The sequence below is a fragment of the Leptinotarsa decemlineata genome, unplaced genomic scaffold, assembly GCF_025532065.1.
Source record: "Leptinotarsa decemlineata unplaced genomic scaffold, Ldec_3_MD MMD2_tig00000232_RagTag_RagTag, whole genome shotgun sequence".
NCBI lineage: Eukaryota > Metazoa > Arthropoda > Insecta > Coleoptera > Chrysomelidae > Leptinotarsa > Leptinotarsa decemlineata.
In genome coordinates, this window is record NW_027412546.1 from 171735 (window position 1) to 398524 (window position 226790).

The 226790-nt window shown below is 35.8% G+C and overlaps 13 protein-coding genes and 2 non-coding genes across 22 annotated transcripts; 9 read left to right on the forward strand and 6 right to left on the reverse strand.

Annotated features, from left to right (window-relative positions):
* Positions 1-6638: 6638 nt before the first annotated feature.
* LOC111510358 (annulin) lies at positions 6639-20147 on the reverse strand. The gene is made up of 7 exons (XM_023166264.2): positions 19885-20147; positions 14651-14884; positions 12595-12816; positions 11495-11741; positions 11023-11213; positions 10437-10783; positions 6639-7662 (listed from the first exon to the last, which is right to left on the reverse strand). Exons 1-7 carry the CDS (start codon positions 19994-19996, stop codon positions 6760-6762), a joined length of 2256 nt encoding a protein of 751 aa, XP_023022032.2. The 5' UTR covers positions 19997-20147; the 3' UTR covers positions 6639-6759.
* Positions 20148-26948: 6801 nt separating this feature from the next.
* Positions 26949-43558, reverse strand: LOC111510357 (hemocyte protein-glutamine gamma-glutamyltransferase). Its single transcript, XM_023166262.2, has 8 exons — positions 43346-43558; positions 39611-39816; positions 37679-37905; positions 31978-32247; positions 30589-30851; positions 28345-28683; positions 27476-28072; positions 26949-27370 (listed from the first exon to the last, which is right to left on the reverse strand). The coding sequence occupies exons 2-8, from the start codon at positions 39807-39809 to the stop codon at positions 27139-27141; spliced, it is 2127 nt and encodes a 708-aa protein (XP_023022030.2). The 5' UTR covers positions 39810-39816; positions 43346-43558; the 3' UTR covers positions 26949-27138.
* A 4605-nt stretch (positions 43559-48163) lies between these two features.
* On the forward strand, positions 48164-48810 carry LOC141481600 (uncharacterized). Its single transcript, XM_074173353.1, has one exon. The coding sequence runs from the start codon at positions 48200-48202 to the stop codon at positions 48788-48790; it is 591 nt and encodes a 196-aa protein (XP_074029454.1). The 5' UTR covers positions 48164-48199; the 3' UTR covers positions 48791-48810.
* A 4055-nt stretch (positions 48811-52865) lies between these two features.
* On the forward strand, positions 52866-58361 carry LOC111510362 (transmembrane protein 231). Its single transcript, XM_074173352.1, has 5 exons — positions 52866-53136; positions 54755-54921; positions 55457-55582; positions 57649-57889; positions 57953-58361. The coding sequence occupies exons 1-5, from the start codon at positions 52998-53000 to the stop codon at positions 58210-58212; spliced, it is 933 nt and encodes a 310-aa protein (XP_074029453.1). The 5' UTR covers positions 52866-52997; the 3' UTR covers positions 58213-58361.
* LOC111510363 (mitochondrial import inner membrane translocase subunit Tim21) lies at positions 57919-60877 on the reverse strand. The gene is made up of 2 exons (XM_023166268.2): positions 60233-60877; positions 57919-59949 (listed from the first exon to the last, which is right to left on the reverse strand). Exons 1-2 carry the CDS (start codon positions 60740-60742, stop codon positions 59812-59814), a joined length of 648 nt encoding a protein of 215 aa, XP_023022036.2. The 5' UTR covers positions 60743-60877; the 3' UTR covers positions 57919-59811.
* A 1191-nt stretch (positions 60878-62068) lies between these two features.
* Meics (Meiotic central spindle) lies at positions 62069-75997 on the forward strand. 2 transcript variants are annotated; one of them, XM_074173354.1, is made up of 9 exons: positions 62069-62252; positions 62342-62603; positions 63892-64139; positions 64352-64532; positions 64603-64826; positions 67817-68188; positions 73834-74218; positions 74869-75359; positions 75638-75997. In XM_074173354.1, the coding sequence occupies exons 1-9, from the start codon at positions 62118-62120 to the stop codon at positions 75851-75853; spliced, it is 2514 nt and encodes an 837-aa protein (XP_074029455.1). In that variant the 5' UTR covers positions 62069-62117; the 3' UTR covers positions 75854-75997. The 2 variants fall into 2 exon arrangements, with proteins under 2 accessions (XP_074029455.1, XP_074029456.1); XM_074173355.1 differs by having other exon boundaries at positions 62113-62252; positions 62331-62603.
* Positions 75998-78147: 2150 nt separating this feature from the next.
* On the forward strand, positions 78148-95815 carry LOC111510356 (solute carrier family 66 member 2). 2 transcript variants are annotated; one of them, XM_023166259.2, is made up of 5 exons: positions 78148-78562; positions 78616-78752; positions 79458-79523; positions 83717-83933; positions 88913-95815. In XM_023166259.2, exons 1-5 carry the CDS (start codon positions 78360-78362, stop codon positions 89103-89105), a joined length of 816 nt encoding a protein of 271 aa, XP_023022027.1. In that variant the 5' UTR covers positions 78148-78359; the 3' UTR covers positions 89106-95815. The 2 variants fall into 2 exon arrangements, with proteins under 2 accessions (XP_023022027.1, XP_023022028.1); XM_023166260.2 differs by lacking the exon at positions 79458-79523 and having other exon boundaries at positions 78154-78562.
* TRNAP-AGG (transfer RNA proline (anticodon AGG)) lies at positions 86604-86675 on the forward strand. Its single transcript has one exon. It is a non-coding gene; the product is annotated as a tRNA-Pro (tRNA).
* On the reverse strand, positions 86815-86888 carry TRNAI-AAU (transfer RNA isoleucine (anticodon AAU)). The gene has a single exon. It is a non-coding gene; the product is annotated as a tRNA-Ile (tRNA).
* Positions 95816-99077: 3262 nt separating the features above from the next.
* On the forward strand, positions 99078-106970 carry LOC111507657 (ubiquitin-conjugating enzyme E2Q-like protein 1). 2 transcript variants are annotated; one of them, XM_074173357.1, is made up of 2 exons: positions 99078-99668; positions 102794-106970. In XM_074173357.1, exon 2 carries the CDS (start codon positions 102847-102849, stop codon positions 103579-103581), a length of 735 nt encoding a protein of 244 aa, XP_074029458.1. In that variant the 5' UTR covers positions 99078-99668; positions 102794-102846; the 3' UTR covers positions 103582-106970. The 2 variants fall into 2 exon arrangements, with proteins under 2 accessions (XP_074029458.1, XP_074029459.1); XM_074173358.1 differs by having other exon boundaries at positions 99078-99358.
* Positions 106971-107711: 741 nt separating this feature from the next.
* Positions 107712-110556, forward strand: LOC111507656 (ubiquitin-conjugating enzyme E2Q-like protein 1). The gene is made up of 2 exons (XM_023162999.2): positions 107712-107956; positions 109280-110556. Exon 2 carries the CDS (start codon positions 109281-109283, stop codon positions 109866-109868), a length of 588 nt encoding a protein of 195 aa, XP_023018767.2. The 5' UTR covers positions 107712-107956; position 109280; the 3' UTR covers positions 109869-110556.
* An 889-nt stretch (positions 110557-111445) lies between these two features.
* On the forward strand, positions 111446-113325 carry Nedd8 (Nedd8 ubiquitin like modifier). The gene is given in 4 exon segments (XM_023162997.2): positions 111446-111606; positions 111661-111791; positions 113144-113178; positions 113181-113325. Coding segments are annotated over 4 exon segments (237 nt in total). The 5' UTR covers positions 111446-111588; the 3' UTR covers positions 113234-113325.
* Positions 113326-113470: 145 nt separating this feature from the next.
* On the forward strand, positions 113471-122263 carry Tango6 (Transport and Golgi organization 6). The gene is made up of 5 exons (XM_023162996.2): positions 113471-113626; positions 115115-117189; positions 117254-117452; positions 121027-121178; positions 121941-122263. Exons 1-5 carry the CDS (start codon positions 113572-113574, stop codon positions 122235-122237), a joined length of 2778 nt encoding a protein of 925 aa, XP_023018764.2. The 5' UTR covers positions 113471-113571; the 3' UTR covers positions 122238-122263.
* A 2030-nt stretch (positions 122264-124293) lies between these two features.
* Positions 124294-150276, reverse strand: LOC111507648 (uncharacterized). 3 transcript variants are annotated; one of them, XM_074173359.1, is made up of 5 exons: positions 150003-150276; positions 128677-129021; positions 126830-127088; positions 125413-125600; positions 124294-125216 (listed from the first exon to the last, which is right to left on the reverse strand). In XM_074173359.1, the coding sequence occupies exons 1-5, from the start codon at positions 150058-150060 to the stop codon at positions 124951-124953; spliced, it is 1116 nt and encodes a 371-aa protein (XP_074029460.1). In that variant the 5' UTR covers positions 150061-150276; the 3' UTR covers positions 124294-124950. The 3 variants fall into 3 exon arrangements, with proteins under 3 accessions (XP_074029460.1, XP_074029461.1, XP_074029463.1); XM_074173360.1 differs by lacking the exon at positions 150003-150276 and adding an exon at positions 148244-148379; XM_074173362.1 differs by lacking the exon at positions 150003-150276 and adding an exon at positions 141425-141496.
* A 14629-nt stretch (positions 150277-164905) lies between these two features.
* Positions 164906-217902, reverse strand: smog (G-protein coupled receptor 158 smog). 3 transcript variants are annotated; one of them, XM_074173363.1, is made up of 11 exons: positions 217692-217892; positions 206245-206816; positions 202275-202423; positions 196880-197042; positions 196186-196254; positions 193244-193444; positions 192471-192686; positions 181944-182192; positions 177844-178062; positions 177205-177225; positions 164906-169981 (listed from the first exon to the last, which is right to left on the reverse strand). In XM_074173363.1, the coding sequence occupies exons 2-11, from the start codon at positions 206770-206772 to the stop codon at positions 169826-169828; spliced, it is 1971 nt and encodes a 656-aa protein (XP_074029464.1). In that variant the 5' UTR covers positions 206773-206816; positions 217692-217892; the 3' UTR covers positions 164906-169825. The 3 variants fall into 3 exon arrangements, with proteins under 3 accessions (XP_074029464.1, XP_074029466.1, XP_074029465.1); XM_074173365.1 differs by lacking the exon at positions 181944-182192 and having other exon boundaries at positions 217692-217902; XM_074173364.1 differs by lacking the exon at positions 177205-177225 and having other exon boundaries at positions 217692-217887.
* Between the last annotated feature and the right edge of the window lie 8888 nt (positions 217903-226790).

Genomic DNA, 226790 nt, shown 5'->3' on the forward strand with positions numbered 1-226790 from the left:
AGAAATAAAGTCTTTACAATGCTTCAGGAACGCTGTAGAAGGTTTTTTAAGTGATAGACCATACTATACAAGAATTGTATGGTAATAGTTTAAAAAAAAATATCTTATTTGTTTAAAAAACCAGCATCCTTAACGACTTATATGTTTTTATAAAGGGCTATTCTAATTCGTTTCTGTACATGGGGATCTCGTAAACGATAAGAGATAGAGTGTCGGTTAAATTATGGCAAAGTTGCATATTTTAGACACCTATTCAATGATGTGAAGAGCTCTTTTGGTTCTGGAGATATACAGGAAAAACCAAAAAATCCCAAATTATTTTTTTGTCTATATCTTCTTTATTCGCAGACATATTGAAAATCTGTCCACATTTTACTATTGACACTTGATGTGGGCTAGCAGAATATGTCCATGAATTTTTTAATACAGAGTGTCATCTGACTTGGGCCACCCCTATCTTTGAATTTTTAAAAACGGACCTGTAGTTTTTGTTGTAGTTTTTGGATCGTAGACGTTCACTTCATACTGAAAAATTAAATTCAATTTTATATTTCGGGATGTTTCGGTAATATTCAATTATAATTGTGTGAATTCTCCCTTTTAAATTACGGCCCTGGAAATTGGTTGACTGAGTTGAATAACAACATAATAGCAACTTTCACGTCTCCCTATGTATCATAGAGTTTTTCGAGAGTTTTTTTTTCATTTTTAGGTACCTATTCATATTTTTCCATTGCTCTGAGCGTTTTCTACAATGAACTTCGAGTAAGAAAACCTTTTATGATTATTTGAAATATATATGTTTTTATATAGGTATACAAAGTGAAAATTGATCAATTTAAATGCACTTTGTTTTTACATAAAAACTGTATTGAAGATTAAGTGAAACTCTGTCCACAAGTTTACTCTTATGACAATAAAGTATATATTCTCTCTCCCTCTGTCTCTCTCTCCCTCTCTCTCTCTCTCAATCCTCGAAGCAGTTCTAATATGCAGTTTTTGGTATGTCCTTGAGCTTTTAGCGAATCGGTTTTTATCTCCTCAATCATCGCAAAACGCCGCCCTTTCGTGTGTCTCTTCAATCTTGGAAACAGGAAAATGTCGCAGGGGGGCAAATCTGGTGAATACGGTGGCTGATGCATGATTACGGTGTTGATTTTGACCAAAAAATCACAAACAAGCAGGTAGATTATCGTGATGCAAAAGTCATTAATTGTTTTTCCACTATACCAAAAGTTTTCTTTGTACTGCTTCTCGTAAGCGATGCGTAACTTCAAGATAATACTCTCCTTATTGACCGTACGACCTGATGCGACACAGGTGATGGAGAAACGTCAAAATTCAGCAAGGTTCTGAGATTCAGAAGCAAAGGATCAATCGGCTTCCGTTTGAAATTGATTTGGGAACCGTCCTGTATGTAGTCCGAATGCATAATGGCAGTTTTTACCAGGCGACCCCGTTCAGTTGATTTTCGTACAGGTACTAACTATAAAATTCGTTCCACCGTTGATAATAGCCCCGGATGGTTTTTCTCGACTTCTAATTTCAATAATCTCACAAAGAAGGCATAAAATATCCTAATTGAGCCGACTTGTAAATGAGTTGAAAATAGCAGGTATGAGCACCGATGCTTTCAAAACAGTTTTTTGCTGTTTTCGGAAAATAACTCTCGGAATGTATAAGTAGCTATCATACCTCAGTGGCGGAGGGTCTGAATTGAATATTGGGGAATTGATTGTTTCAATCTATTTTCCCAAATTTCAAAATAGTATTCAAATTCTTTTAAACGATTATTTTTCTCGAACAACAGATCTGCAATACCCCTCTCGACGGGCGGTTCATCAAAATAGTTGATTTCTTCAGGAAATGAAGAAAACTGCTTTCTTTTGAAGAAATTGCACTTTTGGTATTTGGGAAAAGTACTCGTTTTGGATTTATTCCACGACAGAAGGTCCAATTTCACCTAAACATGCTCAATAGAATTCGAATCCGGGAAGCGTGCTTGATCGTTGCATATGACGAATACGTAGAAATAATGAAATGTTTTATTCAAGAATTCGTAGGAACGTAATTTTGTTTTCCCTCGTATAACGTGTATTAATCGGGCCTCATTAGGATATCTGTTCGATATGAATGAATCTAGGATAAAGATCCCTTCATATATGAAAAAACTTTGAAATCGGGCTGAAAATTAAAAAAATATTCGAAATTGAAACTTGTAAAAAACATTTCAAGCCGGCCATTTTTTGTGCACATGGGTGTATCAAGTTATCTATCACCCTATACACCATTGTCTTATCAAAAAAAGGCGATGTTATTTCCTTTTACGAAGACGCTAAATGGAGGTTTCAAATGAGTAGAAGTTTCTTATGATTAGGCATAATGACAGTAAGTAAGAATCACTAAAACGATGTATTTATTTAATGAAACCCTATCATTAGCTTACAAAACATGTAACTACAGAATATGGCAAGCCGCCATTATATCTTGAACGCCAATCAGATCAAATTACGTCACGTTAGAGTAAACAAACGAATATGACATCTAGATATTATTTACTGTGACTGTTTTTTTTGTTGTTGTGTTGAATCAAAAATGACATAAAATTAGCCATGAAACCAGGATTAACAAAGGCAAACAAAATGGAATCTAGCACCTAGCATCAAACAAAGACAGCCTTAGGAAATGTTGAAACTTTCATGTACGTACAATGATAATCTTTCAAAAATGATAAGTCTGATGCCTTTAAAGATACTTATAATTTAAAATTAGAGGTTTTCTTATTGAAATGATATTTCTATAACCACACACACACATTGATTTATTTATTTCAGGTCCTCCAGAGCATCTTATGGCTATGATGCAATAAGTTACTTACAGTTGAAACGCGAAGAACTAAGAAACCTAACCTCAAAATAGTTAGTTTTTTTTATTGAATTTCGTCCTCGACCAAGATAATACCGGTTCATAATCTACAACAATTCCAGGTAAATCCTCAAAGTGATCTTCAAAAGATAAAGCTGAGTACTGGGCAATATTTCCGTGGAATTTCGTCTTGACAGTTTGAGCCACTCATTTCGTGTTGTTTTTTTTATACGGGACCAACAAAAATAACTTGTTCGGAGTTTCTATTGATGTATTACTACACTGAAGGTCTGCTCAAGACCGATACACTTTTGAGTTCATATTCACTGATAATTATAACCGAATTAACGAAAGAGCTTCTAGTGTTTACATGTAGTCTACTCGAACGTGACGTCACAAGCGACGCCATCGAACTTTTGGTACGAATTTCAAACCCATGAATCAAAAGTTTATTCATTTTATACTAAACTTTTATTTTATGCGGAAATGTGATATACGTTGTAATTATTATAATATATTTCCCAACATTACAAAACAGTATTTCAAAATCTGTCATCAAGCCTATTGCCATGAAAATGTATCTGTTTTTCGATATATCTCTCGATGTACCTACAGTTAAATCTGGTGGCATAGATCTCTACCAAAATGGGGAGTCCATCCTCAATCCCTCCCCTCACGTACGCCCATGTACGCGGCGGCGTTTCTTCTATACGGAGTTAATCGCCTTGGTGATATTAGTAGGCTAGGGCGGTCTGTAAAACAAGTGAAGGTGCGAGCGGCGCCTCGGATAATTACAAGGCACAGCCACCTTCGATATGATGAATTAGTTGGTGTTGCTGCCTCTCATCTTGATCCAGCATGCGAAACGCTGCTGCTTCTTCTTCTTCTACTCCGGTATCACGATGCTATTACGGAAAACACCTCTTAAACTTGATAATTCAGTACGTAAAAATGCCGACGGGGTTTGGGTTGTCTTTTTTGAAGTAGAAGTGGAAAAGAGACTCGTTGTTTTTTGAGGAAAATGGGAAAAATTATTAACAGCGTGAAAATGGTTGTGTGGGAAATAAAATAGTGTGCTCGTTATGAGAAAAATGTATTGAAGTCGATCTAAGGTGCGGGAGATGACATGGGATGAACTATGGGGGTAGAAAATAGTTTTTCATGATTTACACTGAAATTGGACCTCTTTTTAGAAAAATTTGAATCTAAAAATTGTAGGAAAATAAAGATGTACAACTTTTGGATAAAACATTTTACCAAATGACCTGAAATTTTGCGAGAAAAATTGGGAAACACGGTAATTTCGTGGTTCAATTTTTATTCTACGGAAAACATTTGTTTTTCACGTTATTACGTAAAAATTTATCTTGCTGAATTCTGTATATACTATGAGTATTTTTCATATTTGATGTTCAACTTGAAAAAAATATCTCATTTTCAGCCTGAAATAGTCACGTGATAAAAACAGTTTTCTCAAAATCAACAGTGACAGTGGTGAAAGAAAGGTAATATAACAATAAAAAAATTGCCATAAAAAGCGAGTAATTGGAGAAACGTGATTTGATATCAATTTGGAATTGATTTTTTGATATTTTTACAAAAATTTCATTTGGATTCTTTGGTAAAAATTGCCATTATGCATTCGGACTACATACAGGAGGGTTTCCTAAATTAATTTCAAAGAGAAGCCGATTGATGCTTTGCTTCTGCAATATGAGATTTAGAAAAAAAAAATTTTCAGTGTCGAATATGACTGCAATATTTCTCAATATACAAAAATTGATTCATCAGATTCCAGTAACAATTATGAAATAGATTTTTTTACTATAAATAGGAAAATTAACTTACTAAGTAGTCGAAATGTGATGAAATTTCAGGTGTAGACGATGGTTTACCATATTTCAATAGAAACAAGATTTTTTGCTTTGCAGATAACAAGATTCACAACTACAGTGAAACCTATTTTTCGAGAAAAAAAATGTATGCGTGAAAATTATTCATTTCTTATGAAATTTTGAAGATATTCAATTTTTGTTTACTAAAAAAACTGTATTTTTCGCGAATAAATTTTGTTTTGTCCTAACCTGCCTCATAAATATCAATGTCCTTCAAACATTCCATTTCAAAATCAGCAGTGGTCTTTTTATTACAAATATCTACACGAGACGTGACAGAAAATGTTGAAAATTGAAAAAAATTACTGATACTAATACTAATATGTATCTTCTTCTATTCCATCTAAGAGTAGATAGTTCAAGAAAAGATTGATTTTGTAACAAAACTGTTTTCAGAGCATCGTCATTTGAGGTTGATAAACAAGTATATTTCAGGTTTAACATCAAAATAAAATGTTTCACTGAAATCTTCGTTAAAGAACAGCTCTCCAATTATCAATTATCATTACTTTCCCGATTCTATGCCCTTCACTGTTCACAATTTACATACTAGTTCAAAAACTATGTAATGTGTTTATCTTTGAGTTTTGCACGCATCTCTTGACACTTTTTTCGGAGATTGGAAGTATTACATTCAATACTGTTTACTATTCATTTTTGTATGCAATAATACCTTCACAAATTAATTTTCTTTATATAAAAATTTTAAAAGTTGAAATGTTAGGCTTTGCGTCATCTATGAATAGTTCCTAAAACCTTCTTTGCGATTATTTAAAAATTGTAGAGCTCTAGAGTAATAATTCAAACGAGTTGTTCATTCACAGTTTGACTACTTGTCCATAGATGGCGCCAAATTCTTTTGAAACAAAGTTGTTATTTTATTTTCATTCGTATTTTCAATTTCCAACCTTCGAAATAATGAATAGAACAATGAATTTAGAACTGATAGTAATGGTGTGAAACTCATTATGAAAATCAAATGTTAAATGAGGTACTTGAAAAAACAAATAATATCAGAAATATTAAAAAATCAATAACAGTAGACTGGGAAATAAAGAAGTATAAAGACGCTAACTTCAAAACAAATTATTATTAATAATAATAATAATTGGAAACTGAGCAATATTTTCTCTGGCATTTTTTTCAATTTTCAAATAAACCTGATTTTGTGAGGATTTACCAAAAATTGTCAAACTTGACAGCTCCTGGGTAGCACACAACTAAAGGAGAGAATAATTTTTTTACTCATTTCTCAAACATAAATTCACTGCGGAATCAAATTTTGAATAAATCTATCAATACAGAAAACTTCCATATATTACGAACTTTATGTGTGACACTATTAATAATAAAAATGAAAAACCAACTAAGAAAAATAAAAAAAAAATAGAAAAATTATGGTCTTTAAATAGAAAAAGAAGAAGAAAAATATTTAATACAAAGCTACTCCAGAACTTTTTATATTTATTACCAGCGGTTCGAAAATGAATCTCCATGTACCTACCTCAAAGATCAGTACTTGGGCTATCATTGAATTTAACATAATTTAGGACAAACATTAAAGAGATATCAGTGGTAATTCGGTTTGAAATGTTTTTCTTTTTTTTTCAGTTTTGCACCTTCATCTTTCATATTTACTTTATCAATTTGTCTGCTTTATAAATTAACGTTTTTATGCTTTTGTATTTCACATGCATTGGTAAATTCTTTATTTTTCTATACATTTTTATTCAACTAACTCGTTTGAATATTTCTATCTCACTATTTTTTTTCTTTATCTCATCTTATTTCAAATTTAAAATATGAAATACCTCTGATATCAACCAAGAAACATTGCAATCCACATTAAAACAAAAAGGATCACTTTTATAGAAGACATACACTTACAAGTTACTTTATTTCAAAAGTTAACAAACATGGTATAAATAATTCTTAGTAAAAATATATATCAGTCAAATAATAAATGTTTAAGCTATATATCCACTCAGCTCCATCGCAACTACTGTTGCCCATTCAACTGTTCTTTTTTGGGCTCAACCATAATAATGAGATAACCATCAACATCGTTCACCTGCTTCGAAACGAACTTTGCCGCAATCGTATGCCTCCCAGTACGAGGGGGAGTAAATTTAAACTCCCCTCTAGCCACCCCACCCGGAGGTACAGTATCCTTCACCTTTACCTTCAACTTTCCCTCAATTCCCGGGCCTTCAACGGTAAAGACGCCCTTCTTCAGAGCTACTGGAAGAGGGTTCTCAACAGAAATATCAGCAGCGATCTCTGTGTCTTCCACAGGGGTCCCTTTCAGGGCTATTTTGATATCCGGCAGTCTTATCCTGAAGTCATCCTGGGCGAAGTACTCGAAGTTAGTGTCCTCGATCTTTGCCAAGCAAGACACGTTGAAAGCGCATTGGTCTATGAGCCTCTTTCCGTAGTCATCGTAAGTTAGTTCCGACTTCACTTCTTGGACAGCTTCTGGCTGGACCGTCACCGAGAAATTCTCGTTCTTCACGTTGCTGCCAACCTTGCCAGTATACGTCACTACTTCTACTCGCAAAATAACCCCTATTTGATAAGCCTTCGTCTTGCACCTGTTCTTCATCTCGAGACAGACGCTGAAAGGCTGGCCTATCTTGATGTCGTCGATGAGTTTGAAGTTGAACTTGATGTCGTTGAAGTCTTCGTTGAGGTAATACCGCGAGAAGAGATTCTCCGATTGACGCAACGCTCTCAGCATTGTGGTTCGCTCTTCGGGGGTTTTCTCTTTGTGTTTGTAAGTGTAGGTTATGTCTTCCCTCTCGAATGCTCCGGGGGCTTTGGTGCAAATCAGTTTTCCGATGGCTTGGGTGTCTTTGCGGAGGAGTTTCAGGGGCTGGGTTGGACCGGCGTATCTCCAGAAGATCTGTAAAGATGCGGATCTGTTAGAGTTCAATCACATAGAAATAACTAGTGTATACATATTTGTAAAGATACGTAGCAAATTTCGGACAAAATAATAGTACGTAGTACTATTATTATTATTAGAATCTCTTTATATTAATTTAAATGAACGAGAGGCTGCTGCGGCGATATTCTGTGATTTATCAAAGGCATTCGACTGCGTAAATCATGGAATACTGCTCGGCAAATTTGAAGTTTATGGTTTTCAAGGCACGGTACTCTCCTGGCTCAGGTCGTACTTATCGGAGCGTGGCCAAATTGTATCATTTAATGGTATTAAGTCTGGAAAGCAAGTAATTGAGAGTGGAGTTCCTCAAGGATCAGTTTTGGGCCCGACTCTATTTGTCATTTATATTAACGACCTCACCAACTTAGACATCAATGGTGAAATTACTATTTTTACAGGTGATACATCGATTCTATGGCACAACAAAAGCTCTTCAGAGCTTAACTACCACATAAGCATAGATATAGAAAAAGTTAAGAATTGATGGGATTCCAGTCTTCTAACTTTCAATATAAGCAAAACAAATATCATGACGTGCAAGGGCGACTTAGATGATGTTTATTTGGACAAGGAACAAATCTCCATTTCTACGGATAATAAAGGACTTCTGATTGATAATAAATTGAAGTTTGGTAACCATATTACAAAACTATGCAATCGATTAGCTTCAGGTTGCTTTGCGGTTCGTGTCGTTGCTAATGAGTTGAATTTGGGTATAGCGAAGAACGTATACTACGCACTAATAGAATCTCATATTCGTTATGGAATCTGCTTCTGGGGCGCTTGTGCTCAGTATTTATTTCAAAGAGTATTCTCTCTCCAAAAAAGGGCAATCAGATACCTATGTAGTTCTGATTACCATGAAACCTGTCGTCCCTTATGCAACATGGAGTTCTGACATTGGTTTGTATCTACATTTTTGAAATGGCGTACCTCATGCACAAGAAATACCAAGCTATAATTACTTCTGAGTCAACCTATAACACTCGCTCCTCTCACTTGATCTCGCTTCCAATTCCCTCCTCAACCTTAATTCGCAAGTCTCTAATTTTTGAGCTCAAGAAAATTTTCAATCACCTTCCCCTAACCTTGCGTGTCATCAAAAGCGAAGTCAAGTTCAGAAAATCTGTAAAAACGCTCATAGTTGGGAGGGCCTGCTATACCCTGGAAGAATACTTTCAAGATTCTTTTTGCTGAGATCTCTATCTTTGGCGGCGGTCATATAACGTATGCCTAATTCTTTATATTTAGAGGTAGTCCTTGTAATTTCATGTACAAAATGTAAAAGATTTTTCTTTTTGTTTTTCCGGCATGTTACTTTATTCATTTAATTGGCACATCGTAGTTTTGTTGTTCAATGTTATTTGGCTTAGTGGTGTAAATCTTGTTGCTTTTGTATATGTAATTATGTCCGCTTATTGTAAGTGTGAATTTATGTGTATTTATGATCTCCTTGCTAACTGTATATTTGTGATGTTATCATGGTGACTGTATGCTTTGTCATGAGAATAGTTATTCTTGGCCAGTAAAATATATTTTGATTTGATTTAAACGACAAAGAGTGTTCCAACCGTCCTAAAGCGTTGTTCAATCTGCCATAGGTCTTACCAGCGGCGATAGGCTAAAGGCATCACTGAACTTAACTGTCAAAAGTACAAACCTGAGTATAAGAAAGCTTGAACATTGGTTTATCTACAGGGTGTAACTAAATGAGTGTAAAACATTTAAGGAGGCGATTCCTCATCGAAAAAAAGATAGGATCTTTTATAAAAAGAAATTTCATTGGAGCATCCCTTGTTAAGATACAACCCCTTAAAGGGGGTACATAAAATTTGTACAATAATTTTTTTCACAAGCACTGAAAAATTTACAATATTGAAATTAATCTGACGTTTTGTACTACCAAAAAGACACTTAGCCAGAAATTTATTTGGCTTACCATATGGTTGCAACCCCTAAAATTTATTTCTAATGTAACTTTTTGTCTTATTATTTGTTTACCATAGCCTGTTCCATTCTAAACAAAAAAGATCCCTTGGGTTTTTGCCCAAAATAAACCAGTTCGCAAAAAAAATTATTTTACGAACAACTACAGAGATACATCGTCATAAATGCGAAAATACGAAACTAATCTATCTAGTAGGTCGCTATTAGCGATAGTGACAATTAAATTGGTATGACGCTGTCAATTTGTGAATTTTCGAAATTGAATTGATACTAATTGTGTGGGAGGTCGTGTGACTTCAATTATTGTACCAGCTGTATCTTATAAGGTTTTACACCTAAATCCCTTTGCAAAATTTTCCACGTAGTGAAGTAACAGAGGCCCAATTGCTGCGAACGGCGGCGAATCGACATTTCACGGTCATCACGAACACTGGCGGATACAGCCGTAATATTTTCTTCGATCCTCACTCTACGTATGCGTGTTGGTGGTTTAATGTCCAATCATGTAAACTGGGTTCGAAATTCAGTCACAAGCTTCCGAATAGCTCCCTAAGTAGGCATGATGCACTTGAATTTTGCACATGAATTTTGATAATTAAATTCAATAATTTGCAAGCGTTGTTCATTCATAAGTCGATTCATGGTTAAATTATAGACCAAACTGAACAAGTTTGACAATAACACAAGACACGATTCACGCTTGATCTGTCAAAAACAGTGTTGCCAAAAAGAGCTCTTCTTTACATATATTTTAGGGAATAAAATGTATTTAATATGCATACCTTATCTGCATTAACTTCCGAAAACAGAAAATTATTATCGTACGGCCTGAGCACTTCTCCTTGTTTCACAGCAGCTACCGAAGCTGGCCCGCATTTGTATTCTTCTTCGCTCAACTCCTGCGGAGTAGCGTCTATGGCTTGCCAACCTCCGTAGTGACTCCCGAGGTCAGGTCTGTCCATCCACACCTCGTTCCAGACGTGGAAGTTCCAGATCGAATCCGAGTTGAGTTCCTCCATGATGGCACCCGTTTCGTCCATGAAGTAGTCCACCGTCAGGGAGTTCTGCGTATCGTGCGCCGAGGAATAATTGGTGACTGTCCTGGAGGGGATTCCCAGAGCTCGGCATACTGAAGAAAATTATATATTTTATGAATTGTGAGCGATGTAGAGTTAATGAAATAACTTATGAATTAAAATATATCTCAATTGCCAACAGATTACGACGAGGCACGACAAGGCACACCAATTCACACTTGACCAAATAAAGCCAGCTTCCTCATCATTCTCTTCTCAGTCAATTCTCGATACTTCGCTGTTAAGAATGTAGGTTTCAGCACTAACAATATACATTTCTACTCATACTCACTCGTCGTAAGAACTCCAGAAAAAACCCAACACTGTCCGTACTTGACAGGCTTTCTCTTTTTGTAAAACTTTTGCAAAATTTCCTTGCTTCCCAACCATTTGGTAGGCGGCGTTCCACCACTATGGTCGGTCGACCAGTTTCCCATGATTGCCCCATAATCATCTGCTGCATTAACAGCTGCAGCAAGAGCCCTAAAAAAATACAAAAATACAAATAGCTCCAGTGGTCCTTAACCGCAGTTGTAGACGAAATCGCAGGCATAAAAACCTGCACGTCCAATAAACCCTCAAACTAGCTTACACACATTCCTTCCAATTTCTCCAACAAAAATTATTTAACTATCCGACAGTTTTCAATAGACATTCATAAAAAAATTGTTAGCAAAATCTTGTATTCCGTGTTTTTGTTTTTGGACCATATTGTAAGTACCAAAATTCGTAATTCATCTAAAGAAGAATCGTGTAAAACATACCTCGAAGTTTTAACTGGATCCGACCTGTAATTGCTCTTCACCTTTCCAACTACGCTGACCAAGTACATGGAACAATCCAGAATATCTTTCTCGAACTGGTCGTATTTCCATATAACCGGCTTCAATCTATTATAAGTACCCCTCCAAATTAGACCAACGTCGTTCAACACGGATTCGTCTCTCCATTCTTCAGATTTCACGTAGACTTGATCTTGTTTACACCAAGGATTGAACAGGATGTATATGCCTACAAAAAACATTCAGAAGTCAGTGAAGGGAAGCTGTATGAGAAGCTATATGTCTACTATAATGGTTTCTCTTCAAATTTTTATTCTAGCACTAGTGGAGTCCCTCAAAGATCTAATCTTGGACCAAAACTTTTTACTTTTCATGGATGATTTATTGAATACAGTATACTGCAATAGTAGTATTTTTGCTCTATAAATGGTAAACTATTAGGCAATAAACGCTATCATCATTATTACTATAGCACTCATCTTCATCGATATCATCAACATGTAGTTAAAATCTGCTCCATGTCTATTAGTTTCAAATGATCTAAAATACCAAAATTAATTATCTAAAGAAAAAATTAGGCATGGGTTTAAAAGTTCGGACATATAATAAAAAGTGCTTAGGACTTTCACCTTCTTTCATAATTCTAAATGTTGTCATTATTGCCTATGGAATGTCAACAAGTTTTCAGATGATTCAGATTCATAAAATTCTTACATTTTCTAAACTTTGTCGTATGAATCAGAGGTCAGAAATGGTACTCCTTATCACTGAAATTCCTCAAAACCATATTTAATGTAAATACGAACTGCAATAATATTTATGAAAGTGAATGGTGTCATTTGTTTTTACATACATGAGCCATTGGTCAAGAAATGAAATAAAAAATTATTATTAATAATTTTCCTATAGATACAAGGAATTACAGGTTTGCATCAATACTGAAATATTGGAACTATGTGAAAATTGTAACCTACTGGCTTTCTGAAATTATTTGACCAAATAAAAATATTCAATATCAGTTAGTTCAACGGGGAGTCAGCATTTCAGATTATTACAATTTACTCAATCATCCTATTTCTCACCAGTTTCCCAAGAATAACTATAGGCACCGTCGTCAATGATTTTAGTGTCAACTTCTAAACGCCATTTTGCCACTATGGCGTCTGGAGGTACTGTCACTTGGACAGTGATAGAGGTGTCATTTGTTTTTTCCAGGGTAGCATTCCATGGCAGATATTTGTCCGTTTTATTCAGCAGCGGTACTGCTACCATTGTGCCATTGCCGTGGGTGGGTTTTTCTTCATCTGAAATGAGAGAAACATCTTAGTGAAATGAAATTACTTGTGAATTCATTTTTCTACAAACTGAAATGCAAAAATTGATACTGTACTGTTTGCAATTGGGTTTGTATCTAGTTTTGTCCAATCGAAGTGTAATTATGCGCACAATTCCGCACCATAAACTAAATCGCACAATTCAAGAAAATATCAAAACAGCAATCATGTTTCTTAGCATGGAAACACCATCATTCATCAGCTGTTAACGATAGTAACTTTGTTCATTTTCAAGGTCACGAAGACTGAGACAAGGACATAAAACACTGTATAAATGCCTTTTTGGAAACATGTGCAGTTAATATTTTCTTGAAACTCAAGTATGAAATCAAAACAGAAACAAATACTACGATGTCCAAATTTTTTATACATTGTTAAATGGACTGTGTATAATTGGCAATGTCTTAATCATAGTCCTAAGGTATGACTTTGTGTATTTTGAAGGTCAAGAAGACTGAGACAAAGGCATGAAACATTGTATATGCTTTTTTCAAAATATGTGCAGTGAACTTGTTCCTGAAACTAAAATCAAGAATGAAACTGAAACAGAAACAAGGACTATGATGTCCAAATTTCTTGTACCTTGTTGAATGGACTGTGTATGATTGACATTGTCTTAATCATAATCCTAAGGTTTGACTTTGTGCTTTTCCAAGGTCATGAAGACTGAGACAAAGACATGAAACATTGTATAAAAATGAAATTAAAACAGAAACAAATACTATGATGTCCAAATTTTTTATGAATTGTACAATGGACTGCGTATAATTGGCAATGTCCTAATCATAGTCTTAAGGTATGACTTTCTGTATTTTCAAGGTCAAGAAGACTGAGACAAAGACATGAAACATTGTATAAATGCTTTTTTCAAAATATGTGCAGTGAACTTGTTCCTGAAACTAAAATCAAGAATGTAACTGAAACAGAAACAAGGACTACGATGTTCAAATTTCTTATACCTTGGTAAATGGACTGCCTATGATTGACATAGTCCTAAGGTTTGACTTTGTGCATTTCCAAGGTCATGAAGACTGAGACGAAGACATAAAACATGGTATAAATGCTTTTTTCAGAAGCATGTGCAATGAACTTTTTTTTGAAACTCAAGAATAAAATTAAAACAGAAACAAAAACTATGATGTCCAAATTATATACATTGTTCAATGAACTGCGTTAATTGGCAATGTCTTGATGACAGTCCTGGGGTTTAACTTTGTGCATCTTCAAGGTCACGAAGAGTGAGACAGGGACCTGAAACATTTTATCAATGCCTATTTCAGAAGCATGTGCAGTGAACTTTTTCTTGAAACTCAAGAATGGAATTGAAACAGAAACAAAGACTATGATGTCCAAATTTTTTTTTACATTTTTTAATGGACTGCTTATGATTGACATAGTCTTAATCATAGGCCTAAGAAACTAAAATTAAGAATGAAATTTAAAGAGAGACTATGATGTCCAAATTGTCAAAAAAAAATTTAATATATTGGTGTATACTGTGGGAAAAGTTAGAGAAAAACACTTGAAAGTGAAGTTATTTCTTATTTCAGTAAGATTTGTTACGAGAAATTGATATCCAGAAATAAACTTGTTTATTAACTCAATATATCCAACACAACAGTGTAGATAACAATAATTTAGGACGCCATAACTGTAGATACAGTATTATTTATTCGTATCATTAGTAACAATCAAAGTTAAACGAGTTTACTACTTTGAGAAACTTATGTGCTACTTATGAGAAAAAAATTCTTATAATTTTATACCATGCAATAATTGAGTATCAAAGTTGTTTTCCTTTTACCTTCTACAGTGAATATAAACGAAATCCCATCTTTTTCTTCGTTATAGGGGCGACTCAATTTGATGTCCAGTTGAAAGGTTTGACCTCTCCTGATTACTAATTGAGGCCGTAAATCTCGTTGCATTAGGTCATACCGCATAGTGTGATGAAAAGGTCCGTTTATAGCGATGCAGGGGTCAATCTCCCTGATTATTAAAATATCCGGTTCATCTACGGAGACACCTTCTGAGACATCTGAAACAGAAAATCGTTTTAGAATACGAAAAAGCGACGTAGAAGTCGAACTGGTGAAATATTTCTAGAGGCGAGACCTCTTTTCTGGGCTTCAAGTGCTGATGGACATTATCTTTGGCAATTTTCAAGTACATAATGTTACACAAAATAGACTATACAGCGTGACTCACTGTCGATGGTAAGTTAGACGTTTCTGGAAAACGCAAAGCATGATTTTTCTAAAAATTTCACCTCTCACATTTCCTTACCTGTTCTATCGACCTAAAATATTTTCAGCATTGCGGCGTTGCCATTTCTATCAAAAAGTCCTAGCAATTATATTTTTTTAAATGGAACACCCCGTATATTAATACATTTTTGGAATCGCTCTAGCATTTTAATACTTTTTTGATAGTAATGTCCTATACCTATGCATGGAGTGTTTTAAAAGAAAGGGTATACAGTTCTCCAGTGCCTACCAAAGAAGAATTGCGACGCGAATAGTGCGGAGTATTGAAGATCTGGATCCCCAGGAAATTGAAAAAGCAACCACAAGTCGCGTACAAAAAAAACATTTTAAAGTGTTTAGAATATAATGGACAACATTTTTAGCATTTATTGTGAAAATGTGATATTTTGTTTACAATTTTGTTATTTTGAATCGTATTATTCTGTTATTGTCTGTATATACTTTCACATATTTTAGCCCACATAATCTTACTGTATGATTTTGGTACATTTGTTCCCTGGAAACTTTGAGTCATAGTTAAGGAAATTATTTTGTAACCTTACAAACTTCCTCTCGTTCACTGGTGTTAATTCAGGATACATTTGGTTGAATTTTTTACACGTTCTGACAATGATTTGATCACTTTGTTCATGTGTATAATAAATAATTTCATAAGAAATTCGTTTGAATAATCGATATTTGCATTCACTTTGGAAGATGATTCGAAACACCGTCGATAACTCTTTGTAAATTACTTATAAAAGTAACCGAACTGCTATAAGCTTGATAATTCCACTGCTACCTAAATCCAAATTCTAAAAAAATAATGTTTCTAGAAGAAGTGACTTTATTGAGAAAACTTGACGATTTAGGTATAGGGACATGATATATCATCTTGAAGTATTTTTCACCGTCTTTCAATTTACCGAGTAATATACAGGGGTTTCATTTGAAAAAATAAGCTTTTGACTACTTTTATGCACAATGGAAATGATAGTAATTTTAGCACGCCCTGTATGATATGGAGTCGATTTCTTGGTGTTATTTGAATATTTCGAGTTTGTCCAAACTATCATCAAAATATCAACTTTTCATGAATTGAGAGTACTGATGTACTTAATTTCAATTAAGGCTATGTTTTGGACCATATTTAGCACAATTTATTTTTTATCTCGAAAACAGATAGAGATAGGTATAGGACATTATCAACAAAAAAGTATTAAAATACCAGAGCGATTCCAAAAATGTATTAATATACGGGATGTTCTATTTAAAAAAATAAAGTTGCTAGGACTTTTTGATGGAAGTGGCAACGCCGCAATGCTGAAAATATTTTAGATCGATAGAACAGGTGAGGAAATGTGAGAGGTGAAATTTTCAGAAAAATCATGCTTTGCGTTTTCCAGAAACGTCTAACCTACCATCGACCGTGAGTCACGCTGTATTCTCTAGCTAGAGCAGTTGTACTCTGTACAGATAAATGAAATACACGCAAACAGACTGACAAAATCGCAATATGGTTAGTGTACGCTCATCAAGAAAAATATCACAGTTCTAATGTGTAAGAGTTTTTGTTGGACATCAAGTTCAATTATGAAATCATATAAATATGATTTGGGAACCGAAACTGACCTAATGCATTTGTTGCAGACCAACATCTATGTCAAATTAGGAAAATTGCAAAGGCTCGAAGAGATTATGAGAAAATTCAGAAGCCTGAAAGTCTTCATCACTGGCTTAAGCCATGCGATCTACCTACATTCAAACAAACTATTCCTAACGAGTCTCAAGCCATGACTTCACCGCGAAAGATATAAGCCCGTTTTCCCGACCCAAGAGGGCAGTTCAGAAAGTGAATCGAGCGGCTAAACAAGAAATTCAAGTAATGGAAATAAATTAAGCGTAGCTGCTAAGTGTAATAAATAAATCAGTTTGTGATTAGTGAAATATTGTTGGAAATAAATGTGTTTAAGACAGTTAATTTATTAATTTGCCACAGTGAAATACGAGTAGATATATCCCAATACTATTTCAGCAAATGATGTAATATTTCACACTATTGATTATGTATTAATGAACCGACTCCCCCGCTGAAAATAATTCATCTGTTGGTAAAGGCGTGTGACAGATGAAATTTTCACTGCATAGTAAATGTTATTAGTCATTTTTCTCATGAAGTTCGCCTTGAATTTGCAATAAAGATCATGATTAGAATACGAAAATGCGCCACATGTGCTGTTTCTAAGAAACGGCCGTGATTTTTATTTCAAACAAATCTTTAGAAACACACAAACGCACTTAAGATATTGCCGAGTTTTTTCATATATACAAAGGAGTGGAGGGACTAATCTGTGACTGAATTTTCCCAATTCCGGATGAGGATACTTGAAATGTTTGCTGAACATTTCGAATTCTGGTGTCATTGACCGAAAATATAAACACTAAAATTGGTGTCCCATTTCTTGGTCGAACGTTTTAAAGTGACAAAAATGATTACTGAGAATGTACATATGTATTTTATTCGTTTCGCAGTGTTTAATTTTCCATAAATAGTTCCAAAATATGACCAGCGTTCTACTCAACTTGAACATAAATAATTTCAGTCTAGTTTACAAATCTCGTCCCGTCAAATCACGTTTATGAATTATTTTTAGCAATATCAATAAACCAAAAGTGATTTACCAGAAGCCTTGATAAACTTCGAGAGTTGTTTTGGCAATATCGGTTATTTTTAATCTAGAATATACAATGGCTAACAAATTTTGGAACATTTGGTGGCAAGCCAACTTTAAATTCAATTTAGATATTTCACTATTGAAACGTTTGATTTATAACCCAAGAGACTGAAAAAATGTGTGTTGCGATCTATTTCAATGTATGTCGCGGTGTGCGTCAGGAAAGCAGTCATTCGGCAGGCCTTTGCCACTTTGTACTTTATATAATATCAAGGAAAGAAATTTATTCCAAATGTTATAATCAATAATCTATGGTATCTCACAAATACTCAGAATTCCAGTTATATTAAGGTAATTCTTCCTATTTTCTTGGAATCCGGACATCTTCAACAATTCATTTTGAGCACATCACAAAATCCACTTCACCGAGTGACAACAAAATTATTGTCTTGGCGGTATTCAACTGTTTGTGGAATTAATATTTGAATTAGGGGTGTAATTGATTGAGGCCGATGTTTATAATAATAATAATAATAATAAACACTCGCAAAAGGTAACAGCAGTGAAGCTTTCTCCGCGGCAAGTATCAGCACAAGCTCTGACAGATGTGCTCATCGGAACTGTCGGGGAAGAACAAAGTTGCTTCTACAAATTCACATTTGCAATCACTTGCAGTTCCAATCTTACTCGACTCTTTTTGAGTGTAGACTTGGGAGAAGCTGTATCAACAAAAAAATTATGCATTTTCATAGGATTTTGCGTCCCAAATCGTCCGTTCCACGGCTGTACTTTTCCAGCAAAAGGAAGGCCATGCTTTTTAGAGTTTGGAGTGTCTACATGACAGAATGGTACGGGATGGAGCCTGTAGAGTTTAGATCCCATTCTCTGCATGGTTGGTGACCATGGGAGAGCAGGAATTGGATCACTTCTTTTTAGTTCAGCTATCCAAAACCTGGTTTATGTTCGATACTGAATGAGGTGAACTAGGTCAATTATCTTGTCGGCGAGTTGGAATCCGTTCAGCAGAAGGCCCACAAAAAAAGGGGAACCCTATTCATCTCATATTCGAAGCATGAGTTCTCTGTCGATTCCATAGATGGCATTTTCGTAAGGGGAGATATCATCGACCTTCCTTCTTTCACTGGTGTCAAAAATGTCTATATCCATCACACGACTACCGTAAACATAGATGATGAAGACACTATCTATGTAGGCCATGATGAATCCCTCGATCTCCTACTTCAGCCCACTTGACATGTTATTGAGGAAAATAGAAATTGATGAATAAATAAATATTTTTTGAGAAAAATAAAAATTCACCTCATTTTTGAGGTGAGCATACGAGGCCCATGCTCATGGAGAACATAAGAATTCTGTGCTATATGATGGAATTGGCCAATATGGATGAAAATCCGTTTCGTATTGAAATAAAACATTATTGTGAGATTTTCGCTGGACAGTTTACAAAACCGCAACATACTGACTAAATTGTAGCTGATTAATGACTAATAATTTTCACCTCAGTTTAGAGTGAAACTAATTGAACATTTTGAACATCATGAAAGGAATTTTTTCCAATTTATTGAATCCGATGTTCTATTATTCTTTGGGAAAAGGTTCTTCCCGTTTGACCAACAAAGTTTTGGACAAAACCACAAGTCAACGCATATACTCCTAATGAATCTGACACTGAAGTTTTGTCTGTATTGTTCATGGTAAATTTGCCTCAATTATTATTTATTTATCCGGTGAGCCACGTCAAATACCTCTTTTTCAAAAAACGAGCGATGTTTTTCGAAGTGGCTGTGTATATTTGCCGAGAATCATTTTGGTAACACATTTATGAAGTGGATCATATATTTTTCAAATGTTCCGCCAGAAATAATATCTCATTCGGGCCAAAATTTTCTTGGAAAACCTTTCCTTTGCCCTCCCCTCACTAACCTCTTTCTGGATATGTTTTTTCTCGATGATAATGAAGGTAATTTCTTTATTTAGTGCTCTTCATGTTTGTTTTGTTAGACAAGCAGTGATTGCAATCTACAAAATGTTAAATTGATTTTCCATGATTTATGTCTACCCAAAATATGTTTATTTTTCTCGTTAACGACTCTTACCTGCTTCTTTGGGTTTCGGGAGTGGCTGCAATCCAATATCATCGTTGGGGCTCCAACTAGCACGAAAACAACTACCGCAGGGACGGCAGCAAGGAAACTTGAATTTTCCCATTGAAATTAGTGAAAATTTTCGATAAAATAAATTAGTCCGTTAAACGCACGTAGTTCATTTCAGTTTCACTTTCTTTCGACTTGACCAGACTGCTTCTCGCGCGATTCAGGTGCTAGACCTTCGAAACTGTACATTCAGCTTCTTAATAACAATCCTAGCGATGTCTGGTTGTGGGTAACTTACGCGATGTAACGTAACCATAGGCGGAGGTACGAGTATCATTTCAATTACACTAGCCAATAAATAAGAAAAAAATGCGACTAATATTATAATGACTGCTATTTTAACATCAAAAGGAGATAATGATAATGATAATGATAATGATAATGATAATGATAATGATAATGATAATGATAATGATAATGATAATGATAATGAAAATGATAATGATAATGATAATGATAATGATAATGATAATGATAATGAAAATGATAATGATAATGATAATGATAATGATATTGATAATGATAATGATAATGATATTGATAATGATATTGATAATGATATTGATAATGATATTGATAATGATATTGATATTGATAATGATATTGATAATGATATCGATAATGGTATCGATAATGGTATCGATATTGATATCGATATCGATATCGATGATGATGATGATGATGATGATGATGATGATGATGATGATGATGATGATGATGATGATGATGATGATGGTGATGATGATGATGATGGTGATGATGATGATGATGATGATGATGATGCTGATGGTGATGATGATGATGATGATGATGATGATGATGATGATGATGATGATGATGATGATGATGATGATGATGATGATGATGATGATGATGATGATGATGATGATGATGATGATGATGATGATGATGATGATGATGATGATGATGATGATGATGATGATGATGATGATGATGATGATGATGATGATGATGATGATGATGATGATGATGATGATGATGATGATGATGATGATGATGATGATGATGATGATGATGATGATGATGATGATGATGATGATGATGATGATGATGATGATGATGATGATGATGATGATGATGATGATGATGATGATGATGATGATGATGATGATGATGATGATGATGATGATTATGATGATGATTATGATGATGATGATGATGATGATGATGATGATGATGATGATTATGATGATGATGATGATGATGATGATGATGATGATGATGATGATGATGATGATGATGATGATGATGATGATGATGATGATGATGATGATGATGATGATGATGATGATGATGATGATGATGATGATGATGATGATGATGATGATGATGATGATGATGATGATGATGATGATGATGATGATGATGATGATGATGATGATGATGATGATGATGATGATGATGATGATGATGATGATGATGATGATGATGATGATGATGATGATGATGATGATGATGATGATGATGATGATGATGATGATGATGATGATGATGATGATGATGATGATGATGATGATTATGATGATGATTATGATGATGATGATGATGATGATGATGATGATGATGATGATTATGATGATGATGATGATGATGATGATGATTATGATGATGATGATGATGATGATGATGATGATGATGATTATGATGATGATGATGATGATGATGATGATGATGATTATGATGATGATGATGATGATGATGATGATGATGATTATGATTATGATTATGATTATGATTATGATTATGATTATGATTATGATTATGATTATGATTATGATTATGATTATGATTATGATTATGATTATGATTATGATTATGATTATGATTATGATTATGATTATGATTATGATTATGATTATGATTATGATTATGATTATGATTATGATTATGATTATGATTATGATTATGATTATGATTATGATTATGATTATGATTATGATTATGATTATGATGATGATTATGATGATGATGATGATGATGATGATTATGATTATGATTATGATTATGATTATGATTATGATTATGATTATGATTATGATTATGATTATGATTATGATTATGATTATGATTATGATTATGATTATGATTATGATTATGATTATGATTATGATTATGATTATGATTATGATTATGATTATGATTATGATTATGATTATGATTATGATTATGATTATGATTATGATTATGATTATGATTATGATTAATGATAATGATAATGATAATGATAATGATAATGATAATGATAATGATTATTATGATTGTGATTGTGATTGTGATTGTGATTGTGATTGTGATTGTGATTATGATTATGATTATGTATTAATTATTAGCTCATTCAAAAGTCGATCAAGATTTGCTCAAAAAAGTCATAACGGGTGACGAATCATGGGTATACGGTTATGACATCGAAACCAAAGTCCAACCGTACCAATTGAAGGGCCCAGGAGAAGCAAGACCAAAAAAGGCACGCCAAGTTCAATCAAGTGTCAAGATTTCGCTAACTGTTTTTTTCGATTACCGTGACGTAGTGCATCAGTTATTCTTGCAATAAGAAAAAAACGTCTGGTATAGTGGAAAAACTATTTGTGACTTTTAAATCATGATAATGCACTTGTTCACTCGTTATTAGACGAAAACAACAACGTTAATATGCCTCAGCCACCATATCAACCAGATTTGCACCCCTTCCACTTTTTCCTGTTCCTAAGGTTGAAGAGACCCATGAAAAGCGCATATCTGAACTGCTTCGAGTGTTGGAAAAAACATTATTCTTTTTAAACTGATCAATACTTCAATTATTGACCCACATTTAATTTCAATGTACCTAGTCCAACGTCTAGAGTGGATAATCGTTTTTACCTACCAACACAGCTTACAAATATTCTGAAACGTTCACCTCTGCATAACATGTGTGTCAAATGCAATTCAGCAAGTTGTCAGCTCGACATTTTTTACTGTTCCATCTTTGCGGTATGGTCTTTTTACTTCAGCTGATTCTGTATGTATTGTTTTCACCTAAGACCTTATTGTAATTGTATTGTAATTTGACTTATCTCTGTTCTGTTGTTTGTTGTAACCTGTAGAACAGTATATAAATGAATGAATAAATTTATATTCGAGAGGGACTTCTTTGACAGAGATTGATCAATAAATGAATGTTTCTTGGGAACAATGAAAATGAACCATATTTTTTAACAGACATCCTATACAGAAAAAATGTTTACCAGATATAGGTTAATGAGTCCAGAGACTGCTGCTAGAGGAAAAGAGAACGTCAAAAACATTTGAAGTGAGATACCAACAGAAACAACAACTATAACACTTTCGACCTTAAGATTTTGAAAGTTGATGAATTTCGTAACTATTCTCTAGAGTGCCGCCACTGACTCCAATTTTACTTTGTTATTGTATAACTAGATGGGAGTACAGAATGATTCATAGCTATTTTCATTGATAACATGTGGTAATTTTGTAGATTTTATGTTGACATAGATGTGGGCAGTGATTAATGCAAAGTAGATATGTACGTTTAAGGTTTTCCAGTTGCATCAACGATTTAAATACTGATAATGAAATTCTTCACAATATAGATTAATCATTGCTTATTCAGAATTGTTCTCATAGCCAGATATTGCATTGGCAATACCCTAAAAATAAGATTAATTTTTTCAACACCTAATTTGTAGTTCTTCAATTTTGTTGGATGAGATAATAACGATCAGCATAGCATATTGAAAGATAAGACTCTCTCTCTCTCTCTCGCCTTTCCTTTCAAATACGATTCGACAACCCAAAAATACTTGCCTTCGGCAACGACGGAAGAAATTGCTTCAAGATGATACAAAAAAAGTTCGCTTTCGGTGCCTTTAAGTGAATCCCAGTGGAAAAAATTAACTCTGATCATAAAAGTTTACCATCGGACAAAATGTCATTCTACGGCGTTTAATACAATCAACAGAAGTTGGTTCAAAAATGGCGTTTTTCGTTCAGAAAAAGTTGAATTCACTGCATTTGCATGCAAATTTGTATTTGATGGTTCTAACTGAAGTTTCATTCGATAGTTCAGAAAAGTTTAATACAACAGTTTCGTGCAGCAAATATTTTTTTAGTTTGGCCTAATGAAGCATTTTTTTTGTGAAACGTCACTCATTTTTCAAGCTACTGAATCCAAATTCATTCTATATCGTCAAATTCAACCTTTATATCTTCTGCCCACAGACCATAACCACTTTGGGGTCACTGAATACAATTTTATTCGAAGCCACTGAATGCAATTTTCTACCAAGCCACCGAATGAAAATTTTTGAAATAACAGAATAAAAAAACTGTGTTTGTAGCTACTGAATGCAATTCTGTGGGAAGCTACCTGTTATAACTCTTCGGAACCACCGAATGATGGTTTTGGGTTTGGAATCAATTAATGTTTGTGGAACTACCGAATGCAGTTTCAATGTAGAACTCACAAATGCAACTTTTCGAGAAAACCAAGTACAATTTGTGTGCCAATAGATGAAATTTTGTGCGTAACATATACCATATAATACAACCTTCGTGTTTAAAATACTGAATGAACTTTTTAGGATATCATTCGAATGCACTTTCTTGCGTCGCCATCGAATGCAAATTTCCGGAAGTACCTTCCGGAAGTTTTGCATAAAATTGCATTCGGTGAAAGCAATTTTATGCAAAACCAAGAAAGGTTACTTTTATCTTTTTCTAAACCACTAACACTTGTGTTCGGAGCAACTGAATGCATTTTCTGTATTAGAAATAATGAACAGGATTTTTTGGATAAACCAATACGAACCAATCTAACCAATCTATGAAATATTTGGGCAGTTTTCTGATGTCAGATTTGAATCTGCTTCGCTACAGTTTAAAAAATATAACTTCTTTAGTAGTTGGGTGGGTTTCCTTACTTTCTCGATGGCAGTTGATACGCCATCGTACGAATAGTAGTAGAGATAAACTGAATTTTTCTATTTTATATTTCCTTGACTACGCAGAGACATCTACTGTTCAATACCTGAAGTTTTCGATTACGGTGTTCATACTTCATTTATATTTAAATGCTATCTTCTGGACAGTAGCCGAAGTGAAATCGAAACAAATGTTTTATTTTCTATTCTCATTTTTTCAATAACTAAGCAGCTTTCTCGTTCTTACAGTAACTAAATTTTGAATTCAGCCATAGTTTCCCAATGGTAATGCCTTTGTATATGTTAGTCTATATACAAAAATTCTACTTTTCAATGACTTTGCAGAGACATCTACTGTACAATAGCTAAAGTTTTAGATTACGATGTTCTTACTTTATGTATAGTGCAGAGTCATCTTCTGGACAGTAGCCGAAGTAAAATGTATACTAATTTTTTGTTTTCACTTTTTCTATAACTAAGCAGCTCCCTCGTTCGTACAGTAGCTGAAATTTACAATCGACTTTAGTTTTCCAAATGGTAATGTATCTTTGGACGAATAGAAAAAGACACTTCGTTCATCTTATTCAACAATATATTTTCAAAAACAAAATATTGAATATGGAGATCAAACACAAAAGTTGCATGGGAAAATTATGAACTGAAAAGTTGCGTTTAGTGACTCCGAACTCATAAATTGCGCTCGTTGAATACGAATTCAAAAGTTGTATTCGATGGAAGTTGCCTACGATGATTCCGAACTCAATAGTTGTATTAGGTGGGTCCAAACATAAAAGCTGCATTCAATGGCTTCGAACACTAAAGTTGCATTCGTTGATTACAATCTCAAAAGTTGCATACAGTTGCTTTGAACGCAGAAGTTTCATTAGGTGGCTCCAAACTCAAAAGTTGAATTCAAGGGCATCGAACATGAAAGTTGCTTTCGGTAGTTTCTAACACGAAAATTGCTTTTGGTAATTCCGAACACGAAGATTGCCTTTGTTGACTTCGAACACGAAAACTACATTCTGTGGTGCCGAACTCTGGAATTACATGCATTGATTCTGAACACGAAAGTTGCATTCCGTGGCTCTGAACTCAAAGGATGCATTCGGTAAATGCAAACACGAGCATTGCATTCGTTGGTTATGAACTCAAAATTTGCATTTGATGACACCGAACACCGATCCGTACACGAAGATTGTTTACAGTGGCTTTGAACATGAAAGCAACATTCTGTGTTTCCGAACTCTGAAATAGCATACAGTGGTTCTAAAAAAAAAGCTGCATTCAGTGGCTCCGAACTCAAAAGATGCATTCGGTGGTTCCGGACACAAAAGTTGCATTTCGTGGATCCAAAATAAAAAAATGCATTCGGTGAATGCGAACACGAACGTTGCATTCATTGGGTCTGAACTCATAAAATGCATTCAGTGGTTCTGAACACGAAAGTTGCATTTCGTGGCTCCAAACTCAAAAAATACCTTTGGTAAATGCGGACTCGAACGTTGCATTCGTTGGTTCTGACCTCAAAAGTTGCATTTGGTGGCTCTGAACTCAAAATTTGAATTTGGTGGCTCTGAACTTGATAGTTGTATTCGGCGGTTCCGAACTTAAACGTTGCATTTGGTGCCACCGAACACCAAAGTTGCTTAAGGAAGTTCCGAACACGAAGATTGTTTTCGGTGGCTTCGAACACGAAGACAACATCTGTGGTTCCGAACTCTGAAATTGCACACAGTGGTTCTGAACACAAAAACTGCATTCAGTGGCTCTGAACTCAAAAGATGCATTCGGTGGTTCTGGTCAAAAAAAGTTGCATTCGTAGGCTCTGAATTCAAGCATTCGTTAGTTCTGAAGTCAAAAGTTGTAAACGTGACACCGAACCCGAAAATGGCATTCAGTAGCTACGAATTCGAAAGCTGCATTCTGTGGTTCGAAACACAAATGTTTCATTCGGTCACACTAAAAAAAGTAGCATTCGGTGGTCCCCAGAAGTTACATTCAGAGAATTTGCACTAAGTGGCTCTTAACACATTATTTACTGGTTTTCAAGTAATTGAAACAAAATTTTATGAATAATTTGTATTAATGAAAAGTTGAAAGGATGTACAATATGGATGTGTGGCATTAGTATTGACGTATATATAGTTTGACACAAAATATTCTACTAATTTACTTCCTTATTCTAAGATAAAAGCTCATTATTGACAATCTTGAAAAGAATTAACATATCCTGAAAAAATAAATAGAAACCAATTCATTCCTCTATTTTGATTTTCGTACTTCCATGTACGTTGTGGATTTCTTTCGAAGTGAAGTTGAAAACGATTTTTCTTACTCCGCTTCCTTTCGCAGTGAAGGACTGAGACATGTTGATAACCTCCTTTGGCAGAACATCGCGATAATTCATTATTTTCGGTTTCCTGATTCCAGGTCCTTCTGCTGTATAAGAACATCCAGTCAATGGCACGTCAAGAGGATTGCGAAAACTGAAAAACACAGAAAAAGTTTTTGATCATCCGGGTTTTCCTCAGAATCTAAACGGGTCCCAAGCAGAAACAGCCATGCATGTATATGACGTTCAATAGTCTTACCTGAAGTTAACTTCACAGGTTTCCCCGATCTTCTGCAGCCCAGACACCGTAATCGTCACCTGGGGCATGATGAAAGTAAAATCATCCTCCTCGCTCCACACCTGCTTCGTCTCCTCGACGTTAGCGATGGCGTACAGCTTAATAAAACTGTGATCCACCAGCTTCCCAACATACTCGTCGGGAGTGATCTCCAACCTCAGTGTCTCCTTCTTTCCAGGCTGGATCTTCACGGTTCCTTTCGATTTCTGCAAGTCTTTCGCGGTGGTCCCCGTATAATATACCGAGCTCGCCGACAGCACCGCTTTGATGGTTCTCTCTTCCTCGGACTTGTTCTCGACTTTCACCTCCACGCAGAAGGTTTCGCCGAAGGGGACGGTGTCGATGTCCACCAGGTCGAACGCGACGTCCTCGTTGCCTCTGTCGGGAATGTCGTAGAGTTCTTGGGCTCGGGGGACCCCGTGGACCGCGTTGTAAACGGCAAGGCGTTCCGCCTCTGTTCCTTCCGGGTTCTTGTAGAGTTTGGTTACGTCCAGCAGATCGCTGTCGCCGTCGTCGTCAGTGGGGCCCAATTTTTTCGTGACGATTTTACGACCAACACTGAAAAGATGTTAAATTTTTTAGTTCCTTCGTTTTTCATCACTGCAAAATTTGATTATAGTTTGCTGTAGTGAAATATATCTATAATGTCGAAGGGTGGTAGGTTGCTTAGTGGGTTTTGTTCATGAAATCACTGCAGGTTCAATCCCCGTTCGTTTCCGACTAGAAAATAGATATTTAGAATAATACATCTCTACCAACATTTCTAGGCAGTAGGATCCGGCATTTCATTGAAAATGAATTGTACAAATAAAACCGGATGATTAACTTACTGGTACTGATTTATGGTGGTTCTGCTGAAGCCCCAATCAGACTCCTCGTCCTCTTGAAAGTGCATAATATCCGCATTGACTTCAGAAAACACGAAAGGGGTGTCGTAAAGATATCCAACCTCCCCCTTCTTCACAGCAGCCACAGAAGCGGGCCCGCACCTCATAACTTTATCGCTTTGCTCTTGAGGAGTGGCGTCTATGATCTGCCAACCGCCGTAGCCGACAGGAAGATCCGGTCTCGTCATCCAAACGTCGTTCCACACGTGGAAGTTCCAGCATGAGTCGTTGCAGGTACCGTCAGGACCGCTTTCCAATTTCTCACCGAAAATGTCGAAATATCTGGAATTACAATCGCTACGTGAAATCCTTGTCACCTGTTACTAAACTTTGTGTACGCCTCTGGTGGAGATATACCCGCCATGGACTGTCATTTAGTGAGTTTTGCTGTTGATTCATTTTTGCATCCTCAAAATATCATGCATTTATTCATATTTACCCAATCTAGTTGAAAGACAACACAATCTACTTTCAAACTTCCTCAAATATCAATGACCTACTATACTCCGTCACAAGATACGATGCCTACATTATAATTGATGGACAATTAAGGTTTCAGCTATAAATGCTTTCTAAAAGTGCATCAAATAAAATCCATAATAATAATTTGAGACCGAGGACAGTGACAGTGACAAGTGACAAATGACAGTGAAAGGTGACAAATGACAGTGACAAATGACACTGAAAGGTGACAAATGACAGTGACAAGTATGTTGTTGAAATTGAAGAAACATATTACTTGTTATAACTGTTCTGTTTATGGTGAATTCCCAAACGAATGCTCAAAAAAGATGATTAAATTCTTGAAAATACACTTTTCTGAGTTCTCAAGAGCACAAGAAACAGAAAAAGATACGAAAGGCATACCAAGAGGTCAGTCAAACACCTAGAATGTCAAGGAGTAAAATAGAAAAGGAGTTGAGAAAACAAGAAAGGCGACAAATAGAGAAACAGGGGAAACAAGAAAAAAACAAAAAGGGAAATAAAGGAGACGAAATAAAAAAGAGCCGAAGGAACAAGAAATAAGACAAAAAAAGGAAGAATTAGTAAAGAGACTGAAAGAAACAGATGAGAAAGAAGTTCAAAAGAAGTTACAAATACATTGAAGAGACTAGAAATTGAAGAGTAGAACAAGAAAGGAGAAAGATCAAGGAAAGGGGCAACAGAAAATTAAGAGAAACAGTTGATTTTATGATTGAAAGAAATTAGTAGAAGGAAACAATACAGTATAAAATATATAAGACTCCAAATTTAGTTAAAAGCATAAAATGCAGACATTCAGCGTCCTAAGAAGAGAAATCGATAACAGATTGGACAAGAACAATGAATGAGTCATGGATGAACTTGAAGTGAATTCGAACGAATGGGTCAAGAAAATGATGAAACAAGAGATGAAGAGAAAATTGGACGGAGAGGTGGTTGAACTGAAAGATCAACTATAACGTATTCACACGGGCAACTAAACAAACCTGCTTCCGCAGATTTTCCTTGTTCTGACAAGAAAAATCTCATCAGCAGCAGGAAGACGGTACATGGTGTAAAGTTGTGATGCATTCTTTGGACCGTTTGGATGCACCAAACCGTTATTTTAACTCTTCGACAAGTGTTTCGATCACCAAGTGATCATCTTCAAGAGAAAGAATGAACTGTTTAATATTTATCATGAAATTGATCACTTGGTGATCGAAACACGTGTCAAAGTGTTAAAATAACGGTTTGGTGTTGGGAGAAAACTCCAACCGATATATGTCGAATGAATTGCAAAAGTTATGCAAAACACCAAGCTATTTGAACATTTCATCAGAGTGTATACTGGATTTACTTGAATAGTAAGAAAAACAGTTTTGGAAATTATAAAAAATACTAATGAAACACTGTATTCATTTCAATCACAAAACTAAAACCACCAACACAACAAGCAACATTGAACATAGCCTCATAGAACACAGACAAGTGGCATGGAATTGATTGAAATGTCAATACATAGAACGCAGACAAGTGGCATGGAATTGATTGAAATGTCAATACATATTTGACGTACATATGTAAACATGGCAATTCTACTTTAATATCAACAAATCAAGCGACATTCAAAAGATATTTTATGGACAATATACAAGAACTACAGGAAAATCCTTATATATTTTCACAATATTCAGTGGAATCTTAACTAGTGCCAACACTTACTTATCCACCGTGAGTGAACTGTTGGTGTCATGAGCAGACACGTAATTGGTTGTTGATCTGCAGGGGATACCCAACGCTCTGCAAACAGTGACAGTGGCTGCGGAGAAGACCCAGCACTGTCCGTACTTCACGGGAGTCCCCTCGGTCATCAAGTACTGTTCCAAAATGGCGGTAGAACCAGTCCAAGCGAACGGAGAAGTTCCATCAGCATAGTCGCCTTCCCATTTACCCTCCAAAAGACCACCATCGTCGACAGCATTTATCTGAAGTTATTATAATTATTCACAATCTGAACATCAGATTTAAGGGTAGTCTTATCCCACCTAGTTTTAAAACTGAATTTTTCAAGCGATGTTTCAGCTATAATATATGCCAAGTGATCAACCTCTTACCAAAAGATATAAGAAAGCTAGAACTTTCTGTTTTACGGAAAAGATTCAAACTCCTTCTGTTTAAAAGCCAACTTTAAGTAAAAAATGCCTAACCCTATACATTTTTCATCATGAGACCAGAATAGGTCTCAGTTATGGACGTCTTCTTCAGCATCTTAATAGATATTTGAACATTCCTATTTTTTTTTCATGTATTACTGTTTTTTTGTCTTAGCTTATAGATAAAATCTTTTTGAGGTTGAGTGGAAGAACAACTCAGTAGCCCAAGTTTCAGGCACATTATACGAGTTTACTTATGAGTTTTTCAATTATCAGCTCTAGAACCATCTAAACACCAAGATGTTTGGCTTCATTAACAATATCTGGTGGTTCATTTTGAATGCAGATATTTGGTAGGAACGATGATATCTTGGACCAAAGATCATTATATTCGATTTACTGGGGTTCATAAATAAACAGTGGTCCGCTGCCAGTTCAACAAATCTATTTATATCTGCATTGACAATGTCACAAGCATCGTCTGTAAGTAAGCGAGAAGTATACATAGAGAACAATGAAGGGCCGAGTATGGATCCTTGAGGTGCCCCTGATTTGAGATATGTGATATTCACAAATAACAACACACGATAAGTTCAGAAATAGATTGATAGCTTTGACATCACCGACGATTCATTTATTTTTTTGCCCATATAGCCTGAAGGGTTGGAATTCGTTACAATCTGCAATTAAGTCAGCGAAAAAAACGAAATGGCTGACGAACTGCAAATAGAGATGATGCTCCTTAGGTGGATCACGAGGCTAATGACCAAAGTAGTCGACGCCGTTGACAGCAAAATGAAACAGGTACGTATATTTTCAGTGCCTATTATCTTGAACAAGCTCAACATTGGGGACGAATTGAAAAAAATGATTTTATTGAAGAATACTAGATGGAACATGTTTCATTTTTATCTAGGTATTGGAAAACGCAACATAAACACAAAAACCCTACACTTACAATGGCGGAAATGGCTCTGGAAACCATGACAGGGTTTCCTCTTTTCGCTGGTACCAGCTCAGATTTATCCAGTAAAAAAACAGCTGCAGGTAGAGATATCTCGTCAAACTGTCCAAAAATCCAATGCTTTCCATTCGGCTTTTTGAAAGTCCCACACCAGATTTTCCCCGTTTCATTCATGATGTATTCCTGTCTTTCTTCTTCGTTTTCCATGTACACGCCATCTTCAGGGCACCAAGGATTGAAGAGGATGTAGATGTCATCAGGTATCTGAAATTGAAAGGATGAGGTTGACGTTTATAGCTTTTTTCGTCATATATTAGCTTCCCCGATTCAGCATCGCAAGAGGAGCCTATATTTTTCTGTTTTATTTCTGTAACTGTAATTGATAATAATGACTTTCAAACCCGAATAAAAAAAGTAACACTGAAAACCTCGGCCGGGAAAGTCTTGACCATTTTGTCAATCCTGTCGATAATGAGGTGGACGAGGAAGATTCAACGAGACGATGAAGGAACGAAGAAAAGATAATAGATGTCAAATAGATAGAGGTATGCATATAAAATGTTTTAAAAACAGAAGATGGAGGTAGGTGAGAAAAAAAGAAAATGAGGAAGGAGAAACGAACTGACTAAAAGACTACCAGAAAACATGAAGATGGGGAAGGACCGAAAAATAAATCTGAAAGAGAAAGATTACAAAATTCAACGAATTTGCTTCCTTATATGTATATCTCGCCTATAAAGGTATATCGTCGTTCATAATATGTTGTTTACTGTCTTTTAATTAATTACAATATCTAATTGTGGTTTTAATTGATGGGTTTATTCAAGTTATGGTAATGATAATAAAATATGGGAAATATTGTAATAGCTCGTAAAAAACAATATTCAGAATGAATGCTAAATTAATCTCGTAGGAAAAATACTGAAAATTTCATAATCAAAACATTTGAGAAAGATATTTTGTACCATGTGTAAGCGTGAGCAAATTTAATAACAAGTAGTAAACATATTTGGGAGTGTTCTGGTTTTATTCAAATTTTTTGTTCGTAGTTCGTAGACATACTTAGAAGCTACATTGAATCAATTTATTTCGAACGGTTTTCAAAGGTAAATACTTTGATTTCAGAAACTACACAAGTGGAAAAGAGTATCGATAATTAGAAAAAGTAGAAACTATTCTTTATTTTGTACAATTTAATTTTTTTCAAATGGATATCATCAAACATTCTATAACAGAAGATTCACCGGTAGTGCTATTATTGAAATTAATTTGTTTTGGGAATTTGAGTTTATATACAGGGTCATCCCCAAAGTATGCACCATATGGGAAACTTAGATATATTTATTTGATCATGTTATGCATAAAATACATTTATGACAAGTCAGAAAAACAAATAGGTGTAGGGTACAAAGTTTTTTATGAAATAAAATAAACAGTAAACATTTATAACAAGTTTATAAGGTACATTATAACATATTCATATTAAGTGTGGAGGTTCGGCGAGCATCCTTGCGTCAAAAGTGTGTCTACGCACATGTTCTAAATATTCTGAAGTGGAATAAAAACAGTTTTTTTTTCAATATTTTTTATAACTTTTTTAAAACGTATTAATATTTTCAATATTGGCAGGAAGTGCATTATGCAATTTAAAATCATAGGAGTTTGTTGTGATTTCATCAGCCTGAAACATTGAGGTCCAACAAGAATTCTCAGAGCGTTTATCTGTATTATAAAAAAGATTGAGCATTTCGTGAAATTTGTTATTGGCTTCAGCTATTTAAGTAAAAATAAGGCACTCGATGGCTTATTTTTCAAACTTGAAATGTGGCTTGACCAATTCAGCCTATTGCCCAGAGTATAATTCAATAATTTCACACTCTGGAATTCAGGTAATGGCAGAGCCATAGAAACAATCATGTTTTGTGATTTTTCCTTATTCATCATGAGTTTATTGATACTGAACCAGTGCTCCGCTAGAAGAGTATATCAAGGATGTATCGTCAGCAAATAGAACACTGTGACAAGGCTTCTTATAGTTGAAAAAATCATTGATGTAAATAACGAACAAAGGCAAAGAGTTATTTTTGATGAAAGTTTGTGCATTCCCTAAAACTAAATATGCACCAACAAAATACAGTAAAGCCTATATTTGATTTTGAGACCCGTAAAGTACCCTTATTTTGAAAAATCTTGGTAAATGTTATTTAGAAAAGTTATTCAGCTTTAAAAAATACATCTTGATTTGAAGTCATGGACATCTAAGTGAAGTTTTATTTTTTACCCATCTTTTTTAAAATGGGGACTACGCCAAAACAATAAATAGACACCATCCTGTATACAACTGTATACTGTAGACTGTAATATAACGAATTACACAACTATAGCGGTCAATTTTTTTGAAGAGTAAAATAATTTTCAAAGTACGAATAGTACTCAAAATTATACAGTATTGTAACGAGAGCTTAATATTCAATAATATCAAATCCAAAACATCAAAATAAAAAAGGAATTTTGGAACAAACTCATTGATTTTCTGGAGATTAGGTTCCTGTTACAATACTGTATAATTTTGAGTACCTACTTTTCGGTGTTAACAAAAAATAAAAATAACTTTGCACCAAAAACTTTGAAAAGTATTTCTCTCTTCAAAAAAATTGACCGTGGTTAACACCATAGTTGTGCAATTTGTAATATTACAGGCTTTCAAAATAAAACGTCGTATACAGAATGCTGTCTATTTATCGTTTTAGCAAATTTTTGTTTGTAGTTCTTATTAAAAAAAATGGGTAAAAAATAAAACACGAGAACTAATAGAAAATTAGTGGAGATACTGTCTTTTTCCAGAATGTCAATCACCGATAAACCTAAATATCAAAGTGCCGTATAAGTATTCTTGACGATATTCTTTGATAAACTTTGCACCCTGTTATGTTAACAATTTCCAGCCAAAATGTCAATTCGGTATATCTCTGAAAGTACTCGTGTTCGCACACGTTATCTACAAATTTCTGGTCAAAATTCTTGCCTGGTAAAAACACTAGATACTTGTTTGCACGACCAATCTTCGAATGGAAATTACTTCTAATCACCCGGATATCTTGGAGAGTGTCGCTAGATGCCTGAATTGAAACGCAATTATCCAACACTATATACGTGGTGACAATTCACGAATATAATCAACCACATTAACAATAAGTAATAAATAACCATCCAATTATCATACAAATTAAAATATTGTCGATGCGTCATCAACTAGGCATTCAAAATCAAGTAACAAAGTAATATAAATTGAACAACGTGGCTACTACTAAGAACAACCTAACCTTCTACAGAAGAATTACTTTTATTAGTGAATTTTGCTAAAAGTAACACTATGTTACGAGTGGAGGTCAACTTCATAAAATTCTCCAGTACTTTGTCGATAATCATTTGTGAACACACTTTTTATACTCCATATCCATTACCTATCCATTACCATTGATCATATTCAATAATAGATTTCCAATAAAAAAATTAAAATAAAAAATAATAATAAACAAAGGATAACAAAGGAAATGAGGGTGTCTGCAAGAAATTTTCGTTGCTTACATTAGAAAGTTCACATCATCCGCATATTTTTTAACCGCATATTTTTTAACACCATAAAACTAGCTAAAACTCTTTCTTATACTAACAGAATAAATAAAGCAAGCAATAAGTCAAGAGAAACATGGGAGATGAATAATGATCTCAGGGGAAAGGGTAGAAAGCAAAAATTGGACACTCCATCATCATCCTCCGATTTCAATAACTATTTTTGCATGATAGGAGAAAAATTAACTGGAAATATTCACATTCCGTATGATCCACTTGATAATTTAACTGATATTGATATAGCAGATAATTTTATTCTATATGACACAGACCTCTCAGAATTGAAACTAGTATTTAGGGAGATAAAAAATAAACACACTTCAGGAATTGACGATATCTTTTTGAATATTTTCGAAAATCTACCAGACTCTATCAGTACTAGTTGACATAAGAAATATCTCATATAAAGAAGGAGTTTTTCCAAATTTTCTCAAAACATCTATTGTTATTACTCTCCATAAAGGTGGAGATATTGGCATCTCTTCTAACCTCCGACCTATCTCTTTAATAACAACACTTCAAAGATTATGGAAAAACTAGTCAAGAGAAGACTAGTTGATTTTCTCGAGAGAAATCAGATATTAAACAAGTATTAGTTTGTATTCCAGAGTAGAAAAAACACTCATGACGCCATTTTTTCATTATTGTACAGTCTATATAACAAATAAAGTGATGGAGAAATTGCAACTGCTGTATTCTGTGACATATCGAAAGCGTTTGACTGTGTTAGTCATGAGACACTGCTTCGGAAATTACAACAGTATGGTAAAAGAGGTGTAAGTCTCAATTAGTTTGAATCTTATTTATCTGAGCGACTAATTATTCTGAGGAAGGAAAAATAAACTGTGGAGTTCCACAAGGCTCAGTCCTAGGTCCACTATTATTTCTTTAGTACATAAATGATCTGACATCTACTGATATTAAAGCAGAGTTCACACTACTCGCTGACGACACTACAATTTTATGACATGATCAAATTCCCTCTGAACTTGAAACAGTAATAAATCATGATATTAGCAATATAAAAAGATGGTGTGACGCAAATCTCTAAAACGAACGTACAAATGTTCCATCAGCAATTTACAAATTGACAACATTTTTGTTGAGAATAAACCATCAACCAAATTTCTGGGACTATCCATTGACACTGATTTGAAATTTGAAGATCATATCAAGAGTCTCAAATCAAAGTTATCCTCAGGGTCTTATGCCGTGAGGCTGACATCTTATGTCAGAAGATTTTTTAAAGAAAAAGGTTGAAATGATAAGTTTAAAATGCGTTGTTTTAGAGCTCTTTTATGAAAACTACTTGATTTTCGTCAGGAGGAACATTCCCCATTATGATATAAAATTCACTTAGTGTGACATATGAAATACCGCATTTCATTAATAATAAGAATAATATTTTTTTCTCGGACTTGAATAAACGTATGGAAATGGTCAAAAATTAAAAAAAGGGTGAAAATATCATTTATTTATACATGTGTACATTTGAGATAATAATACACTACACTTTTTATAGGTAAGAACAGGTGTAAGACGAGTAGGAGAGGTATATATCATAAAATATAGAATATTTATGACTCCTAATCTGATTGAAAATATGCAAGTGAAGTAAATCTTTCTACATATGTATCTTTTCTCGATAACAACTTCTTGATTAAGCATACCCATTCATTATATTTTTCCAAGTAAAATGTGTCATTATTCATATGACACATGTGAATATTTCGAATCGAAATGTAATAACGATATCAGTTATATAGAAATAAATGAACAAAATGAGTAGTTTCAACAATGATTTTTTATCAAATGCCTTAACGCACGCCACTGCAGGTAGAAAACGACCCGAACACTCATTAAATCCTTTGTTTACGACCAATTCGCGATACAAAAGAGGGTGGACCCGGTAAAGTATTATAAACCCACCTATGCTGTGGAGTTTTGCAATTATAATGAGCATTTATTACTTTTCACTACCGGGGAACAGAGTGTGGTGATATATGAAATGTATGTGTTTTATCTAGTCAGGAACCTATGTGTAATGCCCAAGAGTACTCACGGTGAAATCTTTACGGATCCCTCGTTGTCCAGAAATGGCCGTCGCAATGGAGATTTTCCAGATGCCGACAGGTACGTGTGGAGGAATGCGAATGTTCAGAACTATGGAGGTGCCGCTGTTCTGAGTTAACATGACGCCCCATATCTGGGAGCTTTTCGGGAAATGCTTGAGTTTCGGTAGTACCGGACGAACGGCTTTGGTACCGGAAACTGGATTCGGTTTCTCGCCTGGAAGTTGGTCAGTTCATTCAGGTTGATTTAATAATATAATGATAGTAGGTATAATATTGTAAGTCATCCCCTAAAAAAATAACAACGGCCGCCGCTGGTCGTCGTAAATCAATTGTGAATAATCCTACCGGCTTCAATAGCCTTCTTGCGAATTTCCTATCGGCTTCGATTTACATCGATTACCGCATATCCATACCCCGAAGTCAAGTCAAGTGACAGTGCGGTGCAGTGTGAATTTAAATAAGGCTATAGATATTTGAATATTATTTTGAAGTTTCAGTTGAACAGTATGATTATATTAACAGTGGAATAAAGTTAAGTTTGATTATTTTACAGTGTAGTCAATTATTGTCGAACCCACGGGAAAAACATAACAATAATAATAAATATGCTTTGGGTTGGTGGAAAATTATCTTCCTGTTCCAGTCCCATATATATGCCTTTCTGGATACACTTCATTCATTTTTGAATGGCTTTTGTTAACAGAAGTCTACTAATACAGCAATGTTTCCATCAATAAATCAAATAATCACACATATTGATGCAGGTGACTGTTCGGCAGGACTCTTGTGAGATTTGAATATGAAAAACTGGCTTCAAAATTGGAAAATTTTGGTATGAGTTGTATAAATTCATATCTCCAGATCCAAGATCAATTTGTGTCATTGCAATTGATGTAAAATAATAGTACCTTCAAATTTAACTCTATACGTAAAAACTAACGGTGGGGGTACCACAGGGCTCCTTATTGGAACCTATTTTGTTTATTCTGTATGTAAACAGCATTGACTCTCAATTTCCTGAAGTTTCATTTCAATGATTTAAGATCGATATTGATTAGAGCTCAGTTACCTATTTAGTATGCTCTTGCAGACTCCAGAATTAGGTACGGTGTTTGTTTCTGTGGGGGGTCAACTTCAATACAAAATGAATTTGTTCCAGGAAAGCGCTTTGTATGATGCATGGCAAATATTTCCCAAAGACATGCTTGTAGATAGTGTTTAAAAAAATATAATATTTCAACTCTTGCATCAGTCTATATGTATTTGAAATGTGTGTATACTTGTTTAAAAATAAGTCAAATTTTACATTGAATAAGAGTATTTAGCACCATAATACGAGAATCAAAAGCCAGTTACATGTGTAAATAGAGAAATAAAAAGTGACTAAAATTCAAGACAAGAATACGTAGGTCCAAAAATTAACAATAATCTTCCTGAATATGTGAAGGCTTCAAAGCAACTGTATAATTTTAAACAAACACTGGAAGCATATCTGTTATAAAATGTTTATTATACACTAACAGAGTTTTCAAATAATCATTCGGTCTGTTCTTCTTTTACTATCTTCTATTTAATTTTTATAATTTACTTTTATCCTTAATTTTTTGTGTTGTCAGTTTCCCGAAAAACTTTATATTGTCTTCATGGGAATAAAGTATCATTATTATATATTAGTCACGATTGGAGAGTGTAGCGCCTAACGTTTCGTCTGTCACTGCGACAGACATCATCAGTGGTATGAATGATGTCATTGATTTCAAGTGGTGAATAATTGTCACATTTATTGTTTTGGAAATAAGACCGTTTATTTATATAACCTGCCACAAACATTACGTAACGTAGTTAATTGAATCATCTACCTATCTATTTATCTGCCTAAACAGCTAACCTCGAAATCAAAATCGATAGGTTTCGCTTACCAAATCCAAAGCTGATTCTGATGATATCTTTCTCGGTGTCATAGTCTCGATTGAACCTCAACGCTAAGAAAAATTCAGCTCCTCTTCGCAAGATGCAGGTCGGTGTTTCGGCTTTCACCAGATCGTACTCATCAGTATGGTGTTGTTTTGCGTTTTCTCTGATATATAACTCGGTACCAGTTATTGTTAGAGGTTCCATACTTCACCTATAGGAGAAATGATAACATATTTATTTTCGACAAGTGCAATTTCCCCCAGCAAATTCATACAAATGGCACAGTCGTCGGTGCGAATACGATTATTATTCACGCAGACAAGCTTACTTCCCGTCCTGATCCAAGCTTCATCTTGCCCCGGTCTCCCCTACTCTCACTGCGAATTATGCAATATTTTCCGAACTCTTATAATTCAAGTTTTCTTTTGATGTTTTCAATGGTTTGATGAAAATATACTATTGGCTATTAATATAACCACTATCTCATACAGTTGTCTACTTAAAAATATCGAATGCATTTGAGTTATAAAAATAAACATGATAACACTGAATTTATGGTTCATAAGCTTGTAAAGTCAGCTAGAATGCTTCAAGTAGACGAACCGAAATTGCGATACGATTTATTTCGAATTTCCTGAAATTCCTTGCAGAAATTTCTCGTATATGATTAAATACACACATCGGAAAAGTCTAGGGATATTTTTATAACATACTAAATATCATAAAAATAAATACATGAGGTCGTTTAATTTCGATTAAATTGGTACACTCGACCACCCTGTAGATTTCTATGGGTTGAACAAAGCCTGCAAAAACGGTAACTAATCTTTTATCAAGTTTTTTACAAACTGTAGGTTTTCGGCTAAAATGAATAATCTGAAAGTGTCAAGTTTGTACATTCTATGCAGTTCTTGCTCAGCAATTGAACTGGAAATATTGTGCTTTAACATGGAACGCCATCACTTACCATTGGCTAAGATGAATAGAGCTGTAGGGCTTCTTCAAGGTGGCATGCGACAAAATGATGTAGCTCTTCGTTTGGGGGTCTCCCAAAGTGTTATCAGTCGATTGTGGCGGCGTTTCCGTGAAACTGGCAGTCCTGCCGAACAACATCCAGGGCGAGGACGCGCTACAACTGCAGTTCAAGACCGATTTTTGGTCTCAACCGCAAGAAGACAACCGACAATCACAGCACCTGAGTTGGTTAACGTGTTGCAGCAGACGCACCAGGTAACCATTGGTCGTGATACTGTCAGAAATCGACTGCATGGAGCAGATCTCCACAACAGAAGGCCACTTAGATGTCCACCTTTGTCGAAAGGCAATCGCGGTAGAAAATTACAGTGGTGTCAAGAACATCAAAACTGGGATGCAAATGATTGGGTCACAGTTTTGTTTACAGACGAATCCAGATTTTGATTTCATCCACATTCTCGTCGAGTAAGACTGTGGAGACGACCTGGAAATAATGAACGTTTGAGACACGTCCAGGAAGTCCACACATACAGAGGTGGTACAGTAATGCTATGGGGCGGAATCATGATCGGCGGCAGAACCGATCTCGTTTTTCCAAATCGCTCCCTCACAGCTCGACAGTACCTCGACACCATTCTTCTACCTATCGTCCGTCCGTTTGCTGGTGCTGTTGGTGAAAACTTCCACCTAATGCACGATAATGCTCGTCCACATGTCGCGCGTCTAGTGACTGACTGGCTCACCAACGAAGGAGTTGATGTATTGCCATGGCCAGCACAATCACCGGACCTGAATCCCATCGAGCATGTGTGGAACATGCTTCAACGAAGAATTACTCCGCATATGGGGAACATTCACACAACGTTTCAATTGAGAGAGCGAGAGAACTTTTAATTGCTGAATGGGCAAATGTACCTCAACAAGACATTGACAATCTCATTTTGTCGATGCACGATAGATGTAGGGCCGTAATAAACCAACGTGGAGGCCATACTTTGTACTGATTCCAATTGTTTTTGTATTATGATTTTTTTTCGGGGTGCCAAAGAAGAGCCATATTATTTTTAGTTATGCTTATATGCGCACATGCGTATTTTTGACCATTTAATAAATTTTTTTGTAAGTTACATTCGTTTAATAATCACTCGTCAACTTTTTTTTTCCCTAAAGCGATCTAAAAAAAAATTATTGCCATTTTTTAAAAATATCCCTAGACTTTTCCGATGTGTGTATATCAAGAATAGCTTTATAGGTTAATTGTTTATAACTTTTGTAATTTTTATCGGCGCGTTTTCGGACCTTTCCTTAAACTTTCTAGGCAAAATTACTAATCGAATGACACCTTGGTCGTAATTTTTGGAAAGGGCTGAAAAAAGTCACCAAAAAGAGCTAAATCGAGTACATGTGAACCAGACTATTAGAATAATATATTTGAATGAAACAAAGAATATTACTAGTTGGGAGTAGACATATTTTTAAGAAATATCAGATTGGTCCCAATGTCATTGTGGACGGTACTTGGAGTCATACTTGCGCTCATGAATTACTCACCTCGGCATGACAAATTGGGTGAATAAGAAGTAATTTTCTTTCTTCACCTATGATTCTCGGTCATCATTTTAATTTGGTTGTGCAATTATCAAACCACATCCTGCGATTCATCAAAATACCTTTTTTGGAATTGTAAACTAATACCTACTTCTAGAAATAGAAACTTGAATAAGCAATCAGACAACTCGAATGATGGACCAATAGCACAGATAATAGTATAAATAGAAATTTGATTGTTGGTTGAATGCTATAGACCAGAATCATCTCAAATAAAAATATGTCGAGACATTTTAAGAATCAAATTGTTGGAAAGTTCCACAAGGATCTATCAGTGGGCCCTCGATTTTCAGCTTGTATATCTGTGATTTTTTTTCTGTTTTTGAGAAAATGCCATATCCACCACTATGCAGGCGATACGCAGTTATATGTCCCTTTTTCGCCTCGTGATTTTATATCTACTCAGTCATATATTGATAACAATCTCTAAGCCATCTTTGAGCTCAAGCTCAATTCTAATGATTCTGCAATAATGATGTTTGTACTTCAACTGGAAGGCAGGCCAAAAACCGTATGGACAGTTCTAAAAAGAAACCTCCTATACCCATATTACATACAGAGGGTCCAAGTTCTACTGCCTCGGGTTTTTTACCAAAGATTAATGTTTTGCAGGTGGTTGATCGAAAAAGATGACGGTAGATAAGTTTAAAAATAATCTGAAAATAATTTTATTGATGAAACAGATCATTCCTCGGAGCTGAACTCCGCCTATTATGTCAATAATTATTTAATTATGCTGGAAAAAAGTATTCATTACGTAAAATGGAAAATAAAGTCACTATTATACCATTATTATTATTCAGTGTGCTTTTTCAATACGTTTTGATGGATTTTTCTAAAGTATCGGTTTTGAAAAGAATATTTTTTCAACTTCCGTAATTTTTCCGTCATTTACAAATTAGACAAAACGAAACCTTATACAATTTTTTATGAAGAGCTAGGTAATACGTACTACATTGAGAAACTTTAGATTTTTCGAGATAAAAAATATTACGTCAAAAAAAATTTGAAAACATAGGAATGTCTCTTTACGTGATTAATTTAGTGATATATTCAAATACGTTGATATGAAAAACGAAATAACATCTAAAAAATATGGGTAACACAGTACTTAATTAGTTTTTTCGGAAATTCATTTTTAGAAAAGGTATACTTACCTATACGACACTGACTACTCACAAATAAACAACTTTACGCAAGACTTTTGCCCCCAGGGAAGAGATAACTGGTTAGAAGTCAATATTTATAAACAAACTTTCAACTGCTACTGAACTTATAGCACTGCTTGTATCTGCTTATATCATACATTCGCAGAGAATCCGGCGAAATTTATTATAGCCTCGCGGTGGTTGCCTTGATCGGTTCCAAAAACTCGAGGAAAATAGGAACAATGACTAAGGAGGAAAGTGCAGCTCTTCGAAGAAATGTGTCGCTGAAAAGAGATTGAGACTATGTAGGGCAAGGCTGAGACGTGATTCGAATAACTTCAGCGGGGTCGACTTGAAGAAGATAAGCCTTCTCATTATTCGAGAAGAAAACGCGATAAATCTAATTTGTGGTTTGGTCCGGAAAGAGATAGCTGATAATTTCCCGATTTGGGCCAGAGATTGAAGTGTGATTGTTGTTAATAGGAATCAACAGTGGCAACTGGATATGACTGATTTTGGATTTCACTGAAACAATCATTGGAAGACCGTATTAACGGTGTCTGTTAAAAAAATAAGGTGAATTTTCATCTTTCTCAAAAAAGATTTATTTATTCAGCAATTTCAATATAACCCCTTTCAATGTAGTCTCCCCAAGCGTTGTTTCCAATTGTCAAAGCAGTTCAGATATGCACTTTTTGGTATGTCCTTGAGCTCTCTCTCCGCGATTCATTTTTCATCTCCTCAATCGTCGCAAAACGTCGTCCTTTCACGGGTCTTTTCAATCTTGGGAACAGAAATAATTCGCAGGGGGGCAAATCTGGTAAATACAGTGGCTGAGGCATGATTACAGTGTTGTTTTTGGCCAAAAAATTACGAACAAGGTGCATTATTGTGATGCAAAAGCCATTAATTGTTTTTCCACAGTACCGTACGTTTTCAATATCAAATTGTACAAAAAGGATTTGAAGCTTTATATCTTCTATTAATTATCTGCGAGCGCTTTCGACAGTTGGTAGTACTGTCATCTTCTAGGCTATCCTCAAACTGAGCTTGTCAGCCTGTCGTCTGCCTCTTTATACGTTCAGAGCGTTATAACTCAGGTATTTCAGGTACTTCAGGTAAATTTACCTGTATTTGTACTGGATCAGGTACTCTTCTTTGTGTTAGATCGTCTCTAGGAATATGTATGCTTTTGTTTAATATACTGAATGTGAGGTCTTGTTGTGTTTTGATTTGTACCTTTTGATTTTATACTTCTGAAACATTTTCAGTATGAACATTCAACATGTTTTTCTCCCTCTTCCCTTTCCTTCCTTTTTTTTTTCTCTTTCTTTTTGTACTTTTCTCTAGTTTAGTTTTCTTTTCTTCAAGGCTAAAACTAAGATCAACAGTATGCTTTCGGTACATGTTGACATCAAATTCTAGGCCCTGGTTACTTCTGTTTGAAAAAAAATCTGTTTAAAATTTGTTTTCCGTTAACCAGCTGTCGCACCCCTACGAACGACAACCCTCAGAAGTTGAACCTTGTGCGAGCTAAGGATTAACGAGGTCATACCTTTTAATTTCCTTTCAAGCAGATTTCTGTTAAATCTATATAGTCTTGGATTAAAAATATGTGACTCAAGAGGAAACTGTATGTGTACAATTTATTAACCCGGAAATATTTAAAAAAAATTTGTTTAAAATCTGTTTTTCTGTAAACCAGCGACAGCTGGTTAACGGACTAACGAGGTCTTACTTTTGAACATGTGATTACTAGCACGGGTTGGACGATAGGAAGTAAAAATCGATCATCCGGCCTCGCGGCTTGAACCACCGGCCCACAACAACGGTCGACTTAGTGAGTGGAGCAAACTACCCACGTCAACCCAACCGGCTATCGTCCCACTATCCATTGAAAACTTTGCCTAATTCCGTTGAGATGTAGCAAAACAATTCTTTATATTGTTTTTCTTTTATAGGTTAGCAGAAAAGACCGCACTAGCATATCTATCTTTCAAGGAGAGCTCATTTCTGAAAACATTCACATATAAGGTGGGAGTTGGAAAGTTATTTAGATGGTTACGATATTAAACCTTATGATTGTGATTGGATTTTACACCATACAACTCAAATTGATATTCTAAGACATACTTAGAGACATACTTTAAGAATTATTTTATTGTCATTAACACATTCTGAAACAAATGTTTCAAGTACTATCAATGAACTTATGGTGCTCTTTTTGGGACCTTTGGAACCATCAATGAAAACGTGAACATTTTACAGAATAAATCTGTGTTCCTTTTGATTAATCAGATCCCTAATAATTAATTTTCATAGCGATAAGAGGAATAAAACTAATTCAATATCCTCGAATGAACAAAAATATAATGTTTTCACTCATTTGTTCTCGATAAGTGATCATTTGAATTAATGAAAACTGTAATCAGTAACACATAATTTCGTAATATGATATGACCCGTTGAACAAAACAAAAAAACTGATATAGTGTTCGCGTATCACGAATGTGTGCAGTTATGAATTATTAATGTTGTCTCATAATCACGCCTTGAAATGGGACGCCCAACAAAAGTAGGTGTATGTGATTCTTTTTTTAAATACATGGTCAAATAACATCAGGTTATCATTTCTAGAGAAACTAGGAAGCTAATTAGGTTTTGACATTACAGACTTCTAAAGGCTTGTGACAAAAATTATATCGGCCAGACTAAGTAAGCTATTAAAGCTCGTTTCAAGGAACATGTAGCACGTATCCGATTTCGGAGACCAGAAAAATCCAGTGTTGCTCAACAGGCATTAGAAAACAGTCGTAGAGTAGATGAGAACTGTCTCAAATTGTTGAAAACGGTATATGGCATTAGATTTTATATGAATCGATCTGTCAAAAACTAACGGGAACTTTCATGATAACATTCCTCGCGAGTTTTTACCCAAATACTTTGATGTTAGATATAAACATAGACCAGCGGCGGCTCGTCAGAGGAGGCAAGGGAGGCTTAGCCTTCCCATAAAATTTGAGGCTATCCATCGCAATAAATTAAAAGATATTGACAAATACTTATGATTATTTTTTTAAATGCTTGGGTATCATTACTTTACCATTAATTTTTAATATAATTACATAATATGCCCGAAAAAACACTATCACTCACTACGTAGTACGTACCCGTACGTACCCGAAATGATAAATGCCATACGTTGCAAGGAAGCCAAGCCTCCGACCGCTTTAAAAAACACAAGCTTCGCGAGACCGATCCAAACAGAGACATACGTCCCGATTTGTAATTTCAGTTGCAGAAATTATAACTTTAGAGGAGGCTAGCCTCCAGTTGGTCTTCGTGTACAACTGCGTTTGTTTTTTATTCAATTATTCGGACGGCAGTATAAAACAGGCAGTATTGCAGTGCTTATAGCAGTGCTTTTTGGTAATATTTTTAATGTGTTTTCAAATTGTTTTCTTTCAATTTCAAGGTGTTTCTAGGTTTTCACTTTTCGGTAAGTTTTTTTTCCATTTATTATGGATAAGTTGGACGAAATTAAAAAATCTGACGATATAGTCGATTGGTTGCTGACAAATAATTTTAAGTCTTCATCTTATGATAATAAATTTTACATTATTAAAACTCTGGGAAGGCTCCACCAAATTTGATTTCAATTAAAACGTCAGATAATCGACAAAATCGAGGATTTAATATTATTTGGTACGATAAATGCAATTGATTACCCGGCTCCATTAAACGAGAAAAACTTTTTTGTTGGCCCTGTGTTTTATTTTCCGTACAAACCGAATACCAAACGTGGTCTAAAATAGGATACTCCGATTTAAAAAATTCAGCTTGTTCAACAGAATGACATTTTAAATCTAAGGAGCATATATTTTCGTCTTTTAAATTAAAATTGTTCAGCAAACAAAATATAGCAACAGCTTTAGATACAACTCAGAAAGAGGCCATAATTTCTTTTAATATAATATGAAAAAGCTGCGCTCTCCCTTATTTACAAAGTTACGGCCCTTCAAACTTCAGAAAAGGGCAACTTTTCAGACTTCTTTTTCACAAGATAGACTATTTAAAAACACAAGCATTTATTCACTAGGTCAGTTACACCTTATTCCTCCTTCCTTGGCACGTTTCACTTCAACAATCAACATTTTTCCAATAAAAATTTTGAAAAATGTACGGGACTGCTATTTGGTTATATATCTCTGTATTTTACGTTTTTAAGGTTGGCATAGTTGGTACGACTGATGCTGTCAATGTTCCTAAAATAATTCAAATGTTTTTGCCTTCATTCTTTAGATCGTAAATTCGTTTTTGGTGGTGTATTAAGATAAAATAAATTTTCTTTTACTTTCACTAAATCATTAATTTCGTTCAAATTCATTTTGTGTTTGTCTAATCACTCACGTCAAACTAAAAATCCAAATCTACGAATTTAAAATAGTAGGCGGCGGCAAATACCAACCGCTATTTTCTGAAATGTCACTAGTAACTAATCTAGGAATAGAAGAATGTCACCAGAAGAAACATACGTTTTTAAATTAAGTCTTTTATAAGAAAAACGTTGATTGTTGAATTGAAAAGTGTCAATTAAGAAGGAATAAGATGTAAAGGTGACCTAGTGAAAACAAGTTTTTTATTTTTTGAAAAAGAAGGCTGAAAAGTTGCCCTTTCCAGAACTTTGAAGGGCCGTAACTTTGTAAATGAGGGAGAGCGCATCAAAATACGTAAGTATTGCGTTTCTGGTGTGCAGAGGATCCGTTTGTACCTTTCAATAATATAGAATGCTCAATTCGTTTCAGTTGGTCCACCTGGTATACTATGCCATCACATCTATGTCAAAATTGACACTTTGAATTTGATGTACAAATGGGGCGAAAGTATGACAGACTCAGCTGAACCATTCCCATTATCCTTGGAAATCCAGGATGAACCAGAGGCCACTGAAGATCTCCTTCAAGAAATTCAGAACCGCCATAACAATCTGAACGAAAGAGTCATCTCGCTGAAAGCCATCACAGACACCATCAAGAGTAAAATATCGTTGGAGAAAACACTTTGGCTCCAAGAACTCAACGAAACGGTGAAACTGGAGAAGCAACTGAAAGAAAGGCGAGAGTCCTTGCATAGCCTGACAGCCTTGAAAGAAGACGAGTACAAGAGGAAACTGGAGGTGTTCAAGGACTTCTTGTTCTTCAGCCAAACCAGCGACAATCTCAAAAAAATTCTTAGAGAGAACGGTTACAAGCAGTGGCTCAATGATATTAGTGACGATTGCAGTTCGGAGCTGGACAAGATAAGCCAGAGTCTGACCGCTTTGAAGCCTCTGAAAAAGATAGTGTCTCAGTGGAATGTTCAAAGCGAGGCAGACAGCGGTATATCGGAAAACAGAGGAGATGACAGTGAAAATGTTGGCACTGTTGACCATTTTTATGGATTTACTTCGTCGTAATATACTGAAATGAATCAAAATGCTGGCATGTCTCTTATTTGATGATTAAAATAGGTACCTAATGAAGATGATTGAGGATCTCCTAAGCGATCTAGCTGCTTTGCAGTGAAAGACGGACGAGTCTCTTTCGACAGTCGACTTCGATACTCGGTTTTACAGCTGATCGCCTCGGGCTGCCTCGTTCATCTTTGATATTCGAGGATTCAGTCTTTTGTTGATCCCATAGATGGCGTTTTCGCTAGGGGAGATGTCATCGCGTCTACAAACGTATGCTTGAATGGTGAATTTGGGTTGTTTTTGAAGTGGTCCATGTTGGATTTAACTATAGAGGATAACGTGAAACAATGGTGAATAGTTAGAGGCACCCCATGTAGCAACAGGGAACAGGGGTTTGTTCCAGGGCACAATTTTCTAGTATCGGTATAATAGTAGCAGAACAAATTCTGAAGGACCAGATGATATTAACATATAAATTACGTACATGGTCTTCCAACAGGGACTTTCGCACCTTGACAGTTGATGACGGCCATCTTGTTGAAGCTATATCTGTCAAATTAGTGGGATATTCCACTGAATCAACTGCAGAAACAGTTTATGTCTAGCTGGAATTATATAGCGGTCACCTCCAGGGAGGAGTGTCCGCTGAGGAGCTAAAATGGGTTTCCCCCTCGTATCAAAGCCTTGATACGAGAGAGAAATCGCCTGAGAAGGCTCTACCAGCGAACCCTTTTCCCAGGGGATATTATTGCGGCAAATAGGATGGCCAACCAAGTCAAGCAGGCCATCGTTGATCATCGAAACGAAAGGTTGGAAGAGCTTTTCGAATCCTTCGAACCTGGGAGTGACGAGCTTTGGCGAGTCACTCGCAGGCTCAAGGGGAAGAAGACTGCTCTCTCACCCATTCACGGAGAGCGCGGAGTGTGCTACTCCCCCGCCGATAAAGCGTTGGCCTTTGCTGACACGATGGAACGTCAGTTTCAGCTTAACGTTGACGACGACGACATCGACCGCGATATGCTGTTGGAAGACTGGGTTCACCGAATCCTCAGGGAAGATGACGACGACGACATCCGTCCACAGAATCCGTCAACAGAAGATCTAAAATGAGTCTTAAGAACAAGATTACCATCTATAATACGATGTTCAAGCCTGTCATCATGTATGCTTCAGGCGTCTGGGCATAAGCGGCTCCGTCTAATATCTCCATTCTGGAGAGACTGTGTAAAAGGGAGGTGGGCTCCAACCTGAATGAATTGAAGACTATTGGTCAGTTTGGTCGTGATACTCAGACGGTTCAAATATGAATCGGTGGTGTGCGGTCCCAGTCTACTGATACATCAATAGGAACTCCGAACAAGTTATTTGTGTTGTCCCGGCCGAAAAAAACAACACGAAACAAGTGCCCAGTACTCAGCTTTATTTTTGTGAAGATCACTTTGATGTGAGGATTTACCTGATATTTTGTAGATTATGAACCGGTATTATTTTGGTTGATGTATAAATTCAATGATAAACTGACTTTATTGAGGTTAGGTTTCATCTCTCGTATTTATTGTGCACAGATTTCTTTAGGGTTTTAACTATACACAAATTATTGTATCATCGCCATAAGAAGCCCTGGATTATCTAAAATAAATAAATCATGTGGTTAGTACATAGTCCTTCAAGAACCGCCCCTCCTTGTCGAGGCGTCCTGCATGCGCCTTTGGGTAATAGTACGTTAAATTTCGCAAATATTGTCTGGTTCCCAAAGTAGAATATGTTTAAAAGCAATTCAAAATAAGAATCCCGGGCTATTATTACAAGTTGCAACTTTTATCGTAGGTACTGATAAATAAAACATTAAAAATTTCAATATCCGTATATGTGCACAGCGTGCTTAAGTGAAAATAAGTATATTTTGTAGAGATTATGTAATAGTCCAAACCTGTGCGAGGTTACGAAATAAATGAAAAATGTTAACCAGTTGAGAATGCAATAAAACATCATTACGCGACGTAGCATCATAAAAATATTGGGTAGAGCAGAAATGGCCCTGGGTTACAAAAAAATACATAAAAATAGTCAGTAAGATGTCAATATTAGTCCAGGCAGAACTGTATTCATATTTTAGTGAATCGTTGCTTATTTAAGGGATTCGACAATGTCTCTGGGAAATCATCGACTTCATGTTGATGTAGGACACTACCTTGCACTGACGAGGGGCCATGTAGCCCGAAACCGTTCTGCGAATGTGCCCGGTCCAATAATTGATTCCGGTAGTTGTATTGCCAAAAGCATATGCAGGAATTTCTTCTGTGAAGAATCCTGCACTGACACCTGTCGGATATAATCCAAAGCCTTTCGTGGTTTTAGCCAAGGGAGTATTTGTTTTCTGATAGGTGTCAGTCCATTAACCTATTGTGTGGGTAAGTGAAGACTGGCCTGAACGAATTGTTCCTTTAGATGACTCGAAGTATCAAATTGTCCGACACTACAGAGTTCGTTACGAGTTTAGTTTTTTTTACTAGACTCATACGTCGCCTCATACTTTTTTTTTCTCTGTCAATAAATTCAACGACGCAATTTCTACAGTTTTACTCCTGACAGAGTTGAAGACATTACAGTTTCATTCTCTAAAATTTCTTTTTTGTTCTTTGTAGCATATTTCTCAAATTATCTACTATATTTGTAGGTGTAAAAGAGGTGTACAAGAAGAAAACACCATATTCAGTCCTAACTTCATTTAACCAGGCAGCGTGGCATGTGGCGTGACATTATATTCAGTAATATGTAAACAAAGAACGTTCAGTAATATCATATGCCATATTAACAGTGACAAATGTCAATTTCCTCTTTGGTACCATTTGTCCAATACAGATGGCGATACTTTGGAATAAAGTTACGGTATTACCTTTGTATGTAGACTATCCATAAAGGCTCATTGAACCTTTTTCCTGAGAATAGTACAGCGAATTATAAGTCGGATAATTGATATCCGGAAGAAAACGTGTTTTAATACCATTTATAAAACCTCATATTAATGAGGTTAGATGTAAGAAATGGATACATATGCTTCGAGAAGAGTGGATTTGACAGTGCAAAAAATAAATAAATTTTCATATGTATGCTCTAAACATGAAATGAATAGTAAATTTTTCATAATTGATTACCATTGATTAGAATGAGATATAAACCTCAATCGTTTATTAAATCATATTCATTTATTATATTCAATTAAATCTATTTCATTACCATCTATATTTGATTCATATTTCACTCGAAAATAAATTATTTTTAATTTTATTTATTACAGTTTGAATCTACCGCTACTCTTTTACTAGAGTCTGTATACTAATATGTCTATGAATTCACTTTTTTTCCAATTACTTTTAAATTACGGCATGCAAGCCAACGTTGTAATGTTACATTGTTATCCTTTACAGTTGCAAATTTTAGTTTTGCTACATGAACATCTTCTTCTGTTTTTTAATTGTACTTTACCATTTGTTTATATGAGGATTAGGCAGTGTTTGTCCCTACCGAACTACTAGCGCTGCTAGTGAGTGATTTTTCGTATTTCAGGAAAAAGGTTCATATTATCTTGCATTCAAAACTTGACGTTTTACTTGAAGTAATTAACTTGTATCCAAGATAACAGCCGAGACTTACGAATACAATGTGTAAAAATCGTTATATCAATGGTTGAGATAAATACGCATAGAAACACTGGTGTTTCTCCATTTGCTTTTGTTTTGCCAAAAACTTTCGAGGTGAAAAATAAGATCAACCCAACTTTGTACAGGTGTTGATAGATGGTACAAGAATCAAAATCTATCGCGCGTATTTCGTTGAAATCTTCAACTTACCTAATATCAGTTTATTCCAAAACGTAGACAACATCAAAAATCGAAGTGCCAACTTGACACTGTCTAGCTGCGTCATTTGAGTTGAACTCAGCACATATATATGATGGAAGTTAGTGAATAATGATTATTCGCCGCTAATAGTGCATTATCTAATAGTATAACATTTCAAGTAAAAAAACTGATAAACCTTTCTTCCTATCTTCGGGATATTACCTTTCGTGTTTACTGTCTCTTTCCTCGTCGTTGCTTAGCAACCATTTCCAGTACAAACATAAGTAAAAACCGCTTTTGTTGTTAACGAGGAACAGTAGAAAATCTAGACACAACTTGTGAAAAACCTGAAGCACTAAAAATATGAAATGGTTGTGTTGGAAGTGTACAAAAGAAATATCAAAGTGAGATATAAAAGTACACTATTATCGAAAGCGACATTTCTGACGTTTCTCTGTGGAGTTTTGACGTACACGCTGCCTTTCATTTTCGCATATAAGAGCGGAGGTAAGTGGAGATGTTTAGGATGACCACGTTAACACTACTTTAGAACAACAGTTGTTGTAACAACTGGAGTTCTAACATCGTCCAATGGGAAATTACACGGATCAGACATAACTACAGCTCTTTCTTTATAGAAGGCCTCTTTTTTCCCGAAATTTTTGGTCAACCCTATCAAGAAATGATTATCCAAACTTGTTTTATAATTTGTGACAGTCGCTAGATATACAGAGTGTCCCAAGATAGATTTAACATGAGTGTGATGGACCAAACAATTTTGAATTATATTTTTTAAGATTGTGGGGTTAAGCTTTGCTTGGTGGCGAAAGAATTTCTAGAGTATTTTCAAATTTTTAAAGGTAACTTATGGGCCTATCAAAATTCCAGGATAATTCAACTACTTTGATTATTATTTAGATTAAACAAAATGAATTGTATTGATTTATAAATTAAATTCACAGCTGTATGCCCTGCAAACTATTTATTTAAAGCACCTTTCAACATTATCCGTCATGAATTTGTTAGTTATTATGTTCCACCTAAAGCTAAATCTTCCTGAATTTTTTACAGAGCCATAATTTTTATTCTCAACCGTAAGCAATACGTCCAACTCAATGGCCTCAAGTCTACCGAATATATAGCCACATCTGGTGTACCACAAGGATCAAACCTAGGACCCCTACTGTTCAATATGTTCATTAATGATATCGGAGCTGAGATTTATGTCAATTTCCTTTCATACGCAGATGACTTGAAACTCTATCACAATATAACATGTTCTAATGATTGCGAACGTCTCGCCCAGAATTTAAATCGCGTTGCTACATGGTGTCGGAAGAATAATCTATCTCTCAACATATCCAAATGTAATGTCTTACTCACTGAAAACGAATATGACTTCACACAACTATGTCATAAACAATCAAGTTCTGGAGCATCCTGACACACTCACTGATCTAGGTGTTACGAGGCTACAATTTTTGTAGCCTCGAGGTAAGGGGGTAAATATTATTAATTTCTTTTTTTATCCAAGGTCATAAACAATATCATCATCTGCTCTCAACTGTTACATATGTTGCATTTTTGGGTTCCTAGATGGTCATCTAGGAATAGTATCACATTTTATCTCAACACTCCGCGTACAAATATAATGAAAAAATCTTCAATTTATACAATGTGCGATACCTCTAATTCTGTTAGTCACGTCCTAGATATATTCAACTGCCAGATTATACAAATCAAAAGACATTTCTTAGCTAACTGACAGTTCTGTTTTTAATTGTTATTTGATATAGATTCACAAATTATATTATGTAAGTACATATTTGTAAATGCCACTGTTACTCCCTATTCTGTAATTGGGTTCATCCTGTAGAATAGTGTATGAAATGAATAAATAAATAAACATATCGTGAACAAAAAGGATACACTACCTGAAAAGAAAATGGTTTCCGCTTCACTGTCAAGGCCGACTTGTTTTTCAAAAACAAAATATTTTCGAAATTCAATTGTCACGAAGTAGAACTTAACCCTACAATCTAAAATTGAAATTGTGTAGTTGTTCGTCACACCTCCTGGGACACACTATATATTTTTGCCACTATGCCCTTTTGATTTATTGCAGGATTTTGGTTGAAGACCGACGTGTTTTTTGAACAACCTAGAGTGAATCTTTTGGGAGATTATTTGCTGGTTGCAACAAATGACAATTCGAGTAATCCCATAGTCTGCAGTACGTATCCTTTCTACAAGCGGCATCTGAACCATCTAGACTTTTGTTCTCTCATAAAGGTATGAAGAAAAATGATGGTCACATATCAAGTTTACAAGCATATTTGAGTACTAATATATCATATATACTAATCCTATCAAAGAAAATCCGGCGATCTCCAAAAAATAATATGACCCAAAATAATTTCGCCGATTTGGAGTAGAATAGTGAAGAATCCGTCAACAACGATAGTTAATTGGCACTATTCCGTTTTTTTCAAAATCTACACACTCAACGTCCCCTCGACCAAAACATATGATAAGATTTTTTTTCATAACTACTTGTTTCCATTATTATTATTATCTTCGTTGTCCAGGTAAAAAATATTCAACTTTCCAAACCCCTATAGTACTCTGACAGCTCTGTAATTTGAACTGGCAGACCACCAGAACTTTGAAGACACACGGAAATATGTTCAAAAGGGTCCAATAACGAATAGATCATATATATATATATATATATATATATATATATATATATATATATATAGACTGTCATGATATACAAAATTGGATGGATCAAAATATAAGTCATTTTCTGTATTTATTTTTTCAGCTCAGGGAAGTGGACGACGATCTAGATGGGAAAATAGACAAAATTATCGTCAATTTTCGTATGAATTTTTTCAAATATAAAATCAATTCAATAAATCTTATTCTTCCATTGAAATACCAACTAAATGTGAGTATAAAACTATATACGCTCATTTTTAAACATGAATAATTTTTGTTGAAGTAATATAGTCCTTAAATTCTCAAGTTCAGTTGAAAAACACCACACCCCTGGCCTCTCTTGTGAACCTACGACTTTGTCTCTAACTAGCTCTCACTACGGAGTATGTTTGTAGAGTTGCTTCCGGACTCTGTCTGCAGGTGGCGCAGTGGTACATCCTACTTAATCAACTGCAGATAGAGCTTATGACTAATTGGAATTAATTTTGTTTGTTCGGCCCCCGCCGACTAAGCGTTAGCCTTTGCAGACACGATTGAACGTCATATACTGTTAGAAGACCGGATTCACCGTATCCTCATGGAAGATAACATCCGTCCAGCTTCTGTGGAAGAACTGAAGGGTTACATCAGGGCCGCAAAGGCCAAGAAAGCTCCGGCGGTTGACTCAATAACCAACAAGTTATTGAAGAGGCTCCCAGACAACAGCGTTGAGAACCTCTTGAACAGTATAAACAGTTCATTGGCCCTCAGGCACTTTCCCAGAAGGTGGAAGCATGCGATCGTCGTCATGATCCCAAAACAGGGTCAGAACCCGCTGTTCCCACAGAACTACCGCCCGATTAGTCTGCTTTCGTCGGCGGGTAAGCTGGCTGACAGAGTCGTTCTGCAAAGGCTCAACGAAGAAGTCGAGGACCGAAATGTTGTGCCTAACGAACAATTCGGAGTCAGGAGAGACCACTCTACCGAGTTACAGGCCCTGAGACTGGTCGAAAATACCCTCCAAGAGCTAAACCACAATCGTAAAGTTCTCGTAGTCCTTTTGGACATCTCGAAGGCCTTCGACCGTGTTTGGCACGAAGGCCCTCTACACAAATTAGACGCGTTCGACCTGTCTCGGGGATTGATTCGGTGGATCGGGTCCTTCCTGAAACACAGAAATTTTCAGGTCAGAGTAGAGGGCTCCCTGTCTGACAACAGAGAGATCCTTGCTGGGGTGTCACAGGGAACTGTGCTCTCTCCCACGTTATACTCGCTCTACACCAGCGACCTCCCGATGTCCCAGCGTGTAAAGGTGTCTCTCTACGCCGATGACTCGGCTCTCCTCTCATCTTCCATGGGTCGAAAGCTCGGGATCGTCTATATGCAACGTGCGTTACATATAGTGAACCCAACAAAAACTCAGGCGATAGCCATGGGAAGAACGATATCTTCTCCGGCTAGGAAAGTGAGGGTCTCTGGAAGGGAGATCAACTGGCAAGCGCGGGTAAAGTTCCTCGGCCTTCTAATAGACCGCAGGCTCACCTGGAACCCGCACATTATATCAGTTGAAACAAGGATCGAGGGCCGGATAGCCAGTCGGTACCCTCTGATCAACAGAAGATCCAAAATGGGTCACAAGTATAAAATTACCATCTATAACACGATGTTCAAGCCTGTCATCATGTATGCTTCAGGCGTCTGGGGACAAGCGGCTCCGTCTAATATCTCCATTCTGGAGAGATTGCAAAGCAAGTTAATAAGGATGATTGTGAATGCTCCTTGGTTCATGCGGAGTGAAGCCATCCGTAGAGATTTGTAACTGCCTTCCATCAAGCAGTCCATTCAGTTCCAGGAATCGGCGAGTTTTTGATTGCGCAGAAACTCATGAAAATCTGTTATCGAAACCGGTCTATCGGTAGTAGTTCCGACTAAATGAAATTAGTTACAGCTTTTCATATATAGGAAAATACTTGCGACGAATCTTCTAATTATAAGACGTTACACAAGTGCCTGATGGTTTCACTTCAGCTTTCTGCGCGGCATTAGCTGGATTAGTTGTTGTTTTTCCGTCGGGTATCTGCCATATGTAAGTACCTATAAATTCGTAGGTTCACTTGAGAGGCAAGGCAAGGCAGGGTTTCAGCCTCAGTGGAAGTATCAGGTTATTCATCAAAGTATAATGTACCCTGCATACTTCATATTTATGTATTATAATTACTAGTGAATACATAATTATTAGTAATTATTATCTTTTCAATTTCCTTGTTTGATATCATGTATCTCATTATAATTTTGAACGACGTGATGTTATTTCAGGATATCTGTCCACTTCATATGCAATCTGCCATTATTTACCAACATTACTTTCATCAAAGCGGTGGAACCCACTTCCAAATCTTGGCGGATTTGATGGTTCACCAAACAAATCCAATATACTGTGATATAAATACGATCAACAATATTTACAATGAATCCATCATTGACGTTGATGATGATGGCAAGGAAACTAAGAATTTCGAAATAGATAATATAATAGAAAAATACCTAGAAAGAAATAGTGAGTAGGTCCAACTTAAATAACAACAATAAAATTCAAATTGTTTTTTTTTCTCTGTTCCAGTTACAACACATTTAACGAACGTATATACAAACGTAAGGAGCGAAAACAATAGAGTGTTTAACCTAAAACTATCAGTTCGATATCCCCAACAAAGGATTTACTATAAACCAGGATTCTGGCAGATAATAAAGGCAGCTTGGGTACAATATTCTGCAGTCTACACCATCATTGCTTGGGGTTTATTAAAAATAAAGAGTTATTTCTTTAGAAACAGGCTAGTCTTCTACTATGAAGATTCTCCGTTGAAGAAAAATATATGACACGAAAGTAAATTCGATATATCAAAATTAAGGTGCTATTATTGAACCCAAGAACCCAATTTTTTCAATTTTTGAACAATTTTATAAATTTTTAACTTTCAACGGCAAAAACTCCTTCAATAAAGTTTAGAAGGAAATTGTAGAAGAGATTGAAGAAGATATACACTTGTAACAAGTCAAAACAAGATTTTTTCTTTAAATTAATAAAAGAGGGTGTTAAAATCAAGTCATCTTTTAAACGCTGTCTCAATGTTATTTGGGGGAGTTATTCCTGGCATTTAGTCACTCCCCTGAAAGAAAAGACGAATCAAATACGAGAGAAAAATTACCAAATTCGACCAGAAAAAAAAGGATTTATCCAACTCATTAGTGATACGTCATCAATTAGACGTTTTTGAAATTAAATGACGGCTTTTGCATTCACGGGGTGTTCAGAAGTTTACTTATATAAAAACATCGAAAAATAGAAAAAATCTAAATTGGCAGGTAATATTTTGACAAGAGATTGGTCACCTATGCCAAAATTCTAAAGACAGATCCCAACTGGAGAAAAACTGTAAGAAATCGCTTGTATAATGTTTTCTTTATTTCAGATTTGATTTATTGTCTATAGTGAAATCAAATAAAAGTTACATTACAAAAGAATCACGGTAAAAAAATACACCAAAACCAACAAAAAGTCGAGTTCAGTTTCAACTCGACCAAGAAATTCCGTCCGATGCCAGATGCTGAGCAAGCTCGTCCCCCCAGAGGGGCGTTATTCAGGTAGGATCGTATCGCTGCGCCTGTAGAGCAACAAATAAGGAACTCCGTTCCTTTGGGCTTCAGCACGTGTTCTTCCTGTACGATTTTGACCGAAGAATCAGCTGTAGCCGACGTGGAAAGAATCGGTTAAGTAGTGTCCATTGCTTGCCTCGTTACCGTCGTGATACACGACGACGAGTAGCTTGTACTGCTTCTCTTCAGTAGACTGTGTTTTAACAAAACAACACCAAAAAAAAGCATATTTTCATTTAGAGTGTATAAATGTTTGTGTTTTGAATTGAGAAAAGAAGAAAGCAAAATTTAGTGAATTTCATAGCAAGTAAAATTCTTAACATCCAGTGTACTGTGTAGGCAAAAACCGTCATTTAAATTTAGGGAAAAATGAGTTGATGTTTTAACAAAACAACACCAAAAAAAGTATATTTTTATTTAGAATTCATGAATGTTTGTTTTTCAAAGTAAGAAAAAAATGAAACATAATTTAGACAATTTTATGGCAAATGAAATTCTCAACATGTAGTGTACTTTGTGTACACTTATGTAAATTTCATTCAAACGTAGTATAATTTCTCAACAAATTTAAAATGTTCCCTACATATTTCATTTACTTTTGGAAGATTTTAATTTTAGGGAGGTAAAGCTCATAAATGCCAGGAAAACGTATTTTTTTTTATTTAAAGGGTATAATTTACAAAACAGTTTGTAATTTTTTTTATTTCTGATTTTGAAATCCAACTGTTTTGCAAAATAGCAATTAGGATTTTTCTTTGTCTTCTTTCAATAACCATTAATAAATAAAAATAACTGGATTGTTCAAAAAATTGAACCTCACATTCAATACTTGTAATCTTCTATTGCCAAACTAGTGGCAGTATGATCATTTTTCCTGTTGTCTTCAACCATAATGGTATTCCGCAACATATCATCGACTTCGACAAATAAATATCTATATTCATAGTTACCAGCGTCATTCTGAAAAATAATACATTGACTTACAGACTAGAATATTTTGTATTTGTTTGAAAAGAATAATTTTTGGGGATAAACTTTTTGGCTTTCCACTTTTCATCAATGTATGGAAAATGGAAAACTTTTGAAGAAAACAATAAATATATCTGATTGCACATTTCTGTAAAACTAGAGAATACTATTGAAGTGGGAGTGCAAGTCAGTTACGATTAGAGGATAATACATTATTTTTGAACCTGGCAAAAACAATGACGTTTCAAAAAAATATGACTCCTTAATATCTCACCTCAACCATATCCAAATGTACGGTACCGGTATGAAAAGATCCTTTCAAGTGAAATTTCATTCTCATATGCTTCCTGCCATCCCTGCCTGCGTAGATCAAATGCGAAACGTGCTGCCTTCGACCTCTTCTAGTTTCTTCGCCGTAAGCGGTGATTGGATATCCCAGCTTATCTTCTATCCGATGATCGGAAATACATTTTTTCACAGCCTTTGAGTAGATATTGTTTGGGCTATTGCTCGAGAAGAGTTCGCTAAAAATGGCGTAGAACAGGGAACCTGTTACTCCGACTCCCAGTAGGATTACTCCTAAGTACGATACTGTTTTTGTGGTTTCTTTCACTTTTTCGCCCAATGGTTTGACGTTTGTGTCTACCTCTGTTGTGCTTGATGTCGTCAGTTCATTTTTTTTTGTGGTTTTATGCCTCTTCACTACATGTTTATATATTATTGGGGTAAATTTTGTAATCTGATACTTCCGTAGAATAGGATGGACAAAATTAAAAGGAAACATAATTTTGTTACTATGTTACTAAAAATAAAAATATGTGCACATATCCTAAATCTAAAGGTATTGGATGTAAATCTCTTTTTGAAAATAATTTTCCTTAACTGTGCCTTAACCTAAGAAATATAATTATTAGATGACTTGTGTCGTCATTGCAGTGTTGCCAGGAAAGTTTTGAGCGATTACCGTTTTATCGGGGGAAATTACCGTTTATTGACGTACGAATATAAGAGAATTATCGTATGTACTATCTTTATATATATAGAAATCTATATTCGAAGGTACTATTTTCGTCAAAACATATGTTAATGACGTCACTGGGAAATCTTTCGTCTACATATCAAGATAAGTGCAATAAAGTTTCACGACAAATCTCGTGCTGAGCACTCATACTAAATTAGGTAGGGCGGCATCATTATTTCGAATTTTGCATTTTTTTTCGGAGTTTGTTAAAAATTTGATCCAAAATATTCGTGGCAGAAACTTCTAATGCAATTGACATAATATAAGCAAGAGGGGAAAACTCAGACGCAAGAGTATGAGACAAAACTATACGAAAATAGTAAATGCGAATACCGTTAATTTCTAATGCGTTCAAGTCCATTATCTTTGGAAACGACTTATTATATGCATATCAAGTTTGAGTGCAGATGTGACGCTCTTGTGAAATGTTTATATGTGTGGTAGTTTTAGAAGACCAATCATAAGAAAAGTTGCAAAATGATGCTATAAAACTCGAGGATGACAAAGATGATTATATTTTGTTTTAGGAAAACTACAAAATGTTTCTTTTTCTTTTTAGAATGACCATTTTTGTAGTATTACAATATCACTTTGATATATCAATAAGATGTCCTGGTGACGTACTTTTGTGACTACGTGGGGAAAACAAATTGTGATATCAGTGACAATTTACAATTTGATGTAAAATAAATAAGTACTTTATGGTATCAAAGAAGCATCTACTTGTAATATTGTCGCAATATGCTCATTGTGACATCAATATCCACCTCTTACGTGTATATTCCTTCGATATATAATTGTTCTTGAATTGATTGAAATTGGAATCCAAATAATTCACTCATTTACAGAGAGTACACAGCTTGCAAATTCTAAACATTTTCACCATTTCATAACAATTCATCCCAATAGATAAATCGATCAATTAAATAAAAATTGTTCAATTTGAATTAATGCGTTTCATTGGGTTTTTCATTGGTAAAACTAGTGCATATTCAGTGTAGATATCTAGTACACATTATGTATATTTCTATTAACATTTCATCAAGAAACGAAGAAGAAAGACGTACTGTATGTATATCAGTTTTACTAATAGGCTGTCTCTAGACGTTTTTGAGTTGACAGAAAACAAAAATGTGTGATGGATCCAAAATTATGTGATTCCAATTACTGTAGGCTGTGCGCCGAAGAAAACAAAAATGGAATGCCATTATTTTCAGAAAACGAAAATACAAACAGTTTAGTACTGCTAGTTAATAAATATTTACCAGTCAGGGTAAGTTTGTAAAATAATTCAGTCATGAACTTGAGCAGCTTTGTAGTTTGGATCTAACTAGGTGGGAAATTCAAATAGAAAAATTTCAGGTGGAAAACGATTCCAAGTTTCCAAAAACCATTTGTCCGGGATGTCACATACAGTTGGAAGCTACGAAAATTTTCATGGACCTCATCATAAGTGGTCAGTCGAAACTGAGGAGTTTGTACCAATGCCAGCAAGAAAAGCTGCTGAAAGAAGCCAGGCAAAAGCAGCAGCTCGAGGAAGCATTGCATAGCGTGAACCCGAATAGCACAGTCGAAACTTACACGATCCACACAGACGAGACGGGAGACAAGTATTTGATTCAAAGTATGGCGAAATGTAACGTTATTCAGACCTTCCCTTCTCAGTAGCTATTGCTTCATTAAAAACAATTTTTAAGTATGTCCTAATGAATAAAGAATGTAAAGAAAATACAAGTGGACTCCTAAAAATCAATGAAAATTCTAGGAACAACTATTGTAATTCTTCAAATATTTCAGTTACAAATGGGAGAGCCTCAAATAACGGCATTCGCTAGGTGAAAAATTTCAACAAATCTCTCTCAGTCTGAGCTAAATTAAACAGTATTGGTATAAAATCTGCCATGAGAATTACTCTCAAAGTGATCAAGTTTCGGTAGAAAACACCTGTTTGCAACTAGTCTGGCAGTATATTTTGATAATTTGAATTCACACAATACCTCACAAGCTTTTTGAGTATCGACACTTGAAGTTGAAACTAAACGGCAATTCATACCCAAATCGTAAGTAGCTAGTTAGAATTCACGTCGGCATACATTTTTTTCAACCATAAACTATGAATATTCTTATTGAAAATCAAGAATTCAATTTTGATGATCTGTGACATACAAAACTGTGTTGTCGAGTAGGCAGATTGAGATCCTTGCAGAAACCAGCGACGAGACCTGGGGAGCAGGCAGGATAAGACCCTGTTGTCAAGTCACACAACCTTTGCAGTGTGTCACTAGCTGATGAGTAGGCGGAAAATGGCTTCAAAGTCTAAGCCTGAACGTTGAACTACAAAAAACACAAGATAGGGTTCAACCCGGAATTTAAATTATCATATTTTCTGATTATTGAAGTTCAAGTTGAGTCGTGTCTGGTGTTTTAGTTGTTTGACGTTTCGGCTTTCAAGCCATTTTTAAGAAGCTATGACCATACTGAGTTTCATTCTGCCTACTCCACAGGTAGTGACACACTGTAAGAAGTTTGTGACTTGACGCTGAGGTCTCAATCTGTCTACGCCCAAGCGTCAACACTTGTGACAACGGTGTATCACAAGGAAGAGTCTTGAAACCTCTATTATTTCTTTTATGTATTGATGATATAGTGGTGAATGTTCAAATCACTTATTTACTGATGATAGACTTATATTTCCCAGGTTCATACTATGAATATTCGTTGAAAGTTAATGTAAAGAAACCTAAATTCATGTTGATGGAAAATGAGCGAGAGTACAAAAGCTTTATGGGAAGTCAGGCTACACACTTGAATATCTAGATGTCTTTGTACACTGGAAGTAGAATTTCAAAGAGGATGCAAACTATATTATGAAAAAAGTAACTACCAAAAATTGAAACTTTTTTGCTTTGCAGTATATTCAAAGGGACCTCTATTCCCCCCAGAACATGAGTTATCTTTAAAAGCTGATGGTTTGGAGAGGCCAAAACGAAAGAGGGGTAGACCACCCAAGCAAATTGTTGAACAAAATAATGCAGATGAGAAACAAGATGAAAAAGACGAGGGGGACGTTGAAACAGCACAAGAAGAGGAAGATATCGGAGAGGATGGTCGAAAAAAAAGAAAAATCAAGGCTCCTTCTAGGTTTGCTGGAGAAGTCCAAGTACGTTACATAACCATTCATATTAGTTCTCAACTCAAATAATTGAAGTGGATAACTTAATGTCCAGAGAAGTATCAGTAACATCAGGTGTTCCTCAAGGGTTCCAATTAGGTCCTCTACCTCTATCAAAATCACTTTTTACATTCATGCCATAAATCTTCAAATAGACTTGGGAACATTGCAAAATTGTCGATTTGATAATTTTTTTTCAGGGTAAGGAATTGGAGAAAATTCTCAAAGAAGAGGGTGTATTGGACGATGAAAATTTCACCGATGGAACTGATTTAGATCCGTCGGTTGAGGAAACTGTTATAGGACGGACTGAAAATGGTTCTGGCAAGGACCTGGGTGAACCAATTTTCATCCATCGCCCAAAAAATAGGTCTAGATTTGGTAGGCTTACAAATTTATTTTTCATGCAGAGCAGAAGTTATTTTTCTTCAACACATCGAAATGTTTTCAGGTATTATAAAGAAAGGAAAGAAAAAGTATAGGTGCAACATTTGTAGGAAAGAATTTTTCCATCCTGGACGTTGCGAATTTCATAAGAAATCTCACAATATTTATCACCTGTGCCAGTCTGGAATTGGGTGTGATTTTGAAAATAAGGACAGATCAGAAGTCGAAAAACACCAGATTGAAACTGGACACAGTGGAATATCAGTAGTCGACAAAAAGGATTCCATTGTGAGTATAATAGGATTATGATTACACTACAGATAATTTTTTTGTACTCAGGTTGATAGAGAGAGAGAGATATGTTTAATGTCATAAGAAGTACATTTTGTCAACCAACAGTTTCCTTATAAAATATAATGTATAACTAGTTAATATTAATGAATTATTAAGTACCATATTCTTCACCTAGCCATCTAGTACTCCCTGCATGTGTTGTTGTATTGTGTCTAGTGTTACTTGCCTAGATAGATAGATAGATATCCTTCGTTAATTCTTCGTAATAAAAAACCTTTTCAGGTGTAGAAACATGTCAATTACAGTAAACATTACTGAAATAGTAAAAAAAATCATGAGGCAATATCATTAATATTGGTTAAGAATATAAATGGCCACAGATGTATAAATAACAAGGTTATCACAGTCAATATACTTATAGTCTGGTTCACATGTACTCGATTTAGCTCTTTTTGGTGACATTTTTCAGCCCTGTCCAAAAATTATGACCAAGGTGTCATTCGATTCGTATTTTTGCCTAGAAAGTTTAAGGAAAGGTTCGAAAACGCGCCGATAAAAATTACAAAAGTTATAAACAATTAAGTGAAAAAAAATGGGGCTTTAGTTTTTTCTTAATATCTCAAAATTTTGGAAATTTGAATAAAGATTTGAAAAGATCAATGAATTTGCGTAAAAAAAGTCCCGATTCCCGAAACTGTATCTCGATTATTTATAATTTTTACAGAGCCCTGAAAATAGAGCCAAAAGCGAGTAGTCTCGCTTCCGCGCGCCTTTCGTCACTCTGACATAAAAATAATAAAAATTATTTATACATATTAAATGTAAATATTAAGGAATGAAAAAATTCATGTAATGTTAGGATACATCAATAAACAATAATCCGCAGTCAAAAAAATTTTGATCCCAATTTTAACGTTAATTATAAATTTGTTGATTCATAACTTTTTCTGAATTGAAAGTTAATATAAAAATCCATATAATTATTAAACTAAAACCCTGACATTTTTTTCCTTTGATGAAGTTATCCTTAATAGGCAAAAAAATAGATTACCGTTGCCATGATAAAAAAATTGTAATTTCCTGTTTTTTTATTAACAATTGAAAATAATAATTTTATAAAAAATATTTATATTTTTTATAAAACTTTTAATATTGTGATATTAAAAAAAACAGTTACTTTTATTGTAGAACAAAGTATTGAAAAAAAAAATTAAAAAAAATAATTTGTTTATATCAATTTTTTTTTAAATAAACAATTGAAAAAAGAATTTAAAAAAAAGTTTTTCCAAAACCTTAAAGAACAATAGAATTTATGATTAAAAAAACGGTTCCTTAATTTTAATATTTAGGTTCAAAAACGATTGTTAATTAACAAACGCATTTTTTAGCAAAGAAATTTTTTTAAGAAACCATTTTTTTTTTCTAAAAATCATGATTTTTTTCAATTAATATAATGCAAAAAAATAATTTTCGAATTGCTTGTAAACAATGTATTTGTTTATAATAAATTTATTAACAATAGCTGTAAAAAATTGAAAAAATATATAATTAGTTTTTAGCCATGAGACATTGAAACAATAAAAAATAAAAAAAAATGTGTCCACTAGATGGAGTGACATTTTGTGATGTTCGCTTCAACTTCGGAAGAGGAATGAAATACTCTGAAAGTATTTCGATTTTCAATTGTGGAATATCATTGACTTTAGGTAGATGATGGTCACTATCTTGCACTGATGAGTGGCTAATAAGCCCGAAACCGGTCTACAAGTGTGCCCGTTCCAAAATTGAGGGTAGACTCTTACAGTTGTATTGCAAATTGCATATGCAGGAAATTTTCTGTGAAGATTCCTGCACTGACGCCTGTCGGATATAATCCAACGCCCTTCGTGTTATTAGCCAGGGGAGTAGTTGTTTTCTGATAGGCGTCAGTCCATTAAACCTACTGTATAGGTATATCGAGACTGGCTTGAACGTTTGAAGTTCCATTTGCTTTAGATTTGTTTACTGCCAGTCTTCAAGCATAGTCCACTGACTAATAAGATCGTTTCTATAACTTTAATAAATAGCCCCATTGAGCTGTTCAATCAATCATAGTTCTACAATTTTTAAATTTTTTGTAAGCTTCATCCCTATACCTTGCTGCAACAAAAACTTCATGATCATACCAAGGCAATTGGCTTTTATATTGTTTGTATGATTTTAATGGACTAATAATATTGACTTGTTCACTTATGTTCTTAACAATGTTAGCATATATTGTATCGGTATCATTCAAGTTCAAGTTCCAGTTGCAATTCATTAATTTTTCATCTAAAAGAAGAAGTTTTGTTTCACTAAAATCCCTATATAATTTCAAAGTGCTAGATTTCTGCAGCTGACATGATTTGATTGTAACAGTGATGATATTATGATCTGTAGTCTTAGGAATTTCATGGACTGAACATTAGTTTAAGGTTGAAGAGCTCAAGATATAATCAATCAATGTACTACTATTATTAGTAACTCTTGTTGGTTCATGGATCAGTTGTTAATGGGGAAACAAGCTTTAAATGTTTCGCCCTCAACTGCGATGAGCATATTCAGCGATAGTTGACAGTAAGCTCCTAGCTTTGTTGATTGGTATCCTAGGCAGCCAGTAGTAACCTGTAGTTTGCTAAGCTACTACAAGAGTACTAGGATTTTCAAGAATACGTTCAATAAAAAAATTATCAAAGCTTTCAGCTTTATCTTGGTCTAACATCACTCACTATTATTGGGTTTAATAAGTGTCTCCAAAAATTTCCACATTTTCTTTGGATCATAACTATTCCAATAAAGATTTCATCAATTCTTTCAGATTTTTTGTGTTGTTATGAAAATCAAATCCTACACCTCTTAAAAAATCACCCGTTTTATGAAGGAAACGTCTATGATTCATCGCATTTTGTTTCAACAGTTTTTCAACGAGAGAGAACTAGAAAACCAACTGATTTGTTTTTATATAGGGCGGCATCATCCGAATCCCTGAACTGCCCGAAAACGTCAACACCACTCCCCCGGCTCAACCCGATCCGCCTTACGAATGCCCGGAATGTCGAAAGACCTTTTTGAACAAGCAGAACCTCGATACTCACAGCCGCACCGTCCACTCGAACGAGAGACCGTTCGAGTGCAAGAAGTGCGGCAAGCGGTTCGCGTACATCAACAGCTTGAAGGGGCACCTCGCCAAGCATAACAGAGAGGACCCCAGTCGGCCGTCCGTCGAGTTTCCCTGCGACTCGTGCCCGAAGATCTTCCAACACCCGAGCAGCCTACTCTATCACCAGGAGACGGAGCACAGCGACGGAAGGCGGTTTGTGTGCACGACGTGCGACAAGGTTTGTGATCTGTCTTTTTATTTATGCATATTCTCCACCCCTATAATCATATAAACACACGAATGTTACCTCAAACAATCCTATCATTTCTTTGAAACATTTTTCACTAATTGAAATCTGCAATTCTCACAACAAACTAAAACCACAAGCGGGGATGATAACATAAAAGTGAGGGAATGATTTATAAATCACAGATACTTCAATCAAATATTGGAATACCGCAAGGTAGCATTCTCGGACCGATTCTATTTATAATCTTTACCAATGACTTATGCTCAATGAATACCAGAAATGATCAGTTCATAACAAGCTATGCTGATGATACAAATATATTGATTGGCGGTGAAAATTTCCCAAAAATCATAGAAAATACTGAAAATCTCTTTAAAAAAACAAAAGAATGGTTTGATAGCAACAAATTAATTCTTAACGAATCAAAAACCCACACAGTATTGTTTCGCTCAAGACAGTTGCAGTTGGAATGTCCACCGACAATCAAAATAGCTACAAAAGAGAGAAAAATAACATCAAAATCAAAGTTTCTTGGTTTATATATCAATGAATTTCTGACCTGGTCAGAACATATAGAAGATCTATGTATGAAACTCAATAGGGTGCTTTATGCTATAAGATCTCTCAACAAATATCTCCACCCAAACTCAATGAAAATAATATATCATTCCAGCTTCGAATCGGTGGCAAAGTACGGAATTTTGTTTTGGGGATGTAGTCATGATGTTCAAAAAATTTTTGTAATACAAAAAAGAACCTTACGGGTTATGTTAAACATGGCCTACATAGCATCATGTAGAGGGTGTTTTCGGAGGGTGTTTGGCATATATATATATGAATGCTTAATATATTTTTTCAAAAATAAAGATACCTTTTTGACCTATAATATTTCACACGGGCATGAAACAAGAACGAGAAATATCATGTATCCATTACACAGACTCTCTATAACAGAAAGTAGTCCTCACTACATGTGTATAAAATTTTTCAATAAACTGCCAGATCGAATAAAATCAATCAATGGCATCAGCAAATTCAAGAAAGAAATTAAAAAAATTATTATAGAAAATGAACCATATAATACTGGTGAATATTTTAATTGTAATTTTCCCACCTGATAGGCAACTCTATATGTCTTCAATATATGTTTATGAATATTTTTGCAACATATTTCATATCTACTTTATTATTTAATTTTTTTTTAGATTTTATATATACAAATGTTTAATGTTTTTCACTGTGACGCCTTTTCATTCTATGTCTTCATTACTGCTTCAGCTGTATTAGTCTGCATTTTTTGAAATAAAGTATATTATTATTATTATACCTAGCTTTTTCGTGAAAGATTGTGCACACCTCCTAGCCATATTATTATAGTCAATCTTCAATCCAGCACTGAGTACAGGATGCTTTCCTAACAAATGGAAAATATCAAAAATTTGCCCAATTTTCAAAGCTGGTACCATAAACAATATCCAAAACTACCGACCTATAACCTTGTTATCAAACTTTGCAAAGGCTTTTGAGATGTGCTGCTTGTACAACAGAATCTTACCTGATGTTGAGAATTTAATTTCAAACAATCAACACGGTTTCTTAAGCAAAAGATCAACAATAACTAACTTAATGTGCTTCACTCAATCAGTAAGTAATGCACTTAATAATAACCTACAAGTAGATACTGTCTACACAGATTTCTCGAAGGCGTTTGACAAGTTGGATCATAACATTCTTATCAATGAACTTCACCAATATGGATTCGACTCCCAACTCTTGAACCTTTTCCGCTCATACTTAACTGAACGTATCCTATTTGTAGATTATAGGGGTGACAAGTCGTTCCAATTTATTGCAACCAGTGGTGCTCCTCAAGGAAGCAATTTAGCACCTCTTTTATTCTCACTCTTCATTAACGACATAGGAAATACTCTCTCTAGCAATTTCTTACTCTTTGCAGATGATTTGAAAATCTTTCTGCCCATTACATCACAGGACTGCTTAATCTTACAAAGAAACCTTGACTTTTTGTACAACTGGTGTACCGAAAATAATCTTCCCCTCAATACAAACAAATGTAAATACTCAAAATACACCCTTAAACATAATGTTATTTCTCATGAATACTGCATAAATAACACACCTCCTCAAATAAGCACTCATCAAAGGGATCTTGGTGTCACATTTGACGCTAAATTAAGTTTCTCCATCCACTATGACACAATAACATGCTCAGCCAAACGGATGCTAGGGCTCATTTATCGTAACTGTAAGAACTTTCGTAGCAGAGACAGTTTTTTTAACTCTTTTCAATGCATACATCAAATCTCGGCTGGAATATGCCTCCTTTATATGGTCACCCATATACAATGTCCACATAAACAAAATTCAGTCTATACAAAGAGGCTTCATGAAATATATTACTTACAAGCTAGAAGGAGTTTACCCTGAACAAGGCATCGACAACAGAATACTACTGAATAAATTCAATTTATTATCCCTTCAAAACCGAAGAACCTACTACTCTATAATTTTCATTTATAAACTAGTGAATACTCTGATTGACTGTCCCGAACTACTCTCCCACTTCAACTTTAATGTTTCACGAATTAATTCTAGAAATGAACTGACTTTTTATCTACCAAATTCTAGAACAAACATATTACTCAAGTCACCAGTTGTTGCAATGAGCAAACTTTATAATCAACTCTGTGAGAATCTCGACATTCATTATGAACCTATTGGTCAAGTTAAGAACCACGTTAAGAAACTTTTACACTCTAGTCAAAATACATGAGCCCAAATTGAAAGTTATTCTACCATGTGAGCTTATTACTACTACTGTATTACTGCTGAATTATGTTTTCTTTTTGTAATACACCTGAACTATGTTTTTACTTGTTAGTTCTATATCTGACTTAAGGTTTTTTTTTTTCAATTAGTCTCCTAGCTTGCAACACACAAGTGTTCCACCTAATTTTTTGCTTAACTCTCCTAAATGTTTACTTTATTTTATTTTTTGTTTACTCGCTTCAGGTTTTTTTTTTTTAGTTTTTTTTTTTAGTTTGTTGATCACCAAAGGGTCAGTTCATAATGTTGGGTAATTATTTTTTTGGAGACTCTTTCGAATTTCACTGGAACGACCTTGATTTACGTCATATCAGCAAGGTGGCTTTGGAAATGCCTTTTAGGTTCGACCTTGAACACCTTCAACTTAACTGCCAACTTATTTTGGGTGGTTTGGGATACACTAACTTTATTTAACATACTTTTATATCATGATAATACCTCCTCTTATGAAGAAGTCATCTGTGGGATCGACAGAGAATCAGCGGCGGCTCGTCAGAGGAGGCAAGGGAGGCTTAGCCTCCCCATAAAATTTGAGGCTATTCATCGCAATAAATTGAAAGATATTGACAAGTAATTATAATTTTTTTCTCTAAAAATGCTTGAGTATCATTACTTTACCATTAATTTTTAATATAAATACATGATATGCCCGAAAAAACACTATCGCTCACTACGTAGTACGTACCACACTGTATCCTGCATCAACAAAACTCAAACGCACCGCCCATGAACGAATAACGAATAAACCATCAACCCGAATACGTTACAAGGGAGCCAAGCCTCCGACCGTTTTATAAAACACAAGCTCCGCGAGACTGATTCAACCAGCGACATACGTCCCGATTTGTAATTTTAGTTGCAGAAATTATAGCGTTAGAGGAGGCTAGCCTCCAGTTGGTCTCCGTTAGTGTACGACTGCGTTTGTTTTATATTCAATTATCCGGAAGGGATGCCGTGACGGACCGGGACTGAAAAATATTTCGGTAAATCGTTTTAGTGTTTCTTGATAATATTTGTTATTTGTGTATAAAACAGGCAGTATTGTATTATAGCAGTGCTTTTTTGTAATATTTTCAATGTGTTTTCAAAGGGTTTTCTTTCAATTTCACGGTGTTTTCAGGTTTTCACTTTTCCGTAAGTTTTTTTTTCCATTTACGGATAAGTTGGACGAAATAAAAAATCTGACGATAGTCGATTGGTTGCTGACAAATAATTTTAAGTCTTTATGTTATGATAATAAATTTCACATTATTAAAACTCTGGGAAGACCTCAACCAAATTTGATTTCAATTAAATCGTCAGATAAAATCGACAAAATCGAGGATTTAATATTAGTTGGTACGATAAATGCGATTGGTTAACCGGTTTCATTAAACGAGAAAAACTTTTTTGTTGGCCCTGTGTTTTATTTTCCGTACAAACCAAATACCAAACGTGGTCTAAAATAAGATACTCCGATTTAAAAAATTTAGCTCGTTCTACAGAAAGACATTTTAAATCTAAGGAGCATATATTTTCGTCTTGTAAATTAAAATTGTTTAGCAAACAAAATATAGCAACAGCTATATCATCTTTGTTAAGAACGAAGGTTATGATTACTTTCAGTTTCTTTTTTTATTTTTTTCCATCCTATCCAAAATTACAAAATACACCTTTCAATTCACCTTTCAAAATGCGGGACCCTCGCAGACTATATTGAACTTGAATGACCGCCGATTAAATGTAGTTTGCGGGTGCCTTGTGAATTCACCTAAACAAACCAGATTGAACCTTCCTTTCTACCACATTCTCCGTTTCCTTTCCTGGCAAGACACGACTCTCCCCTCCCCGTTAGTTTTTGCTGGACAATAAAATTTACTTTTAGAACTGTTTTTATAAGCATAATTAAGTACTTGTGCTCATTAAATATTTGTAGTAATTTTTAACATTGTTATATTAGAAGAGAAAAGTATTATTGACTGAGAAGAGTTCATTTATATTAAATAACTCAAAGACAACCCATTTTCCTTGTTTTTGTTTTTTTAATGGTCAGTTTTATTCGTATAATTTTCGGCAATACACAATTTTTGTTTGCATTTATGCAAATATTACGTATTTTGCTTTAAATAGGTGTGGTACCCCAAAAATTTTCGCGCCTCCGGCGGGCTTTTCTGTGTTTAAATAGTCTTTATGACTTTAACCTCCCCTGTTCTCCAATGCACGAGCCGTTACTGCAGAGAACTTATTCCTCGAATATCGAAGATAAACAAGGTTCTCCTAGACGATCAGTTGCAAAGTCGAGCTTCGACGTTGACTACCGAAGAGACTCATTTTCTGTCCTCCACTGCTGCTCTCGCTAAAGATCAGCTTATGAAAAACTAGACCCCACACATAACGTATCACAAATGCGTTGCTGGACAAGCTTGAGTGGGGTCGCTGACATCTCCCGCTATAAAAACGCCATCTATGAGACTGACACCAATTCAGACCTCAAATATCAAGGCGGTCAGCTGCAAAGCCCAGCTTTGTTTTCAGCTTGTCGCCTTGCAGTTAAAAACCTACGTATCACTAACCAAGTTAGCATCACCAGAAGGTGACTAAAACTGTATAAGCCATCAACTAAAGTTGGAAAAGTGTTTTCAATATTGTTTGAATTCAAAACTTTGACTCATCATTGTATCAATTATATTTTATTTGATTCCATCTACTTGTCTGAAATTCAATTTTAATCTCTCAAATTGCATATTTCTCTTTGTTTATGTCAACATGTCGTATAAGTTGTTAACGTTGGTAAATTCACTCCAAAGGGCTTCAAGCACCGCCAGCTGCTGCAGCGTCACCAGCTCGTTCACTCTGACGAGCGGCCGTTCGCTTGCGACAAGTGCGGAGTCACCTTCAAGACGCAAGCGAACCTGACCAATCACGAGACGCTGCACACGGGTGAGAAAAGGTTCTGCTGCGGCGAATGCGGCCAGAAATTCGCGCATCGCACATCGCTAAGTCTGCACCAGCGGTGGCACGAAGGTCGCAAGCCGTTCGTGTGCGAGTTCTGCAACAAGGCGTTCTCGCAGAAGGGTAATCTCTTGGAGCACCGTAGGATCCATACGGGCGAGAAGCCGTTCAACTGCGACCGTTGTGGAAAGTCGTTCACGACGTCGTCGCAGTTTAACATTCACCTCAAGCGACATACAGGTGAGTTTGGAATATTTATTAAGGTAACTTGTTATTCAAAATTGAAGCTGATTTGTGGTTTCGGGCTTTTAGGCAGTCTCTTGGATTTTTTTCTTGAGATTTCGCTGGCGCTAGCGGCTGGCATCTTCAGAGGTCTGTGTTATCGAAGTGTACCTCTTACCTTGGAAGCGATGACATAGACTTCTGAAGACACCAGCCAAACGTACCGATGAAACGCCAGACAGAAATCCAATAGACGATGGCTCAAAAACGGTTTCTTTTGCATTTCCTTATGATCATATCATTAAACAACTGTGCTGTAATACTAGCGTACCTAGCTTTTTCATAACCGAAGATAGGTGAAATATGAATTATTCACGTTTAGTTTCAACCTAAGTTTGCAAAAGTGACTTTTCATTTTGTTGCAAAATATGATGGGCGACTGCTGATTTTTCAGGTCTTCCATATTTTAAGTGTGCTATGTGTTCCTTGTATCTTACTTTAATAGATCTTTTTGTCTGTCCATAATATTTTGCATCGCAGTCCTTACATTCAATTTCGTAAATTCCAGACTTTTCCGAATTCTCGACTTTGTCTTTTGGACTTCCCAAAAGGCCCTGTAGTGTATGACTTGTTTTGAAAACTACTAATAACGATGCTAATTTTTGCAGGCGAGAAACCATGGAAGTGCGAATATTGCGAGAAGAGCTTCCTCCACAAGGACACGTTTTCGGCGCACGTGCGCCGCCACCTCGACCAGCGGCCGTTCGCCTGCGCGAAGTGCCCGCGAACCTTCATCGAGCAATGGGCTCTGAAGCGACACGAACGTATGCACACGGGGGCGCGTCCCTACAAGTGCGACCACTGTGACAAGACGTTCTCCGACAGTTCGAACAAGAACAAGCACATGCGCTCCCACAAGTTCGCCGAGAACGTCAAGTATGTGTTCGCGCCCGCCAACGACGTCGAAGAAGGCGACGACTTGCAAGTGACGCAGCTCGTCGATCGGCAGGGGTGCCCGATCAGCATCACGACGAAGTTCGGCGAGACGGTGCCCGTCGTGTCTTTGGGCGACGACAAGGAAACTTTTCAGGGGCTGCTGCCGGACGGAACGTTGGTACCGTTCGAGATTGCTAGCCTGGACGGAAACGAGGACGATGAGGTGAGTATCGTTTTGTTTCTTTGCCACATCGACGGTGAACTGTTGAAGCTGAAAGGCAGTAATATTTTTATACAAGTTTACGAACATATTTTTCTAATTGATTCGGCCGTTGGTTTATGTTTATAGTTTATGTAATAACGAACTTATATGTCATAATTCGAGATAGAAATATTATTGATCAAGTAATTCTGAATAGAAAACCTTAATTGAAGGTGCATGAAAATGCGGTAATCTTTATGTGATTCCTGTAATCTAACCTTATTCTCTGTCTATTTCAGGACGTCGAAATCAATGTGCTCGACTCTCCCAGTCAAGAACCTGTTATATTGAGTACTGATAGCATTATACAAGTGAATGAGGATACATTAGATTCTAATTTGGAATTACTGACTGACGATAACAGACAAGAAATATGTCTGGTTACTTATGCAATAAACGAGAATGGCGAAGTTACTCAGGAACTAACTGTGGATCCCCGACTACTTCAAAATTAGTTTTATATACCATTGAACCATTACATTATAGTAAACAATACATTTTTATATTTATTGAATTTTAAATGTGTAAAATATATTGAATTACATACATTTTAGATTATGTAACTTATATCTAGTTAAATATATAAGATTTGGTATCAATTGCGTTTCTTTTAATTACGAGAATTTTCCGGCGGCGTGTTTTGCGGCGGCTGACATTTGACACTTACCATTTGATTATTCTCAAGATGTACTTGCCAAATTCAGGGAATAATGAAGAAAATTATATTTTGTACTAAAAAAAATAAGAAAAATCTCGTTAGCAGAACGCTAACAAAATGCTTAAACAAAGTTCGTGATTTTGTTGATTTGCCACAGCAGATTTATGGGTCCACCCTATTTTTGTATCGCAAAAATTCAATAGATTACAAAATGACAATAAATTTCTCGAAGTTTTGTATCCGTTTGCAATTACATTTGTTGAAGTGTTCTCTACAAATACACACATATTTGTGTATTCATACATTCAAAAAACATACTTTAACTCTTTGAGGGGCTCTGGTTCATAAAGTGTACCCAGAAAATATTGCATTTAATGGGGCGCTGGTCCAGAATACTTACCACCTATTCCCAATACTTGTAGTTGTCGGGCCTTGGTTCAAATCTAGAACCAGTGTGTATTATATAGTTTATCAACTGTACAGTTTACCGCTCGTTCACTTTCTGCCGCTATTTTCAATAATACGCGTCATTTTAGGTTATGATCACTGAAGCGTATCGTGAATTGTGTTCTCTTCTTATAAAACCCCTACAAAAGTAAGTAGAACAATGGGATATTTTTGTGAATTGTTACTGATGTTTTTGATGCTGTCTGTAGACTATGCTGTTCACGGAATCATTCGAGTTTATCCATCCATCGTTGAAAAATTTTGTGAAATGTTGCGGTACCTTATTTGTACCACCGCCCCTCAACAATGATTTTCTTCTTTCCAGCGTTTCGTAATGGAATCCTTACCATTCAAACTTCAGGGTATGACTTATGAAGAATTCATGCAGGAAATTGACAATATTGATGCCGAAAATATACCTTCAGATCCTGAATCAATAGTGGAACAAACCGAAGATGAATTCGAAAATATCGACATCAATATCGATACTATACAGCCTGATAGTGATTCAGTTCCAGAAGATAATTTGCCTCTTTCATTGATACAACAGCGGCTGTACATGACGTCGAATACACGTGACTGGTCTAGGAAGATCCGGAAATCCTCAATGCGGAGACTGGAGTAAGAGATTTTGTGAAAAATATGGACTCTCCTACACCTGGAAAACTTTTTTAACTATTTTTCACCGACGATCTCATAGAGTATATAGTCTTCCAAACTAATTTATACTGCCGTCAAACCTCCATGAGACCTAAAACTACGGACAAATCAGAAATGAAAGTTTTTTTTTGCCATAAACTTATTGATGGGCATAGAGCTATAGAGATCATTGGAGTAGCTCCCCAGATCTGAATGACCCATATATCAGTTCACTGGTGCCAGTGAAGCGATTTAGCTTGATCCTTTCAAACCTACATTTGAATGATAATATAATTATGCCCAAGAAAGGGGAGCCAGGCTATGACAAACTTTATAATTTACGGCCCGTTCTGAACGAAATATCTAAAAATTTCATGGACTGCATGGCTCCTTCTAGGGAGTTGGCCATCGATGAATCGATGAACAAATTCAAAGGGAGGAAGGAGTACATTGAAACAGTATCTCCCGAAAAGTGACGATGTTATTGCATAGCGAAACACGTTCTTACAATTTTATTGCTTGTTTTGTGCATTTGCTAATGAAAGTAACAAGAATCACACAAAACAAGAGATTATATGATATAGCTATTTTCAGGAAATATCTCACTGGTATTTTGATTACTGGACTCAAAATGAAACACTGATTTGATAAAAACAGAGTTATTAGGATCGAGCAATACTAGATAATATTTAATATCTATTATTAAACCCGTTGCCGGCAATATAGCCACGGCGGGTTCTTATAGTGTTTTTCATTACAAAAACCGAGACACAATTAGTAGTTCTCTCTCCTCTATTTCTCCATACATTAATGAAGGATAGAAATACACTAAAAATGCTCTGGTTTTAACAGTGGAGAATGCTATTAGTGCGCAGACATTACAAGCGGTAGAATAACATTTTAAATTTTCCTCTAGCCCTCAAAATCGAACTTGATTGGATGCAATTCAGCTGTTTATTTTGTGACATTACTCTAACCAATGGAATATTCGTGATTGAAACCGTCCAGACAATGGGGGCAGCACATTCTATTGTGTTGCGATAATTTCTACGATTGTAGGAATAGGGATCTACCCCTCTCACTTTGATTTTCAGGAATTGTATGTTATCATTTGGCATTTGACAACCTTCGGGCACGGGTACGGCCACCTGCTGAAATAGTCGAATGTAGGACAATGTAAAGTTGCTCAAATAGTTCGAAGAAAATACATTAAAAAAATGGATTGGGTGATATCTGACGAGTTGTCTTTAACAGTAGGCACTGTCGTGGGATGGGTGAGCGCCGCAGCTATGATTGTAGGGGGTGTCATCCCTTATATCCCGCAATACAGACAAATAAGGAAAACCAGAGATGCCGAAGGTTTTTCGTTATTAGTGTGTTTAGCCCTTCTGGTAGCCAATACCTTAAGGATTATGTTTTGGTGAGTGTTTTCAGAACGGATTTTGAACTCTGGTAGAAATGCTAATCTTGCAGGTTTGGAAGACACTTCGAATATCCTCTCTTAGTTCAAAGTATGATTATGAATATTACTATGTTTTTGATGATCCACCTGTGTGTTAATGTGAGGAACAAAAACCAGCTGCATCAGGCGAGGCAAAGGATTTTTCTAGGTGAGATTTTGTTAGTTATTTTTAGATAGTAATCAATAATCAATAGTTTGCCAAGTGATTTTTCAAAAGCTGATAAAAATATATGAACAGATAAAATTAGGTTTCACTTAGAAATTAAGAAAGTTTCATAAAAACTACCATTTGTAAATTAAAGCCTTTAAACCTTTTGCTATATTTCTCAGAAAAAAAAACATCAAAAAAGTAACATACCTACAGTGTATTTATTTGAAAGTGATTCACTTCCAATTTTTTTAAAGAAGCAGAAGGAATTGTGCCAAATTGAATAGACATGTTATTTTTATTTTGTCTAATTTCAACCATTTCCCTTACTAAACACTCGCCTCTCAAGTATGATCAAGCAGATCATATATGTATGAAATATCACTTTACATTTTTAATTTGCTACTGAACTAGAATAATCCATAAATATTTAGCAAACCTAATTTTGTAAACAAGAAAAGCAGCACAACAAAATCAAGACCAATTTCTTATGGTGTACCTCAAGACTCTGTACTGGAGCCTACAATGTTTTTAGTTATCATAAATGCTCTGTCTTATTTTGTTTGAATTTTTTGTTCTCATAGAAATAATTGAAATGTAATTCATGAACTGGAATGAAAAATAAGTCATTCTAAAATTGTACATACTTCTATAATAATAGCCTGAATGAAGTTTCTAATCCCTTATTTTTGATTATTTTGGCAGCTAAACCCATTGAAGTAAAGAGACTTCTAAATGCTAAGCCTACCTGCTCTTCTCGCAGTATATTTGGTAATTTAGCTTGCACGCTTCAGCTTTTAGATATACTAACTTTTCATTCTCATTTTACATTATACTAACTGGGGAAAAATTTATACAAACCTGGTGATCTTCAAATAATTCAACTTTAACCGCAAGTTTGCTCTCTCAATGAAGAAAATAAAACAGGAAACCTGAATAACTTTTACTTCATGTTTGATGAATGTTGTTATGATATATACTATTATTATAATCACAAAATATGAAATATATATCTATTACAGGACATCTCAAGCAATGCTTATGGTAATGACAATCATAGGATCCTACTTTCAATTTGAGTTTCTGGAACTGAATGGATTGATTGATGTTATTGATGAAAGTACTAGAAAGTACCAAAGGTTTTATAATAATGATAATAATGTTTACTGTCATTAGATCCAAGAGGATACTGACATGGTTCAGTATACATGATGCATATAAATAAATACATTTAAACACATCACACAAACGATTTAGAGGCTCAAGTTAAAAGATAAAAACAGATAACAAGAACAAAAACAAAAAATACATGAAAAAGGGCAATATGGGGGTAATTGTTGAAAAAATTCCTCGTTTGAGCAAAAACTGTTATCCAGTAAATAGTTTTTGATTGCTGACACTTTCAATGGACCTAAGATGATCTGGTAGAGCATTATATACTTTGATTGCTTCATACAATACTCCCCTTTCAAATAAACTAGATCCATGTGGAGGTATTTTCAGAAATATTTGATAAAACTCAAAATTACTATCCAAGAATATGTAGAGAGGTAATAGAAATTCAGAAACCCAGGGATAATTTCAACTGGAAGGAAGAGGCAATGAACATTAATAAAATCTAGCTACCTGTCCTTGATTGTACACAAACAAGGTCATGTAATCCAACAAAGCCATACCCACCTATAATAATATAAAACCGTCACAACCTATCAAAACTAATCTACTTATATCAACAATATACATTTGACTTGAAAATCAATGATAAAATGTTTCCGATGAGGAAAAATAATGAAATTCGAAAGCACCAACCCTGTTCAGTTATTTATATCACATTTATTAAAGGTTTTCATGAAAGATCATCATCAGGTCTCTGGTGGCTTTTGTATAGGTTTATCAGTCAACAAAAGGTCATCATTCTTAAAATAGAAACACTGAAGGACAAGAGAGCATTCTTCCTTTGATTCTTTGTGTCCCAATTTCGGGCTGGGTTATTGATCTGCCCATTATCTTATATTGAGTGATTATTTTTTTATGAATACAGAGTGCCGAGTTTTAGTGTTACTTCAATAACTTTGAGTAACATAATAATGCAGTGAAGCATTAGTCAAGTTAACTTCTTATTCAGTTTGAAAGCAAATTATTATTGTTTCTGATCCATTATAATAATCCATTCATTTTCCAAAATTCCCAAAATTTTTATTGGGTCTGTTATGCATGCTACATGCTAGTTTCAAATACCCTGCACCATATTTGGAAATAATTATCAATATTAGAAGCGTGAAAGGATTAATGATGTTCCATGTTTTTCCAACGAATTTGTCATCATGAGGAAATTTTTCTAACTCACCTTGGGGGTGACTTGTGATCATTCACAAAGTGGGTATAGGTAATACCGATTCATAATTGATTACCTATTTGAAAGTAACAATTCAATAAAACAGCTTTTTAAAAAATAAATTATTGAAGGGATATAAAAACTTAATTGAAAGACTTGAAAACTTGAAGTCACCCTACACGTGTATATGGAAAATTATTTTAGATTTTCGAATCATCAGAAAATATAGCTTTAGACACGAATCCATGCGTTAGCATGGATTCGTGTCTAAAGCTAAAGTGTCTAAAGCTAAAGCACGAATCCATGCTAACGCATGGATTCGTGTCTCTATACATGATTCTTAATGATGGTACTGTCAAATTTAACTAATGATGAAGAATAAAATTGAGTCTTTTGGTGCAATACAATACCAAAAAAAAAAACATATGGCAACTGCCTAGCTAAGTTTTTGTTAGTAATTTGTAGTTATCACCGAAGTGTTTGTTTCAATAGTTTTTTGTTTTCTTTATCAGTCGTCTCTTTTATCTTGGAAAATGATTTTTCAAAGCAAGCTTTGGAAATCTACCATTAGGAATGACTAGATTTTTCTTAAAGATGAAAAATAGCAAATATGAAATGACTTGCACTTTTTATTTAACGTCAATGTTCTCCCCTCAGATATAATACGCTTGTGCACCCGTACACACCATCCTCTTATAGGCTCTTTAATCTTGAGAACAGGAAAAGTCGCAGGGGGGCAAATCTGGCGAATATGATGGCTGAGGCATGATTTGACCAAAAAATTACGAAAAAGTAATAATGAGTGAGCAGGTGCATTATTGTGATGGAAAAGCACTTTTATGTCTCTCATCGTCAACAGATCAAACATGTTAAACAGATGAAATTTTCAACGTTTGTTCGAGACGGTTGTTCCAACACAAAAAAGTAAAAATCGATAATGGGATGTACGTATACCGGGAAATTTGTGTTTTAACAGATCTCGTATAGAGTTTGAGTCCAAATGATTTTTGAGGTGACTGAAAATGTAGTGCCTATAGATTTGACTATGTTATGAAATCCTTCACATCTTTGTATAAACTGGAAAGTACTCATATATATGCATCAAAGGACATTGTTACAAAACAACTAATGGGGAATGTTCCTCCTGACGAGAATCAAGTAGTTTTCATAAAAGAGCTGTAAAACAACGCATTTTAAACTTATCATTTCCACCTTTTTCTTTAAAAAATTATTTAAATACTTAAAAAAGAGGAATGAAATAATGCATTCAACATTTAAAGGGATTCGTTACTATTTCACCATTTGGCAACATAGGTTATAGCTAATAAAGGACAATGAATCTGTTACCTGTATGGGACAAACAAAGATGACATTTCAGAGGATTACTGTTCTGTTTACTTATGTTCCGAGTTCCGAGACATTCTGTGGCATATGACATTTTGTGCACCTAACCTATCTTCTTCTATATAAATAAATAACAAAACAACTGTTGTTTATGTGGCTTGTTGGGGTGGTATTGAACTATAATTTATATTTTCCGTTAATTGTTGAATTATAAAGATAATTTTCCTTTTTTAAAGTAGGATATCTAGGTACGTATAAATTATTGGCGCTGTTGCTAATATGTTCATTTGAAACAAATCTCTTTAAAAATTGAAACCCAACGTTTGAAACATCATTTTGAATACTTTTCGAAGTGAATTTGAAGAACTCATGAATTAAACGCGACTTTATTTTGTTCAAACTTGCATTTGCTGTAATAACCCAAATTGAGGAACATTCCCCATTCATAGTAGCGCTTCCAGACCTTCTAGGATTTCAGTAAAGCTCCAAAATTTGTCTGAGCTTTTTATAACCAGCAAATGGTATTAGCATTCAATCTATATTGCAAATGAAAATTGCTGCAATTGAAATTCTTGCCAGACACCATATTTTATAATTAATTTTGATCAAGTAACTAAACTGAAAATTAGTCATCTAGACTTTCGAAAAGTGGTTTGAAGTTTCAGTTACGAAAACTGAAATCGTTAAGATACTATTAGAATATGTAAAGGTGTGGAATCATAAACCAAATTAAAATTAAATAGACTTTATTGTCTATTTGTTCACAACACTTATTTCTAATTAATAACTTAGATGCCTTTCAGACCAGTACATCATACCACAGTGCAACGCAACACCTTCAACTTCGACTTTATTACTTTCTAGACAAACATCATCCAGAGCGCTCTCTGTCTCCTACTCCATCTATCAGTGATACTTTGTACTAGTGCCGATTTGTGACTGGCATAGCTCTGCACTATGACACATGCACTAAGCGTAGACATGTAGCAAATCGAAGTGCTGTGGAAAGTGAAGAACAAAGTGTGACAATACTAGACAGAGAAGTTTGAACCTAAAATAGATGCATTATGAACTGAGTGGTCCTTAAAGGACAAGCCTGAGGTTCCCTTAAGAGTCTCGCCCTCTGTTAGCTCTGCAGCTTTCACTGCAAGGAAACTGGTCAAAAGAAACCCGGTGGTTTCTTTTCAAATTCAAAAATGGTGCAGGGTTCCCAATCAACACTTGCGATTCTGGGACATTTAGAAATACCATCGTTTGACATTGTTTAATGATGAATCTATTGCAGATTTCGACGGTAAGTACTTCTGGAACTGGACCGATTTCCAGTCGTATCTGGACTGCATTCTCGTCTTCATGATCGTCACTTCCCTCTTGATGTACATATTCATAGATTATATGTTTTTCGTCGAAACCGTTGGATTCATGGCTGTGTTCACGGAAGCGATGCTAGGGATGCCTCAGCTAATTAAGAATTATAGGAATAAATCTACAGAAGGCATGAGGTTAGTATAGAATTTTCAGTCCTTTTTTGTACGTTTGCATCATTTTTTATAAAGGATGTCCAAATGAGACCAAGCCAGTTTGAAGAGACGATGAAATACCTTTATCGAGAACATCGATATATCTATTTTAAAATCTATCTATGTTTCCGTTAACCAACTGTCGCACCCCTACGAACGACAACCCTCAGAAGTCAAAACTTGTGCGAGCTAAGGACTCCTAACGTGTGATTCCTAACACGGTAACCATGCTATGATAACCATATTTCAAAAAAACTATCCACTGCTAAACTACTTGACCGATTTTAATAAAATTTGCACACTCTGTGCAGTTTGATCCAATTTTAAAGATAGGATAGCTTACATCTCAATAGTCGCAATATTATTTTATTGCAAATTATTTGTCTATTATTTGACATTCACAATTATCTGTTAATTTCAAATGATTTTAACAGATGGCGATATCTGTTGACGAGATTGAGTAAGTAATCAATAGATGGCGCTGCTATGTTAAACCTACAAACGTGTCATACAAGTTACAATTTAATAGCGTAACCACCACGTGTTGTTGAGGCTAAAGTATAAGTTAAATTTATTTTGTAGTAAAAGAAATATCGTGAAATTCAATTGTTTTTACTTTTTACATATTTGGTGTTAGCATAGCCGACCGCATGTTACTTAGGCTGAAGTTTAAATTAAATTAATAATAATATGCTTTATTATCATAAGACATAGTCTTGTAGACAAAGCTTGTGTAGTACATACTTAAAAAATGCAATACATACCAACTGAAATAAAAATATAAATAGTGCATGGGTACAAACTATGTTAAAATGGAGGATATAAAAGATATGTATCTACAGGGCTTTTCATGATGAGCGTTAATTAGCCGTTTCTGACAAACTATTTAACGGATCAACCTGAAAATTTCACAGTATGCAAAAGTCAATATGACCTATACGACTAAAATATTTCAGACGAAGCGGCGTTGTCGCTTCTACTATAAAGTAGCGGCTTTTTTGATTTTTCAAATGGAACACCCCGTATATAATATCATATTATGATTCATTATCACTTTGTCAACAAATTCATATACTATTTCCCTATACCTATCTATTACCGTTTAGAAGATATAAATTAATTTCGATACTTTTTTTACCAAACATAAACTTTTATAAATGCTGATAATCTTGAACTCTCTTGCACTAAAACGATCAAATTTGAAATGGAGTGGAGTGATACTATGAGGATCTTCACTCCGAGTCATATTTTCATTTGCCTCATACAGGGTCTTCAAAAAATGCAGATACTTTGATCTCATGAAAAAATTAGTGGAACTCAATTTTTTTCAAATGGAACTCCCTGTATATTTCAACATTTTTCAACTCTACATCCAATTTTCGATTAACTCTGTTCAGATAATACTATATCTATTTTGAACCGTTTTCGAGATAAACTGTTTCAAACGGAAATTGACATGGTTTCCTTGTTCATCACTCATTTTTGTAAAACATATTTCGTTTGATGTTTCTCAATTAGTCACAGATAATTATTAAAATACTCCTCAACCATCGAATGAAACTTCTCTTCAAACAATAGTTTTATTAACGCTGAAACACGAACTGAAAATAATAATGACCCATTAAAAATGGGTCACACTGTATATCTAAAATGTTCCCTGAAAAAAATATGGTCATTTTTCAAACATACCAGTCAGGAATTTTAATTTATTTTCAGATTTGGAGACACATTAAAATTTTGGGCAAAGAAAATTTTTGGCTTTCTACCACTCCACTTGATACAAAAAAAATGTGGCTATCTATCAACTAACAGTTCGAAGATAAGTTGAATCAACGCTAATACTCTTTATTCAAAATTTGAAGAAAAAACACAATTTTTTTTCAATATCAAACACTTATATCTTGTGAAAGAATATTCTTGTGTATCACGAATATTATATAACATCTGGAAAATAAATTTAAAGCTTTAAGTTCTTACTTAAACAGTAAATTTCATATTCCTTGAAAACTTTTTGGGGTGTAACCTCCAAACCATCATTAATTTACTTTTGTTCGACTTTCCGATGGTGAAATAGTTCCAATTGAAATTTTAATTTAGGGTTACTTGTTTTTTTTTTATCTTAATAAATTAAATATCAAAGATGGGCCGTTTAAAGTGAGCACCATATATACTATATTAATAGTTTGTAACTCCAGCAGATACTATAATCGAAAATTTATTCCAGGCCCTGTTATTTTTTCAATAGTATGAAATGAATCCAAAATATAGGTAGTCGTCAGTTCTGAATCACTGAGTGTAATAATAACTTCTAGATACTGATCACGAATTCAATGAAAGGTTAAATTCAGCATAACTGAATTTTAATTTTTTTAGGTGTGGTTTGAATCAATATAGAACTGTCATTGTACCTATTATAACTGTATAATTACATATAATCAAAATTATTGTTATTACTCTGTATTCAATATCGACACGTGCCCAACTTGATAAACTATCTGTGTTGATTACATGCTCCTCACGTCGAGATAAAAAAAAAGGAATTACTATTGCAGCATTCATAACATAACAATATTTTGAATATTAAGCGCTTTTTTGTGAATAAAAGCAATACAATCTTTGCCTATCAACGACTTTGAAACATTATTTACCATCGGCTCGTTGGTCTAGGGGTATGATTTCCGCTTAGGGTGCGGGAGGTCCCGGGTTCAAATCCCGGACGAGCCCAGTTTTTTTTTTTTATTTAAATCAAGTCGCTTATTAAAAAAACTTGCTGGAATCTCGGAAACTTTTCTCGAATTGGTCAGTCAGTCATGGTAATTGTTTTTATTTTTCTAAATGACATCCTAATATGAAAAAAAAAAGATGGCCCATGGGGGGATCGAACCCGCGACCTTCGCGTTATTAGCACGACGCTCTAACCAACTGAGCTAATGGGCCTGATGTCCAGCTAGCTGAAAATTCAAATTTTCTGGTTTCTATTCAGATATGAGAATGAATGTACGATTAAAAAAATTATGAATGCTGTATATTTACAAATTCTGAGAAGTTTCTATTTTGCTGAAATCCAGTCTGTAGTACTGGTATTTTATACTCCGCCTAAAGAAACTAGACGTAACTATTCCATCTATCCAAGCAAAAATAACTCCAAATGGTCCACTTTCAATTGAGTATAAGAGTCTATAACAAATCATCTGCTGAGGCGTCCAAGGCGAGCGACGTGTTTCACATCTTCTTGACCATCTGTGAAAAACTTATACCCCCTTGTATACTATAACAATTTTCAATTGAAGGTGATTAATTAGCAACGTCGCACTTGAAGTGACCAACGTATAATCCTCTTACCAACTCTGCAGTGGCGTACCAAAATAATATTTTAATTTATTTGAACACATAGGTAATTACATAAAAATTATTATAGTAGGTGGCGCTACCTGGTGTCAATGGTAAAACTGATTACATTTTCTTATTATGCCTAATACAGTACTTCAAAAAAGCAGAAAAATTCACAAAATAAGTATTATGTTCCTTTTATATAGAAAGAGAACTGCAAAGCAAAGAAATAATTACCTATGTTATACTTATGAAGTTTCAGAATTCAATTCAATTTTTTTTTCTACCACGACAATGTACTTTTGGAGCTTGCACAATTCCAGTCACCTTTTTTTCACTTTTCACGTACAATGCGTTCAATTGTCGACACGGATATTCCCGTTAAAAATGAACACTAGGCTACAGCTTTCACTGTACGAAGTGTATTTTTTAAATTTTCGTACACTCTACAGACAATCTATTTTTCTTCTAAAGACATAAACTTCCGCTTCCTTTGTACATTACTTGGACCTGCTACGGCATCCATCTTAATACTACAAAAATAATAAGATTCAATCATATTATTCAGCTATTTGTCAGTTGTTTACTTACCTCAAAAACTATTTTGAAGTTGATGTATTTTGAAAAACACTTTATTGTGAGATTTTCACTAGAACAGATTAACAAATCCGCAACACGTGTTTCGCTGCACAGTAGCTTTTTCAAGCGTGTTCACTAACAAACTGAATTCTACATACATTGTGATTTATACATACTTTTTGAAATATTACCATCTACCTAGAAACTAATAATATTCTAGGAACTAATTAATGACAGTTATACATGAGTTTAACGAACATTTATACCTGAGTTTAATGACTAAGTCAACTAACTATCTCACAATAAAGTGTGAATGTGATGAAAATCTATGATAATGTATTTTGATAAACAAGTATCGGCCAACTCTATCTTATATTTTAAAGTTAATAAATATAAAAGTCTATTTAATAAATATAATAAAATATATTTAATAAATACAAAACAAAGTCACCTTCACAAGAAACAGAACACACTACGCCTAAGCAGATAAGGGCGCTTGATAATGAAGAAACCGAATGACTAGTTGTGGCATTTTAAGGACGCAAATATAATAGACCTGCGAAGTGTAGATCAGTTTACCGATGTTTCAAAGTATTTAACGAACTGGTTCACCTATTCGCTCGTACATCCTATCGATATGCAGAAGCTATCTTGTTACGGAGGGCAAATTTTATAGAATCATCTTACTTTTCAATTATTTACAATGGCGATGCATAGACAATAAAAATGACCCCGGTAAGAATTTAGTTCTAACATTCAACATTGTTGCCGTTAGCTCTCAGTTACCGTCAATTGAAAATTGTTATACTATAAACATTTTTCTGGCTCAGGGTGCAATCATCGTATGCCACTGTAAACATTTCAAGTGTTTTTGAGCACTCAATTCTATTTTTACCGCAAAATTTGATGCAATTTTTTTTATCTACGGCTGAAACCGTTATCATGTGTTCGAGACGAGTGTACCAATATAAAAAAAATAAAAATAATCGGTTAAATGTACATTCACCAACATTCCACGGCATACGTGGTGATATAAATTTTTTTTCTTCCAGCTTGAGCATGGTGGTGATGTGGACGTGCGGCGACATCTTCAAGACGGCCTACTTCCTGCTGCGCGACGCTCCGGTGCAGTTCTGGGTGTGCGGGACGGTGCAAGTGACGGTGGACCTCCTGATCCTCCTGGAAGTGTTCATCTACCGAGGGAACACGGAACCGAAACGGGCGGGCGCCTGTCGGGGGGATTGAGTGGTCATCATCTGGAAGCACGGCGAGAAGAAGACCCCCGAAGCCGCAGCAGTGGACCCGAACGAGAAGAGAGTGGATATCGAACTGTTAGTTAATAGTTGTGACATTGGTGATTCCAATAACGGTCGCTGTGTCGTCAGCGCAGACGTTCACAAAGAAAATATAGTTTCTGACACGATAGAAAACAAAACTAGTGTTGTAGATAGTGTAAATAGAGAAGTCCGAGCCGTGAACGGACTCCTAGCGAAGAGACCCTCGCACCACGCCACGTACAAGAAGCGCGCCAAGACTAAAGTGAATTTGCTTATTCACAGGCACACGTTATGACGTATGCTCTTCGCTGCTTCCATAGATCTCGACAAAGAGGAGTTTTTCTTCCAGTTTGGCGTCAGTTCCTTTTGTGTAATGGCGTGCGGATGGTGCGGAATTGGTGCTTCGTATGTTGTGCTAGTCTAGTCACTAACCGGCGATTTGAATCAGTCGGTAATCAGATACAGTAAAACTCCAATTAAGCATTATTTGGGGCAATCTCTAGTTCAGATTGGAAACCAGAGCTCAAACACAAAGCATTCAGGATTCAACACCAGACAGCTCTGTTTAACCCGCCTTAGGTCTCAATAGTGGTGCTAGTCTGCTAGGACTACCTGTTCTCAAAGTACTGGCCTAAGTTACTGCCTTCACGAAGACGCCATCTGTGGGATCAACAGAGAACTCAAGGAGGTCACACGCAAAGCCAAGCTTCAAATGACTTTGTCTTCAATATTCGAGGAGTTCTCTGTCAATCTCAGAGACGGCCCCTTCGTAAGATGAAATATGATTGAGTTCTATCCTATAAATGGCGTCTTCGCGAGGAGAAATGTGAATGAGTTCTCCGCCTTTCCCATAGATGGCGCCTGCTTTAGAGAAAATGTTAATGAGTTCTGTGTTGATCTCATAGATGGCGTTTTCGTAAGGGGTAAAGTAAGTGAGTTCTCCGCCGTTCTCATAGATGGCGTCTGCTTCTGGGAAAATGGGAATGAGTTCTGAGTCGATCCCGTAGATGGCGTTTTCGTAAGGGAAGAGGTTTTCGCATTCACCGGCAAATACAAACTGACTGATGGCATATCTAAAGAAAACTCATCTTATTTTTGTGAACATCAAAAGTCGGACTAAATTACTGAAAACAGAACACAATTTCATATATACAGTTTGGACACTACATTAAGAATTGCGAATTATTCGCAATTAATTGTCTCGTGAGAAATACAAACAAATGTTTTTCTCTTTAAGTGATCTGGATAGTTTGAGTTCGAATAGTTGGGGTTTTACTGTATGTACTGCGAGAGGTTCAAAAGATGATTTAGAGTTGACGCGTGACAAATATGCTGTACGGTGAGAATTGCGAGCATTGTCCTCTTAACTCGTTCATGGAAAATACTAGTTTGAATTGCCAAAACATGTCGGTTGTTGACATTTTACTTTTCTGGTATGAAACGTCACTCAGTCAAAAGTCAATCAATTAAAACATTAAAACTAAGAATTGCCAAATTAGGAAAATTATGGCGTATTCACACTTATGCAAACACATGCCTGAGGAAGCTGTTGTATAGAGAAACACGCGTGGCGGCTCTATAAACTGTTCAGAGAAATACATTATGAAATTCAAGAATCGGTCAATTCCAATACCGATTCATTATTTCAATGCATAGAACTTGTTTTATCTGTGTTAGTAAGAGAGGGCATATCAAAAGTCCAAACTAAGACCATCTTAATTGTGGAATTGATTTTTATTTCAGAATTTTGAGCTGTTGAAAAGAAATATTATCTGCAAGTAGATTCAATGGTATTTAAGAAGATTGGTATCAGTCCCAAAATGGAACCCTGGAGCACCCTTGTGTCAATTATCAAAGGGATCGAAAGAAGTTTATTGCAGATTTTGAAAAGCTTTTTCAGGTCTTTTAGACACGACCTGAAATGGTTTTGATAGAGTTTCAACTTGTCGGAATAAAAAATCGGTGATTCGTTCGAATAATTTCCAATATGACGTTGAGAGGGTTTAACGCTTATGCTGCTCACTGTAGATTTTTAGTGAGGTGTCAATTTTGCAGACCCAACACATTCAATGGATTTTATTTCTTGTCAATTCTGAATTTTTTGTTCTCAAGGCTTTCTGTACATTTAGAAATTAGCAACGATACAAGCTAACATTTTCTTATAACGTTTTTATTATTTTTTAACAGTTACTGCTCTCATCATTGAATATTTGGTATTTCAAGAATTTGAATGACGTATCAAAAGTTCTACTAGATCGTTTATATTCTTGATGATTTATTTCATATTTTTAAAACTTATAGAGACATGAAGCCATTTCAATATCCAACATTCGAACAAAACTCACTGCTATGGTTGTATTCATTAAAAAAAAAATGCTTACATGTCATATCTATTTGTATATTGCCATAAAATTTGGGATAATATTCAGTCAGGTAGTTGAAAAGCCAATGAAAAATATATGCAACTTAACAATGGTAGAAAAGAAAAAATGCCCTGGATGATAGCATGACGGATATTGAGTTACGTCCTGGCAATGATATTTTTGCTGGCGGGATACGCCAGTCAAGTAGTTCAAAATATATTCAACTCACAATGGTAAAAAAATGCCCTGGATAATTGCATGACGGATATTGTGTTACGTCCAGATATTTTTTGCTGTTCAAGTAGTTCAAAAATATATGCAACTCACAATGGTAAAAAAATGCCCTGGATATTGCATGACGGATATTGAGTGACGTCCAGATATTTTTGTTGTTCAAGCGTTCAAGTAGTTCAAAAATAAATGCAACTCACAATGATAAAAAAGAAAAAATGTCCTGGATATTAGCATGACGGATATTGAGTTACGTCCAGATATTTTTGCTGTTCAAGTTGTTCAAAAATGTATGCAAGTCACAATGATAAAAAAGAAAAAATGCCCTGGATATTAGCATGACGGATATTGAGTTACGTCCATATATTTTTGCTGTTCAAGCATTCAAGTTGTTCAAAAATGTATGCAACTCACAATGATAAAAAAGAAAAAATACCCTGGATGGTAGCATGGCGGATATTGAGTTAAGTCCTGGCAGTGATTTGTTTGCTGGCAGAAAGGGTATGAAGCAATTAACTACTTCAACTGCATATATGAATCTTTCAAAGAGAAAGATTGCGAACTACTAACTACTCCATCTCGTGAACGAAGCCCTAAGTAGGGAAAAAACATCCCACGGTGAAGTTGAGAGACTATAATACATAGTTTTAAACCTAGATTGCAACTGTCCCAGATTTTATTTTCAGCACTTATACATCCTACAAGGGCCACCTTTTAGGTATTTACGTCATATGCTGATCTTCTTTAATCATGTTTACAGAATCAATATTATTTGGAATCGTATAAAGCCACGATGAAATTCTGCAAACCAATAGTTGAACATTTCTTCCGATAGTGTTGCATTCATAAAAATCCTCCAATGAAAAGCTTTATGAGTGAGTCAAATATTTCCCACAGTCTTCTCGAAAACTCCCTGTAAATTAACCAACCTTCAGTAGTGCCATCTAATTGTCGTTTATGAAAACAAAAAAGGCAACTTTGGTGAAAGTCCGCCATTTTCACCATTTTACTTTGCCAGGAAACGGAAAAATGAGGTTATATACATGTAAGTGTTGTAATAGCCTGTAAGTTATGTGATATTACTGTATGAATATAAGTACCAACGATTGTTTGTCTTACAGTTAAGCATTCAATGTGGAGTTTTTGCTATAATCGTGAAAAACTGAAACTTGATGATTCACCCGAGATGAAACAATGCACATGTAATAATTCTGAGCAATAACGTTGAGGAATTTGTGTAATTGCAGTCAATTCAATCTTTTTGGTATGTAAAGCATTATAAGTTTCATCTCCAACGGTGAATTTGGTGTTCTCTGTTCACAATTGTAGATAATGGGGAATGTTCCTCAATTTGGGTTATTACAGCAAATGCAAGTTTGAACAAAATAAAGTTGAGTTTAATTCATGAGTTTTTCAAATTCACTTCGAAAAGTATTCAAATTGATGTTTCAAATGTTGGGTTTTAATTTTTAAAGGGATTTGTTTCTAATTCACAAATTGGCAACAGCGCCTATATCAAGTTAAAATAATTTATACGTACCTAGATATTCTACTTAAAAAAAGGAAAATTATCTTTTTAAATCAACAATTAAGGCAAAATATAAATTATAGTTCAATACCACCTCCACAAGCCACACAAACAACAGTTGTTTTGTTATTTATTTATACAGAGGAAGATAGGTTAGGTGCACAAAATGTCATATGTCACAGAACGTCTCGGAACATAAGTAAACAGAGCAGCACCCCTCTGAAATATGTCATCTTTGTTTGTCTCATACAGGTAACAGATTCATTGTCCTTTATTAGCTATAACCGATGTTGCCAAATGGTGAAATGGAAACGAATCCCTTTAAATGTTGAATGCATTATTTCATTCCTCTTTTTCAAGTATTTGAATAATTTTTTAAAGAAAAAGGTTGAAATGATAAGTTTAAAATGCGTTGTTTTAGAGCTCTTTTATGAAAACTACTTGATTTTCGTCAGGAGGAACATTCCCCATTCCTCCAATTCAAAAAGGTATAAATAGTGTTAGAATATTGGATGAGAAAAGGAACACCCTTTCTTTTTCTACAAAACTCATTAAGATACTGTTATTTCTTTATTTTTTGTGTCTAATGAACTTTGGTCAATATGATTTTTGCCAGTTTTCATCCCTTTCAAATTTTTAATTTTTTTTTCGTAATTTAATTGTTATTTGACCCCTAGGCCAGTATTCATATTAGTTTGTTGTAGAAAGCACTTAATGAAAAGTAAAAAGAACAAAACATTGGTTTTAGTTGAAGATTCTAACACATGGGTTAAAAAGTCCCAGTCCTAAGAAAGAAAACGCGTTTCTTTGTTCAAAATTGGCTTTTTCGTCAACTTAATGGACATTGCTGGAGTTTTATCCCAACACCAAGCCGTTATTTTTAATACCTCGACACGTGTTTCGATCACCAAGTGATCATCTTCGACGTAATCTCCATCAAGAGCGTCCCAATCATTCCAGCACCGCTCTAACATTTCAATAGCACTTTCATAGAACGATTTATCCTAATAGGCCTCAGTTTCAGCACTAATCTCTTCTTTCAAGTGAAATTTCTTATCGGTGACCATTTTTTTTGAGGTCTGCCAACAGCCAATTGTCACTGGGAGCCAAATCTGGCGAATAAGGTGGATGTGGGAGCAATTCGAAGTTCAATTCATGTAGTTGTGCCATTGTTTTCATCGACCTGTGACACAGTGTGTTGTTTTGATGAAAAACAAATTTTCTTTGCCAAAAGCTGTTGCTTCTTTGCAATTTCAGCCTTCCAACCCTTCAATAACGCTTTATAACATTCACTGTTGAAGTTGTTTCCCTTCTCAAAATAGTCGATGAATATTACACCACACTCCCAAAATACCAAGAACATGACTTTTCCAGCCAATTGTGCTTTCTGGTGCTTTAAACGAGGATCACCAGTTGCTCTACACTTAGATAACAATCGTTCCGAAGTGAAGTGATGGATCTATTTCATCCATTGTCACATATCAACGCAAAAATTCCAGTTTGTCATGTTTAAATAGTGTCAGAGCTTTCTCATAGTCAAATGGTCATGCAAAATAAAGCCAACACGTTATATTGATATATTTACAATGTCAAGCTGAATCACGCAACTTCACTTTACGATCATTCAAAACCATTTTGTGGACTTTTTGTGTTCTGTTGTTACTGCCTCATTATTTGGACGTCCACTGCGATCACTTTTGAAGTCAGCAAACCAACGTTTTATTGTTGTTTCTAATGGAGTCCTTATAACACTTTTCAAGCCATTGCTTCCCTTGAAAGGTATTTTTTCCCATCAAGAAGCAGTGTAAAATCAAAACACGAAATAGTTTTGATCCATTGTTTCGAAAATAATAAAAGTACTGTCTCTCTTAGCATAAATAATTCACAAACTTATCAGTAGAATATTATGAAATTTCAACAGCTTTCTTTTGAAGGTTAGTACTAACTGAAAAAGCGGTGAATATAATTACACTAGCGCCATCTATGTGTTAGTCCAGAGACTTTTCAGCCCAGGTTGTAGAACCATCGACATAACCTTGAACCGGTTATGTCGTTGAGTAGAACTGTTAGGCCAACGCCATTTTAGGGAAGCTAATATTTTCCCAGTCCTCGCTAAACACATTTCCAATTCCATATATACATTTACAGTTTGCTGATAAACGTCACAGGGTGTTATCAAATCTGGAAAAATCAAGAAACTCACAGCTTTGTTTCAAGGTTGACAAAAATTATGGACGACACACGCTTGCCCTGATAAAAAGTAATTTTTCTGAAATTTAGGTACTGGAATAGTCTTTTAATTAGTGAAAAAACTCAGGTGACATCCTGTAAAAATTTTATCATGTGTTTTGCTGAGCACCCTGTCTTAGCTCTGCTTATACCAAGAAACTGTTACATTTTCTCAGAGAATCACTTTTGTTTTTACTGAGCAATGCATTAGACATTTTTCCATTTTGTTGTTCCTTCTTATGATCTAAAGTTTTTAATTGTTTGTTTTTTATTATTTAATTTCATACCTTGTCTGAAATGTAGAAAATAAAATAATATATTTGGAAAGTTGTTTTCATTAATGTTGGGTTATATTCCTTCAAATACATGAGCAGATTAAAAAAGCAGAAAGTGGCAGCGAAGTTCCTTCTAGATTTGCTGAATTTTGACAAAAAAATCGCATGAGCATCGCTCAGGAATTGTTGAATGACGTCAACGGCGAACCAGATTTGCTCAAAACGGTTATAACTGGTAACGAATTGTGGGTTTATGGTTATGAGATCGAAACCAAAGTCCAATCGTCCCAGTGGAAAAGCCGAAGAGAGTCAAGACAAAAAAAAGCACGATCAAATGTCAATGATTTGCTCACTATTTTTTTCGATTACCGTAGTGCATCATGAGTTCTTACCACATGGTCGTTCGGGCAATACGGAGTATTATCTTGTAATTGTGCGACTCTTGCGGGAAGAAATACTGTCAAATATGGAAAATAATCATGAAATAATTCAAATCCATTCAAGCAAATACATTAATTGAAAAATGTTCCAACCTCAACTTCAATATTCTAAAACAAAAATAATCAGTATCGAGAATTCCATCTTTTAATATTCCAAGTTCATAGACATCAAAATTGATACGATCACAAGATATAAAAATGTAAAACAATCTCTGAATACACAAACTTTGCACAGATTGCCTAATGAGCATTTTACCTCATTCAGTACCTATTGATCTACAGAAAAGATTCCAGCAATGCAGTGCATCTCTTCTTCAATCCTGCTGGGTGGCATTGTCAAGTGATTGTCAACATGATACTAATAGGCAAGCTTAATGCCTGTGGAATCGGGGGAATCTCAGCCGATTCAATAAAATCATACTTGCAAAATAGAATACAAAGAATTGAAGGGGTTATATTTTTTAGGAGTGATTATTTTTTTTTTGAGTTGTTGAAAAATACCACCTCACTAACGAAAACATACAGTCAGATGAATTAACAATCTTGAGAGGGGTTCCGCAAGGATCAATCTTAGGGCCGTTGTTATATATTCTGTATATCAAAGAGCTAGCAAATGCTATTGATTTCAACACTGTGCAGTTTGCAGATGATACAAGTGTTGTAATCAAGGAACACAGTATTGAAGAATTAGACAGAAGCGTGTTTGAAGCACTGAATACATTGGAAGATTGGTTCACACATGATCACTTAAAGTTGAATAAAAACAAAACACAAGTAATAAAGTTTTCCCAACAATCAACTGCATGTGGATACTCAGCCTCAGATTGTAGATCAACAATATCAGCTTGTAAAAGTACAAAGTTCTTGGGAATTGAGCTTGATCTTAGATTGGACTGGAAATCTCACCTAACCTCAATAATACAAAATATTGCAAAATACTGCTATGCTCTAAGAGTGCTAACAAGATCAATAGATATAAACGCTGCTGTGTGTGTCTACTACGCACAAGTTCACTCAAGGATCAAGTACGGTTTAATATAATGAGGTTCTTCGACAGATGTCCCCAAGATATTTAAGATGCAAAAGTGATGCCTTAGAATTATATTTAACCATAAATAAACTGATAGTTGTAACGCTTATTTATAAAAAATAAAATACTAACCTTATACAGCCAGTACATTCTTGTTAAGGAAAACACCAAACTTTTTGAGAACTCTAAAAAGACACACATATACTCTATAAGAAATAAGTCAGACTTGACCTGTAATACTCCAAACTTCTCATTTATTCAAAAAAACGTACCGCATACTCTAATAACAATTTACAACAAACTTCCTCATACAGTGAGGGAATTCGATAAAGCAACATTAAAAATAAAATTGAAAGCATATTTACTTGAAAATAGTATATTATGCAACGATCATGTAATGATGGTTATTAAGACACGAGCATTAACCGGGATACGAAACGAGCCGAAGGCGAGTTTTGTATGGTATATGCGAGTGTATTAATAACCATAACATGAGAGTTGCATACGCTATTTTTTCTAAACCCGATAAATAATGAAAAACTATAAATATTATATTTGTATTGAACACATTTACAGTAATTAACTCATATTTTTTTTAAAAAAACACAAACTTAATGGTATTATCATGGATATATGAAAACTATAAAGATTCTAATTATATTTATATTGAATATAACAACTGTAATTAATCTGATCCTTTAAAAATATTGGAGTCGATGGTATTCCTTCTATATCGCTGTTTTCAGACATTTTGATAATATAGGTAGGTAATATGAAAACTGATTTTGACAAATAAAGCAATTAGTTACTTAGGTTAGAATCTAGGACAAACAAAGGAACAGGATTCTTGATTGAAAAATTATGGGTTTCTATTGGTTGATAATCTGTATCGTTATGAAAAATCTGTATCATAATGGATGTCATTATGAAACGGATTATGGTCATATAAGTGTATTGTTAGAGTACGGGTGTAGAAAAAGCATATTATGCAACTGACGAGTATCTAAATGATACTACTATTATTTGATCTATTTGACTGCTTTCACTACAATCATGGACTCTAAGAGCCTATATCTACAAGTACTAATATTTTGATATGTATGCATATATTTTTGTGCAGTTTATGTACTGTACATTTTTCCTTCCTCTTTCAACCTAATATTATTGTGATATATGTTTATATTTATTTTGACATGTTCTATGCCCTCAGGGGTACTGTATTTCTATCCTGAACAAATAAATTTTATCTATCTAATGTACGTTTAGGGTGATTCATTGTATTTTTGACTAACATTTTTGTGTAAGTGTATTCCTGAAGTATTTTCCCCGTTTCGTTACAATAAATATTTAATTGAGTTTTTAAATGATGAATGGATGAAATAGCGAATAAAATCCTCTCGTTGATAGGCCAAGCGAGTACTGTGTTGCGACAATACTAAGAAAAAGCCTGGTATATACTTATTGCGAAAAAACAATTCATGGCTTTTGCATCAGGTGTACACCTGAATATGAACAAGGGATTTTTGATATTTTCGCAGAGAGTTTTTTAGGAAAAACAAGCTGTTTGCCTTTCTACTCTTTTAACAATAAACAAAGAGCTTTTTTAGAAAATTAAAAATACATGAAGTAGAAACGACCAACTTTCACCTTTTTTTTTTTCAACCCCATTCCATCGTTTGCAATAACAACAAAATACATTTACAGCCTATGTTCTGTCACGAAAAAAAAAAGAAAAAGAAGGCAATCTCTAAACTTTCCACAACTCCAGGCCTATGACACTCATAGCATGTGTGCCGCTCGTCAAAGACCATCGAAGTGACCGTAAATGATCTCTACAACATAACTAACATCGAGTTCACATAAGTCAATACAGCGTTAATGATAGCAGTTCACTAGACGAGTAAACAAAAGATAACTCGACGTCAGCCGTCTCAGTGATTTATAGAGAAACACGGTGCGGCGGCCTCCTTCCGGGGCCATTTTGGACGCCCCTGCATCATCTAGTAGACGCCCGTCATCGATCGGGATCAGTGCGCGATACCCCCTGGACCCGTAACATCGAAAACATCATCGGCAGATCAGTGACTGTTCATCGAAAATTCATGACTAGGCGGCCGTGAAAAGGGTGAGTCGGCAATTGTTTCGCAAAGCCTTCTCTCTTTCAATTGCTTCGCATATCATCTGCAAAATAGATGACAGTAGCAGGGATTTATCAAATCTTTGCCGAGGTTTGTTTTGAAAGGCATTGATCTTACGGGCATGGTCCCCGGCCAACTTTGATAACATATGACTTCACGGTAATCAGTTAAACGATGTTGGAAAGCTTCGGTGGGGTTCAGAGACCATTTATTCTTTTGCGTAATGAATTTATAGGCTGGGAACTGTTGTCTACAGTTGATTCGACTGTTGACTCGTAGGAAGTTTAGAAAAATAACGTGAGTATTGTTATTATTTCGTTGTTGAGTGTAAAAAATTATTACTAAAAGTTGTAAATGACACCTCGCTGAAATTATTTTCTCAAGAAATATAGAATTTGCCAAGAAGTATCGATTCGACACACCCCCTAAATAATTTGTTTATTTTGCTTTTCCTTCACTAGTGTAATTATGACCAAAAAACGTTTTAATGTTTGCTAAGATTTTTCTGTTCAATCCTCAAAAAGTAGATCTTGCAAATGTGGTCCGTGAAGATGTTTGATGTTCGTTCCGAAATTTATGTTTTGTCCATGACGCATAGAATATTCCTCGTATTTTGTCAAAAACTCTCGACCTACGGCAATCTTTGTAAAGAAATAATAAAGATATGCAGTGAATTTGAGCTTCCGTTCACAGAGGTGTTGAGTACAACTCAAAAGACACTGGCTTCAGTTTTCAATGTTGTTTACGTTTTGAAATGAATTGATATTAGGTTAGAGATGTTTTCGCATGATCCATGAATTGAAAGATTTAATACGCGCGACAGATTTCGATTCTTGCGCAATCTATCAACATGTGTATACAATTGGATCAATATCATCCATCGCGTCCAGAATTTTTGACAAATTAAATTTGAAATGGTTGAAACATCAGGGTTTCTATGAATATGTGTTTTGCCCAATCCCTCATATACCTCTGCGAATATTCCTTATATAAATTGGCCCACTCTTGCCTCCCGCATTAGAACAAGATATAAAGGGGGAAGATTTAAGAGTGTATCCGTTATTCACAAACACGCAAGTGTTTGTATCCTGCTTCGTCTTCTAATACCGGTCTTCGTTTCATCTTTGGCCACCAGACCATAGATACATATGTTATCATGGGTTTTACCACCATGGTGTGGGTAGAGCCAATACAGCATGTATGGTTTCAGCCCATGTCTTTCCGTAGATGCGCAATCTCCGCCTTTATTTTTACTCTTTCTAGATGTTGGTCAGCCTAGATTCTAGTATCACTCCCAGATATTTATTCTTCCTAGGTTTTTTCTGTTATAATATCAAGACTTTATGCCCACCATGGTCTAGAAACCGCAATAACGCCTCCATTACAAGGTTCGATAACGGTGTTCCCTTGAGGACATCAATGCTATTACTATTTCCCCCATTTTAGTTCATCCTCCTGCAGATAGTGTGGTCAAACCCTTTTCTCCTCAAAGGCTGGATCATTGATTGTATGAATCTATTATCAAATGTACTCTCCATTTTCAAGAAAAAAGGTAAATTACTTATTTATTTTTCGAATACACTGACCCTCCACTTGGTGAAAATCAATACCACTATTCATGATATTCATGATAAGAATTACATTCCTTCACCATACAGACTTTGCAACAGTTGGACTAGACCAGTCCAACCGAGGAAACAACTGTCATAGTGAAACGCGTATTGGAAATGAAGATGTTGTGAAAATTTGTAATTATTATCATGAATACTTTCTTGTTGTTGTAGGCATATTCTGTTTTATCTCTGACCCGACATAAATCATTTTCTGTTGGAACGCCTAACCTGTACCTATGATGCAGTGGTCTGTTAGCCGGTGTTTCGTCCTTAACAAGTCTGTTAAGTCGTTTTTTAAATGATTTCTATACAAATGACATGAGATTGATTGGTCTCAATGCCGTTGCCGAATCCTCCAAGACTTTCTCAGGATTCGGTATGAAGTTGGCCCGATTAATCTGTCTCCATGTTTTGGGAATGTATCCCAGAGCCAAACTTTCTCTGGAGATTACACCCAGATTTTGAAATGGAAGTCCCGTTTTTTGCAGAAAACCCTTGTGAATCAGTTACTATGAATTGTTCGATGTTTCCAGGTTTATTAGGCGTGGTCTGCAGGTTTTTATACCTGACGTTCCATCTGCTACTGTGGCAGACATTATCAAGGGCGTTTGTACTTATAATGGGACTAGCTGTCGAACTGGCGATTGCTCTTGTACCTGATTGGCCCGACCCTTATTCAATTATTGGGAGAATATTTGTGTTATGAAGTGCCGGTATCCATGTGTTGTTGATATTTAAGCTCTCTTCCTTACGGTTAAAATTGATCTTATGTTAATGTATGTCTATGGCCTCGGCCTCCGGTCTGTAGATGATCACTCAATTGATTTCAGCGAAGTCGTGCTGCTGGGCAGACGCACAGCAAGAATTTTCTATGTTAGGAAGTTTGCATAAATGTCTGTCATGTACAATTCATTGTCCGTCGTGGTATCAGCCAAAAAAAGTAGTCTGAATTGGCTGAATTGGCCAGATCTTGCTCCGTACGGACGTTTATTGTCCAATCCTCGCTGTAGTATCTCCTTAGAAATATCACTCACGTCTATAGGTCGCCCAGTAATCCATAGCACACTAGGTACCAGACGTATGGTGTCTCGCCAACTTGATCTTAGCTTCCATCTTGTGTGTACGCCATTCAAGTTTCCAAACCGAAGCGGTAAATTTTTTTCTAATGCTAGAGAGTGTTAAATGGTGGTTTCAATTTGCTAGCCAGTTGTTGCCTAATTTCGTTAAGCGCCTCGTTTGTTCCGACTGTCTCCACTGGTGGTAGGATGGAAAGCTCTTAACTAGTTCACTAATCTACCACCTCTAACTCGGCATTAGAAGGCTGGACAAAAGCTGCATAACCTCGCCAACGAAAGTGAGATACATACTCCAAAGAATTGCACGTAAAAGAGTGATCCCCTTGGTGAGAGGGGGATCACCCTTTTACTTCTTCGATACTTTGACTTGATGGTGGGACATCGCAAGTTCTTTTCTTCCAATTCTAATGTTTATGATAGCAAATTATGGTTCTTCCGTTTGACAGGATTGTATCCTGCATGATAGGTCGAAATAAGCTGTGGTCTGTATCGAAGAGTTGTATTATCTTCACAGAGTATCTCTAGGCTATCAGCCCGGCTCAATAACTTTTGCTAATGTAAATAGTCAAGCAAATCGTCAAGGTCTTAGATGCTTGGTGGCAAGGGTTTGCTTCGTTTGAACTCTCCAAACCGTAAGATAGCGATCCGTGTGTCATTGTACCGTATGGCCATTATAAACTATCACTAACATTTAGCACTTACATCCATATCCTGTTTCATTAATTGTTTCCAGGTAAGATGCCCCGCTGATCCTGATAGACCTGCCGCAAAGCCAGCCTCGCCACAATGAGCCGCTCTAAAGAAAAAGTCTCCGGCATCTTTCGGAAGCTCTTTAAATCTTCCACGAGAGACGGCGAAGGTCCTAGCAAACCCAGCACTTCAGGAGCAGCAAACGGATCTCCAGCGAGACGACTGCTACGTGGCTGTAACACCGTCTCCCCAGCTGCTTCCCAATCTAGCCCTATTTTCGGTTCGAAATGCAAACGAGACGAATCACAGAACAAAACCGTCAGAGCAAGGAGACTCATGAAGGAGCTGCGCGACCTGCAGAGACTGCAGGACTCCAAAAGCGAACCCACCTTCACCGTCGAGCTGGTGGACGACAACCTCTTCGAGTGGCACGTGAAACTCTTCAAAGTGGACAGTGAAAGTGACTTGGGCAACGACATGAAAGACTTGGGCATCGCTCACATCCTCCTCAACCTGATTTTCCCGGAGAACTTTCCCTTCTCGCCGCCGTTTATGCGCGTTATCTCCCCCAGGATAGAGAAGGGTTTCGTGATGGAAGGTGGCGCCATCTGTATGGAGCTGCTCACGCCCAGAGGGTGGGCTAGCGCGTACACGGTGGAGGCGGTCATCATGCAGTTCGCTGCGAGTGTGGTGAAGGGCCAGGGACGGATACAGAGGAAAAACAAGGGCCAGAAAGTGTTCAGCAGGCGTACTGCAGAGGAAAGCTTCAGATCTCTCGTCAAGACTCACGATAAGTATGGTTGGGTGACCCCTAGCTTGGCCGACGGGTAGGTCGAGCGACTGTTCAAAACGAAACCGTTCCATTTTTGTGTCAAATTTATATTCTACGGTAGATGTACTGTGTTCACTATAAATGCAAGGGAGAGAAAACAATGGTAATGGTATATAAATGACCGGTCTTTGAGAAATGTCTCTTACAAATCATACAGAAATTTGACTTGCATAAAGTATATCTGAAATTTAAGTCTACCTAATAAGGGTTTTATGCCAATGCGAAAAATTCTAAAAATGGTTCACAAGTTTCTGTGATGAATATAGAGGTATTGCTTCGCAAAGCTCCAAAGCAAAGTAAGGGTCAGTTTATCGAATATATAAGCCATAACTCAATGAATATGCATAACTTTGAAGAAGGAAAATCACCACTTTCACTCATTTCATGAATTCTTATATTTATGAAACAAGAATAATGATGATATTAAGAAGAAATTTTCTGATATTAACAAAAATCATCATCAACCACCTGGAAAAAAGTATAACGTAGATTGAATAGCTCAATTGAATTCGTGGGTAAAGTCATATGTTGATTATTGCCACGAAATGTTCAAGAAATCACCTATGTGGGTAGAAAACAATTCTGTTTCTGGCCAAGTATTTTTCACTAAGGGAAGTAAAATATGGATCTTTCCACTAATTTGAAATAACCGCATAGGTGAACACTATTTTATTTATTTTTTTACAATTTTTTTGTCAGTAGTTTTTTCAAAATCGATTGAAATAAATAGTCGTGACGACGTCACTAACATCCGTTATGAACTTGGCAACACCGTAAACGTATTCATATTGAATAATTTGATTTTCTTCTTCTTCTTCATGTATTTTTGTTAACGTTGTTTAACAAGGCAAGCCTTGGCAAAACGAATATTTTTTTGCCAAAAAGCGGTGCTTTATTAACACACAAAAATTTATGTTTCTCTATTTTCTTCAAACTAACGAAAGTTGCTTCACTCAAAATGTTCTATCTCACAAACTAATAGTATAACAACTGTGAAACTGGTACATGTGTCGTCTTTTGAAGGTTAGGGTTAACTAAAAATGATATGGATTCAATACTAGTGGCGCCATCTGTGTGTCAGACTACGAAGTTTTCAGCACATTCATGTTGAATCCAATAGACCTTTTCATCACAATTTTTTGTGCGCATGCGTCAGTATCAGCCATCTTTTTCGTACTGTTTTTTGTAAACAACCATGTTAAAGAGCCCGCAACTCATGTTTTAAAGATTAAAATATAAATTGAAGTTTATTAATTGTACAAAAAGTTTGAAAAAAGTAAAGTAGTAAGTCAAAATAATCAGAAAACATTTTTTATACTTTTTTATAATTATGTTATCTGTACGAAAAGTAACAACAGAACGGTGTTGTTATGGAGTATGCAAAAATGATACAGGATACATTCAACTATGAAACTATAAAACTATTTTATAAATTTTCCAAAGCCTTGTCTTCAATATCGCAAAAAAAAATCAAATCATCAAGCAAATTACATATTAAAGCATGTGCAAAATATGCGAAATGTGAATTATAGGTGAAAAAATGTGGCAGGAGTGACCGAGGCTTTAAATCTATTGATGATGTTACCAAGGATACTTATATTTGTTCACTACATTTCATTGGAGAAAGTGGTCCAACTGAACAAAACCCTGATCCTTAAAGCTATCAGGAATTTCAACATACGTACATTATTCCTTATTGCATTTTTTACTGTAAATTTCATATATATTATGTTGTATTAAATATTTTCCTCTAATAAAAATTACTAAACATATTCAATTCAGTATTTACGTATTTGTCTTATTAATAATGTCATATGTACAGCCACAAAATATTAATGGCTTGATTTATATAATATTCCTTGCCTTGCCATTGTTGATTAAAACAGTACGAATGTTTTGAATTACCGCCATTTCAATATGACAGCTACGCTTGCGCTCGTCTTATGATGAAAAGGTCTATTATATACACATGGTTGAAGGTGTACTGTTTACTTACTCATTCTATAGAAAAGTACTGTTACCTACGCCACTGTATAGAAGTTAACTTCTACTTCTACACTCTCACAATATAGCTACAAGGGACACCATGTGAAACTTCTGAAGCCATACAGGGTTATTCACGAGTGATTGTTAGATATATTTTAGGTTAAGGATGAAACAAAATTGAATATTCTCCTAATACGAGATTGTCTAGACAGAGAGGCTCTGTAAATATATAATAACATGACACCAATTCGAAACAGTAATTCTTGGAAAAAATTTTGTTACATGAACAATTTTACTCAACAGTGTTTTCTTGGATGTCATCAAACTGCGCCCACAACAAAAAATCACATAACTTTTTCATTCTTAGCTTTGTTAGTTGTAGCTTTTTTATTATTGAGTTTATGAAAATTATATTTCTGATGTTATACATTGAATAAGATGTTCAAATTTTGACAGATGCTCACCATATATTTTATATATCAGACTTAAGTACCTGTAGACTTTTAGCTTTGATACTGGAGGAGCTTCTAATCAAAAATCAAATGAAAAATAGATATATCGAAGTTATTTCCCGGATTTATTTGCCATGGTCTGCAGGTTTTCACGACGTTTCGTCTTCGAATGCTGTGAATATCAAGCGATGAGAGAAAGAAAGAAGTGTCCTAATGCTTCTCACAGCGCGTATATACCTACTACCTACAATATAGATGGTTTGGTTTAATTCCTTTGGTGTTGGACATGACTTGTTCAGTTAAATGCAGGTAGCTCGACTTTATTAATGTTAATTCTCTGTTCGGTTGAAATTGTCTCTATATTTCTGAAATTATATTATCTCTCTATATAGTCTTGGACTCGGAGAGGGCAACCAATCGCTTTCGAATAGACCAAAGTGCTCGATATAATTCAGAACCACTATCTAGGAGTCATTAGATTGGGAGGCGATAGAAATTCAGAAACACAGAGATCATTTCAACTGAAAGAAAGAGGGAATGGAAGAAATAGTCTGGCTACCTGGACTAAATAATACCATAAGAATGATACTCAGCCGTCCACCAATAGAATGAAACTTTAGTTCAGGAATATCCTGCAAAACATGGCCATCGAACTTATAAAATATATTTGACACAGTGATCATACCGGGAGCCGTTTCATTTGACTTTTTGACTGCTGGTTCCTACCCGTTTACAGTCAGTATTAATTGAATAACAATCGATTATCGAGATTTGTTGTTACTATATGTGTATTTAGTTCTTATATGTATAAATTTCGTCTTCCGATATATTTCTTGACTAGAAAAGGTAAATTTGTCGTTATTATCATTAGGACATGGACATTTGTATTTGAATCGTGTTATTTAAATTAATCTGATGAATGTTAACCGAATATATGAATGTTTTTATTATATCTTGTTATGATTTATTTGGCGTCTTCTAAAAATGAGATTCTGCATAACCTTACTCTAAAACAAAATGTCACTAACTTTTACGAATAATTGACAATAAGAATATTTCGAAATAATAATTTCTCTCAACTACCTACACCTACAGTGTAGGGCAGTTGGGTACTTCCCCAATTACATCAAAAGTTCACTAAGCCGTAACACGTGTTTCACTAATAATTAACTTCTTCAGGTGTATCTGGTGCATCTGGATTGAAAAATCTGTTGTAGTGAAAGACGTTGTGTAAATTGGTATGTGAAAATATTACACATTTGAAATAACTATCAATTCAAATTTCCCTCCTGATCTCACTAATACTACCAATAAAGTTAGAGCTCAATATTATGTTCATAAAAGGTAATTAGTGTGCTGTGATCATTCAATGAATAATTGGATATCAATTAAATAATATTTTAATGTGTTACTATTCCAGATACTATTGCCATTCTTCTGGCAATACCTTCTACTTGATTGTAAAATGACTTATCATTTCCGCCAACGATACTTCAACAATTGGTACTTTGAGTGAAATTTAATTGAATTAACAAACGTAGTATTCCGTAAAAACAATGAAAAATCACATTTTCATTGTTTTCCTTGAGTTGTGCAGAGCCACCTTGGGGTGATGATCTTTCGAATTGACAACTTGTACGAAATATTAGCAAAAATAATTGTTCAGGCAAACCTCAGAGCAGTATTGTTGTTTCGTTAGCAGCGGTTAGGAAATAGTTCTCTTTCAAACATATCGTTAGTGAACCATTTGCAAAATTCAACGTTTTTACATTGGCAAGCTGAGTTTACCACTAGCAGCTGCTGTTGGCAACACTTATAAAATGTTGAGTGTTTTTGTTCATTTTTGTAAAAAAAGAAATAACCTTTTGTACGGTGATTGTGTGGTTGAGTTTTTAATATAGATAAGGATTCTAAAATCTGACACAACAATAGGAAGGTAAGTTTTATATTTGATGAAAACAGAGTAAGGGAACAATGTGAAGTTAGCTACTAGACCCAGCACTAAATTTTCTAAACACTACCGAGCGAGTAATAGTGGCATGTTTCCCCACTTTCAACGTGGTAAATATCGACGTATAGGAATATATAAATTCAGTAGAATCTCACAAATCCGGCACTATTAAAAACCAGGGGGTGCCGCATTGTTGGAAACCGGATTGCTGGATTATATAGAAAAAATCATAATGAATTAAGTAGTGTCATATGTTTCCGTTTACTTGACATTTTCAACTACACAGTAATCTCATTTGAATACATACGAATACGAATGTGTATGTGATAAGTTTTGAGGTTACACTGTTAGACGACGACGCGGCCACAGAACCTCTAAGTTATAGTTCTATAACTTAGACAGAACCACAGACATATAGGGGGCGTGGGTGCCGGTCATTGGTCGTATGGGTCTATTGTAAGTGTTGGATTATTATTTATGTCAAGAACAATAGAACATTCATTATATATATAAAAGATGTGCGTCAGTGCCACGTGAGTAATCGAAGTGATATGGTCAGAAAAAAGTTGAGGCTGTGGGAAAATCAGGTAAAAATCAAACTTTGGATCATATCCCTCATTAAAAATCATTTGGCACAGTAAACCAAAAAAAATTGTATCAATATTTCCAGCTTCTGCAAAATCTGGTCACGGAATTCAAAAATCGTTTTGAAGACTTCCACAAAATGAATGAAAGGGATTTCCCAATTTTCAACAATCCATTCAATTTAGAAGCTTCACAGGCACCAGTTAATTTGCAAATGGTGTTGATAAATCGTCAATCAGGCAGTATTTTGAAAGAAAAATTTAAAAAGGTTAATGCTCTTACATTCTATACACAATATGTATTTCAAGAGTTTGGGTAACCATCCGGAATTAAAAAAGCTGCACGCATTCTCTGCATGCTTGGTAGTACCTATTTTGGTGAGCAGATGTCATGAATGTAAATAAGAATTCTATACACTATATATTTAAATAGATAAAATGTTATAATTATTCGGTAATTTTTTTTTATTTGAATCTGGTCCGCCTACACATTCTAAATTTAATATATGACCCTCTGCAAAATTGAGTTTGACACCTCTGAGTTACATAATCCTATACGTCAATATTTATCCCCTCAGAAAGAGGGAAACACGCCACCGGTCGCTCGGCAGTGTTAGGAAAATTTAGCGGTAGGATCTGGCAGCCAGTTTCAGAATGGTGAGCAAGAGCTAGTCATGATGAGTGCCAAATAGATTCCTGATGGTCATATCTCTATACTTTCCAGAATGAGTAACTTACAGGAGAGACTTTTCTGCATAAGCAAGAGGGAAGGTACTTCACCTGGGAACAATTCAGGAGTAAGAACTAGTGAGGATGAGTACCGTAAAAAAACAGTGAGAGAAAGAAGAGTTACGAAGGAACTCCGCGACCTCCAAAGCCGCCAGAATTCGGACTCTGATCCCTCTTTCACTGTAGACTTAGTAAATGGTAACCTCTTCCAGTGGGAGGTCAAGCTTTTCAAAGTGGACCGCGACAGCGACTTCGGCAAAGACATGGAACACTTCGGTGTGTCCCACGTCCTCCTCCAATTGAGTTTCCCTGAGAACTTTCCCTTCTCCCCGCCCTTGATGACCATCCAATCCCCTACGATAAAGAATAGTTTCTTCATGGATTGCGGAATCGTTCGTTTGGAAATTCTCAACCCCCAATGGTGGACCCCTGCTTATACTGTAGAAGCAATCATAATGCAGTTTGCTGCTTGTTTGGCGAAAAGTAATGCACGGATTCAGCAGGTTCGAAAAGAGGAGCGGGCTGAAAACAGCTTCTGGATTTTTTTTGAATATTATTTCAAGCATGGGTTGGAGATCGATTGAATGACAATGTCATTGTATCCTAGATTCTGTTGAACATACTGTCCAGATAGTTTGTAATTTTTCTGCTTTATTGACAGTAGTTGTTTTGAGTAGGTTTCTCAACGTTTTTAAGACACAATTCAGTAATATCTTTTGGGGGTCAATCATCAGGAATACATTATGTGTCGTAGAGAAACTCGTTCAAAATAAATGACAGTTTAAAACTCCAAAAAAACAATATACCTATTTTTACACGACTGCATATAAAATTTTTGAAAAATTACTGAATACTCCAGAAGCATCTCTACTGCTACTGAGTTTTTGACGTATCAGGTCCAGAAAATTTAGTAACAAATTTCAAAAGAATTGAAGGAGTTTTTACTTTCACTCAAATGAAAACTGACCATGTTCCTTATAGAATTTCAAAGAAAAATTATATTCTTCCGGAGTTCAGCTTGAAATGCAACTTGAAAACTGCATATTATCACTGTCTTCCAGTTAACAATAAGGCTGTTTGAGATCTCATTAGTTCTTATAATATTTGTTTTTGTATGTCTTGTATTCATATATTTCTAGTATATCTTCTCTAGTTTTTTTTATATATTTTATAATGAATAAGTTGTTAAAGAATTATCAGAATTTTTATACCTTACTTATTTCACTACCATTACATTGTAATGTCAGAATATAATAAAGATTTTTGAATTTATGATTGACTTCTAATCTACATGAAGTTTGGTACAAATGACGCTTTCATAAATTTTGGGTCCAATTTTACAACAAAAGTTCTGTCAATATGTGCTTTGGAATTTTATATTTTCACAAATAACATGTCTTCCTTATCATTTATTAGATCAATAGCCATTTTTGTTAGTTCTTCCCGTCTACACGCACTAGCTAGCCCAATGATTTTTGCTACTTGAAAATGAAGCAAATCAAGTTACTTTTATAGTCTACAATTGTTATAATTTGTTAAAATTACCTTCAGCATCAGATTTGCTTTCGTGTTGAAGACTTCTGATTTATTTACTCGATAACCAACATTCTCCCTTTTAAGAAATGTGACCTTTGGAAAGTGGCTATATTTATATTGTTCTTCACTCAAATAGTAGTTTTCAACATGAGTATGGGTTCCACGTGGTAGAGGATATGACAGTTCACATTGCACATTGGACATGGCTAAATAAACTTAGGGAAGTTCATCATCCAGATACGTTGTCTATGGGAAATATTAGAACTGAATCAAACGGTAAAACAGAATCGTGTCTCCTGGCTTCCTCAATCGTCGTAAATGAAAAAAATGAAATATACAAGTACATGTGTTCCATAATTAGCTGTACGGATCAGCTGTTTACCGTTCGATGTGAAATGTCACGTCACCTTCTGTTGATTAGATAATTGGAAAAGGCATGTTTACAATGTATGACTTTCCGTATCAAGTTCGGTAATAATGTATCTATTGACTAATCAGTGATACATTTGGGAATTGACAGAACCGTTTCTTTTCAAAAGTTACCAACAACGGTCATGGTTATTTTTGGGACGTCTTTGAATTTAGGAACTCGCCTTAATTTGTCATCTGTCATTCTGAGAATTTTATTTTTATACATTAAATGACCAATGACATTCGTATATTTCTTTTTAGCTGTGGAATTTGTATTTATTTCTAGTTAAATCGAAGAATCTCAAAGATACACCAGTAGTCCGAAGCGTTATAACTAACTGAAAATATACTGATAAAATGTTGATCAAAGTTAAGGTAATTTTCTGTCAGTGTATCACCAAAACATATTTTAATTTGAGAATATTTTAGACCCTTACCGGGAAAGAAATCGAAATTGATATAGAACCCACCGACAAAGTGGAACGAATCAAAGAAAGAGTTGAGGAAAAGGAAGGAATACCGCCTCAACAACAGCGGTTAATTTTCTCTGGAAAACAAATGTAGGTAACAGCTCACAAAGGACCAGCAGTCACATTGAAATATTTCTTAAATTTTTGTCGACTTGTTTCTTCGTACGTTTCTCATTGAGATCAAGTTGTTTTAACACCTAGTTTCTTGATAGCTTCAAGAAAGGCATCAGTACTTCATTTGACCATTTTACATACTACAGTGTATTTATGGCAAGTCAGGAATACAGAAATACTTGTTGCTAGTTACAAAGATAAAGTCATCTATTAAAAAAGAATAAAAGTAAAGAGTATAGGTTGATTGAAAGCATAAATATAAAATGAAACTGAGGATTTAATGAGGTCTTTCACAAGTTAAAGGCCCTGACACGTAAATGTATTCCTCAATGTTGGAGAAGAAACTTTTTGTAAGTAAATTTAAATTTTATAAGGCTTAGTGCCTTTAGAGACGAGTCAAGATGATAAGCTTAGTGAATTTCTCTCAGTAATTGATAATGTATGTTCAATAAACTTGCGGATCTTGTTCCATATCCGTGAATATTAACGTTTTCATGAATCTGTAGTAAAACTTTCTAGATATATAATGTTGGAAGGGGTATAATGCCAAGTTGAATAAAATAAATGATGATGGTGCTCTTTGTAACCTGCTTTGGCTATTATTTATATGGCCTTTTCTGGCACCTGAAACACCCACCCCAAATTAGAATACCATATGACGTGACTGAGTGAAATAATCCATTGTAGGCTCTTTTGAATATCATCAAGCTCACCAGATTATTCAAATGTCTCAGAACAAACAAAACAGTAGAAAGTTGTGCTATCTTGCGTCATTAGTTGTAAGCTGGTTGAGTCTTTGCTTGAGCATAATAAAGTCGTATCCTTTGCAAACAAGGAACATCTTGCTGGTTTTATAAAACTTGATGTAGGTCAAGAACAATAGTAGACCTGAAACAGAGCCCTGAGGAACTACATGCTTCATTTCTTTGAGGTTCGACTTGATGTTGTTCACTTCAACATATTTGTACCTACTTGTGAGATAAAAGTGGATCACCAGCTTATGTTGGTTTTTCTGGTCATATAAATGGACAGCTGATATACTTCAACTTTAAGAATACAAAATTTATTCTGGTATGAGAGATGCATCTATAATATGAAAAAAGACGTTAACTTTCCATCAGATATTTCCAGATGAAATGTAGAATCGAAGAGAAAATGTTTCCATAGTTTTCGGAACTCCACTTTTTCGGACAAAAATTGGAAAACACCAAACCTTTTTATTGAATTCATGTAAATAAGCATTATTGTGGAAGTGCCTTTAAAGTTCTAACTAAATGTATGTCGGCATTAGTTCTAGATCAGCATTTCAATTCTTTTGTTTGTTTCAGGAATGACGAGAAAACTGCTCAGGACTACAAAGTTCAAGGGGATCAGTTCTGCATTTAGTTTTGGCACTTCGTGGTGGAAAACTCATATAATTTATGTTGTCTTTAGGATTTTTAAATTATATTTCGCTAATTATTTAAGTTAAAATATGTAATTCAGCAAATACATTTTTATTTAAATTTTTCACCAGTTTTTGCAGTCCAGAAAAAACTATAAAGATGCATGAACCCTGAATAACTGTTATCTTCTACTGAACCCTGAATAACGGTTATCTTCTTATGAACCCTGAATAACGGTTATCTTCTTCTAAATCTCAACAACTTTCCCATTAACCCCCCCCCCTTTCGTCAACACACATAAGAAGAGTGATTTGTGTTTAGACATTTATAGTTGTGAAAATGTTTGCAATGTATTCATGTGAGATATCACCATGAAAAGTAAATTAGTGGAGTGTTTGTGTAAAGTAAATTCTAGACAAGCATCAGGTATATTAAACTATGACATTACATCTAATTTTGGCTAATAATAATAACCTACAAAGTTGTGAATTTGCCATAGCAGTGTTGCCAATAGTATGGGCTATTTCGAATTCAAAATAATCGATAATTCGATTATTTATGATGATTCAAGATATCGAATCGATTATCAAGATAATTCGAATTATTCTTCTTCTGATTATATGATCGTTGCTTTAATATTCAGGCGCATTTGACCATAATTTGAATTAATTTGACATTTTCATCACAGAACATTAACATGGCTGTTCTTGATTGCTCAACCGTCGATAGTAGATGTTTTGTTGGCACTAATCCTATTCCAGATTGGACCGTTTTCGACAAAAGCATCATAGCTAGTCGCAGTCCCGGTAGCCCTGTAACTTCAATTGAAACAAAAGTACTAGTATTATTAGCACTTGCTCTAATTCACCGGAACACTGACAACCTATTATAATGCTTTATTGCAATGCTTCTGTGAAATAGTGATATTCCTCTTTTACTCGAGTCTGTACCTTTACCTTCCGAATAAGATTAACTTCAATATACTGGGATTCATAATAAATAAGGCACGATTATGGTCAACGATTGACAATAACGCTGACTAGACTCTGGTGGATTTATGAAAAAAGTAATATTAAATAAATTGATGGATGTAGCCGTTACTACGTGGTAGGAGATCATAATGAAAAAAGAAATGAAAATTTCCATGTTTTTTACCACTTTTATTTGTAACTAACGTGATAAAAGTGGTAAAAAACATAAAAATTTTCATTTCTCTTTTTAATATAAAATAGGAAACAAAATAAAATTAAACAAAAAGTGAAATAATAATGTACCCGTTTATAAGAAAGTAAGACAGAAAATAAGAAATAACTACAGTCCAATCATCTCATGTCAATTGTCAAAAATGATAAGGTTTGTAGGTTATAATTTTTTGTTATCCTAATTTTCAAGAAGAAATGATTGGACGATGACTTTGTAGTTGAATGAGTATCGGAGTTCCCTCAGTAGTATGATGACATTTTGTCAAAACTGATATATCCCAGAGAATTCGCCTATAGTATGAATTAACAGATGGCAGCATAAATAATGTTGGCATTCCTGTTATAATTAGACCTACTGCGAACTGTGGCGAAGAGATGTCGCTACATGTGTCATTTCTTGAAATAATTAAATTTCTTATTAGGAAAATCCCAAATGGAATCAATATCACATAAAAAGACTGAGGGAAAATATTGAGTTCGTAGAAATTTACGCTTCCGTGGAAATATTTTGAAATTATCTGTTGATTCATATTTAAATAGATTTTATGGTTAGATTCATTGAATTAGCAAGTGGTTTCTTAATATTTGATCTTAGGTGTTACCTACACTCACATAAGAAGTATATTTGTAGTAAATACTAAACTTTTACTGTCTGCAAAATTGAATATAATGAATATATCGTCACCTTATGTTGAGAAATATCTTTTTCCAGGAGAGACTAATGAAAATTCATGTGAAGAAATTTTCGCCGAAGTTGCCGGTAATTTAGATATCAATTTTGAAATAATTGAAAAAAGTCTAGCAGATATAATAAGTTTGAATTTTTCCGAAACGGTCACGGGTGACTGGAAATGCATTTGCTTATCCCTTTACATCATAAAGCTGTTGAACACTGAATTGGAACATTCAGACTTGCTACTGAGCGTTCAGCAATCCAAAGACGTTAGGAAATGCGTAAGAAATCTCGTGGAAGTCGGAATATGCTCAAGACTGCAACCTAAACTACCTTTCTTCATCAAATCTAATCCTCAAAGTGATACCAAAGATATTTTCTGGGACTATAACGTGTTGAAATGCACGACGTTCGCTCTATGCGAGTTCTTCAAATCCTCGAATTTGAGACTGCTGATCCTGCCAGAATGCTTGAAAGAAGTCTTGGTTGCACTCTTCCAGATATCTTTCTGCCCTCTGAAAAAACCTTCAGAAACACCAGGAACCGAAACCAACGTAATGACCGAGGATATTTACAACAAACTCAACGATGAAAGAGGAATGTCTCTCAAGATACTTGACGGTTTGAGAGAGACGATCCATCCGTCCATTTTTGTCAAAGAACTCATGGTTATTTTCCGGGAAAACTCACCAACCTGGTTCAAGAAAGCAGTTTCTCAGTCACTTACCTCCATTATTCGATCTAAAAATGGCGTGGAAAGCATCGCCGCAACGTTACTCGGAGAATGTGAAAACGACAGTACAAAGACCTGGAAGATTCTGGATATATTTTCCAGATTGATTCTGAGCTGCAGACGGTTTCCTGATTTTCATGTGAATACTTGCAAGCAAGTGGTGAGCCTTCTGGAAAAGACACCAGAGGAGTCCTCCGTTTATGAGAGACTTTATGCCCATTGTATCAAAGTTTTCTACAAAGAGGATCCAGAATTTGCCAAAAATAATTTTCTCAGGCCCGTTATTAATTTTTTCGTCTATTTATCGTACAGAGATCATAAATTTATGGATGGCGAAGATTTAACTAGGAGAGTGAGGCAAAATTCCCGTTTGCTTCACGCAATATTTGTCCAGAACAGCGTGGAAAGTCCAGCTCTTCCCTTCAAAGTCCTGAAGCCTGTTTTGAACGTTCTTTTTCGGTTCTACGCTTTAACTTCATCTTCTCCACTGACACTCACCAATAATGACTTGAGGGCAATTTTGCTAGGGTTTTTGAGGAGGTATCCAGAAGATTCATTCTCTTCATTTGACAGTTTTCTGTTTGACATCAACACTGCAGAGATACTCCCCTTCAGGAATGATGTTGTTGTACAAAAAGAGGACGAGAGGCTCATTCTCAGGTTCTCCGAACATTCCGTGATTCACGCTTCATCAGAAAACTCTACCTGCCTGCTGGAATTGGTCCGAGTAGATTCTGATCTCACACAGAAACTTTTCGGTTTCCTCCTCAATTGTGTATCGGAAAGCGACAAGTATTTCAAGAGAGGAAATGTGGAACTTCTGGAGTTGGAAGAAGAGTTTATGAATCAGTTTTTTGAAAGAAAAATGACTGTGTACAGGTTATTGTCAGAGTTGTCTGGGGATAAAACTGTTCAGCAAGAGTTGACTAAAGATCCACACGATGTTATAAAATACATACAAATCGTTTTGAGGAGAACCTTGGATACAGGAACCCACAGGAGTACAAATACAGATTCGGATGAGTTTCAGTCTTTGTTCACGATACTGATGATTCTACAGAGTTTACTTGAAGGTGCTAATGCAACCAACATCATGGCCTATGGTTCTTTATTAGATTCATTGAGGAATTTATCGAAGGAAGTTGTAATCACTGAAGCAAGGGATCTGATACAACAAATTCTGGATGTTTTGGAGGGAGACAAAAGACTGAAAGATCGAAGTTTGGGGAAGGAAAAAACTGACTTGGATAAAGCTTTGGAGGACATTTGTGATCCTTTACTTCCTGTTAGAGGACATGGATTGATGACTCTTGCTAAATTAGTGGAAACCAAGGATAAGCATGCCATGGACAAAAGGAACTATATCCTCAACGTATTCCAGGTAAGATTTGATATGAAAGCAATCCAAATTGTTCGAAGTATTCACATTTTTTTTAAATTCTCAGCAAAATTTGAAAAACGAAGATTCATTCATCTATCTGAGCGCCATAGGAGGCCTCGCTTCACTCGCTGATGTTTTTCCTGATAGTGTTCTGCAAATTTTGTGTGAAGAGTATTCTGACTCCTCCAGGAAAATCACTGAAGATGGTCACGAAGTGCGGATGAAACTAGGGGAATGTTTGGTACGAGTGACGAAGAAGTTGGGTGAGTATTCCTAAACATAATTATTTAATGATACTTCAATGCAAGATTTTTGAAAATCAATTTGCAAATATCAACTAACAACGATATTCTTTCAAACTTTCACTTTTTTCTGGCACAGAAAAATGCGATGCGTGTCATTGAAGAATAAGCCTGGGAAAGTAACACAGATCGCAACAACATAGTTATTGTGATCTGTGGCGAATACGCCATTTATGGGATCAACATAGACATCATTCCATGAATACCGATCAGCTTCGTTTTCTAAGTGGACATGTCATCGCCTTTACTCACCTCGTAGATTCTCTGTTGTTCAAATGCAATGTCTCACTGAGTCAGAGGAAAATATTACCAATATTATTGAATACATTATACGTTATGTGATACCGATGTCCTAATTTTCCTGCAGTATATAACGGACCCCTCGAAGTACTTCATGATTCATATAAACGTTTTGACACTACCGCTTTATGATAGTTATTGTCCACGTACGTTCGTCTCTGTAACTGTAACCTTTTTATCTTCAATATCGTTCCCACAAAGTTATGATTTTATTATACACTTCAATCGAGCTTTTTATTGTAACCCGTTATATACTTTGCATTAATCCATTATTGAAACTGTTGTTGATGATTGCTTACATGATGATCATGTTCAATAAATCCACGACATGAAAGGCAGATAATATATATTTTGCTGCAGCATTATTATTTTTGTTGAAAACGATGATTTCTTTGCTGATTATTTTCATTTCCACACGATTGGGGAAAACTATCAAAATAGGGCAGTGTGGAAATATAATTATTGTTTCCTTTGGAAATTTAATTTTTATCGAGAACAAGCGCTTTGAGAGCAGTGCCTTTACAAATGCGGCAGTTCATTTATTTGGAAAATCTTGAAGTCTATTTCAGAAATGCGCCGTTTCACAAATAAACAGTTTCAATCTAATCGACTTTATGACTCGAAGATGTGGCATAGTTTTGTCTTTTCAGGGATCTCTTTTGTCACATGCAATTCAAGTCATATTGTTTGTAAGAGTATTTCCCATCAAAATATGCTCCTTTGGAAACAGATTCCACTTATTTTGTAGGACTTTTCGTGGACGGTGGATCATATTTTTTATGTCAATATTCAATAACATCCTGCTTCCATTCAACACGAATGAAATCCCATTCACGACGCTTGTTTCGTTACCCAATTATCAAGTGCACTTTTATTCATAAATCGACGATTTTTCAACTACAAAATTTTAAATATAGTGACTCATAATAGAGAAAACAATGGATTGATTGATATTTTTAGTTCACATGAGCCACTTTCCCATTTTCTGACTGAATCATCTAGAAGTTCAGTCTCAAAGTTCCTGCCTCAACAATTTCATGCAATGATTTTCTAATCTATTGTGTCCCTTCAAAACGACACTAGAGTTTTCTTGTCTACGAAATTGGATATGCGTCACTTGCTCTTCAAAACACCTTTCAATAACTCGGTTAGTATGACCAACATAATTTTTTTGACAGTCCTTCTAGTCTATTCCATGAATCCCAGAATCACAGTTTTCTTGATTTTGTTTATATTGGAATTCTAGAATTTTTTTAATGTCTCATCTTGTTTTAAAGGGAAAGGTATCAAGTCTAAGAATAAGGAAATGTCCAATCATTTTTCAGACAGTGGCAAAAGCTTTGGAAATATATCTGAAAGAAATTATATTTATTCTATATACGTCAAATTTCAATCCTAGAACTAATATTCGTAGATTTATTATTAAGAATCATCTACCTAACTCTTCTGTGTGTCAAAAATTGCACATCCCCCCATCTACATCGAATGTATGTGTGTGAGAAATAACCTACTTTTTCTACTCATACTCATAAAAGATAGTTTTGGCATGTCCGGAGAAACAGTTTATGAATTGCATGTACAGCTTGACAAATCTAGTTGTGAATCTGAACGTATCTATTCAACCAGAAATGAGCCTCGTCGCTGAACCACCAAATGTTACACGTTGTGGAAGGTCGCGTGGCTTCAATTCTTACACCAGCTGTATCTTATACGGTTTTACACCCAAATCCTTTCGCAGAATTTTCCACGTAGTGAAGTAACAGAGACTCAATTGCTGCGAACGGCGGCGAATCGACATTTCACGGTCATCACGAACACTGGCGGATACAGCCGCAATATTTTCTTCGGTCCTCACTCTACGTATGCGTGTTGGTGGTTTAATGTCCAATAATGTAAACTGGGTTCAAAATTTAGTCACAAGCTCCCGAATAGCTCCCTCAGTAGGCCGACGAAACTGCCCATAAATTGGAAGAAGTGCACGATGCACTTTCTTCATCAAGCATGAATTTTTATAATAAAATTCAATAATTTGCAAGCGTTGTTCATTCGTAAGTCGATTCATGGTTAAATTATAGACCAAACTGAACGAGTTTGACAATGACATAAGACACGATTCACGCGTGAAATGTCAAAAACAGTGTTGCCAAAAGATACCAGCAAAAAAAGTCACCCATATGAAGATCCCTCAAATATTCTATTTTTTTTTATAGAAGCACTTGGAAACAATGACGATATACATAGGTTGATACTGAATATGTATAACCTGTAATGTATTTTGTTTATATTACAAAACCATCACACAATTCCTCACATTTAATGTTTAGTAGTTGTGAAAGCACCTGTAACTCCAAATTATTTCCGCTTCGTACAATGGAGGCAACAGTAATGAAAACAATACCATTCCAATTGAGTAAATAATGAGCCTTACGTGTAATTGTCCTGTCAAATAACATATTAACTTTTTTTCTCAAGCGCAGTCAGAGAGAAAAATAACTCGTAGTGATAGAGTTAACAATGAAAGAATGGGTGGAAATTACTAACTCGGCAAAGAGCCTGCGATGTTAAAATAGAAGCGGCTGAGAGGTGATTTTCCTATTTTTCGCACAGTTCGCGACTATTGTTCTCGCTATCCTACGAATTTGCGATTTCAACTCATCAAATGATGAACGTTCATAAGTAATTATTGAAGTAATTAGTATGTTCAGTTAGGTTAAATGCGTTTCGAGTGCCACTCGTCAATGTACCAGTTATTCGACGTCTGAGACGATTATTTTAATTGCCCATTTTTAATCTAGATAGCCAACAACGGGTAATGAACTCCTCTCCGAGACTTGATACTGTTACATCCCTGCATGACCTTCAGTCCAAGTAATAAACTTCTCGAACAACTACTGATAGTGTTGCTGTATAGGTTTTTGGCAAACGCTCATTCAATTGTTTTAAGAGTCGTAACACTGAACACTAATTTGAAACTCTCTGTAAAAATCTAGCTATCGAAGCTTGACTTTGCAACCTCCTTCATTTCCCCTTTGTCAGGGAAAATGTCATATCTTCTGTTTTTCAAAGTAATTTTCTTCATCACAAAAAATTATAATGAAACTTTGAGAAAATGTATACTTACTGGAATGGTCTTACCGCTAATCAACATTCATAATTATTTGTCATGAAGAATATTCATTTATTCCATTAGTGTAGTTTCAAAGTCAATTACCTGAGCTCTATTACTTATTTTCAGGCGACATGGCTCCAAAGTACAAACCGCTGTTGCTAAACACATTTTTAGGCGGAGCAAAAGAGGATGACGATCTTATTAGGGCGTCAAGTTTATCAAACTTGGGTGAAATTTGTAAAGTTCTAGGTTACAAATTGGGGACAATACTTACTGAGGTAAGTGACATGTTTGTGTTTATAATTGGAAGACTAATGAAAACACCTGCAATTTTATTAAATGAATTCTTTCCTATGAATAATTATTTGAAATGAACATTGTCTTCAGTAAATTACTCCAATGCGACATTACCGGAATAATTTTAATAATCTCCTTGAGGTTGTTTATTCTTTGTGAATTTTGTCACGAGGCCCTCGTAAATTTTCATTGTTCAGTAACAAGAATCAGACAGAAAGAAGGTCCTCTACTTGTAGAATTTCATAATAGGTCTTTGGATAAATGACAAGAACCTCTTGACAGAAACAGCAAAATTAAAAAAAACAATATTCAAGAGTTCAAAACTGAAACACATTCAAAAACAAGCACAATAACAACAGCATCCAGCACAACAGTACAATAAAAATGAGTAATGGATGTTAACCCAGTGTTGTCTGTTAAAATCACGTTCTATGATGAATGTTTCTGAACGCAGCCTTAATGAAATGTGCTTCTGTCAGTGTTCTGTGTGTCTATGTTATGCCCTCAGACCTCTGAGTATATTATTACTCTAAGGTTATGCCACGTTTCAGAAAATAAATATACTTGAATAATATCAAAATAGCGATGAGTAGAAGCTCGAGGGGTTTCAAATTATGCAAACGTGCATACAAGTATTGTTGACAATACTTATAATAAATGTTATTTTGATCATAAAAATATCTGCATGTGATCTATTATTTTGTAAAATAAATGTGTATTATTATTATCATTGTATTCGATAGGTTTTGGTATGCGTCCACGCAGTGATAGCCACAGACAAATCGCCTCAAGCAAGGCGTGCGGCAGTCGGTGTTATAAGACAGTTGTTCGTTGGCCTCGAAAAAGAAACGATAGCTTTCCTGAAGGACGACATCCTGACGATTTACAGGACTCTCAAGGATATCTACAACAGCGATAGTGACGATGTTATGCGGCTGCAGTCTCAACTAGCGCTGGAAGAACTGAACGAAAATATGAAGAGTTTTGTTCTCGCTCCACCAAAGTTGCACGATGAGAAGAAGATTGTAGTGTTGAAGTAAATAAATGGAAACAACAGTTGTTTTTTTACTGAAGTTGTGATTTGTTTTGGACCGTGGTGTATGCAGTATCGGAGACATGCGAACATTTTTCGCATTTTCGCGTTCCCTTCCCACCATAACGACTAATTCTCGACTCCGGTATAGTCGCTTGAATCTAGGTTTTTTTTAAACTCAAGACACTATTTCATTACACATTAATAGACATTTGAACATGAAGTAAACTTATAATAAATTTCAGAAGAAAATGTTTATTTCTGAACTTATATTTTATTCCTTTCTTGAGTAATTACTAACTGAATACAAAAAATTAGGTAATTCACAATTTTTAAATAATACACACATTGAAAAAACAGAAGCGGACGTTTGCCTAATAAGGTCGGAACCTGCCACCGCTGTCGCTACCACCGTCTCGACCGTCCCTTCCACCACGACCACCACCAACTCCACCTTGGTCTCCTTTCCGACCGCCACGACCACCGAAGCCATCGCCCTCTGAATCCTCCGCCATGTCTTTCCCTGTTCAGTCTCGGTCTCCGCGGCCACCGCCTTCACATCTATCGCTGCCTCCCTCTCGACCCTTCCGATCTCTTCCTCCACCACCTCTTCGGCCGTTTTTATAACCACCACCACCCCTGTCTCCACCTCCTTCCACCGCCACTGCCCCTATCACGGCCACCTCCATATCCACCGTCACCACTTCCATAACCACCAGAGTTACCACCATAGCCTCCCCCATTTCCATAGTCTCCGTCACCTCCTCCACCATATCCACTACCTCCAGATTGGTATCCACCTCAGTAACCGTCACCTTGGTTTCCTCTATTTTGTCCCCAGGAGCCTCCACTCGAACAACCTCCTTGGGGGCTCGGCTAGTTTGGTACCCTCCAGCATCTTGGGTAAGAAGTTGCCGGTGGAGGCTGAGAATAATTAGCCCCACCAGAGTCGCCTCCGGAACCGTGCCCTTCCGTCATTGTTCCAAAAGTATTTCAGAAGCACCAGAGACGACTGACTAACAATACCTACTCATGGCACAACGGTTGTTCAGTATGTGTAATGCTTTCAGAATACGGTAAGCAGAAAAATTCGTTGATTCAGTAACAGAGTTGGTGTGATTTGATGAATTATTTATCCATATAATGAATTGGTGAAGGGCTTACTCTGATCTTCAAGGAATATTATATCTTCATTAGCTTGTATATACCTGTGGGACGGAAATGAGTAGTTCCAATAAATTCGGCACTTCTCGTTCACAATGGATTTAATATTGTCCAGCATCGGCAACATTGGTTTTTTGTAGGGGCTTCTGGTAGTGAAGCACTCCTAGGGCCGTGTGATGTTGATAGAAGAGACCACTTATGCTGGACATGCCGCAGCAAGTGCATTAAAGTCTCAGCCGCCGTGTGACGAACCCTGCAACTGGTGTCAAAGACCTCCATAGCCATCATTATTTATTTATTTATTCATTTCATGCACTATTCTGAAGGATGAACCCATTTACAGAATAGGGAAAAACAGCGGTAGGAAGATCTTCAAAGAGGAAGATTAATCTTCCTCTTTGAAGATGATCACTTGGTGATCGAAACACGTGTCGAGGTGTTAAAAATAACGATTCGGTGTTGGGAAAAAACTCCAGTAATATTCATTACTACACCAAAGGTTCCAAACAGTGCATCATAAGTCAGGTATTTTGATAAACCAAGGTCGAGTTAGTAGGTATAGCTTCTCTCGAGTCCACACATTTATGACAGCAAGTTTGTTCTTCCCCGACAGTCCTGGTGAACAGATCTGTCTGAGTTTGTACTGATAACAGTGTTAATATATTTTTTAAATCCATTTTTCGCTTAATATAGCTTCAAAAACAATTGAAGATCTTAACAATGAAGGCAAAAGCATTTCACTTGGAAATAATAGAAGTCACCGATTTTTTCTTTCGGATTCGTAATCTACACGTCACCTTAGCCAAAATTTTCCCTGAATTTCATATCGATAGTATGCGTGTCGTCTTCCTCAACCCTTAAGGATCGATGAGAATCGTCTTCTGAAGAACAAAAACCCATTTGGAATCAAAATAAGTTTTATTAGATTCTATTACAGTCCTATTCTAAGAAATATATCACTGAAATCATCAAATAAATAAAAAATATTCCAATTGCATACTATACCGGGTGTTGTTTCTCCATGTTACTAATTCGAAAAGAATTTTATTCCAATAGAAAAGTGAAACACCTGGTATATCACAGCAATACGCAATTGTCTCAAGTTAAATATTAAATAAGTACCACAAAAAACTATCCGGATTATTGTTATTTCAACTTTCCGGTTACAATAAATATTTGTTTTAAATGTTTATCACATACGCCTCCATGAGGAAGTAGAAGTATCTTCAGGATAAAAAACACGTACTTATATTGTTTTCCAAAATTGTTTCAGTCACGTACAAAATACATAAATTGCCTATTATTGAGGTTATATAGCAAGATGTAGTCAGTCTAAGCTAGCCCATGCTGGATTTATACTATTAATAAAAAACCCACTGGGAATATTTTGATACAAAGCTGAATTATGCTTTGGACATCGCAGTTGTTCGAGCTGAAGCTTCATGAGATTTTCTTTTTCGAAGAACCTTTCACAAGGCCACGTTGAGATGAATTGTAATTTTGATACTTATAATTGAGTCATTGAACTCAATTCTACCTATTACACCGTCTTAGTCTCATACAGTTGGCGACTCGCTTTTACTTTTCTCCTTATTCGTTTCTGAGACTTCCATTTCCGTTACAGTACTGCAACTGCTCGTCGAAATATCAGAAGCTATGGAAATATTGTCGAATTCTTCGATCAGTTTCTTTCCTGCCAATTTCAGGACCAGCGCTACGATGCTTATCACTCCTGCAATGACCAGCATTGTGATTACGAAGATCGGTACTATGTTGCTTCTATGGGAGATGGGAGCTATGGTTTCTCCTACTTCTTCTTTTACTGAAAGAAAATAAAATTAAATAAAAAAAGAAGAGGAAGATTCACTTCATGGAACTGTTACGAAATATTAATTTTTAAATTTTATACTGTTTGCGATTTTTTTCAAATCTGTAGCCGTTTGAAAAGGCCAACCCAATCTTTATATATACCCTCTAATCTAAGTGCAAGGTGCATTTTCATTTATATTGTTTAGTACCTAGTGCTTCCGGTTTCTGCAAAACCCTACCAGTCCTAGATCTTCTTCCCAAGTGGTTGTCTCCATCTTCGTAAGCAGCCGCGATATGAGCCTGACCTTGGCCTGCTTGATGATGCACCCCGTTAGGTAGGTTGATACCCGCTCGCACCGTCAGCGTTTCAGGCTGGTAGGTGCAGAGGACTAGGAATCTGCAACAAATCATTTTCTTGATTAACTTACGATTAATGAAACTGTGGACACGGAGGAAAGCACATGAATGCCAATGAAAAAGCAGTAGTAAGGAGAAATGAAGAGAGTAGACGATTTTTTAAATGTTATTGATACAACAAAAAATGAGTTTTTTTAGGAAAATCAGTTTTTGCTTTGATTTAGAATAATTGTAATTTTCGTAGGAATCTCTGATTTTTCTGGAAATAAAATACAGTCCAATCCATTACAAGATAAAATTTTGAAATTCTCTCTTCATTTCTAGTGCAATACCATATTTTCTATTATTCTGCATGTTGGAAGGTGATATTTCTGCTTTCTCTCAGCCTGCTCTACTTGACAATTTATGTATTCGGCATTGAAAAGTCGATAAGGCAAGTGTCTTACGGCGAAACATCGCATGTCTACCAGTGAGTCCTGTGTTCCATGCAAGTGAAAGTTTACCTCTTTTATTTATTATATTGTGTAGGAATCCTGTGACTGATATCCGATTCGATTCCATACGAATGTTTGGAATACAAACGGAACAGAGAAACGTGCGCAATTCAATGTTTATATGAAAGTAGCTGTTTCGAAAAGGCTTTTTCTTCCAGTTTGTGTCTGAAAGTTGATTCTCTGCATGATCTACACATCTTTACTTAGAGTTAATTTTTGAAACTGATTGCTTCCTTCTTTTCTGTGGAAGACTCCCATATTTTTTGTATGGAGAAGTAGAAAGCCAAAACTTTTCTTTCCCAGAAACATTTCAAATTTGATGAAGATGAAACTACAATCTGAAAAATGTACAATTTGTGTGAGTCATCAAAAATTGACATCTTTTCAAAAAATTATTCATTATAAAGTCCGATCATTTGAACTCAACAGTAGTTGCTGTTCAAGCAGTAAAATCTGTCAAAGTTCACTGTGTTTGTAGCCCGCTTAACGCGTTGATTCTTCTTCTTTTCGATTATTAATGAATTTTGGGTTCATTAACTAGACCTTTAACCAGTTCCACAAAAAAATTTTTGGACAATCATCGCTTCCAAACCTAAATTTAAATATTGCCTTCTCCTTTCTTTTCATTAATCTCATATCGTGTTATTATTTCCAAAATCAGATGAAATTCTACATAATTAATGAAGTTATGTCAAAATTATGAAAATCACAACAAAGGTATCTATCAAAATCATTTATCGACATGCCATGACAAAGCTCAATCAAAGTTACCCACCTTCTGGTACTGTGCGTCAAAATTGGCAGGTTCTCCTGCACTAAAACGAACGTTGCAACGGTAGTTTCGTTGACTTGGCTGCCGCATTCAGTGTGATTAATGCGCAGTGTGTACGTGTCTCTGGGGCTATCTGGTTCGCCATCGATGGCACATCTTTCGCCGTCAGTGGCTTCCACAGCGATTCTTCCACCGAAGAACGGGCCCGTCGATACTTCTATCTCGCTTGCGTGCGGAAGACATTGCGTCGCTTTGGCTGAAACTATGGGAAAAACAATAATTTAGAGCCAGTTTTGTAGGTTTGGTTCAAGTTAGAGTTCAGCCTAAATGTTAAACTAGAGATTAACGTGGATTAGTTGAAATCTCCAGCAGCATTTCAGTGTTTTGTAGGTTTCGATTGTAACAGTTCTAGTCATTGTTGACTTCTCTTCGGTTTCGTTTCAAGCGTTTATTTATAATGTTCAAATACCCTACAACGAAAGTTCTTTTCCAAATTTGCTTCTACAAAAACATCCTTGGTTTTATATATATATATATATATAATATATATATATATATATATATATATATGTATATTATAGGTTTCACTACTTGAAGCAAGGAGTGTTTGATCTTTTCTAGTGACAGTCAGGGTATCGACAGCATATATTGTAACATTCGGAAATTGCTCGGAGAATTAAAGTTTTCTGAACTTCTATCACATTATCACTAGTTCTTACTCATTTGCCAGACGTTCCTTGAACATATCCACAAAATTATCAATCATATTGTAGAATATTCTAACGAGAGAAACAGTTCAAACACAAAATCCCTGAAATGAACTCAAAGCTATTTTTCGGGTTTGTTGATAGTGGTTTCTTGGTTAATATATTCTTGATACTTAAGGTAAGAAGTTACAAAGAGAAATGCATTATTTCATCCCAGAATATTCCCAAAAGAATGATGTTTTTAAATAAATATCGAGTTGGTTTTTATTGTTATTTCATTGAATACACTGTTTTTCTTCAGGTTTGCAGCCTTGCAAAAATGATTCTCTTGCGAAAAAATTGCTCTTCTTCTTAAGTTGTGTGGGTTGACATATGAGTCATTGCCTCAGTTTTATGATTCTACTAGTTGTATTCAGTTATGAATTGCTACAAAATTTTAAAGTGGAGCTGCTTTATGAATTTCATGAGAATATATTGTATTCCATATATATAATAGAGAACGAATATTCTGGTAGTTCAGGATTGAGGAGTACTAGACCTTTTCGAATACGACCAGATGTATAGCGGCAAGAAAATCCTTTGATATCACCAGCATTAGTTACAGGCTCACATCTCAGATCAGTGTATATATCTAATACTACAAGAAACTGTGGGTTTTTGACTCTTTCGTTATCATGTCGAGAAACACGAATAGTAGCTGAGACTATGTGAATTTGGTAATAAGCGCTTCAAATAAAAAACATTGTTTCTATAGTTATAATGATGGAGGTTTTAGCCATAGTAGGCATATAATACTTTTAGAAAAAAAGGAATATCAAATGGATCCTAATGATGATTTCCTAGAGTTTGAAGTTTGAATTATTGTACCTAGATGCCGCCCACTTCGTGGTTTTCCTGAATAGGGACACTCCCTGGTGACGATTTTGTGAATTTGAAGCAAGTCTTGATAATTATTAGGTCACATTGACTGAATTCAGCACCAAAGGGCAGCAAAAATGCTCAACATCAAAGTATTTTTTAGTAAATTTTACGTGTCTGCAGTTTTTTATTTAATAGAGGCGAACCAAAATATTTGTGGAGTTCCACGGAATAAAATCATCACGACATTCACCTCAAATGCTGTAATAAGCTTTCAAAACTCACATCCTTTGGTAGGTATCACAATAATGTTTTGGTTCTTATCATCCCCTTCGGCCCTTTCCTCTCTCTCGCCCTTCTCGTCCTTGACGTCCCTGACCTCAAAGGTGTACGTAGTGGCCATCCTCAGGCCCTTGATTTCCGCCTTGAACGCCGCTAAATTATCTTCTGCGTCGATGTTGTTACGGTCCGAGGAGTCGGTAGTATTGTGAATGCGGCATCGCTGCGCGCCCCAAGTCTGTAGCTCGCAGTAACGGACGCTAAATCCATTTTTCGGCACCGCAGAAGAGTTCACTTCCCAGTGCAGTCGGACTTGCCTGTAGTCAGGTTCTCCCATCAGGTTTCGAACGACTGAAATGAAACAATACATGACGTTTGAGGACACGGTAGAAGTAGCAATGAGGTTAGAAATGAGAAGAGAGTTATTGTGACTCGTTTATAAAGAAAGCACGCTTATAAAACATATATTTTTCAACCGACTGCAATTTGTCTCTTCTACTAGGTAAACATAGGAAAAGTCTAATGAAACACCAACTTCTAAAAAAGAATTTTCTTTTTCAGAGTCAACTTCAGTATTTTTCAAAAACCGAAAAAATAACGTGCAGTGAAATTTGGCGGTAAATTTTGAATTTTCAACAAAGATCTTAATGTATTAATTGGAAAAACCTGTTATGGTAGAATTTGCTGCATTTTGAGTTGCCATTCATGATTTTCTATCAAACAGATGATCAATTCGAAAGTTATATAACGTTGACATCTTAGTCAAAAAAAGGTATCACACGATAATCTTTTTAAAAACCCAAGCAATTAAAAACTAGGTCACCTTTACACCTCATTCCTCTTTCCGTGACACTTTTTACTTCAACAATCAACATTTTTTCTATAAAAATGTTATATATCTCTGTATTTCACGTTTTTAAACTTAATGGCATAGTTGGTACGACTGATGCTGTCAATATTCCTAAAGTAATTCAAATGTTTTTTTGCCTCTATTTTTTAGATCGTAAATTGGTGGTGTAATAAGATAAGATGGATATTTTCTATTACTTTCACTAATTCATTTTGTGTTTTTCTAATCACTCACGTCAAACTAAAAATCCAAATCTACGAATTTGAAATAGTTGGCGGCGGCAAATACCAACCGCTTTTTTCTGAAATGTCACTAGTAACTAACCTAGAAATAGAAGAATGTCACTAGAAGAAGCATTCGTTGATAAGGAGGAATAAGATATAAAGATAACCTAGTTAATGAATGCTTGTGTTTTAAAATAGTTTATCTTGTGAAAAAGAAGGCTGAAAAGTTGCCCTTTTCTGAACTTTGAGGGCCGTAACTTTGTAAATGAGGGAGAGCGCTGCTTTTTTTCTTTCGGATTCGTAATCTACGCATCAAAATATGTAAGTTCACTCAAACATTTTTTCAAAATAGCCTTTTGTGATATCGGATGTCAAAATTTGTTACTCTCTCAGTAAGAAAAATGATCTTGATTAAATGTACAAAAATGTTATATCTATTGGCTTGGCTTCTGCGGAAAAATAGCAATACAACACATCAAAGTTTAATAAACAATATCAAAAACAAAACACACAACCAAAAAATCCATTTCACCGGCGACACAACACGTGGATTCCAATATAAATTAATGCCATTTGACAAAACAAATTGCATTTCACTAGTTCGGACTTCCATTTTCAATCACCGTCAAACAAACAAAACAAATTGTTTCAATTTTGCCAACTGTCATCTTTTCAGCAACAGCACAATTAATGTATAGTACAGCGCTCAGGTGGATGTCTAAGGAAGTAAAGAAAAGGGCGGGAAACTGTCAAAATAGTTATCTAAACATAGTTCTTGTTGTATGTGGACCAGTTCATATTTATTATTAAACGGGCATTCCTTCAAAAGCGTTGCCGCGCATGGAGTTGCAACACATTATCCAGAGTTATTTGGAAACACAAAACGATTTTCAAAACACATTGCACTAGTTTAGGTTTTGGAATGTTAGATGTTGATTTTTATTTCATGAGAAAGGTCGATGAAGTTTAGGCCACTGTTGACACTGAAGAACTATCACGGATTGTCCCAGCTCAACAGCATGAACTTGGAATGTTCTGACCACTGTCTTCACCAAATGAGGTAAATAACTGGGTTTATTTAATTTCACGTCCATGAGGGCAACGCGTCTTAAATAAATTGTGACTATTGTATAATTATTTTCAGGGATGACCACAGGACACATATATTTCAATTATCATAATTGGCAAACTTTCTCCCGCGTTGAAACTGGAGAATTTGCTCGCTAACCTACAATATCGATTGTTCAATTGCCGTATCAATCTTGAAGAGGAATCATCGAAAAAGAAACTGAAATTAATTTTTCCCCACAAAAACGATATTGTTTTCTTGTATTGCTCTCACCGCAGAAATTCGTGCCGTTGTTTTTCTACGAATTTCATCAAAAAATAAATCGAATCTGGCATGAACAAAAGAAAGCATACGATACAATAATTTGATTTAACGGTTCAGATATTGGTGATTGCTTGTTAGTGCAGGAAAAATGACTGAAAAGATGGAGTGACATAAATTGTTATAAAAAATTTTTTGAATTTGATTTCAGTGGAAGGATTCATTTTAATATTCGACTTTCTTTGAAGGCAACGCAGACTGAAAAATAATTCGAAACTAATTCAAGAATGTGTCCAACATCAATAATAAGTCCTATTGCTAGATGTAATTAATGAATTTTTATATATTTGAAATCAGAATAAATCTATTTACAAAGAAATATTTTGTTGTAAAAAACCGTGGTATCCATTCAACATTAACAATTTTCAGCTATATAAAAATTAATTTCACAATATTGCCTATCCAAATTTATTTTTGAAATGTGTCCTTAGGTAGTAAATGTTGTTGTATTTTACCTGGAATATCTAAGTTAAATCCGGTCTCGAAGAACGAAATATTGAAATTCAATGTCAGTCAAAAAAGTTTTTTTTTATTCTCTTTGTTTTAGTCACAACAACTGAACATCAAACTAAATATAATTATATACAGGGTAAATGAGAGAGTAAACAAATAATAATGAATATAAATACTGAACATTCTCTCCCGCAGTAATTGATTCGAATGAAAGAAATTACTTCAAATCTGATTATTCTCGGGAGACTTCTCTTTGAATACATCAAGTATGCAAAGTGTAGATACAGCTCGCTTGAATGTTGTTCCAGAAGCTGTAACAACATCAACCACTCTGATTTTGCCATCCTTCCCAGGGTGAACATTTGTAATTCTTCCTTTCAACCAAATGTTTCGTGGACTATTGGAGTCATAAAATAGAACAATATCCCCTATTTTGACATTTCTTCTCTGCTGGTGCCATTTATCTCGTTTTGCTAGAGATGGTAGATATTCTTTAGCCCACCTTTGCCAAAATAAATCTGTGAGCTTTTGTGCTGCCTTCCATTTGTTCAATAAACACAAATCCCTTTCATCAGTTTCAGCACAAGGTAACGCTGAATAACAAGTTCCAATCAAAAAATGATTTGGAGTTAGAGCCTCCATATCATCTGGATCATTGGGTACATGGGTAAGTGGTCTCGAGTTCAAAATATTCTCAACTTCTGCAAATACTGTCCTTAAAACATATTCCTGGGGGTATCTTGTTGTAAGAACTTCCGACACATTTTTCTTGATAGATTTTATCAAACTCTCCCATGATCCACCCATGAAAGGAGCTAATGGCGGGTTGAAAAACCATTTCACATTTTTCAGCGTACAAAATTCTTTTATTTTATTTTGGTCAAACGATTCCAAACTCTTTTGAAGTTCTCTGTCACTTCCTTTAAAATTCCCTCCATTGTCACTATACATCTCTTGCGGAAAACCTCGTCTACTACCAAATTGTCGAAAAACATGAATGAAACCATCCGTGCTCAGGTCGTGTGCAATCTCTAAGTGAATTGCTCGTGTAACCATACAAGTGAATATCACCCCATATCGCTTCTCCCGACTTCTCTTGACTGAAACTAAAAGAGGTCCAAAATAATCAACTCCAGTTTTTATAAAAGGTCTCACTGTCCGTTCTATTCTACATGTTGGAAGCTGTCCCATAATCGGAGGTTTCGGCAAGGATTTCCTGTTCTTACACTTTTGGCAGTTTGTCCAGCAACTGCGGATAGCTTGTCGCATACGTAGTATCCAAAACTTTTGTCTCATGCTATTGAATACAGTGTCTTGTCCATGGTGATTGAACTTCTCGTGATAATAAAATATAAGCAGTTTCGTAATTTTGTGTTTCGGGTCTAAAATTATCGGTCTTTTCACATATTCATCTAAAAGTTTGGAGTTATCTAATCTTCCACCCAATCTGATCAAGCCTTCTTCATCAAGGAAACAATCCAATGTATACAGGCGACTCGTATTTTTCACAATGCCATGAATTCTCAAAGATTTCATTTCTTCACTAAATGTTTCCTCTTGACATCTGCTAAGTAGATTTTTTTCAGCTTGATTTAATTCTGATACTTCTAATTCACCTGAAGTTTTTGCTCTTGTTTTACAATTTTGTATGAATCTATATATCCAAGCGGTTGATCTCAATAATTTTTGCCATTTAGAGAATTTATTTGGATCAGTCGTAACTACATTTCCTTTATCGTTCATATTTACATGAACCAGTACATTATTTTCTTCTAAGTCTACTTCTTGTCCATTATTATTTGTTCTGAATTTTTCTTCAACAGGCCAAAATTCTGCGGTCATGTACAAAAATTCTGGTCCCTTTAACCACCTACAGTCAGGAGAAAAATCCATCTTCGAGTACTGCTTTGTTGCTTCATCTGCCACGTTTTCTTTTGTTCCAACATATCTCCAATCACAAGTATTCGTGAGCTCTTGAATTTCTCCCAAACGTTGCGCTACGAACATTTTGAAGCGTCGAGCTTCCGATCGAATCCAATATAATACTGTTTTCGAGTCAGTCCAATATATTGTATCATCAATTTTTAAGTTCAAAACGCTTTTTAAGCTTGAACCCAGCCGTGATCCAATTAATGCTGCCTGTAGTTCAAGTCTTGGTATAGATAGTGGTTTTATTGGTGATACTCTGGTTCGTGCGTTCAAAAAACAAACTTTAATGCCATCTTTTCCATACCATCTCAAATATGCGACACTTGCATACGCATTCTCAGAGGCATCACAGAAGATATGAAGCTGAATTTCAGAATCGGACCTATTCATTTCACAATATTGTCTTGGCAATTTAAAATCATCAACTTTCCTCAAATCTTGTATGAATTTCTCCCATTTGATAATCAAACTGTCTGGTATTTCGTCGTCCCATCCTATCTGACTTCTCCATGTTTTCTGTAATATGATTTTACCTTGTATCAAAAAGTTTGCGAGAAATCTGAGGGGATCGAAGACTGACATGACGATCTTGAGTACTTCTCGTTTTGTCGGTCTTCTGTTACCTTCCAATAAATTTTTGTCAATTTTATGGAATTTTGTTTTGAATTGAAAGATATCTTTTTTGGGGTTCCACCATATACCCAAAATTCTTTCCTCTGAAGAATTCAAATTTTCGTCAAATTTGGCCAATAGTGAGTCATCTATGTCTTGAAATAAAATCGGGTTATTGGAAATCCAATTACATATAGTGAATCCACCTTTACTATGTACATATATTACGTCCCTTATCAATTGTTTTGCCTCCTGGACATTATCTGCTCCTCCAAGATAATCATCCATATAATGATCATTGATGATGGCTTTGACCGCTTCAGGATATTCTTCTTGGAATTCTTTGGCATTTCTGTTCTTGGCCTCCTGGGCTAAACACGGGCCACACGATGAACCAAAAAATACCACATTTATTTCATATACATCTGGATCATCATCTTTTCGCATTCCTCTGTATAAAATTCTCTGTGCTGATCTGTCTTCTTTCCGGACATTCACTCTCAAAAACATTTCTTTGATGTCTGCTGAAAACGCATATCTTTTGATTGTAAAATTCAAAAGAATTGTTTGAAGTGAATTGTACAAATCCGGTCCTGTCAGCAGAAAGTCGTTTAAGGAATTACCATTACTTTTCGAAGAGGCATCAAATACGATTCGTAATTTATTGGGTTTGTTTGGATTCATGACACCGAAGTGTGGCAAATACCAGATTTTTCCGTCGTTGAGATTATCTTCTGCATTAGAAATTTTCGATATATAATTTTTCTTAATCATATCTTCAAACTTTTCGCAATACATTCGACCAAATTCTTCATCTTTGTGCATTCTCCTTTCCGTACAAACGAGTCTTCTCATGGCATTTTTTTTACTTTCCGGTAAATGATGATTACTCTTTTTCCAAAGCAGTCCTGTTTCAAACGTGTCACCTATTCTCCGCATTGTAGAATCCATGATCTCTTGAGCTCTAATGTCTTCTCTGGATAAAGATTGTCTTGAAGTAGGAAATGATTCCATTTTCCATTGTTCTTTAATCAGGTCATGGAGAATGTCTAATTCATCTTTTTCTTTCAAATCCACAAAACAAACAAATGTATTCATATTATCATTACTATGATGTAAATTTCCGTGAACTACCCAACCTAACAATGTTTTCGTGAGTGCGGGTCCATGCCAAGGCCCCGAAATTATTTTCTTGCTTACCAACAATGGCCAATTGTCTTGACCAATCAAAATTTTAGGACGTACATCGATCATAGATTGTATTTTGTTGTCAATATAAGGATATTTCAAAGAAATCTGATCAATATCGACAGTTTGTTTTGGCAATGAAAGATTTTTGATCGTTCGAACATGCCTCAAATAAAAATTCGAATTAGAATTACACGTTTTTGACGATATTTTGAAAGTAACAATTCTTGAGTCATCCTGCTCTTCTGTCTGATTATTTGTCCATTGGATACATAAAGACTTTTGAGGACCATCAAGATCCAAATCATCAGCGAGATCTTTATCAATTAAAGTTATGGTACTAGCATCGTCCAAAAGAGCATATGTATCAATTTCTTTTTTGCCATTCGAAATAGAGACTGGTAAAATTTTCAGTAACACTCGTCTATTTGATGAAATATGACAATTGGTTTCAATATCAGTGACTTGCGAAGTAGAATTTGTTTCTCTATTCTCTTCATTTTTATGTAAAAGCTCATGATGTACTCTCTTGCATCCATCTACTGTACATATCTTTTTTCTTCTACAATTTTTCAAACCATGAAAAGGTGTCAGGCAAGAAAAACAAATTCTATTCTTTGTCGCAAAGGACCATCTTTCATCAACGGAAAACGACTTGAAAACATGACATGAAAATAAACCATGAAATTGATCTTTACAGCAAATGCATTTTTTGCTAACAAATTTTGTGGCTAAAGTGATATCTTTATTTCTGTAATTTTCTTTATTAGCCTTGAATTCTGAAATTTGTGGAATTTGAAGTTGACAAGCTGCATTAGCTTTAGATCCTAACCATGAACAAAATTCAATGAGTTTATTTTTCACTGTCTTCTCAGTAATATATTCTACCCAATTCAATTTGTAAGAAGTCGGTAATTTATTCAGAAGTTCTTGTAATAGCAAAGGATTACATAAGTGTTCATTCTCCTCCAATGACTGGACAGTATATACAAAATTTTTAACTTCGTCTGAAAATGCTATCAAAATATCTAATTTTTCTTCCTTAATTATTGGAAATTTTCTCAAACGATCGAGTAATAAAGTAATAATATGTTCAGATCGACCAAATCTATTTTTTAATAATTCTATTACTTTATCAACATTTTGCGGAAGTATTAATAATGCTTGTGTTATTTTTTTGGCAGGACCTTTAAGACATTTCTGTAACCTGCTTTGATTCTCCTCTTTTGAATAACCACACAAAGCAGTAGAATTTTCAAACTGGTGAATGAAATTGGGCCACTCTGTAGGATCCCCATTAAAATTCGGCAAGTCTTTCGGAACACTCTGTCTAGTCAAAATTTTCTTTATGTCATTATTGTCAATTGATTGACTAGACATTTCTCGTGAATTGAAATTTTTCCTAACGTCATTTTGACAGTTGTTTGCATTTTTAGGAGTAGGATATATTTCTGCGTTTGACAATGTAGAAAATGGTTCACATACCTGAGAACAGCAAGGCGTGCAATTTTTTGTGTCATTATTACCATTCCAAGTGAACTCGTTTACCCATTTTTGAACATTCGAACCATTGTTAATCACTGACCCTGATCCACATGATGGAGACTCATCTTCCACTGATACATCCGAAGATTCATATTCTATTTGTGACAACTTGAAGGCTAATTGTAAGTCGAGAATCTCTTGTTCTTTCTTCAATAATTTCTGCTCCAATTCTTTCTTCTTGATTTCTGTCTGAATCATCAATTCTTTTTTGACTTTTTCTGAACGGGCGCTACTAGTTTTGGACTTAATCGATTTCTTTTCTTGAATGGAACCCTGCCGTGACATTTTCTTCTTGCTGTCTGCATGTGAGTACTTACAAGTGGAGTTTTTGTCATCAATGTCATTACTCTGCTCCAACTGTAAGCCACGGGAAGAAATGTTGTCTTGTTCCCTTTCACTACTGATAGAAATCGCTTCCTTTTCCCGTTTTTCCGCTAATCTCTCGCTTCTTCGATTTTTTGACAATAGGTTGATTCGGTAAAGGCGTAGAAGGACCAATTAATGTTATATTTTACCTGGAATATCTAAGTTAAATCCGGCTCGAAGGACCAATTAATGTTGTATTTTACCTGGAATATCTAAGTTAAATCCGGTCTCGAAGAACGAAATATTGAAATTCAATGTCAGTCAAAAAAGTTTTTTTTTATTCTCTTTGTTTTAGTCACAACAACTGAACATCAAACTAAATATAATTATATACAGGGTAAATGAGAGAGTAAACAAATAATAATGAATATAAATACTGAACAAATGTAAACCCAACAACATTATTTTATTTAAACAAGCTATTTTGACAAGCTATCAGTGTGTTGATCTCAATAATATCAAATCCGCCATCAAACCAATACAACATGGAGTACCTCAGGGTTCAGTACTTGGACCTTTTTTATTTATTGTGTACATAAAAGACTTATGTCAATGTATTACACCAACAAACTGTATTTTATTTGCCGATGACACCACTCTTGTGGAATCGGATAAGTCACACATCGATTTGATTCGTACTGTTGACGAGAACAAAAACTTAGTCAAAAGCTGGGTCACAAAGATTAAACTCAAATTAAATGAAAGTAAACCACAGAACTTAATTGTCTCCTCAAATCTACTCTATCAGAAAGGAGAAAATGTATCTTTTCTTGGTATAATCATCGACGATCGGTTAAACTGGTCCAGCCACGTAGATTATGTACTTCGAAAGCTCTCTAAAGTTTTATTTGTTTTGAGACAACTCAAACCAGTAACCAATCTAAATGTATTGAAAATATCTTACTTCTCTTTATTTCATTCTATACTCTTATACGGTATTCTTCTTTGGGGCAACTCAAGTAATGCCATAATGGTATTTCGATATCAGAAAAAAGCCATTCGCAAATATAAGTTACAAAGATCACTGTCATCAACACTTTGTTCAGCTTGGTATCATGCCAGTGCCATCATTATACATATACATCGTTTTGTTAGAGATACATAAAAACATAAACGATATACATCAGTATAACACAAGATCTGCAGAGATGTTGAATCCCCAACGGCACAGACTAGCTGTTAGCAATAAAAATTCTCTGAACCTAAATTTGTATGATACTCTCGATAAATCAGTGAAATCATTAGAATTCAACAAATTCAAAGCCGTCATCAAAAAGTTTCTCCTCGAGAAATGTTTCTACAATATAATGGAATATTTGAACCAAGCAAGTTCATTAAAAAAATCCATAATATATATTTTTTCAGCATCAAATGATAATTTGGTCAGGCAATAATTATTTTCAAATAATAATTTTATTGTGTTATTTATATGTATTCCATTTATGTGTTTAACATTTTATTTTCTTTGCAATGTTTCTCTATATGTACTGTGACCTGCCATAAATGTATTTATACGTAACATGGTTGAATAAAACTCTATCTCTGTCTCTAACTCTATATAGTATGCTCTTTGGTATAGGTCCGTCATCGTAATTCATAATATTATTGTGTTTACTTATTTCTACACTCTCATAGGCATCTAGTTGCCTGTTGTTGTTAACTTGTCTAACTAATCTTAATGAACTGAAGTCTATGGAATGGTTTTGTTGCAAAATATGATGGCCGACTGCTGATGTTTCAGGTCTTCCATATTTTAAGTGTGCTATGTGCTCCTTATATCTCACTTCAATAGATATTTTTGTCTGTCCATAATATTTTGCATCGCAGTCCTTACATTCAATTTCGTAAATTCCAGACTTTTCCGAATTCTCCACTTTGTCTTTTGGACTTCCTTTTTCCATAGTTATATAGCATAAATAGGATTAGCTCGCATTAGTTTCTAGTTTTAATCTTCCTCTTTGAAGATGATCACTTGGTGATCGAAACACGTGTCGAGGTGTTAAAAATAACGATTTGGTGTTGGGAAAAAACTCCAGTAATATTCATTAATACACCAAAAGTTCCTGTTACGAAAATGTTGAGAAATCTATTTTGAGTTTTGTCCCAAACCATCCTGTATAATACTTTTTTATATTGAAAATACTATGTCTGTCAGAAGACTTGTCAATTTTTGCCAATGTACTAACGTCAATAAAAAGTAAAAAAGTTTTTGCCAATAAATCGTATTGTTGTTGGGGTTTGCAGTAATTGCTGTACGAATAATAGATACTCATTAGACAATTTCCGTTGAACTGAGAGAACCGGAGTTAAACGGGTAGTTTTTTTCTTCTGGACTCTACAGTTCCAAACAGTGCATCATAGAGACAATCTGTTGAGTCTTTCTATCGAGGAGAGTCGTTTTTGGCAATTTGCTACCAATTTAGACAATGCTCCGTAGGAGCCAAGAGCAAGAGAATATTTTTATTGACTCGTGTATTAGGTTGGATTTTTCCAATCTCTTAGCACACAATTCATAGCGTAAATTTTCGCTTGAAATACAGTCGCATAGGTTCCTAGACAGGTTGATATCTTCGTCCTGGGTCTGCGACTGAAAACACGTGCACCAGAACCGGAAGGTGTTTTTGATCCATCTGTGAACCAGCCACTATCTAGTTTTAATATTTTCTTCTCCCGGAGCTTATCGAATGTACCTACGGCGCAAAATTTGAACATACAACTTATTGTTTGAACAGTTTAGCTCTTCTAGATCAGGAAAACAATATCTTTCAGATTTTTCCATTAAAAACCTCTGATTCCACTGTACTATAGTCATAGTCCGAAGAGCGATTGTAGTACGTTTGCAAACTGGATCCTCAACTCAATGGATTTTATTTGTTTTTGTATGGCAAAGTGGAGTGGCGAATGGTAGAATTAAATTGTTTAATCGCTTGTTTCGATAATAACGGCCTGCATACGCTATTAGTATGCCAACGAACCTGAAATCTAACTCAAAAGGTTAAAAAAAAGCGACCGTTGTTGTTAGGTACCGTATGGAACACACGTTCTTTATATGCTAACGCGTTGCACAACACATTTGCATGGTATAAAAAAATATACTGTACAGACTTCGTTGAGTTAATGAAACACTTTTGATTCCAAAGCTACTTGTATTTGTTTAAAAAGCTCAAAAGAAAAGTTACATAGATTGACGTTGCGTCCACTGTCCTTCGTACAATTACTCGTCTTCTTTCAAAAATGCATAGAACAAAAAGTATCAGCATAGCACAACTCGTATGAACAGAAAGATTAAGGGTACGTTCCAGTATGAGAATTGCCATATAGCCAAAGTTACAATCAACTCCCCCTTAATTCCTATATACTAACAACTTCAACATTTCATTATTCAGTTCAAAACATCATCAATACTTATTTACTAAGTACATTTAATTATCAATAGCACAAATGCCTAACATTTCACTGAAATATTTAAATTTTCGTGCCGTCAGTGACTTGGTAAAAATATCGGCCACCTGTTCAGAAGTAGGAATATAATACAACTTAATTTGATTATAGGAAACACACTGCCTAACAAAATGATGTTTAACATCTACATGTTTGCTACGATCACTTTACAATGTGTTCCAAATTTTTATGCATGACTGATTGTCTTACATTGTAGGGCAAAGATTAAGGGTGCCTTTCAGTATGAGAACTGCCATATAGTCAAAGTTACAATCAACATACTATGGTGAATGCCAATGATTCTACTTGTATTTCAACACTTTGAAAAATGTACTGACACTTCGATTCAGTTTGTATGAAAACAAGAAAACCATATGGGCTTGTCAAACTTTATTATCATTATTATTATACTATATTATGAAAAGTCCAACTCCTCTACACTTTGTACCGAAAGGCTCATTGTAATTCAATGTTCTTATTTTTTCACAAAAATTAATCTCTCCTAAAAATACACTATCTCAATTTGAATATGTATAAATACATATCTACCATATAATTGACAATACATTTTTGAAAAATTAGCACTTCACTAAAACACAGGAAGAAGTTTGGTTATAAATTAGTGAACCTTGAATTTCTCAGAAAGTTGTTTTTATTATAATAGTTTAGATGATTTTTTTGACTTATAAAACATAATCAATATATCCAAAACTAATTATCTAAAAGAACAATTCGTTCAAGCCAGTCTCAAATTACCTAAACTGTAGGTAGATGGACTGACGCCTATCAGAAAACTACTCCCCTGTCTAGCTTTTCTTTTTCACTGTAAATACTGGATGAATCGTTTTATGAACTTCAACAAAATTTCCATTTCATCGACACAAATGAATTTTGTACATAAAATGTTGTAAATAGAACTCTACGTATTTATACTTCTTAATACTATCCAAGATAGTAAACTTGGAATGCGTTTTTCTTGATGTTAGCCCAGACATCGTAAATACTCTGACATCACTAACAGAAACGGTGAGTAATACTACTTATATTTGTTCTTCGACAGATGAATACAAAGATGCAAGTATAATTTATGAAAACAATTCACGGTGACCCTGTTTTTATCGTGTTGTACATCTCTGAAGAAAGTGTGACTCAGTGTAATGAAAGTTTTCTTTCTTGGGTGGGAGAGGAAGCGTCAGAATAGGACCTCATGTCAAGAACTTATTTTGTTAAATGAACTTCATATGTCGGTGACTAAACACAAGTATCTTGAGCATTATTCTACATTAGCTTCGAGACCGTATACTCGTATACTGTGATTTTTCAATAAATATAAATAATCATCAATAAAATTGAATGAAATACGTCATCATTTGAAACGAGTATGTTCCAGTTTTTCGCATCAGGTCAACAAATAAAGTCAGCGTTCCATGAAAATTTCACCGAACGCTATTGTTGGATTTATTCATTGACCTTCAATTAAAAGTGAAACCAATTATTTCTGCTCGTGATTATTTGAAAGCACACGATATGATCAATAATGATATTTTAGTGGGATGAGCGACTAAATTAAAATAGTTCTATTTTTCAACTCTTTGTGATTACCATTTTGTTGTATTACCATTTTATGGTAGTAAAACGTCATATCATCATTATTAAGTGTATGTTTGAGGTAGAATTTTTGTTTTAAATAAGAAATACAAAAACTGTAATGTCTTTCCGTTAGAATTCTCGATCACTGCTACGTAAACATTCTTTTTTTCTGTATCAAATAAGTTTGCTTTTGAAGAACATGAAACTTGATCATTCTGCATACAAATTCAAGAACCCGATGACATTTTTAGAACCTCCTCTGTCTGATTCCAACTGCACACTGTATTTACAATTTATACAAACTCCTCTATACCGATTTGCCTGAAACACTCATTAGAATGTTTAGTCAGTTTGATGATTTCAAACACGCTTTGATGACAAGAGAAACGCTGGTTTGGTTATACTAATGCCGTTTATTTATTGATTTTGCTTTTCTCAACACAACGCTCCCAAACAAAAAAACTGGCGATACCGAAACTGTTTATTTAGATAGCCAGTGCTTCATTTTATCACAGGCATATCAATGCATGATAAAGTACGAAGCTGGAGCATTTATTGCTATCAACAAAATAAGGGTAGAATGTCGTTGTTTATTTACGTTTTGTAATGGATAGCTTTACGAAATAAATATTTGATATTTGTTTAGGGTTTTAGTACATTTCTTGTCTGCCGTTGATATAATGATGCAAATCTTCTTTCCTTTTATTCATTTCTATTTGCGACAACCTACATTATTCGAAACAAGTCGTTGGCATTCTAAAGGTGAGCACAGTTTGATTCAATTTAAAATATTTGCTCTCTCTATTCACCAAAATCACGCAAAAGGATAACATTCAAATTCATGGCACAGGAAATACATATGCCTATCAAACCAGTACCAATTCAGTATAGGGACAGATATTTTTATCTTGAACAGGTAAAAATAATCGCGATATGTATACGTCAATTGATATTTCACGTCATTGTTCCTAAACTGGTACCGGAAGTACCAAGACTCGGTCATGTTCAATTACTGATGACCTTAATGGAAAATGTATGTTCTTCGCAGTTGTAAATGTAAAAAAACTGTATTTTTTATATCTGTTACCCGTTGATGGATAGCCTACGATTGAAGGTGAAAGAATTGAAAATAATATATGTGTCTGTGGGCCGTAACTCTTTATTCGATGGATAGTACTGACAGATTATCAGTATTTTGAAAGACAGGGATGTATATATAAAAAGTACTTATTATGAGAGGCATAATTATTACCTACCTACCTTCGATATTTAAAGAAAAAAAAAATTCTATGAACGTATGTTTGAAACCCCTTAGTTTTGGAGGTATGGAGGTAGAATGTAAAAACGACCGAGGAAGCTACTGTATAGTGAGTGAGTGAGTGACACGTGTTTCAACTCAGGCATGTTCATATAGAATGTAAAAACGCCCGGTGAAGCTATTGTATAGTATGCAAACATGTGTTTCATCCAAACTTGTTCATTCACCTGAGGAAGCTACTGTATAGTGAGCAACAGGTGTTTCGAACACGCGTTCATACAGAGTGTAAACACTTACGAGAAAGGTATTGTATGGTGTGCAAACACGTGTTTCATTCAAATATGTTCATCCACATGAGGTAGCTACTATGATGTATGACATGTGTTTCACTCGGGCGTGTAAACACCCCCTAGGAAGCTATTCTATAGTGAAAAACACGTGTTTCACTTGGGTGTGTTCATATAGTATCAACACGATCGAGGCATCTATTGTATAGTGAACAACATGTGTTTCACTCAAAAGTGTTCATACAGTGTAAAACATGCACGAAGAAGCTATTGTAGAGTGAACAACATGTATTTCACTAGAAAGTGTTCAAACAGTGTGAACATGCCTGAGGAAGCTGTTGTATAGTGTGCAAACACGTGTTTAATTCAAACAAGTTAATTCACCTGAGGAAGCTACTGTATAGTAAGCGACACATGTTTCATTCGGGCGTGTTCATACAGATTGTAAACACCTTCGAAGGAGCTATTGTTTAGTGTGCAACACGTGTTTCACTCGGGCGTGTTCATTTTGAGTGTGAACGCGAATGAGGAAGTTATTGTATAGTGTGCATTCGTGTTTTATTCAAACATGTTCATTCACATGATCAAGCTACTGTATAATGAGCAACACGTCTTTCACTCAGGCGTGCTCATATACAGTGTAAACACGCCCGAGGAAGCTATTATATAGTATGTGAACATGTGTTTCATTCAAACTTGTTCATTTACCTGAGGAAGCTACTGTATAATGAGCAACACGTGTTTCACTTAGGCGTGTTCATATAGAATGCAAAAACGCCCAAGGAAGCTATTATATAGTATGCAAACATGTGTTTCATCCAAACTTGTTCATTCACCTGAGGAAGCTACTGTTTAGTGAGCGACACGTGTTTCACTTAGGCGTGTTCATATAGAATGCAAAAACGACCGAGGAAGCTACTGTATAGTGAGTGACACATGTTTCACTCAGGCATGTTCATATAGAATGTAAAAACGCCCGAGGAAGCTATTATATAGCATGCCAACATGTGTTTCATTCAAACTTGTTCATTCACCTGAGGAAGCTACTGCATAGTGAGCGACACGTGTTTCACTCAGGCGTGTTCATATAGAATGTAAAAACGACCGAGGAAGCTAATGTATAGTGAGTGAGTCAGTGACATGTGTTTCACTCAGGCGTGTTCATATGGAATGTAAAAACGCCCGAGGAAGCTATTATATAGCATGCCAACATGTGTTTCATTCAAACTTGTTCATTCACCTGAGGAAGCTACTGCATAGTGAGCGACACGTGTTTCACTCAGGCGTGTTCATATAGAATGTGAAAACGACCGAGGAAGCTACTGTATAGTGAGTGAGTCAGTGACACGTGTTTCACTCAGGTGTGATCATATGGAATGTAAAAACGCCCGAGGAAGCTATTATATAGCATGCAAACATGTGTTTCATTCAAACATGTTCATTCACCTGAGAAAGCTACTGCATAGTGAGCGACACGTGTTTCACTCAGGCGTGTTCATATAGAATGTAAAAACGACCGAGAAAGCTACTGTATAGTGAGCGACATGTGTTTCACTCGTGCGTGTTAATACAGAGTGTAAACATCTCCGAAGAAGCTATTGTATAGAGTGCAACACGTTTTTATCTCGGGCGTGTTCACACAGAGGGATCTATTGTTTAGTGTGCAACACGTGTTTCTCTCGGGCGTGTTCATTCTGAGTGTGAACACGCATGAGGAAGCTATTGTATAGTGGAACACGTGTTGCCGTTTTGTCAATTGTCCAGAGAAAATCCCACAATCAACTGTTACTTGAATTCGTTATGGATTTTCATCCAGTATCGGCCAACTCTATCACATACAAAAACGTATATACCATGAGCATGAAAATATCGTGATGAACCTGAAGATAAATTATACCTATCAAACATCCGTTAATGATTTCTTTGGGTGAATGTCTATCACGAATTGGGATTTCCGTTAAGCTTTTGATAAACTTGTTTCATTAATGTCTTGGCCGTTATATCGAACGACAGTGTTCTTCACTGGTAGAAACTCACTTCGAAGAAGGTTAGTGTAATGCAAGATTGAGTGAGGTAATAGCAGAGCAATTTCAACTTGACCTTCTGCATTCGCGGTGCATAATGTGAAAGAAGTGTGAGGTGAATTGGTAATTATTGCTGTATTCCAAGAAACGTGATTATTTTCCTTATCCAGGATAAATACGTCGTTTACAACGTTTGATTGAATGATTTTTAGTGCAGGTGTTTGTTCGCAGTTAAATTTGTAGAACCTCAAGCTTGCGTCTTGATCGATTGTTCTTTATGAAATAATAAAATCGCTTCGATTTGGAAATTTTTATTGGATTCATAAAAACAAATATTTCTCATCCATAACTTGGCACCTGCATAAAATGTTTTTTCCAAAAATACACAAGGAAGGTCTTCAACGGATTGTTTCTTCGTCATTAAGAATGTTCTCTCAGATATCAAGTTTCAACATTTTCAAAAACGTTCACTTCCATACATTTCAAACACCACCGTTACTCCTTAAAAAAATGGCTTCTTTTTTTTCAAAATAGAATCAAGAAAGAGTCAAGTCTTTTTTCAATATTCAGAGTGTATCAACAAGAGCTTGGAACACTGTTTCAAATGAAAGTTTTAGACAGTTATGAAATCAAAGTGATAATGTTTTTTTTTTATTAAATGCAAGTTAAACACGTTAAAAAATTAAATTAAAACAAAATGGTGAATTCGCAAGACACGTTCCAACAATCTTCCATTCCCAGCTATGCAGAAGACAGTCGGTAAATCAAAGTGATAGCGATGCAAGTTAAAACAGGTTACAGAATAAAATTCTAACAAAAATTGAAATCTACAAGATATGTTTAAACAGTATTCCATTTCAAGCTATGCATGAATTAAGTTTATCTCAAATTACTTTTCGAACTTTCACACTTCTTGCTTTGCTTGTAATAAAGCAAAAAATATCTCTGGGTCTATTTTTATTTCTCAAGTGTCGTTGGTTTTTTACAGTAAACCCATCTATTGACATATTTCCAGATTATTGAAATCTAAAAGAATGACCACCGGAAATATTAAAGTCTCCCCAGAAAATAAATCAGCTGTGATTTAGTAGTTATCGATAATTTTCATTACATTCCTTCCATTTTTTTCCGATAGAAATCAAATAGTCAAGTCCTATATTTTCTGAAAGCTCATAATTCTCATAAGGCCTTGCTTGCAGGGCGTTCCATTTGAAAACAGTGAAAGAATGTAATCTCGAATTTGAATTACCCGTTTATTGAAAACTGGCTACTATATAGATGAAATTTTGAATAAACCGTATATTTTTGAGAACAACTCATTTGAATGGAACCACAGCTTGATAACACCTTGTATATTTATGGTTATTCTCAAGATACAGCCTTCCTTAGTCTCTATAGCTTTCATTCAAGACATTCTTTCCCATCTCAAAGTCAGTCGTCATCTAGTCCAGTCATCATCTACCCAAACATCGTTGATACACCCTGTATATGCCAAATTCAACATTATTCAATGGATGTATATCCGAGTTATGGCTTAAAATATGAACCATCAAAAACATTTTTGTATCCAAAGTAAGCAAGGAAACGTCAGCAAACGAGAACTCTGGGAAATAGCTGCTCATTAACCTCAGGTGAAATTGCATTTGCTAATGGACGACAATCAGAAAATTATTTGAGTTAATGTTAAACGTTCATTATATTACATTGCACGCAAGATTTCGTCATTTATTTCCCTAAATGTAAAGCGACTTTTAATGATATATTGCAGAACGAAAATTGTGAGGCATAACACTTCAACTTTCATAATTGTGACGGTTTCGACTCTGAAGATGGTGGAAATTATTTCAGCATTAAGTAATTGTGTTACTTATGCACTATTTTGATTGAAGAATGTGTATATTCAGTGAGAAGTTCGAAGAAAACATTTTCTTCACGCTACCCAGCTTTCGACAATTTTTATTGTCATCATCAAGGTTATAGTTTTGAAAAAATGGTCAAGTAAGTAATGAATAATAAGAACGGAAAAAATCAATTGAAATGGTGAAACTATGCAAGATCTGGTCAAAAAATAAGGTGTATTTCCATTTTTCTTTTCAAATATCCAAAGTAGGAATTGTTCTTCGATATAACTCTATAAAAAAATCAATTGAATAGTAATATCCGTGAATCATCACTAGAAAGTAAATTCGACATAAACATAATTTCAAATGGAAAATATTGATCGGAAAGTAGGTTACAATGCGAAAGTAACCACATGTTCTACCGTAATTGCACTTCATTGCAGTAATAACAATACCAGGCCTGATTTCTATCAATAACAGTGGACATTTTGTTTTATTCCAATACCAAATTCGCAATGATTAATTTCTCATTCATCAGCTTCAATGCTTTAACGAGATATCAAAATGAGGCTTACCAATTTTTCCCAACAGATCCTAATATTTGAAGAGAAAGCATTGACAAAATTTGTTAGTAACAACTGAAAATCTATAGTGAGATATCTGCATAAAATAGACTCCAAATCAATTTACTTGCCATCACGAAAGGAGTGATTAAAATAAGAAGCGTCTGTAGATAGCAAACTTATCGCGTGAATACATGAACATTAGACACAAGAGACATCGCCACACTATTGAATTGAATAACGTTATTTAGCTCCCTGAGCTTTTTCAATATAAGATGAGATGAATGGTAAACATGAAAAAATTAAAAATTCCCAAATATAGGTACCTTAATCAGCAATAAATGTTTCTTGGAGTTTCAGCTATAGAATGCTTAAATCATCAGAGCCCAAAAACAAAGCATTCACGATCCGACACTTGAGAGCGCCGTTTCGACCCGCCATAGGTCTCATCAGTGGCGATGAAATCACCCCTTCAGAATATCAATGATAAAACAGCACCCAACGTCGACCTGTTGTAAAGCCTAGCTTTGACATCAATCGTCGACTGTGTTTCTCTGCAGCTTTCATTGGACGACATTAAGTTTGAACCAGATACTAAAAACAACCACCGCTGCCAGCACATCATTGATTACGAATGCCTTGTTGAAATTTGAGTTTCTTTTCTGTTCTGCTTTTCCGTTAGTCGGCTGTCGTCCTCATACGAACGACAACTCTCAGAAGTTGAGAAACTTGTGCGAGCTAAGGACTAACGAGGTCTTACCTTTTAACGTGTGATTCCTAACACGGTAGATGCATCAAGTGTTTTTTGAATACGTTATTCCCAAAAAAGGCAAAAAATCCTGCAAACAACTATAGTCGCTGTACTATCAGTTATATAAAAAATTATGTAGAAAGCCGTAAACCGTCACATTAATGTGGGTTATGCGCGCTTTAATGGTATGGAATTCATAACCCGCGTCAGCAAGCATCAATCATAGGAGGTTGTGATCATTGTATTTTGACAGTTCAAAACATCAAAAAATCTCGTGTTTTGTTGCAATGAAGAATATTGCACAACCAGTAAAACCAACAAAATTCTTTGTTTAAATCGATTTGAAAATCATACTATATGCAAAATGTGCGTAAAATTGTCTGATGTAAAGATCAATTATCGTACCATGACTTATTTACTCGCATTAATAGAGGATTGTGGCTCCAACTTGAAGAAAGAAAATTTGTTCACGAATATTTGCATCTAAACTATGAAAAATCGAAAGTGCTGAATGGGAAAGAGGTAAATAAATCAGTGTCTAAATATTATATATATTTTATCAGACATAGACACTCAATTGAATATAGAAAACATCTTGGCTTTGTAATTAAAATGTATCAAAACTAAATTTTATGTGAACAAATAAAAACGAATGTGTCAAAAATGGTCTGTTATTGTAAACGTCAAAAAATTTCCAATATAATTCGCTGCTGGGTATCCCACGAGAAAAAATTTTCCACTAAAGTACCTCCATTGCCATGGTGATTTGCCAAAATAACGTATTTTGATTGGTTCAAAATTACAGGCGTGGAATTTTCAAAGAAAAACATTTTTCATTTTGTAACTTTGAGGGCCCGTAAGTTGATAACGAAGGATTTTAGGAACAAAAGTTATATGAAGTACTGGTGATATTTTGACCCCAGGGACACCCTGTATAAAGGCTGTGCAATTGTCAGAAGCGATAGTATCAGGCACACTTCAAAACCGATCTGTGCGTCGACATTAATTAATACAACTCACCAGTAACATCGGCGAGCGCCGCGGCCTGAAGAGCGGAAAAAACAACAATTAAGTACATCTCACAGCACGCCAATTACACCACAAAAGGGACCACAAATCTACTATCAAACGCTAAACGAACCGTCTCATTTCCTGCGGAACGTCCGAAAGTCAGTAGCAGGACTCGTTTGTCGCCGTTATTCCAGCTGATCACGTACGCCAAGACCGGTTTCGGGTCGTACCACGGAGCGAGTACTTCTGTTCGCGAGATGGTTCGCAAGTGGTACCGAGAGCAGGCAAGTCTGTCGACTTGCTTGCGACGACCACTTCTTCTGTTCTTCAAGAGGAGGGGTCGATGCTCCTGGCTTGCATTGACGTGCGACTAAATCTGATGCGATTTGTCGTGTGGCAAAAAGTCATTTCGAATTTTGCTGATGACTGAAATGTTGCCTGCAGAAGATTATGAAACAAACTTTTTTGTACTGACGATGAGCTGGACACGCAGCGCAGTGCTCTCCTTAATTCATGAGGGCTGTAACCCTCCAAAGATCGAAAGAACTTTCTTTTGAAGATGGTCTCAAATAGAGCACCCAGTACGGAAATAGTAGTTAATGCGTTGGATACAACAGGAATAAGAACCAGAGCACTAGCTCGGGCCTTTGCAAATGTCTACCGCATAAAAACCTGCAGGCCACAGCCAGAAAATCCGGAAAATAGCCTTTTCCGGTCGTGAAAGTTTACGTTTTTCAAGTTTACTGTAGGTACATCATATCTCACAAATCTAAATTATAAAATACTCTTAATTATTGTGAATTAATATGTAGAATTAATAATTTCCTAAACAGTATTAATTAAAAATGAAGGGGTTATATTTTTAGGAGTGATTAATTTTTGGGAAAGAAAGTGTTTGGCTTTCTACTACTACATCTTGATACAAAAAAAGGATGAGGGAATCTTCCAAAGAAAGGAAGGAACTAAATGATTTGAAAATAAGTAACTCTATACATGGATGTGTAGATCATGCAAATAAGTAATTTTCAGACACAAACTGAAAGAAGGTCCTTCTGAAACAGCTACTTTCATATAAACATTGAATTACACGAATTTCGAAACAAATACTTCTATATGAACACTGAATTATACTGAAGATACTTTTCTCTACTCAGTTTGTATTTCAAACATTCGTTGTGAAATAAAATCAGATATCATTCACATGAGTTCTACTTTAAATGAATGGTAACAAATTGCACTTACATGGAACACTGTCATCCTCACTGGTATACATCGATGTTTCGCCTTAAGACACTCCTAAAAATATAACACCGTCAATTCAAATAAGATTCCTCTTGGCTGGGATTGAATCAAATAGGTGAATGAATGTCATTACGATGTCATCGATGACATTAGCAGATCAAGCTTATTCCGTGACATTCAAAATCGTGATTAATGAATGAATTATATGTATTTTCTATAATGTTATCCAATTTGGTACTGAAGAGCCTTGGGGCAAGTGTCTTAAGGCGAAACATCGATGTATACCGGTGAGGATGACAGTGTTCCATGTAAGTGCAATTTATTACCATTTATTTAAAGTAGAACTCATGTGAATGATATCTGATTTTTATTCCACAACGAATGTTTGAAATAGAAACTGAGTAGGGAAAAGTATCTTCTGTATAATTCAGTGTTCATTTAGAACTATTTGTTTCGAAAGAATTTTTTTTTGTGTAATTCAATGTTTATATGAAAGTAGCTGTTTCAGAAGGAGCCAAAAACTTTCTTTCCCAAAAAGTATTAATTAGTTTTTTTATAAAACAACAATGAAAATAAAAACAACAATAAAAATTAATTTGCGCTCCGGGGCGACTTCATTGATTCCAGTTGCGCATTTGCTTCTTCAGCGGCTGGAAAAACCTGCAGCATCACATCATCTGAAGATCTTGATCTGCCAGCGTCCTCTCTCTCATAAAACAAAATGTAGGGTGACTCCAGAGGCTCCAATAGATTCAATAAATCGCCAGAACACTTCTTGACACGACTATAGTCAAACTTAAACCAGTACGTTTAGTCTTTGACCATGGCGTAATAATGACCAAATTCAACGCCAGAACCACAGTGAACAATGACTACATGAATATTATAGTAGTGGTCTGCTAGATTGAAATGTTCATCTATTTCGAACCTTCGAAAAAGTTTCTTGCTTCCGTCAGAGGTTGAGTCTTGTTTGAAGATCATCAGTGTTATTATCAGGCTGACTGGTGCCTCAACTATACTTGTTTCCTTATAGCAATCAGTTGGTTTGGCGCATGTTTGTCAATACAGTCGATCATCACCTGTTAAAAGTTCCATTTTCAGATGATTTAACAATAAGCTTTGCACGGACTGGTTATTAGTCATATTATGAAACGCTAGTTGAAGTTCCAGAAATTCACATACGTTTTTGCTACTTTTCGAACATTTACTACAAAGTAAACAAGTGAGGATTTTTCCAGCAAAAGATTTACAAACACAAGACGAAACAGACTGTACGGAATCATTCAGTCCACAGCGGTCAGGAGTATTGATTCTGCTATTGTTTTGCTCACGAAGAGTATTCAACAAGAATCCTAAGATTTTGGAACAATCCTCTTGTTGTCCTAACGAGTATCTAGTGGACCTCAAAGACTCCAGGAAATCGGTTGGAGGGAAAGATAATACATTCTTACGAAACTGCAGCTGCATGAACAGGTGTTTGAGTTTGGTGAATGAGTAGGAAACATTCCCGTTCTCGTTCATCATTAAAACCTCGTTCTTGAAATTCTTCGTCTTGAACAACACTTGTAAAATGCTATTCATGTAGCAAGTGTTTCCTAAATTATCCAATCCAATTTTCTTCTCTTGATTTTCAGGACAACTCTCTACTGATTCGTAAGGAAGAACATGTTTCACAGAATCTCCATAAGGACCATTTCTCAAGCTGCAATCGATCCTTCCAAGTGAAGAAGGGTTTCGTAGAGGGATCGATTCGGCTCTTGCTTGATGAAGCTCTTCCACTGAAAGGGAACCAGAACTAGGAGGACTGCAACTCATATTTGGGGGGCAAGAATGACCTAAGCCCATCGACCGCACTGAAAAAGAGAAGAAGGTGGATCAATCACTTGTGAATTAACCTTGATAGGCTTGTTTCGAAGAGATTTCAGTTCCGTACTGAAATTAGGGCAAGGCATGATCTCATCAAAATTATGTGAAGGCGGAATAGTTCCAAGTACTGAAGCAGCATTGCCACGTTGAATAGCAATACTAATTATTTCTATCAAAAAAGAGGTAGAACGGTGATCTTTCGTTGCTTGGCCTATTCTCCTTCCGAGTTCATGAACGAAGTTTCAACCGCTACTGGATGGAACTAAATTATTGTTATTCTAAAAATAGGCAGTGTCTTTGAACATTGAAAACCAACCTTTGAGGTTATATTTTCTTATTTCATGTACTTTCAGGATATTAAAATGAGAGAGTCCATACATAGCCAACAAGTTCAATGCAATGATTGATTTGGCTTGGACTCTCTCACAAAGTGAATTTAGAAGCATTTGCTTGCATTAGGTATATCTTGGATATGAGTGTATAATGCTCTTATGTGTGCTGTTGCTGCATTATGCACTTTTTTCTTTGTAATATTAAGTTACAATGTTCAATTTATCCATGTAATGAGACCGATAGGTCTGTTTGGATATAAATATATAAATAAATAAATAAATATCAAACAGTATTAATTAAATTCAACTGTTGACTTAAAATATGTACAAAATTTCCATTCACTCAAAGTGGAATGAACTAGAGGACAAATAAACTTACAATCCGAGTATCAACCATTCATTATGATAAGAAGTGAATTTCAATACTGACTCAAACTACATTCATCTATCCATTCAACATATTGAATATCTCGAAACCGTCAAATAAAAAAAATATCCTTATTCATCATCTTCATCTGCATTTTCGCTACTTTTCTCATCAACCTCTCCTTCAGCTGATTCCACCTTTTCTTTCTTGGATCTTCCCCGGCGACCTACTCCATTTACCTTAGCTTTGCTTTCCTTTGCTTCTGGCTTCTTTTTCGACGCTCTCTTCGGCCTTCCACGACCTCTTTTGGCTGGCGGAGCGTCGACCTCTTCTTTAGCTTCTGCTTTAGCATCATTTTAGGTTCGTTTTGTACTTTCAGCTGCAGCTTTGCGGCCCTTTTTAACCTTAACTTCTTCGTCGGACATCTTGTAAATTCAGAAAATCAATCTTTCGCCGTGAACTGTTTTCGCATATTCGACTAGCGTTTTTTAAAATTTTTATGTTGGTATACTCGATTTGAACATATGTTCACAATTTCAGCTGTTCAGCATGTTCTGTTTGAAGTCCCAAGAAACCTCCCATCCCAGATCTGTTGGGGAAACATCACTGGCGGAAGCTGTAATAAACTCAGCGCCCGAGGGCAATATTTCCAGCCTCTTCAAAGACCTCATTCCTCACCGCGCAATTCATCACGATGTCTCTGCCGTCCTGCAGAAGTGAGGTTGTAAACGGGCAAATTACAGAGATACACGATACCAACATTCCCATGTCCTCGGGAAATGAAACGATGCTCTTTTTGCATAACGTTTGTTTACATCGAGACCCGCAATCGAACGTTTTATCACAACCTGCCATTACATAATTGTGACTCGAGATTTTTCAGTTCGAAGTGGAACGACTCGGTACCGTTGCCACACTCGTTATTTTGCTATGGAAGCTGGTTATCGAAAGATGATATAATGGCCAATTCGAATTCCTCAGCTCTCGTTATTACTTTCGGCGGTGATGATTGTTATTGATGGGCGATTTATCGCTACGAATCTATCAGTCGAACGTGTTGCTTCGAAGCTAAGGCGCGGTTCCCACTGGAGCGATACTATAAGCGATGTAACAGATAAGCAACCCGATCCAGATTTGCACCGATCAGTCATAGGCGTGCATGCATATCTGTATCTGTAGAGTAGGGAGGGTGAGTGTAAGCTCATAGCACTTAGGTCAAATGTGACCCATTGTACATCCTCCCGAGAAGTTGTCCTCCTAGGTCATCGTCCAGCCTGTCCTTTCCAGGGAGGTGGACAGGTCTCTGGGAGACCTCTCCTCTTATTGACGGGCACTCGCATAAGACATACCTGACGGTCTAATCTTGCTGTTCACACATCCTGCATATTATGGAGGTGTTTCCTTAGTTGACAGTGGCCAGTCATAAATTCTACTGTCAAGCGTAGATTTTTCCTGGTCATCGCCAGATATTTCTTCGGCGCCAGCTTCCCAGGGTCGCCCAAGGTGATCCTGCCAAGATTGCATCCTTTGATCCCATCCCATCTCTGTAGGGATTGAGCATGGGTATAACATTTGGCTAGTTCCGCAATTGTCGAGGTCATCAGATCGTTGGTGCCACTGGGTCCTAAAATCCTTAGTCCAGCCGCTTCCTTGGCTAAAGAATCGGCAATGCGATTACCTTCACTCTTGTCGTGCCCTTTAACCCACCTCGGGATAATGTTATTATCTACCGAGGCTTTGGCTAAATCTTGGTGGCACTCTAGTACTTGCCCTGAAGTAACACGTTGTCTGTTCAAGGGTAATAAGGCTTTTCTGCTGTCAGTACAGATTGTTATGGTTTTGCCAGAAATTTCTTTCCTGGTTCTTTCTTTTGTGGCGATTGAGATACCAGCCAGTTCTGTTTGGACCACTTTTCCCCACTTAATCCTTAGGCTTAGTGATCTGGAATACACTCCATATCCTGAGCCTTTGCGTACATATATAATGAGCGATAGTGATACTACACCGATAATTATCGGAGTCGCGTCGGTGAGGGAGACACTGCTGCTGGGTCGCTTAGGCGAAAGAAAGGCGCAATATCGTTCATGTCGGGTAATTGTTCATGTTCGTGAAATTGGTGGAGCATAACCCGTGCTTCTCCAGTCCTCTTGACACCAATCTCAATAAAACATGGTAACTATTTGATCTCATTCTTTAAAACTCTCCAAATTTTTGTTCATATTGAGAGAGCTGACGGGAAACCACTGTGTTTAATATTAAACATTGTATGGGTGTACCCAGCAGAAACAACTTCCTCCTCAGAGGAGCTCATGACAACTGATGAAAACAACTGCTCCGTTGCTTATCGTATCGCTCCAGTTTGCACTGGAGTTCGATAGCAAAAAATTGCCGAACACTTGAAACACGTGTAACTTTTATACCTCTCATCAACAAACTAAATATGCTAAATAGTTTAAACTGTCAACATATGTTCGAGACGAATGAACCAACATGAGAGAAATGAATCGCTAATCAAATGTACCCATATGATTTTTAGTTTGGAAAAATCTGTTTTTTCATTAACCAGCTGTCGCACCCCTACGAACAACAACTCCAAAAAGTCGAAACTTGTGCTAGCTAAGGAATAACGAGGTCCTACTCTTTAACGCGTGATTCTCAGCTCAGTCAACCCTAACCTCCAATGTTTTGATTATTTTTCAAAGACAGTTAGAATGCATTCTGAATATATAAATATAATTGTTATGTCCCATAGAAAAGACTAAAAGTGGTTTGCCTAAATGTGTTTCGAAAACAATTTGAATATGCCAAATATGACTCGGGTATTTCTCCACCTGAAGTATGTAACGCTAGAGCCTTTTACGTCAATGTTTTTGTATCAGAACATCGAATGTCGAACCATTTATAACGCTATGAAAATATGACCTACTATCTCTCAATTTATTATCGATTATTACCGATATTCCTTTCACATTCCTCCTCTCAATCAAGGATATGAAAACTAAAAAATTATTGAAAACGGTGCTAGCGACCTCTTACCGAAGAACCATAAAAACGCCGCAATGAGTGTGCAAAAACCTCGTTTGCATTCAATGACCCATCAAAGGTAACATCAGAAAAATCCATTCGGAGCCCCACATACCCATGCAGGTTAAATAATTGCTGCAAAATAACGAACACGAATGTAAGTACCTGCATCGCGAAAGAACGCTTCACGGCGATTATTGTCCAATCTACACTATTAAACACCCACAGTGGCTTTTATTTGCCTCGAAAGTGGGTTAACATAGTTTTCAGTGGCGGCTCCAGCAAAGAGGCGGAGGGCTCTCACCCCTGGATACAGAAAACATTTAATTGTGGGGAAATATCGTGGTGACTGAGTAAGTCCCACACTCTTGTCCCCTCATTTAATGAAAAAAAAACTATCACTAAATTTGAAATAATATTTTCAGTCACTGTTAGATATTTTATCGAGTGTGCATGATACAAATCACAAATGAAACAATTCGTGGACACAACACTCTAAAAAAGGGGGGGGGCAAACCGCTGACACGTGTTTTTGGCTATTGGCTTCATCAGCGCGGTGCAGTTGAGTGTGAAGATGGGCAACACTTGTTTGCCGAAAGAAGGAAACAACACATAAGCACGGAGTCAAGAACAGAAGCCAACCGCACATTTGTGGTTCCAGTTAGAAGACCTAGAATTCCCAGGCTACAGAAGACCTAGAATTCCCAGGCTACATCTAACATGACCACCATATAGCTGCCTTGTGGCTGCTATAGCTACTACGTGGTCAGATAGCTGCGTAAACGCAGCTATTTTCATCAAGTACTTTCTTGGTTTTTGTCATTTTGTCTTCAATCGAGGACCACCTGCCCGGTACTGACGATGCCCAATAGGCTGAAACAGCTGTATATGGCTGATCATGGGAATATGGGAATGATCAAGAAGTACTTATCTATTTATTTTTTTATTTTCATGAAATTATTTTCCAGCAGCTTGACTGCATTAACCCTTTTAGATTTCATATCATTTCTAGAAACATGTGGATTCGTTTTCCGATGGCATTTCAGGTTAGCTTCCCAAATTTCTGCTACCGCAGTTGTCGGTTGATTGGTCAAATCACCAACACTGACATAAAAACTTGGCAAGTTGACTTGGGTGTCACACCAATAGGTGGTTCCACTTATGTTTCGCTTGCGTTTACGCAGCTATTTTTATCAAGTACTTTCTTGGTTTTTCTCATTTTGTCTTCAATCGAGGACCGCCTGCCCGGTACTGACGATGCCTAATAGGCTGAAACAACTGTCTACCGGTGGCTCTTAAATTAAAATCAATATGGGAATGATGTAATTAATTTTCTTTATTTTCAGTATTTTAATATTAACATATGTCACAAAAATGATTTGAAGCTTTATAACTTCTATTTATTATATGCGAGCGCTTTCGACAGCTGGTCGTGCTATCATCTTCAAGGCTCTACTCAAACTGAACGTTTCATCCTCTTGTTTGTTCTTTTATGCGGTTAGAACGCCTTAGTGCAGGTACTGCAGGTAAATTTGCTTGTATTTGGGTTACATCAAGTGATATCCTTTGTGTTGGATTTTCTCTAGGTTCACTGTTTCTAGGAATGTGTTATGTATTGTGTAGTATAGTGAATGTTGGGTCTTGTTGTGTTTTATTCGTAATTGTTTCTCGATAAGTGAATTATGACTTTTAAATTTATGGATGTTTTTCCAGATGTCCATACGGTTTCCTTCAATGACTTGTTTTACGAGTTTTGTGTTCTCTGGTGGGGGAAAGTTATGTTTGTTTTGTATGGCGTGTGTTGCGAGTTTTGATTTATATATAATTGGGTTTATGTATGCCTTTTTGTGCTCGTCGTACCTTTGGATCAGTTTTTTTCTTGGTTTGGTCGATATAGAATTTGTTGTAGTCCGAGCATTGTATGATATACACTCCGTTTAGGTTTTCGTCTTCTTCTTTTTCATAGCTCTTTATTTTTTGTGTTATTTTCGTGTTTGGCTTGTATGTGATGTTGATGTTCAGGGGTTTGAAGATGTTTGTTAAGTTGATGACCTACGTATGTGAATGTAGTCCATCGTTGTGTTGTTTTATCTGTTGGAGTACTTTGATCCCCCAAGTTCAAACCACCTACCATCACACAAAATGGCTGCCTATAACGCATTCATATACAGAATGTTAAGGATACCACTTGACAATGAAGCCCGGAACAAGGAAAGGAAAATCATATACCAAATAGCGAAAGAGAACAGATACACCCAAAAGACAATAGATAAATCAGAAAATAAAATCAAACAAAAAATACTTATTGAAATCTCAATAGGATTCAGTTCAGTTGGTAACATGTATTTGTAAGACATACAAAATCCATGAATTATTGTTGTTTTCTATTTCTATATTGCTTTCATGAAATAAACAGAATATCTTGAGTAAAGTACAGTAATTGGTTTCATTTTGAACCCTCATCATGTCCACTGATCAGCTGAATTTTCCTTCATTTGTGGGAAAAAATGTCATCACAAGTGCGCCCCCTCAACAATTTCCTAGATCCGCTCCTGAGAGTTTTTTTGATATGACATACGCGGCATGCCGGGTAGCTGTAGTTTATTAGTCAGTCATTAGAGTTTGTGCTTCTAATTCGGCTTTCATCTCGAGCTACTAACTTTTTTATTCAGGCGGATAACAATAATAATTGCCACGGCAGTTATTCTGGAGTGGTTTCACGGATTAATGTTTATCACGAAACATGTTGCCCACTATGAAAATCGTTTCAACTGTGCCATCCACTTACTTTTCTTTTACAACTATCCGTTTATGAAATTCTGTCTATGAAGTGAAATCTATTATCGGGAAATTGGTACTTCCCGGACGTTTTTTCTTTGAGAAAGTATCATTTTTCCGGCCTAGTGCCTAAATTGCAACTGCTCGACAAATTTATTTGAAGACTATACAGGGAGATATATAGTTTTTGTTCCACTCATAAGGCCAACCATTCCCGTCAGAAAAAATGTTGGCAAACAGGAACTTTTCAAAATGAAAAAATCGATCTCTCGGAATGACAGTTTGGTCGATTAACGACTGTATTCGTCACGTATTAAATCTCTCAACAGGCATCCCTCAGATGGAACATGAAAACATTGATCCAAAGTCGTAAAATTCACTGTCCATAATTATAATATTTCATTAGTTCGGACTTCCATTGTCTAATATTATATAAAATAATTTAAAATTCTGAAGAGAACAATGTAAATTATAAAGAATAACTAAAAATAACAATTATATTAAGCAGAAAAAACCTGAAATGGAATTACAGTGAAAAAAAAATGAATGCCAATAAAACTATCAAGAATGATGTACCGCAGGGATCCGTTCTGGGGCCATTGCTATTCTTGATATATTTCAATGAGTTCAGTCATTTTATGTCACCAGGTAAATGTAAATGTTTTTTCGCAGATGACACAACTCTAATAACGTCTCAGAAAAACATAATCGAATCACCATCAATTACTGAGGATACTCTGAGACAGTCGTCTCTGTGGTTCACAAAAAATCAGTTGAAATTAAATGAAAGCAAGTCCCAGAAGGTCTTGTTTACGACCTTAAATACTGAAACCACTGAAAATGGCGATGATACTGCCAAACTACTAGGACTCATTCTTGACCGGAATATATCATGGTATGCACACATTGATGAACTGAGTAAGAAGCTGTGTGAGAGTAAATTTGCTTTTCGACAGCTAAATAGAGGATTGTCTCTTGACGCCCTGAGAAGTTCATATTTTGCTTTGTTCCACTTACATATGAATTATGATATAGTGGGGGTAATTCCTCTCACTCCATTAAAATCTTCAGACTTATGAAAAAAGCAGTCAGAATATTGATGAATGCCAATCATATAGATCACTATAAGCAGCTTTTCAAAAAAATGGAAATACTGCCACTAACATCGGTATTCATATATAGTCAATTACTTGGAATCAATAAAAATAAATCAATCTATCCGCAGCATCAGGATATTCATCATCATGCTACAAGAAATGCAGATCTGTTCATGCAGCCTCGATACAAACTCACAAGGTCTATTAAAAATTCATTGAATATCAATCTCTACAATCATCTTCCTAATTCGTTCAAAATGCTCAAACAAAGCTCCTTCTTCTTCTTATTTTTGGTCCCAGCTTCCAGAACTGGCGCTATTATGACCAGTATAGTATATACTATAATAAAACTTTGTCCAGGGAGTACAAAAGTCTTGTTTTACACAATATTGTACTCGATAAAGCGCCTTCAAAAACAGAGTCAGAACTGAGCTCCTGGAAAACTGTTTTTATAGTACTCAGGATTATTTAAGTACTTCAATTATGCCAATTTAGATTTGATTTTATTTAATCTGATATGTGAAGCTCATGTTTATACAAAATATTTGTTTTTTGACACTTTCAAAAATTTTAGACTGATTATTGTAATGTTCAAAACTATCATTCTATTTACAATTTATGATTCAATATTTTTAACTTGTGACTAGTTTTTTTTCTTTTTCTATGTATATTTTAACTGACTTGCACCAAACATTCAAGTGTAAAGTTGTCAAATAAATATATCTATCTAATCTATCTATTTATTAGTCCAGTCATAACTCGAAGACGAAACTAACAATCAAAACGTCGTGAAGTAACTTGGCTTGAAATCTGCTAATTTTTTATTTTTTGTTTAATTGTTCTAGTTTTTACTTGTATTTTATTTCACTGTTATTTCGTTTCAGGGTTTTTTGCTTAATATAATTGTTATTTTTCAGCTATTCTTTTCGATTTTTAATTTGTATCGATTCTTTTAGGGATTTCAAATTATTTTATATCATATTAGACAATGGCATTCCGAACTAATGAAATTCATCATGAAAAATTGTCAATCACGAATTTCACTATTTCGGACTTCCATTGTCTACTATATAAAATGATTTGAAATCCCTGAAACAACTAAAAAAGAAGAATTGAAAATGAATAGCTGAAAATAACAATTATATTAACCAAAATAAACCTGAAATGAAATAATAGTGAAATAAAATACATGTAAAAATAGAACAATTGAATAAATAAAAATAAAGAAATGAAAGTCAGTTCCAAGTCACGTTAGTTCACGACGTTTCGATTGTTAGTATCTACAATCGTCTTCGGGTGATGACTGGACTGATTCCTCCGAGAGATGACTATAGGTTGTTCAAATACTTTCACTTATCCCTGCTTTCCATTTTCCGCTTCACTGGTTCCGTGGGAGGTGACCGTTTTGGCGGGAGTTGGCCATTTTTCGCTTGATGATGGGTTTCCATATGTTGCGTATTTCTACGCTGGCCTGGCTGAATACGTTGTTGGACAACATGTATGCGGCTTCCTTGAATTTTCTCCTAGACCAATGTTCCTCTCTATGCAAGATCTCAGCTTGGGACCACTCGATGTTGTGTTGATGGGTCCAAACATGGTCTGCTATTCCTGATTTGCTGGTTTCCCCTCACCGTGTGTGTTTCTTGTGCTCGGCAATGCGAACATTCAATGGCCTCTTAGTTTCACCAATATAGGATTTTCCGCACTCACGGGGTATCCGGTAAATGCAATTCTTGGAATCGCAGTCCGCGTTTGGTGGCCTGGTTTTCGTGAGGCTGCTACGGATAGTGTTACCGGATCTGAAGCAGATTCTGATGTTGTACTTGGAACCAATTCTTCTTATCCTCTCCGATAATCCTCTGATGTAGGAAAGTGCAAGCACTGGTTGTGACGGCTTCTCTTCCTTGCGTGGCTACTCCATCGCTTTGGAGTAGCCATTCCGTTGAAGATCATTTTTGATGATGTCAAATTCCTTCTTGAGACCTAGGGTGAAGAGGACCGACACTAAGTGGGAAACATCTGTATACCGAAAACCCACTCATACGGGATAGTATCTGAACCACGAATCTAACCACCATCAATCGACTAAAAGAGGAATCATCAAGACTTTATTAGACCCTGCTTTCTGGCTCTGTAATACGAAGAGGAAGGTATCGAGAAAGAACTAGACATCATCAAAAATGATCTTCAACGGAATGGCTACTCCAAAGCGATGGTAGAAAAGACTTTGGCTAGAAGACAGCAGGAGCGTCGCAAGGAAGAGAAGCCGTCACAACCAGTGCTTGCACTTCCCTACATCAGAGGATTATCGGAGAGAATAAGAAGAATTGGTTCCAAGTACAACATCAGAACCTGCTTCAGATCCGGTTACACTATCCGTAGCAGCCTCACGAAAACCAGGCCACCAAACGCGGACTGCGATTCCAAGAATTGCATTTACCGGATACCCTGTGAGTGCGGAAAATCCTATATTGGTGAAACTAAGAGGCCATTGAATGTTCGCATTGCCGAGCACAAGAAACACACACAGCGAGGTGAAACCAGCAAATCAGGAATAGCAGACCGTGTTTGGATCCATCAACACAACATCGAGTGGTCCCAAGCTGAGATCTTGCACAGAAAGGAACATTGGTTCAGGAGAAATTTCAAGGAAGCCGCTTAGATGTTGTCCAACAACGTATTCAGCCAAGCCAGCGTAGAAATACGCAACATATGGAAACTCATCATTAAGCGAAAAATGGCCAACTCCCGCCAAAACGGTCATCTCCCACGGAATCAGTGAAGCGGAAAATGGAAAGCGGGTATAAGTGAAAGTACTCGAACGACCTATAAATAGTCATCTCTCGGAGGAATCAGTCCAGTCATCACCCGAAGACGATTGTAGATACTAACAATCGAAACGTTGTGAACTAACGTGACTTGGAATCTCTCAAATTTTTATTTTTATTTTCTTTTTTTTTCATTTCTTTATTTTTATTTATTTTTGTTCAATTGTTCTATTTTACTTGTATTTTATTTCACTATTATTTCATTTCAGGTTCATTTTGCTTAATATAATTGTTATTTTCAGTTATTCATTTTTAATTCTTCTTTTTTAGTTTTTTTAAGGATTTCAAATCATTTTATATAGTAGACAATGGAAGTCCGAACTAGTGAAATTCATCATGAAACATTGTCAATCACCTTACAACAAACTTCATGAACCATTTTTTAGACTATTAAATGAAAAGGTAATAATAAAAACTCCTGGCTAATAAAATTGTCATAACACTTTATTTCTGAATAAAAATCACATTAATTAGTACCATAAATATTTACAAATTCAGTTTGATTTCTTTGGCTTTAATTATATTAGTTCATATTAGAAAAGAAATGTGAACATTTTAAAAATTACCTTGAGACTGCCAGAAATTCCAAAAGTACTTCTTATCACATTTTTATATCTTATCAAAGCTGCATTGAATTATTTCTTCAATTTTCTATTGAATTCATTATCAGTGGAATTAATAAAATTCACCCAAACTGTGTGTGAATTAGTATTGACATAACGAAATCCTGTTCAAAATGTTTGGCCCATTTGTGAATGTTTGTGTGCACAAAATTGTTTTTATTACTTCAAACCAGTGGAGAAAGTAATTTTTTTAAATGGAATCTGCCACTGCCTTTAACATATGACAAAATGAAACCCAAAATTCCGTTCAAGCTAGAAATCAACAAACAGAATATAACGGATTATACAAGCTCATAAAAAGTGTTCAGAAATATCTTCGCCAAACTCAATAGATCTCTATTAATTCGTTTTTAGTAAGTTTATGCAGATATCGTCTTTATAGTGATATAAGGTGGACAGGGTGAGTAGAGAGTCAACATATTTGTCACGGGTTTCTGGTTCAGTAGAATTCTTCAGTGATTTTTGACAGAGAAAGTAACTATCAGTTCGTTGACAGTCTTACAGCGATTCCTAGACAAAGTGTTGAAAGAAAAATGTTCATGAATATTAGGCTTCAACAGTGATTGATTTCAATTTTTAATTCACTTATTCTAATGACTCTTTTCGCTGGCAACACTTTTCAAATGAGGATTTCTAACTTGAACACTCTGTAGCTGGGAGAAATCTCTCCTATTGTGTAGGAACCCGAATTTGGAAAAACTCTGTCAAATAAATCTTTAGATTGACGAAAATTCTATGCCAAAAGTCTGTCCTAGTTTTTGAATGGTCACATTTCTTTTTTTTTTTTTAATCTGTTATTTTATTTTAAAGGACTAGATTGGTCCCGTACCATTTTATTTTACTTCGACAAAAAATGATGGTGTTCCTCTAATAATGCACCAAGCATCTAGATAACTATGCGTCATTATATGATATAAAATATTTATTTTTGACACTTATTCAAGCAAATGGCGGGAAAGGCAAACGTTGAATGGGGGAAAGAAGTTTTCAAGCAGAATACAAGCATAAACATGTTGACGTATCAAAGAATTTGAGATGTATGAATGAAATGGTTATTATTTTTTCCAATAAATAAATTATTCAGACGTTTTTACAAAAATACATACAAAGTAGAAACTTTTTTCAATAGATCTTTTTAAAGATATAAACCAAAGCTCAGATAATAAAAAAATCTATGAGAAGCTTAACAGTGTCATATACAGTGTGTCCAAGATAAGGATCCTAAGCATGGGAATCTCAGTACCTGTTGGATATACAGCTTAGGTTAAATTAGGAAAAAGTTGTGTTCTTTAAAGCTTATTTATATGCCGTTTAGAAACTTGAAGAATTTTCATGGCCTGCTGAGATATTTGGGAAAAACGAGAATTTGACAATATCAATTTTATTTTTTTCTGACTTTATTTGAAAAGATATCAAAAAACGAATAACACTTTTTCATTGGCACTTTTAAGGTACTACACGATGGTATTTTTAGATTTTATATCCGACGTTTCGTTTTCAAGAAACCATCATCAACTTTATTTTTTTATATGACCCGAAACAAAAGTACACCCTGTATCTGATTCCATTTTTTATTACGAATTCAACGATGTATCACATGCCATTGTTTTCTTTTTAGTTTAAAGGAAAATTACATTTTTTCTATTTTTAAAAAAATCTTTAAGTAGGCTTTGCAAACAAATGCTTTGACGTAAATACTTGTCACCGAGCCTGTCAAATATTATTTAATTACACGATACAATAGTAATTGTCGTTGTTGTTAGCCTGTTTATCGAGTTGTTGTTTTTAGAGTTATTGTTATTGTCGTTATTATTGTTTATTGTTGAATAGATAATATTGTGTTATTATCGTCGAATATGCCGGGTGAGCATTATAGCCATGAAGAAAAGTTTGACATGCTAACGTGCTACACATTACTGGGCTCAGCAAAATCCGCGTGTTAAGAAAATATCAAGACATCAAAAACGTTTTGGGTTTAATATGTGGTGTGCAATTTTAGGAACTAAAATACTAGGTCCGTTTTTTTACTATAATTCTTTGACCGCCGAACGATACCATCATTTATTGCAAAACTATGTAGAAGACTGTTTAGATAATTTACCTCTGGCACAGGTCAATAACTGTTGGTTTCAACAAGACGGTGCTCCTGCACATAATTCTAGACAAGTTCGAGAGTATCTTTCGCAGCGATTTCCTGGAAGGTGGATTGGAACCTTTAGTGAAGTGTCTTGGCCAGCGCGATCCCCTGACTTAACTCCTCTGGACTTCTTCATATGGGGTTTTGTTAAAAACCGGGTTTACCAACATTCTTTTGAAACTGAACAGCAGTTACGAGAATGTGTAACTGTCGCATTTAACAGTATTACACCAGAGATGTTACGTGATGTTTTAAGTTCTACAGTTAGAAGATCATACTTATGTTTGGAAAATAACGGAAACCTGTTTGAACACCTCCTTTGAATTAAATAAAAAATGCGTTAATTTCTTTGTTGTTTTCATTACTTTAAAAAAATCATTATTAACCTACTTAAAAATACATTTTAAAAATAGAAAAAATGTAATTTTCCTTCAAACTAAAAAGAAAACGAAGGCATGTGATACATCGTTGAATTCGTAATAAAAAATGGAATCAGATACAGGGTGTACTTTTGTTTCGGGTCATATAAAAAAATAAAGTTGATGATGGTTTCTTGAAAACGAAACGTCGGATATAAAATCTAAAAATAACATCGTGTAGTACCTTAAAAGTGCCAATGAAAAAGTGTTATTCGTTTTTTGATATCTTTTCAAATAAAGTCAGAAAAAAATAAAATTGATATTGTCAAATTCTCGTTTTTCCCAAATATCTCAGCAGGCCATGAAAATTCTTCAAGTTTCTAAACGGCATGTAAATAAGCTTTAAAGAACACAACTTTTTCCTAATTTAACCTAAGCTGTATATCCAACAGGTACTGAGATTCCCATGCTTAGGATCCTTATCTTGGACACACTGTATACTTGTGTCAAAAATGAAGATGGAATAATTTTTTATCGAGGATTATTCGGCAGGATTTTGAACCATCATTATCCTGTCCCCCATTCCTAAATATTGGGAATGTGGATGTCTACATTTTGGTTTGTAAATGGACGTATAACAACAAGAATGCGAATACACATGAAAGTACAAAAGACGGAATGAATCCTACTTTTTCACTTTTTAGTTAATCCCCTGCTGTTTTTGAGAGTGATATATTTTCATCAATGTTGATGTATACATGTTTTCATCAACTGTCTGATGTTTCATGAAAGGTGTACAAATGTATTTGAAATTCCTGTATTCCAATTTCTCTTGTCGGAAGATCGAACCAACAGAATTGGTTGATATGATTAATATATTCGCTCGTAATAAAGTGGGTAACTTTTCAAAAGTGTTGTTGAAATCAAGGAGCTGAAGCCGGATATACAATTCTCATTGCACCTTCTATGTGTATTCGAGATCTTGGAACGATATTTGTGATGGAACCTACTTACAAAATCATGAAAGCTGAAGAATTACAATTTTTGACGTCGACGAAAATTCCTTTTCATCTATACACGGTAATTGATACCAAAATAGATAGCCTTTAGAGAAATCTAAAGATTCAGATGAAACCTTGTACATATGAACATGGGTAATAAACCTATTTTGATTTTGAAAACATTACAAGACCACAGTATACTATATACAGTAATCCCACTTCGGGTGATTTTTGGTTTGAATTTTCTACACGCAGACCCAGGAGTTGCAGTCTCAGGTCTGCGCAAACGACGAGTTCAAGACAGGCACGCAACCAAATCGTTTAAACACTGCTCAACATAACAAATATTCATATAAACTGCTCAAAAAAATACAGTCGATGAAAACCATGTTGGGCACCTAAGAAAATTGTACAAATGATAATTTTGCATTTGTGTAATATTCAAGTAACCCAGATCATTTCGACAACGATGAACTATGTTTCAAGTAGATTTTAAAAATTCATGGGATCGGATGTGACAAAATATATTTTAATTTCAACAAGAGAAAAGACAAGATGAAGAACGAGTTTTGTTATTCATGAACCATGGTACTGTGCAAGAGCTCTCTAGGAGGGATACCGAGTCCCTGTGTGTATACAACCGTGATAGCATGGTCTGCATTGATAAGGAACACTTCAAAACGGTCCGCAGTTGGGTCCTTGTTCGAATCAGGCGAAGTCCCACTATTTGCAAAGTTGTTTCTCCAAAGTGAGAAGCTTTGCACTTATGTCTGAGGAGACTTGGATTCCAAAACGTTAACAGTCGTAAGGGATTTTTGATAGTCAAATTTACATTATATAAGAAGTTGCTGACTAATAGGACATGTTTCATTTAGAATAACTGTTTTTAATCTACGCAGCAACTTTTCGGGGTTGATTAGACATATAGACTTGTATAGATTCAAATATCAACATTTGTCAATATATGTCGAGTTATTAGCTAAAGAAGTAGTTGTTTTCTGTCGGAAAACATATATAATGGTATAGTCAAAATGCATTTGGACTTGTCAGTGATTTTATTATCAATTTTTACTTGGATAAATGCTGGAAGCAGCAAAACAACCTATTATCTTACAGTGTAAATAATTCATAACTTCCGACTCCGAAAACTCTCACACACATTTATAGTTAGTACATACATACAAAAAATTATTTTTGTATGATTGAACACTACATACTCAATTACTTTTTTACTTCTTCAAGTCCTGAATAGTAACTACATAATTCAGAAAGAATAGGCTCTACAGATTCCTTAATCTTGAGTGATGAATTCGATTAGGAATATTTTTAATAATTGGTCCTTAATATAATCGAATCGGCAAACTCGTCCGCCATCTTGAATTCTCCAATCAATAAATGAATATGCTATATTTGGCCCCAAAAATCACTACAAAGAAATTTCGCATGGATTCGTACCATGGTTCATGAATAACAAAACACAATCTTTATCTTGTCTTTTTTCTTGTTGAAATGAAAATATATTTTGTCACATTCGAATATGAACATCTGCCGATTCCATGAATTTTTAAAATCTACTTGAAACTTAGTTCATCATTGCCCAAATGATCTGGGTTACTTCAATATTACACAAATGCAAAATTATCATTTGTACAATTTTCTCAGGTGCCCAACATGGTTTTCATAGACTGTTTTTTTTTTGAGCAGTTTATATGAATAGTTGTTATGTTGAGCAGTGTATACACGCTTTGGTTGAGATTGTAGTAGGGAGAAATGTCATTAGTGTCAAATACGTCATCATTATAAAAAATGAAACTCCTGGACACCGACATCAAAGGGACCGACGCTGAGTGAAACTACTGTATACAGAAATACTGTGACAAGACTTAGTATCGAGCTCCGTTTGGAGTTGCAGCCAAAAATATTGATTAGCTATATGATCATTCAAAAAAACGAAAACGATTCTATCTGTTTCTTAAAGCAAACTGAGATAAATAGGTGTAAAACCAAAACGCAAATGATGGTAAACCAATTTTTATAGAAACAAAATTTCCCTTCCACAGAGAAACAATAAAGCTTTTGATCTAAAAATGGACTTGAATCACCTCGATTCGCCGTCAGTTCTGATGTAATGTAATAGATAAAAACTTGATTTGTAAGATATATTTCTTGAAATCCATTTCAATTTGTTGTCGAGGGCAAGTCTGCATATATAGCGCTGGGGCCTTCATTACTACACACGGAATCTTCCGGAGTTCTTGAGGGTTCTCCTTCAGTGACTTCTTCTTGGTGCTTGTGCTTGTCTCGGTCCTTATCCTTGTGTTTTCCATGTAAATTCTGAAAGACACGATACGTAACTATTACTGAAAATTCTTCAATTCGGAAAACTAAACATGATCATACGATATTTGAGTTATATCTATCGATCTTACGAAAATGGAGAGCTAGATTTCTGATGGAAACGAGGTATTGTAAAACAAACTATACCAAAATGTTCCATAACCTCAACCTATTTGACTTCGTCAAAGAGAATTGATTCTTAAGGTAATAACACTTTTTGATTCTGATTCAGAAATACAATGCAAAATTAAAATATGGGTATTTTAGACTGAAAATATTTTTCAGGTTTAACATAGAAATCGAATGTTTCACTGATTATTTCCATTTAAATAAATTACAGCATATTCGTGACACAAAAAGGTGAGTTTCCAGCAGAATTCGTAGAAAACAAATGATTCCTTTGGCAGAAAAAACAAAATATTTTAGAATTCGTTGTAGATCTCTATATTTTCTATAACTTTTGTGTTTGCCTTTTTTCAATAGGAGATCCACTTTCATTGGAAATAGTGAGAAACTATTATTCACCCCTCGAATTCACCTCATTGACTTTCATTCATTTTTCCTCTCCTAATTATTTTTATGCTCTTAGTAGTTTTTTCCTTTCTTGCATGTCTAACAGGCTTCTGCACTGATCTAGAAATCATTATCCTTTTCTGGTTTTGAGACAGTGTTGTTCCTGCTCAAAAAAATGTAACAGATCTTGTCGAAAACAGTAACATTTCAACTTTTGAATGAGACACACAAAGCACAGCAATTCACGCTGAGAGGTTAACAACAGTAGCTGATTCTTCAAAAGTGACAGTTGACATTGACAAACCCTCTGTTGACGTATGAAAAATAACAGAAGATATGTGAAAATGCTTTTCAGTCATCGAATCTGACTTCTTCGATCGCCACAGAGGGCGGTGGTGCTGTTAGCTTAAAATAAAGTGCAATCCAAAATGAAGGTGGGTTCGAATAGATAGTGAAGTGAAATATGAGAGGACTGGGGGAACCGTACGCCAGTAACCAGGCTGGATATGGACGGATTCAACGAGGTCGTCAGTTCTATAAAATATATGAGGCGACTAGTACAAAGTATTTTTGTTGAAAGATGAAGTGAATGAAAAACTTGGGGTGGCAGCGTTGCTTCGAGACAGACAGCTACGCCCCCTGACGAAGTTTCTGTGAAATAAATCGAGGTATAAGGGTCTGTAGTGGGACCTTTATTGTTCAATATATTTGTAAATAATATAATCAGTTTAATGGAAAGAAACCACGATATAAAAATAGTGTGTTATGCGGTGGTCTGAAAAGAATTGCCTGTGCATTCAAATGATAAAATAAAGGAATATTATTATTATTATTATGAACAAGAGGAGCCTGTCCAAATGCGCTTGAATAAGAAGCAACTGCCATAGAAATCCGAGAGAGAAAACCGTCGGATCTGATAAATGAACTCTCAGTTCTAATACGTCAAGTGTCACTACTGACACGTCAACTGGCAATTCTGTGTGTGAACTGTCACTTTAATGTTTCTCAAAATATAACAAAATGGGTAAAAATGTAATTTGGTGATTTCAAACATCAAAAAGTAACTTTCTGTTACATGTACTGGTATGAGAGCCGCCGTAATATGCAATTCCTTCATGATGTTCAGCTATTAGTAATGGCTAACTCTCATCTTTCAGCCGTGTTTACTTTCTAGTTTTCTGGATGTACACTTTGGGCGGATCGATGACAACCGAAGCCCAAATGCGCCACAGTGAACTACAGAACCATGAATCGGAACCCGCGATGCATATTTCATCATTGTTTATCGACGAAAGGTATGATCAACTCGGCGTTCCCATGAAGGCTCGTCTCGGTAATAATAAAGTTAAATCGGTGGCATTATATGTAATTAGGTCTTAGACTGGTGCCCTGCGGGTCAACAGCGTGAAGATCCTCCGCACAGATAGAACGAGTCAGTGTTACAGTAGCGGAATGGTTGTTTGTAGCGTGGTTACTGGGTCAGAACGGATGAAGAACTTGATAATATAAGGAAATAAATATTTCGAAACAAATTTAGAAGTATTAGTCTCTTCCAACTACCTACACAGTAGGGTGTGGTAAACGTCTGTCGGGAAAGAACTACTTTCTCGGCTAATACCGCGCTGGAAATTGAATTATGCAAATCTAGCAGCAGGATTATGATGAAATTATTCAAGTAGATCACCTGCAGACCGTGGTATCGAAGGATATACCATGTTTTGCTGATTTTTCTCAATCGGAGATTTTATTTCTTTGTCGAACGTAGTTAGTTAACATAAGTTTTCTGTTACATTGGTTGTGGGGGGCCTGCTATTGGCTTATGCCTCTCCAGGGTTACAGTTTATTTACAAGTTATTATTCTTATCTATCCTAATCTAGTTTATCTAACTCAATCCAAGTTATCAGTTGGTTTTAACGATTCGGGTGGTCAGGGTCCATTGCGGTGGTTGATTTTCACGGGTACAGGTGCAGGTCTGGGGTGGGAGGGGTGAGGCTTCAGTGTATCCTAGGCTTTGTGTTGTTCACTATCTGATCATCAGTAGGTACTCTTTGAGGATGTCTTGGATCTGCTCCGTCGAATCTTCCATGACTCCCAAAAGTTTGGCTGGGAGAAACGGGAGCTTCTTCCTCGGAATCGTTCTGGGGGCCCCCACGAGGTGTCCAGTGTGTTGATACAAGGAACTCGCGTTCCCTGGGGCTTCAGCACTTATTTTTTCTGCGCGGTCTTGAGCGAAGAATCGTCATACCTCAACAAACAGTTGTAGCCGACGTAGAAGGCATCGGGAACGTAGCGTACCATTGGCCCCTTTGCTCCTTTTTTTATAATCGACTTAAGTACCCGCTGCAAATTGTCTTTTATATCATCTTTCGACTTTAAACGAGAAATCGATCGGAGCCTTATCAGGTGAGTTCAGTGGCTGTTCCATAAGGTTTGTTGTCCAGAAATAAGTTCACAGTGATAGCCTTGAGAGCTGGACCATTATCGCAATGCAAATTTCGTGAGTTTTCTTTCCACATATCGAGTCATTTTTGACAAATTTGCTCCCTCAAATGGCGAATACTGTTTAGATAGTATTTATTCACTGTTTCACTTGGCAAGAATTCTGAGTGCACAACACCGCGGTGATGAAAAAACTAACTTCAGTTTTTCCCATGTCTCAACATCAGTTACAGTGCGTTTTATAAATGTGGGGTCCGAATTAACTCGTTATAACGTGTTTTTATCGACCTTTACGTGATTGAGTTTTTTCAGAAAATTCAGATAGTTAGGCCCTAGTCGAGCAATAACGCATTTCATGCCTAAAAAATCGTTTAAAATGATACGAAATTCCAGCACCTATATATATCGGAATTAACCGACGATTTTCAGTCACCACTTTCTTCACTTTAGCCATGATAAGTTCAGCTGGGATGTTGATGGCCGACCAGAGGGAGGCAAATCTTTCACCACATTTTGATCACTTTTAAATGCACTGTACCACTCATACGGAAGTATTTTTCATAAATTCGTTTCACTGTAGGTCTTAGGCAACTTTTTCAGCGAAATTTCATTTGCAATGCAAAATTTAAAACAAATGATTTGTTCGATATTTTCATCCATTGTAAAAATTGCAAAACACCTTTTAGGTCAATCAACAAATTGAGTACTGGAAACACACTAAATGACGAATGGCGCTCAAACTCCTCGTGAGTATAGAAGACGACAGTGGTGCCAACCTAGCTACAAAAGTAATTTCGACAAACTCTCCATGTAGACTTTTTAAATAATCGATTCCCGGTGATTTCTTGAGAGAATGATTCAATATTAAAACTAAATAAAGATGGCAAACTGAAATTTAATGCAAATCATATAGTCTTGAACCATTTCAATAAAAACATATATGATATATATATATATATATATATATATATATATATATATATATATATATATATATATATATATATATATATATATATACCGGGTGTCCCACATTTTATGTGACAGGCAATATCTGGTTTGTTGACGGAGAATCACAAAAATGTTTCATACAAAAGTTTTAGGAGTTCATGAGAGCTATATTTTGATATAATTTTTAAATATACAGGGTGTTTGGTGTAGGTGCTACAGACCAAAATTCCATTTTTTAAAATAGAACGCCCTGTATATCATTACATATTCAGATGCTACGTTAAATTCTGATATCATTTCATGTTTGGTTTTTGAAATTCGGTTACGGCGTTGTTGAGTTATTGCACTTTTCCTTAAATATAAAGTTTCAAAAAAACTTATTTACTCGTACACGAATCCAGTCTATAGCTTTTATTAAATTGAACTAGACTACTACTGAATACAAACCATTATTCTCACCTCTACGATACGATATCGATATCGGTTGAATATAATATTGAAATTCTTGAGAATGTGACTAACTTGAGGGTGAATTGCTTTATATTGCACAATTTCATCAAGTAACAAATGTTGTTGAATTGTATCTACTTGTCAGTTCGATTCAGTGATTCTTTGCAAAACAGTAACTGTGTTCTTTGTGCGAAAACTCCAGTATGCCTTTCGCGTTTAGTCCAAGTGATTGCATTGATATGTTATTAATTTTTGGGGAATGTCAGAAAAACTGCCGTCAAGCACAACGTCTATACCAAGAACATTTCCTAGACAGACCCATTCCGTCACGAATGACTTTTTCGAGAGTTGTAGAAAAATTGCGAACTGGGTCATTTCCTTCTACTATAAAGCATCGTCATCATATGAGATCTGTTAGAACTGAAGATTTAGAGATCAATGTGTTGGCTTATATTATTATTCATCCACATGTTTCTATCCGTACTCTTGCAGAAGAAGTCGGTGTGAGTAAATCTAATGTACAGAGAATTCTGAAAGAAAATAAATACCACCCATTCAAAATTCAGTTGGTACAAGGTTTGAAACCCACGTACTTTGAACGACGACTTGAATTCATTGCTTGTATTCAGGTAATATTACATGAAAGTCCTAACATATTCAGTCAAATTTTGTGGAGCGATGAATCGCGATTCCACAATAATGGAGTTGTGAAACGACATAACAGTCACTATTGGTCTCAAGAAAATCCCCACTGGGTCCGCGAAAGTAATTTTCAAACTACTTGGGGTATTAATGTATGGTGTGGATTGTTCAATGGCCGCATCATAGGACCTTACTTTTTTAATGAAAATCTCAATGGATTGCGATATTTACATTTTCTAGAAAATGATTTGATCCAGTTGATGGAAGATATTCCCATAGCAGAACGACAAGGAATTTGGTGGCAACAAGATGGTGCTCCTCCTCACAATTCACAGGTTGTTACTGAATATCTGGATAGAACGTACCCAAATAGATGGATTGGTAATAAGGGTCCAATTCGGTGGCCGGCTCGTTCCCCAGATTTATCACCGCTTGATTTTTTCCTATGGGGTTATTGAAAAGATATTGTTTTCACTACTCCCCCTTTGAATGTGGATGATCTGAAAATGAAAATTCGACTAGCGTGCAGTGATATTACGCCTGATATTATAAGAGCGACTTGTACGAGAGAAGTGATTCGACGTTTCGAAGCCTGTATAATATCTAATGGGCATCACTTTGAACAATTTTTATGACTTATTTCTAGGTACCTACCATTCTTATGAAATGATTTATCAAGTTATATTATTTACATTGTTATTAATTAAAGATTTGTTTTCGAATACACCTCTTTCAATTTCGCAATTGTTTCATATTCAAAATGATTCCTGACTGAATTCCACAACTCAAAATTGAAACCATTACTTCGAACACCCAAAATTTTGACTAATTTTCATGTGATCTGATGCAGAGAGAATAATTGTATGAGATATTTTTAAAAGTAATAGTCGTTCTCAAGACTTTACATTTTAAGCAATAACTCAACAACGCCGTAACCGAATTTCAAAAACCAAACATGAAATGATATCAGAATTTAACGTAGCATCTGAATATGTAATGATATACAGGGCGTTCTATTTTGAAAAATGGAATTTTGGTCTGTAGCACCTACACCAAACACCCTGTATATTTAAAAATTATATCAAAATATAGCTCTCATGAACTCCTAAAACTTTTGTATGAAACATTTTTGTGTATCTCCTTCAACAAACCACATATTGCCTGTCACATAAAATGTGGGACACCCGGTATATATTAATAAAGGTTTGAATAAAACAGGTACAAATACAATAAAAATAAATATAAAATGCAATACACGTTTTAAAATTATTGATTAAAATACTCTTGCAAGCTATAATAGAATCTATCGACTAGCACCGGTGAAGACTTGAGTCAATCTGTATTATATTATATAATATCCAATAATAATATCGTTTCGATATCTTTTCATAGGCTTATTAGTGAATTTAGAAATTAATTATTTCCTCAATAAAAGGTTGTAAACTGATAAGGTAGAATAATCATGATTCTCATAAGACGAAACAAAAAAAAAATTCTTTCCACAGACAGATTCTTCGTGAACCTAAGTGGCAATCGTTTCCATTTGTTCACTATCTATGAATGTACCTTTATGCTTTTCAATAATCAATGTAATAATTCTAAGAAGATTTGGCAGGTAAATATTAGTATCATTATATGTAATCTCCTGACAGATCGCAACTGATCCTTCCTTCACAATAAAAGTATCAATTTCAAAGAATATTTTGATTTTCGCACAAAAATCAATTCTAATCTTCACCTGGTTTCTACATCTAATTACGTGCGTTGCTCTCATTGGCACGTATCAATCATGTAATAAATAACAATAGGAACAATAACAAAGTACCCTCGTTAATGAGGTAATGATTTGTCTAGATGCATATAAGAACATTAATATGATTGTCAAATTTAGTCTTACATCTCCTGATGATGGTAACTTTGTTAGCGAAACGTGCGCTTCAGATAATACACCCTGTACCAGTAAAATTCAGTGACATGCCATTTTGAACGCATTAAACTGAAACAGACGAGAAAAAGTCCTCACGAAATTCGGCATGTTCTACCAACCTCATAATAATTCTGGACATGCTCTTACATGCACTCACTCGACAATGACGGTTTTAATTGTCATTGAAATGTTTACTGGAGGCACCCGTGCTCAAAGTATCATTAGTTTACTCGTTCCAACGTTTCAAGTGCTCTCAATTGGGTCAAACGGAATATAGCGGGTATAAAAAGCACTCACCTTCTCTCTGCTTCCTTTTTTCTGCATGAAAAATAAAAATCCGATGAAACGGTTATGTGAGTGTGCACCAATCGATGGAAAAAGGATATGAAAATGAACCTGGTATTAATCAACCGAAAGCTGTACACTATTCAAATGACAGCAGTTCCGATTCCAATCGATAAACGTTTCGAAGTAAATATAGAGAATTTGAATAGCGAGCTGCATCGGTTAAACAAAGTGTTACGTGAAGTTTTTCTGTTTGGAAAAGAAGGTTAATAATTAAACTTCAATATACCAAGTTTTAAGAAGTTTCTGAAATATATGAACAAATTCTGAAGAAACTGTTGTAGTTAATGAATAAAAATAATTTGCTGAATAAATATCAACCATGCATATGATACAGATTTGATGGCAGGTTGAACCGTGTCTGATGTTTACAGTTGTTTGACGTTTCGGCTTAGACTTTGAAGCTAGTTTCAAGAAGGTACTACATTGAGGTCTCAATGTGCCTACCCCTCAGGTAGTGACACGCTGTAAAAGTATTGTGACTCGACGCCTGGGTCTCAATCTGTCTAATCCCCAGGTCTCGTCGCTGGTCCCCACTCCCAAGCATTGACTAAATATATTTTTATAGTTTATGTAAACAATATCTATTACCTGCAAGCTGAATCTTCGATGTTGAGGTTTCTTCCCACCTCGTCTTTTCGATACGTGGGGATTATCCCGGCAAATAGTTTTGCTCTTGAATATTTCCAGTTGCAGATATAGTCTTTTCAGCTCCGCTCTGATGTCCTCCGGATTCATGTCGGCTAGAGTTACTTCCCCTACTTCTACGTCACTGTTGTTGCTAGTGAGTGGCCCATGTACACTACCGTCCTGAAATAATAATAGTAGTAATGGTGAGTATTTTTTGGTGTCTTCAGTATGGCGACTAGGGTCATCAACCTTGTGTTGATAAAAATGGAAAATAAGTAGATCACCAAAGCCGATTCTGTTACATCAGCCAATGAGAGCGTAGCAATTTGTCACATGACCAGTTTGTTCGGTTGGTTACGCTATCGGTTAGGTTAGGTTGGGTAAGGTCAGGTGACATGTGGTCATGGACTTCTTTTCATTGAACGAAACAGAATTTAAGTTTGCATTACGCTCGCTCAGAAATAAATTAGAAATGGTTATAAATGTAAACATAAACATCCTCAATAAACACCTCAGAAGGTGGTCACGCACCTTAATATCACCATCACCAAATGGTTCTCCACATATACCACATGTGGCGGCAATATTGAAATCATGCTCTTCCTCATCAGTCAATGGACTCATTGGAATGACATTCTTCAAATATTTGTGATAAATATTGGTGACATCAGCCTCCAAGTTTGACACAAACACTTTAGCTGCATCAGCACCTCTATATAGTACAAATTTAGATATAGAATCATCAAAAGAGCACTTTATGAGGTAAGAAAAAGCATATGGTTCATGAAGATATGTTCGATTTGTATAAGAGTTAGCAGGATTAGTATGCACTGGTTTCAGAATAGATTCGAAATCAGCATATACAACGAATGGAAGCCTCAACTGTTTCTCGATATTTTCAAATTTCAAAATATTCTCAGGTACCCTTTTACCAAATTTATCAACCCTGAAATTTGTGGATGGTGTCGTTGTCGATATGTGATTACAATCATTCAACTGATGTCGCAATAAAGTTCGTTCATTATCAAAGTACAATAAACAACCATCACAAAAATACTTTTTATGACCACGGGCAGATATTTGTGATGATACTAGTCTCGATAAATCCTTAATCCAACAATAATGACTATTACCAGAATCATCTGTAATAATCAACAGATTAACATGACTATTTAATCTACGTTTAGAATAGTGTAAGGACCCACAACTTCATATTCAATTCTACCATTTTTAAAAACATCTTCCAACCCATAAACATTCATAGAGCAATCGTTCATAACCTCAAACTTAGGAATATCTTTCAACTTAACTGGAAATTCCATACCTGCTACATTCAAGACGGTTGAGAAGTGGGGATATGATGAAATTTCATTAAGTTTCTGACTGGCAGGGTATAAAGCTGAAGTCACAGCCCACGCAAAGCAGCACTGATCTTGATTAAGAACATTCACCACACTTTTTTTTTTCATTGAATTGAATTTTCCATATCTTAATCATTCATTTATTTAATTAATATTTCAATTCAGTAAATTTATTTTCTCACTGTTATTCTTTATTAATAAATTAGTTTTACTTTTAGCAAGTGAGTTAGATGTAATTATTTGTTGTATTCATATAATTTATTGTGAAATCTTTTGATCTTAAACTTTTTTGGGTGTTACCCATTAATGAATAAATAAATAAATAAATTGTTACGCTCTCATTGCCTGGTGTAACAGAATCGGCTTTGGTGATCTACTAAAATACTGTTTTGAATTTCAATAACAAAATTCTATAAGTTTTTATTATTGTTTTTTAATGAAACCTATTCAGTCACCAACGTCGAAAACTATATTTTGTAGCATATCCTCTATCATCGGTTGGTCTTCCTTGGATAACGAAAAGGATTACAGAAATATATTAATCTTCTCGCTGTTTACAGTGTTGTTTCGTAAAAGATAATGGTGTTTATGTTTCCATAGGACAGGATTACGGTATATAAACTTCACGAATTTACGGGCTTATACTCAACTCGTAACATGCGATGGGATATCCAGAGTGCATCGGAAATCCAGTTTCCTGCTTAGTCGTATTTGAATACTGAGCGGAAAATATGTCGAGGAAGTCTAATAGGATCTCGGTTTCATTTCCGTTCTGCTGCAGATGTGAATCCAGTTCTTCCATATACGAATGACTGATGAAATTTTCATCTGCCTCAATAGTTTTCAATTATTTTTTCATAGAGTATTAACAATCGAAAGAGTTAACAACGACGTAATATCATATATAGATGGTCACAAAGAAATTTGGAATTCCCGCGTTCTATTTCAATTTCAGATTCATAAATAACTATGGTGAGCTGAAAAGTTCGTAGGCTAACAAACAGATGGCGCCACTAATACCAAATCCATATGATTTTCAGTTAACCCTAACCTTCAAAAGACACATACAAATTTCATAGCTGTCGAACTATTAGTGTGTGAGATAAAACCTTTTGGGTGCAGCAACTTTTGTTAATTTGAAAAAAATGAATAAGGAATTTCATGTGTTGAAAAAGCATTGCTTTCTGGCAAAAAAATTGTTTAAGCCAAAGCTTGGTTAGATAAACATTATTCGGACTTTGCACCAGGAAAAGCAACCTTTAAAAAGTGGTTTACTAAGTTAAAAACGAAGTGAAATGAGGACGATGCACGCAGTAGACACTCCAAAGAGGCTGTTACCGACGAAAATATTCATAAAATAATTTTGGATGACCATAAAGTGAAGTTGATCTACATAGCTGAGGCTCAGTCTCACACCTCTGATGGAACTTGAATTTCCCGGTGGTTGACTGGATGATAAGTCACTTCCGCCCCAGGGTGCAGCGTTAAAGAAAAACAACATGGCTGCCTCTTCCGTTCTAGGACCCCCACTGTGAATCTACTCTGAAGAATCGTGTTGGACATATCCTGCACGAATATTTGGGCGTGCTTAAACTTTGTTCACAACAACGAATTGATGATTTTGAGCAGTGTTTGTTCCACCATAAAAAAATCCGAAATTATGCGTCAATATGTGACAGTGGATGAAACATGACTTCATAATTTCACACCAGGATCTATCTGAGTGGACTAGACGTGGTGAACCGACTCCAAAGCGTGCAAAGCCGCAACAGTCGGCTGGCAAGGATATAGTATCAGTATTTTGGGATGCACATGGTGTGAATTTTCATCTAATATCTTGAAATAAGGAAAGCCATCAACAGCAACTACTGCATAGCGTTATTGAAGCTTTTGAAGGACGAAATCATAAGTAGTCTCTATGAAGTTAAATATCTTGGTGTAATATTTGATAAAAAATTGATATTTTCATCCCATATTGATAACCTAACCTAGAAATCACTCAAACTTCTTGGATATGTAGGTAGAATCGCTAAAGACTTATCGGTAAGCATAATGAAAATTCTGTTTTATTCATTATTTAGGTCACATTTAGAGTATGCATCCATTGTGTGGTATCCCTTTTACTTAGTGTGCTGTCACTGGAAAAAGGTTCAAAATGAATTTTTGCGTAGTGCTGTCTACAAAATGGCCGTTCAAATGGACCAGCGACATAACTACACAGATCTTCCTCCTACATTACATCTAACCACATTGAAAAACAGACGCATTCAGGCTGACCTAATATTTTTATTTAAATTGTTCGTCTGGCCAAATTAGTTGCTCAGAACTTCTCTTTTTGGTTGGTCTGAGAGTCAAGCAAAGAGTAACAAGGGATGATAGAGCTGCCTTTAATAAGAACCCACATTCTATCAATCATGGTTTCGAAAGTCCAATGTCAAGAATGTTGAGGAAAGCTAACGCATTAACTTGCTTTTTTTACCTACACCATTTGGGTGTCTTCAAAAAGTCCGCAGTCAATTAAGTATTTAGTCTATGCGAGTAAATTTATGCCTTGTATGTCTGTTAGTTTTTAGTGCTGGTGTTGGTTTTGATTGTTTCATTTAGCATTTACTTTTCAAGTTGTATAAATTAATTAATATTCAAATGGGATGCACACAACTTTCGATGTCAGATGCGAGTCTAAAATGAATTGGAACTCACTTTGAAAGCATCCACAGGAAGCCTGCACGAATACTCTTGGGCCAAATTACGGACTTGCTTTTGCTGATACCAGAACTTTGGTAAGAAAATCAATGCTAACGCCAACGTTTGCGTCAGCTGAGTGCGAACGCAGAACACTATGAGCACAACATCTGGATGCAAACCGGGAAGAATTAGGACACGGCTGATGTAGAACAAGGTGCTGATTGCTAATTCCAAGCTAATGGCTGCGCAAAGGTAGGTCCGTTCCTGAAATACAAAAATTGAAAAATCTTGTTCACTGAAATTCCCATTAAACTTGCCTTACCGGACAAAAACGGTCGAACAACTCGGTTTTGGTAACAAGACTACAATTTGAATATTTCCAATTATCCGAACAAACTAATCCAAGTTTGTTCGGGAGTGTAAACGAGTTCTGACGCCGGAGTTTTCCCAGAGATAACTGTGAATTTTTTCTCCCGAATTATTCGGTTGAATTCGAGGAATACTTCATCAACGCCAAGTTTTAATAATGTTTCCGCGCTATACGTTTTTTGCATTACAATTCCGGAAAGTTGGAAAATTGAATGCGGATACATCTTGCTGTCGGTATACATAACGAGATGAATTATTCTGATGGTGCCAACTTTGGTGCAGAAACATGCAACGATAAAGGTGTTTTCAAGGAACACTTTGTTGTGAGATTTTCAATAAACACTTTTACAAAATCGCAACACGTGTTTCGCTATAAATAGCTTCTTCAGACGTGTATATATTAACTAATGATGACATCGCTCGTTTTTGAAAACAGGAATGCTTGAACGTGTCTTGCATAACAAATAATGATTGGAATAAATGTATCAAAAACAATAAAGACAAAACTTCAGGTATCTTACCTAAAACTTGATATTGGCCAAACGGGGAGAACTTTTTCCCAAAGAATTAAAGAGCATTGAAGTAGTTTTTTGAATGTAAAGATCGATTCTACATTTGTAAATCATTTTTTAACAGAAGGAGATGAGTTCCATCACGACATGAATGTGTTACATTCAGAAGACAAAAGTTTTAAACTGAATATTTTAGAATATTTAGGAATAAATAGATTTAAGAATTCGTGCCATTTACTGAATGACCAAATGTAATTGAATAACTTCCCGTTTGTACACTTTCTCTTGTCTTCTTATGTTAATGTTTATTGATTTATTCTCGAATTCAGGTTCACATTTCCAACATTAATTAGATAGGTAAAACTCGGGTACTTCAAATATCAGATACATTGAACATTCTCGAAACAAAATACCAAATTCCCAAAGGAACTCAACCTCATGAGTCACCGTATGTTCAGCACATACTTCCTCATCCAAAGTACCTTTTACAAACAAGTAAAAGGCGCCCACGTGGGTTCTCCTCTTCCACAAGTCCTTGCAAATCTTTCCATAGAAGACTTCGGAACCAAGGCTGTTGACACGTTCGATCACAAACCCTCTTGCTGGTTCAGATACGTAGATGACGTTTTCGTCATATGGCTCCTTGGCTCTGAAACTCTCCATAATTTCCTTGATCACCTCAACGACCTCCAGCCAAATATAAATTGCATAATGGAAATTGAACCAACTCTTTTCCATCCCTAGATGTCCCATCACAAAATTCAATAACTCCTTCACCCACACGGTCTACAGGAAACCAACACGCACAAACAGATACCTCAACGCAAACTCCCACCAGTATCCAGCACAAACCAACTATGTTTTGCATTCTCTAATCCACAGATCTATCAACCTCACAGACCTCCACAACAAACCACAAGAGCTCAACTCAAGAGAGCTCTTTTTCAAAATGGATTCACAAACCATCAAATTGACAGATCCATCCGACGTCAATAAACTTCTCCATCCTGTCCCAGAGATCCAAAAGACAACAAAGTTCCCCACATACCTTTCCTTTCCTACATTTAAGGTGTTACTGACAAAATTGTTCGAAATTAGCTGTTCTTTCTGATGTTTTTGACCATACAAATATCTCGAATAAAAGTCTTCAAGGGCGAGAGGAAAATGTCATCACTGCAAAAGACAAAATGCATGGCTTTACAAAGAAAATTGACTTGTGGTCATTCTCTATAAATTAAAACAACTTCGATTCAATTTCGTCGACACAGTCTTAAATTGAAGAAGTCGTATGTGATATAAACATCAAGAAGTATATACCTGGTATGAAAACGGTGTTAGATACTTTGAAAGAAGAATTATGTTATTACTTTGCTGGGCAAGAGATATCGGAAACACTGAGCAAAGCTGGAGCTATGAATTCATTTTTAACTGTAGCTATAAATGAAGCGAATTTAACAAAGCTCAAAGAAAATCTGCTGGAGTTTACTGCCGATGGGATGTTACACTTAGGATTCAAGTCAGCTTTTGGTTAAAAAGAAAAACAGAATACCCGGAATTAACAACTGAGGCCTTGAGGTGTATGATTCCATTTGTCACCTCGCAAGCAAAGAAATCACTTAAATTTAGAAAATGATTTTTACTGAGGTAGTTTTTATCCTTGCGCGACCCCCCTACAGAAGCATCGAGACCCCCCAGGGGGTCGCGACCCACACGTTGAAAAACGGTGATCTAGAACATCGGAAAAAGGTAAGGGATTTGTCTCTCTTCTATAGATACTTTCACGAAAGTGTCTTTTGATTCCACCAAGAGCAGTACATATCAGAAATACGCGACGGACTAAGGCTGCTTATCGTTTTGAGTTTCAACTCAGTACACCTCGAACTTCACTGTTTAAGAACTCTTCCATTTGGAAAACTGCGTTCATGTGGAATAAACTGTCTAAGAACGTTTTCCAAACAGATTTAATCTCCAGCAATTCAAATCCAATGTGAATCGCTACTTTCGCACAGGCACCGCTCTGAGAGCTCCTTAAGGATTTTCCTGTAGTTCTTGTGTTTTGTCCTTGATGATGAATGATATTCTGAAATTAATTCCTCTGCTATATTAGAATGTCAGATACGTCAGAGAAATGACGCAGCCGTTTGAAAATTTCATAAAACTGAAGTGCAATATGCCTTTAAAACGAATAAAATCTCGACTGTCCTTATTTCTGCCACACTGTTTCGTAAAAGACGTCTCGACAGGTTCTTGAACTGCCAACTAGTCCTCGAATCACTACAATGGAAGGCAAAAAGAACAAAGAGTTCCTCTGAAGTTTCGCAGGAAGTTTCATAAATCTGTGCCCGACGAAAGAGGTAGTTATTGTGCGGAAAGCTCTTTGATTTCGTTCGAGAAGTTGCGAAACTTTCTAAAGGTGAATGGGAATATTCCAGAATGGCGTTTGTGTCTTTCTGAAGTGCTGTCGAGCAAGGTCATTTTTTGGGGTAGGGGACTTATGGTGATTTGTACAAAGGGAAATGACCTGTGGACTAGGTAAAGTCACTTTTTTTGTTATTTTCCGGTGGTGAAATGAGGATAATTATTTTACGAATGTTTCTATCCAAAAAATGATCAAAAAACCGAATATTTTGACCTTTGACCTTGAGTTTCGTGCTCGGGATGAAGTAGACGAAGGAAGTTTTTGCCTGGTCCTGATTAGCGAGAGTTCTACCGGTGAGAAGACGCCATCTTGAAAAGCGGATTACTCAGGCACAGAACACCCTAACTACAGGTGTTCTGTGACTCAGGGCCAGATTTGCGACATGGTGTCTATGACAGAGGCGTACTGGAAATTTTATCTTGTCGTTATTCACGAAATTGAACTTGTTTTCAAATGACTTCATCTAATAAAATAAGGTTCTTTATTTGATTGTTGCTATTTTATCCACCATAATGAATAATATATTGATACGATATTATTTGTAATTCTTTCAAATGATATAAGAAGTGATAGCTAAGGGTTTTCAGAATTAGATTTGACTGGCATAAAATGAGAGGATCACTTTACGGAAAACATCATCTTGTTTGGTTTGTTGCAACCCACGCAGAAAGAGACATTCGGCAGAAGAAACAGGCCACTATTTGCTTCGCTTTACTCCTCCCACGAACAACTTTTGTTAGATTTAGCTCCTCTTGAAATACCCACATGGTCGATAGTACTATTTAATCATTTCCCTACACCACTTGACGCGAGCCTTTTTTTAAGCGACTGATAAATTATGGGGTATTCATTGAGAGTAATTTTTGTCACAACTAAGTGATTATGCAGAATCGAATGTATTGAAGTGGAACTGATGTGCAAGGACGCCTCTAGCTCACAATATGTCACATGATGATCTTGCATTATTAGTTCACGCACTGCTTCGATGTTTTGTGGCACAACTACCGATTTTGGACGACCTTCTCGGCATTCGTCGGCGACCGAACTACGATCACGATTGTACTCACTATACCAGCGATAGATTGTGGTTTTTGATGGTGCTTCATCGCCATACATAGAACCATCCCACGCCTGGTAAAGAAGCCGTTACCACGGCTAGTGTGGGATGGATGTTGCGAGCCTCTTCTTCCAGAAGAACTAGATCGTCAGCGAAGGCCATGGCGGATACTATCACACCCTCAGTGATGTAAGCACTGCCATGACCCCTGTTGTTCAGTTTCTCTATGAGTTCGTCCAGAACCACGTTGAAAAGAAAGGGGCTGAGCGGATCCCCCTGCTCAACCCCCCGACGGACACATAATTCTCTAGTGCACCAGACTTTATGGTCGTTGATGAGGAGGCCAGAAGACTGGCGATATATTGCACCGTTTCTGGATCGATTTCTAGTCTGTCAAGTACCCTAATTACGGAGTGATGGCTCACCGTGTCAAACGCCTTTCGTGTCTAACGACACTACGCAGTATCCCTTTCTAGCAGCTCGCCTCTCTTTAATATGTGTCCAGAATCATGGAGTTGGCTAGCGTTCCATCCACGTTCGTAAAGCCTCGCTGGTTTACGTTCAAGGACGTGGATGTCTTCAGGCGGTTCGACAATGCTCTGTGCATAAGCCTTTGCAATGCCGAACCAACTGTTATTGGCCTCCAATTGCTAGGATATGAGGGGTTCCCCCCTTGAAGATCAGTGTCGTCCTCTTCTTATTGAAGGCAGGTGGCTGTATGTTTCTCACGTATATTATGCTGTAAGTAACGTCAGCAGCCTGCTTGGTGACCTTCTCACTCTATCTACACTTATAGCACCCACCCCAGGGGGGAGGTTGGCCAGATGTTCTTTATCTTGTCGACTTCTTTGACGGTAATTGGGGAGAAGATGGACCTAATAGATGGCTTGCGGTCAGTCACCAACGATTTTGAACATACAGGATTGCTTACTTTTGCGATTTTGTTAGACACGTCATGTAATCTCGTGACGTAATAGTGGTGACTCTGGATTGATTCGGTACTGCACTTTTAAATTAAAATAAACAAAATTCATGTAAATCCCTTATTAAAATATTATTTTTATATAGGGTTAAATACTTACTATAATGGATTGATACTAAGAAAAAATTTTTCTTTTGTGGATGATAGGGCGAGCTATTTTGCCCTTTTTAAAAGTAAGAAGTTTCATCAGTTTTTTATTATTTTCGTGAAAACTGTAACTCCCACAAAAATTTTGTAATGAACTTTGTTTTAGATAATAATATTATCTAAACTTTTTGTTCCATCTTTTATAATAAACGCTTAGTAATCAAAAATATATAAAAGTAATAAATTGTTTATAGGTGTAACAACTTTTTTTATTTATCTGACAGAAAATACATGATACGGTTTTCATTTTTATTGAGAAAATGAGAAATTTAGATAGAATAATTTAACTTGAACTTTATTCCATAAATCATGAAATTGATAAATCTACAATTTAATTTATTTTAATACTATATACTGTTAATATTTTATTAAAACAACGATAAAAATAAAATAAAAACAACAATAAAAATCAATTGGCGCTCCGGGGCGACTTCACTGATTCCAGTGGCGCATTTGCTTTTTCAGCTGCAGGAAAACCCGGAAAAATCTGCAGCACCACATCATCTGAAGATCTTGATCTATATATACTATATTAGAGCAAAAAGGAACTATTTTATACACTAGATATATCTGAATAATTTTTTTTTGTATGAATGTAGAAAAATAAATTCAAAGGACTAATGTATTATTTTATTTAATTTTCAATTTTTTTCTATTATCAAAATTGTTTCAATTTTTTCTTTTGAGTGACCTATTTTCGTCGGCCTTTAAGTTATTATAATATTTTATTCTGATAATTGTTCTCAGTTTGCAAAATTCAAAAATAATATTTAAAGGAAAATCTTCCCTTTTTGCTCAATTTTTTTTTTGAAAGGGATTTTACAACTCCTGTCCATTTTCTAAATCCATTTAAATTATGTATATTTTGTTGATCAGCTTGAGGTTGAGGAGATACAATATTATGAGAAGAAGAGCAACTTTGAGATGTGGATGGCTTAAAATTATCCAAATTTGATTCAAGTAACATACTGATAGTTTCATTGTATTTTTTCTGTAAGGCTCTAATATTGCGACATGTATTCTGTAAAACTTCCCTCTCTTTATCAATTGTTGGATAATTTAGGTTAACACTAGGTACTGCAGTTTTTTTAATTTACGAAGCAAAGGCAAACCTATAAAAAAAACATATTTATTTTAAGCAGTAAATTGGTAGAATAAGTTTTTCCCTAACAATTCATTTTCAAGGTCTCGTTCATAATCATTTTCTGTAAAATGTTTGGAACAAACAAATCCATTTTTAAGAATGAATTTATCCCCTCTTTTGCAGCAACGAATTAATTCTTTTTGCAAAGTTGTGGAAACCATATCTTTAGCAATAGGAAAAGAGTGAATATTACATCAGTAACACCACTTTTCTTTAAAGTCAACTGATTGCTTTTGCAAGTTGACACTACACAAATACGACCAGGCATTTCAACTAAAAATTACAAGGTTATTTAATGGTTAGACAATTATTGCTATTACTTACAAAAATGTGAATAATTCCAATTTTTATCTTAATTTAATTTAAAAATGTTCAAAAAACAAAAGAAATTCCACAATGGCAAAAAACAAACCTCATAACGGAAGAAAATAACAGAGTCTTATATACCGTCAACTCGTTACACCAGTTTGAAAAATGTCCAAAGCACAAAAAAATACGACTTTCACAATAACAAACTCAATGTTTCAGAAACCTGATTGGTATAGTTAAATAAAAATTTAACCAAAATAAACAAAAACAATGTAATACTGTCTGAAAATAATCCTCAAAAAATCTTAAAATAACACACAGTCTTATGGCAGCTACCAAAAGTGTCAACAGTGTTACGTCACATCTGTTCCGCGCTTGTTTAACGTGGCGATATATGTTAGTAAGCAATCCTGTATGTCCATAATCGTTGGTCAGTCACCACCTCGTCGTTCTCAGGGACGTCCCGTTCATGTAGAGATAATCCACAACAAAAGTTGTGTGTAAACAAAACAAATAGCGCTTGTACATCAAAACGTTTATGCTAAAAAATGTCAAACTTTGTTATGGTATAGCCACATATTGCCTATTGACGTCATTGCCAGATTCCGAAATATAAATAGTCCCCCAACATTTTTGAAAAAACTTGACAAATAATATCAGTTTTGTGATCCGCATAAATAATGAACATAATTCAATAACAAACGTTAACTTTTCTGTTAGGAACTCCCCTCGATTAATATTTTCTTTGTCGAGATAATCCAATCCTGAGTTGTTGGGGCACGTTCTTTGAAGACTCTCTTCTGAACTTGTCTCTTCGCGTTAAATTTCCTTATAAACTGAGAACAGTAATTATCATAATTTGCTTGTGATACAAAACGAAATTTGAGTTTGCACAACCGCAAAATTTCCGGTGTGTTGGCAAAGCAGTGTCTTGTTTGTATTCTATTATACGCTGGTAATGAGGATTTCCAAAACGGGAACGAGAGTCTAGCAATTCGTATTCAGATATGTTTTCATAGTGAATGCATCTGAAATAACTCGGGCCCATTTCAAAATCGATATAGTTGAATCCACCATGTTCAAGCACCGTGTAGGGTAATATTTCGGCAGGTTTTCCACTGAGTGATTATGACATGATTTTGAAATGAAGAAATGGAAAATCAACATATACTTATAGTATATGTATATCGACATATACATATACTAAAATTCCATAAAAAATTGATGGAAACAACAATGCTAATATCGCTAACATCGCTAACATCCAGAGATCCAGCTACGACAATCGAAGTCACAGAACAATATCAATTAATTAGTTTCATCATTCCTATCGAAGAAGCACTTCAAATCATATTTGGAAGCTATCCGAAGACCAGGATCTGGAAGATAGAAAGACCTCACCTATAGAAGTAATCATGGAATTACTAGGATGCTGTGCACAGAACTGCTATTCCCAACTGAAGGCCGAATTCTTTACGCAAGATGACGGATTGCTAATGGGATCGCCACGTTTACCAGTTATAGTTAATACACACATCGGAAAAGTCTAGGGATATTTTCAAAAATGGTAATAATTTTTTTTTAGATCGCTTTAGGGAAAAAAAGTTGACGGGTGATTATTAAACGAATGTAACTTACAGCAAAATTTATTAAATGGTCAAAAATACTGAGTGCGCATATAAGCAAAACTAAAAAAAAATATGGCTCTTCTTTGGCACCCCGAAAAAAAATCATAATACAAAAAAAATTGGAATCAGTACAAAGTATGGCCTCCACGCTGGTTTATTACGGCCCTACATCTATCGTGCATCGACAAAATGAGATTGTCAATGTCTTGTTGAGGTACATTTGCCCATTCAGCGATTAAAAGCTCTCTCAATTGAAACGTTGTGTGAATGTTCCCCATATGCGGAGTAATTCTTCGTTGAAGCATGTCCCACACATGCTTGATGGGATTCAGGTCCGGTGATTGTGCTGGCCATGGCAATACATCAACTCCTTCGTTGGTGAGCCAGTCAGTCACTAGACGCGCGACATGTGGACGAGCATTATCGTGCATTAGGTGGAAGTTTTCACCAACAGCACCAGCAAACGGACGGACGATAGGTAGAAGAATGGTGTCGAGGTACTGTCGAGCTGTGAGGGAGCGATTTGGAAAAACGAGATCGGTTCTGCCGCCGATCATGATTCCGCCCCATAGCATTACTGTACCACCTTTGTATGTGTGGACTTCCTGGACGTGTCTCAAACGTTCATTATTTCCAGGTCGTCTCCACAGTCTTACTCGACGAGAATCTGGATGAAATCCAAATCTGGATTCGTCTGTAAACAAAACTGTGGCCCAATCATTTGCATCCCAGTTTTGATGTTCTTGACACCACTCTAATCTTCTACCGCGATTGCCTCTCGACAAAGGTGGACATCTAAGTGGCCTTCTGTTGTGGAGATCTGCTTCATGCAGTCGATTTCTGACAGTATCACGACCAATGGTTACCTGGTGCGTCTGCTGCAACACGTTAACCAACTCAGGTGCTGTGATTGTCGGTTGTCTTCTTGCGGTTAAGACCAAAAATCGGTCTTGAACTGCAGTTGTAGCGCGTCCTCGCCCTGGATGTTGTTCGGCTGGACTGCCAGTTTCACGGAAACGCCGCCACAATCGACTGATAACACTTTGGGAGACCCCCAAACGAACAGCTACATCATTTTGTCGCATGCCACCTTGAAGAAGCTCTACAGCTCTATTCATCTCAGCCAATGGTAAGTGATGGCGTTCCATGTTAAAGCACAATATTTCCAGTTTAATTGCTGAGCAAGAACTGCATAGAATGTACAAACTCGACACTTTCAGATTATTCATTTTAGCCGAAAACCTACAGTTTGTAAAAAACTTGATAAAAGATTAGTTAACGTTTTTGCAGGCTTTGTTCAACCCATAGAAATCTACAGGGTGGTCGAGTGTACCAATTTAATCGAAATTAAACGACCTCATGCATTTATTTTTGTGATATTTAGTATGTTATAAAAATATCCCTAGACTTTTCCGATGTGTGTATATATATGGAGTGGTTTGAAACTCTGGCAATTGAAAGAGAGCACATAAGAAGCCTCGAGTCTGGTTGAGATGCGTTGACGAGACCTTCTCAATATGGAACCATGAGAATATAGAACTAGACACCTTTCTGAAGCATCTCAACAGCGTAAAACTTTCCATCACTTCCACAATGGAGAAGGAAGTCCACAACGAATTGCCATAAATCTACCATCAAGACTTTAGTGGATCGTGCTTTCAAACTCTGTTCTACGAAAGGAAATCTTCAGAAAAAACTAGGTTTCATCATAAAAAATATATACAAAGTGATGGTGGCACAGACTTTGGCTAGAAGACATTAAGAGCCACGCAGAGAATAGAAGCCGTCACAACCAGTGCTTGTCCTTCCCTACGTCAGTTGATTGAGAAGAATTGGATCCAAGTATAACATCAGAACTTGCTTCAGATCAAGAAACACCATCAAAGAAGCCTCACAGGCGGGGACTGCGATTCCAAGATTGGCATTTACCGGATACCCTGTACTACCCAACAATTGAGTGTCAAAATATACTCACCTGATACTGGGTTCTGGCGTTCCTGCTCGCATAACTAAGATGGATCCCGAATATCAGAATGATGATTTCACCTGTTTCGGTTACGTAGTCCCACCACAGATACTTACAGGCCTGAAACCTTTCCCCATCTACCGTCTGTCCCATGTAAAGCAAACTGTAGTTCTCTTGCATGAAGTTCAGGGTTATAGAGGTGTAGGCAGCCATGTAGCCTAGTACCTGAAAAAAAAAGGAAAGATAGAGGTTAATGATGAAGATACAGTGAACAATAGATGAAAGTCGGACAAAATTCGTATGAAAAGAATTTTCAGTACTTTCTGATGAAAAAACCCTCGATGGTTCTTCTCAGAATTGTCTAATCATGTGGTGGTCCTAGGACCGTACCTTGTGGCAACCCATATTTGATTGGATGGCAATCATTTACGGTTCCATTTATGTGAACACACTGTTTTTTAATACTAGGAAGTTATGAGCAATACCCCGAGTTCCAACATTTTCGAGTACCGCCATAAGTTTAGCATGACCAACCGTGTCGTGTTGAAACTAATATTCAATTCCAACTAATGCTTTATTGATCGAATCGAAACTTCCAACAACAAGAGGAAAACCAAACTGCCATTTAAAGGAATATCTCGGAGTTTCCCACGTAATTGAATCATCTATCTGATCTAATATAAACTTCGACTGCAGCTACGGGTCCAACAATTAGAACTAGCTCCTCAACTTCTCTCCTATATAATAACCCCGTAACTTCGATAACTAGTTCCGAGACTTACCGACATGACCATGATAAGCAGGTATTTGAGGAGGTCCGTGTCTTTAACAACCCATCTGTGAGCTTTCCTTGTGCGGAATTCGATCAAGTGTCTGTAGAGTTTCAGGATGATGGCCCCGTAGCAGATGACGAAGCCAACCTCGCGAAACCAGGGCTCCAGCAGACACTGTAATACTGACGGTTCGAAAAATTTCACCACGACCTGAAAGAGAATGATTGAGCTTGAGTTTGTTAGTTTCGAATCTGTTATCGAGTTGAATAGTGTTAAAATAAAAAATTATGAGGAAAAACATCGTTTTGAGAGGGCACAAACTTGCTTGATATTGAGATATCTCATTTATTTCTTAATATTGAAAATAACAACGCAATCCAAGCGAGTCCTCTAAAATTTTGGCGCCCAATGTGGGGCTGAAAAATAATCTAATAATCATTATGCAAATTTTCACCAAGGAAATACTCCACCTCATTTGAAAACACGGATGAAGATAATCGAGGAATCATTTTTTTCAATTTTTTCCAATGAAACTAGGGATTTAAAAGGTATTTCAGTGTGACAACTGAATAGAGGAGCAATAACCATTCGTTGCAGTTTGGAATCCCATTTGCAATCTGAAATCGAATAGTTCAACCCAGTCGTGCATCAGCACAACAGCACAGCATTTGTTGCAAGCACTGACAATCCTGCTAAGATGTTCAGCGGTAGCATTTTCAAGCTACTGAGGGAGGTGAACGAGATGTTTAGAGGCTTCCTCAATTTTTTTTGACCTCTAATATCCAATTAGAATATAACTGAAAGAAGAGAAGAAAAAATGTTACTTATACAATAGACAACCTCTCTTAGGCCTTCGACTCTGATTTTATTCCGATCTGTTGTCAATAATAGAATCATATGGTGTGGGAGGAATTGCCTTAGAGCTGTTCTACTTGGGTCCAACACACAAACTATCTTCTTAAAGTTCAGTGAGATGGGTATTTATATAGGTTATGTAGCTAAAAAAGTGATTCTAATCGACATTTTAAAAGAGTCTGAGAATTTCCAATTACTCTTATGTAGGTGGAAGTTCCTCCTCAACTGTGACTGTTTTTTTAAATCTTGTATCTGACGAGTTAAAGCATAAACAACACAAAAACTCCAAGATCATCTCGCCCGATAACTGCAAAAGTTGAAGTTGTGCATTCCGTAAAGTTAAACACCCCGTCTCGAAAGTTCCCCCGAACTTCAAATTTGCTTAACAAGCGAGAAAACTTCCTCCGCGCTCTGTGCGGCGAAGAGGAATTATAAAAACAAAAAACACTCAACGATATTAAAAGTTCCTTCTTGACATCGATCGGGAGATGATTTGCCGTTCGGGGTTACTTAACAAGTTCGAAGCAATTAGTCTAAGTAGTAATTTCTCGGAGAAGGAAGTCGTGTCGCAATATCGTTACGTAATTTCCAGGAATTTAGAATTCTCGAGGTGATGAAATAGTTCATTATTCAACGAGGAGGAAATGTGACAATTCCAGAAACTTGGGAAAATTCTAAAGTTTTTCCAATTCATAAAGCGCAGGATCGTAACGTTATTAGTAACTAATAGGCCGATTTCAGTTCGCTGCAACTTTACAAAGCTCTTGAAGGTGATTATGTACAATCGCATTCACCGGTCACTATTTTTCGGGTTTGAAGGCCGTTACAGTTCTTTCTCGAAATACTCTGATTCACATATTCTTCGATCTCGTTCGGTTTGACAGTGAGTGCAGGTATCTATCCGTGTGCGTGGGTATTCGATACACTTTGTGGGTTAGTTGAACTTGATGCTGAGGTGTTGAGAGCGTTCAAGTGGTCTAGGAAAAGGTTCAGAACGTCCCTTCCACGTTTATAGATGACGATGGCGTCCTTCACGTAACGTAGTCACAAGGTGGGTTTTAGCCATTTTGTCACAATCAGTAATTTTGCTGATTTGGATCAGTTTTAAAGTGAAACCAGTAAGGGGCTTCTCTAAAGCGTTCGATTATATTAGTCATGCGATCCTCATTCACAAACTTTCTGTTGTAGGTTACAATGAAATCTATATTCATCTTTTGAAATCATATCAAAGGAAGCAGTATGTATACTGTAATGGTTTCTCTTCAAATACTTATTCTGCCACTAGTGCAGTCCCTCAAGTATCTAATCTTGTTCCATTACTTTTCATAAATGATTAATGCAACACATTATACAGCAACAGATCAATGTTTGCAGATGATTTGGAGTTGAACACCTCTGGTATCGATATATATGACTGTACTCCTACATTGCAACAGCAGCTAAACACTTCAAATGACTGGTGCCGCAAAAACCGTACCAATTTGCATATTTCCGAATGCGCGTCAACCCGGGAGTATTATCCGCCAATGTGTTGAACTTGGGGATGAGAATGGAGTTGTAGACAAGTTTGGAAGGGGTTTTCTATCCCTATTTATCGTTGCTTTCCTTTTAAATATCTGTGTACTCGTTAAGAAGCTACGGAGCTTTGAAAAACATATATTACGTACGTACAAAATGCAGAAAATAAAATGATTTCACTTCAAAACTCTTAGGAACGACAACCCCAAAAAGTGGAAACTAGGGCGAGCCAAAGATTAACGAGGCATTACCTTTCAATAAGCAATTAAACTCACTTCATACTTTAAATAAATGTATAAAATGTTGTCCTTCAAGAGGCACACAATCATAAAGATTTCCTACAAACAATTTCGATGGCATTACTTTGTATCAGGAAAAAAATTAAATGACTATGAGAGAGGTACTGGCAGAGAAAGGAATATGACCTTTGAAATTGACCAAATCGATTGACGTATGACAAGTATCGCGACTGGGTTTGAAGAAAATTTCATTAATAGAAGAGATATAAATAGAGTGGCAAATTAAATCAACTGAAACAATGTGTGATACAGATAACATGATGAAAATTATATACTTACCGTTGCATAGAGAATGAATATTCCCAGCAGAATCGTTTCCAATATAGTCCACATTCCTGAAGCAATGGCCTGAAATGTTTATTCTTGATTTACATAATGGAACGTTCACATTTTTTTCAACAGACTTCGTACAGTTAGAGACGATAAGGCAAGTGTCTTATACCGAAACATCTAATATCCGCCAGTGAGGTTGACAGTGTTCCATGTAAGTAAAATTTTAACAATTTACTATATTGTGTGTAGAGTTTATTTTGTAATCGATTGCTTTCTTTGTTTGGAAGATTCCCACATTTTTTTTATAAAGATGGAGAAGTAGAAAGTCAATCTTTAATGAAAATATACCACTCTCCTGTTGTTTTACATATTGCTTTTAAAGCTTTGTGACTTATCATAGATGAATGCTCTACTCTACTCCACAGTCAATAAAATGTCTAAAAGGTAGTTGCAGCTCCTCTGGTGTATCCAGTAAAGTGAGAGTGATTTATACATAGATAATAAAATACTTCATCGTTCAACTTTTGTTCGCTTCTTGTTATGTTAAGAATTTTGCAATACATGTTGGTAGACATGCCCCAAGTTAGCTAGCTCTTAGCGAACCATTATATTACTTCAACACCCTGAAACATTTGCCGTATAATTTTCCCTTCTCACTGTACCACACAGACTGATTAAACGTATCAACAAAAGCGTTTACTTTAGTTTTCCGCTGCTTGAAGACAACGAGCGCCAAGATGAGGGTGATTGCCATACTCGCCAGTTGTATACACAGGACGGCGGTTTTCAAGTAGACGTCTTTTCGCGCCGTGCAAATGCCGGAAGGCTCACAGAGTCGACACCCCTCGGGACAAGGCACACATCTGAAACAATGATATGAAGGGTAAATGGTGGAATTTTAATATCCGGAGTGCTGCAGAGCGGCATGACCAACTTCTGGAATGTCTCGGGAAGTTGCCAGTTGTTCCCGATTAGATATGACATTTGGAGGCGGTTGCCTGGTAGAATGTGAGGATTTTCAGATGAAATACCGGTGGTACAATGAAAATAGCTGGAGATTATCAATTGAACTCATTTTTTTGAAACTGCCAGAGGTGCATCATAGTTTTCTACAGAAAAAACATGACCAAGAAGGGTAAAAAGAGCATTGAATCCAAAGAAAGTTCGAAAGTTCGAAAGAACAGTTCGTTCGTTTAATTTTGAGGAAGTAATACCGACCCTCGACAAAATAATGGGAGCCTTGAAAGAAGAACAAAGTATGAATCCAATGATAGGCGGGAAGTTATTGTGGAGAATTTCAAAAGAATTAAATTTCCAGTTGGGAAAAACAAAACAAACTCATAAAATCGCAATTAATGGACAATAATGGAAGTATTTACTAGAGGAGACGTTACTGTGACATCAATGTGAGAATATAAAGATTTATGGACTGACCATTTTCACAAAAAAAAAATATAGACGCGTTTTGCTAACATCTTAGCCTCATCTGTAGTAATACTAAACACTGGATTATATACAAGAGTAGGGTCTTTCAACAGGGATGCCCGAACTTTGACAATTGATAAAGGCCATCTTGTTGGAGCTTCAACTGTCAAATTAGTTGTCATTTATTCACCATGGACGGATATAACCTTTAAAAACATGTGCAAACAATAAAATTGTTTTATCAAAATAGGAATTCTACCGACAGGACTATTCGCAATGTGGTGGATGAATTTGAGTCTACTGGTTGAGTAAACGATCAACCAACACCCATACGTGTATTGAAGATCTGCCGAAAACATCGCCGCAGTTTGTGAGAGTGTGCAGGAGAATCTGAGGCAGTCTATTTCGCTTACAAGAACTCGGCCTTTCGCAGACCACAACTTGGTTAATTTTGCGTCGTGACTTGGGCCAGCACCCTTAAAAAGTCCAATTGAAACAGGAACTGAAGGTAAACGACCATAGACAACGACGTGAGTTCACTGAATGGACTGTAGAGCCCATTCAGCCAGTTTGGCAACTGACAAACTTGTCGAATTTGGGATGATACCAATCCACATGAGATCCAAGAGCGTCCAATGTATCCCGAAAAGTCACTGTTGGGTGTGGATTTTGGGCTGGCAGCATCATCAGTCCATATTTCTTTGAGAACGACGTTGGCCGAGCCATCACTGTCAACGGTGAGACCTATAGGTTGATAATCACCCACTTCTTTCGTCTTGAATTGGATGATTTGGACACCAACGTGGATACCAACACATAATGGTATCAATAGGTCTTTCAAACGAAAAAACAATTTCGATGTTCCATTTGAATTTAAAGAAAGGAAACGCTTAATAAAAGACCCTCCTTTAGGAAATCGATTACAAAGTATCAAATGAGACTTCAGCTATTCGTTTCGGAAGGAACATCAAAGGTAAAGGGATCCAAGATTACCGAAGAGTCCTCTGAAGCTAAGAAGCGTTATAGCTTTGTTACTTGCACATGAATCATAATGAAGGAGGCCTATAAACCCAGACAATTGAAGAATTCCTCCTTCACATTGTTTGCCACATATTTATTCAATATATAAATTACATCAGAATTTATGTGTTTGAATGATTTTTTGTATGTCGCCAAGTTACATCCATCAAATTCTGTATTCCACGTTCGCGATTGTGGCTGTTCATTTATCATGCCGAATGGATGACAGCACGCTGCTAATGTGTTTACCGATCCCCATTCATTGTTGACCCCTATATGGTTGGACGAACACGGGAATTTTGAATTTACACCCTCGCTCACTATTGGCCGCTGCTGTCAGAAAAGCTTTGCCGAAAGCTGTTTCTAATTTCACGATTCTAATTTTGTCGATTCTTTCGAAAAGCTGAACAAACTGGCTCTAGTAACGTTTCGATAATATCGAAAAAAAAATAATAAATGAGTGTATTGAACATTTACGGGATGAAAATAATCACAGATGAGATGAGATGAGATCCGATTATTCATGGTAAAGCTCTGCCACTTCTCGGCACAGGTACCGGAAAGTGACGCAGATTAATTGATCAGAGATAATTGTGAGACAGAGATAATTTAAACATAGGAGATTAACTGTGGTTGTGTCGATAACGACCGCCCTCAAAGATGGCATGTGAATGTTGTGGTCAGAGTGGACGACAAAAGTGAGGTATAGTTAGAATAAACAATGTTACAATGGGGAATGTTCCTCCTGACGAAAATCAAGTAGTTTTCATAAAAGACCTCTAAAAAACGCATTTTAAACTAATCATTTCAACCTTTTTCTTTAAAAAAATATTTAAATACTCAAAAATCTGTTACCTGTATGACACAAACAAAGATGACATATTTCAGAGGCGTGCTGTTCTGTTTACTTATGTTCCGAGTTCCGAGACATTCCGTGACATATGACACCTAACCTATATTCCCCTATATAAATAAATAACAAAACAACTGTTGTTTATGTGGCTTGTGGAGGTGGTATTGAACTATAATTTATATTTTGCCTTAATTGTTGATTTATAAAGATGATTTTCCTTTTTTGAAGTAGACTATCTAGGTACGTTTGAATTATTTCAACTTTCAATAGGCGCTGTTGTCCATATGTGAATTAGAAACAAATCCCTTTGAAAATTAAAACCCAACATTTGAAACATCAAATTGAATACTTTTCGAAGTGAATTTGAAAAACTCATGAATTAAACTCGACTTTATTTTGTTCAAACTTGCATTTGCTGTAATAACCCAAATCGAGGAACATTCCCCATTGCATAAATATCGAAATGAAAGACAAATTGAGAGGGCTGACGACCCTTTACGACAGTAACCAGGCCGGATATTGACGGATTCGACGAGGTCTTCAATTCTATGACAACTTTCAAAAATGTGAATTGTATGCTAATGTGAAAAATACCCAGCAGGTATCTTGATGAAGAGGTGACTTTTATATTCATTGGTTTTTCCAAACAAAAAAGTATGAGAAAGTAAATGTGGTGGCAGCATTGCGTGAAGCAAAACCGTTGCGTCCACAACGAAAGTCCTGTTGATTATTAACAGGAGGAGCTTGGTCGAATGCGACCGTGTGGAAAGCAACGTCCGTTAAGGAATAGAGAGAAAGGAAGTGTGCCAATTGAATTTGTTGTTGTTATTTTTGAACTGACATCTATGAGAAAACAACTACTCTCCTGGATGATAACATGGAGGGCGTTAGATTACATCCAACAGGTGTCAGTGAAGGATCCTTCCTGCCTATGCTGTTGGCGATATAACTGTTAGAATGATATGTGGAATAGAATTAGCTTCATAAAGTTTGCAACACAAAAATTCTCGCAAAAACGCGCGCGATTCCCAAATATTTCCTGCTTCAATCCCCATTTCTACGACCCCTCGAGAAAAATCCTGCAATATTTATTCCGGCGTTGCAGGACCGGATCCGGTTCGGAGCGCGTATAATCCATTATTCATAAGATTACACCCTGATTTGTCTGAATTCACAAAGGCCATTCGCAGGAACTCGTTGGCAATATCCCTGTTTCAATAAGGCCCCATATTTCGTTATTGATCCTTCGTCGATTCTATTATATCGGTTGGCTTTTTTACTATCGAATAATAACGTTATTCATGGAAATGGAAACGAGGGTGAATGTATCCATCCAGAAATATTGCTCGATGATGGGAGAATAAACTCAGTCGAAGCTACTGTTTACTTTTCGTTGAATGCCAATGGGAATTGGAGTCTGAATGAACTGTAGATTCTGATCGGGGTATACAGTTTGACATATACAGGGTGTTCCTTAAACACATGCTAATATTTAAGGAGATAATTCTTAGACCCATTTTGAGAAAAAAACGTCCTATGGACGTATGTCCTAAACGCCTTAACTTTTGAGATACAGGGTGGCAAAGTTTTCAAAAATAATTAGTTTTTTAATAATAACTGAGATAATTTTGTAGACATTTCTGGCATATTTGATACATATGTTCCATGCCTCAAGGCGCATTTTCTGATGTACAATTTTCTTAATTTTCTCTGCCAGTGGCGTACGTACGAGTTTTGACATGTATATTTTTGGCGAGAAAAATACTACGCCACTGCTTTATCTTGAATTAAAAATTATTTTTAAAATCTCCATACATTTTTGAGCACATTTGATTTGCTGGATTTTCTTTGTCCGACGCATGGTTTTCGCTCAAAAAATTAAAAATCGCTTTACTTAAGGATAAGTTCCTTAAAAATCTGATGCGGTATCGTGCATCGACTGAAAGCAACAGATTTGTTGCAAAATAATTGAGGATCTAAAAGGTATTTGTTTGTTGTCAGATGCACTGTTCTCAATTAAAATTACGTCATAACGCAGCACCGCTTAATAATTTTTGAAAACATAAATTTAGTTATCCTGGAATAAATGACGTGTAGCAGAATTTATTTACTGCACCTCTTGGAAAAATGGAGTTTGTCGATATGTAATTTATTTTGAAGATTAAAAGCAGAAAAAACAGCGTAACCACCATACCTATACAAAACGAATTCTCTGTATTTTGAAAAGAAAGCATTGGCGTAGTATTTTTTCCCCAAAAATATTCAATGCGAAACCCGTAGGGATGCCACTGTTTGAAAAAATACAAATTTGTGTACATCAGAAAATGCACCTTGAGGCATGGAACATATGTACCAAATATGCCAAAGATGTCTACAAAATTACCTCAGTTATTATTAAAAAACTGATTCTTTTTGAAAACTGCCACCCTGTATCTCAAAAGTTAAGGCGTTTAGGACATACGTCCATAGGAAGTTTTTTCTTAAAATGGGTCTAAGAATTACCCCCTTGAATATTAGCATGTGTTTAAGGAACACCCTGTATTGCATTATTCCTCTTTCGTTTTCTTGGTACCGAAAGAGATACAAATATGTTAACGCCCCATGTTAATTTTGAAGTTTTATTATTCATTTGAAAAACGAACTAAATTTAGGTATAAGTATTCTCATACAACAACATTGAATGTTTGAAGTGAATACTAAATTTTTTCACTTATGTACGCCCATGGAACAGCTACTTGAAAATGATTTATTACTTCGCTGCTCGAGAAAATAGACTATAATGAAATGTACGACTCACCGAGGCAGATCGATTACCTCCTCCTTCCTGACGACTTCTCCATAGAGACCAGGCGAAGACAAATTCGAGCCGAGACCAGGATAAAATCCCTTCCGACAGATACACAGATACCTTCCCCTCGCCTCGTCCCCTGGTCCATCGCGGACACACTGTAAAAGAAAAGAGAAATGAGTTGTGATCTGTTTGACGTCGCGTTCGTTGACGTGGGGGTTCGCTAATGGGACAGATCGAGTTTGAAATTAGATTTTCAGGAGTTTCCTACTAGAATTTTGTTTCGGAGTCGGGCGCCCGTGAAATTTTCGGAATGAGATTTCGTCTATTTCGTTATGAAACACGCCGGGGTGGTGGCTTACAACGGGATGTCGTGATCAGTGACGGCTCGTGCATTGGAGAACAGGGGAGGCTTAAGTCATATGAACTATATACACACAGAAAAGCCCGCCGGAGGCGCGAAAATATTTATGTTGTTGCACGCTTTGCTTAATACTAAAATTGGGGCATGGGCATGACAATGCATAAAAAGTGTATGAGGAGCTATGGACTTTATTTTAGTTTGTAAACCATTCAAATGGCCGGCCATGACCGCAGCCACATCATAGGTTTGCGCAAATAACTTTTGCCGAAAATTATAGGTGTCACACGTACGAAATTAAAAAATTAAACAAAACGTCATCTGTGCGTCTAGATGAAACATCATGAAAACCCATTAAAGGTTCTACCACATTACCATCTTTGACATATCTAAAAACGATTGAAAGTTGTGATGTACAGGTAATATCGGTAGTTTCATCAATTTGTCATGCAAAAAAAGTGACACTTTCAATCTTCTTGCTTAAATTTTCCTTAATAATGTATGCCACACTGTCTACAATAAGCTCATTTTGGATGGTTTTTGAGGTGCCCAAAAAAACTGTACCGTTTAAAAAAGTGCCAAATTGTGAAATTTGCCCCATAACACGAGGTACATTTTTTAAATCGGAGTATTTTATTTTAGACCACGTTTGGTATTCGGTTTGTACGGAAAATAAAACACAGGGCCAACAAAAAAGTTTTTCTCGTTTAATGGAGCCGGTTAACCAATCGCATTTATCGTACCAACTAATATTAAATCCACTAAATCCATTAAATCAGATAATTATTGATTATCCGTCGATTTAATTGAAATCAAATTTCATTGAGGCCTTCCCAGAGTTTTAATAATGTAAAATTTATTATCATAAGATATAGACTTAAAATTATTTGTCAGCAACCAATCGACTTTATCGTCAGATTTTTTAATTTCGTCCAACTTATCCATAATAAATAAAAAAAAAACTTAAAAAAACACATTAAAAATATTACCAAAAACACTGCAATAATATAATACTGCCTTTTTTATATACAAATAACAAATATTATCAAGAAACACTAAAACGATTTACCGGAATATTTTTTAGTCCCGGTCCGTCACAGTATCCCGTCCGAATAATTGAATAAAAAACAAAGGCATTCGTACACTAACGGAGACCAACTGGAGGCAAGCCTCCTCTAACGCTATAATTTCTGCAGCTGAAATTACAAATCGGGACGTACGTCGCTGGTTGGATCTATCTCGTGGAGCCTGTGTTTTTTAAAGCGGTCGGAGGCTTGGCTCCCTTGCAACGTATGGCATTTATTATTTCGGGTTGATACTTTATTCGTTATTCGTTCATCGGCGGTGCGTTTGAGTTTTATTGATGCAGGATACAGTGCGGTATGTACTACGTAGTGATTGATATTTATATTAAAAATTAATGGTAAAGTAATGATACCCAAGCATTTTTAGAAAAAAATAATCATAATTATTTGTCAATATCTTTCAATTTATTGCGATGAATAGCCTCAAATTTTATGGGGAGGCTAAGCCTCCCTTGCCTCCTCTGACGAGCCGCCGCTGGTCGTGATGGAGTTTCTAGTAATAGTGGTCGTCGGGGCGTGAGAAGGATAATCCGTTGCGCTAAGAATTTCACCCGTCTAAAAAATTAACCATTAGGAATATCCTTGTTGGATTTCCCATTTTCAACGATGGATGTAGATGAGAATTTTGTACAAATTCTCTATGTCTCTAAGTCGTCCCGTCATCACGTTTGAGCATCAAAACGATGAGCAGCTACAGTCCGTCGCTAGTAGATGGGATACAAGAGTTTTGGAGCGTATTTCCTAGGGGACGTACTTACGGTAGTGAGTGGGAAAGAGACGTGTGCGACGTGATCGACGCATAGAAGGATGGAATGAGCATCGAGTAGATTCAGTAGATAAGGGCGCAGTGGAATTACAAAAATTACGGTATTATATTAATAATGAACAAAAAATCGGATTAAAGAAAAAAACATGGCCAAGGGCGTTAAAGAAAAAAACATGTCTGCCAACGTAATAGAAAAAAACATGGCTGTCATACAGGGTGTCTCATCTTTTAGGAAAAAAACATGTACGGGGTGTCTCAAATACGTCAGTGTGGAAAATAATAGTATAATAATAATAATGAATGTAAAATCGTTTTAAAGAAAAAAACATGGCCACGGGCGTTAAAGAAAACAAAATGGTTGTCAACGATGAGACGCCCTGTATGGCTGCGATGTTTTTTTCTATTACGTTGGCAGACATGTTTTTTTCTTTAACGCCCGGGGCCATGTTTTTTCTTCCATCCGATTTTTCATTCATTATTATTATTATTATATCATTATTTTCCACGCTGACGTATTTGAAACACCCCGTACATGTTTTTTTATTGAACGAAGAGACACCCTGTATGACAGCCATGTTTTTTTCTTTAACGCCCACTCCTCCATTTCATTTCCAAATTGCTAACACTTCATTGATACCACATGTGAATTACAAAACAGTCGATATCTACCAATCATACGCTTATACTAGAATACACGAAAATCATAATAATCAAGTAATTCATCTCAACAACAATTACTTCAAATCATGAAGAAATCATTCATAATACTTATGAAGTTTGCAGAATTGACAGTGTTGTTCCTTTGTGTGAAGGCAGTTTACATTTCCACTACGAATAGTTGACTTTCCAGAGTGGAAATTGAACTACAAGTATTTGTTACAGAACACCTAAATGTTCTGTGGTTTCCATGCATAAATTGCTCCACTGAAAATCAATAGTTCAGGCTGAATGTTGAATATCTGTTGGAATATGATTTGTTATGAACCAAAAGATGAAAGTTGAAGTTATGTATTAAAGATGTCTTACTTTTTAACGTGCGATTTCCAGCATGTACATAAGTATTTCACAGAGTGCATCTATTAGTGAAAGATCTTTCAAAAATCCGATTGTTTTTGATGTCAACAATAATAACGTATCCTTACATCGAACAGAGAACGAGCATTTCCCCATTTCAATCTTAACCATTGTGGAAGTTCTGGGCTACCATTGAAAACGGCCGTTTGTGTGTAAACACGAATGTAATATACCGGTTCGGGAAGACAAATATTGGACGAGATAGAAAGTTTTTTAAGGCTCAGCCCGAGGCTAACTGGAAATGGGGAAAACGTTCAGCTGGGGAATATTAGTTTTGATAGTCCCTGCTTTGCTTTGATACATATCTGAGGTTTGGTATTAGGTCCCTTGAGATTAATTGCGTTTCAAGTTTCAATAATAGTAATAACGATTTATTTTCCCAAGAAACATACACGTTAAAGTAGCAAAAACAATAATTCGAAATCATAACATATGAACAGAGCACTTAATGAAGTGGCCAGTTGTACCAACCTAGCTATGAAAATAATTTAGACAATGCCTTCACGCACACTGTTGTATAAAATACATTGTAGAATAGTTATTTGTGCCAGTTCGACTGAGGAAGCTACTGTGTAGCGAAATGCGTCTCTAGTAAACTCATAAATGTAAAAATTGTTCCATTGTCATGTACGGTGTTACTAATTTCGATCAAATAACGGGTCAAAATACTCATAATTGAGCCACCGTACTCACCTCCATCGTCTCCTCATGACATATGTGGCTCCCATTGAAGATTTCCCCCAACTCCTTGTCGCACTGGTTCAAATCGATTTTCAAAAACAACCCAACAGTGGAAGAAGGAGATTTTGAAACGTAGACGTAAACCCAACTGTGAAGAAAGTCGCAGTCCTTGAGGGCTCTCCCCCATCCGCTTTTATCCATCTCCAAGGATGTCCAAAACTTCTCCGTTTCTGCGGTTCTGTTGGGGAATATTTTTAGTCTTTTTGACACGTTAAGGGCGAGGGCGTGTTGGAATTTTGAGGTTAGAATCACGCCTAGAATTTCGTTATGTTGCAAGAGGGTCTGTCTGGAGATTTCGGAAAAATTGCCGTGGTGTTGGTTGATGTTTTGTTGGATACTTTGGGCTATTTGCGCGGGGATGAGGTTCAGTCTGGTTGGAACGGTTGGGTTAGAAAGAAATCTGCTCTTGCAGTGGTCATCTTGAGGGTTTTCTGCATTTGTAGAGATGAGTAGAACTAGGATGAAGAGGTTTTCTTTCATTCCGCCATTATTTCCATTTTAACGCCGGACATGTTGAAAGTAACCTGCGAAAAAGTGGACAAAAATTAGTAGAAAGTTGGGAAAATTCCTCTAAGTCAGTGTTTCGAGCAAAAATTCTGCATAACTATATATTTATCACCTCTCTAGTAGGGGAGTATCTGATTGAAAACCGAATTCTAAAATATTCGAAAGAATAGTAATTATTACTCCAATAAAAAGAAAATGGGAAAAACCAATGTCCTGGATTTCTTGTTTTTCAATAAGTCGTTGATACATTAAAAGGAGAGTCGGAGAAAATATGGATATATGGGGAACACCAGCGTTGATGGCAAATGTATTCGAGAGATATCCATTGAACCTAAAGGATCAGGCCCCAATTCGTAATAGAATCGACCTGACTAATTGAATGGAATGAATATATATCTATAGCGAAAACAGTGATGCTTGCCCAAAACTTCGTACGGTTATAGTATATATTCAGTTGAACATCAAATACATTGAAGTCAACAATATGTTTCATTTTTCAGGTACTATCATTCGATTTCTACAGCTCCATAAAACCAACTGATTCCTTATTGTTTCAATCCCAGGAAGGCATTATTGCTCATAATACTTCAATCTGAGGAGTAATTCAAGAGTTTATCGGATTACCATTCTCCTAAAGCTATTATTCTAAAAGTAATTCAATAAATCAGTGACTTGCGTTTCCAACGCACAATGTCCTGTAATTAATGGCCCAGCTTTAGTGTTCTGTCGCAGAATCCACGCGCCATTTATATAATCAGCGTTTGCAAAGATGACCCGAAAGTAACAGATGATTAATTTCCCTCCCATGCTTTCGGGGAATGTTTTGTTAGGAAACCAATTTATATCCCTGATGTCTGTGTATTCTACGCAGAATGGAAGATTTTTGTTGCCTGACAGCGTTAACTGGGTCCGGATTGAATGTCATCACACTGAAACTGGAAACGCTGTGTTCATCTCTCGTCCCCAGGTCCTGTATTTGGCGTGAGGGGATTGACGGAGAACCGTCTGCATGGCATCTAGCATTGTGGGGCATTTGTTGTATTTAGTTGATATTATATATAAACTTATAGAAATTATAAACTAAAGTTCCCTGTCTGGCTGTCTGAACGGATTTTCATACGTATTTCAAGGTCTGGAGGCCTCGGTGGCCCGGCCAATTCAACGATTTGGTAAATAATTTTCAAATAATTGCGGATCATTACACTGAAATGTGTTGGTGAATATATAGCCAAGTGCTGACCGTGAAGTGACCGTCAGTCATGCGTCAGCTGACTATTCTACAGCCTCTCAGCGTAGGCGGATGTTTTTACTATTTCGTTTATCGCAAATACTATTTACAGGTGCTACTGCTGAAGCAGATTTTTCTTTTTATATATACTTGAATTTGCCACTTTTACTAGAGTCCAACACCAAATGACTTATAAAAATTGTTGTGATCATTTTTCATAGCGTCACACCGGAATTTGTATTGAACTACTAAGTTATTTTTTTCATCAATGAGTGATTAAGATGATGGTCATATGATAGATGCTCCAGGGACATATAAAAGACTCAGTCGAGAAAAACGAATCTACATGCCACGTCTATATGCCAAAAATCCATAAAGATAATATACCACTAAGACCTAAGACATTTATTAAGGTGTCGGGACTCTTCATCGAAAAGAGTAGGGATATGAAGTTAGATCTTCCATTTCCTCAAAAATATCAAAGACAGGTCCCGTATTAATGGCACTGTTAAAAACTAATTTTTATTGAAAAATATAAATTTTTAGTAACTGTCACTGCTTACTAAATGTGACGAAAATATACTGCCCGGATAGCCCTGGTTGCTGAGGCCAGCGAACTAAAAAGAAGATCACTTTCCTTAGAACTTCAACACCTCGTCACAGCATAGGTAACAATCTTGGCGGGAGAACTTCGCGCATATCTATCGCGTTGATTAGTCCGCCATTTTGGGAAGTGACAGACTTTCTCATTCTGCTTTTGACTTTGCTCTTGTTAGGACGTATATGTTACATGTGTTCTGGGCGTATCGTGAATTTTATGTTTTTCATGTTTCCGAAGGACCAAGAGAGGGAAGAACATTCTCCACTTAATATCTGTTTTCATAGAGCCTACCTATTATTTTTGTAAACAGCAACATTGCTATTGTAGAAATACTTATTGTTTTCACTTCACTTCATTGTCTTAATTCCTGTAGGATATAATCTCTCAAATAATGCTTTTCACAGAAGGTGCTGTGAGAGAAATATATTTTTCATTAGACGAAGTAAATCAAATCTTACTTTTTCAAATGAGTTATCCGCCTCTCAATTATACCCAGAAAATTATTTTAATGTACTTTCCATCAAAAATCTAATTTGTTGGTAAGTTCAGTGTATGAACTATTCACTTGGTGTGGTATCTGTGACAGTTACAGTATTCGAAATTATCGAATTATCGAATTTATTCTATTTGGGTTTTACACTCTGTATATGTGTAATGCCATTGAAAATCAATTTGTGCACTCATTTTCTTTCGTGACAGTTAGTGTTTTGTATGTATTTTCTGAAGTCATTTTTTAAAATTCTTTAGTTGCATATCACTATGCCTGAAATTAGAATGTCTGCACAAGAATTATTATATCAATTGAATTTGGGTTCATTCCGTAAGGTATATCAAAATTATATGAGCATTTTGGATATAAAAAAATTTGAGTGAGAACCTGTCCAAAACTATTTCGCGAGTCCTGCCCTTTTATCATCTATTCCCAAAATGGCGTCTAGATACTTTTCCACATCAAAGGCGGCATGGCCAAGTGTCCATGCTGGTTGTTACCTATGCTGTGACCTCGTATCTCGTATTGTCGTAACGGGACATTTTTGTACCATAGTTTATATAGCAAATTATCATTATTTATTCATGTAAATTGACCTCTTTGAAGATTCTCATATCATTAAGGATCACCCTGTATAACTTTGGCAAAAATATACATCCAGTTACGGATCCAATAGGCAACAGTCAGGGCTCCAGGTGGCTTCCAACATCTTCCGAAAGCTTGCCCGTAAATTGCCGACGTATCATTAAACTGACTGATCACGAGTAGGAGATTAATATGCAGCAACCCCAACCTATATCCTGGAGAGGAAACGATCTCGATGTTCACCGAACCCCGACATCCCGTTATCGGTCCTCTTTCGACAGCCCTCGCCCGCATCCATTATGGAAACTTGATTGCCGGCCGGCCTATGTCTCCTGTCATATTCCCCGCTTGCGATTATTCATTATTGACAGTGACCTACTATTCAATTGGAAATGGGGTTGAATGATGGTATGGCGCGAATAGTTGTGATTTTATGATTCGGGTCGGGATTTTATAGTACGGAGCCCGAGAAAAGTTTAGAGACAGTGTCATAGCGAAGAAACGAAAGCGTCTCAAGACAGCTTCCTCGTGGCATGATCACATTATTACACTTCACAATAGCACATTAGTGCTTACGTCGAGTACGATTCACAACACAACATAAAATATTTTTTGAATGTTTCCTACACTAAATTAGTCAATTTCTACTAATTTTGGGGTGATAAAAACGAAAATAACAATGAAAAATTTTCATTAGCTCTGGTTTTTGAGATACACAGTACTTAATCTTAAAGAGTAGTTATACTATACGTGAAAAGTGAAAGTACATAAAACAATATTGTTATGTTTCTTTTAGAATATTTTAAGTACAAAATTAATAAAAAAAACATTATTTTTAGTGTTTTGACAAATAAAAGAAGTTTGTACCACCAAATTTCAATTAAGTCCATCCGATTCATTGTAAGATCGCTGTCGTTTAACTTGTCTTTTATAAAACACTTCTGGAGCATCCCTACACACAGACCAGCAGTAGTCTGCAAGCATTGCTTCATTCCAACGGCCCTGATATCTCTGTTCCATTAAGGCAATGTCTTGATGGAATCTTTCTCCATGTTCGTCACTCACAGCTCCACAGTTTTGTGGAAAGAAATTAAGATGAGAGTGAAGAAAATGAATTTTTAAGGACATGTTGCATCCAAGTTGGTAGTAAGCTTGAAGAAACTCTTTAACCAATGCTGTGAAGTTATCATCTCTTTTGTTACCTAAAAACCCATGTACAACCCCCTTAAAGGCTTCCCAGGCTCTTTTTTCATTTCCTGTTAAAATCATGTCAAAAGCAGGATCATTTACGATTTCACGGATTTGAGGCCCAATAAAGATGCCTTCCTTGACTTTAGCATCACTCAACCTGGGAAACTTTGCTCTCAAGTACTTAAAAGCTTGTCCTTCCTGGTCCATGGCCTTCACAAAGTTTTTCATTAGTCCCAACTTAATATGTAATGGGGGAAGGAGAACATGCTTAGGATCTACAAGAGGCTCGTAAACTACATTTTTCTCATTAGGGTTTAGGTCTCGTGTAGGCCAGTTCATTTTTTTATAGTGAGATTTTCTATCCCGACTGTCCCACAGACACAAAAAACAACAGTACTTGGTGAACCCTAATTGCATTCCTAAGAGTATAGCAATGACTTTCAGATCACCACAGATGTGCCACTTGTGTTGTTCATATTTGATTGATTGGAGAAGTGTTTTCATATTTATATACGTTTCCTTCATGTGAACTGCATGACCTATAGGAATAGAGGGTAGCTGATTTCCATTATGCAGAAGTACAGCTTTTAAGCTTAGTTTTGAAGAGTCTATAAACAGTCTCCATTCAGATGGAGACTGTTTATAGACAAATTCAAGCAGTCCATCAAACCATTAACATCAGAACAAACTACGAGGTTTTCTTTTTTCTCAAAAAAAGGAAGCAAATCTTTTTGACGCTGTCTGTACTGAGATATTTTCACATCATGTTATAGAAGATTCCACTGTTGTAGTCTTGACCCTAACAGCTCAGCCTTTTCCTTAGACAAGCGAAGATCTCTCACTCAACTCTGCTTGACTAATTCTGTGCGGATCACTAGACCTATCGCTTACCTCAAAATCAGGGTCATAGGATGTAGAAGGATGGGTTGCTCCTTCTAAACAGTCTTCATCACCTTCCTCTAAAATTTCATAGTTTTGGGGTGGAGAAGGGACTGGCAAATTGTCTGAGTGTGGTACAGGCCGAAGAGCAGATGGGAGATTAGGGTATTTAACCGTTCCTCTTTTCTTCATAGATAAACCTTGCTTAATGGGAGGAGTTAAGCAGAAATAACAGTCGTCTGTATGATTGGTAGGCTCACGCCAAACCATAGGTACTGCAAAAGCCATTGCCCGGTTTTTATTTTTCAGCCACTCTCGCAATATGACGGAACAAGAATTACAACATATATGAGGAGCCCATGATTTATCTTGGTCCCCAACTTTCACACCAAAATAATGTCATAGGTGTCATTTTACGTTTCTGAGCCTTAAATGTTATTTCACCACATATATAGCAAAAGCTATCGACAGAATTCACACACTTTCGAGGCATTTCAGATCAGCACTTAAATTAATTTAAAAATCAACTTCACACGATAATTTCAATAGCAACCACGTTCGTACAATTGACAAACTCACATAGGTTATGTTTACTACTTAAGAACAGCTGATGAGAGGGGTGTTATGTAAACAAACATGTGTACCAACTGTTGGTGATGAAATATTTCATTTGTTGAAAACTCAATATACATATATATAATATAATGATACTATATCTTGAAAACAAGAGCTAATATATAATTTTTATGGTCACTTTCGGTTTTAACACGTGGAAATACATTAAAATCATCTAATTTCAACCCCGAAACAAAAACTTTGTTGTGTTGTGAATTATTAGCCGATCCGATAACGCGACAAGCAGCTTTTTGTTATTGTTTTCCAGTTTACACTGATTTTCTCAAATCCTTAAATTTTCACTCTAAGAGAGGGTGCCTTCCCCAATTTTTTATGGGAACCGAGTTTGAATTGAATTGATGGTGATACGTTTTCAGAAAAATTAAAAAAATAAATTCCTCTCAGATAAAAACCATCGGATCTAAATATTAAAAACACATTCTTGTCGAATAATTTCTGTCTTGTGAATTGTGTGTGAAAATTTTTTGGAAATTGATCGGTTCAAAATTAAAAGAACCGGCAAAAATTAAGTATTTCCCCTTTTTTTATGTATGAAAAAATGTTTTTTCAGACCTCTACGTCGGATATTTTGATTGCATCCTTCACTGATCTGAATGAATTCATCAACGCACATGGGTGCCACTATCTGAGATGTGAATGTTTAGCGATTCATAAAAGCATTGTCAATACCTGATAATTATCGTACACGAATCATAAATGAAGCCTATGAGGGATGAGAACAACTGTCACTCGTGTTCTAGAAGGGTGAAGTTGAAATCTAATGAGTATAATAATTGAATGAATTCAAGACATTCATTAAGGAAGCCTCGGTACTCCGTTCAAGCCTGATTATGAACTTCAGTTAGAATCGGTTCGGAAGTCAGCGAAACGTCAGTCATAATAGTGAAGTAGATTGTTCCAGCTCCCTCAGACATGGATTCAATTACTGATTTCACATTCATTTTACTGCTATTCGAATTAGTTCATTACCTAGAAAAGGTTCTAGGGTTTTCTAGTTTTTATGTTCACTTAAACCTAATCGGAAATATATTTCCCATTCTTTATACTGATGTAGAGTTAGGAGAAAATAGTAATGAAAGTCAAAGATCGTCATTTCTTGGGTTTATTTACCGTGGTCTGCAGGGTTTTGAATCTGAAGTTTCACATGAGTGACGTGTGTTTTTGATATGTAACTGAATTCACCATATTTCGGTATATTTTCATTATAGTTCATGACTTGTCAATAATTTTATGTTTATAAAGACTAACGAATTAATTCGATAACGTAGCAATAGCTGAAACACTGTTTTACGGTTTTATTTTGATGTACAATAGTCCTCATGTCAAGCTTTATAAGAGCCTGCCAAAGCTCTTACTGAGATGAATTCAGATATTTTTGTATCTGTTCCAAAAATCTCAACCAGTCAATTGTCACTGTTACCCCAAATATATGCTTATCTTCAATCGTTTAGGTTCACCATGCTAGGAATCACACGTTGAAAAGTAAGACCTTGTTAGTCCTTAATCCTTAGTCATCTACCATTGATACAACAGTGACTTGTGAGTAGGACTGTTAGACAACGTAGGTCCTCACTACTATTTTTTGGTAACATACCTGGAAATCCTGGTGAATTTTGCTTGAAATCTACAGTCCAATGTTTATTTAGCAATGTTTAAAATAGTTCTGGTCCGATAAAAGCGCAAATCGCCCTTCCTTGCAGAGGGGTCAGTAGCTACATTGCCATCCAGGCCAGCATGGTTAGTAACCTAGACCAGATACAATTTATTGAGTCTTCATATCATGGAGAATTTATTTTGTCAATTCTCTACGAACTTACATGTTGCTCGTTGACAGCTCAGTGCTTCCAAAGCTGCATGGCTAAACGGAGATATTTTTATTGAATCATGTGTGAGGTTGGTTTCTACCAGCCTTTCCACACAACTCTATGCCCCAGATTTCCGAATACGAGCTCATAGGTCCCTAGACAAGTCCATACCTGATCAGGAATTGTAAAGACCTACACCAGTACTTGAACGATCTAATCATTTCTTTGATTTATGTGTGAGGTTGGTTTCTACCAGTCTTTCCACAGGAATCTATGCCGTAGATTTCCGAATACGAGTTCATAGGTCCCTAGACAAGTCCATTATCGATCAGGAACTGTAAAAACCTACACCAGAAGGTGAAGGATTTAATTCTGTCTTTGATTTATGTGTGAGGTTGGTTTCTACCAGTCTTTCCACATAAATCTATGCCGCAGATTTCCGAATACGAGCCTATAGGTCCCTACAGAGGTCCATCCTCGATCAGGGATTTCAAGACCTACACCAGAACCTGTTTGGGATTAGGTCTGTATATGGTATATAGTAGTTGACAGTTGGATGCTTCAGATCGGAAGTCGTTCCCAGAAAGCTGTGACTTTCAGTGTCAGCCAGTAGAAGCCAGTCTTGTGCCAGTTTCTGTATATGGTGTTCACCTAGCCTTTCTTTTCAGCAAGATGAAAAGAGGAGTTAGGTCTAGGATTTCCACGACAATTGACGGTCACTGTGGCACCAGAGATAGCCTGGGACTATCTGTAAAACTATGTGAAGACCTGTTTCAATATGGCAGAGTACTGTATACCTTGTACACTGCCCATTTAGGGGCCATCTGAAAAAATAGGGTTATGAATGAAAAGTTCAGCTGCGAGTGATGCGGCTAAGGAACAGAAACAGCTTGTCATGTTTTATGTATATGCGAGACACTGAATCACAGAATTTAAAGAATATATGGACCTGTACAAACATATGTACAGGAAAAGAGGCTATTGGATAGGAGGTTATGAAAAGATAAAATGAAAAACGCAATGAAACCATGACTCTGCATCATTTTACGGCGAGTTGGGAGAAATGGAAAGTCAGGCGCCTCAAAAGCAAAAACAATTGATTAGTCAGTCCCGAAGTAAGTACCTAGAGAAATTCAAATTGAGAAATAGAACTCTCTACAAAACAATAATCTCGGACTCATAGTTGAAATTCAATGAACCTGTGCTCACCTTGAACATTTGTGTGAGGTACTAAACAAGTAATGAGCCGGATATTGGATATTGGGCAGCGCATAAAGGGAATAATAATGCGTTATTAAAATTCGATAAATTCATAAACGATTATGGCAAGCTGTGTCATTAATATCAACATGCCCCCAAACTCATGAAGAAAATAATGACTGGAATATTACTTTTTTTACATCACATTTCATTACGAACGTTTGAGGTTATATTTTTTTATGAGAACCGATATGTAACAATACAAGACAAAATTAGAAAATAATTTGATGACATTCCTTATTTAAAACTATGTAATTTTTTTATACTGTTTATTTTGGGGTTTATAACGTTCCACAATCTTTCTTAGGTGGTTAACGTTTCAGAAAACAATCCAAAATATACCTACAGACTTTCATTGGATATTGTAAGAATAAAAATATTGTGGATGAGTAAAACATAGTCGAAACTCCTAAGAATATGAAAACGAAAAGAAAAACAACAAAAACTTCATCGAAGCTTACCCTGTATACAACTAAAGGAGATGAGATAGCTTTCAATTCAACTGGGAATATTGCGTTTTGTTTTTCTAAGCGTCATTGATGTCGAGTGAATTCGTGATATAAATTATATTTGTTATGGATTTTCGCGATATATTTAGAAACGAAAACATCAAACTTGCCTAACTGAACTGAATATTCTCCACAGATTTCTTTCAGGTTTATCAGTAAATTTCATTTATTACCTAAACATCGTACCCTTTAATAGGATATGTGAAGGTTGTACAAAAAAAAGTTGTCAAATAAATGTGTGAAGCTAGACCACGTGAAATATGAGGGAAATAATTGTTCATTAATCAGAAGACACAGAAAATACTGTGTTCATAGATCATCAGGCAATTTTACCACTGTACCTACTGTTCGATATTTTGTATACGTATTTGTCTATACAAATAAGTGTGTTTTTGTTCATCTACTCCTTTAGTTTATGCCATTACGAAATCTGTTTGAAAAATTAGGCGAATGTTCAAATTTCGCGGCGATTAGCGATTATTTTTTTTTGGCTGAGGATGTCAGCATAACGTTATGTTCATGTCATGTCGAAAATTTTGAACATGAAACGTGTGGCAGCAAAGTTCTTCGCAAGAACATCGCTCATGATTGTTGAATGATGTCACTGCTTAAATACTCAAGTAAACCTAAACAGAGATTTTTTTCCCTTCATAAAATTATTATGAATTGTAATTATATTAATTATTATTCATTATTATAATACTTTATTCTATATTGGCTTCTCCAAAACAATTTTTTTTTAAATCCATAATGGATCACTCCTCAAGTTGGTACCTACCATTATTTCCAACATGATACTTGACTTGACACATTCTGTATTCTGTCTCAAATTGCCCTTCTTTCATAAAATACTTTGACTGAACCACATTTTGTTTTATATAAATGAAATATTACAAATGTACTACGTCCTCGTTTTTTATACTCTCTGTTGCCTGACAAGTAAGTAATCATAAACAATTTTTCTAAATTTCATAACCTAAAAAAATGTTCATAATTTAATTTTCCCAAAACTCTCTTTTTAATTGAATTACTTACTTTCAGGTGAGCACTAATGATGACGAAAGTCGAAAGCGCTTTGCAATAATTTTATAATTTTACACTTTCATACGAAACCTCTTCGATTCATTCAAAATAGAAATTTTGAGAAAAATGAAAGTTCACCCTATTTTTTTAACAGGCCTCAATAAAGTTATTTCTCTGGACAATGAAGTGAATGTATCTTCAACACTCTCTCAAATTCAGTAAAACAACGTTTTATGTTTGCTTTTTTGGGTCTTATTTTCACTGGCTACCATTTTTTTATAATACTCTTGCATTCATACATTTTCAAATATTCTTTCTTATGTAATTGTTTTCTATTAAACCAAATTCTATTCGGCATCTACCTATTCCGCATTAAGCAACTTATTTACTCTCATAGTAAAACACAAACAAGTGTTCTGTAAACATGTCTGGAAATTCAAGTTATTGCATATAATGAGCCTGTTGAGTTTTTGATTGAATATCTCCGATTATATTAAAAAAAAAATTCTTGAAAATTGAAACTGAAAGAACAGATTGAGAAGCAACAGAGAAGCAACGACATCAAGTAGGCCCTTGAGCAGTTTTAGTAAGAGAATAAAAGACACCCTTTCCATAAACTCTATGGCGAGAATCTCAGAAAAATAAATATATGTAGAAAGGACTTCAAGAAGCTAGCGATACTCACAAGAAGAAGCCAGAAAAATAGCAGTTAGAGCTCACATCGCGCAACTTGAAACAAAACCAGCAAGTTTCAACTTCGAACCATTCGCATTTACGACAACTTCAAACTGAAGTCACGGAGGTTCTTGGACGAGCTACAGCGGACGTTGACTGTCTTTTCGCGGATGGCTACGGTGTGACGGGAGATCATCTGGGAAAGCTGTCGGGCCGATGAAAAACGCTGCGCAAATCGACCTCACATTTCCATGGTTACGGGCGGGAAAACGCCGATTGCTGTGAACGTCAAAAGTTTTTGTACTCCGCACTTTTGGCGGCGTTTGTTCCGATCGAGTGTCGGACAGGAATCCGTAATTCCCGGTGTGGGTTTTGGGTAACTCCCGGTTGGGATTCAAAGTGATGTAAAAGTTCCGACTCCGAGTGATAAGCTAAAAAGCTTTACGGCCTTGTGTTAAGAGGACGATCTGTAAAGTGATTGCTGCGAGTTTTTGATTGTTTTGAAGGTTCATTCATCAATCCATTCATTTGATGGAATTCAATCACAAAGGTCTGTTCAAGAAATGAGGTGATGGTCAAATTTAGTGGGCTACATACATTGGATCAGCGATTTTTCAAACGATTGTATTTAGCTTGCCCTGTTTGTGTGTTTGTTTGTGTCAAACTTAGTATATAACCCCCTTCCGGTTGACAGATTGATCTGAAAATTGGTACGGACGTATACTGTATCTTTTGTATGTCCACTCAATGAAAATGGCTGGTTTGGATGCAAGATACTTTACCTTTGCTGATGATGCCGCACTAGTATATTCAAATAACTGTCTTGATGAAACATCAGAACAAACAGTGAATAATGACCTAAACAAATACTATCAATGGCTACTGATGAATGAGCTAGCATTAAATGTTGAAAAAACTGTATATATGGTGCTAAAGCACAAAAACAAACCAAATCGGACAATACAATTATATATAAACAATAACTTACTAAAAGAAGTCGAAGTTTACAAACACTTAGGATAGTTAATAAACTTCAGTGGACAGAGCATATCAACAAAGTGATAATAAAAATTGTTTCAATGACAGGAGCATTAAAACGCTGTGCAAAATATATAAACCACAATGTCAAAAAAACAATATGTTACAGCTATATTGAATCACATATAAGGAATCTCATACTATGTTGGGGCAATGAATCACAACAATTAATTAACAAACTAGGAAGAGCGCAAAACAAATCAATAAAAACTCTGTATAACTTGTGTCGACCAACTTCAACAAACATTGTTTATGAAATAAACATTACACTTGAACAAGTTAAACTTATACATGGAATCTTGAATAAATACATTTTATGTAATACAACCATGGAAACAGTAGGAGATACATATAATCACAATACAAGAAATGCTGAAAGACTGAAACAAATATACATGAGAACAAAGAAAAATCAAGATACACCAATCTATAGAGGAATCCTGCAATACAATAAATTTCTTGTAGACTTCACAAACATTGCTTCCAGGACTGAATTCAAAAAATTCTATTTGAACATACAGATAACTGTTTAGAAAGTAGGCTGATTGAATATAATTTCACCATGTTGTAGCTTTCAAACAATAGTTACACCAACATGTAGGTGTGGAACTTCATTTTATTTTATACCCATATTTTTTGTTTTCAATTTTAAATTCCATCTTTATATTTTAAAATTTTTGCCTTTATATACATACTTTTTGTTTTTTATTATTATTTTGGTATTGTTAAAAATAACTACAAGATTATATTAATCAAAGAATACTTTGTAGGCCATAACACCAGACCTATTCTGATTACTGGCCAATTATATGTTTATACACACATCGGAAAAGTCTAGGGATATTTTTATAACATACTAAATATCATAAAAATAAATGCATGAGGTCGTTTAATTTCGATTAAATTGGTACACTCGACCACCCTGTAGATTTCTATGGGTTGAACAAAGGCTGCAAAAACGGTAACTAATCTTTTATCAAGTTTTTTACAAACTGTAGGTTTTCGGCTAAAATGAATAATCTGAAAGTGTCGAGTTTGTACATTCTATGCAGTTCTTGCTCAGCAATTAAACTGGAATTATTGTGCTTTAACATGGAACGCCATCACTTACCATTGGCTGAGATGAATAGAGCTGTAGGGCTTCTTCAAGGTGGCATGCGACAAAATGATGTAGCTCTTCGTTTGGGGGTCTCCCAAAGTGTTATCAGTCGATTGTGGCGGCGTTTCCGTGAAACTGGCAGTCCAGCCGAACAACATCCAGGGCGAGGACGCGCTACAACTGCAGTTCAAGACCGATTTTTGGTCTTAACCGCAAGAAGACAACCGACAATCACAGCACCTGAGTTGGTTAACGTGTTGCAGCAGACGCACCAGGTAACCATTGGTCGTGATACTGTCAGAAATCGACTGCATGAAGCAGATCTCCACAACAGAAGGCCACTTAGATGTCCACCTTTGAGAGGCAATCGCGGTAGAAGATTAGAGTGATGTCAAGAACATCAAAACTGGGATGCAAATGATTGGGCCACAGTTTTGTTTACAGACGAATCCAGATTTGGATTTCATCCAGATTCTCGTCGAGTAAGACTGTGGAGACGACCTGGAAATAATGAACGTTTGAGACACGTCCAGGAAGTCCACACATACAGAGGTGGTACAGTAATGCTATGGGGCGGAATCATGATCGGCGGCAGAACCGATCTCGTTTTTCCAAATCGCTCCCTCACAGCTCGACAGTACCTCAACACCATTCTTCTACCTATCGTCCGTCCGTTTGCTGGTGCTGTTGGTGAAAACTTCCACCTAATGCACGATAATGCTCGTCCACATGTCGCGCGTCTAGTGACTGACTAGCTCACCAACGAAGGAGTTGATGTATTGCCATGGCCAGCACAATCACCGGACCTGAATCCCATCGAGCATGTGTAGGACATGCTTCAACGAAGAATTACTCCGCATATGGGGAACATTCACACAACGTTTCAATTGAGAGAGCTTTTAATCGCTGAATGGGCAAATGTACCTCAACAAGACATTGACAATCTCATTTTGTCGATGCACGATAGATGTAGGGCCGTAATAAACCAGCGTGGAGGCCATACTTTGTACTGATTCCAATTTTTTTTGTATTATGATTTTTTTTCGGGGTGCCAAAGAAGAGCCATATTTGTTTTTAGTTTTGCTCATATGCGCACTCAGTATTTTTGACCATTTAATAAATTTTGTTGTAAGTTACATTCGTTTAATAATCACCCGTCAACTTTTTTTCCCTAAAGCGATCTAAAAAAAATTATTGCCATTTTAAAAAATATCCCTAGACTTTTCCGATGTGTGTAAATAAAAAGCTTTACCTACTGACCAAAAGGATCTAGACCCATTGAGATTGGCAAGCAGTTTATCCCTAATTCTCTGATTGTGAAGTTCTTTGCTTTCATTTATCCTAAGTTTGCAGCTGTTGCGAGCATTAACAAACCTAGTTCGGTTTTCGACACTGGGATTTTTGAGCCACTGCCGGTAGGCGAGATTTTGGAAGGCGACAGCTTGCTCGCAATTTTTGTTGAACCAAGGTTTGCCGTTTCATTGAAAATGGAATATATGCAATATGGATCTTGAAGATCCTCCCACTCAACATAGTTGTAATGCCAAACTTTGCGCGGCTTAGATTGTTCCCCAACATTCATCGGCAATTCACTCAACACTGAAATGACTGTAATCAGAAGATTCCAATGGAGACGTTAGTGTAACTGTGTAAATTTCTGGATTGATTCTTAGATATAGATTCAGAAGACTAGCCTATTCTCCATCACGATCAACAGCGAGCCTTCCACATTTCTTTACTTACCGTATACATACAACTATAAAAAGTTTTTTGAATTTGTTATATCCCCCACATGCCCCCTCCCGGGTTGAGTGCCTTGAAGTAGAAGCTTCTCCCCCCCCCCCCAGCTATTTAGCGAGGAGAACCTACTACCCCACTCCATCCACCCCCGCTCTCCGAGCGGTCCTCAACTTACTGATGGGCACTTCAGCAAGATTGACATCTGACCTCTTTTGGTCGAAAGTCAGCCTTCAGGTGCTATTCTTTCGCGATCGGTAAAAGTGTGTTGTCGTGACTATTCCTAACTGAATTTTTGCATGGGGCCCCCAAAAACTAACCGGCGGCTATTGTTAGTAGCGTCGAGCGTTCCTCAGTGAATCTAAGGATAATTGAATCACGGTCGAGTTGTTCTGCGGTGAACTTGCTGAAAGAAAGTCAGATTAATATGCTTACCGGAGTCGCCTGACGGCGACTCGTGGGGGTGGTCGTAGATTCTGTTTCGTCGGCCTTGGATGTTTGTCCCTTTCTCGGAACCTGGGGTCATCCATATTCAACGCATCGTGTAGATCGCGTAGCGCTGGGTTGTTTTGCGATCTGATTCTATCGAACACGCTTCCTGCGTGTTCTCTCATATATACGTCCACATACTGCATGTCCAAGTCTAAGTCTCTGTATACAGGGTGTTCCTTAAACACATGCTAATATTTAAAGAGGTAATTCTTAGACCCATTTTGAGAAAAAAACGTCCTATGGACGTATGTCCTAAACGCCTTAACTTTTGAGATACAGGGTGGCAAAGTTTTCAAAAATAATCAGTTTTTTAATAATAACTGAGATAATTTTGTAGACATCTTTGGCATATTTGGTACATATGTTCCATGCCTCAAGGCGCATTTTCTGATGTACAATGTTCTTAATTTTCTCTGTCAGTGGCGTACTTACGAGTTTTGAAATGTATATTTTTGGCGAAAAAAATACTACGCCACTGCTTTATCTTGAATTAAAAATTATTTTTAAAATCTCCATACATTTTTGAGCACATTTGATTTGCTGGGTTTTCTTTGTCCGACGCATGGTTTTCGCTCAAAAAATAAAAAATCGCTTTACTTAAGGATAAATTCCTTAAAAATCTGATGCGGTATCGTGCATCGACTGAAAGCAAACTAAGAGATCAGATTTGTTGCAAAACAATTGAGGATCTAAAAGGTATTTGTTTGTTGTCAGATGCACTGTTCTCAATTAAAATTACGTCATAACGCAGCACCGCTTAATAATTTTTGAAAACATAAATTTAGTTATCCTGCAATAAATGACGTGTAGCAAAATTTATTTACTGCACCTCTTGGAAATATGGAGTTTGTCGATATGTGATTTCTTTTAAAGATTAAAAGCAGAAAAAACAGCGTACCCACCATAGCAATAAAAAACGAATTCTCTGTATGTACAAACGTCAGTAGCTAATATTGATGTTGGTTTAAAGTAAGGTGTTGGTGTTAAAAACTGTCACAGCGCGTTTTGATTGATTTTGAAGTGTTATTGAAGTTATTTTGGTAGTCCGCTGTTTTTCTGAATATCAGTAAATATGGTAAATTATACGAATGCGGAAATGACGCAAATGCATTACGTATATGGCCTTGCCGATGGTAATGCAACAGAGGCCAGGCGCATTTATCAGGAAAGATATCCTAATCGTGCCTTACCAGATAGCCGAACCTTTTCAAATATTCATCGTCGACTTGGGGAAACTGGTAGTTTCAAGAAAGGGACTCCGGAAGGTAGACCTCGTGTAGTAAGAACTCCTGAAATCCAAATTTCAAGAGTGCAGGCATTACTCCCCAGAGATTTTCCACAGCGTGTGAACTTCAGTCAGTGGTATCTACAAAGTATTGCACTAAATCCGCAGTTTGAGACACAAATTTTGTTCACAGACGAAGCAAATTTTTCTCGGAATGCCATTCAAAATTTCCATAACAATCATGTGTGGGCTGAAGAAAATCCCCATGCAATAACCGAAACCCATTTCCTACACCAATTTTCGATTAATGTATGGGCAGGAATTATAGGTAATCATCTAATAGGCCCATTTTTTCTACCAGGACGCCTTGATGGTCGTTCTTATTTACACTTTCTCGAAGAAGACTTACCTGGGTTATTGGAAGATGTGCCACTTGCGTTAAGGAATCGAATATGGTACATGCACGATGGCGCCCCTGCTCATTTCAGTGTAATTGTCCGAAATCATTTAAATACAGTTTATCCTAATCGTTGGATAGGTCACGGAGGACATCAGCAATGGCCAGCAAGATCCCCCGATCTCAACAGTTTAGATTTTTTTTTTATGGGGTCACCTTAAAACTCTTGTGTATAAAACTCCCGTTAATAATTTAGAAGATTTAAGAGAGCGAATAGTTGCCTCGTGTGAAACTATACGAAATACGTCGGGAATATTTAAACGGGTGCGTAATTCCATGCGTAGAAGGGCGGAAGCATGCATACTAAGTGCAGGTGGCCACTTCCAACAATTTTTATAATCAGTTTTGGTATTATTACTAATTAACAAATTTGTGCTATTCGTTTAGGCTTCTGTCACAAAATAAAATAAAACTTGTTTTTGTGAAAAATTTATTTTTTTGCAGATTATATTTTCAAATATTATTAGGGAATTGGTAATGCGTTATGAAGCAATTTTCAGATTCTCATTCATTTTAGAACTGATCTCATTTCTTAATTTGCTTTCTGTCGATTTTTATTTTTTTGAGTGAAAATCATGCGTCGGACAAAGAAATACCAGGAGATCAAATTTTCTCAAAAATAAATGAGGATTTCAAAAATGATTTTATTTTGAAAAGAAAGCATTGGCGTAGTACTTTTTCCCCAAAAATATTCAATGCGAAATCCGTAGGGATGCCACTGTTTGAAAAAATACAAATTTGTGTACATCAGAAAATGCGCCTTGAGGCATGGAACATATGTACCAAATATGCCAAAGATGTCTACAAAATTATCTCAGTTATTATTAAAAAACTGATTATTTTTGAAAACTTTGCCACCCTGTATCTCAAAAGTTAAGGCGTTTAGGACATACGTCCATAGGAAGTTTTTTTTTCTTAAAATGGGTCTAAGAATTACCTCCTTAAATATTAGCATGTGTTTAAGGAACACCCTGTATAAATCTATTGGGTATGTAGTACGGTGCGTTAACGGCGGCCCTTATGCTCGCGTTCATGAACGACTGTATCCTCTTCCTGTATGTCTGTGCGCATTGGCCCCAGGCAGTGCATGCGTACAGTATTATGGACATGAGAACGGTTTTGATCATCAGCAACTTCACTTTCAACCCCATGTTGCTTCTGCGTCCTATGATTGGTGCCAGCCGTTGTCTGGCCATTCTCTTGTCCGTTGAAGATGACGTTGCCTTCCGGTTGTACAAACCTGCGAGTGAACCGTATCACCTGACTCTTGTCAGGGTTTATACACATCTTCCACATATTGGCCCACTCCTCTAATCTGTTCGCCTGTTGTTGCAAGTACCTTGTGACATGTACTTGGCTCGTGGATCTTGCCAGCAGGGCCGTGTCGTCCGCGTGTTGTTAACCGTCCGTTAGTGTGCCCAAATAATATAACACAGTAAGTGTACTGGGGTATCTCGAATCCCAAAGGAATGTCGACTCTGAATTACTAAAATATCAGAATTTGGTCATTTTGAAAACTGGGCATGTTTCTATCCGTATTTGAAAGTGTGTTGAAGCAAAAAGTCAGTTGAATATTACTTTCTGAAATATATAAACCACCATTTACAAAATATATATTTATTTTAACCTCAAAAAACACAGTCGAACTATATTCAACATAAAAAATTCCAATTGTGACATTGCATATAGAACCAAAAAAAAATTTCTAGAAAAATGTTTCACAAACAACACAACACAAAACTGGAAGTAATTACTTGACAAATAAAAGAGTTATGGGCCCTCGATATTGACACAATTTTCGCATGTCATTATTGCATGCTCCATACATCGTATCACATCGTATATATACATAGAATGTTTCTGTCCTTGTTTTTTGGACAGACAGAACATCTGCTGTCTTCGGCGTAGACAGGGGTTTTTCCTACGTTGATTCCGAAATTCAGATATCAGTTGCATACCCAGTTCTTTCAAAAAATGTCGTCTCTTCAAATTGTGTTTCTGCGTATTTGCTTTGAATATAATTTGAGCATTTACTCCAGCGGAATTCATGAACGAAAAAAAAGTGTCAAAGGCCAACGGCGGCTGTTTCTCGAAACACTATAATTAGCAGATAACTCATCCAATGTGTCTACACCGCCCTTGGTGGAATTATGAAAGTGGATGATTTCAGGTAATTTTTTGTCACCAGATTCATCAATTATAGCATCATCATGATGTAATGTAGAGAAGAGGATGACATTTCTCGACTTTTTTGGCACATATGACACAGCTGTGACATTTTCCCTGAATGCAAATACAGAACTGCGAGGTTCTCTGGTTCTTATATTCAGAAAAACGGATGGTATTTGTCGTTTGTTCTTTCTAACAGTTCCAACTGATGTAAGCTTATGCCTTTCGAGCAGATTCATCATGAGAGGGTAGCTGGTAAACCAGTTATCGAAAGTAATATTTCGTTTAGTTCCAGACACTGGTTCAATCAAACGTTCGACTATATCTTCCGGACTATTGCTTTGCCTGTAAGGCCCATCTGGCTGTGTGCAAAAACTTTCAAACCATATTTTGCAGGTTTCTTAGGCATATACTGAAGGAATGACACTCGTCCCCTGAATGGCTCCAACTTCTCATCAACTGTTAGATATTCACTGGGTGAATAGTGTATTTTGCAGTTATCAACAAATTTTTCAAAAATTCCTCTGATGGGTGCCAATTTGTCAATTTCTTTTCGCTGTTCTCTATTATGTATATTGTCAAATCGCAAAGACTGCAACAGGATATAGAATCTTTGAAGGGACATTGTCGTTCGAAACAACTCGATACCACTTCCATCAGTATTCCAGAGATCTGACATGTTTTGTCGGTGTGCTTTATATAACCCTGTTCAATAAAGCAACCCCATAACTGCTTTTATTTCCATTTTATCGGTCTCTTTTACCAAATACTGATGGCTCGTATTATATTTAGTTGCTTTATTTCCTAACTTGACGTTCGTATATCGAACTATGTCATCAAGCATATCTTCAGTAAAAAATAAAAGCCAACAGTCGATAGCGGTCTTTTTTTG

Coding starts and splice junctions, on each gene's coding strand:
- LOC111510358 (XM_023166264.2), bottom strand. CDS start 19,996: ATGGGAAAATTCAAGTTTCCTTGCTGCCGTCCCTGCGGTAGTTGTTTT. Junction 14,885..19,884: donor CCCGAAACCCAAAGAAGCAG/GTAAGAGTCGTT, acceptor TTTCTGTTTCAG/ATGTCTCAGAAGGTGTCTCC. Junction 7,663..10,436: donor CGGAAGTTAATGCAGATAAG/GTATGCATATTA, acceptor GCATCTTTACAG/ATCTTCTGGAGATACGCCGG.
- LOC111510357 (XM_023166262.2), bottom strand. CDS start 39,809: ATGGAACCTCTAACAATAACTGGTACCGAGTTATATATCAGAGAAAAC. Junction 28,073..28,344: donor ACCACCATAAATCAGTACCA/GTAAGTTAATCA, acceptor ACATCTTTTCAG/TGTTGGTCGTAAAATCGTCA. Junction 27,371..27,475: donor ACCTGTGAAGTTAACTTCAG/GTAAGACTATTG, acceptor TGTGTTTTTCAG/TTTTCGCAATCCTCTTGACG.
- LOC141481600 (XM_074173353.1), top strand. CDS start 48,200: ATGTACAAATGGGGCGAAAGTATGACAGACTCAGCTGAACCATTCCCA.
- LOC111510362 (XM_074173352.1), top strand. CDS start 52,998: ATGGTTGTGTTGGAAGTGTACAAAAGAAATATCAAAGTGAGATATAAA. Junction 53,137..54,754: donor TTTCGCATATAAGAGCGGAG/GTAAGTGGAGAT, acceptor GATTTATTGCAG/GATTTTGGTTGAAGACCGAC. Junction 57,890..57,952: donor AAAATACCTAGAAAGAAATA/GTGAGTAGGTCC, acceptor TCTCTGTTCCAG/TTACAACACATTTAACGAAC.
- LOC111510363 (XM_023166268.2), bottom strand. CDS start 60,742: ATGTTTCCTTTTAATTTTGTCCATCCTATTCTACGGAAGTATCAGATT. Junction 59,950..60,232: donor TACATTTGGATATGGTTGAG/GTGAGATATTAA, acceptor ATTATTTTTCAG/AATGACGCTGGTAACTATGA.
- Meics (XM_074173354.1), top strand. CDS start 62,118: ATGGATCCAAAATTATGTGATTCCAATTACTGTAGGCTGTGCGCCGAA. Junction 64,140..64,351: donor GGTTTGCTGGAGAAGTCCAA/GTACGTTACATA, acceptor ATTTTTTTTCAG/GGTAAGGAATTGGAGAAAAT. Junction 64,827..67,816: donor TCGACAAAAAGGATTCCATT/GTGAGTATAATA, acceptor GTTTTTATATAG/GGCGGCATCATCCGAATCCC.
- LOC111510356 (XM_023166259.2), top strand. CDS start 78,360: ATGGATTGGGTGATATCTGACGAGTTGTCTTTAACAGTAGGCACTGTC. Junction 78,753..79,457: donor GAGGCAAAGGATTTTTCTAG/GTGAGATTTTGT, acceptor TTATTTTGGCAG/CTAAACCCATTGAAGTAAAG. Junction 83,934..88,912: donor AAATCTACAGAAGGCATGAG/GTTAGTATAGAA, acceptor TTTTTCTTCCAG/CTTGAGCATGGTGGTGATGT.
- LOC111507657 (XM_074173357.1), top strand. CDS start 102,847: ATGAGCCGCTCTAAAGAAAAAGTCTCCGGCATCTTTCGGAAGCTCTTT.
- LOC111507656 (XM_023162999.2), top strand. CDS start 109,281: ATGAGTAACTTACAGGAGAGACTTTTCTGCATAAGCAAGAGGGAAGGT.
- Tango6 (XM_023162996.2), top strand. CDS start 113,572: ATGAAAAGTAAATTAGTGGAGTGTTTGTGTAAAGTAAATTCTAGACAA. Junction 113,627..115,114: donor AAATTCTAGACAAGCATCAG/GTATATTAAACT, acceptor ATCTTTTTCCAG/GAGAGACTAATGAAAATTCA. Junction 117,453..121,026: donor ACGAGTGACGAAGAAGTTGG/GTGAGTATTCCT, acceptor ACTTATTTTCAG/GCGACATGGCTCCAAAGTAC.
- LOC111507648 (XM_074173359.1), bottom strand. CDS start 150,060: ATGTACTTAATTGTTGTTTTTTCCGCTCTTCAGGCCGCGGCGCTCGCC. Junction 129,022..150,002: donor GGCGCTCGCCGATGTTACTG/GTGAGTTGTATT, acceptor GTTTCATTTCAG/TCGTTCGAAACCTGATGGGA. Junction 125,217..125,412: donor GCAGAAACCGGAAGCACTAG/GTACTAAACAAT, acceptor ATTTTCTTTCAG/TAAAAGAAGAAGTAGGAGAA.
- smog (XM_074173363.1), bottom strand. CDS start 206,772: ATGAAAGAAAACCTCTTCATCCTAGTTCTACTCATCTCTACAAATGCA. Junction 202,424..206,244: donor GTCATGAGGAGACGATGGAG/GTGAGTACGGTG, acceptor TTTCTTTTACAG/TGTGTCCGCGATGGACCAGG. Junction 169,982..177,204: donor AAAAAGGAAGCAGAGAGAAG/GTGAGTGCTTTT, acceptor CGTGTCTTTCAG/AATTTACATGGAAAACACAA.